Source organism: Pseudophryne corroboree, chromosome 11 (genome assembly GCF_028390025.1).
Source record: "Pseudophryne corroboree isolate aPseCor3 chromosome 11, aPseCor3.hap2, whole genome shotgun sequence".
Taxonomy (NCBI): domain Eukaryota; kingdom Metazoa; phylum Chordata; class Amphibia; order Anura; family Myobatrachidae; genus Pseudophryne; species Pseudophryne corroboree.
Window position 1 is genome coordinate 164,777,837 of NC_086454.1, and position 287,119 is coordinate 165,064,955.

The 287,119-nt window shown below is 33.9% G+C and overlaps 118 non-coding genes across 118 annotated transcripts; 65 read left to right on the top strand and 53 right to left on the bottom strand.

The window, feature by feature from the left end:
• Positions 1-12,025: 12,025 nt before the first annotated feature.
• TRNAT-AGU (transfer RNA threonine (anticodon AGU)) lies at positions 12,026-12,099 on the bottom strand. The gene has a single exon. It is a non-coding gene; the product is annotated as a tRNA-Thr (tRNA).
• Positions 12,100-13,688: 1,589 nt separating this feature from the next.
• On the bottom strand, positions 13,689-13,762 carry TRNAT-AGU (transfer RNA threonine (anticodon AGU)). Its single transcript has one exon. It is a non-coding gene; the product is annotated as a tRNA-Thr (tRNA).
• An 8,236-nt stretch (positions 13,763-21,998) lies between these two features.
• On the bottom strand, positions 21,999-22,072 carry TRNAT-AGU (transfer RNA threonine (anticodon AGU)). Its single transcript has one exon. It is a non-coding gene; the product is annotated as a tRNA-Thr (tRNA).
• Positions 22,073-24,731: 2,659 nt separating this feature from the next.
• Positions 24,732-24,803, top strand: TRNAQ-UUG (transfer RNA glutamine (anticodon UUG)). Its single transcript has one exon. It is a non-coding gene; the product is annotated as a tRNA-Gln (tRNA).
• A 559-nt stretch (positions 24,804-25,362) lies between these two features.
• Positions 25,363-25,436, bottom strand: TRNAT-CGU (transfer RNA threonine (anticodon CGU)). Its single transcript has one exon. It is a non-coding gene; the product is annotated as a tRNA-Thr (tRNA).
• Positions 25,437-30,349: 4,913 nt separating this feature from the next.
• On the bottom strand, positions 30,350-30,423 carry TRNAT-AGU (transfer RNA threonine (anticodon AGU)). Its single transcript has one exon. It is a non-coding gene; the product is annotated as a tRNA-Thr (tRNA).
• A 1,613-nt stretch (positions 30,424-32,036) lies between these two features.
• Positions 32,037-32,110, bottom strand: TRNAM-CAU (transfer RNA methionine (anticodon CAU)). Its single transcript has one exon. It is a non-coding gene; the product is annotated as a tRNA-Met (tRNA).
• Positions 32,111-33,068: 958 nt separating this feature from the next.
• TRNAQ-UUG (transfer RNA glutamine (anticodon UUG)) lies at positions 33,069-33,140 on the top strand. Its single transcript has one exon. It is a non-coding gene; the product is annotated as a tRNA-Gln (tRNA).
• A 1,594-nt stretch (positions 33,141-34,734) lies between these two features.
• On the top strand, positions 34,735-34,806 carry TRNAQ-UUG (transfer RNA glutamine (anticodon UUG)). The gene has a single exon. It is a non-coding gene; the product is annotated as a tRNA-Gln (tRNA).
• Positions 34,807-39,730: 4,924 nt separating this feature from the next.
• Positions 39,731-39,802, top strand: TRNAQ-UUG (transfer RNA glutamine (anticodon UUG)). The gene has a single exon. It is a non-coding gene; the product is annotated as a tRNA-Gln (tRNA).
• Positions 39,803-45,344: 5,542 nt separating this feature from the next.
• Positions 45,345-45,418, bottom strand: TRNAT-UGU (transfer RNA threonine (anticodon UGU)). The gene has a single exon. It is a non-coding gene; the product is annotated as a tRNA-Thr (tRNA).
• A 1,585-nt stretch (positions 45,419-47,003) lies between these two features.
• On the bottom strand, positions 47,004-47,077 carry TRNAT-UGU (transfer RNA threonine (anticodon UGU)). The gene has a single exon. It is a non-coding gene; the product is annotated as a tRNA-Thr (tRNA).
• Positions 47,078-48,666: 1,589 nt separating this feature from the next.
• Positions 48,667-48,740, bottom strand: TRNAT-CGU (transfer RNA threonine (anticodon CGU)). The gene has a single exon. It is a non-coding gene; the product is annotated as a tRNA-Thr (tRNA).
• Positions 48,741-50,319: 1,579 nt separating this feature from the next.
• TRNAT-UGU (transfer RNA threonine (anticodon UGU)) lies at positions 50,320-50,393 on the bottom strand. The gene has a single exon. It is a non-coding gene; the product is annotated as a tRNA-Thr (tRNA).
• Positions 50,394-51,983: 1,590 nt separating this feature from the next.
• On the bottom strand, positions 51,984-52,057 carry TRNAT-CGU (transfer RNA threonine (anticodon CGU)). The gene has a single exon. It is a non-coding gene; the product is annotated as a tRNA-Thr (tRNA).
• Positions 52,058-54,677: 2,620 nt separating this feature from the next.
• On the top strand, positions 54,678-54,749 carry TRNAQ-UUG (transfer RNA glutamine (anticodon UUG)). The gene has a single exon. It is a non-coding gene; the product is annotated as a tRNA-Gln (tRNA).
• Positions 54,750-55,309: 560 nt separating this feature from the next.
• On the bottom strand, positions 55,310-55,383 carry TRNAT-UGU (transfer RNA threonine (anticodon UGU)). The gene has a single exon. It is a non-coding gene; the product is annotated as a tRNA-Thr (tRNA).
• A 4,913-nt stretch (positions 55,384-60,296) lies between these two features.
• TRNAT-CGU (transfer RNA threonine (anticodon CGU)) lies at positions 60,297-60,370 on the bottom strand. The gene has a single exon. It is a non-coding gene; the product is annotated as a tRNA-Thr (tRNA).
• A 4,906-nt stretch (positions 60,371-65,276) lies between these two features.
• Positions 65,277-65,350, bottom strand: TRNAT-CGU (transfer RNA threonine (anticodon CGU)). The gene has a single exon. It is a non-coding gene; the product is annotated as a tRNA-Thr (tRNA).
• A 525-nt stretch (positions 65,351-65,875) lies between these two features.
• Positions 65,876-65,947, top strand: TRNAQ-UUG (transfer RNA glutamine (anticodon UUG)). Its single transcript has one exon. It is a non-coding gene; the product is annotated as a tRNA-Gln (tRNA).
• A 563-nt stretch (positions 65,948-66,510) lies between these two features.
• On the bottom strand, positions 66,511-66,584 carry TRNAT-CGU (transfer RNA threonine (anticodon CGU)). Its single transcript has one exon. It is a non-coding gene; the product is annotated as a tRNA-Thr (tRNA).
• A 957-nt stretch (positions 66,585-67,541) lies between these two features.
• TRNAQ-UUG (transfer RNA glutamine (anticodon UUG)) lies at positions 67,542-67,613 on the top strand. Its single transcript has one exon. It is a non-coding gene; the product is annotated as a tRNA-Gln (tRNA).
• Positions 67,614-71,485: 3,872 nt separating this feature from the next.
• Positions 71,486-71,559, bottom strand: TRNAT-CGU (transfer RNA threonine (anticodon CGU)). Its single transcript has one exon. It is a non-coding gene; the product is annotated as a tRNA-Thr (tRNA).
• A 525-nt stretch (positions 71,560-72,084) lies between these two features.
• TRNAQ-UUG (transfer RNA glutamine (anticodon UUG)) lies at positions 72,085-72,156 on the top strand. The gene has a single exon. It is a non-coding gene; the product is annotated as a tRNA-Gln (tRNA).
• Positions 72,157-72,719: 563 nt separating this feature from the next.
• TRNAT-CGU (transfer RNA threonine (anticodon CGU)) lies at positions 72,720-72,793 on the bottom strand. The gene has a single exon. It is a non-coding gene; the product is annotated as a tRNA-Thr (tRNA).
• Positions 72,794-73,750: 957 nt separating this feature from the next.
• On the top strand, positions 73,751-73,822 carry TRNAQ-UUG (transfer RNA glutamine (anticodon UUG)). Its single transcript has one exon. It is a non-coding gene; the product is annotated as a tRNA-Gln (tRNA).
• A 3,245-nt stretch (positions 73,823-77,067) lies between these two features.
• On the top strand, positions 77,068-77,139 carry TRNAQ-UUG (transfer RNA glutamine (anticodon UUG)). Its single transcript has one exon. It is a non-coding gene; the product is annotated as a tRNA-Gln (tRNA).
• A 1,787-nt stretch (positions 77,140-78,926) lies between these two features.
• On the bottom strand, positions 78,927-79,000 carry TRNAT-CGU (transfer RNA threonine (anticodon CGU)). The gene has a single exon. It is a non-coding gene; the product is annotated as a tRNA-Thr (tRNA).
• Positions 79,001-81,188: 2,188 nt separating this feature from the next.
• Positions 81,189-81,260, top strand: TRNAQ-UUG (transfer RNA glutamine (anticodon UUG)). The gene has a single exon. It is a non-coding gene; the product is annotated as a tRNA-Gln (tRNA).
• Positions 81,261-81,819: 559 nt separating this feature from the next.
• TRNAT-CGU (transfer RNA threonine (anticodon CGU)) lies at positions 81,820-81,893 on the bottom strand. Its single transcript has one exon. It is a non-coding gene; the product is annotated as a tRNA-Thr (tRNA).
• A 1,586-nt stretch (positions 81,894-83,479) lies between these two features.
• On the bottom strand, positions 83,480-83,553 carry TRNAT-CGU (transfer RNA threonine (anticodon CGU)). Its single transcript has one exon. It is a non-coding gene; the product is annotated as a tRNA-Thr (tRNA).
• Positions 83,554-84,507: 954 nt separating this feature from the next.
• On the top strand, positions 84,508-84,579 carry TRNAQ-UUG (transfer RNA glutamine (anticodon UUG)). The gene has a single exon. It is a non-coding gene; the product is annotated as a tRNA-Gln (tRNA).
• A 559-nt stretch (positions 84,580-85,138) lies between these two features.
• On the bottom strand, positions 85,139-85,212 carry TRNAM-CAU (transfer RNA methionine (anticodon CAU)). Its single transcript has one exon. It is a non-coding gene; the product is annotated as a tRNA-Met (tRNA).
• A 526-nt stretch (positions 85,213-85,738) lies between these two features.
• TRNAQ-UUG (transfer RNA glutamine (anticodon UUG)) lies at positions 85,739-85,810 on the top strand. Its single transcript has one exon. It is a non-coding gene; the product is annotated as a tRNA-Gln (tRNA).
• Positions 85,811-86,370: 560 nt separating this feature from the next.
• On the bottom strand, positions 86,371-86,444 carry TRNAT-CGU (transfer RNA threonine (anticodon CGU)). The gene has a single exon. It is a non-coding gene; the product is annotated as a tRNA-Thr (tRNA).
• Positions 86,445-88,034: 1,590 nt separating this feature from the next.
• TRNAM-CAU (transfer RNA methionine (anticodon CAU)) lies at positions 88,035-88,108 on the bottom strand. The gene has a single exon. It is a non-coding gene; the product is annotated as a tRNA-Met (tRNA).
• A 1,588-nt stretch (positions 88,109-89,696) lies between these two features.
• Positions 89,697-89,770, bottom strand: TRNAM-CAU (transfer RNA methionine (anticodon CAU)). The gene has a single exon. It is a non-coding gene; the product is annotated as a tRNA-Met (tRNA).
• A 957-nt stretch (positions 89,771-90,727) lies between these two features.
• On the top strand, positions 90,728-90,799 carry TRNAQ-UUG (transfer RNA glutamine (anticodon UUG)). The gene has a single exon. It is a non-coding gene; the product is annotated as a tRNA-Gln (tRNA).
• A 19,948-nt stretch (positions 90,800-110,747) lies between these two features.
• TRNAM-CAU (transfer RNA methionine (anticodon CAU)) lies at positions 110,748-110,821 on the bottom strand. The gene has a single exon. It is a non-coding gene; the product is annotated as a tRNA-Met (tRNA).
• A 10,920-nt stretch (positions 110,822-121,741) lies between these two features.
• Positions 121,742-121,813, top strand: TRNAQ-UUG (transfer RNA glutamine (anticodon UUG)). Its single transcript has one exon. It is a non-coding gene; the product is annotated as a tRNA-Gln (tRNA).
• A 558-nt stretch (positions 121,814-122,371) lies between these two features.
• On the bottom strand, positions 122,372-122,445 carry TRNAT-CGU (transfer RNA threonine (anticodon CGU)). Its single transcript has one exon. It is a non-coding gene; the product is annotated as a tRNA-Thr (tRNA).
• A 956-nt stretch (positions 122,446-123,401) lies between these two features.
• TRNAQ-UUG (transfer RNA glutamine (anticodon UUG)) lies at positions 123,402-123,473 on the top strand. Its single transcript has one exon. It is a non-coding gene; the product is annotated as a tRNA-Gln (tRNA).
• A 558-nt stretch (positions 123,474-124,031) lies between these two features.
• Positions 124,032-124,105, bottom strand: TRNAT-CGU (transfer RNA threonine (anticodon CGU)). Its single transcript has one exon. It is a non-coding gene; the product is annotated as a tRNA-Thr (tRNA).
• A 956-nt stretch (positions 124,106-125,061) lies between these two features.
• TRNAQ-UUG (transfer RNA glutamine (anticodon UUG)) lies at positions 125,062-125,133 on the top strand. The gene has a single exon. It is a non-coding gene; the product is annotated as a tRNA-Gln (tRNA).
• Positions 125,134-126,721: 1,588 nt separating this feature from the next.
• Positions 126,722-126,793, top strand: TRNAQ-UUG (transfer RNA glutamine (anticodon UUG)). Its single transcript has one exon. It is a non-coding gene; the product is annotated as a tRNA-Gln (tRNA).
• Positions 126,794-127,352: 559 nt separating this feature from the next.
• On the bottom strand, positions 127,353-127,426 carry TRNAT-CGU (transfer RNA threonine (anticodon CGU)). Its single transcript has one exon. It is a non-coding gene; the product is annotated as a tRNA-Thr (tRNA).
• Positions 127,427-128,382: 956 nt separating this feature from the next.
• TRNAQ-UUG (transfer RNA glutamine (anticodon UUG)) lies at positions 128,383-128,454 on the top strand. The gene has a single exon. It is a non-coding gene; the product is annotated as a tRNA-Gln (tRNA).
• An 8,698-nt stretch (positions 128,455-137,152) lies between these two features.
• On the top strand, positions 137,153-137,224 carry TRNAQ-UUG (transfer RNA glutamine (anticodon UUG)). Its single transcript has one exon. It is a non-coding gene; the product is annotated as a tRNA-Gln (tRNA).
• A 559-nt stretch (positions 137,225-137,783) lies between these two features.
• Positions 137,784-137,857, bottom strand: TRNAY-GUA (transfer RNA tyrosine (anticodon GUA)). Its single transcript has one exon. It is a non-coding gene; the product is annotated as a tRNA-Tyr (tRNA).
• Positions 137,858-138,817: 960 nt separating this feature from the next.
• Positions 138,818-138,889, top strand: TRNAQ-UUG (transfer RNA glutamine (anticodon UUG)). The gene has a single exon. It is a non-coding gene; the product is annotated as a tRNA-Gln (tRNA).
• Positions 138,890-143,731: 4,842 nt separating this feature from the next.
• Positions 143,732-143,803, top strand: TRNAQ-UUG (transfer RNA glutamine (anticodon UUG)). Its single transcript has one exon. It is a non-coding gene; the product is annotated as a tRNA-Gln (tRNA).
• A 1,559-nt stretch (positions 143,804-145,362) lies between these two features.
• On the top strand, positions 145,363-145,434 carry TRNAQ-UUG (transfer RNA glutamine (anticodon UUG)). Its single transcript has one exon. It is a non-coding gene; the product is annotated as a tRNA-Gln (tRNA).
• A 1,589-nt stretch (positions 145,435-147,023) lies between these two features.
• Positions 147,024-147,095, top strand: TRNAQ-UUG (transfer RNA glutamine (anticodon UUG)). Its single transcript has one exon. It is a non-coding gene; the product is annotated as a tRNA-Gln (tRNA).
• Positions 147,096-148,654: 1,559 nt separating this feature from the next.
• TRNAQ-UUG (transfer RNA glutamine (anticodon UUG)) lies at positions 148,655-148,726 on the top strand. Its single transcript has one exon. It is a non-coding gene; the product is annotated as a tRNA-Gln (tRNA).
• Positions 148,727-149,285: 559 nt separating this feature from the next.
• TRNAT-CGU (transfer RNA threonine (anticodon CGU)) lies at positions 149,286-149,359 on the bottom strand. The gene has a single exon. It is a non-coding gene; the product is annotated as a tRNA-Thr (tRNA).
• A 957-nt stretch (positions 149,360-150,316) lies between these two features.
• TRNAQ-UUG (transfer RNA glutamine (anticodon UUG)) lies at positions 150,317-150,388 on the top strand. The gene has a single exon. It is a non-coding gene; the product is annotated as a tRNA-Gln (tRNA).
• Positions 150,389-151,975: 1,587 nt separating this feature from the next.
• On the top strand, positions 151,976-152,047 carry TRNAQ-UUG (transfer RNA glutamine (anticodon UUG)). Its single transcript has one exon. It is a non-coding gene; the product is annotated as a tRNA-Gln (tRNA).
• A 6,570-nt stretch (positions 152,048-158,617) lies between these two features.
• Positions 158,618-158,689, top strand: TRNAQ-UUG (transfer RNA glutamine (anticodon UUG)). The gene has a single exon. It is a non-coding gene; the product is annotated as a tRNA-Gln (tRNA).
• Positions 158,690-160,881: 2,192 nt separating this feature from the next.
• On the bottom strand, positions 160,882-160,955 carry TRNAT-CGU (transfer RNA threonine (anticodon CGU)). Its single transcript has one exon. It is a non-coding gene; the product is annotated as a tRNA-Thr (tRNA).
• A 960-nt stretch (positions 160,956-161,915) lies between these two features.
• On the top strand, positions 161,916-161,987 carry TRNAQ-UUG (transfer RNA glutamine (anticodon UUG)). The gene has a single exon. It is a non-coding gene; the product is annotated as a tRNA-Gln (tRNA).
• A 3,220-nt stretch (positions 161,988-165,207) lies between these two features.
• On the top strand, positions 165,208-165,279 carry TRNAQ-UUG (transfer RNA glutamine (anticodon UUG)). Its single transcript has one exon. It is a non-coding gene; the product is annotated as a tRNA-Gln (tRNA).
• A 1,558-nt stretch (positions 165,280-166,837) lies between these two features.
• On the top strand, positions 166,838-166,909 carry TRNAQ-UUG (transfer RNA glutamine (anticodon UUG)). The gene has a single exon. It is a non-coding gene; the product is annotated as a tRNA-Gln (tRNA).
• A 1,559-nt stretch (positions 166,910-168,468) lies between these two features.
• Positions 168,469-168,540, top strand: TRNAQ-UUG (transfer RNA glutamine (anticodon UUG)). The gene has a single exon. It is a non-coding gene; the product is annotated as a tRNA-Gln (tRNA).
• A 559-nt stretch (positions 168,541-169,099) lies between these two features.
• On the bottom strand, positions 169,100-169,173 carry TRNAT-CGU (transfer RNA threonine (anticodon CGU)). Its single transcript has one exon. It is a non-coding gene; the product is annotated as a tRNA-Thr (tRNA).
• A 957-nt stretch (positions 169,174-170,130) lies between these two features.
• On the top strand, positions 170,131-170,202 carry TRNAQ-UUG (transfer RNA glutamine (anticodon UUG)). Its single transcript has one exon. It is a non-coding gene; the product is annotated as a tRNA-Gln (tRNA).
• A 1,557-nt stretch (positions 170,203-171,759) lies between these two features.
• Positions 171,760-171,831, top strand: TRNAQ-UUG (transfer RNA glutamine (anticodon UUG)). The gene has a single exon. It is a non-coding gene; the product is annotated as a tRNA-Gln (tRNA).
• Positions 171,832-172,390: 559 nt separating this feature from the next.
• Positions 172,391-172,464, bottom strand: TRNAT-CGU (transfer RNA threonine (anticodon CGU)). Its single transcript has one exon. It is a non-coding gene; the product is annotated as a tRNA-Thr (tRNA).
• A 957-nt stretch (positions 172,465-173,421) lies between these two features.
• TRNAQ-UUG (transfer RNA glutamine (anticodon UUG)) lies at positions 173,422-173,493 on the top strand. Its single transcript has one exon. It is a non-coding gene; the product is annotated as a tRNA-Gln (tRNA).
• Positions 173,494-176,713: 3,220 nt separating this feature from the next.
• On the top strand, positions 176,714-176,785 carry TRNAQ-UUG (transfer RNA glutamine (anticodon UUG)). The gene has a single exon. It is a non-coding gene; the product is annotated as a tRNA-Gln (tRNA).
• Positions 176,786-178,373: 1,588 nt separating this feature from the next.
• Positions 178,374-178,445, top strand: TRNAQ-UUG (transfer RNA glutamine (anticodon UUG)). Its single transcript has one exon. It is a non-coding gene; the product is annotated as a tRNA-Gln (tRNA).
• Positions 178,446-180,034: 1,589 nt separating this feature from the next.
• On the top strand, positions 180,035-180,106 carry TRNAQ-UUG (transfer RNA glutamine (anticodon UUG)). Its single transcript has one exon. It is a non-coding gene; the product is annotated as a tRNA-Gln (tRNA).
• Positions 180,107-184,946: 4,840 nt separating this feature from the next.
• TRNAQ-UUG (transfer RNA glutamine (anticodon UUG)) lies at positions 184,947-185,018 on the top strand. Its single transcript has one exon. It is a non-coding gene; the product is annotated as a tRNA-Gln (tRNA).
• A 2,174-nt stretch (positions 185,019-187,192) lies between these two features.
• Positions 187,193-187,266, bottom strand: TRNAT-UGU (transfer RNA threonine (anticodon UGU)). Its single transcript has one exon. It is a non-coding gene; the product is annotated as a tRNA-Thr (tRNA).
• A 957-nt stretch (positions 187,267-188,223) lies between these two features.
• Positions 188,224-188,295, top strand: TRNAQ-UUG (transfer RNA glutamine (anticodon UUG)). Its single transcript has one exon. It is a non-coding gene; the product is annotated as a tRNA-Gln (tRNA).
• Positions 188,296-188,857: 562 nt separating this feature from the next.
• On the bottom strand, positions 188,858-188,931 carry TRNAT-CGU (transfer RNA threonine (anticodon CGU)). The gene has a single exon. It is a non-coding gene; the product is annotated as a tRNA-Thr (tRNA).
• Positions 188,932-190,522: 1,591 nt separating this feature from the next.
• TRNAT-CGU (transfer RNA threonine (anticodon CGU)) lies at positions 190,523-190,596 on the bottom strand. Its single transcript has one exon. It is a non-coding gene; the product is annotated as a tRNA-Thr (tRNA).
• Positions 190,597-192,187: 1,591 nt separating this feature from the next.
• On the bottom strand, positions 192,188-192,261 carry TRNAT-CGU (transfer RNA threonine (anticodon CGU)). Its single transcript has one exon. It is a non-coding gene; the product is annotated as a tRNA-Thr (tRNA).
• A 2,620-nt stretch (positions 192,262-194,881) lies between these two features.
• Positions 194,882-194,953, top strand: TRNAQ-UUG (transfer RNA glutamine (anticodon UUG)). Its single transcript has one exon. It is a non-coding gene; the product is annotated as a tRNA-Gln (tRNA).
• A 555-nt stretch (positions 194,954-195,508) lies between these two features.
• Positions 195,509-195,585, bottom strand: TRNAT-CGU (transfer RNA threonine (anticodon CGU)). The gene has a single exon. It is a non-coding gene; the product is annotated as a tRNA-Thr (tRNA).
• A 2,615-nt stretch (positions 195,586-198,200) lies between these two features.
• TRNAQ-UUG (transfer RNA glutamine (anticodon UUG)) lies at positions 198,201-198,272 on the top strand. The gene has a single exon. It is a non-coding gene; the product is annotated as a tRNA-Gln (tRNA).
• A 1,589-nt stretch (positions 198,273-199,861) lies between these two features.
• TRNAQ-UUG (transfer RNA glutamine (anticodon UUG)) lies at positions 199,862-199,933 on the top strand. The gene has a single exon. It is a non-coding gene; the product is annotated as a tRNA-Gln (tRNA).
• A 2,219-nt stretch (positions 199,934-202,152) lies between these two features.
• Positions 202,153-202,226, bottom strand: TRNAT-CGU (transfer RNA threonine (anticodon CGU)). Its single transcript has one exon. It is a non-coding gene; the product is annotated as a tRNA-Thr (tRNA).
• A 958-nt stretch (positions 202,227-203,184) lies between these two features.
• On the top strand, positions 203,185-203,256 carry TRNAQ-UUG (transfer RNA glutamine (anticodon UUG)). Its single transcript has one exon. It is a non-coding gene; the product is annotated as a tRNA-Gln (tRNA).
• A 558-nt stretch (positions 203,257-203,814) lies between these two features.
• On the bottom strand, positions 203,815-203,888 carry TRNAT-CGU (transfer RNA threonine (anticodon CGU)). Its single transcript has one exon. It is a non-coding gene; the product is annotated as a tRNA-Thr (tRNA).
• Positions 203,889-205,474: 1,586 nt separating this feature from the next.
• TRNAT-CGU (transfer RNA threonine (anticodon CGU)) lies at positions 205,475-205,548 on the bottom strand. Its single transcript has one exon. It is a non-coding gene; the product is annotated as a tRNA-Thr (tRNA).
• A 956-nt stretch (positions 205,549-206,504) lies between these two features.
• On the top strand, positions 206,505-206,576 carry TRNAQ-UUG (transfer RNA glutamine (anticodon UUG)). Its single transcript has one exon. It is a non-coding gene; the product is annotated as a tRNA-Gln (tRNA).
• A 558-nt stretch (positions 206,577-207,134) lies between these two features.
• Positions 207,135-207,208, bottom strand: TRNAT-UGU (transfer RNA threonine (anticodon UGU)). The gene has a single exon. It is a non-coding gene; the product is annotated as a tRNA-Thr (tRNA).
• A 2,605-nt stretch (positions 207,209-209,813) lies between these two features.
• TRNAQ-UUG (transfer RNA glutamine (anticodon UUG)) lies at positions 209,814-209,885 on the top strand. The gene has a single exon. It is a non-coding gene; the product is annotated as a tRNA-Gln (tRNA).
• A 559-nt stretch (positions 209,886-210,444) lies between these two features.
• TRNAT-CGU (transfer RNA threonine (anticodon CGU)) lies at positions 210,445-210,518 on the bottom strand. Its single transcript has one exon. It is a non-coding gene; the product is annotated as a tRNA-Thr (tRNA).
• Positions 210,519-211,476: 958 nt separating this feature from the next.
• TRNAQ-UUG (transfer RNA glutamine (anticodon UUG)) lies at positions 211,477-211,548 on the top strand. Its single transcript has one exon. It is a non-coding gene; the product is annotated as a tRNA-Gln (tRNA).
• Positions 211,549-212,107: 559 nt separating this feature from the next.
• On the bottom strand, positions 212,108-212,181 carry TRNAT-CGU (transfer RNA threonine (anticodon CGU)). Its single transcript has one exon. It is a non-coding gene; the product is annotated as a tRNA-Thr (tRNA).
• A 1,587-nt stretch (positions 212,182-213,768) lies between these two features.
• Positions 213,769-213,842, bottom strand: TRNAT-CGU (transfer RNA threonine (anticodon CGU)). The gene has a single exon. It is a non-coding gene; the product is annotated as a tRNA-Thr (tRNA).
• A 3,248-nt stretch (positions 213,843-217,090) lies between these two features.
• Positions 217,091-217,164, bottom strand: TRNAT-CGU (transfer RNA threonine (anticodon CGU)). The gene has a single exon. It is a non-coding gene; the product is annotated as a tRNA-Thr (tRNA).
• Positions 217,165-218,121: 957 nt separating this feature from the next.
• TRNAQ-UUG (transfer RNA glutamine (anticodon UUG)) lies at positions 218,122-218,193 on the top strand. The gene has a single exon. It is a non-coding gene; the product is annotated as a tRNA-Gln (tRNA).
• A 5,541-nt stretch (positions 218,194-223,734) lies between these two features.
• TRNAT-UGU (transfer RNA threonine (anticodon UGU)) lies at positions 223,735-223,808 on the bottom strand. The gene has a single exon. It is a non-coding gene; the product is annotated as a tRNA-Thr (tRNA).
• Positions 223,809-227,055: 3,247 nt separating this feature from the next.
• TRNAT-CGU (transfer RNA threonine (anticodon CGU)) lies at positions 227,056-227,129 on the bottom strand. Its single transcript has one exon. It is a non-coding gene; the product is annotated as a tRNA-Thr (tRNA).
• Positions 227,130-236,286: 9,157 nt separating this feature from the next.
• On the bottom strand, positions 236,287-236,360 carry TRNAT-CGU (transfer RNA threonine (anticodon CGU)). The gene has a single exon. It is a non-coding gene; the product is annotated as a tRNA-Thr (tRNA).
• A 5,936-nt stretch (positions 236,361-242,296) lies between these two features.
• Positions 242,297-242,368, top strand: TRNAQ-UUG (transfer RNA glutamine (anticodon UUG)). The gene has a single exon. It is a non-coding gene; the product is annotated as a tRNA-Gln (tRNA).
• A 3,217-nt stretch (positions 242,369-245,585) lies between these two features.
• TRNAQ-UUG (transfer RNA glutamine (anticodon UUG)) lies at positions 245,586-245,657 on the top strand. The gene has a single exon. It is a non-coding gene; the product is annotated as a tRNA-Gln (tRNA).
• A 3,225-nt stretch (positions 245,658-248,882) lies between these two features.
• On the top strand, positions 248,883-248,954 carry TRNAQ-UUG (transfer RNA glutamine (anticodon UUG)). Its single transcript has one exon. It is a non-coding gene; the product is annotated as a tRNA-Gln (tRNA).
• A 3,222-nt stretch (positions 248,955-252,176) lies between these two features.
• On the top strand, positions 252,177-252,248 carry TRNAQ-UUG (transfer RNA glutamine (anticodon UUG)). Its single transcript has one exon. It is a non-coding gene; the product is annotated as a tRNA-Gln (tRNA).
• Positions 252,249-255,473: 3,225 nt separating this feature from the next.
• TRNAQ-UUG (transfer RNA glutamine (anticodon UUG)) lies at positions 255,474-255,545 on the top strand. Its single transcript has one exon. It is a non-coding gene; the product is annotated as a tRNA-Gln (tRNA).
• Positions 255,546-258,768: 3,223 nt separating this feature from the next.
• Positions 258,769-258,840, top strand: TRNAQ-UUG (transfer RNA glutamine (anticodon UUG)). The gene has a single exon. It is a non-coding gene; the product is annotated as a tRNA-Gln (tRNA).
• A 3,225-nt stretch (positions 258,841-262,065) lies between these two features.
• TRNAQ-UUG (transfer RNA glutamine (anticodon UUG)) lies at positions 262,066-262,137 on the top strand. The gene has a single exon. It is a non-coding gene; the product is annotated as a tRNA-Gln (tRNA).
• A 3,222-nt stretch (positions 262,138-265,359) lies between these two features.
• Positions 265,360-265,431, top strand: TRNAQ-UUG (transfer RNA glutamine (anticodon UUG)). Its single transcript has one exon. It is a non-coding gene; the product is annotated as a tRNA-Gln (tRNA).
• Positions 265,432-266,996: 1,565 nt separating this feature from the next.
• Positions 266,997-267,068, top strand: TRNAQ-UUG (transfer RNA glutamine (anticodon UUG)). The gene has a single exon. It is a non-coding gene; the product is annotated as a tRNA-Gln (tRNA).
• Positions 267,069-268,653: 1,585 nt separating this feature from the next.
• TRNAQ-UUG (transfer RNA glutamine (anticodon UUG)) lies at positions 268,654-268,725 on the top strand. The gene has a single exon. It is a non-coding gene; the product is annotated as a tRNA-Gln (tRNA).
• A 2,223-nt stretch (positions 268,726-270,948) lies between these two features.
• TRNAT-CGU (transfer RNA threonine (anticodon CGU)) lies at positions 270,949-271,022 on the bottom strand. The gene has a single exon. It is a non-coding gene; the product is annotated as a tRNA-Thr (tRNA).
• A 2,617-nt stretch (positions 271,023-273,639) lies between these two features.
• On the top strand, positions 273,640-273,711 carry TRNAQ-UUG (transfer RNA glutamine (anticodon UUG)). The gene has a single exon. It is a non-coding gene; the product is annotated as a tRNA-Gln (tRNA).
• A 1,589-nt stretch (positions 273,712-275,300) lies between these two features.
• TRNAQ-UUG (transfer RNA glutamine (anticodon UUG)) lies at positions 275,301-275,372 on the top strand. Its single transcript has one exon. It is a non-coding gene; the product is annotated as a tRNA-Gln (tRNA).
• Positions 275,373-276,961: 1,589 nt separating this feature from the next.
• Positions 276,962-277,033, top strand: TRNAQ-UUG (transfer RNA glutamine (anticodon UUG)). The gene has a single exon. It is a non-coding gene; the product is annotated as a tRNA-Gln (tRNA).
• Positions 277,034-277,595: 562 nt separating this feature from the next.
• TRNAT-CGU (transfer RNA threonine (anticodon CGU)) lies at positions 277,596-277,669 on the bottom strand. The gene has a single exon. It is a non-coding gene; the product is annotated as a tRNA-Thr (tRNA).
• A 958-nt stretch (positions 277,670-278,627) lies between these two features.
• On the top strand, positions 278,628-278,699 carry TRNAQ-UUG (transfer RNA glutamine (anticodon UUG)). The gene has a single exon. It is a non-coding gene; the product is annotated as a tRNA-Gln (tRNA).
• A 559-nt stretch (positions 278,700-279,258) lies between these two features.
• On the bottom strand, positions 279,259-279,332 carry TRNAT-CGU (transfer RNA threonine (anticodon CGU)). The gene has a single exon. It is a non-coding gene; the product is annotated as a tRNA-Thr (tRNA).
• A 4,282-nt stretch (positions 279,333-283,614) lies between these two features.
• TRNAQ-UUG (transfer RNA glutamine (anticodon UUG)) lies at positions 283,615-283,686 on the top strand. Its single transcript has one exon. It is a non-coding gene; the product is annotated as a tRNA-Gln (tRNA).
• Positions 283,687-284,248: 562 nt separating this feature from the next.
• On the bottom strand, positions 284,249-284,322 carry TRNAT-CGU (transfer RNA threonine (anticodon CGU)). Its single transcript has one exon. It is a non-coding gene; the product is annotated as a tRNA-Thr (tRNA).
• Positions 284,323-285,279: 957 nt separating this feature from the next.
• TRNAQ-UUG (transfer RNA glutamine (anticodon UUG)) lies at positions 285,280-285,351 on the top strand. The gene has a single exon. It is a non-coding gene; the product is annotated as a tRNA-Gln (tRNA).
• Positions 285,352-286,939: 1,588 nt separating this feature from the next.
• On the top strand, positions 286,940-287,011 carry TRNAQ-UUG (transfer RNA glutamine (anticodon UUG)). Its single transcript has one exon. It is a non-coding gene; the product is annotated as a tRNA-Gln (tRNA).
• Positions 287,012-287,119: the final 108 nt, after the last annotated feature.

Here is a 287,119-nt window from a genome sequence, read left to right on the forward strand (position 1 = left end):
TCTTTCTTATAAATTTACAGATTTTTGATAAAGATAATCCCAGAATGTAATCCATTATGTATTACATTTTGTATGCTTTACCAAGTTGTGTATGAATAACTTTTAACACAAAAAATATATAATGGGGAAGTAACTTAATGTGCCCTTTGGAAATAGAGAATGCTAGCCCATTTTGGAATGCAAAGCTTAAGAAAATATAAACTTCAATCCATAGAAAAGCACTTTTTATTCAGGTTTTACTCTGTAATCATACTATATCTTAATGTACAAAATGTGATGTCATAATCAGACTCAACTCACGATAGATTTTCATCCTTGATCTATAAAAAAGGCAGTCCTCTGTTATAAATCTTGAAACAATTGTAAGCGGCTGATATGCAAATATGACAATACAGAAAAACTGTCAATTCAATGCTAGGATAACACAAGGAGTGATTCTCCAACTGAAATTGGTCCTAGGCATTTAGGTTTCTAGTATCTATCTTTTCTTTTAAAAATAGGTTACTTTTTATATATTATCATTGGTTTTAGACAAATATTCTACATAACACCTATTGCATCCCTGAGCTTATTAGAAACTTGAAATCATATATATAAAGTATTGAATTTCTTTTCTTTGCTTTTAAAGGATGAGAACAGTTCAGTAGAAGACTTTGCTCAGTCAAGGGTTCCATGGTGTAATGGTTAGCACTCTGGACTTTGAACCCAGTAATCCGAGTTCAAGTATCGATCGGACCTAACATTGATTATTTTTCCTTTTGTTTAAAGCTCCATTTTCATTCAAAGTATGAGTATTGCAAATCTACATTTACAATTCATATAAATTCCATCATCTTCAGTGGTGTCCTTTCTCTAAACTCATTTTTAACTTTTCAAATCAGAAGTATGTCAAATATTTGGAAATAAGAAAAGATGCAATAAGAATGCAGAGATCCATTACTTGTGCTCTGGTGTTTAGAAATTCTTCATTTGAATTATTTTTTCTTCAGTGTGAACTAATGAGAGGGAAGCACATATCTTCTTTTAGTAACACCTAGTGCCCTCTATGTTTGAGCAGCAATATAAAAGCTGATTATTTTGCCCTTGCATATCTTAGGTATGCCATATTGCTCGATTTGAGACAAAAGTCACTTTGTACCATCTAGCAAAAAACCTTCATCAGCTAAAGGATGACACTTACGCTGGCTTCTGATATGGATTTGAAGAGATTTTGTGATATATGTGTCTATGATGTTTTCAAGTCTTCATGCACTCCACCAATGAACTTAATCCATTCTTGTCCACCAAGAAAAGCAAATAGCCCATACAGGGATCAAACGCATGTCCTTTGCATTATTAGCACCACGCTCTAACCAACTGAGCTAACCAGCCACAGCTGTAACTGTAAGCAAACACAAAACTGGCATATGTAACTCAAATCACAGATCATATTTTGTTTGCATAGCATTTAAATTTTCAAGGAGTAGTTTAAGCCATAGAGTCACCTGAAGCGTGGGTTTTGTAAATATGCTCCAGTTTATTTCCACATTGCAAATTAAAACAATATAGAAGATTAGATAGGATAATAACAAACATTAATGCATCTAGCGATGGTATAAAAATTAGACAATTTAGACAAGGTATTAAAGCGAATCTAAGCAAAATCAATCTAAAAATCTAATACACAATCTTTCTTATAAATTTACAGATTTTTGATAAAGATAATCCCAGAATGTAATCCATTATGTATTCCATTTTGTATGTTTTACCAAATTGTGTATGAATAACGTTTAACACAAAAAATATATAATGGGGAAGTAGCTTAATGTGCCCTTTGGAAATAGAGAATGCTAGCCCATTTTGGAATGCAAAGTTTAAGAAAATACAAACTTCAATTCATAGAAAAGCACTTTTTATTAAGTATTTTCTCTGTAATCATACTATAGCTTAATTTACAAAATGTGATGTCATAATCAGACTTAACTCACAAGAGACTTATATCCTTGATCTATAAAAAAGGCAGTCATCTATTATAAAGCTTGAAACAATTGGAAGAGCCTTATATGCATATATGACAATACAGAAAAACTGTCAATTCAGTCATAGGATAATATAAGGGGAGATGCTCCAACAGAAATTGGTCCTAGGCATTTACTTTTCTAGTATCTCTCTTATACTTTAAAAATAGGTTTAATTTTATATATTATCATTGGTTTTAGACAAATATTCTACCTAATATCTATTGCATCCCTGAGCTTGTTAGAAACTTGAAATCATATATATAAAGTATTGAATTTCTTTTCTCTGCATTTTAAAGATGAGCTCAGTTCAGTAGAAGTCTTTGCTCAGGTGAGGTTTCCATGGTGTAATGTTTAGCACTCTAGACTTTGATTCCAGTAATCCAAGTACAAATCTTGGTGGCACCTAACTTTGCTCATTTGATTTTTGTTCAAAGCTTCATTATCATTTAAAGTATGAGTATTGCAAATCTTCAATAAAAATTCATTTACATTCCATAATCTTCAGTGGTGTCCTTTCTCTAAACTCATTTTCAAACTTTTCAAATCAGAAGTATGTCAAGTATTTGGAAATAAGAAAAGATGCAATAAGAATGCAGAGATACATTACTTGTGCTCTGGTGTTTAGAAATTCTTTATTTGAACTATTTTTACTTCAGTGTGCACTAATGAGAGGGAAGCACATATCTTCTTTTAGTAACACCTAGTGCCCTCTATGTTTGAGCAGCAATATAATAACTGATTATTTTGCCCTTGCATATGTTAGGTATGCCATATTGCTCGATTTGAGACAAAAGTCACTTTGTACCATGTAGCAAAAAACCTTTATCAGCTAAAGGATGACTCTTACGCTGGCTTCTGATATGGATTTGAAGAGATTTTGTGATATATGTGTCTATGATGTTTTCAAGTCTTCATGCACTCCACCAATGAACTTAATCCATTCTTGTACACCAAGAAAAGCAAATAGCCCATACAGGGATCAAACGCATGACCTTTGCATTATTAGCACCACGCTCTAACCAACTGAGCTAACCAGCCACAGGTGTAACTGTCAGCAAACACAAAACTGGCATATGTAACTCAAAGCACAGATCATATTTTGTTTGCATAGCATTTAAATTTTCAAGGAGTAGCTTAACCATAGAGTCACCTGAAGCGTGGGTTTTGTAAATATGCTCCAGTTTATTTCCACATTGCAAAATAAAACAATATGGTAGATTAGATAGGATAATAACAAACATTAATGCATCTATCAATGGTGTAAAAATTAGACAATTTAGACAAGGTGTAAAAGCGAATCTAAGCAAAATCAATCTAAAAATCTAATATACAATCTTTCTTATAAATTTACAGATTTTTGATAAAGATAATCCCAGAATGTAATCCATTATGTATTAAATTTTGTATGTTTTACCAAGTTGTGTATGAATAACTTTTAACACAAAAAATATATAATGGGGAAGTAGCTTAATGTGCCCTTTGGAAATAGAGAATGCTAGCCCATTTTGGAATGCAAAGTTTAAGAAAATACAAACTTCAATCCATAGAAAAGCACTTTTTATTCAGTCTTTACTCTGTAATCATACTATAGCTTAATTTACAAAATGTGATGTCATAATCAGACTTAACTCACAAGAGACTTATATCCTTGATCTATAAAAAAGGCAGTCATCTGTTATAAAGCTTGAAACAATTGGAAGAGCCTTATATGCATATATGACAATACAGAAAAACTGTCAATTCAGTCATAGGATAATATAAGGGGAGATGCTCCAACAGAAATTGGTCCTAGGCATTTACTTTTCTAGTATCTTTCTTATACTTTAAAAATAGGTTTAATTTTATATATTATCATTGGTTTTAGACACATATTCTACCTAATATCTATTGCATCCCTGAGCTTGTTAGAAACTTGAAATCATATATATAAAGTATTGAATTTCTTTTCTCTGCATTTTAAAGATGAGCTCAGTTCAGTAGAAGTCTTTGCTCAGGTGAGGTTTCCATGGTGTAATGTTTAGCACTCTAGACTTTGATTCCAGTAATCCAAGTTCAAATCTTGGTGGCACCAAACTTTGCTCATTTGATTTTTGTTCTAAGCTTCATTATCATTTAAAGTATGAGTATTGCAAATCTTCAATAAAAATTCATTTACATTCCATCATCTTCAGTGGTGTCCTTTCTCTAAACTCATTTTCAAACTTTTCAAATCAGAGGTATGTCAAGTATTTGGAAATAAGAAAAGAAGCAATAAGAATGCAGAGATCCATTATTTGTGCTCTGGTGTTTAGAAATTCTTCATTTGAACTATTTTTACTTCAGTGTGCACTAATGAGAGGGAAGCACATATCTTCTTTTAGTAACACCTAGTGCCCTCTATGTTTGAGCAGCAATATAATAACTGATTATTTTGCCCTTGCATATGTTAGGTATGCCATATTGCTCGATTTGAGACAAAAGTCACTTTGTACCATGTAGCAAAAAACCTTTATCAGCTAAAGGATGACACTTACGCTGGCTTCTGATATGGATTTGCAGAGATTTTGTGATATATGTGTCTATGATGTTTTCAAGTCTTCATGCACTCCACCAATGAACTTAATCCATTCTTGTACACCAAGAAAAGCAAATAGCCCATACAGGGATCAAACGCATGACCTTTGCATTATTAGCACCACGCTCTAACCAACTGAGCTAACCAGCCACAGCTGTAACTGTAAGTAAACACAAAACTGGCATATGTTACTCAAAGCACAGATAACATTTTGTTTGCATAGCATTTAAGTTTTCTAGGAGTAGCTTAAGCCATAGAGTCACCTGAAGCGTGGATTTTGTAAATATGCTCCAGTTTATTTCCACATTGCAAATTAAAACAATATAGTAGATTAGATAGGATAATAACAAACATTAATGCATCTAGCGATAGTATAAAAATTAGACAATTTAGACAAGGTGTAAAAGCGAATCTAAGCAAAATCGATCTGAAAAATCTAATGCACAGTCTTTCTTATAAATTTAAAGATATTTGATAAAGATAATCCCAGAATGTAATCCATTATGTATTAAATGTTGTATGTTTTACCAAGTTGTGTATGAATAACTTTTAACATAAAAAATATATAATGGGGAAGTAACTTAATGTGCCCTTTGGAAATAGAGAATGCTAGCCCATTTTGGAATGCAAAGCTTAAGAAAATACAAACTTCAATCCATAGAAAAGCACTTTTTATTCAGTCTTTTCTCTGTAATCATACTACAGTTTAATTTACAAAATGTGATGTCATAATCAGACTTAACTCACAAGAGACTTTCATCCTTGATCTATAAAAAAGGCAGTCCTCTGTTATAAAGCTTGAAACAATTGTAAGCGGCTGATATGCAAATATGACAACACAGAAAAACTGTCAATTCAATGCTAGGATAACATAAGGAGTGATTCTCCAACTGAAATTGGTCCTAGGCATTTAGGTTTCTAGTATCTATCTTTTATTTTAAAAATAGGTTACTTTTTATATATTATCATTGGTTTTAGACAAATATTCTACATAACACCTATTGCATCCCTGAGCTTATTAGAAACTTGAAATCATATATATAAAGTATTGAATTTCTTTTTTTTTGCATTTAAAAGATGAGCACAGTTCAGTAGAAAACTTTGCTTAGTCAAGGGTTCCATGGTGTAATGGTTAGCACTCTGGACTTTGAAACCAGTAATCCGAGTTCAAATATTAATCGGACCTAATGTTGATTATTTTTCCTTTTGTTTAAAGCTCCATTTTCATTCAAAGTATGAGTATTGCAAATCTTCATTTACAATTCATATAAATTCCATCATCTTCAGTGGTGTCCTTTGTTTAAACTCATTTTTAAACTTTTCAAATCAGAAGTATGTCAAATATTTGGAAATAAGAAAAGATTCAATAAGAATGCAAAGATCCATTACTTGTGCTCTGGTGTTAAGAAATTCTCCATTTTAATTTTTTTTACTTCAGTGTGCACTAATGAGAGGGGAGAACATATCTTTTTCTTCTAGTAACACCTAGTGCCCTCTATGTTTGAGCAGCAATATAATAACTGATTAATTTGCCCTTGCAAATCTTAGGTATGCCATATTGCTCGATTTGAGACAAAAGTCAATGAGCCATGTAGAGAAAAATCTTCATCAGCAAAAGGATGACACTCATGCTGGATTCTGATATGGATTTGTAGAGATTTTGTGATATATGTGTCTATTATGTTTTCAAGTATTCATGCTACACCGATGAGCTTATTCCATTCTTGTCCATCAAGAAAAGCAAGTGGCCAAAACAGAGATCGAACCCATGAACTTGGCATTACTAGCACCACGCTCTAAACAACTGTGCTAACCGTACACATATGTTTCTAGAAACAAACACAAAACTGGCAAATGTACCTCAAAGCACAGAACATATTTTGTTTGCATAGTATTTCATTTTTCAAGGAACAGTTTAAGCCATAGAGTCACTTGAAGCGTGGGTATCATAAAAATGCTCCAGTTTCTTTCCACATTGCAAAATAATAAAAATTATTAGATAGAATAACAACAAAGAATAATGCATCTAATAATAGTATAAAAATAGACAATTTAGACAAGGAGTAAATGCAATTCTAAGCAAAATTAATCTGATAAATCTAATGCACAATCTTTCTTATACATTTACAGATTGTTGATAAAGATAATCCCAGGATGTAATCCATTATGTATTAAATTTAGTATGTTTTACCAAGTTGTGTATAAATAACTTTTAGCACAATATATATATATATATATATATATATATATATATATAATGGGGAAGTAGCTTAATGTGCCCTTTGGAAATAGAGAATGCTAGCCCATTTTGGAATGAAAAGCTTAAGAAAATACAAACTACAATCCATATTAAAGCACTTTTTGTTCAGTCTACACTCTTTAATCATACTACAACTTAATTTACAAATTGTGATTTCATAATCAGACTTAACTCACAAGAGACTTTCATCCTTGGTCTTTAAAAAAGGCAGTCCTCTGTTATAAAGCTTGAAACAATTGTAAGCAGCTGATATGCAAATATGACAATACAGAAACACTGTCAATTCAATGCTAGGATAACATAAGGGGTGATGCTCCAACTGAAATTAATCCTAGGCATTTAGGTTTCTAGTATATATCTTCTCCTTTAAAAATAGGTTACTTTTTATATATTATCATTGGTTTTAGACAAATATTCTACATAACACCTATTGCATCCCTGAGCTTATTAGAAACTTGAAATCATATATATAAAGTATTGAATTTCTTTTCTTTGCATTTAAAAGATGAGCTCAGTTCAATAGAAGAATTTGCTCAGTTGAGGGTTCCATGGTGTAATCGTTAGCACTCTGGACTTTGAATCCAGTAATCTGAGTTCAAACCTCTGTGGGACCTAATGTTGATTATTTTTCCTTTTGTTTAGAGCTCCATTTTCATTCAAAGTATGAGTATTGCAAATCTTCATTTACAATTCATATAAATTCCATCATCTTCAAGGGTGTCCTTTGTCTAAGCTCATTTTTAAACTTTTCAAATCAGAAGTAAGTCAAATATTTGAAAATAAGAAAAGATGCAATAAGAATGCAGAGATCCATTACTTGTGCTCTGGTGTTTAGAAATTCTCAATTTTCATTTTTTTACTTCAGTGTGCACTAATGAGAGGGGAGAACATATCGTCTTCTTCTAGTAACACCTAGTGCCCTCTATGTTTGAGCAGCAATATAATAACTGATTAATTTGCCCTTGCAAATCTTAGGTATGCCATATTGCTCGATTTGAGACAAAAGTCAATGAGCCATGTAGAGAAAAATTTTCATCAGCCAATGGATGACACTCATGCTGGCTTCTGATATGGATTTGAAGAGATTTTGTGATATATGTGTCTATTATGTTTTCAAGTATTCATGCTACACCGATGAGCTTATTCCATTCTTGTCCATCAAGAAAAGCAAGTGGCCAATACAGGGATCAAACCCATGAACTCAGCATTACTAGCGCCACGCTCTAACCAACTCAGCTAACCTGCCACAGATGTTACTAGAAGCAAATACAAAACTGGCAAATGTACCTCAAAGCACAGAAAATATTTTGTTTGCATAGCATTTAATTTTTCAAGGAACAGCTTAAGCCATAGAGTCACTTGAAGCGTGGGTATCATAAAAATGCTCCAGTTTCTTTCCACATTGCAAAATAAAAAAAATGAATCGATAGGATAACAACAAAGATTAATGCATCTAATAATAGTATAAAAATAGACAATTTAGACAAGGAGTAAATGCAATTCTAAGCAAAATCAATCTGATAAATCTAATGCACAATCTGTTTTATACATTTACAGATTGTTGCTAAAGATAATCCCAGGATGTAATCCATTATGTGTTAAATTTAGTATGTTTTACCAAGTTGTGTATAAATAACTTTTAACACAAAAAATATATATAATGGGGAAGTTGCTTAATGTGCCCTTTGGAAATAGAGAATGCTAGCCCATTTTGGAATGAAAAGCTTAAGAAAATACAAACTTCAATCCATAGGAAAGCACTTTTTGTTCAGTCTACACTGTCACGATCTAGGTAATTCCTTATCAGTATTTACCTTCCAAATGCCTCCTGAGACTGTCCCAGTGTTCCAAGCCTGGATTCCATCTGCACTGTCTGTGTGCAGCACGCTGCATCTCATTGTCTCAAATCTCTTTACTGTGATTCTGGCAGCTTCATGGTTAAAGCTCACATTCAAGTTACAAACAATCTTTCCCTCCAAAAGCTAACATGGGCGCAGCCATGTTTTCCTAGTCACATGTTACCTTTCAGACTATCAGCTGCACTCTGGTCTCAGCTTAATTATCCAGCAGCTGCACTCTAGACTCTGCTTAATCAGCCAGCCAATCCCTGCTTCCCAGCAGGTATAAATATCCTGTTCCTGGGGTGGAAAGATGTCAGTGCTTCAATTGTCTTCAGTGATTCCAGTGTGCAGTTCTCCCATGGACTTTCTCTGCAGTACAGCCTGACTCCCTGGTGATTACACTCTGCAATGTAACCCGACACTCCAGTGATTAACCCTCTACAGTCTACCCTGATTCACCTGTGTCTGAACTCCGGCTTTCCAGCAGCCATTCTCCAGATTCTTCTACAGCTCTCCTGCGATCCCCAGCATCACTTCATGCTTCACCTGTGCTTCTAAGTACAATAGTGCATTTCTATCTGCGAACCCCAGCTTCACTCAAAGCTTACCAATGATCCCAAAGTAACCATTGGTGTTCCGTCATCGATTCCAAGTCACCATCGGTGTTCCGTCATCGATCCCAAGTATTTCTCTTAACTGTGTTTCCTATTACCAGTACCAAGTCATCAGTATTCCTCTGAACTGTGTTTAATAAAACCTTTGAACTTTCCCTTGTTGTCGTGGTCACGCCTTCGGGCATTTGTTCTAAAGGTACCCTGCATGTTCAAGAACCCTGTACTGCCTCCCAGGTACACATATACCTCAGCCCCTACAACTGAGGCTTCCCCCTGGTCAGCACCAGCCCTCAGTTGTGACAGTAAGCACTGACCTAATGGATCCGGCCGGAGACCAGGTCCAAGCGACCAGGCCGATGCAAGAACTTGCAGCCTGCCTTGAACGTCAGGAGACTGCACAGGGCCATGTGATCTGCTGTCTCCAGGACCTCTCCTCTCGGCTGGATGGAATACAAGTAACCCTCCGTGGTTCAGGGGCGTCCAGTGTGCCGACTGCAGTATCTTTGGTGGTATCCCCACCCACCATTCCCGTTTCTGCTCCTTGTCTCCATTTACCGACACCTGCCAAGTTTGATGGTTCCCCAAAAGCCTGTCGGGGTTCCTAAATCAGTGTGAGATATATTTTGAGTTACAGCCTGGCAGTTTCCCAACTGACCACACCAAGGTTGCTTACATCATCTCCCTCCTCAGTGGCTCCGCCCTCGATTGGGTATCACCTCTATGGGAGAAGTCTGATGCCCTGCTCTCTTCATATGCAGATTTCGTGGCAACCTTCAGGCGCATCTTTGATGAACCAGGTCGTGTGACCTCTGCCTCCTCTGATATCCTCTGGCTACGTCAGGGGACACGAACAGTCGGTAAATATCTGGTACAGTACCAGATCCTAGCGTCCGAACTTTCCTGGAATGATGATGCTCTTTACTCAGCCCAAGGAGGGGCGTCTGTGTCTACAGCCCAAGGAGGGGCATCTGTGTCTAAAGCCCAAGGAGGGGCATCTGTGTCTACAGCCCAAGGAGGGGCGTCTGTGTCTACAGCCCAAGGAGGGGCGTCTGTTCCACCCCAGGAATATCCTGTTCCTGGGGTGGAAAGATGTCAGTGCTTCAATTGTCTTCAGTGATTCCAGTGTGCAGTTCTCCCATGGACTTTCTCTGCAGTACAGCCTGACTCCCTGGTGATTACACTCTGCAATGTAACCCGGCACTCCAGTGATTAACCCTCTACAGTCTACCCTGATTCACCTGTGTCTGAACTCCGGCTTTCCAGCAGCCATTCTCCAGATTCTACTACAGCTCTCCTGCGATCCCCAGCATCACTTCATGCTTCACCTGTGCTTCTAAGTACAATAGTGCATTTCTATCTGCGAACCCCAGCTTCACTCAAAGCTTACCAATGATCCCAAAGTAACCATCGGTGTTCCGTCATCGATTCCAAGTCACCATCGGTGTTCCGTCATCGATCCCAAGTATTTCTCTTAACTTTGTTTCCTATTACCAGTACCAAGTCATCAGTATTCCTCTGAACTGTGTTAAATAAAGCCTTTGAACTTTCCCTTGTTGTCGTGGTCACGCCTTTGGGCATTTGTTCTAAAGGTTCCCTGCATTTTCAAGAACTCTCTACTGCCTCCCAGGTACACATATACCTCAGCCCCTACAACTGAGGCTTCCCCCTGGTCAGCACCAGCCCTCAGTTGTGACATACACTCTGTAATCATACTATATCTTAATTTACAAATTGTGATGTCATAATCAGACTTAACTCACAAGAGACTTTCATCCTTGGTCTATAAAAAAGGCAGTTCTCTGTTATAAAGCTTGAAACAATTGTAAGCAGCTGATATGCATATATGACAATACAGAAAAACTGTCAATTCAATGTTAGGATAACATAAGGGGTGATGCTCCAACTGAAATTGGTCCTAGGCATTTAGGTTTCTAGTATCTATCTTCTCCTTTAAAAATAGGTTACTTTTTATATATTATCATTGGTTTTAGACAAATATTCTACATAACACCTATTGCATCCCTGAGTTTATTAGAAACTTGAAATCATATAAATAAAGTATTGAATTTATTTTCTTTGCATTTAAAAGATGAGCTCAGTTCAGTAGAAGATTTTGCTCAGTTGAGGGTTCCATGGTGTAATGATTAGCACTCTGGACTTTGAATCCAGTAATTTGGGTTCAAATTTCAGTGGGACCTAATGTTGATTATTTTTCCTTTTGTTTAAAGCTCCATTTTCATTCAAAGTATGAGTATTGCAAATCTTCATTGACAATTCATATAAATTCCATCATCTTCAGTGGTGTCCTTTGTCTAAACTAATTTTTAAACTTTTCAAATCAGAAGTATGTCAAATATTTGAAAATAAGAAAAGATGCAATAAGAATGCAGAGATCCATTACTTGTGCTCTGGTGTTTAGAAATTCTCCATTTTCATTTTTTTACTTCAGTGTGCACTAATGAGAGGGGAGAACATATCTTCTTCTTCTAGTAACACCTAGTGCCCTCTATGTTTGAGCAGCAATATAATAACCAATTAATTTGCCCTTGCAAATCTTAGGTATGCCATATTGCTCGATTTGAGACAAAAGACAATGAGCCATGTAGAGAAAAATCTTAATCAGCAAAAGGATGACACTGATGCATGCTTCTAATATGGATTTGAAGAGATTATGTGATATATGTGTCTATTATGTTTTCAAGTATTCATGCTACACCGATGAGCTTATTAAATTCTTGTCCATCAAGAAAAGCAAGTAGCCAATACAAGGATCGAACCCATGACCTTGGCATTACTAGCACCAAGCTCTAACCAACTGAGCTAACCAGCCACAGACGCTACTAGAAGCAAACACAAAACTGGCAAATGTACCTCAAAGCACAGAACATATTTTGTTTGCATAGCATTTAATTTTTCAAGGAACAGCTTAAGCCATAGAGTCACTTGAAGCGTGGGTATCATAAAAATGCTCCAGTTTCTTTCCACATTGCAACATAAAAAAATGATTAGATATGATAACAACAAAGATTAGTGCATCTAATAATAGTATAAAAATAGACAATTTAGACAAGGAGTAAATGCAATTCTAAGCAAAATCAATCTGATAAATCTAATGCACAATTTTTCTTATACATTTACAGATTGTTGATAAAGATAATCCCAGGATGTAATCCATTATGTGTTAAATTTAGTATGTTTTACCAAGTTGTGTATTAATAACTTTTAGCACAAAAAAATATATATAATGGGGAAGTAGCTTAATGGGCCCTTTGGAAATAGAGAATGCTAGCCCATTTTGGAATGAAAAGCTTAAGAAAATACAATCTTCAATCCATAGGAAAGCACTTTTTGTTCAGTCTACACTCTGCAATCATTCTATAGCTTAATTTATAAATTGTGATGTCATAATCAGACTTAACTCACAAGAGACTTTCATCCTTGGTCTATAAAAAAGGCAGTCCTCTGTTATAAAGCTTGAAACAATTGTAAGCAGCTTATATGCAAATATGACAATACAGAAAAACTGTCAATTCAATGCTAGGATAACATAAGGGGTGATGCTCCAACTGAAATCGGTCTTAGGCATTTAGGTTTCTAGTATCTATCTTCTCCTTTAAAAATAGGTTACTTTTTATATATTATCATTGGTTTTGGACAAATATTCTACATAGTACCTATTGCATCCCTGAGCTTATTAGAAACTTGAAATCATGTATATAAAGTATTGAATTTCTTTCTTTGCATTTAAAAGATGAGATCAGCTCAGTAGAAGACTTTGCTCAGTTGAGGCTTCCATGGTGTAATGGTTAGCCCTCTGGACTTTGAATCCAGTTATCCAAATTCAAATCTCGGTGGGACCTAACGTTGATCATTTTTCCTTTTGTTTAAAGCTCCATTTTCATTCAAAGTATGAGTATTGCAAATCTTCATTTACAATTCATATAAATTCCATCATCTTCAGTGGTGTCCTTTGTCTAAACTCATTTTTAAACTTTTCAAATCAGAAGTAAGTAAAATATTTGGAAATAAGAAAAGATGCAATAAGAATGCAGAGACCCATTACTTGTGCTCTGGTGTTTAGAAATTCTCCACTTTCATTTTTTTTACTTCAGTGTGCACTAATGAGAGGGGAGAACATATCTTCTTCTTCTAGTAACACCTAGTGCCCTCTATGTTTGAGCAGCAATATAATAACTGACTAATTTGCCCTTGCAAATCTTAGGTATTCCAAATTGCTCGATTTGAGACAAAAGTCAATGAGACATGAAGAGAAAAATCTTCATCAGCCAAAGGATGACACTCATGCTGGCTTCTGATATGGATTTAAAGAGATTTTGTGATATATGTGTCTATTATGTTTTCAAGTATTCATGCTACACCGATGAGCTTATTCCATTCTTGTCCATCAAGAAAAGTAATTGGCCAATACAGGGATCAAACCCATGAACTTGGCATTACTAGCACCACGCTCTAACCAACTGAGCTAACCAGCCACAGACATTACTAGAAGCAAACACAAAACTGGCAAATATACCTCAAAGCACAGAACATATTTTGTTTGCATAGCATTTAATTTTTCAAGGAACAGCTTAAGCCATAGAGTCACTTGAAGCGTGGGTATCATAAAAATGCTCCAGTTTCTTTCCACATTGCAACATAAAAAAATGATTAGATATGATAACAACAAAGATTAGTGCATCTAATAATAGTATAAAAATAGACAATTTAGACAAGGAGTAAATGCAATTCTAAGCAAAATCAATCTGATAAATCTAATGCACATTTTTTCTTATACATTTACAGATTGTTGATAAAGATAATCCCAGGATGTAATCCATTATGTGTTAAATTTAGTATGTTTTACCAAGTTGTGTATTAATAACTTTTAGCACAAAAAAATATATATAATGGGGAAGTAGCTTAATGGGCCCTTTGGAAATAGAAAATGCTAGCCCATTTTGGAATGAAAAGCTTAAGAAAATACAATCTTCAATCCATAGGAAAGCACTTTTTGTTCAGTCTACACTCTGCAATCATTCTATAGCTTAATTTATAAATTGTGATGTCATAATCAGACTTAACTCACAAGAGACTTTCATCCTTGGTCTATAGAAAAGGCAGTCCTCTGTTATAAAGCTTGAAACAATTGTAAGCAGCTTATATGCAAATATGACAATACAGAAAAACTGTCAATTCAATGCTAGGATAACATAAGGGGTGATGCTCCAACTGAAATCGGTCTTAGGCATTTAGGTTTCTAGTATCTATCTTCTCCTTTAAAAATAGGTTACTTTTTATATATTATCATTGGTTTTGGACAAATATTCTACATAGTACTTATTGCATCCCTGAGCTTATTAGAAACTTGAAATCATGTATATAAAGTATTGAATTTCTTTTCTTTGCATTTAAAAGATGAGATCAGCTCAGTAGAAGACTTTGCTCAGTTGAGGCTTCCATGGTGTAATGGTTAGCCCTCTGGACTTTGAATCCAGTTATCCAAATTCAAATCTCGGTGGGACCTAACGTTGATCATTTTTCCTTTTGTTTAAAGCTCCATTTTCATTCAAAGTATGAGTATTGCAAATCTTCATTTACAATTCATATAAATTCCATCATCTTCAGTGGTGTCCTTTGTCTAAACTCATTTTTAAACTTTTCAAATCAGAAGTAAGTCAAATATTTGGAAATAAGAAAAGATGCATTAAGAATGCAGAGATCCATTACTTGTGCTCTGGTGTTTAGAAATTCTCCATTTTCATTTTTTTTACTTCAGTGTGCACTAATGAGAGGGAAGAACATATCTTCTTCTTCTAGTAACAACTTATGCCCTCTATGTTTGAGCAGCAATATAATAACTGATTAATTTGCCCTTGCAAATCTTAGGTATGCCATATTGCTCGATTTGAGACAAAAGTCAATGAGACATGTAGAGAAAAATCTTCATCAGCCAAAGGATGACACTCATGCTGGCTTCTGATATGGATTTGAAGAGATTTTGTGATATATGTGTCTATTATGTTTTCAAGTATTCATACTACACCGATGAGCTTATTCCATTCTTGTCCATCAAGAAAAGCAAGTGGTCAATACAGCGATAAAACCCATGAACTTGGCATTACTAACGCCACGCTCTAACCAACTGAGCTAACCGGCCACGGATGTTACTAGATGCAAACACAAAACTGGCAAATGTACCTCAAAGCACAGAACATATTTTGTTTGCATAGCATTTAATTTTTCAAGGAACATCGCTTAAGCCATAGAGTCACTTGAAGCGTGGATATCATAAAAATTCTCCAGTTTCTTTCCACATTGCAACATAAAAAAATGATTAGATAGGATAACAACAAAGATTAATATATCTAATAATAGTATAAAAATAGACAATTTAGACAAGGAGTAAATGCAATTCTAAGCAAAATCAATCTGATAAATCTAATGCACAATCTTTCTTAAACATTTACAGATTGTTGATAAAGATAATCCCAGGATGTAATCCATTATGTGTTAAATTTAGTATGTTTTACCAAGTTGTGTATAAATAATTTTTAACACGAAAAATATATAATGGGGAAGTAGCTTCATGTGCCCTTTGGAAATAGAGAATGCTAGCCCGTTTTGGAATGAAAAGCTTAAGAAAATAAAAACTTCAATCCATAGGAAAGCACTTTTTGTTCAGTCTACACTCTGTAATCATACTATAGCTTAATTTACAAATTGTGATGTCATAATCAGACTTAACTCACAAGAGACTTTCATCCTTGGTCTATAAAAAGGCAGTTCTCTGTTATAAAGCTTGAAACAATTGTAAGCAGCTTATATGCAAATATGACAATACAGAAAAACTGTCAATTCAATGCTAGGATAACATATGGGGTTATGGTCCAACTGAAATTGGTCCTAGGCATTTAGGTTTCTAGTATCTATCTTCTCCTTTCAAAATAGGTTTCTTTTTATATATTATCATTGGTTTTAGACAAATATTCTACATAACACCTATTGCATCCCTGAGCTTATTAGAAACTTGAAATCATATATATAAATTATTGAATTTATTTTCTTTGCATTTAAAAGATGAGCTCAGTTCAGTAGAAGACTATGCTCGGTTGAGGGTTCCATGGTGTAATGGTTAGCACTCTGGACTTTGAATCCAGTAATCTGAGGTCAAATCTCGATGGGATCTAATGTTGATTATTTTTCCTTTTGTTTCCATTTTCATTCAAAGTATGAGTATTGCAAATCTTCATTTACAATTCATATAAAATCCATAATCTTCAGTGGTGTCCTTTGTGTAAACTAATGTTTAAACTTTTCAAATCAGAAGTATGTCAAATATTTGAAAATAAGAAAAGATGCAATAAGAATGCAGAGATCCATTACTTGTGCTCTGGTGTTTAGAAATTCTCCATTTTCATTTTTTACTTCAGTGTGCACTAATGAGAGGGGAGAAGATATCTTCTTCTTCTAGTAACACCTAGTGCCCTCTATGATTGAGCAGCAATATAATAACTAATTCATTTGCCCTTGAAAATCTTAGGTATGCCATATTGCTCTATATGAGACAAAAGTCAATGAGCCATGTAGAGAAAAATCTTCAACAGCCAAAGCATGACACTCATGCAGGTTTCTGATCTGGTTTTGAAGAGATTTTGTGATATATGTGTCTATTATGTTTTCAAGTATTCATGCTACACCGATGAGCTTATTCCATTCTTGTCCATCAAGAAAAGCATGCGGCCATAGAGGGATCGAACCCATGACCTTGGCATTACTAGCACCACCCTCTAACCAACTAAGCTAACTGGCCAAAGGTGTTACTAGAAGTAAACACAAAACTGGCAAATGTACCTCAAATCACAGAACATATTTTGTTTGCATAGCATTTAATTTTTCAATGAACAGTTTAAGCCACAGAGTCACTTGAAGCGTAGGTATCATAAAAATGCTCCAGTTTCTTTCCACATTGCAAAATAAAAAAAATGATTAGATAGGATAACAACAAAGATTAATGCATCTAATAATAGTATAAAAATAGACAATTTAGACAAGGAGTAAATGCAATTCTAAGCAAAATCAATCTGATAAATCTAATGCACAATCTTTCTTATACATTTACAGATTGTGGATAAAGATAATCCCAGGATGTAATCCATTATGTGTTAAATTTAGTATGTTTTACCAAGTTGTGTATAAATAACTTTTAACACAAAATATATATATAATGGGGAAGTAGCTTAATGTGCCCTTTGGAAATAGAGAATGCTAGCCCATTTTGAAATGAAAAGCTTAAGAAAATACAAACTTCAATCCATAGGAAAGCATTTTTGTTCAGTCTACACTCTGTAATCATACTATAGCTTAATTTATAAATTGTGATGTCATAATCAGACTTAACTCACAAGAGACTTTCATCCTTGGTCTATAAGTAAGGCAGTCCTCTGTTGTAAAGCTTGAAACAATTGTAAGCAGCTGATATGCAAATATGACAATGCAGAAAAACTGTCAATTCAATGCTAGGATAACATAAGGGGTGATGCACCAACTGAAATTGGTCCCAGGCATTTAGGTTTCTAGTATCTATCTTCTCCTTTAAAAATAGGTAACTTTTTATATATTATCATTTGTTTTAGACAAATATTCTACATAACACCTATTGCATCCCTGAGCTTATTAGAAACTTGAAATCATATATATATAAAGTTTTGAATTTATTTTCTTTGCATTTAAAAGATGAGCTCAGTTCAGTAGAATTCTTTGCTTAGTTGAGGTTTCCATGTTGTAATGGTTAGCACACTGGACTTTGAATCCAGTAATCTGAGTTCAAATCTCAGTGGGACCTAATGTTGATTATTTTTCCTTTTGTTTAAAGCTCCATTTTCATTCAAAGTATGAGTATTGCAAATCTTCATTTACAATTCAAATAAATTCCATCATCTTCAGTGGTGTCCTTTGTGTAAATTAATTTTTAAACTTTTCAAATCAGAAGTATGTCAAATATTTGAAAATAAGAAAAGATGCAATAAGAATGCAGAGATCCATTACTTGTGCTCTGGTGTTTAGAAATTCTCCATTTTCATTTTTTACTTCAGTGTGCACTAATGAGAGGGGAGAAGATATCTTCTTCTTCTAGTAACACCTAGTGCCCTCTATGATTGAGCAGCAATATAATAACTAATTCATTTGCCCTTGAAAATCTTAGGTATGCCATATTGCTCTAAATGAGACAAAAGTCAATGAGCCATGTAGAGAAAAATCTTCAACAGCCAAAGCATGACACTCATGCAGGTTTCTGATCTGGTTTTGAAGAGATTTTGTGATATATGTGTCTATTATGTTTTCAAGTATTCATGCTATACCGATGAGCTTATTCCTTTCTTGTCCATCAAGAAAAGCATGCGGCCATAGAGGGATCGAACCCATGACCTTGGCATTACTAGCCCCACCCTCTAACCAACTAAGCTAACTGGCCAAAGGTGTTACTAGTAGTAAACACAAAACTGGCAAATGTACCTCAAATCACAGAACATATTTTGTTTGCATAGCATTTAATTTTTCAATGAACAGTTTAAGCCACAGAGTCACTTGAAGCGTAGGTATCATAAAAATGCTCCAGTTTCTTTCCACATTGCAAAATAAAAAAAATGATTAGATAGGATAACAACAAAGATTAATGCATCTAATAATAGTATAAAAATAGACAATTTAGACAAGGAGTAAATGCAATTCTAAGCAAAATCAATCTGATAAATCTAATGCACAATCTTTCTTATACATTTACAGATTGTTGATAAAGATAATCCCAGGATGTAATCCATTATGTGTTAAATTTAGTATGTTTTACCAAGTTGTGTATAAATAACTTTTAACACAAAATATATATATAATGGGGAAGTAGCTTAATGTGCCCTTTGGAAATAGAGAATGCTAGCCCATTTTGAAATGAAAAGCTTAAGAAAATACAAACTTCAATCCATAGGAAAGCATTTTTGTTCAGTCTACACTCTGTAATCATACTATAGCTTAATTTATAAATTGTGATGTCATAATCAGACTTAACTCACAAGAGACTTTCATCCTTGGTCTATAAGTAAGGCAGTCCTCTGTTGTAAAGCTTGAAACAATTGTAAGCAGCTGATATGCAAATATGACAATGCAGAAAAACTGTCAATTCAATGCTAGGATAACATAAGGGGTGATGCACCAACTGAAATTGGTCCCAGGCATTTAGGTTTCTAGTATCTATCTTCTCCTTTAAAAATAGGTAACTTTTTATATATTATCATTTGTTTTAGACAAATATTCTACATAACACCTATTGCATCCCTGAGCTTATTAGAAACTTGAAATCATATATATATAAAGTTTTGAATTTATTTTCTTTGCATTTAAAAGATGAGCTCAGTTCAGTAGAATTCTTTGCTTAGTTGAGGTTTCCATGTTGTAATGGTTAGCACACTGGACTTTGAAACCAGTAATCTGAGTTCAAATCTCAGTGGGACCTAATGTTGATTATTTTTCCTTTTGTTTAAAGCTCCATTTTCATTCAAAGTATGAGTATTGCAAATCTTCATTTACAATTCAAATAAATTCCATCATCTTCAGTGGTGTCCTTTGTGTAAACTAATTTTTAAACTTTTCAAATCAGAAGTATGTCAAATATTTGAAAATAAGAAAAGATGCAATAAGAATGCAGAGATCCATTACTTGCGCTCTGGTGTTTAGAAATTCTCCATTTTAATTTTTTTTTACTACAGTGTGCACTAATGAGAGGGGAGAACATATCTTCTTCTAGTAACACCTAGTGCCCTCTATGTTTGAGCAGCAATATAATAACTGATTAATTTGCCCTTGCAAATCTTAGGTATGCCATATTGCTCGATTTGAGACAAAAGTCAATGAGCCATGTAGAGAAAAATCTTCAACAGCCAAAGGATGACACTCATGCAGGCTTCTGATCTGGTTTTGAAGAGATTTTGTGATATATGTGTCTATTATGTTTTCAAGTATTCATGCTACACCGATGAGCTTATTCCATTCTTGTCCATCAAGAAAAGCAAGTGGCCAATAGAGGGAACGAACCCATGACCTTGACATAACTAGCCCCACCCTCCAACCAACTGAGCTAACTGGCCACAGATGTTGCTAGAAGCAAACACAAAACTGGCAAATGTACCTCAAAGCACAGAACATATTTTGTTTGCATAGCATTTAATTTTTCAATGAACAGCTTAAGCCACAGAGTCACTTGAAGCGTTGGTATCATAAAAGTGCTCCAGTTTCTTTCCACATTGCAAAATAAAAAAAATGATTAGATAGGATAACAACAAAGATTAATGCATCTAATAATAGTATAAAAATAGACAATTTAGACAAGGAGTAAATGCAATTCTAAGCAAAATCAATCTGATAAATCTAATGCACAATCTTTCTTATACATTTACAGATTGTTGATAAAGATAATCCCAGGATGTAATCCATTATGTGTTAAATTTAGTATGTTTTACCAAGTTGTGTATAAATAACTTTTAACACAAAAAATATATATAATGGGGAAGTAGCTTAATGTGCCCTTTGGAAATAGAGAATGCTAGCCCATTTTGGAATGAAAACCTTAAGAAAATACAAACCAATCCATAGGAAAGCACTTTTTGTTCAGTCTACACTCTGTAATCATACTATAGCTTAATTTACAAATTGTGATGTCATAATCAGACTTAACTCACAAGAGACTTTCATCCTTGGTCTATAAGAAAAGGCAGTCCTCTGTTATAAAGCTTGAAACAATTGTAAGCAGCTAATATGCAAATATGACAATACAGAAAAACTGTCAATTCAATGCTAGGATAACATAAGGGGTGATGCTCCAACTGAAATTGGTCCTAGGCATTTAGGTTTCTAGTATCTATCTTCTCCTTTAAAAATAGGTTACTTTTTATATATTATCACTGGTTTTAGACAAATATTCTACATAACACCTATTGCATCCCTGAGCTTATTAGAAACTTGAAATCATATATATATATATAAAGTTTTGAATTTATTTTCTTTGCATTTAAAAGATGAGCTCAGTTCAGTAGAAGTCTTTGCTCAGTTGAGGGTTCCATGTTGTAATGGTTAGCACACTTGACTTTGAATCCAGTAATCTGAGTTCAAATCTCGGTAGGACCTAATGTTGATAATTTTTCCTTTTGTTTAAAGCTCCATTTTCATTCAAAGTATGAGTATTGCAAATCTTCATTTACAATTCATATAAATTCCATCATCTTCAGTGGTGTCCTTTGTGTAAACTTATTTTTAAACTTTTCAAATCAGAAGTATGTCAAATATTTGAAAATAAGAAAAGATGCAATAAGAATGCAGAGATCCATTACTTGTGCTCTGGTGTTTAGAAATTCTCCATTTTCATTTTTTATTTCAGTGTGCGCTAATGAGAGGGGAGATTATATCTTCTTCTTCTAGTAACACCTAGTGCCCTCTATGTTTGAGCAGCAATCTAATAACTGATTCATTTGCCCTTGAAAATCTTAGGTATGCCATATTGCACTATTTGAGACAAAAGTCAATGAGCCATGTAGAGAAAAATCTTCAACAGCCAAAGGATGACTCTCATGCAGGTTTCTGATCTGGTTTTGAACAGATTTTGTGATATATGTGTCTATTATGTTTTCAAGTATTCATGCTACACCGATGAGCTTATTCCATTCTTGTCCATCAAAAAAAAGCAAGTGGCCAATACAGGGATCGAACCCATGTTCTTGGCATTACTAGCGACACACTCTAACCAACTGAGCTAACCGGCCACAGATGCTACTAGTAGCAAACACAAAACTGGCAAATGTACCTCAAAGCACAGAACATATTTAGTTTGCATAGCATTTGATTTTTAAATGAACATCTTAAGCCATAGAGTCACTTGAAGCGTGGGTATCATAAAAATGCTCCAGTTTCTTTCCACATTGCAAAATAAAAAAAATGATTAGACAGGATAACAACAAAGATTAATGCATCTAATAATAGTATAAAAATAGACAATTTAGACAAGGAGTAAATGCAATTCTAAGCAAAATCAATCTGATAAATCTAATGCACAATCTTTCTTATACATTTACAGATTGTTGATAAAGATAATCCCAGGATGTAATCCATTATGTGTTAAATTTAGTATGTTTTACCAAGTTGTGTATAAATAACTTTAAACACAAAATAAATATATATATATAATGGGGAAGTAGCTTAATGTGCCCTTTGGAAATAGAGAATGCTAGCCCATTTTGGAATGAAAAGTTTAAGAAAATACAAACCTCAATCCATAGGAAAGCACTTTTTGTTCAGTCTACACTTTGTAATCATACTACAGCCTAATTTTCAAATTTGATGTCATAATCAGACTTAACTCACAAAAGACTTTCATCCTTGGTCTATAAGAAAAGGCAGTCCTCTGTTATAAAGCTTGAAACAATTGTAAGCAGCTGATATGCAAATATGACAATACAGAAATACTGATAATTCAATGCTAGGATAACATAAGGGGTGATGCTCCAACTGAAATTGGTCCTAGGCATTTAGGTTTCTAGTATCTATCTTCTCCTTTAAAAATAGGTTACTTTTTATATATTATCATTGGTTTTAGACAAATATTCTACATAACACCTATTGCATCCCTGAACGTATTAGAAACTTGAAATCATATATATATATATAAAGTATTGAATTTCTTTTCTTTGCATTTAAAAGATGAGCTCAGTTCAGTAGAAGACTTAGCTCAGTTCAGTAGAAGACTTTGCTCAGTCGAGGGTTCCATGGTGTAATGGTTAGCACTCTGGACTTTGAATCCAGTAATCTGAGTACAAATATCGGTGGGACCTAAAGTTGATTATTTTTCCTTTTGTTTAAAGCTCCATTTTCATTCAAAGTATGAGTGTTGCAAATCTTCATTTACAATTCATATAAATTCCATCATCTTCAGTGGTGTCCTTTGTCTAAACTAATCTTTAAACTTTTCAAATCAGAAGTATGTCAAATATTTGAAAATAAGAAAAGATGCAATAAGAATGCAGAGATCCATTACTTGTGCTCTGGTGTTTAGAAATTCTCCATTTTCATTTTTTTACTTCAGTGTGCACTAATGAGAGGGGAGAACATATTTTCTTCTTCTAGTAACACCTAGTGCCCTCTATGTTTGAGCAGCAATATAATAACTGATTAATTTGCCCTTGCAAATCTTAGGTATGCCATATTGCTCGATTTGAGACAAAAGTCAATGAGTCATGTAGAGAAAAATCTTCATCAGCCAAAGGATGACACTCATACTGGCTTCTGATATGGATTTGAAGAGATTTTGTGATATATGTGTCTATTATGTTTTCAAGCACTCATGCTACACCGATGAGCTTATTCCATTCTTGTCCATCAAGAAGAGCAAGTTGCCAATACAAGGAATCGAACCCATGACCTTGGCATAACTAGTGCTTCGCTATAACCAACTGAGCTAACCGGCCACAAATGTTACTAGAAGCAAACACAAAACTAGCAAATGTACCTCAAAGCACATAACATATTTTGTTTGCATAGCATTTAATTTTTCAATGAACAGCTTAAGCCATAGAGTCACTTGAAGTGTGGGTATAAGAAAAATGCTCCAGTTTCTTTCCACATTGCAAAATAAAAAAAAATGATTAGATAGGATAACAACAAAGATTAATGCATCTAATAATAGTATAAAAATAGACAATTTAGACAAGGAGTAAATGCAATTCTACGCAAAATCAATCTGATAAATCTAATGTACAAACTTTCTTATACATTTACAGATTGTTGATAAAGATAATCCCAGGATGTAATCCATTATGTGTTAAATTTAGTATGTTTTACCAAGTTGTGTATAAATAACTTTTAACACAAAAAATATATATAATGGGGAAGTAGCTTAATGTGCCCTTTGGAAATAGAGAATGCTAGCCCATTTTGGAATGAAAAGCTTAAGAAAATAAAAACTTAATTCCATAGGAAAGCACCTTTTGTTCAGTCTACACTCTGTAATCATACTATAGCTTAATTTACAAATTGTTTTGTCATAATCAGACTTAACTCACAAGAGACTTTTATCCTTGGTCTATAAAAAAAGGCAGTCCTCTGTTATAAAGCTTGAAACAATTGTAAGCGGCTGATATGCAAATATGACAATACAGAAAAACTGTCAATTCAATGCTAGGATAACATATGGGGTGATGCTACAACTGAAATTGGTCCTAGGCATTTGGGTTTCTAGTATTTATCTTCTCCTTTAAAAATAGGTTACTTTTTATATATTATCATTGGTTTTAGACAAACATTCTACATAATACCTATTGCATCCCTGAGCTTATTAGAAACTTGAAATCATATATATAAAGTATTGAATTTCTTTTCTTTGCATTTAAAAGATGAGCTCAGTTCAGTAGAAGGTTTTGCTCAGTTGAGGGTTCCATGGTGTAATGGTTAGCACTCTGGACTTTGAATCCAGTAATCCGAGTTCAAATCTCGATGGGACCTAACGTTGATTATTTTTCCTTTTGTTTAAAGCTCCATTTTCTTTCAAAGTATGAGTATTGCAAATCTTTATTTACAATTCATATAAATTCCATCATCTTCAGTGGTGTCCTTTGTCTAAACTCATTTTAAACTTTTCAAATCAGAAGTATGTCAAATATTTGGAAATAAGAAAAGATTCAATAAGAATGTAGAGATCCATTACTTGTGCTCTGGTGTTTAGAAATTCTCCATTTTAATTTTTTTTTACTTCAGTGTGCACTAATGAGAGGGGAGAATATATCTTCTTCTTCTAGTAACACCTAGTGCCCTCTTTGTTTGAGCAGCAATATAATAACTGACTAATTTGCCCTTGCAAATCTTAGGTATGCCATATTGCCTGAATTGAGACAAAAGTCAATGAGCCATGTAGAGAAAAATCTTCATCAGCCAAAGGATGACACTCATGCTGTCTACTGATATGGATTTGAAGAGATTTTGTGATATATGTGTCTATTATGTTTTCAAGTATTCATGCTACGCCGATGATCTTATTTCATTCTTGTCCATCAAGAAAAGCAAGTGGCCAATACAGGGATCGAACCCATGACCTTGGCATTACGATCGCCACGCTCTAACCAACTGAGCTAACTGGCCACAGACGTCCCTGGAAGCAAACACAAAACTGGCAAATGTACCTCAAAGCACAGAACATATTTTGTTTGCATAGCATTTAATTTTTCAAGGAACAGCTTAAGCCATAGAGTCACTTGAAGCGTGGGTATCATAAAAATGCTCCAGTTTCTTTCCACATTGCAAAATAAAAAATGATTAGATAGGATATCAACAAAGATTAATGCATCTAATAATAGTATAAAAATAGACAATTTAGACAGGGAGTAAATACAAATGTAAGCAAAATCAATCTGAAAAATCTAATGCACAATCTTTCTTATCCATTTACAGATTGTTGATAAAGATAATCTCAGGATGTAATTCATTATGTGTTAAATTTAGTATGTTTTACCAAGTTGTGTATAAATAACTTTTAACACAAAAAATATATAATGGGGAAGTAGCTTAATGTGCCCTTTGGGAATAGAGAATGCTAGCCCATTTTGGAATGCAAAGCTTAAGAAAATACAAACTTCGATCCATAGGAAAGCACTTTTTGTTCAGTCTACACTCTGTAATCATACTATAGCTTAATTTACAAATTGTGATGTCATAATCAGACTTAACTCACAAGAGACTTTTATCCTTGGTCTATAAAAAAAGGCAGTCCTCTGTTATAAAGCTTGAAACAATTGTAAGCAGCTGATATGCAAATATGACAATACAGAAAAACTGTCAATTCAATGCTAGGATAACATAAGGGGTGATGCTCCAACTGAAATTGGTCCTAGGCATTTAGGTTTAAAGTATCTATCTTCTCCTTTAAAAATAGGTTACTTTTTATATATTATCATTGGTTTTAGACAAATATTCTACATAACACTTATTGCATCCCTGAGCTTATTAGAAACTTGAAATCATATATATAAAGTATTGAATTTCTTTTCTTTGCATTTAAAAGATGAGCTCAGTTCAGTAGAAGACATTGTTCAGTTGAGGGTTCCATGGTGTAATGGTTAGCCCTCTGGACTTTGAATTTAGTAATCCGAGTTCAAATCTCGGTGGGACATAACATTGATTATTTTTTATTTTGTTTAAAGCTCCATTTTCATTCAAAGTATGAGTATTGCAAATCTTCATTTACAATTCATATAAATTCCATCATCTTCAGTGGTGTCCTTTGTCTAAACTCATTTTTAAACTTTTCAAATCAGAAGTATGTCAAATATTTGGAAATAAGAAAAGATTCAATAAGAATGTAGAGATCCATTACTTGTGATCTGGTGTTTAGAAATTCTCCATTTTAATTTTTTACTTCAGTGTGCACTAATGAGAGGGGAGATTATATCTTCTTCTTCTAGTAACACCTAGTGCCCTCTATGTTTGAGCAGCAATATAATAACTGATTCATTTGCCCTTGAAAATCTTAGGTATGCCATATTGCACTATTTGAGACAAAAGTCAATGAGCCATGTAGAGAAAAATCTTCAACAGCCAAAGGATGACTCTCATGCAGGCTTCTGATCTGGTTTTGAACAGATTTTGTGATATATGTGTCTATTATGTTTTCAAGTATTCATGCTACACCGATGAGCTTATTCCATTCTTGTCCATCAAGAAAAGCAATTGGCCAATATAGGGATTGGTCCCATGACCTTGGCATTACTAGCCCCACCCTCTAACCAACTGAGCTAACTGGCCACATATGTTGCTAGAAGCAAACACAAAACTGGCAAATGTACCTCAAAGCACAGAACATATTTTGTTTGCATAGCATTTAATTTTTCAATGAACAGCTTAAGCCACAGAGTCACTTGAAGCGTTGGTATCATAAAAGTGCTCCAGTTTCTTTCCACATTGCAAAATAAAAAAAATGATTAGATAGGATAACAACAAAGATTAATGCATCTAATAATAGTATAAAAATAGACAATTTAGACAAGGAGTAAATGCAATTCTAAGCAAAATCAATCTGATAAATCTAATGCACAATCTTTCTTATACATTTACAGATTGTTGATAAAGATAATCACAGGATGTAATCCATTATGTGTTAAATTTAGTATGCTTTACCAAGTTGTGTATAAATAACTTTTAACACAAAAAATATATATAATGGGGAAGTAGCTTAATGTGCCCTTTGGAAATAGAGAATGCTAGCCCATTTTGGAATGAAAAGCTTAAGAAAATACAAACCAATCCATAGGAAAGCACTTTTTGTTCAGTCTACACTCTGTAATCATACTATACCTTCATTTACAAATTGTGATGTCATAATCAGACTTAACTCACAAGAGACTTTCATCCTTGGTCTATAAGAAAAGGCAGTCCTCTGTTATAAAGCTTGAAACAATTGTAAGCAGCTGATATGCAAATATGACAATACAGAAATATTGACAATTCAATGCTAGGATAACATAAGGGGTGATGCTCCAACTGAAATTGGTCCTAGGCATTTAAGTTTCTAGTATCTATCTTCTCCTTTAAAAATAGGTTACTTTTTATATATTATCATTGGTTTTAGACAAATATTCTACATAACACCTATTGCATCCCTGAGCTTATTAGAAACTTGAAATCATATATATATATAAAGTTTTGAATTTATTTTCTTTGCATTTAAAAGATGAGCTCAGTTCAGTAGAAGTTTTTGCTCAGTTGAGGGTTCCATGTTGTAATGGTTAGCACACTTGACTTTGAATCCAGTAAACTGAGTTCAAATCTCGGTAGGACCTAATGTTGATTATTTTTCCTTTTGTTTAAAGCTCCATTTTCATTCAAAGTATGAGTATTGCAAATCTTCATTTACAATTCATATAAATTCCATCATCTTCAGTGGTGTCCTTTGTGTAAACTTATTTTTAAACTTTTCAAATCAGAAGTATGTCAAATATTTGAAAATAAGAAAAGATGCAATAAGAATGCAGAGATCCATTACTTGTGCTCTGGTGTTTAGAAATTCTCCATTTTCATTTTTTACTTCAGTGTGCACTAATGAGAGGGGAGATTATATCTTCTTCTTCTAGTAACACCTAGTGCCCTCTATGTTTGAGCAGCAATATAATAACTGATTCATTTGCACTTGCAAATCTTAGGTATGCCATATTGCACTATTTGAGACAAAAGTCAATGAACCATGTAGAGAAAAATCTTCAACAGCCAAAGGATGACTCTCATGCAGGCTTCTGATCTGGTTTTGAACAGATTTTGTGATATATGTGTCTATTATGTTTTCAAGTATTCATGCTACACCGATGAGCTTATTCCATTCTTGTCCATCAAGAAAAGCAATTGGCCAATATAGGGATTGGTCCCATGACCTTGGCATTACTAGCCCCACCCTCTAACCAACTGAGCTAACTGGCCACATATGTTGCTAGAAGCAAACACAAAACTGGCAAATGTACCTCAAAGCACAGAACATATTTTGTTTGCATAGCATTTAATTTTTCAATGAACAGCTTAAGCCACAGAGTCACTTGAAGCGTTGGTATCATAAAAGTGCTCCAGTTTCTTTCCACATTGCAAAATAAAAAAAATGATTAGATAGGATAACAACAAAGATTAATGCATCTAATAATAGTATAAAAATAGACAATTTAGACAAGGAGTAAATGCAATTCTAAGCAAAATCAATCTGATAAATCTAATGCACAATCTTTCTTATACATTTACAGATTGTTGATAAAGATAATCACAGGATGTAATCCATTATGTGTTAAATTTAGTATGCTTTACCAAGTTGTGTATAAATAACTTTTAACACAAAAAATATATATAATGGGGAAGTAGCTTTATGTGCCCTTTGGAAATAGAGAATGCTAGCCCATTTTGGAATGAAAAGCTTAAGAAAATACAAACCAATCCATAGGAAAGCACTTTTTGTTCAGTCTACACTCTGTAATCATACTATACCTTCATTTACAAATTGTGATGTCATAATCAGACTTAACTCACAAGAGACTTTCATCCTTGGTCTATAAGAAAAGGCAGTCCTCTGTTATAAAGCTTGAAACAATTGTAAGCAGCTGATATGCAAATATGACAATACAGAAATATTGACAATTCAATGCTAGGATAACATAAGGGGTGATGCTCCAACTGAAATTGGTCCTAGGCATTTAAGTTTCTAGTATCTATCTTCTCCTTTAAAAATAGGTTACTTTTTATATATTATCATTGGTTTTAGACAAATATTCTACATAACACCTATTGCATCCCTGAGCTTATTAGAAACTTGAAATCATATATATATAAAGTTTTGAATTTATTTTCTTTGCATTTAAAAGATGAGCTCAGTTCAGTAGAAGTTTTTGCTCAGTTGAGGGTTCCATGTTGTAATGGTTAGCACACTTGACTTTGAATCCAGTAAACTGAGTTCAAATCTCGGTAGGACCTAATGTTGATTATTTTTCCTTTTGTTTAAAGCTCCATTTTCATTCAAAGTATGAGTATTGCAAATCTTCATTTACAATTCATATAAATTCCATCATCTTCAGTGGTGTCCTTTGTGTAAACTTATTTTTAAACTTTTCAAATCAGAAGTATGTCAAATATTTGAAAATAAGAAAAGATGCAATAAGAATGCAGAGATCCATTACTTGTGCTCTGGTGTTTAGAAATTCTCCATTTTCATTTTTTACTTCAGTGTGCACTAATGAGAGGGGAGATTATATCTTCTTCTTCTAGTAACACCTAGTGCCCTCTATGTTTGAGCAGCAATATAATAACTGATTCATTTGCACTTGCAAATCTTAGGTATGCCATATTGCACTATTTGAGACAAAAGTCAATGAACCATGTAGAGAAAAATCTTCAACAGCCAAAGGATGACTCTCATGCAGGCTTCTGATCTGGTTTTGAACAGATTTTGTGATATATGTGTCTATTATGTTTTCAAGTATTCATGCTACACCGATGAGCTTATTCCATTCTTGTCCATCAAAAAAAGCAAGTGGCCAATATAGGGATCGAACCCATGTTCTTGGCATTACTAGCAACACGCTCTAACCAACTGAGCTAACCGGCCACAGATGCTACTAGAAGCAAACACAAAACTGGCAAATGTACCTCAAAGCACAGAACATATTTAGTTTGCATAGCATTTGATTTTAAAAATGAACATCTTAAGCCATAGAGTCACTTGAAGCGTGGGTATCATAAAAATGCTCCAGTTTCTTTCCACATTGCAAAATAAAAAAAATGATTAGATAGGATAACAACAAAGATTAATGCATCTAATAATAGTATAAAAATAGACAATTTAGACAAGGAGTAAATGCAATTCTAAGCAAAATCAATCTGATAAATCTAATGCACAATCTTTCTTATACATTTACAAATTGTTGATAAAGATAATCCCAGGATGTAATCATTATGTGTTAAATTTAGTATGTTTTACCAAGTTGTGTATAAATAACTTTAAACACAAAATATATATATATATATATATATATATATATAATGGGGAAGTTGCTTAATGTGCCCTTTGGAAATAGAGATTGCTAGCCCATTTTGGAATGAAAAGCTTAAGAAAATACAAACCTCAATCCATAGGAAAGCACTTTTTGTTCAGTCTACACTTTGTAATCATACTACAGCCTAATTTTCAAATTTGATGTCATAATCAGACTTAACTCACAAGAGACTTTCATCCTTGGTCTATAAGAAAAGGCAGTCATCTGTTATAAAGCTTGAAACAATTGTAAGCAGCTGATATGCAAATATGACAATACAGAAATACTGACAATTCAATGCTAGGATAACATAAGGGGTGATGCTCCAACTGAAATTGGTCTTAGGCATTTAGATTTCTAGTATCTATCTTTTCCTTTAAAAATAGGTTACTTTTTATATATTATTATTGGCTTTGGACAAGTATTCTACATAATACCTATTGCATCCCTGAGCTTATTAGAAACTTGAAATCATATATATATAAAGTATTGAATTTCTTTTCTTTGCATTTAAAAGATGAGCTCAGTTCAATAGAAGGTTTTGCTCAGTTGAGGGTTCCATAATGTAATGGTTAGCACTCTGGACTTTGAATCCAATAATCCGAGTTCAAATCTCGATGGGACCTAACGTTGTTTATTTTTCCTTTTGTTTAAAGCTCCATTTTCATTCAAAGTATGAGTATTGCAAATCTTTATTTACAATTCATATAAATTCCATCATCTTCAGTGGTGTCCTTTGTCTAAACTCATTTTTAAACTTTTCAAATCAGAAGTATGTCAAATATTTGGAAATAAGAAAAGATTCAATAAGAATGTAGAGATCCATTACTTGTGCTCTGGTGTTTAGAAATTCTCCATTTTAATTTTTTTTTACTTCAGTGTGCACTAATGAGAGGGGAGAACATATCTTCTTCTTCTAGTAACACCTAGTGCCCTCTTTGTTTGAGCAGCAATATAATAACTGACTAATTTGCCCTTGCAAATCTTAGGTATGCCATATTGCCCGATTTGAGACAAAAGTCAATGAGCCATGTAGAGAAAAATCTTCATCAGCCAAAGGATGACACTCATGCTGTCTACTGATATGGATTTGAAGAGATTTTGTGATATATGTGTCTATTATGTTTTCAAGTATTCATGCTACACCGATGATCTTATTCCATTCTTGTCCATCAAGAAAAGCAAGTGGCCAATACAGGGATCGAACCCATGACCTTGGCATTATGATCGCCACGCTCTAACCAACTGAGCTAACTGGCCACAGAAGTCACTGGAAGCAAACACAAAACTGGCAAATGTACCTCAAAGCACAGAACTTATTTTGTTTGCATAGCATTTAATTTTTCAAGGAACAGCTTAAGTCATAGAGTCACTTGAAGCATGGGTATCATAAAAATGCTCCAGTTTCTTTCCACATTGCAAAATAAAAAAATGATTAGATAGGATATCAACAATGATTAATGCATCTAATAATAGTATAAAAATAGACAATTTAGACAAGGAGTAAATGCAAATCTAAGCAAAATCAATCTGAAAAATCTAATGCACAATCTTTCTTATCCATTTACAGATTGTTGATAAAGATAATACCAGGATGTAATTCATTATGTGTTAAATTTAGTATGTTTTACCAAGTTGTGTATAAATAACTTTTAACACAAAAAATATATAATGGGGAAGTAGCTTAATGTGCCCTTTGGAAATAGAGAATGCTAGCCCATTTTGGAATGCAAAGCTTAAGAAAATACAAACTTCAATCCATAGGAAAGCACTTTTTGTTCAGTCTACACTCTGTAATCATACTATAGCTTTATTTACAAATTGTGATGTCATAATCAGACTTAACTCACAAGAGACTTTTATCCTTGGTCTATAAAAAAAGGCAGTCCTCTGTTATAAAGCTTGAAACAATTGTAAGCAGCTGATATGCAAATATGACAATACAGAAAAACTGTCAATTCAATGCTAGGATAACATAAGGAAGGATGCTCCAACTGAAATTGGTCCTAGGCATTTAGGTTTCTAGTATCTATCTTCTCCTTTCAAAAATAGGTTACTTTTTATATATTATCATTGGTTTTAGACAAATATTCTACATAACACCTATTGCATCCCTGAGCTTATTAGAAACTTGAAATCATATATATAAAGTATTGAATTTCTTTTCTTTGCGTTTAAAAGATGAGCTCAGTTCAGTAGAAGACTTTGCTCAGTTGTGGGTTCCATGGTGTAATGGTTAGCACTCTGGACTTTGAATCCAGTAATCCAAGTTCAAATCTCGGTGGAACCTAACGTTGATTATTTTTCATTTTGTTTAAAGCTCCATTTTCATTCAAAGTATATGAGTATTGCAAATCTTCATTTACAATTCATATAAATTCCATCATCTTCAGTGGTGTCCTTTGTCTAAAATCATTTTTAAACTTTTCAAATCAGAAGTATGTCAAATATTTGGAAATAAGAAAAGATTCAATAAGAATGTAGAGATCCATTACTTGTGCTCTGGTGTTTAGAAATTCTCCATTTTAATTTTTTTTTACTTCAGTGTGCACTAATGAGAGGGGAGAACATATCTTCTTCTTCTAGTAACACCTAGTGCCCTCTTTGTTTGAGCAGCAATATAATAACTGACTAATTTGCCCTTGCAAATCTTAGGTATGCCATATTGCCCGATTTGAGACAAAAGTCAATGAGCCATGTAGAGAAAAATCTTCATCAGCCAAAGGATGACACTCATGCTGTCTACTGATATGGATTTGAAGAGATTTTGTGATATATGTGTCTATTATGTTTTCAAGTATTCATGCTACACCGATGATCTTATTCCATTCTTGTCCATCAAGATAAGCAAGTGGCCAATACAGGGATCGAACCCATGACCTTGGCATTACGATCGCAACGGATTAACCAACTGAGCTAACTGGCCACTGACATCACTAGAAGCAAACACAAAACTGGCAAATGTACCTCAAAGCACAGAACATATTTTGTTTGCATAGCATTTAATTTTTCAAGGAACAGCTTAAGCCATAGAGTCACTTGAAGCATGGGTATCATAAAAATGCTCCAGTTTCTTTCCACATTGCAATATAAAAAAATGATTAGATAGGATATCTACAAAGATTAATGCATCTAATAATAGTATAAAAATAGACAATTTAAACAAGGAGTAAATGCAAATATAAGCAAAATCAATCTGAAAAATCTAATGCACAATCTTTCTTATCCATTTACAGATTGTTGATAAAGATAATACCAGGATGTAATTCATTATGTGTTAAATTTAGTATGTTTTACCAAGTTGTGTATAAATAACTTTTAACACAAAAAATATATAATGGGGAAGTAGCTTAATGTGCCCTTTGGAAATAGAGAATGCTAGCCCATTTTGGAATGCAAAGCTTAAGAAAATACAAACTTCAATCCATAGGAAAGCACTTTTTGTTCAGTCTACACTCTGTAATCATACTATAGCTTTATTTACAAATTGTGATGTCATAATCAGACTTAACTCACAAGAGACTTTTATCCTTGGTCTATAAAAAAAGGCAGTCCTCTGTTATAAAGCTTGAAACAATTGTAAGCAGCTGATATGCAAATATGACAATACAGAAAAACTGTCAATTCAATGCTAGGATAACATAAGGAAGGATGCTCCAACTGAAATTGGTCCTAGGCATTTAGGTTTCTAGTATCTATCTTCTCCTTTCAAAAATAGGTTACTTTTTATATATTATCATTGGTTTTAGACAAATATTCTACATAACACCTATTGCATCCCTGAGCTTATTAGAAACTTGAAATCATATATATAAAGTATTGAATTTCTTTTCTTTGCGTTTAAAAGATGAGCTCAGTTCAGTAGAAGACTTTGCTCAGTTGTGGGTTCCATGGTGTAATGGTTAGCACTCTGGACTTTGAATCCAGTAATCCAAGTTCAAATCTCGGTGGAACCTAACGTTGATTATTTTTCATTTTGTTTAAAGCTCCATTTTCATTCAAAGTATATGAGTATTGCAAATCTTCATTTACAATTCATATAAATTCCATCATCTTCAGTGGTGTCCTTTGTCTAAAATCATTTTTAAACTTTTCAAATCAGAAGTATGTCAAATATTTGGAAATAAGAAAAGATTCAATAAGAATGTAGAGATCCATTACTTGTGCTCTGGTGTTTAGAAATTCTCCATTTTAATTTTTTTTTACTTCAGTGTGCACTAATGAGAGGGGAGAACATATCTTCTTCTTCTAGTAACACCTAGTGCCCTCTTTGTTTGAGCAGCAATATAATAACTGACTAATTTGCCCTTGCAAATCTTAGGTATGCCATATTGCCCGATTTGAGACAAAAGTCAATGAGCCATGTAGAGAAAAATCTTCATCAGCCAAAGGATGACACTCATGCTGTCTACTGATATGGATTTGAAGAGATTTTGTGATATATGTGTCTATTATGTTTTCAAGTATTCATGCTACACCGATGATCTTATTCCATTCTTGTCCATCAAGATAAGCAAGTGGCCAATACAGGGATCGAACCCATGACCTTGGCATTACGATCGCAACGGATTAACCAACTGAGCTAACTGGCCACTGACATCACTAGAAGCAAACACAAAACTGGCAAATGTACCTCAAAGCACAGAACATATTTTGTTTGCATAGCATTTAATTTTTCAAGGAACAGCTTAAGCCATAGAGTCACTTGAAGCATGGGTATCATAAAAATGCTCCAGTTTCTTTCCACATTGCAATATAAAAAAATGATTAGATAGGATATCTACAAAGATTAATGCATCTAATAATAGTATAAAAATAGACAATTTAAACAAGGAGTAAATGCAAATATAAGCAAAATCAATCTGAAAAATCTAATGCACAATCTTTCTTATCCATTTACAGATTGTTGATAAAGATAATCCCAGGATGTAATTCATTATGTGTTAAATTTAGTATGTTTTACCAAGTTGTGTATAAATAACTTTTAACACAAAAAATATATAATGGGGAAGTAGCTTAATGTGCCATTTGGAAATAGAGAATGCTAGCCCATTTTGGAATGCAAAGCTTAAGAAAATACAAACTTCAATCCATAGGAAAGAACTTTTTGTTCAGTCTACACTCTGTAATCATACTATAGCTTAATTTACAAATTGTGATGTCATAATCAGACTTAACTCACAAGAGACTTTTATCCTTGGTCTATAAAAAAAGGCAGTCCTCTATTATAAAGCTTGAAACAAATTGTAAGCAGCTGATATGCAAATATGACAATACAGAAAAACTGTCAATTCAATGCTAGGATAACATAAGGAAGGATTCTCCAACTGAAATTGGTCCTAGGCATTTAGGTTTCTAGTATCTATCTTCTCCTTTAAAAATAGGTTACTTTTTATATATTATCATTGGTTTTAGACAAATATTCTACATAACACCTCTTGCATCCATGAGCTTATTAGAAACTTGAAATCATATATATAAAGTATTGAATTTCTTTTCTTTGCATTTAAAAGTTGAGCTCAGTTCAGTAGAAGTCTTTGCTCAGTTGAGGGTTCCATGGTGTAATGGTTAGCACTCTGGACTTTGAATCCAGTAATCCAAATTCAAATCTCAGAGGGTCCTAATGTTGATGATTTTTCATTTTGTTTAAAGCTCCATTTTCATTCAAAGTATATGAGTATTGCAAATCTTCATTTACAATTCATATAAATTCCATCATCTTCAGTGGTGTCCTTTGTCTAAACTCATTTTTAAACTTTTCAAATCAGAAGTATGTCAAATATTTGGAAATAAGAAAAGATTCAATAAGAATGTAGAGATCCATTACTTGTGCTCTGGTGTTTAGAAATTCTCCATTTTAATTTTTTTTTTTACTTCAGTGTGCACTAAAGAGAGGGGAGAACATATCTTCTTCTTCTAGTAACACCTAGTGCCCTCTATGTTTGAGCAGCAATATAATAACTGACTAATTTGCCCTTGCAAATCTTAGGTATGCCATATTGCTCGATTTGAGACAAAAGTCAATGAGCCATGTAGAGAAAAATCTTCATCAGCCAAAGGATGACACTCATGCTGTCTTCTGATATGGATTTGAAGAGATTTTGTGATATATGTGTCTATTATGTTTTCAAGTATTCATGCTACACCGATGAGCTTATTCCATTCTTGTCCATCAAGAAAAGCAAGTGGTCAATACAGGGATCGAACCCATGACCTTGGCATTACGATCGCTACGCTCTAACCAACTGAGCTAACTGGCCACAGATGTCACTTAACAGCAAACACAAAGCTGGCAAATGTACCTCAAAGCACAGAACATATTTTGTTTGCATAGCATTTAATTTTTCAAGGAACAGCTTAAGCCATAGAGTCACTTGAAGCATGGGTATCATAAAAATGCTCCAGTTTCTTTCCACATTGCAAAATAAAAAAATGATTAGATAGGATATCAACAAAGATTAATGCATCTAATAATAGTATAAAAATAGACAATTTAGACAAAGAGTAAATGCAAATATAAGCAAAATCAATCTGAAAAATCTAATGCATAGTCTTTCTTATCCATTTACAGATTGTTGATAAAGATATTCCCAGGATGTAATTCATTATGTGTTAAATTTAGTATGTTTTACCAAGTTGTGTACAAAATAACTTTTAACACAAAAAAATATATAATGGGGAAGTAGCTTAATGTGCCATTTGGAAATAGAGAATGCTAGCCCATTTTGGAATGCAAAGCTTAAGAAAATACAAACTTCAATCCATAGGAAAGCACTTTTTGTTCAGTCTACACTCTGTAATCATACTATAGCTTAATTTACAAATTGTGATGTCATAATCAGACAACTCACAAGAGACTTTTATCCTTGGTCTATAAAAAAAGGCAGTCCTCTGTTATAAAGCTTGAAACAATTGTAAGCGGCTGATATGCAAATATGACATTACAGAAAAACTGTCAATTCAATGCTAGGATAACACAAGGGGTGATGCTCCAACTGAAATTGGTCCTAGGCAGTTAGGTTTCTAGTATCTATCTTCTCCTTTAAAAATAGGTTACTTTTTATATATTATCATTGGTTTTAGACAAATATTCTACATAACACCTATTGCATCCCTGAGCTTATTAGAAACTTGAAATCATATATATAAAGTATTGAATTTCTTTTCTTTGCATTTAAAAGATGAGCTCAGTTCAGTAGAAGAAATTGCTCAGTTGAGGGTTCCATGGTGTAATGGTTAGCACTCTGAACTTTGAATCCAGTAATCCAAGTTCAAATCTCAGTGGAACCTAATGTTGATTATTTTTCATTTTGTTTAAAGCTCCATTTTCATTCAAAGTATGAGTATTGCAAATCTTCATTTACAATTCATATAAATTCCATCATCTTCAGTGGTGTCCTTTGTCTAAACTCATTCTTAAACTTTTCAAATCAGAAGTATGTCAAATATTTGGAAATAAGAAAAGATTCAATAAGAATGTAGAGATCCATTACTTGTGCTCTGGTGTTTAGAAATTCTCCATTTTAATTTTTTTTTACTTCAGTGTGCACTAATGAGAGGGGAGAACATATCTTCTTCTTCTAGTAACACCTAGTGCCCTCTTTGTTTGAGCAGCAATATAATAACTGACTAATTTGAACTTGCAAATCTTAGGTATGCCATATTGCTCGTTTTGAGACAAAAGTCAATGAGCCATGTAGAGAAAAATCTTCATCAGCCAAAGGATGACACTCATGCTGTCTTCTGATATGGATTTGAAGAAATTTTGTGATATATGTGTCTATTATGTTTTCAAGTATTCATGAAACACCGATGAGCTTATTTAATTCTTGTCCATCAAGAAAAGCAAGTGGCCAAAACAGGGATCGAACCCATGACCTTGGCATTTCGATCGCCACACTCTAACCAACTGAGCTAACTGGCCACAGACATCACTAGCAGCAAACACAAAGCTGGCAAATGTACCTCAAAGCACAGAACATATTTTGTTTGCATAGCATTTAATTTTTCAAGGAACAGCTTAAGCCATAGAGTCACTTGAAGCATGGGTATCATAAAAATGCTCCAGTTTCTTTCCACATTGCAAAATAAAAAAATGATTAGATAGGATATCTACAAAGATTAATGCATCTAATAATAGTATAAAAATAGACAATTTAAACAAGGAGTAAATGCAAATATAAGCAAAATCAATCTGAAAAATCTAATGCACAATCTTTCTTATCCATTTACAGATTGTTGATAAAGATAATCCCAGGATGTAATTCATTATGTGTTAAATTTAGTATGTTTTACCAAGTTGTGTATAAATAACTTTTAACACAAAAAATATATAATGGGGAAGTAGCTTAATGTGCCATTTGGAAATAGAGAATGCTAGCCCATTTTGGAATGCAAAGCTTAAGAAAATACAAACTTCAATCCATAGGAAAGCACTTTTTGTTCAGTCTACACTCTGTAATCATACTATAGCTTAATTTACAAATTGTGATGTCATAATCAGACTTAACTCACAAGAGACTTTTATCCTTGGTCTATAAAAAAGGCAGTCCTCTGTTATAAAGCTTGAAACAATTGTAAGCAGCTGATATGCAAATATGACAATACAGAAAAACTGTCAATTCAATGCTAGGATAACATAAGGGGTGATGCTCCAACTGAAATTGGTCCTAGGCATTTAGGTTTCTAGTATCTATCTTCTCCTTTAAAAATAGGTTACTTTTTATATATTATCATTGGTTTTAGACAAATATTCTACATAACACCTATTGCATCCCTGAGCTTATTAGAAACTTGAAATCATATATATAAAGTATTGAATTTCTTTTCTTTGCATTTAAAAGATGAGCTCAGTACAGTAGAAGACTTTGTGCATTTGAGGGTTCCATGGTGTAATGGTTAGCACTCTGGACTTTGAATCCAGTAATCCGAATTCAAATCTCGGTGGGACCTAACGTTGATTATTTTTCATTTTGTTTAAAGCTCCATTTTCATTCAAAGTATGAGTATTGCAAATCTTCATTTACAATTCATATAAATTCCATCATCTTCAGTGGTGTCCTTTGTCTAAACTCATTTTAAACTTTTCAAATCAGAAGTATGTCAAATATTTGGAAATAAGAAAAGATGCAATAAGAATGCAGAGATACATTACTTGTGCTCTGGTGTTTAGAAATTCTCCATTTTAATTTTTTTTACTTCAGTGTGCACTAATGAGAGGGGAGAACATATCTTCTTCAAGTAACACCTAGTGCCCTCTAAGTTTGAGCAGCAATATAAAAACTGATTAATTTGCCCTTGCAAATCTTAGGTATGCCATATTGCTCGATTTGAGACAAACATCAATGAGCCATGTAGAGAAAAATGATCATCAGCCAAAAGAAGACACTCATGCTGGCTTCTGATATGGATTTGAAGAGATTTTGTGATATATCTGTCTATTATGTTTTCAAGTATTCATGCTACACAGATGAGCTTATTCCATTCTTGTCCATCAAGAAAAGCAAGAGCCCAATACAGGGATCGAACACAAGACCTTGGCAATATGAGCGCCACGCTCTAACCAACTGAGCTTACTGGCCACAGACATCACAAGAGCAAACACAAAACTGGCAAATGTACCTCAAAGCACAGAACATATTTTGTTTGCATAGCATTTAATTTTTCAAGGAACAGCTTAAGCCATAGAGTCACTTGAAGCATGGGTATCATACAAATGCTCCAGTTTCTTTCCACATTGCAAAATAAAAAAATGATTAGATAGGATATCAACAAAGATTAATGCATCTAATAATAGTATAAAAATAGACAATTTAGACAAGGAGTAAATGCAAATCTAAGCAAAATCAATCTGAAAAATCTAATGCACAATCTTTCTTATCCATTTACAGATTGTTGATAAAGATAATCCCAGGATGTAATTCATTATGTGTTAAATTTAGTATGTTTTACCAAGTTGTGTATAAATAACTTTTAACACAAAAAATATATAATGGGGAAGTAGCTTAATGTGCCCTTTGGAAATAGAGAATGCTAGCCCATTTTGGAATGCAAAGCTTAAGAAAATACAAACTTCAATCCATAGGAAAGCACTTTTTGTTCAGTCTACACTCTGTAATTATACTATAGCTTAATTTACAAATTGTGATGTCATAATCAGACTTAACTCACAAGAGACTTTCATCCTTGGTTTATAAAAAAAAGGCAGACCTGTGTTATAAAGCTTGAAACAATTGTAAGCGGCTGATATGCAAATATGACTATACAGAAAAACTGTCAATTCAATGCTAGGATAACATAAGGGGTGATGCGCCAACTGAAATTGGTCCTAGGCATTTAGGTTTCTTGTATCTATATTCTCCTTTAAAAATAGGTTACTTTTTTATATATTATCATTGGTTTTAGACAAATATTCTACATAACACCTATTGCATCCCTGAGCTTATTAGAAACTTGAAATCATATATATAAAGTGTTGAATTTCTTTTCTTTGCATTTAAAAGATGAGCTCAGTTCAGTAGAAGACTTTTCTCAGTTGAGGGTTCCATGGTGTAATGGTTAGCACACTGGGCTTTGAAACCAGTAATCCAAGTTCAAATCTCGGTGGGTCCTAACGTTGATTATTTTTCATTTTGTTTAAAGCTCTATTTTTATTCAAAGTATGAGTATTGAAAATCTTCATTTACAATTCATATAAATTCCATCATCTTCAGTGGTGTCCTTTGTCTAAACTTATTTTTAAACTTTTCAAATCAGAAGTATGTCAAATATTTGGAAATAAGAAAAGATTCAATAAGAATGTAGAGATCCATTACTTGTGCTCTGGTGTTTAGAAATTCTCCATTTTAATTTTTTTTACTTCAGTGTGCACTAATGAGAGGGGAGAACATATCTTCTTCTTCTAGTAACACCTAGTGCCCTCTATGTTTGAGCAGCAAAATAATAACTGATTAATTTGCCCTTGCAAATCTTAGGTATGCAATATTGCTCGATTTGAGACAAAAGTCAATGAGCCATGTAGAGAAAAATCTTCATCAGCCAAAGGATGACACTCATGCTGTCTTCTGATATGGATTTGAAGAGATTTTGTGATATATGTGTCTATTATGTTTTCAAGTATTCATGCTACACCGATGAGCTTATTCCATTCTTGTCCATCAAGAAAAGCAAGTGGCCAATACAGGGATCAAACCCATGACCTCGGCATTACGATCGATACGCTCTAACCAACTGAGCTAACTGGCCACAGATTTCAGTAGACGCAAACACAAAACTGGCAAATGTACCTCAAAGCACAGTACATATTTTGTTTGCATAGCATTTCACTTTTCAATGAACAGCTTAAGCCATAGTGTCACTTGAAGCATGGGTATCATAAAAATGCTCCAGTTTCTTTCCACATTGCAAAATAAAAAAATGATTAGATAGGATATCAACAAAGATTAATGCATCTAATAATAGTATAAAAATAGACAATTTAGACAAGGAGTAAATGCAAATCTTAGCAAAATCAATCTGAAAAATCTAATGCACAATCTTTCTTATCCATTTACAGATTGTTGATAAAGATAATCCTAGGATGTAATTCATTATGTGTTAAATTTAGTATGTTTTACCAAGTTGTGTATAAATAACTTTTAACACAAAAAATATATAATGGGGAAGTAGCTTAATGTGCCCTTTGGAAATAGAGAATGCTAGCCCATTTTGGAATGCAGAGCTTAAAAAAATACAAACTTCAATCCATAGGAAAGCACTTTTTGTTCAGTCTACACTCTGTAATCATACTATAGCTTAATTTACAAATTGTGATGTCATAATCAGACTTAACTCACAAGAGACTTTTATCCTTGGTCTATAAAAAAGGCAGTCCTCTGTTATAAAGCTTGAAACAATTGTAAGCAGCTGATATGCAAGTATGACAATACAGAAAAACTGTCAATTCAATGCTAGGATAACATAAGGGGTGATGCTCCAACTGAAATTGGTCCTAGGCATTTAGGTTTCTAGTATCTATTTTCTCCTTTAAGAATAGGTTACTTTTTATATATTATCATTGGTTTTAGACAAGTATTCTACATAACACCTATTGCATCCCTGAGCTTATTAGAAACTTGAAATCATATATATAAAGTATTGAATTTCTTTTCTTTGCATTTAAAAGATGAGCTCAGTTCAGTAGAAGAATTTGTTCAGTTGAGGTTTCCATGGTGTAATGGTTAGCACTCTGGACTTTGAATCCAGTAATCCGAGTTCAAACCTCAGTGGGTCCTAATGTTGATTATTTTTCATTTTGTTTAAAGCTCTATTTTCATTCAAAGTATGAGTATTGCAAATCTTCATTTACAATTCATATAAATTCCATCATCTTCAGTGGTGTCCTTTGTCTAAACTCATTTTTAAACTTTTCAAATCTGAAGTATGTCAAATATTTGGAAATAAGAAAAGATTCAATAAGAATGTAGAGATCCATTACTTGTGCTCTGGTGTTTAGAAATTCTCCATTTTAATTTTTTTTTACTTCAGTGTGCACTAATGAGAGGAAAGAACATATCTTCTTCTTCTAGTAACACCTAGTGCCCTCTATGTTTGAGCAGCAATATAATAACTGATTAATTTGCCCTTGCAAATCTTAGGTATGCCATATTGCTCGATTTGAGACAAAAGTCAATGAGCCATGTAGAGAAAAATCTTCATCAGCCAAAGGATGACACTCATGCTGTCATCTGATATGGATTTGAAGAGATTTTGTGATATATGTGTCTATTATGTTTTCAAGTATTCATGCTACACCGATGAGCTTATTCCATTCTTGTCCATCAAGAAAAGCAAGTTGCCAATACAGGGATCGAACCCATGACCTTGGCATTACAATCGCCACGTTCTAACCAACTGAGCTAACTGGCCACAGATGTCACTAGAAGCAAACACAAAACTGGCAAATGTACCTCAAAGCACAGTACATATTTTGTTTGCATAGCATTTCACTTTTCAATGAACAGCTTAAGCCATAGTGTCACTTGAAGCATGGGTATCATAAAAATGCTCCAGTTTCTTTCCACATTGCAAAATAAAAAAATGATTAGATAGGATATCAACAAAGATTAATGCATCTAATAATAGTATAAAAATAGACAATTTAGACAAGGAGTAAATGCATATCTAAGCAAAATCAATCTGAAAAATCTAATGCACAATCTTTCTTATCCATTTACAGATTGTTGATAAAGATAATCCTAGGATGTAATTCATTATGTGTTAAATTTAGTATGTTTTACCAAGTTGTGTATAAATAACTTTTAACACAAAAATATATAATGGGGAAGTAGCTTAATGTGCCCTTTGAAAATAGAGAATGCTGGCCCATTTTGGAATGCAAAGCTTAAGAAAATACAAACTTCAATCCATAGGAAAGCACTTTTTGTTCAGTCTACACTCTGTAATCATACTATAGCTTAATTTACAAATTGTGATGTCATAATCAGACTTAACTCACAAGAGACTTTTATCCTTGGTCTTTAAAAAAAGGCAGTCCTCTGTTATAAAGCTTGAAACAATTGTAAGCAGCTGATATGCAAATATGACAATACAGAAAAACTGTCAATTCAATGCTAGGATAACATAAGGGGTGATGCTCCAACTGAAATTGGTCCTAGGCATTTAGGTTTCTAGTATCTATCTTCTCCTTTAAGAATAGGTTACTTTTTATATATTATCATTGGTTTTAGACAAGTATTCTACATAACACCTATTGCATCCCTGAGCTTATTAGAAACTTGAAATCATATATATAAAGTATTGAATTTCTTTTCTTTGCATTTAAAAGATGAGCTCAGTTCAGTAGAAGAATTTGTTCAGTTGAGGGTTCCATGGTGTAATGGTTAGCACTCTGGGCTTTGAATCCAGTAATCCACGTTCAAATCTCGGTGGGTCCTAATGTTGATTATTTTTCATTTTGTTTAAAGCTCTATTTTTATTCAAAGTATGAGTATTGAAAATCTTCATTTACAATTCATATAAATTCCATCATCTTCAGTGGTGTCCTTTGTCTAAACTCATTTTTAAACTTTTCAAATCTGAAGTATGTCAAATATTTGGAAATAAGAAAAGATTCAATAAGAATGTAGAGATCCATTACTTGTGCTCTGGTGTTTAGAAATTCTCTATTTTAATTTTTTTTTACTTCAGTGTGCACTAATGAGAGGGGAGAACATATCTTCTTCTTCTAGTAACACCTAGTGCCCTCTATGTTTGAGCAGCAATATAATAACTGATTAATTTGCCCTTGCAAATCTTAGGTATGCCATATTGCTCGATTTGAGACAAAAGTAAATGAGCCATGTAGAGAAAAATCTTCATCAGCCAAAGGATGACACTCATGCTGTCTTCTGATATGGATTTGAAGAGATTTTGTGATATATGTGTCTATTATGTTTTCAAGTATTCATGCTACACCGATGAGCTTATTCCATTCTTGTCCATCAAGAAAAGCAAGTGGCCAATACAGGGATCGAACCCATGACCTTGGCATTACAATCGCCACACTCTAACCAACTGAGCTAACTGGCCACAGATGTCACTAGAAGCAAACACAAAACTGGCAAATGTACCTCAAAGCACAGTACATATTTTGTTTGCATAGCATTTCACTTTTCAATGAACAGCTTAAGCCATAGTGTCACTTGAAGCATGGGTATCGTAAAAATGCTCCAGTTTCTTTCCACATTGCAAAATAAAAAAATGATTAGATAGGATATCAACAAAGATTAATGCATCTAATAATAGTATAAAAATAGACAATTTAGACAAGGAGTAAATGCAAATCTAAGCAAAATCAATCTGAAAAATCTAATGCACAATCTTTCTTATCCATTTACAGATTGTTGATAAAGATAATCCTAGGATGTAATTCATTATGTGTTAAATTTAGTATGTTTTACCAAGTTGTGTATAAATAACTTTTAACACAAAAATATATAATGGGGAAGTAGCTTAATGTGCCCTTTGAAAATAGAGAATGCTGGCCCATTTTGGAATGCAAAGCTTAAGAAAATACAAACTTCAATCCATAGGAAAGCACTTTTTGTTCAGTCTACACTCTGTAATCATACTATAGCTTAATTTACAAATTGTGATGTCATAATCAGACTTAACTCACAAGAGACTTTTATCCTTGGTCTATAAAAAAAGGCAGTCCTCTGTTATAAAGCTTGAAACAATTGTAAGCAGCTGATATGCAAATATGACAATACAGAAAAACTGTCAATTCAATGCTAGGATAACATAAGGGGTGATGCTCCAACTGAAATTGGTCCTAGGCATTTAGGTTTCTAGTATCTATCTTCTCCTTTAAGAATAGGTTACTTTTTATATATTATCATTGGTTTTAGACAAGTATTCTACATAACACCTATTGCATCCCTGAGCTTATTAGAAACTTGAAATCATATATATAAAGTATTGAATTTCTTTTCTTTGCATTTAAAAGATGAGCTCAGTTCAGTAGAAGAATTTGTTCAGTTGAGGGTTCCATGGTGTAATGGTTAGCACTCTGGGCTTTGAATCCAGTAATCCACGTTCAAATCTCGGTGGGTCCTAATGTTGATTATTTTTCATTTTGTTTAAAGCTCTATTTTTATTCAAAGTATGAGTATTGAAAATCTTCATTTACAATTCATATAAATTCCATCATCTCCAGTGGTGTCCTTTGTCTAAACTCATTTTTAAACTTTTCAAATCTGAAGTATGTCAAATATTTGGAAATAAGAAAAGATTCAATAAGAATGTAGAGATCCATTACTTGTGCTCTGGTGTTTAGAAATTCTCCATTTTAATTTTTTACTTCAGTGTGCACTAATGAGAGGGGAGAACATATCTTCTTCTTCTAGTAACACCTAGTGCCCTCTATGTTTGAGCAGCAATATAATAACTGATTAATTTGCCCTTGCAAATCTTAGGTATGCCATATTGCTCGATTTGAGACAAAAGTCAATGAGCCATGTAGAGAAAAATCTACATCAGCCAAAGGATGACACTCATGCTGTCTTCTGATATGGATTTGAAGAGATTTTGTGATATATGTGTCTATTATGTTTTCAAGTATTCATGCTACACCGATGAGCTTATTCCATTCTTGTCCATCAAGAAAAGCAAGTGGCCAATACAGGGATCGAACCCATGACCTTGGCATTACAATCGCCACACTCTAACCAACTGAGCTAACTGGCCACAGATGTCACTAGAAGCAAACACAAAACTGGCAAATGTACCTCAAAGCACAGTACATATTTTGTTTGCATAGCATTTCACTTTTCAATGAACAGCTTAAGCCATAGTGTCACTTGAAGCATGGGTATCGTAAAAATGCTCCAGTTTCTTTCCACATTGCAAAATAAAAAAATGATTAGATAGGATATCAACAAAGATTAATGCATCTAATAATAGTATAAAAATAGACAATTTAGACAAGGAGTAAATGCAAATCTAAGCAAAATCAATCTGAAAAATCTAATGCACAATCTTTCTTATCCATTTACAGATTGTTGATAAAGATAATCCTAGGATGTAATTCATTATGTGTTAAATTTAGTATGTTTTACCAAGTTGTGTATAAATAACTTTTAACACAAAAAATATATAATGGGGAAGTAGCTTAATGTGCCCTTTGAAAATAGAGAATGCTGGCCCATTTTGGAATGCAAAGCTTAAGAAAATACAAACTTCAATCCATAGGAAAGCACTTTTTGTTCAGTCTACACTCTGTAATCATACTATAGCTTAATTTACAAATTGTGATGTCATAATCAGACTTAACTCACAAGAGACTTTTATCCTTGGTCTATAAAAAAAGGCAGTCCTCTGTTATAAAGCTTGAAACAATTGTAAGCAGCTGATATGCAAATATGACAATACAGAAAAACTGTCAATTCAATGCTAGGATAACATAAGGGGTGATGCTCCAACTGAAATTGGTCCTAGGCATTTAGGTTTCTAGTATCTATCTTCTCCTTTAAGAATAGGTTACTTTTTATATATTATCATTGGTTTTAGACAAGTATTCTACATAACACCTATTGCATCCCTGAGCTTATTAGAAACTTGAAATCATATATATAAAGTATTGAATTTCTTTTCTTTGCATTTAAAAGATGAGCTCAGTTCAGTAGAAGAATTTGTTCAGTTGAGGGTTCCATGGTGTAATGGTTAGCACTCTGGGCTTTGAATCCAGTAATCCACGTTCAAATCTCGGTGGGTCCTAATGTTGATTATTTTTCATTTTGTTTAAAGCTCTATTTTCATTCAAAGTATGAGTATTGAAAATCTTCATTTACAATTCATATAAATTCCATCATCTTCAGTGGTGTCCTTTGTCTAAACTCATTTTTAAACTTTTCAAATCAGAAGTATGTCAAATATTTGGAAATAAGAAAAGATTCAATAAGAATGTAGAGATCCATTACTTGTGCTCTGGTGTTTAGAAATTCTCTATTTTAATTTTTTTTTACTTCAGTGTGCACTAATGAGAGGGGAGAACATATCTTCTTCTTCTAGTAACACTTAGTGCCCTCTATGTTTGAGCAGCAATATAATAACTGATTAATTTGCCCTTGCAAATCTTAGGTATGCCATATTGCTCGATTTGAGACAAAAGTCAATGAGCCATGTAGAGAAAAATCTTCATCAGCCAAAGGATGACACTCACGCTGTCTTCTGATATGGATTTGAAGAGATTTTGTGATATATGTGTCTATTATGTTTTCAAGTATTCATGCTACACCGATGAGCTTATTCCATTCTTGTCCATCAAGAAAAGCAAGTGGCCAATACAGGGATCGAACCCATGACCTTGGCATTACGATCACCACACTCTAACCAACTGAGCTAACTGGCCACAGATGTCACTTAGCAGCAAACACAAAGCTGGCAAATGTACCTCAAAGTCACAGAACATATTTTGTTTGCATAGCATTTAATTTTTCAAGGAACAGCTTAAGCCATAGAGTCTCTTGAAGCATGGGTATCATAAAAATGCTCCAGTTTCTTTCCACATTGCAAAATAAAAAAATGATTAGATAGGATATCAACAAATATTAATGCATCTAATAATAGTATAAAAATAGACAATTTAGACAAGGAGTAAATGCAAATCTAAGCAAAATCAATCTGAAAAATCTAATGCACAATCTTTCTTATCCATTTACAGATTGTTGATAAAGATAATCCTAGGATGTAATTCATTATGTGTTAAATTTAGTATGTTTTACCAAGTTGTGTATAAATAACTTTTAACACAAAAATATATAATGGGGAAGTAGCTTAATGTGCCCTTTGGAAATAGAGAATGCTAGCCCATTTTGGAATGCAAAGCTTAAGAAAATACAAACTTCAATCCATAGGAAAGCACTTTTTGTTCAGTCTACACTCTGTAATCATACTATAGCTTAATTTACAAATTGTGATGTCATAATCAGACTTAACTCAGAAGAGACTTTTATCCTTGGTCTATAAAAAAGGCAGTCCTCTGTTATAAAGCTTAAAACAATTGTAAGCAGCTGATATGCAAATATGACAATACAGAAAAACTGTCAATTCAATGCTAGGATAACATAAGGGGTGATGCTCCAACTGAAATTGGTCCTAGGCATTTAGGTTTCTAGTATCTATCTTCTCCTTTAAGAATAGGTTACTTTTTATATATTATCATTGGTTTTAGACAAGTATTCTACATAACACCTATTGCATCCCTGAGCTTATTAGAAACTTGAAATCATATATATAAAGTATTGAATTTCTTTTCTTTGCATTTAAAAGATGAGCTCAGTTCAGTCGAAGAATTTGTTCAGTTGAGGGTTCCATGGTCTAATGGTTAGCACTCTGGGCTTTGAATCCAGTAATCTGAGTTCAAATCTCGGTGGGTCCTAATGTTGATTATTTTTCATTTTGTTTAAAGCTCTATTTTCATTCAAAGTATGAGTATTGCAAATCTTCATTTACAATTCATATAAATTCCATCATCTTCAGTGGTGTCCTTTGTCTAAACTCATTTTTAAACTTTTCAAATCAGAAGTATGTCAAATATTTGGAAATAAGAAAAGATTCAATAAGAATGTAGAGATCCATTACTTGTGGTCTGGTGTTTAGAAATTCTCCATTTAAGTTTTTTTACTTCAGTGTGCACTAATGAGAGGGGAGAACATATCTTCTTCTTCTAGTAACACCTAGTGCCCTCTATGTTTGAGCAGCAATATAATAACTGATTAATTTGACATTGCAAATCTTAGGTATGCCATATTGCTCGATTTGAGACAAAAGTCAATGAGCCATGTAGAGAAAAATCTTCATCAGCCAAAGGATGACACTCATGCTGTCTTCTAATATGGAATTGAAGAAACTTTGTGATATATGTGTCTATTATGTTTTCAAGCTACACCGATGAGCTTATTCCATTCTAGTCCATCAAGTAAAGCAAGTGGCCAATATAGGGATCGAACCCATGATCTTGGCATTACAATCGCCACGCTTTAACCAACTGAGCTAACTGGCCACAGATGTTACTGGAAGCAAACACAAAACTGGCAAATGTACCTCAAAGCACAGAACATATTTTGTTTGCATAGCATTTAATTTTTCAAGGAACAGCTTAAGCCATAGAGTCACTTGAAGCATGGGTATCATAAAAATGCTCCAGTTTCTTTCCACATTGCAAAATAAAAAAAATGATTAGATAGGATATCAACAAAGATTAATGCATCTAATAATAGTATAAAAATAGACAATTTAGACAAGGAGTAAATGCAAATCTAAGCAAAATCAATCTGAAAAATCTAATGCACAATCTTTCTTATCCATTTACAGATTGTTGATAAAGATAATCCTAGGATGTATTTCATTATGTGTTAAATTTAGTATGTTTTTACCAAGTTGTGTATAAATAACTTTTAACACAAAAAATATATAATGGGGAAGTAGCTTAATGTGCCCTTTGGAAATAGAGAATGCTAGCCCATTTTGGAATGCAAAGCTTAAGAAAATACAAACTTCAATCCATAGGAAAGCACTTTTTGTTCAGTCTACACTCTGTAATCATACTATAGCTTAATTTACAAATTGTGATGTCATAATCAGACTTAACTCAGAAGAGACTTTTATCCTTGGTCTATAAAAAAGGCAGTCCTCTGTTATAAAGCTTGAAACAATTGTAAGCAGCTGATATGCAAGTATGACAATACAGAAAAACTGTCAATTCAATGCTAGGATAACATAAGGGGTGATGCTCCAATTGAAATTGGTCCTAGGCATTTAGGTTTCTAGTATCTATCTTCTCCTTTAAGAATAGGTTACTTTTTATTTATTATCATTGGTTTTAGACAAGTATTCTACATAACACCTATTGCATCCCTGAGCTTATTAGAAACTTGAAATCATATATATAAAGTATTGAATTTCTTTTCTTTGCATTTAAAAGATGAGCTCAGTTCAGTAGAAGAATTTGTTCAGTTGAGGGTTCCATGGTGTAATGGTTAGCACTCTGGGCTTTGAATCCAGTAATCCACGTTCAAATCTCGGTGGGTCCTAATGTTGATTATTTTTCATTTTGTTTAAAGCTCTATTTTCATTCAAAGTATGAGTATTGAAAATCTTCATTTTCAATTCATATAAATTCCATCATCTTCAGTGGTGTCCTTTGTCTAAACTCATTTTTAAACTTTTCAAATCAGAAGTATGTCAAATATTTGGAAATAAGAAAAGATTCAATAAGAATGTAGAGATCCATTACTTGTGCTCTGGTGTTTAGAAATTCTCCATTTTAATTTTTTTTTACTTCAGTGTGCACTAATGAGAGGGGAGAACATATCTTCTTCTTCTAGTAACACTTAGTGCCCTCTATGTTTGAGCAGCAATATAATAACTGATTAATTTGCCCTTGCAAATCTTAGGTATGCCATATTGCTCGATTTGAGACAAAAGTCAATGAGCCATGTAGAGAAAAATCTTCATCAGACAAAGGATGACACTCACGCTGTCTTCTGATATGGATTTGAAGAGATTTTGTGATATATGTGTCTATTATGTTTTCAAGTATTCATGCTACACCGATGAGCTTATTCCATTCTTGTCCATCAAGAAAAGCAAGTGGCCAATACAGGGATCGAACCCATGACCTTGGCATTACGATCACCACACTCTAACCAACTGAGCTAACTGGCCACAGATGTCACTTAGCAGCAAACACAAAGCTGGCAAATGTACCTCAAAGTCACAGAACATATTTTGTTTGCATAGCATTTAATTTTTCAAGGAACAGCTTAAGCCATAGAGTCTCTTGAAGCATGGGTATCATAAAAATGCTCCAGTTTCTTTCCACATTGCAAAATAAAAAAATGATTAGATAGGATATCAACAAAGATTAATGCATCTAATAATAGTATAAAAATAGACAATTTAGACAAGGAGTAAATGCAAATCTAAGCAAAATCAATCTGAAAAATCTAATGCACAATCTTTCTTATCAATTTACAGATTGTTGATAAAGATAATCCTAGGATGTAATTCATTATGTGTTAAATTTAGTATGTTTTACCAAGTTGTGTATAAATAACTTTTAACACAAAAATATATAATGGGGAAGTAGCTTAATGTGCCCTTTGGAAATAGAGAATGCTAGCCCATTTTGGAATGCAAAGCTTAAGAAAATACAAACTTCAATCCATAGGAAAGCACTTTTTGTTCAGTCTACACTCTGTAATCATACTATAGCTTAATTTACAAATTGTGATGTCATAATCAGACTTAACTCAGAAGAGACTTTTATCCTTGGTCTATAAAAAAGGCAGTCCTCTGTTATAAAGCTTGAAACAATTGTAAGCAGCTGATATGCAAGTATGACAATACAGAAAAACTGTCAATTCAATGCTAGGATAACATAAGGGGTGATGCTCCAACTGAAATTGGTCCTAGGCATTTAGGTTTCTAGTATCTATCTTCTCCTTTAAGAATAGGTTACTTTTTATTTATTATCATTGGTTTTAGACAAGTATTCTACATAACACCTATTGCATCCCTGAGCTTATTAGAAACTTGAAATCATATATATAAAGTATTGAATTTCTTTTCTTTGCATTTAAAAGATGAGCTCAGTTCAGTTGAAGAATTTGTTCAGTTGAGGGTTCTATGGTGTAATGGTTAGCACTCTGGGCTTTGAATCCAGTAATCCAAGTTCAAATCTCGGTGGGTCCTAATGTTGATTATTTTTCATTTTGTTTAAAGCTCTATTTTTATTCAAAGTATGAGTATTGCAAATCTTCATTTACAATTCATATAAATTCCATCATCTTCAGTGGTGTCCTTTGTCTAAACTCATTTTTAAACTTTTCAAATCAGAAGTATGTCAAATATTTGGAAATAAGAAAAGATTCAATAAGAATGTAGAGATCCATTACTTGTGCTCTGGTGTTTAGAAATTCTGCATTTTAATTTTTTTTTACTTCAGTGTGCACTAATGAGAGGGGAGAACATATCTTCTTCTTCTAGTAACACCTAGTGCCCTCTATGTTTGAGCAGCAATATAATAACTGATTAATTTGCCCTTGCAAATCTTAGGTATGCCATATTGCTCGATTTGAGACAAAAGTCAATGAGCCATGTAGAGAAAAATCTTCATCAGCCAAAGGATGACACTCATGCTGTCTTCTGATATGGATTTGAAGAGATTTTGTGATATATGTGTCTCTTATGTTTTCAAGTATTCATGCTACACCGATGAGCTTATTCCATTCTTGTCCATCAAGAAAAGCAAGTGGCCAATACAGGGATTGAAACCATGACATTGGTATTACAATCGCCACGCTCTAACCAACTGAGCTAACTGGCCACATATGTCACTAGAAGCAAACGCAAAACTGGCAAATGTACCTCAAAGCACAATACATATTTTGTTTGCATAGCATTTAACTTTTCAATGAACAGCTTAAGCCATAGAGTCACTTGAAGCATGGGTATCATAAAAATGCTCCAGTTTCTTTCCACATTGCAAAATAAAAAAAATGATTAGATAGGATATCAACAAAGATTAATGCATCTAATAATAGTATAAAAATAGACAATTTAGACAAGGAGTAAATGCAAATCTAAGCAAAATCAATCTGAAAAATCTAATGCACAATCTTTCTTATCCATTTACAGATTGTTGATAAAGATAATCCTAGGATGTATTTCATTATGTGTTACATTTAGTATGTTTTACCAAGTTGTGTATAAATAACTTTTAACACAAAAAATATATAATGGGGAAGTAGCTTAATGTGCCCTTTGGAAATAGAGAATGCTAGCCCATTTTGGAATGCAAAGCTTAAGAAAATACAAACTTCAATCCATAGGAAAGCACTTTTTGTTCAGTCTACACTCTGTAATCATACTATAGCTTAATTTACAAATTGTGATGTCATAATCAGACTTAACTCAGAAGAGACTTTTATCCTTGGTCTATAAAAAAGGCAGTCCTCTGTTATAAAGCTTGAAACAATTGTAAGCAGCTGATATGCAAGTATGACAATACAGAAAAACTGTCAATTCAATGCTAGGATAACATAAGGGGTGATGCTCCAACTGAAATTGGTCCTAGGCATTTAGGTTTCTAGTATCTATCTTCTCCTTTAAGAATAGGTTACTTTTTATTTATTATCATTGGTTTTAGACAAGTATTCTACATAACACCTATTGCATCCCTGAGCTTATTAGAAACTTGAAATCATATATATAAAGTATTGAATTTCTTTTCTTTGCATTTAAAAGATGAGCTCAGTTCAGTAGAAGAATTTGTTCAGTTGAGGGTTCCATGGTGTAATGGTTAGCACTCTGGGCTTTGAATCCAGTAATCCGAGTTCAAATCTCGGTGGGTCCTAATGTTGATTATTTTTCATTTTGTTTAAAGCTCTATTTTTATTCAAAGTATGAGTATTGCAAATCTTCATTTACAATTCATATAAATTCCATCATCTTCAGTGGTGTCCTTTGTCTAAACTCATTTTTAAACTTTTCAAATCAGAAGTATGTCAAATATTTGGAAATAAGAAAAGATTCAATAAGAATGTAGAGATCCATTACTTGTGCTCTGGTGTTTAGAAATTCTCCATTTTAATTTTTTTTTACTTCAGTGTGCACTAATGAGAGGGGAAAACATATCTTCTTCTTCTAGTAACACCTAGTGCCCTCTATGTTTGAGCAGCAATATAATAACTGATTAATTTGCCCTTGCAAATCTTAGGTATGCCATATTGCTCGATTTGAGACAAAAGTCAATGAGCCATGTAGAGAAAAATCTTCATCAGCCAAAGGATGACACTCATGCTGGCTTCTGATATGGATTTGAAGAAATTTTGTGATATATGTGTCTATTATGTTTTCAAGTATTCATACTACACCGATGAGCTTATTCCATTCTTGTCCATCAAGAAAAGCAAGTGGCCAATACAGGAATCGAACCCATGACATTGGTATTACAATTGCCACGCTCTAACCAACTGAGCTAACTAGCCACAGATATCACTAGAAGCAAACACAAAACTGGCAAATGTACCTCAAAGCACAGTACATATTTTGTTTGCATACATTTAACTTTTCAATGAACAGCTTAAGCCATAGAGTCACTTGAAGCATGGGTATCATAAAAATGCTCCAGTTTCTTTCCACATTGCAAAATAAAAAAATGATTAGATAGGATATCAACAAAGATTAATGCATCTAATAATAGTATAAAAATAGACAATTTAGACAAGGAGTAAATGCAAATCTAAGCAAAATCAATCTGAAAAATCTAATGCACAATCTTTCTTATCCATTTACAGATTGTTGATAAAGATAATCCTAGGATGTAATTCATTATGTGTTAAATGTAGTATGTTTTACCAAGTTGTGTATAAATAACTTTTAACACAAAAAATATATAATGGGGAAGTAGCTTAATGTGCCCTTTGGAAATAGAGAATGCTAGCCCATTTTGGAATGGAAAGCTTAAGAAAATACAAACTTCAATCCATAGGAAAGCACTTTTTGTTCAGTCTACACTCTGTAATCATACTTTAACTTAATTTACAAATTGTGATGTCATAATCAGACTTAACTCACAAGAGACTTTTATCCTTGGTCTATAAAAAAAAGGCAGTCCTCTGTTATAAAGCTTGAAACAATTGTAAGCGGCTGATATGCAAATATGACAATACAGAAAAACTGTCAATTCAATGCTAGGATAACATAAGGGGTGATGCTCCAACTAAAATTGGTCCTAGGCATTTGGGTTTCTAGTATTTATCTTCTCATTTAAAAATAGGTTACTTTTTATATATTATCATTGGTTTTAGACAAATATTCTACATAACACCTATTGCATCCCTGAGCTTATTAGAAACTTGAAATCATATATATAAAGTATTGAATTTCTTTTCTTTGCATTTAAAAGATGAGCTCAGTTCAGTAGAAGATTTTGCTCAGTTGAGGGTTCCATGGTGTAATGGTTAGCACTCTGGACTTTGAGTCCAGTAATCCGAGTTCAAATCTCGATGGGTCCTAACGTTGATTATTTTTCCTTTTGTTTAAAGCTCCATTTTCATTCAAAGTATGAGTATTGCAAATCTTCATTTACAATTCATATAAATTCCATCATCTTCAGTGGTGTCCTTTGTCTAAACTCATTTTTAAACTTTTCAAATCAGAAGTATGTCAAATATTTGGAAATAAGAAAAGATTCAATAAGAATGTAGAGATCCATTACTTGTGCTCTGGTGTTTAGAAATTCTCCATTTTAATTTTTTTTTACTTCAGTGTGCACTAATGAGAGGGGAGAACATATCTTCTTCTAGTAACACCTAGTGCCCTCTATGTTTGAGCAGCAATATAATAACTGACTAATTTGCCCTTGCAAATCTTAGGTATGCCATACTGCTCGATTTGAGAAAAAAGTCATTGAGCCATGTAAAGAAAAATCTACATCAGCCAAAAGATGACACTCATGCTGTCTTCTGATATGGATTTGGAGAGATTTTGTGATATATGTGTCTATTATGTTTTCAAGTATTCATGCTACACCGATGAGCTTATTCCATTTTTGTCCATCAAGAAAATCAAATGGCCAATACAGGGATCGAACCCATGACCTTGGCATTACGATCGCCACGCACTAAACGACTGAGCTAACTGGCCACAGACGTCACTAGAAGCAAACACAAAACTGGCAAATGTACCTCAAAGCACAGAAGATATTTTGTTTGCATAGCATTTAATTTTTCAAGGAACAGCTTAAGCCATAGAGTCACTTGAAGCATGGGTATCATAAAAATGCTCCAGTTTCTTTCCACATTGCAAAATAAAAAAAATTATTAGATAGGATATCAACAAAGATTAATGCATCTAATAATAGTATAAAAATAGACAATTTAGACAAGGAGTAAATGCAAATCTAAGCAAAATCAGTCTGAAAAATCTAATGCACAATCTTTCTTATCCATATACAGATTGTTGATAAAGATAATCCCAGGATGTAATTCATTATGTGTTAAATTTAGTATGTTTTACCAAGTTGTGTATAAATAACTTTTAACACAAAAAATATATAATGGGGAAGTAGCTTAATGTGCCCTTTGGAAATAGAGAATGTTAGCCCATTTTGGAATGCAAAGCTTAATAAAATACAAACTTTAATCCATAGGAAAGCACTTTTTGTTCAGTCTACACTCTGTAATCATAGTATAGCTTAATTTACAAATTGTGATGTCATAATCAGACTTAACTCACAAGAGACTTTTATCCTTGGTCTATAAAAAAAGGCAGTCCTCTGTTATAAAGCTTGAAACAATTGTAAGCGGCTGATATGCAAATATGACAATACAGAAAAACTGTCAATTTAATGCTAGGATAACATAAGGGGTGATGCTCCAACTGAAATTGGTCCTAGGCATTTGGATTTCTAGTATTTATTTTCTCCTTTAAAAATAGGTTACTTTTTATATATTATCATTGGTTTTAGACAAATATTCTACATAACACCTATTGCATCCCTGAGCTTATTAGAAACTTGAAATCATATATTTAAAGTATTGAATTTCTTTTCTTTGCATTTAAAAGATGAGCTCAGTTCAGTAGAAGATTTTGCTCAGTTGAGGGTTCCATGGTGTAATGGTTAGCGCTCTGGACATTTAATCCAGTAATCCGAGTTCAAATCTCGATGGGTCCTAACGTTGATTATTTTTCCTTTTGTTTAAAGCTCCATTTTCATTCAAAGTATGAGTATTGCAAATCTTCATTTACAATTCATATAAATTCCATCATCTTCAGTGGTGTCCTTTGTCTAAACTCATTTTTAAACTTTTAAAATCAGAAGTATGTCAAATATTTGGAAATAAGAAAATATTTAATAAGAATGTGGAGATCCATTACTTGTGCTCTGGTGTTTACAAATTCTCCATTTTAATTGTTTTTTACTTCAGTGTGCACTAATGAGAGGGGAGAACATATCTTCTTCTTCTAGTAACACCTAGTGCCCTCTATGTTTGAGCAGCAATATAATAATTGACTAATTTGCCCATGCAAATCTTAGGTATGCCATATTGCTCGATTTAAGACAAAAGTCAATGAGCCATGTAGAGAAAAATCTTCGTCAGCCAAAGGATGACACTCATGCTGTCTTCTGATAAGGATTTGAAGAGATTTTGTGATATATGTGTCTATTATGTTTTCATGTATTCATGCTACACCGATGAGCTTATTCCATTCTTGTCCATCAAGAAAATCAAACGGCCAATACAGGGATCGAACCCATGACCTTGGCATTACGATCCCCACGCACTAACCGACTGAGCTAACTGGCCACAGACGTCACTAGAAGCAAACACAAAACTGGCAAATGTACCTCAAAGCACAGAAGATATTTTGTTTGCATAGCATTTAATTTTTCAAGGAACAGCTTAAGCCATAGAGTCACTTGAAGCATGGGTATCATAAAAATGCTCCAGTTTCTTTCCACATTGCAAAATAAAAAAAATTATTAGATAGGATATCAACAAAGATTAATGCATCTAATAATAGTATAAAAATAGACAATTTAGACAAGGAGTAAATGCAAATCTAAGCAAAATCAGTCTGAAAAATCTAATGCACAATCTTTCTTATCCATATACAGATTGTTGATAAAGATAATCCCAGGATGTAATTCATTATGTGTTAAATGTAGTATGTTTTACCAAGTTGTGTATTAATAACTTTTAACACAAAAAATATACAATGGGGAAGTAGCTTAATGTGCCCTTTGGAAATAGAGAATGTTAGCCCATTTTGGAATGCAAAGCTTAATAAAATACAAACTTGAATCCATAGGAAAGCACTTTTTGTTCAGTCTACACTCTGTAATCATAGTATAGCTTAATTTACAAATTGTGATGTCATAATCAGACTTAACTCACAAGAGACTTTTATCCTTGGTCTATAAAAAAGGCAGTCCTCTGTTATAAAGCTTGAAACAATTGTAAGCGGCTGATATGCAAATATGACAATACAGAAAAACTGTCAATGTAATGCTAGGATAACATAAGGGGTGATGCTCCAACTGAAATTGGTCCTAGGCATTTGGGTTTCTAGTATTTATCTTCTCCTTTAAAAATAGGTTACTTTTTATATATTATCATTGGTTTTAGACAAATATTCTACATAACACCTATTGCATCCCTGAGCTTATTAGAAACTTGAAATCATATATTTAAAGTATTGAATTTCTTTTCTTTGCATTTAAAAGATGAGCTCAGTTCAGTAGAAGATTTTGCTCAGTTGAGGGTTCCATGGTGTAATGGTTAGCACTCTGGACATTTAATCCAGTAATCCGAGTTCAAATCTCGATGGGTCCTAATGTTGATTATTTTTCCTTTTGTTTAAAGCTCCATTTTCATTCAAAGTATGAGTATTGCAAATCTTCATTTACAATTCATATAAATTCCATCATCTTCAGTGGTGTCCTTTGTCTAAACTCATTTTTAAACTTTTAAAATCAGAAGTATGTCAAATATTTGGAAATAAGAAAATATTTAATAAGAATGTAGAGATCCATTACTTGTGCTCTGGTGTTTAGAAATTCTCCATTTTAATTGTTTTTTACTTCAGTGTGCACTAATGAGAGGGGAGAACATATCTTCTTCTTCTAGTAACACCTAGTGCCCTCTATGTTTGAGCAGCAATATAATAACTGACTAATTTGCCCTTGCAAATCTTAGGTATGCCATATTGCTCGATTTGAGACAAAAGTCAATGAGCCATGTAGAGAAAAATATTCGTCAGCCAAAGGATGACACTCATGCTGTCTTCTGATATGGTATTGAAGAGATTTTGTGATATATGTGTCTATTATGTTTTCAAGTATTCATGCTACACCGATGAGCTCATTCCATTCTTGTCCATCAAGAAAAGCAAATGGCCAATACAGGGATCGAACCCATGACCTTGGCATTACGATCGCCATGCTCTAACCAACTGAGCTAACTGGCCACAGACATCACTAAAAGCAAACACAAAACTAGCAAATGTATCTAAAAGCACAGAACATATTTTCTTTGCATAGCATTTAATTTTTCAAGGAATAGCTTAAGCCATAGAGTCACTTGAAGCATGGGTATCATAAAAATGCTCCAGTTTCTTTCCACATTGCAAAATAAAAAAATGATTAGATAGGATATCAAAAAAGATTAATGCATCTAATAATAGTATAAAAAAAGACAATTTAGACAAGGAGTAAATGCAAATCTAAGCAAAATCAATCTGAAAAATCTAATGCACAATTTTTCTTAACCATTTACAGATTGTTGATAAAGATAATCCCAGGATGTAATTCATTATGTGTGACATTTAGTATGTTTTACCAAGTTGTGTATAAATAACTTTTAACACAAAAAATATATAATGGGGAAGTAGCTTAATGTACCCTTTGGAAATAGAGAATGCTAGCCCATTTTGGAATGCAAAGCTTAAGAAAATACAAACTTCAATCCATAGGAAAGCACTTTTTGTTCAGTCTACACTCTGTAATCATACTATAGCTTAATTTACAAATTGCGATGCCAAAATCAGACTTAACTCAGAAGAGACTTTCATCCTTGGTTTATAAAAAAAGGCAGTCCTCTGTTATAAAGCTTGAAATAATTGTAAGCGGCTGATATGCAAATATGACAATACAGAAAAACTGTCAATTCAAAGTTAGGATAACATAAGGGGTGATGTTCCAACTGAAATTGGTCCTAGGCATTTAGGTTTCTAGTATCTATCTTCTCCTTTAAAAATAGGTTACTTTTTATATATTATCATTGGTTTTAGACAAATATTCTACATAATACCTATTGCATCCCTGAGCTTATTAGAAACTTGAAATCATATATATAAAGTATTGAATTTCTTTTCTTTGCATTTAAAAGATCAGCTCAGTTCAGTAGAAGTTTTTGCTCAGTTGAGGGTTCCATGGTGTAATGGTTAGCACTCTGGACTTTGAATCCAGTAATCCGAATTTATATCTCGGTGGGACCTAACGTTGATTATTTTTAATTTTGTTTAAAGCTCCATTTTCATTCAAAGTATGAGTATTGCAAATCTTCATTTACAATTCATATAAATTCCATCATCTTCAGTGGAGTCCTTTGTCTAAACTCATTTTTAAACTTTTCAAAACAGAAGTATGTCAAATATTTGGAAATAAGAAAAGATTCAATAAGAATGTAGAGATCCATTACTTGTGCTCTGGTGTTTACAAATTCTCCATTTTTTTTTTTACTTCAGTGTGCACTAATGAGAGGGGAGAACATATCTTCTTCTTCTAGTAACACCTAGTGCCCTCTATGTTTGAGCAGCAATATAATAATTGACTAATTTGCCCTTGCAAATCTTAGGTATGCCATATTGTTCGATTTAAGACAAAAGTCAATGAGCCATGTAGAGAAAAATCTTAGTCAGCCAAAGGATGACACTCATGCTGTCTTCTGATATGGATTTGAAGAGATTTTGTGATATATGTGTCTATTATGCTTTCATGTATTCATGCTACACCGATGAGCTTATTCCATTCTTGTCCATCAAGAAAAACAAATGGCCAATACAGGGATCGAACCCATGACCTTGGTATTACGATCGCCACGCACTAACCAACTGAGCTAACTGGCCACAGACGTCGGTAGAAGCAAACACAAAACTGGCAAATGTACCTCAAAGCACAGAAGATATTTTGTTAGCATAGCATTTAATTTATCAAGGAACAGCTTAAGCCAAAGAGTCACTTGAAGCATGGGTATCATAAAAAATGCTCCAGTTTCTTTCCACATTGCAAAATAAAAAAATGATTAGATAGGATATCAACAAAGATTAATGCATCTAATAATAGTATAAAAATAGACAATTTAGACAAGGAGTAAATGCAAATCTAAGCAAAATCAATCTGAAAAATCTAATGCACAATTTTTCTTAACCATTTACAGATTGTTGATAAAGATAATCCCTGGATGTAATTCATTATGTGTGAAATTTAGTATGTTTTACCAAGTTGTGTATAAATAACTTTTAACACAAAAAATATATAATGGGGAAGTAGCTTAATGTGCCCTTTGGAAATAGAGAATGCTAGCCCATTTTGGAATGCAAAGCTTAAGAAAATACAAACTTTAATCCATTGGAAAGCACTTTTTGTTCAGTCTACACTCTGTAATCATACTATAGCTTAATTTACAAATTGTGATGTCATAATCAGACTTAACTCAGAAGAGACTTTTATCCTTGGTCTATAAAAAAGGCAGTCCTCTGTTATAAAGCTTGAAACAATTGTAAGTGGCTGATATGCAAATATGACAATACAGAAAAACTGTCAATTCAATGCTAGGATAACATAAGGGGTGATGCTCCAACTAAAATTGGTCCTAGGCATTTGGGTTTCTAGTATTTATCTTCTCATTTAAAAATAGGTTACTTTTTATATATTATCATTGGTTTTAGACAAATATTCTACATAACACCTATTGCATCCCTGAGCTTATTAGAAACTTGAAATCATATATATAAAGTATTGAATTTCTTTTCTTTGCATTTAAAAGATGAGCTCAGTTCAGTAGAAGATTTTGCTCAGTTGAGGGTTCCATGGTGTAATGGTTAGCACTCTGGACTTTGAGTCTAGTAATCTGAGTTCAAATCTCGATGGGTCCTAATGTTGATTATTTTTCCTTTTGTTTAAAGCTCCATTTTCATTCAAAGTATGAGTATTGCAAATCTTCATTTACAATTCATATAAATTCCATCATCTTCAGTGGTGTCCTTTGTCTAAACTCATTTTTAAACTTTTCAAATCAGAAGTATGTCAAATATTTGGAAATAAGAAAAGATTCAATAAGAATGTAGAGATCCATTACTTGTGCTCTGGTGTTTAGAAATTCTCCATTTTAATTTTTTTTTACTTCAGTGTGCACTAATGAGAGGGGAGAACATATCTTCTTCTAGTAACACCTAGTGCCCTCTATGTTTGAGCAGCAATATAATAACTGACTAATTTGCCCTTGCAAATCTTAGGTATGCCATACTGCTCGATTTGAGAAAAAAGTCATTGAGCCATGTAAAGAAAAATCTACATCAGCCAAAAGATGACACTCATGCTGTCTTCTGATATGGATTTGGAGAGATTTTGTGATATATGTGTCTATTATGTTTTCAAGTATTCATGCTACACCGATGAGCTTATTCCATTTTTGTCCATCAAGAAAATCAAATGGCCAATACAGGGATCGAACCCATGACCTTGGCATTACGATCGCCACGCACTAAACCACTGAGCTAACTGGCCACTGACGTCACTAGAAGCAAACACAAAACTGGCAAATGTACCTCAAAGCACAGAAGATATTTTGTTTGCATAGCATTTAATTTGTCAAGGAACAGCTTAAGCCATAGAGTCACTTGAAGCATGGGTATCATAAAAATGCTCCAGTTTCTTTCCACATTGCAAAATAAAAAAAATTATTAGATAGGATATCAACAAAGATTAATGCATCTAATAATAGTATAAAAATAGACAATTTAGACAAGGAGTAAATGCAAATCTAAGCAAAATCAGTCTGAAAAATCTAATGCACAATCTTTCTTATCCATATACAGATTGTTGATAAAGATAATCCCAGGATGTAATTCATTATGTGTTAAATTTAGTATGTTTTACCAAGTTGTGTATAAATAACTTTTAACACAAAAAATATATAATGGGGTAGTAGCTTAATGTGCCCTTTGGAAATAGAGAATGCTAGCCCATTTTGGAATGCAAAGCTTAAGAAAATACAAACTTCAATCCATAGGAAAGCATTTTTTGTTCAGTCTACACTCTGTAATCATACTATATCTTAATTTACAAATTGTGATGTCATAATCAGACTTAACTCACAAGACACTTTTATCCTTGGTCTATAAAAAAAGGCAGTCCTCTGTTATAAAGCTTGAAACAATTGTAAGCGGCTGATATGCAAATATGACAATACAGAAAAACTGTCAATTCAATGCTAGGATAACATAAGGGGTGATGCACCAACTGAAATTGGTCCTAGGCATTTAGGTTTCTAGTATTTATCTTCTCCTTTAAAAATAGGTTACTTTTTATATATTATCATTGGTTTTAGACAAATATTCTACTTAACACCTATTGCATCCCTGAGCTTATTAGAAACTTGAAATCATATATATAAAGTATTGAATTTTTTTTCTTTGCATTTAAAAGATGAGCTCAGTTCAGTAAAAGGTTTTGCTCAGTTGAGGGTTCCATGGTGTAATGGTTAGCACTCTGGACTTTGAATCCAGTAATCCGAGTTCAAATCTCGATGGGAACTAACGTTGCTTATTTTTCCTTTTGTTTAAAGCTCCATTTTCATTCAAAGTATGAGTATTGCAAATCTTTATTTACAATTCATATAAATTCCATCATCTTCAGTGGTGTCCTTTGTCTAAACTCATTTTTAAACTTTTCAAATTAGAAGTATGTCAAATATTTGGAAATAAGAAAAGATTCAATAAGAATGTAGAGATCCATTACTTGTGCTCTGGTGTTTAGAAATTCTCCATTTTAATTTTTTTTTACTTCAGTGTGCACTAATGAGAGGGGAGAACATATCTTCTTCTAGTAACACCTAGTGCACTCTATGTTTGAGCAGCAATATAAATACTGACTAATTTGCCCTTGCAAATCTTAGGTATGCCATACTGCTCGATTTGAGACAAAAGTCAATGAGCCATGTAAAGAAAAATCTTCATCAGCCAAAGGATGATACTCATGCTGTCTTCTGATATGGATTTGAAGAGATTTTGTGATATATGTGTCTATTATGTTTTCAAGTATTCATGCTACACCGATGAGCTTATTCCATTCTTGTCCATCAAGAAAAACAAATGGCCAATACAGAGATCGAACCCATGACCTTGGCATTACGATCACCACGCTCTAACCAACTGAGCTAACTGGCCACAGACGTCACTAGAAGCAAACACAAAACTGGCAAATGTACCTCAAAGCACAGTACATATTTTGTTTGCATAGCATTTAATTTTTCAATGAACAGCTTAAGCCATAAAGTCACTTGAAGCACGGGTATCATAAAAATGCTCCAGTTTCTATTCACATTGCAAAATAAAAAAATGATTAGATAGGATATCAACAAAGATTAATGCATCTAATAATAGTATAAAAATAGACAATTTAGACAAGGAGTAAATGCAAATCTAAGCAAAATCAATCTGAAAAATCTAATGCACAATCTTTCTTATCCATTAACAGATTGTTGATAAAGATAATCCTAGGATGTAATTCATTATGTGTTACATTTAGTATGTTTTACCAAGTTGTGTATAAATAACTTTTAACACAAAAAATATATAATGGGGAAGAAGCTTAATGTGCCCTTTGGATATAGAGAATGCTAGCCCATTGAATTTCTTTTCTTTGCATTTAAAAGATGAGCTCAGTTCAGTAGAAGGGGTTGCTCAGTTGAGGGTTCCATGGTGTAATGGTTAGCACTCTGGACTTTGAATCCAGTAATCCGAGTTCAAATCTCGATGGGACCTAACGTTGATTTTTTTTCCTTTTGTTTAAAGCTCCATTTTCATTCAAAGTTTGAGTATTGCAAATCTTTATTTACAATTCATATAAATTCCATCATCTTCAGTGGTGTCCTTTGTCTACACTCATTTTTAAACTTTTATAATTAGAAGTATGTCAAATATTTGGAAATAAGAAAAGATTCAATAAGAATGTAGAGATCCATTACTTGTGCTCTGGTGTTTAGAAATTATCCATTTTAATTGTTTTTTACTTCAGTGTGCACTAATGAGAGGGGAGAACATATCATCTTATTCTTCTAGTAACACCTAGTGACCTCTATGTTTGAGCAGCAATATAATAACTGACTAATTTGCCCTTGCAAATCTTAGGTATGCCATATTGCTCGATTTGAGACAAAAGTCAATGAGCCATGTAGAGAAAAATATTCGTCAGCCAAAGGATGACACTCATGCTGTCTTCTGATATGGTATTGAAGAGATTTTGTGATATATGTGTCTATTATGTTTTCAAGTATTCATGCTACACCGATGAGCTTATTCCATTCTTGTCCATCAAGAAAAGCAAACGGCCAATACAGGGATCGAACCCATGACCTTGGCATTACGATCGCCACGCTCTAACCAACTGAGCTAACTGGCCACAGACATCACTCCAAGCAAACACAAAACTAGCAAATGTATCTAAAAGCACAGAACATATTTTCTTTGCATAGCATTTAATTTTTCAAGGAACAGCTTAAGCCATAGAGTCACTTGAAGCATGGGTATCATAAAAATGCTCCAGTTTCTTTCCACATTGCAAAATAAAAAAATGATTAGATAGGATATCAACAAAGATTAATGCATCTAATAATAGTATAAAAAAAGACAATTTAGACAAGGAGTAAATGCAAATCTAAGCAAAATCAATCTGAAAAATCTAATGCAGAATTTTTCTTAACCATTTACAGATTGTTGATAAAGATAATCCCAGGATGTAATTCATTATGTGTGACATTTAGTATGTTTTACCAAGTTGTGTATAAATAACTTTTAACACAAAAAATATATAATGGGGAAGTAGCTTAATGTACCCTTTGGAAATAGAGAATGCTAGCCCATTTTGGAATGCAAAGCTTAAGAAAATACAAACTTCAATCCATAGGAAAGCACTTTTTGTTCAGTCTACACTCTGTAATCATACTATAGCTTAATTTACAAATTGTGATGCCAAAATCAGACTTAACTCAGAAGAGACTTTCATCCTTGGTTTATAAAAAAAGGCAGTCCTCTGTTATAAAGCTTGAAATAATTGTAAGCGGCTGATATGCAAATATGACAATACAGAAAAACTGTCAATTCAATGCTAGGATAACATAAGGGGTGATGTTCCAACTGAAATTGGTCCTAGGCATTTAGGTTTCTAGTATCTATCTTCTCATTTAAAAATAGGTTACTTTTTATATATTATCATTGGTTTTAGACAAATATTCTACATAACACCTATTGCATACCTGAGCTTATTAGAAACTTGAAATCATATATATAAAGTATTGAATTTCTTTTCTTTGCATTTAAAAGATCAGCTCAGTTCAGTAGAAGTTTTTGCTCAGTTGAGGGTTCCATGGTGTAATGGTTAGCACTCTGGACTTTGAATCCAGTAATCCGAATTCAAATCTCGGTGGGACCTAACGTTGATTATTTTTCATTTTGTTTAAAGCTCCATTTTCATTCAAAGTATGAGTATTGCAAATCTTCATTTACAATTCATATAAATTCCATAATCTTCAGTGGTGTCCTTTGTCTAAACTCATTTTTAAACTTTTCAAATCAGAAGTATGTCAAATATTTGGAAATAAGAAAAGATTCAATAAGAATGTAGAGATCCATTACTTGTGCTCTGGTGTTTACAAATTCTCCATTTTTTTTTTACTTCAGTGTGCACTAATGAGAGGGGAGAACATATCTTCTTCTTCTAGTAACACCTAGTGCCCTCTATGTTTGAGCAACAATATAATAATTGACTAATTTGCCCTTGCAAATCTTAGGTATGCCATATTGTTCGATTTAAGACAAAAGTCAATGAGCCATGTAGAGAAAAATCTTAGTCAGCCAAAGGATGACACTCATGCTGTCTTCTGATATGGATTTGAAGAGATTTTGTGATATATGTGTCTATTATGTTTTCATGTATTCATGCTACACCGATGAGCTTATTCCATTCTTGTCCATCAAGAAAAACAAATGGCCAATACAGGGATCGAACCCATGACCTTGGCATTACGATCGCCACGCACTAACCAACTGAGCTAACTGGCCACAGACGTCGGTAGAAGCAAACACAAAACTGGCAAATGTACCTCAAAGCACAGAAGATATTTTGTTTGCATAGCATTTAATTTTTCAAGGAACAGCTTAAGCCATAGAGTCACTTGAAGCATGGGTATCATAAAAATGCTCCAGTTTCTTTCCACATTGCAAAATAAAAAAATGATTAGATAGGTTATCAACAAAGATTAATGCATCTAATAATAGTATAAAAATAGACAATTTAGACAAGGAGTAAATGCAAATCTAAGCAAAATCAATCTCAAAAATCTAATGCACAATCTTTCTTATCCATTTACAGATTGCTGATAAAGATAATCCCAGGATGTAATTCATTATGTGTTAAATTTAGTATGTTTTACCAAGTTGTGTATAAATAACTTTTAACACAAAAATATATAATGGGGAAGTAGCTTAATGTGCCCTTTGGAAATAGAGAATGCTAGCCCATTTTGGAATGCAAAGCTTAAGAAAATACAAACTTGAATCCATAGGAAAGCACTTTTTGTTCAGTCTACACTCTGTAATCATAGTATAGCTTAATTTACAAATTGTGATGTCATAATCAGACTTAACTCACAGAGACTTTTATCCTTGGTCTATAAAAAAAGGCAGTCCTCTGTTATAAAGCTAGAAACAATTGTAAGCGGCTGATATGCAAATATGACAATACAGAAAAACTGTCAATTCAATGCTAGGATAACATAAGGGGTGATGCTCCAACTGAAATTGGTCCTAGGCATTTGGGTTTCTAGTATTTTTCTTCTCCTTTAAAAATAGTTTACTTTTTATATATTATCATTGGTTTTAGACAAATATTCTACATAACACCTATTGCATCCCTGAGCTTATTAGAAACTTGAAATCATATATATAAAGTATTGAATTTCTTTTCTTTGCATTTAAAAGATGAGCTCAGTTCAGTAGAAACCTTTGCTCAGTTGAGGGTTCCATGGTGTTATGGTTAGCACTCAGGGCTTTGAATCCAGTAATCCGAGTTCAAATCTCGGTGGGTCCTAACGTTGATTATTTTTCCTTTTGTTTAAAGCTCCATTTTCATTCAAAGTATGAGTATTGCAAATCTTCATTTACAATTCATATAAATTCCATCATCTTCAGTGGTGTCCTTTGTCTAAACTCATTTTTAAGCTTTTCAAATCAGAAGTATGTCAAATATTTGGAAATAAGAAAAGATTCAATAAGAATGTAGAGATCCATTACTTGTGCTCTGGTGTTTACAAATTCTCCATTTTTTTTTTTACTTCAGTGTGCACTAACGAGAGGGGAGAACATATCTTCTTCTTCTAGTAACACCTAGTGCCCTCTATGTTTGAGCAGCAATATAATAATTGACTAATTTGCCCTTGCAAATCTTAGGTATGCCATATTGCTCGATTTAAGACAAAAGTCAATGAGCCATGTAGAGAAAAATCTTCGTCAGCCAAAGGATGACACTCATGCTGTCTTCTGATATGGATTTGAAGAGATTTTGTGATATATGTGTCTATTATGTTTTCATGTATTCATGCTACACCGATGAGCTTATTCCATTCTTGTCCATCAAGAAAAGCAAGTTGCCAATACAGGGATCAAACCCATGACCTTGGCATTATGATCGCCACGCTCTAACCAATTGAGCTAACTGGCCACAGACGTCACTAGAAGCAAACACAAGACTGGCAAATGTACCTCAAAGCACAGAAGATATTTTGTTTGCATAGCATTTAATTTTTCAAGGAACAGCTTAAGCCATAGAGTCACTTGAAGCATGGGTATCATAAAAATGCTCCAGTTTCTTTCCACAATGCAAAATAAAAAAATTATTAGATAGGATAACAACAAAGATTAATGCATCTAATAATAGTATAAAAATAGACAATTTAGACAAGGAGTAAATGCAAATCTAAGCAAAATCAATCTGAAAAATCTAATGCACAATCTTTCTTATCCATTTACAGATTGTTGATAAAGATAATCCCAGGATGTAATTCATTATGTGTTAAATTTAGTTTGTTTTACCAAGTTGTGTATAAATAACTTTTAACACAAAAAATATATAATGGGGTAGTAGCTTAATGTGCCCTTTGGAAATAGAGAATGCTAGCCCATTTTGGAATGCAAAGCTTAAGAAAATACAAACTTCAATCCATAGGAAAGCATTTTTTGTTCAGTCTACACTCTGTAATCATACTATATCTTAATTTACAAATTGTGATGTCATAATCAGACTTAACTCACAAGACACTTTTATCCTTGGTCTATAAAAAAAGGCAGTCCTCTGTTATAAAGCTTGAAACAATTGTAAGCGGCTGATATGCAAATATGACAATACAGAAAAACTGTCAATTCAATGCTAGGATAACATAAGGGGTGATGCACCAACTGAAATTGGTCCTAGGCATTTAGGTTTCTAGTATTTATCTTCTCCTTTAAAAATAGGTTACTTTTTATATATTATCATTGGTTTTAGACAAATATTCTACTTAACACCTATTGCATCCCTGAGCTTATTAGAAACTTGAAATCATATATATAAAGTATTGAATTTTTTTTCTTTGCATTTAAAAGATGAGCTCAGTTCAGTAAAAGGTTTTGCTCAGTTGAGGGTTCCATGGTGTAATGGTTAGCACTCTGGACTTTGAATCCAGTAATCCGAGTTCAAATCTCGATGGGAACTAACGTTGCTTATTTTTCCTTTTGTTTAAAGCTCCATTTTCATTCAAAGTATGAGTATTGCAAATCTTTATTTACAATTCATATAAATTCCATCATCTTCAGTGGTGTCCTTTGTCTAAACTCATTTTTAAACTTTTCAAATTAGAAGTATGTCAAATATTTGGAAATAAGAAAAGATTCAATAAGAATGTAGAGATCCATTACTTGTGCTCTGGTGTTTAGAAATTCTCCATTTTAATTTTTTTTTACTTCAGTGTGCACTAATGAGAGGGGAGAACATATCTTCTTCTAGTAACACCTAGTGCACTCTATGTTTGAGCAGCAATATAATAACTGACTAATTTGCCCTTGCAAATCTTAGGTATGCCATACTGCTCGATTTGAGACAAAAGTCAATGAGCCATGTAAAGAAAAATCTTCATCAGCCAAAGGATGATACTCATGCTGTCTTCTGATATGGATTTGAAGAGATTTTGTGATATATGTGTCTATTATGTTTTCAAGTATTCATGCTACACCGATGAGCTTATTCCATTCTTGTCCATCAAGAAAAACAAATGGCCAATACAGAGATCGAACCCATGACCTTGGCATTACGATCACCACGCTCTAACCAACTGAGCTAACTGGCCACAGACGTCACTAGAAGCAAACACAAAACTGGCAAATGTACCTCAAAGCACAGTACATATTTTGTTTGCATAGCATTTAATTTTTCAATGAACAGCTTAAGCCATAAAGTCACTTGAAGCACGGGTATCATAAAAATGCTCCAGTTTCTATTCACATTGCAAAATAAAAAAATGATTAGATAGGATATCAACAAAGATTAATGCATCTAATAATAGTATAAAAATAGACAATTTAGACAAGGAGTAAATGCAAATCTAAGCAAAATCAATCTGAAAAATCTAATGCACAATCTTTCTTATCCATTAACAGATTGTTGATAAAGATAATCCTAGGATGTAATTCATTATGTGTTACATTTAGTATGTTTTACCAAGTTGTGTATAAATAACTTTTAACACAAAAAATATATAATGGGGAAGTAGCTTAATGTGCCCTTTGGAAATAGAGAATGCTAGCCCATTGAATTTCTTTTCTTTGCATTTAAAAGATGAGCTCAGTTCAGTAGAAGGGTTTGCTCAGTTGAGGGTTCCATGGTGTAATGGTTAGCACTCTGGACTTTGAATCCAGTAATCCGAGTTCAAATCTCGATGGGACCTAATGTTGATTTTTTTTCCTTTTGTTTAAAGCTCCATTTTCATTCAAAGTTTGAGTATTGCAAATCTTTATTTACAATTCATATAAATTCCATCATCTTCAGTGGTGTCCTTTGTCTACACTCATTTTTAAACTTTTATAATTAGAAGTATGTCAAATATTTGGAAATAAGAAAAGATTCAATAAGAATGTAGAGATCCATTACTTGTGCTCTGGTGTTTAGAAATTCTCCATTTTAATAGTTTTTTACTTCAGTGTGCACTAATGAGAGGGGAGAACATATCATCTTCTTCTTCTAGTAACACCTAGTGACCTCTATGTTTGAGCAGCAATATAATAACTGACTAATTTGCCCTTGCAAATCTTAGGTATGCCATATTGCTCGATTTGAGACAAAAGTCAATGAGCAATGTAGAGAAAAATATTCGTCAGCCAAAGGATGACACTCATGCTGTCTTCTGATATGGTATTGAAGAGATTTTGTGATATATGTGTCTATTATGTTTTCAAGTATTCATGCTACACCGATGAGCTTATTCCATTCTTGTCCATCAAGAAAAGCAAATGGCCAATACAGAGATCGAACCCATGACCTTGGCATTACGATCGCCACGCTCTAACCAACTGAGCTAACTGGCCACAAACATCACTCCAAGCAAACACAAAACTAGCAAATGTATCTAAAAGCACAGAACATATTTTCTTTGCATAGCATTTAATTTTTCAAGGAACAGCTTAAGCCATAGAGTCACTTGAAGCATGGGTATCATAAAAATGCTCCAGTTTCTTTCCACATTGCAAAATAAAAAAATGATTAGATAGGATATCAACAAAGATTAATGCATCTAATAATAGAATAAAAAAAGACAATTTAGACAAGGAGTAAATGCAAATCTAAGCAAAATCAATCTGAAAAATCTAATGCAGAATTTTTCTTAACCATTTACAGATTGTTGATAAAGATATTCCCAGGATGTAATTCATTATGTGTGACATTTAGTATGTTTTACCAAGTTGTGTATAAATAACTTTTAACACAAAAAATATATAATGGGGAAGTAGCTTAATGTACCCTTTGGAAATAGAGAATGCTAGCCCATTTTGGAATGCAAAGCTTAAGAAAATACAAACTTCAATCCATAGGAAAGCACTTTTTGTTCAGTCTACACTCTGTAATCATACTATAGCTTAATTTACAAATTGTGATGCCAAAATCAGACTTAACTCAGAAGAAACTTTCATCCTTGGTTTATAAAAAAAGGCAGTCCTCTGTTATAAAGCTTGAAATAATTGTAAGCGGCTGATATGCAAATATGACAATACAGAAAAACTGTCAATTCAATGCTAGGATAACATAAGGGGTGATGTTCCAACTGAAATTGGTCCTAGGCATTTAGGTTTCTAGTATCTATCTTCTCCTTTAAAAATAGGTTACTTTTTATATATTATCATTGGTTTTAGACAAATATTCTACATAACACCTATTGCATCCCTGAGCTTATTAGAAACTTGAAATCATATATATAAAGTATTGAATTTCTTTTCTTTGCATTTAAAAGATCAGCTCAGTTCAGTAGAAGTTTTTGCTCAGTTGAGGGTTCCATGGTGTAATGGTTAGCACTCTGGACTTTGAATCCAGTAATCCGAATTCAAATCTCGGTGGGACCTAACGTTGATTATTTTTCATTTTGTTTAAAGCTCCATTTTCATTCAAAGTATGAGTATTGCAAATCTTCATTTACAATTCATATAAATTCCATAATCTTCAGTGGTGTCCTTTGTCTAAACTCATTTTTAAACTTTTCAAATTAGAAGTATGTCAAATATTTGGAAATAAGAAAAGATTCAATAAGAATGTAGAGATCCATTACTTGTGCTCTGGTGTTTACAAATTCTCCATTTTTTTTTTACTTCAGTGTGCACTAATGAGAGGGGAGAACATATCTTCTTCTTCTAGTAACACCTAGTGCCCTCTATGTTTGAGCAACAATATAATAATTGACTAATTTGCCCTTGCAAATCTTAGGTATGCCATATTGTTCGATTTAAGACAAAAGTCAATGAGCCATGTAGAGAAAAATCTTAGTCAGCCAAAGGATGACACTCATGCTGTCTTCTGATATGGATTTGAAGAGATTTTGTGATATATGTGTCTATTATGTTTTCATGTATTCATGCTACACCGATGAGCTTATTCCATTCTTGTCCATCATGAAAAACAAATGGCCAATACAGGGATCGAACCCATGACCTTGGCATTACGATCGCCACGCACTAACCAACTGAGCTAACTGGCCACAGACGTCGGTAGAAGCAAACACAAAACTGGCAAATGTACCTCAAAGCACAGAAGATATTTTGTTTGCATAGCATTTAATTTTTCAAGGAACAGCTTAAGCCATAGAGTCACTTGAAGCATGGGTATCATAAAAATGCTCCAGTTTCTTTCCACATTGCAAAATAAAAAAATGATTAGATAGGTTATCAACAAAGATTAATGCATCTAATAATAGTATAAAAATAGACAATTTAGACAAGGAGTAAATGCAAATCTAAGCAAAATCAATCTCAAAAATCTAATGCACAATCTTTCTTATCCATTTACAGATTGTTGATAAAGATAATCCTAGGATGTAATTCGTTATGTGTTAAATTTAGTATGTTTTACCAAGTTGTGTATAAATAACTTTTAACACAAAAATATATAATGGGGAAGTAGCTTAATGTGCCCTTTGGAAATAGAGAATGCTAGCCCATTTTGGAATGCAAAGCTTAAGAAAATACAAACTTGAATCCATAGGAAAGCACTTTTTGTTCAGTCTACACTCTGTAATCATAGTATAGCTTAATTTACAAATTGTGATGTCATAATCAGACTTAACTCACAGAGACTTTTATCCTTGGTCTATAAAAAAAAGGCAGTCCTCTGTTATAAAGCTAGAAACAATTGTAAGCGGCTGATATGCAAATATGACAATACAGAAAAACTGTCAATTCAATGCTAGGATAACATAAGGGGTGATGCTCCAACTGAAATTGGTCCTAGGCATTTGGGTTTCTAGTATTTTTCTTCTCCTTTAAAAATAGGTTACTTTTTATATATTATCATTGGTTTTAGACAAATATTCTACATAACACCTATTGCATCCCTGAGCTTATTAGAAACTTGAAATCATATATATAAAGTATTGAATTTCTTTTCTTTGCATTTAAAAGATGAGCTCAGTTCAGTAGAAACCTTTGCTCAGTTGAGGGTTCCATGGTGTAATGGTTAGCACTCAGGGCTTTGAATCCAGTAATCCGAGTTCAAATCTCGGTGGGTCCTAACGTTGATTATTTTTCCTTTTGTTTAAAGCTCCATTTTCATTCAAAGTATGAGTATTGCAAATCTTCATTTACAATTCATATAAATTCCATCATCTTCAGTGGTGTCCTTTGTCTAAACTCATTTTTAAGCTTTTCAAATCAGAAGTATGTCAAATATTTGGAAATAAGAAAAGATTCAATAAGAATGTAGAGATCCATTACTTGTGCTCTGGTGTTTACAAATTCTCCATTTTTTTTTTTACTTCAGTGTGCACTAACGAGAGGGGAGAACATATCTTCTTCTTCTAGTAACACCTAGTGCCCTCTATGTTTGAGCAGCAATATAATAATTGACTAATTTGCCCTTGCAAATCTTAGGTATGCCATATTGCTCGATTTAAGACAAAAGTCAATGAGCCATGTAGAGAAAAATCTTCGTCAGCCAAAGGATGACACTCATGCTGTCTTCTGAAATGGATTTGAAGAGATTTTGTGATATATGTGTCTATTATGTTTTCATGTATTCATGCTACACCGATGAGCTTATTCCATTCTTGTCCATCAAGAAAAGCAAGTTGCCAATACAGGGATCGAACCCATGAGCTTGGCATTATGATCGCCACGCTCTAACCAATTGAGCTAACTGGCCACAGACGTCACTAGAAGCAAACACAAAACTGGCAAATGTACCTCAAAGCACAGAAGATATTTTGTTTGCATAGCATTTAATTTTTCAAGGAACAGCTTAAGCCATAGAGTCACTTGAAGCATGGGTATCATAAAAATGCTCCAGTTTCTTTCCACAATGCAAAATAAAAACAATTATTAGATAGGATAACAACAAAGATTAATGCATCTAATAATAGTATAAAAATAGACAATTTAGACAAGGAGTAAATGCAAATCTAAGCAAAATCAATCTGAAAAATCTAATGCACAATCTTTCTTATCCATTTACAGATTGTTGATAAAGATAATCCCAGGATGTAATTCATTATGTGTTAAATTTAGTTTGTTTTACCAAGTTGTGTATAAATAACTTTTAACACAAAAAATATATAATGGGGTAGTAGCTTAATGTGCCCTTTGGAAATAGAGAATGCTAGCCCATTTTGGAATGCAAAGCTTAAGAAAATACAAACTTCAATCCATAGGAAAGCATTTTTTGTTCAGTCTACACTCTGTAATCATACTATATCTTAATTTACAAATTGTGATGTCATAATCAGACTTAACTCACAAGACACTTTTATCCTTGGTCTATAAAAAAAGGCAGTCCTCTGTTATAAAGCTTGAAACAATTGTAAGCGGCTGATATGCAAATATGACAATACAGAAAAACTGTCAATTCAATGCTAGGATAACATAAGGGGTGATGTTCCAACTGAAATTGGTCCTAGGCATTTAGGTTTCTAGTATCTATCTTCTCCTTTAAAAATAGGTTACTTTTTATATATTATCATTGGTTTTAGACAAATATTCTACATAACACCTATTGCATCCCTGAGCTTATTAGAAACTTGAAATCATATATATAAAGTATTGAATTTCTTTTCTTTGCATTTGAAAGATCAGCTCAGTTCAGTAGAAGTTTTTGCTCAGTTGAGGGTTCCATGGTGTAATGGTTAGCACTCTGGACTTTGAATCCAGTAATCCGAATTCAAATCTCGGTGGGACCTAACGTTGATTATTTTTCATTTTGTTTAAAGCTCCATTTTCATTCAAAGTATGAGTATTGCAAATCTTCATTGACAATTCATATAAATTCCATAATCTTCAGTAGTGTCCTTTGTCTAAACTCATTTTTAAACTTTTCAAATCAGAAGTATGTCAAATATTTGGAAATAAGAAAAGATTCAATAAGAATGTAGAGATCCATTACTTGTGCTCTGGTGTTTACAAATTCTCCATTTTTTTTTTTACTTCAGTGTGCACTAATGAGAGGGGAGAACATATCTTCTTCTTCTTCTAGTAACACCTAGTGCCCTCTATGTTTGAGCAACAATATAATAATTGACTAATTTGCCCTTGCAAATCTTAGGTATGCCATATTGTTCGATTTAAGACAAAAGTCAATGAGCCATGTAGAGAAAAATCTTAGTCAGCCAAAGGATGACACTCATGCTGTCTTCTGATATGGATTTGAAGAGATTTTGTGATATATGTGTCTATTATGTTTTCATGTATTCATGCTACACCGATGAGCTTATTCCATTCTTGTCCATCAAGAAAAACAAATGGCCAATACAGGGATCGAACCCATGACCTTGGCATTACGATCGCCACGCACTAACCAACTGAGCTAACTGGCCACAGACGTCGGTAGAAGCAAACACAAAACTGGCAAATGTACCTCAAAGCACAGAAGATATTTTGTTTGCATAGCATTTAATTTTTCAAGGAACAGCTTAAGCCATCGAGTCACTTGAAGCATGGGTATCATAAAAATGCTCCAGTTTCTTTCCACATTGCAAAATAAAAAAATGATTAGATAGGTTATCAACAAAGATTAATGCATCTAATAATAGTATAAAAATAGACAATTTAGACAAGGAGTAAATGCAAATCTAAGCAAAATCAATCTGAAAAATCTAATGCACAATCTTTCTTATCCATTAACAGATTGTTGATAAAGATAATCCTAGGATGTAATTCATTATGTGTTACATTTAGTATGTTTTACCAAGTTGTGTATAAATAACTTTTAACACAAAAAATATATAATGGGGAAGTAGCTTAATGTGCCCTTTGGAAATAGAGAATGCTAGCCCATTGAATTTCTTTTCTTTGCATTTAAAAGATGAGCTCAGTTCAGTAGAAGGTTTTGATCAGTTGAGGGTTCCATGGTGTAATGGTTAGCGCTCTGGACTTTGAATCCAGTAATCCGAGTTCAAATCTCAATGGGACCTAACGATTTTTTTCCCTTTTGTTTAAAGCTCCATTTTCATTCAAAGTTTGAGTATTGCAAATCTTTATTTACAATTCATATAAATTCCATCATCTTCAGTGGTGTCCTTTGTGTAAACTCATTTTTAAACTTTTCAAATTAGAAGTATGTCAAATATTTGGAAATAAGAAAAGATTCAATAAGAATGTAGAGATCCATTACTTGTGCTCTGGTGTTTAGAAATTCTCCATTTTAATTTTTTTTTACTTCAGTGTGCACTAATGAGAGGGGAGAACATATCTTCTTCTTCTAGTAACACCTAGTGCCATCTTTGTTTGAGCAGCAATATAATAACTGACTAATTTGCCCTTGCAAATCTTAGGTATGCCATATTGCCCGATTTGAGACAAAAGTCAATGAGCCATGTAGAGAAAAATCTTCATCAGCCAAAGGATGACACTCATGCTTTCTACTGATATGGATTTGAAGAGATTTTGTGATATATGTGTCTATTATGTTTTCAAGTATCCATGCTACACCGATGAGCTTATTCCGTTCTTGTCCATCAAGAAAAGCAAGCAGCCAAAACAGGGATCGATCCCATGACCTTGGCATTACGAGTGCCACGCTCTAACCTACTGAGCTAACTGGCCACAGACGTCACCAGAAGCCAACACAAAACTGGCAAATGTACCTCAAAGCACAGAACATATTTTGTTTGCATAGCATTTAATTTATCAAGGAACAGCTTAAGCCATAGAGTCACTTGAAGCATGGGTATCATAAAAAATGCTCCAGTTTCTTTCCACATTGCAAAATAAAAAAATGATTAGATAGGATAACAACAAAGATTAATGCATCTAATAATAGTATAAAAATAGACAATTTAGACAAGGAGTAAATGCAAATCTAAGCAAAATCAATCTGAAAAATCTAATGCACAATCTTTCTTATCCATTTACAGATTGTTGATAAAGATAATCCCAGGATGTAATTCATTATGTGTTAAATTTAGTATGTTTTACCAAGTTGTGTATAAATAACTTTTAACACAAAAATATATAATGGGGAGGTACCTTAATGTGCCCTTTGGAAATAGAGAATGCTAGCCCATTTTGGAATCAAAGCTTAAGAAAATACAAACTTCAATCCATATGAAAGCACTTTTTGTTCAGTCTACACTCTGTAATCATACTATATCTTAATTTACAAATTGTGATGTCATAATCAGACTTAACTCACAAGAGACTTTTATCCTTGGTCTATAAAAAAGGCAGTCCTCTGTTATAAAGCTTGAAACATTTGTAAGCAGCTGATATGCAAATATGACAATACAGAAAAACTGTCAATTCAATGCTAGGATAACATAAGGGGTGATGCTCCAACTGAAATTGGTCCTAGGCATTTAGGTTTCTAGTATCTATCTTCTCCTTTAAAAATAGGTTACTTTTTATATATTATCATTGGTTTTAGACAAATATTCTACATAACACCTATTGCATCCCTGAACTTATTAGAAACTTGAAATCATATATATAAAGTATTGAATTTCTTTTCTTTGCATTTAAAAGATGAGCTCAGTTCAGTAGAAGACTTTGTTCAGTTGAGGGTTCCATGGTGTAATGGTTAGCACTCTTGACTTTTAATCCAGTAATCTGAATTCAAATCTCGGTGGGACCTAACGTTGCTTAATTTTCATTTTGTTTAAAGCTCCATTTTCATTCAAAGTATGAGTATTGCTAATCTTCATTTACAATTCATATAAATTCCTTCATCTTCAGTGGTGTCCTTTGTCTAAACTCATTTTTAAACTTTTCAAATCAGAAGTATGTCAAATATTTGGAAATAAGAAAAGATTCAATAAGAATGTAGAGACCCATTACTTGTGCTCTGGTGTTTAGAAATTCTCCATTTTAATTTTTTTTTTTACTTCAGTGTGCACTAATGAGAGGGGAGAACATATCTTCTTCTTCTAGTAACACCTAGTGCCCTCTATGTTTGTGCAGCAATATAATAACTGATTAATTTGCCCTTGCAAATCTTAGGTATGCCATACTGCTCGATTTGAGACAAAAGTCAATGAGCCATGTAAAGAAAAATCTTCATCAGCCAAAGGATGATACTCATGCTGTCTTCTGATATGGATTTGAAGAGATTTTGTGATATATGTGTCTATTATGTTTTCAAGTATTCATGCTACACCGATGAGCTTATTCCATTCTTGTCCATCAAGAAAAACAAGTGGCCAATACAGAGATCGAACCCATAACCTTGGCATTACGATCACCACGCTCTAACCAACTGAGCTAACTGGCCACAGACGTCACTAGAAGCAAACACAAAACTTGCAAATGTACCTCAAAGCACAGTACATATTTTGTTTGCATAGCATTTAATTTTTCAATGAACAGCTTAAGCCATAAAGTCACTTGAAGCACGGGTATCATAAAAATGCTCCAGTTTCTATTCACATTGCAAAATAAAAAAATGATTAGATAGGATATCAACAAAGATTAATGCATCTAATAATAGTATAAAAATAGACAATTTAGACAAGGAGTAAATGCAAATCTAAGCAAAATCAATCTGAAAAATCTAATGCACAATCTTTCTTATCCATTAACAGATTGTTGATAAAGATAATCCTAGGATGTAATTCATTATGTGTTACATTTAGTATGTTTTACCAAGTTGTGTATAAATAACTTTTAACACAAAAAAGATATAATGGGGAAGTAGCTTAATGTGCCCTTTGGAAATAGAGAATGCTAGCCCATTGAATTTCTTTTCTTTGCATTTAAAAGATGAGCTCAGTTCAGTAGAAGGTTTTGCTCAGTTGAGGGTTCCATGGTGTAATGGTTAGCACTCTGGACTTTGAATCCAGTAATCCGAGTTCAAATCTCGATGGGACCTAACGTTGATTATTTTTCCTTTTGTTTAAAGCTCCATTTTCATTCAAAGTTTGAGTATTGCAAATCTTTATTTACAATTCATATAAATTCCATCATCTTCAGTGGTGTCCTTTGTCTAAACTCATTTTTAAACTTTTCAAATTAGAAGTATGTCAAATATTTGGAAATAAGAAAAGATTCAATAAGAATGTAGAGATCCATTACTTGTGCTCTGGTGTTTAGAAATTCTCCATTTTAATTTTTTTTACTTCAGTGTGCACTAATGAGAGGGGAGAACATATCTTCTTCTTCTAGCAACACCTAGTGCCATCTTTGTTTGAGCAGCAATATAATAACTGACTAATTTGCCCTTGCAAATCTTAGGTATGCCATATTGCCCGATTTGAGACATAAGTCAATGAGCCATGTAAAGAAAAATCTTCATCAGCCAAAGTATGATACTCATGCTGTCTTCTGATATGGATTTGAAGAGATTTTGTGATATATGTGTCTATTATGTTTTCAAGTATCCATGCTACACCGATGAGCTTATTCCATTCGTGTCCATCAAGAAAAGCAAGCAGCCAAAACAGGGATCGAACCCATGACCTTGGCATTACGAGTACCACGCTCTAACCTACTGAGCTAACTGGCCACAGACGTCACCAGAAGCAAACACAAAACTGGCAAATGTACCTCAAAGCACAGAACATATTTTGTTTGCATAGCATTTAATTTATCAAGGAACAGCTTAAGCCATAGAGTCACTTGAAGCATGGGTATCATAAAAAATGCTCCAGTTTCTTTCCACATTGCAAAATAAAAAAATGATTAGATAGGATAACAACAAAGATTAATGCATCTAATAATAGTATAAAAATAGACAATTTAGACAAGGAGTAAATGCAAATCTAAGCAAAATCAATCTGAAAAATCTAATGCACAATCTTTCTTATCCATTTACAGATTGTTGATAAAGATAATCCCAGGATGTAATTCATTATGTGTTAAATTTAGTATGTTTTACCAAGTTGTGTATAAATAACTTTTAACACAAAAATATATAATGGGGAAGTAGCTTAATGTGCCCTTTGGAAATAGAGAATGCTAGCCCATTTTGGAATGCAAAGCTTAAGAAAATACAAACTTCAATCCATATGAAAGCACTTTTTGTTCAGTCTACACTCTGTAATCATACTATAGCTTAATTTACAAATTGTGATGTCATAATCAGACTTAACTCACAAGAGACTTTCATCCTTGGTCTATAAAAAAGGCAGTCCTCTGTTATAAAGCTTGAAATAATTGTAAGCGGCTGATATGCAAATATGACAATACAGAAAAACTGTCAATTCAATGCTAGGATAACATAAGGGGTGATGTTCCAACTGAAATTGGTCCTAGGCATTTAGGTTTCTAGTATTTATCTTCTCCTTTAAAAATAGGTTACTTTTTATATATTATCATTGGTTTTAGACAAATATTCTACTTAACACCTATTGCATCCCTGAGCTTATTAGAAACTTGAAATCATATATATAAAGTATTGAATTTCTTTTCTTTGCATTTAAAAGATGAGCTCAGTTCAGTAAAACGTTTTGCTCAGTTGAGGGTTCCATGGTGTAATGGTTAGCACTCTGGACTTTGAATCCAGTAATCCGAGTTCAAATCTCGATGGGAACTAACGTTGATTATTTTTCCTTTTGTTTAAAGCTCCATTTTCATTCAAAGTATGAGTATTGCAAATCTTTATTTACAATTCATATAAATTCCATCATCTTCACTGGTGTCCTTTGTCTAAACTCATTTTTAAACTTTTCAAATTAGAAGTATGTCAAATATTTGGAAATAAGAAAAGATTCAATAAGAATGTAGAGATCCATTACTTGTGCTCTGGTGTTTAGAAATTCTCCATTTTAATTTTTTTTTTACTTCAGTGTGCACTAATGAGAGGGGAGAACATATCTTCTTCTAGTAAAACCTAGTGCACTCTATGTTTGAGCAGCAATATAATAACTGACTAATTTGCCCTTGCAAATCTTAGGTATGCCATACTGCTCGATTTGAGACAAAAGTCAATGAGCCATGTAAAGAAAAATCTTCATCAGCCAAAGGATGATACTCATGCTGTCTTCTGATATGGATTTGAAGAGATTTTGTGATATATGTGTCTATTATGTTTTCAAGTATTCATGCTACACCGATGAGCTTATTCCATTCTTGTCCATCAAGAAAAACAAGTGGCCAATACAGAGATCGAACCCATGACCTTGGCATTACGATCGCCACGCTCTAACCAACTGAGCTAACTGGCCACAGACGTCACTAGAAGCAAACACAAAACTGGCAAATGTACCTCAAAGCACAGTACATATTTTGTTTGCATAGCATTTAATTTTTCAATGAACAGCTTAAGCCATAAAGTCACTTGAAGCACGGGTATCATAAAAATGCTCCAGTTTCTATTCACATTGCAAAATAAAAAAATGATTAGATAGGATATCAACAAAGATTAATGCATCTAATAATAGTATAAAAATAGACAATTTAGACAAGGAGTAAATGCAAATCTAAGCAAAATCAATCTGAAAAATCTAATGCACAATCTTTCTTATCCATTTACAGATTGTTGATAAAGATAATCCCAGGATGTAATTCATTATGTGTTAAATTTAGTATGTTTTACCAAGTTGTGTATAAATAACTTTTAACACAAAAATATATAATGGGGAAGTAGCTTAATGTGCCCTTTGGAAATAGAGAATGCTAGCCCATTTTGGAATGCAAAGCTTAAGAAAATACAAACTTCAATCCATATGAAAGCACTTTTTGTTCAGTCTACACTCTGTAATCATACTATAGCTTAATTTACAAATTGTGATGTCATAATCAGACTTAACTCACAAGAGACTTTCATCCTTGGTCTATAAAAAAGGCAGTCCTCTGTTATAAAGCTTGAAACAATTGTAAGTGGCTGATATGCAAATATGACAATACAGAAAAACTGTCAATTCAATGCTAGGATAACATAAGGGGTGATGCTCCAACTGAAATTGGTCCTAGGCATTTGGGTTTCTAGTATTTATCTTCTCCTTAAAAATAGGTTACTTTTTATATATTATCATTGGTTTTAGACAAATATTCTACATAACACCTATTGCATCCCTGAGCTTATTAGAAACTTGAAATCATATATATAAAGTATTGAATTTCTTTTCTTTGCATTTAAAAGATGAGCTCAGTTCAGTAGAAAGCTTTGCTCAGTTGAGGGTTCCATGGTGTAATGGTTAGCACTCTGGACTTTGAATCCAGTAATCCGAGTTCAAATCTCGATGGGACCTAACGTTGATAATTTTTCATTTTGTTTAAAGCTCCATTTTCATTTAAAGTATGAGTATTGCAAATCTTCATTTACAATTCATATAAATTCCATCATCTTCAGTGGTGTCCTTTATCTAAAATCATTTTTAAACTTTTCAAATCAGAAGTATGTCAAATATTTGGAAATAAGAAAAGATTCAATAAGAATGTAGAGATCCATTACTTGTGCTCTGGTGTTTAGAAATTCTCCATTTTAATTTTTTTTACTTCAGTGTGCACTAATGAGAGGGGAGAACATATCTTCTTCTTCTAGTAACACCTAGTGCCCTCTATGTTTGAGCAGCAATATAATAACTGATTAATTTGCCCATGCAAATCTTAGGTATGCCATATTGCTCGATTTGAGATAAAAGTCAATGAGCCATGTAGAGAAAAATCTTCATCAGCCAAAAGATGACACTCATGCTGTCTTCTGATATGGATTTGAAGAGATTTTGTGATATATGTGTCTATTATGTTTTCAAGTATTCATGCTACACCGATGAGCTTATTCCATTCTTGTCCATCAAGAGAAGCAAGAGGCCAATACAGGGATCGAACCCATGACCTTGGCATTATGAGTGCCACGCTCTAACCAACTGAGCAAACTGGCCACAGACATCGCTAGAAGCAACCACAAAACTGGCAAATATACCTCAAAGCACAGAAGAAATTTTGTTTGCATAGCATTTAATTTTTCAAGGAACAGCTTAAGTCATAGAGTCACTTGAAGCATGGGTATCATAAAAATGCTCCAGTTTCTTTCCACATTGCAAAATAAAAAAATGATTAGATAGGATATCAACAAAGATTAATGCATCTAATAATAGTATAAAAATAGACAATTTAGACAAGGAGTAAATGCAAATCTAAGCAAAATCAATCTGAAAAATCTAATGCACAATCTTTCTTATCCATTAACAGATTGTTGATAAAGATAATCCTAGGATGTAATTCATTATGTGTTACATTTAGTATGTTTTACCAAGTTGTGTATAAATAACTTTTAACACAAAAAATATATAATGGGGAAGTAGCTTAATGTGCCCTTTGGAAATAGAGAATGCTAGCCCATTGAATTTCTTTTCTTTGCATTTAAAAGATGAGCTCAGTTTGAGTAGAAGGTTTTGCTCAGTTGAGGGTTCCATGGTGTAATGGTTAGCACTCTGGACTTTGAATCCAGTAATCTGAGTTCAAATCTCGATGGGACCTAACGTTGATTATTTTTCCTTTTGTTTAAAGCTCCATTTTCATTCAAAGTTTGAGTATTGCAAATCTTTATTTACAATTCATATAAATTCCATCATCTTCAGTGGTGTCCTTTGTCTAAACTCATTTTTAAACTTTTCAAATTAGAAGTATGTCAAATATTTGGAAATAAGAAAAGATTCAATAAGAATGTAGAGATCCATTACTTGTGCTCTGGTGTTTAGAAATTCTCCATTTTAATTTTTTTTTACTTCAGTGTGCACTAATGAGAGGGGAGAACATATCTTCTTCTTCTAGTAACACCTAGTGCCATCTTTGTTTGAGCAGCAATATAATAACTGACTAATTTGCCCTTGCAAATCTTAGGTATGCCATATTGCCCGATTTGAGACAAAAGTCAATGAGCCATGTAAAGAAAAATCTTCATCAGCCAAAGGATGATACTCATGCTGTCTTCTGATATGGATTTGAAGAGATTTTGTGATATATGTGTCTATTATGTTTTCAAGTATCCATGCTACACCGATGAGCTTATTCCGTTCTTGTCCATCAAGAAAAGCAAGTAGCCAAAACAGGGATCGAACCCATGACCTTGGCATTACGAGTACCACGCTCTAACCTACTGAGCTAACTGGCCACAGACGTCACCAGAAGCAAACACAAAACTGGCAAATGTACCTCAAAGCACAGAACATATTTTGTTTGCATAGCATTTAATTTTTCAAGGAACAGCTTAAGCCATAGAGTCACTTGAAGCATGGGTATCATAAAAAATGCTCCAGTTTCTTTCCACATTGCAAAATAAAAAAATGATTAGATAGGATAACAACAAAGATTAATGCATCTAATAATAGTATAAAAATAGACAATTTAGACAAGGAGTAAATGCAAATCTAAGCAAAATCAATCTGAAAAATCTAATGCACAATCTTTCTTATCCATTTACAGATTGTTGATAAAGATAATCCCAGGATGTAATTCATTATGTGTTAAATTTAGTATGTTTTACCAAGTTGTGTATAAATAACTTTTAACACAAAAATATATAATGGGGAAGTAGCTTAATGTGCCCTTTGGAAATAGAGAATGCTAGCCCATTTTGGAATGCAAAGCTTAAGAAAATACAAACTTCAATCCATATGAAAGCACTTTTTGTTCAGTCTACACTCTGTAATCATACTATAGCTTAATTTACAAATTGTGATGTCATAATCAGACTTAACTCACAAGAGACTTTTATCCTTGGTCTATAAAAAGGCAGTCCTCTGTTATAAAGCTTGAAACATTTGTAAGCAGCTGATATGCAAATATGACAATACAGAAAAACTGTCAATTCAATGCTAGGATAACATAAGGGGTGATGCTCCAACTGAAATTGGTCCTAGGCATTTAGGTTTCTAGTATCTATCTTCTCCTTTAAAAATAGGTTACTTTTTATATATTATCATTGGTTTTAGACAAATATTCCACATAACACCTATTGCATCCCTGAGTTTATTAGAAACTTGAAATCATATATATAAAGTATTGAATTTCTTTTCTTTGCATTTAAAAGATGAGCTCAGTTCAGTAGAAGACTTTGTTCAGTTGAGGGTTCCATGGTGTAATGGTTAGCACTCTGGACTTTTAATCCAGTAATCTGAGTTCAAATCTCGGTGGGACCTAACGTTGATTAATTTTCATTTTGTTTAAAGCTCCATTTTCATTCAAAGTATGAGTATTGCTAATCTTCATTTACAATTCATATAAATTCCATCATCTTCTGTGGTGTCCTTTGTCTAAACTCATTTTTAAACTTTTCAAATCAGAAGTATGTCAAATATTTGGAAGTAAGAAAAGATTCAATAAGAATGTAGAGACCCATTACTTGTGCTCTGGTGTTTAGAAATTCTCCATTTTAATTTTTTTTTACTTCAGTGTGCACTAATGAGAGGGGAGAACATATCATCTTCTTCTTCTAGTAACACCTAGTGCCCTCTATGTTTGTGCAGCAATATAATAACTGATTAATTTGCCCTTGCAAATCTTAGGTATGCCATATTGCTCGATTTGAGAAAAAAGTCAATGAGCCATGTAGAGAAAAATCTTCATCAGCCAAAGGATGACACTCATGCTGTCTTCTGATATGGATTTGAAAAGATTTTGTGATATATGTGTCTATTATGTTTTCAAGTATTCATGCTACACCGATGAGCTTATTCCATTCTTGTCCATCAAGAAAAGCAAGAGGCCAATACAGGGATCGAACCCATGACCCTGGCATTATGAGTGCCACGCTCTAACCAACTGAGCAAACTGGCCACAGACGTCACTAGAAGCAAACACAAAACTGGCAAATATACCTCAAAGCACAGAACATATTTTGTTTGCATAGCATTTAATTTTTCAAGGAACAGCTTAAGCCATAGAGTCACTTGAAGCATGGGTATCATAAAAATGCTCCAGTTTCTTTCCACATTGCAAAATAAAAAAATGATTAGATAGGATATCAACAAAGATTAATGCATCTAATAATAGTATAAAAATAGACAATTTAGACAAGGAGTAAATGCAAATCTAAGCAAAATCAATCTGAAAAATCTAATGCACAATCTTTCTTATCCATTTACAGATTGTTGATAAAGATAATCCCAGGATGTAATTCATTATGTGTTACATTTAGTATGTTTTACCAAGTTGTGTATAAATAACTTTTAACACAAAAAATATATAATGGGGAAGTAGCTTAATGTGCCCTTTGGAAATAGAGAATGCTATCCCATTTTGGAATGCAAAGCTTAAGAAAATACAAACTTCAATCCATAGGAAAGCACTTTTTGTTCAGTCTACACTCTGTAATCATACTTTAGCTTAATTTACAAATTGTGATGTCATAATCAGACTTAACTCACAAGAGACTTTTATCCTTGGTCTATAAAAAAAGGCAGTCCTCTGTTATAAAGCTTGAAACAATTGTAAGCAGCTGATATGCAAATATGACAATACAGAAAAACTGTCAATTTAATGCTAGGATAACATTAGGGGTGATGTTCCAACTGAAATTGGTCCTAGGCATTTAGGTTTCTATTATCTATCTTCTCCTTTAAAAATAGGTTACTTTTTATATATTATCATTGGTTTTAGACAAATATTCTACATAACACCTATTGCATCCCTGAGCTTAGTAGAAACTTGAAATCATCTATATAAAGTATTGAATTTCTATTCTTTGTATTTAAAAGATGAGCTCAGTTCAGTAGAAAGTTTTGTTCAGTTGAGGGGTCCATGGTGTAATGTTTAGCACTCTGGACTTTGAATCCAGTAATCTGAGTTCAAATCTCGATGGGACCTAACGTTGATTATTTTTCCTTTTGTTTAAAGCTCCATTTTCATTCAAAGTATGAGTATTGCTAATCTTTATTTACAATTCATATAAATTCCATCATCTTCAGTGGTGTCCTTTGTCTAAACTCATTTTTAAACTTTTCAAATCAGAAGTATGTCAAATATTTGGAAATAAGAAAAGATTCAATAAGAATGTAGAGATCCATTACTTGTGCTCTGGTGTTTAGAAATTCTCCATTTTAATTTTTTTTACTTCAGTGTGCACTAATGAGAGGGGAGAACATATCTTCTTCTTCTAGTAACACCTAGTGCCCTCTATGTTTGAGCAGCAATATAATAACTGATTAATTTGCCCATGCAAATCTTAGGTATGCCATATTGCTCGATTTGAGATAAAAGTCAATGAGCCATGTAGAGAAAAATCTTCATCAGCCAAAAGATGACACTCATGCTGTCTTCTGATATGGATTTGAAGAGATTTTGTGATATATGTGTCTATTATGTTTTCAAGTATTCATGCTACACCGATGAGCTTATTCCATTCTTGTCCATCAAGAAAAGCAAGAGGCCAATACAGGGATCGAACCCATGACCTTGGCATTATGAGTGCCACGCTCTAACCAACTGAGCAAACTGGCCATAGATGTCACTAGAAGCAAACACAAAACTGGCAAATATACCTCAAAGCACAGAACATATTTTGTTTGCATAGCATTTAATTTTTCAAGGAACAGCTTAAGCCATAGAGTCACTTGAAGCATGGGTATCATAAAAATGCTCCAGTTTCTTTCCACATTGCAAAATAAAAAAATGATTAGATAGGATATCAACAAAGATTAATGCATCTAATAATAGTATAAAAATAGACAATTTAGACAAGGAGTAAATGCAAATCTAAGCAAAATCAATCTGAAAAATCTAATGCACAATCTTTCTTATCCATTTACAGATTGTTGATAAAGATAATACCAGGATGTAATTCATTATGTGTGAAATTTAGTATGTTTTACCAAGTTGTGTATAAATAACTTTTAACACAAAAAATATATATTGGGGAAGTAGCTTAATGTGCCCTTTGGAAATAGAGAATGCTATCCCATTTTGGAATGCAAAGCTTAAGAAAATACAAACTTCAATCCATAGGAAAGCACTTTTTGTTCAGTCTACACTCTGTAATCATACTTTAGCTTAATTTACAAATTGTGATGTCATAATCAGACTTAACTCACAAGAGACTTTTATCCTTGGTCTATAAAAAAAGGCAGTCCTCTGTTATAAAGCTTGAAACAATTTTAAGCAGCTGATATGCAAATATGACAATACAGAAAAACTGTCAATTTAATGCTAGGATAACATTAGGGGTGATGCTCCAACTGAAATTGGTCCTAGGCATTTAGGTTTCTATTATCTATCTTCTCCTTTAAAAATAGGTTACTTTTTATATATTATCATTGGTTTTAGACAAATATTCTACATAACACCTATTGCATCCCTGAGCTTATTAGAAACTTGAAATCATCTATATAAAGTATTGAATTTCTATTCTTTGCATTTAAAAGATGAGCTCAGTTCAGTAGAAAGTTTTATTCAGTTGAGGGGTCCATGGTGTAATGGTTAGCACTCTGGACTTTGAATCCAGTAATCCGAGTTCAAATCTCGATGGGACCTAACGTTGATTATTTTTCCTTTTGTTAAAAGCTCCATTTTCATTCAAAGTATGAGTATTGCAAATCTTTATTTACAATTCATATAAATTCCATCATCTTCAGTGGTGTCCTTTGTCTAAACTCATTTTTAAACTTTTCAAATCAGAAGTATGTCAAATATTTGGAAATAAGAAAAGATTCAATAAGAATGTAGAGATCCATTACTTGTGCTCTGGTGTTTAGAAATTCTCCATTTTAATTATTTTTTACTTCAGTGTGCACTAATGAGAGGGGAGAACATATCTTCTTCTTCTAGTAACACCTAGTGCCCTCTTTGTTTGAGCAGCAATATAATAACTGATTAATTTGCCCTTGCAAATCTTAGGTATGCCATATTGCTCGATTTGAGACAAAAGTCAATGAACCATGTAGAGAAAAATCTTCATCAGCCAAAGGATGACACTCATGCTGTCTTCTGATATGGATTTGAAGAGATTTTGTGATATATGTGTCTATTATGTTTTCAAGTATTCATGCTACACCGATGAGCTTATTCCATTCTTGTCCATCAAGAAAAGCTAGTGGCCAATACAAGGATCGCACCCATGACCTTGGCATTACGATAGCCATGCTCTAACCAACTGAGCTAACTAGCCACATACATCACAAAAAGCAAACACAAAACTGGCAAATGTACCTCAAAGCACAGAACATATTTTGGTTGCATAGCATTTAATTTTTCAAGGAACAGCTTAAGCCATAGAGTCACTTGAAGCATGGGTATCATAAAAATGCTCCAGTTTCTTTCCACATTGCAAAATAAAAAAATGATTAGATAGGATATCAACAAAGATTAATGCATCTAATAATAGTATAAAAATAGACAATTTAGACAAGGAGTAAATGCAAATATAAGCAAAATCAATCTGAAAAATCTAATGCACAATCTTTCTTATCCATTTACAGATTGTTGATAAAGATAATCCCAGGATGTAATTCATTACGTGTTAAATTTAGTATGTTTTACCAAGTTGTGTATAAATAACTTTTAACACAAAAATATATAATGGGGAAGTAGCTTAATGTGCCATTTGGAAATAGAGAATGCTAGCCCATTTTGGAATGCAAAGCTTAAGAAAATACAAACTTCAATCCATAGGAAAGCACTTTTTGTTCAGTCTACACTCTGTAATCATACTATAGCTTAATTTACAAATTGTGATGTCATTATCAGACTTAACTCACAAGAGACTTTTATCCTTGGTTTATAAAAAAAGGCAGTCCTCTGTTATAAAGCTTGAAACAATTGTAAGCAGCTGATATGCAAATATGACAATACAGAAAAACTGTCAATTCAATGCTAGGATAACATAAGGGGTGATGCACCAACTGAAATTGGTCCTAGGCATTTAGGTTTCTAGTATCTATCTTCTCCTTTAAAAATAGGTTACTTTTTATATATTATCATTGGTTTTAGACAAATATTCTACATAACACCTATTGCATCCCTGAGCTTATTAGAAACTTGAAATCATATATATAAAGTATTGAATTTCTTTTCTTTGCATTTAAAAGATGAGCTCAGTTCAGTAGAAGACTTTGCTCAGTTGAAGGTTCCATGGTGTAATGGTTAGTACTCTGGACTTTGAATCCAGTAATCCAAGTTCAAAGCTCGGTAGGACCTAACGTTGATTATTTTTCATTTTGTTTAAAGCTCCATTTTCATTCAAAGTATGAGTATTGCAAATCTTCATTTACAATTCATATAAATTCCATCATCTTCAGTGGTGTCCTTTGTCTACAATCATTTTTAAACTTTTCAAATCAGAAGTATGTCAAATATTTGGAAATAAGAAAAGATGGAATAAGAATGCAGAGATACATTACTTGTGCTCTGGTGTTTAGAAATTCTCCATTTTAATTTTTTTTACTTCAGTGTGCACTAATGAGAGGGGAGAACATATCTTCTTCTTCTTCTAGTAACACCTAGTGCCCTCTATGTTTGAGCAGCAATATAATAACTGACTAATTTGCCCTTGCAAATCTTAGGTATGCCATATTGCTCGATTTGAGACAAAAGTCAATGAGCCATGTAGAGAAAAATCTTCATCAGCCAAAGGATGACACTCATGCTGTCTTCTGATATGGATTTGAAGAGATTTTGTGATATATGTGTCTATTATGTTTTAAAGTATTCATGCTACACCGATGAGTTTATTCCATTCTTGTAAATCAAGAAAAGCAAGAAGCCAATACAGGGATCGAATCCATGACCTTGGCATTATGAGCACCACGCTCTAACCAACTGAGCTAACTGGCCACAGACGTCACTAGAAGCAAACACAAAACTGGCAAATGTACCTCAAAGCACAGAACATATTTTGTTTGCATAGCATTTAATTTTTCAAGGAACAGCTTAAGCCATAGAGTCACTTGAAGCATGGGTATCATAAAAATGCTCCAGATTCTTTCCACATTGCAAAATAAAAAAATGATTAGATAGGACAACAACAAAGATTAATGCATCTAATAATAGTATAAAAATAGACAATTTAGACAAGGAGTAAATGCAAATATAAGCAAAATCAATCTGAAAAATCTAATGCACAATCTTTCTTATCCATTTACAGATTGTTGATAAAGGTAATCCCAGGATGTAATTCATTATGTGTTAAATTTAGTATGTTTTACCAAGTTGTGTATAAATAACTTTTAACACAAAAAATATATAATGGGGAAGTAGCTTAATGTGCCCTTTGGAAATAGAGAATGCTAGCCCATTTTGGAATGCAAAGCTTAAGAAAATACAAACTTCAATCCATAGGAAAGCACTTTTTGTTCAGTCTACACTCTGTAATCATACTATAGCTTAATTTACAAATTGTGATGTCATAATCAGACTTAACTCACAAGAGACTTTCATCCTTGGTTTATAAAAAAAGGCAGTCCTCTGTTATAAAGCTTGAAACAATTGTAAGCGGCTGATATGCAAATATGACAATACAGAAAAACTGTCAATTCAATGCTAGGATAACTTAAGGGTGATGCTCCAACTGAAATTGGTCCTAGGCATTTAGGTTTCTAGTATCTATCGTCTCCTTTAAAAATAGGTTACTTTTTATATATTATCATTGGTTTTAGACAAATATTCTACATAACACCTATTGCATCCCTGAGCTTATTAGAAACTTGAAATCATATATATAAAGTATTGAATTTCTTTTCTTTGCATTTAAAAGATGAGCTCAGTTCAGTAAAAGCATTTGTTCAGTTGAGGGTTCCATGGTGTAATGGTTAGCACTCTGGACTTTGAATCCAGTAATCCAAGTTCAAATCTCCGTGGGACCTAACGTTGATTATTTTTCATTTTGTTTAGAGCTCCATTTTCATTCAAAGTATGAGTATTGCAAATCTTCATTTACAATTCATATAAATTCCATCATTTTCAGTGGTGTCCTTTGTCTAAACTCATTTTTAAACTTTTCAAATCAGAAGTATGTCAAATATTTGGAAATAAGAAAAGATGCAATAAGAATTCAGAGATCCATTACTTGTGCTCTGGTGTTGTTTAGAAATTCTCCATTTTAATTTTTTTTTACTTCAGTGTGCACTAAAGAGAGGGGAGAACATATCTTCTTCTTCAAGTAACACCTAGTGCCCTCTATGTTTGAGCAGCAATATAATAACTGATTAATTTGCCATTGCAAATCTTAGGTATAATACACAAAATGGAAAGCTGCTCAATCAGATTGTAATGTGACTCAGGTGCTAAAAGGGAGGGGTAATTCTGTGTAGGAAAAAACTGTGTTCCCTAATGCACACCGAGTGAGATATAATACTACATAATAGTCAGATAATACGGAGATCTTAGTTGCGTATATCTGCAGATATAGGGTTAAGCCCCCAGGCCGATCGACAAGGCTTCTCCGTCACTGGGGGTCCCTAATACTAGGTATGGGTCCGGGGTGCAGGACCCCACGATGTCGGCACAGGTCGGCCACCCCAGGTCAGCACACAGGTGAAAATTAATAGGGGTTAATAAGAAGCACCGAAGTGCTATGTAAGTGGTGTGATTAAAATAATATATACAAAGTGATAGGGAAAATCATAAGTGTTAATAAAGTGTTAGGGTGTGCCGACCTGAAGCAGCCCAGCCATACCGACACAGGGGCCACCGCACCCCACACCCACCCCATAAATAATTACAAATATGTCTGGGTTAAATTCCCAGTGTAAGGCCACATGGTAATGGCTCCTACAGCATCTGAGAGCCAGCTTACCTGGGGATACCCCTGGCTTCCCCTATGGCACTATGGAGTCAGCAATCCCTCCTAATGCTGACCCATCTGTGCCTCTCTAAATACAATACACAAAATGGAAAGCTGCTCAATCAGATTGCAATGTCACTCAGGTGCTAAAAGGGAGGGGTAATTCTGTGTAGGAAAAAACTGTGTTCCCTAATGCACACCGAGTGAGAAATAATACTACATAATAGTCAGATAATACGGAGATCTTAGTTGCGTATATCTGCAGATATAGGGTTAAGCCCCCAGGCCGATCGACAAGGCTTCTCCGTCACTGGGGGTCCCTAATACTAGGTATGGGTCTGGGGTGCAGGACCCCACGATGTCGGCACAGGTCGGCCACCCCAGGTCAGCACACAGGTTAAAATTAATAGGGGTTAATAAGAAGCACCGAAGTGCTATGTAAGTGGTGTGATTAAAATAATATATACAAAGTGATAGGGAAAATCATAAGTGTTAATAAAGTGTTAGGGTGTGCCGACCTGAAGCAGCCCAGCCATACCGACACAGGGGCCACCGCACCCCACACCCACCCCATAAATAATTACAAATATGTCTGGGTTAAATTCCCAGTGTAAGGCCACATGGTAATGGCTCCTACAGCATCTGAGAGCCAGCTTACCTGGGGATACCCCTGGCTTCCCCTATGGCACTATGGAGTCAGCAATCCCTCCTAATGCTGACCCATCTGTGCCTCTCTAAATACAATACACAAAATGGAAAGCTGCTCAATCAGATTGTAATGTCACTCAGGTGCTAAAAGGGAGGGGTAATTCTGTGTAGGAAAAAACTGTGTTCCCTAATGCACACCGAGTGAGAAATAATACTACATAATAGTCAGATAATACGGAGATCTTAGTTGCATATATCTGCAGATATAGGGTTAAGCCCCCAGGCCGATCGACAAGGCTTCTCCATCACTGGGGGTCCCTAATACTAGGTATGGGTCCGGGGTGCAGGACCCCACGATGTCGGCACAGGTCGGCCACCCCAGGTCAGCACACAGGTGAAAATTAATAGGGGTTAATAAGAAGCACCGAAGTGCTATGTAAGTGGTGTGATTAAAATAATATATACAAAGTGATAGGGAAAATCATAAGTGTTAATAAAGTGTTAGGGTGTGCCGACCTGAAGCAGCCCAGTCATACCGACACAGGGGCCACCGCACCCCACACCCACCCCATAAATAATTACAAATATGTCTGTTTTAAATTCCCAGTGTAAGGCCACATGGTAATGGCTCCTACAGCATCTGAGAGCCAGCTTACCTGGGGATACCCCTGGCTTCCCCTATGGCACTATGGAGTCAGCAATCCCTCCTAATGCTGACCCATCTGTGCCTCTCTAAATACAATACACAAAATGGAAAGCTGCTCAATCAGATTGTAATGTCACTCAGGTGCTAAAAGGGAGGGGTAATTCTGTGTAGGAAAAAACTGTGTTCCCTAATGCACACCGAGTGAGAAATAATACTACATAATAGTCAGATAATACGGAGATCTTAGTTGCGTATATCTGCAGATATAGGGTTAAGCCCAAAGGCCGATCGACAAGGCTTCTCCGTCACTGGGGGTCCCTAATACTAGGTATGGGTCCGGGGTGCAGGACCCCACGATGTCGGCACAGGTAGGCCACCCCAGGTCAGCACACAGGTGAAAATTAATAGGGGTTAATAAGAAGCACCGAAGTGCTATGTAAGTGGTGTGATTAAAATAATATATACAAAGTGATAGGGAAAATCATAAGTGTTAATAAAGTGTTAGGGTGTGCCGACCTGAAGCAGCCCAGCCATACCGACACAGGGGCCACCGCACCCCACACCCACCCCATAAATAATTACAAATATGTCTGGGTTAAATTCCCAGTGTAAGGCCACATGGTAATGGCTCCTACAGCATCTGAGAGCCAGCTTACCTGGGGATACCCCTGGCTTCCCCTATGGCACTATGGAGTCAGCAATCCCTCCTAATGCTGACCCATCTGTGCCTCTCTAAATACAATACACAAAATGGAAAGCTGCTCAATCAGATTGTAATGTCACTCAGGTGCTAAAAGGGAGGGGTAATTCTGTGTAGGAAAAAACTGTGTTCCCTAATGCACACAGAGTGAGAAATAATACTACATAATAGTCAGATAATACGGAGATCTTAGTTGCGTATATCTGCAGATATAGGGTTAAGCCCCCAGGCCGATCGACAAGGCTTCTCCGTCACTGGGGGTCCCTAATACTAGGTATGGGTCCGGGGTGCAGGACCCCACGATGTCGGCACAGGTCGGCCACCCCAGGTCAGCACACAGGTGAAAATTAATAGGGGTTAATAAGAAGCACCGAAGTGCTATGTAAGTGGTGTGATTAAAATAATATATACAAAGTGATAGGGAAAATCATAAGTGTTAATAAAGTGTTAGGGTGTGCCGACCTGAAGCAGCCCAGCCATACCGACACAGGGGCCACCGCACCCCACACCCACCCCATAAATAATTACAAATATGTCTGGGTTAAATTCCCAGTGTAAGGCCACATGGTAATGGCTCCTACAGCATCTGAGAGCCAGCTTACCTGGGGATACCCCTGGCTTCCCCTATGGCACTATGGAGTCAGCAATCCCTCCTAATGCTGACCCATCTGTGCCTCTCTAAATACAATACACAAAATGGAAAGCTGCTCAATCAGATTGTAATGTCACTCAGGTGCTAAAAGGGAGGGGTAATTCTGTGTAGGAAAAAACTGTGTTCCCTAATGCACACAGAGTGAGAAATAATACTACATAATAGTCAGATAATACGGAGATCTTAGTTGCGTATATCTGCAGATATAGGGTTAAGCCCCCAGGCCGATCGACAAGGCTTCTCCGTCACTGGGGGTCCCTAATACTAGGTATGGGTCCGGGGTGCAGGACCCCACGATGTCGGCACAGGTCGGCCACCCCAGGTCAGCACACAGGTGAAAATTAATAGGGGTTAATAAGAAGCACCGAAGTGCTATGTAAGTGGTGTGATTAAAATAATATATACAAAGTGATAGGGAAAATCATAAGTGTTAATAAAGTGTTAGGGTGTGCCGACCTGAAGCAGCCCAGCCATACCGACACAGGGGCCACCGCACCCCACACCCACCCCATAAATAATTACAAATATGTCTGGGTTAAATTCCCAGTGTAAGGCCACATGGTAATGGCTCCTACAGCATCTGAGAGCCAGCTTACCTGGGGATACCCCTGGCTTCCCCTATGGCACTATGGAGTCAGCAATCCCTCCTAATGCTGACCCATCTGTGCCTCTCTAAATACAATACACAAAATGGAAAGCTGCTCAATCAGATTGTAATGTCACTCAGGTGCTAAAAGGGAGGGGTAATTCTGTGTAGGAAAAAACTGTGTTCCCTAATGCACACCGAGTGAGAAATAATACTACATAATAGTCAGATAATACGGAGATCTTAGTTGAGTATATCTGATGATATAGGGTTAAGCCCCCAGGCCGATCGACAAGGCTTCTCCGTCACTGGGGGTCCCTAATACTAGGTATGGGTCCTGGGTGCAGGACCCCACGATGTCGGCACAGGTCGGCCACCCCAGGTCAGCACACAGGTGAAAATTAATAGGGGTTAATAAGAAGCACCGAAGTGCTATGTAAGTGGTGTGATTAAAATAATATATACAAAGTGATAGGGAAAATCATAAGTGTTAATAAAGTGTTAGGGTGTGCCGACCTGAAGCAGCCCAGCCATACCGACACAGGGGCCACCGCACCCCACACCCACCCCATAAATAATTACAAATATGTCTGGGTTAAATTCCCAGTGTAAGGCCACATGGTAATGGCTCCTACAGCATCTGAGAGCCAGCTTACCTGGGGATACCCCTGGCTTCCCCTATGGCACTATGGAGTCAGCAATCCCTCCTAATGCTGACCCATCTGTGCCTCTCTAAATACAATACACAAAATGGAAAGCTGCTCAATCAGATTGTAATGTCACTCAGGTGCTAAAAGGGAGGGGTAATTCTGTGTAGGAAAAAACTGTGTTCCCTAATGCACACCGAGTGAGAAATAATACTACATAATAGTCAGATAATACGGAGATCTTAGTTGCGTATATCTGCAGATATAGGGTTAAGCCCCCAGGCCGATCGACAAGGCTTCTCCGTCACTGGGGGTCCCTAATACTAGGTATGGGTCCGGGGTGCAGGACCCCACGATGTCGGCACAGGTCGGCCACCCCAGGTCAGCACACAGGTGAAAATTAATAGGGGTTAATAAGAAGCACCGAAGTGCTATGTAAGTGGTGTGATTAAAATAATATATACAAAGTGATAGGGAAAATCATAAGTGTTAATAAAGTGTTAGGGTGTGCCGACCTGAAGCAGCCCAGCCATACCGACACAGGGGCCACCGCACCCCACACCCACCCCATAAATAATTACAAATATGTCTGGGTTAAATTCCCAGTGTAAGGCCACATGGTAATGGCTCCTACAGCATCTGAGAGCCAGCTTACCTGGGGATACCCCTGGCTTCCCCTATGGCACTATGGAGTCAGCAATCCCTCCTAATGCTGACCCATCTGTGCCTCTCTAAATACAATACACAAAATGGAAAGCTGCTCAATCAGATTGTAATGTCACTCAGGTGCTAAAAGGGAGGGGTAATTCTGTGTAGGAAAAAACTGTGTTCCCTAATGCACACCGAGTGAGAAATAATACTACATAATAGTCAGATAATACGGAGATCTTAGTTGCGTATATCTGCAGATATAGGGTTAAGCCCCCAGGCCGATCGACAAGGCTTCTCCGTCACTGGGGGTCCCTAATACTAGGTATGGGTCCGGGGTGCAGGACCCCACGATGTCGGCACAGGTCGGCCACCCCAGGTCAGCACACAGGTGAAAATTAATAGGGGTTAATAAGAAGCACCGAAGTGCTATGTAAGTGGTGTAATTAAAATAATATATACAAAGTGATAGGGAAAATCATAAGTGTTAATAAAGTGTTAGGGTGTGCCGACCTGAAGCAGCCCAGCCATACCGACACAGGGGCCACCGCACCCCACACCCACCCCATAAATAATTACAAATATGTCTGGGTTAAATTCCCAGTGTAAGGCCACATGGTAATGGCTCCTACAGCATCTGAGAGCCAGCTTACCTGGGGATACCCCTGGCTTCCCCTATGGCACTATGGAGTCAGCAATCCCTCCTAATGCTGACCCATCTGTGCCTCTCTAAATACAATACACAAAATGGAAAGCTGCTCAATCAGATTGTAATGTCACTCAGGTGCTAAAAGGGAGGGGTAATTCTGTGTAGGAAAAAACTGTGTTCCCTAATGCACACCGAGTGAGAAATAATACTACATAATAGTCAGATAATACGGAGATCTTAGTTGCGTATATCTGCAGATATAGGGTTAAGCCCCCAGGCCGATCGACAAGGCTTCTCCGTCACTGGGGGTCCCTAATACTAGGTATGGGTCCGGGGTGCAGGACCCCACGATGTCGGCACAGGTCGGCCACCCCAGGTCAGCACACAGGTGAAAATTAATAGGGGTTAATAAGAAGCACCGAAGTGCTATGTAAGTGGTGTGATTAAAATAATATATACAAAGTGATAGGGAAAATCATAAGTGTTAATAAAGTGTTAGGGTGTGCCGACCTGAAGCAGCCCAGCCATACCGACACAGGGGCCACCGCACCCCACACCCACCCCATAAGTAATTACAAATATGTCTGGGTTAAATTCCCAGTGTAAGGCCACATGGTAATGGCTCCTACAGCATCTGAGAGCCAGCTTTCCTGGGGATACCCCTGGCTTCCCCTATGGCACTATGGAGTCAGCAATCCCTCCTAATGCTGACCCATCTGTGCCTCTCTAAATACAATACACAAAATGGAAAGCTGCTCAATCAGATTGTAATGTCACTCAGGTGCTAAAAGGGAGGGGTAATTCTGTGTAGGAAAAAAACTGTGTTCCCTAATGCACACCGAGTGAGAAATAATACTACATAATAGTCAGATAATACGGAGATCTTAGTTGCGTATATCTGCAGATATAGGGTTAAGCCCCCAGGCCGATCGACAAGGCTTCTCCGTCAATGGGGGTCCCTAATACTAGGTATGGGTCCGGGGTGCAGGACCCCACGATGTCGGCACAGGTCGGCCACCCCAGGTCAGCACACAGGTGAAAATTAATAGGGGTTAATAAGAAGCACCGAAGTGCTATGTAAGTGGTGTGATTAAAATAATATATACAAAGTGATAGGGAAAATCATAAGTGTTAATAAAGTGTTAGGGTGTGCCGACCTGAAGCAGCCCAGCCATACCGACACAGGGGCCACGGCACCCCACACCCACCCCATAAATAATTACAAATATGTCTGGGTTAAATTCCCAGTGTAAGGCCACATGGTAATGGCTCCTACAGCATCTGAGAGCCAGCTTACCTGGGGATACCCCTGGCTTCCCCTATGGCACTATGGAGTCAGCAATCCCTCCTAATGCTGACCCATCTGTGCCTCTCTAAATACAATACACAAAATGGAAAGCTGCTCAATCAGATTGTAATGTCACTCAGGTGCTAAAAGGGAGGGGTAATTCTGTGTAGGAAAAAACTGTGTTCCCTAATGCACACCGAGTGAGAAATAATACTACATAATAGTCAGATAATACGGAGATCTTAGTTGCGTATATCTGCAGATATAGGGTTAAGCCCCCAGGCCGATCGACAAGGCTTCTCCGTCAATGGGGGTCCCTAATACTAGGTATGGGTCCGGGGTGCAGGACCCCACGATGTCGGCACAGGTCGGCCACCCCAGGTCAGCACACAGGTGAAAATTAATAGGGGTTAATAAGAAGCACCGAAGTGCTATGTAAGTGGTGTGATTAAAATAATATATACAAAGTGATAGGGAAAATCATAAGTGTTAATAAAGTGTTAGGGTGTGCCGACCTGAAGCAGCCCAGTCATACCGACACAGGGGCCACCGCACCCCACACCCACCCCATAAATAATTACAAATATGTCTGGGTTAAATTCCCAGTGTAAGGCCACATGGTAATGGCTCCTACAGCATCTGAGAGCCAGCTTACCTGGGGATACCCCTGGCTTCCCCTATGGCACTATGGAGTCAGCAATCCCTCCTAATGCTGACCCATCTGTGCCTCTCTAAATACAATACACAAAATGGAAAGCTGCTCAATCAGATTGTAATGTCACTCAGGTGCTAAAAGGGAGGGGTAATTCTGTGTAGGAAAAAGCTGTGTTCCCTAATGCACACCGAGTGAGAAATAATACTACATAATAGTCAGATAATACGGAGATCTTAGTTGCGTATATCTGCAGATATAGGGTTAAGCCCCCCAGGCCGATCGACAAGGCTTCTCCGTCACTGGGGGTCCCTAATACTAGGTATGGGTCTGGGGTGCAGGACCCCACGATGTCGGCACAGGTCGGCCACCCCAGGTCAGCACACAGGTGAAAATTAATAGGGGTTAATAAGAAGCACCAAAGTGCTATGTAAGTGGTGTGATTAAAATAATATATACAAAGTGATAGGGAAAATCATAAGTGTTAATAAAGTGTTAGGGTGTGCCGACCTGAAGCAGCCCAGCCATACCGACACAGGGGCCACGGCACCCCACACCCACCCCATAAATAATTACAAATATGTCTGGGTTAAATTCCCAGTGTAAGGCCACATGGTAATGGCTCCTACAGCATCTGAGAGCCAGCTTACCTGGGGATACCCCTGGCTTCCCCTATGGCACTATGGAGTCAGCAATCCCTCCTAATGCTGACCCATCTGTGCCTCTCTAAATACAATACACAAAATGGAAAGCTGCTCAATCAGATTGTAATGTCACTCAGGTGCTAAAAGGGAGGGGTAATTCTGTGTAGGAAAAAACTGTGTTCCCTAATGCACACCGAGTGAGAAATAATACTACATAATAGTCAGATAATACGGAGATCTTAGTTGCGTATATCTGCAGATATAGGGTTAAGCCCCCAGGCCGATCGACAAGGCTTCTCCGTCACTGGGGGTCCCTAATACTAGGTATGGGTCCGGGGTGCAGGACCCCACGATGTCGGCACAGGTCGGCCACCCCAGGTCAGCACACAGGTGAAAATTAATAGGGGTTAATAAGAAGCACCGAAGTGCTATGTAAGTGGTGTGATTAAAATAATATATACAAAGTGATAGGGAAAATCATAAGTGTTAATAAAGTGGTAGGGTGTGCCGACCTGAAGCAGCCCAGCCATACCGACACAGGGGCCACCGCACCCCACACCCACCCCATAAATAATTACAAATATGTCTGGGTTAAATTCCCAGTGTAAGGCCACATGGTAATGGCTCCTACAGCATCTGAGAGCCAGCCTACCTGGGGATACCCCTGGCTTCCCCTATGCCACTATGGAGTCAGCAATCCCTCCTAATGCTGACCCATCTGTGCCTCTCTAAATACAATACACAAAATGGAAAGCTGCTCAATCAGATTGTAATGTCACTCAGGTGCTAAAAGGGAGGGGTAATTCTGTGTAGGAAAAAACTGTGTTCCCTAATGCACACCGAGTGAGAAATAATACTACATAATAGTCAGATAATACGGAGATCTTAGTTGCGTATATCTGCAGATATAGGGTTAAGCCCCCAGGCCGATCGACAAGGCTTCTCCGTCACTGGGGGTCCCTAATACTAGGTATGGGTCCGGGGTGCACGACCCCACGATGTCGGCACAGGTCGGCCACCCCAGGTCAGCACACAGGTGAAAATTAATAGGGGTTAATAAGAAGCACCGAAGTGCTATGTAAGTGGTGTGATTAAAATAATATATACAAAGTGATAGGGAAAATCATAAGTGTTAATAAAGTGTTAGGGTGTGTCGACCTGAAGCAGCCCAGCCATACCGACACAGGGGCCACCGCACCCCACACCCACCCCATAAATAATTACAAATATGTCTGGGTTAAATTCCCAGTGTAAGGCCACATGGTAATGGCTCCTACAGCATCTGAGAGCCAGCTTACCTGGGGATACCCCTGGCTTCCCCTATGGCACTATGGAGTCAGCAATCCCTCCTAATGCTGACCCATCTGTGCCTCTCTAAATACAATACACAAAATGGAAAGCTGCTCAATCAGATTGTAATGTCACTCAGGTGCTAAAAGGGAGGGGTAATTCTGTGTAGGAAAAAACTGTGTTCCCTAATGCACACCGAGTGAGAAATAATACTACATAATAGTCAGATAATACGGAGATTTTAGTTGCGTATATCTGCAGATATAGGGTTAAGCCCCCCAGGCCGATCGACAAGGCTTCTCCGTCACTGGGGGTCCCTAATACTAGGTATGGGTCTGGGGTGCAGGACCCCACGATGTCGGCACAGGTCGGCCACCCCAGGTCAGCACACAGGTGAAAATTAATAGGGGTTAATAAGAAGCACCGAAGTGCTATGTAAGTGGTGTGATTAAAATAATATATACAAAGTGATAGGGAAAATCATAAGTGTTAATAAAGTGTTAGGGTGTGCCGACCTGAAGCAGCCCAGCCATACCGACACAGGGGCCACCGCACCCCACACCCACCCCATAAATAATTACAAATATGTCTGGGTTAAATTCCCAGTGTAAGGCCACATGGTAATGGCTCCTACAGCATCTGAGAGCCAGCTTACCTGGGGATACCCCTGGCTTCCCCTATGGCACTATGGAGTCAGCAATCCCTCCTAATGCTGACCCATCTGTGCCTCTCTAAATACAATACACAAAATGGAAAGCTGCTCAATCAGATTGTAATGTCACTCAGGTGCTAAAAGGGAGGGGTAATTCTGTGTAGGAAAAAACTGTGTTCCCTAATGCACACCGAGTGAGAAATAATACTACATAATAGTCAGATAATACGGAGATCTTAGTTGCGTATGTCTGCAGATATAGGGTTAAGCCCCCAGGCCGATCGACAAGGCTTCTCCGTCACTGGGGGTCCCTAATACTAGGTATGGGTCCGGGGTGCAGGACCCCACGATGTCGGCACAGGTCGGCCACCCCAGGTCAGCACACAGGTGAAAATTAATAGGGGTTAATAAGAAGCACCGAAGTGCTATGTAAGTGGTGTGATTAAAATAATATATACAAAGTGATAGGGAAAATCATAAGTGTTAATAAAGTGTTAGGGTGTGCCGACCTGAAGCAGCCCAGCCATACCGACACAGGGGCCACCGCACCCCACACCCACCCCATAAATAATTACAAATATGTCTGGGTTAAATTCCCAGTGTAAGGCCACATGGTAATGGCTCCTACAGCATCTGAGAGCCAGCCTACCTGGGGATACCCCTGGCTTCCCCTATGCCACTATGGAGTCAGCAATCCCTCCTAATGCTGACCCATCTGTGCCTCTCTAAATACAATACACAAAATGGAAAGCTGCTCAATCAGATTGTAATGTCACTCAGGTGCTAAAAGGGAGGGGTAATTCTGTGTAGGAAAAAACTGTGTTCCCTAATGCACACCGAGTGAGAAATAATACTACATAATAGTCAGATAATACGGAGATCTTAGTTGCGTATATCTGCAGATATAGGGTTAAGCCCCCAGGCCGATCGACAAGGCTTCTCCGTCACTGGGGGTCCCTAATACTAGGTATGGGTCCGGGGTGCAGGACCCCACGATGTCGGCACAGGTCGGCCACCCCAGGTCAGCACACAGGTGAAAATTAATAGGGGTTAATAAGAAGCACCGAAGTGCTATGTAAGTGGTGTGATTAAAATAATATATACAAAGTGATAGGGAAAATCATAAGTGTTAATAAAGTGTTAGGGTGTGCCGACCTGAAGCAGCCCAGCCATACCGACACAGGGGCCACCGCACCCCACACCCACCCCATAAATAATTACAAATATGTATGAGTTAAATTCCCAGTGTAAGGCCACATGGTAATGGCTCCTACAGCATCTGAGAGCCAGCTTACCTGGGGATACCCCTGGCTTCCCCTATGGCACTATGGAGTCAGCAATCCCTCCTAATGCTGACCCATCTGTGCCTCTCTAAATACAATACACAAAATGGAAAGCTGCTCAATCAGATTGTAATGTCACTCAGGTGCTAAAAGGGAGGGGTAATTCTGTGTAGGAAAAAACTGTGTTCCCTAATGCACACCGAGTGAGAAATAATACTACATAATAGTCAGATAATACGGAGATCTTAGTTGCGTATATCTGCAGATATAGGGTTAAGCCCCCAGGCCGATCGACAAGGCTTCTCCGTCACTGGGGGTCCCTAATACTAGGTATGGGTCCGGGGTGCAGGACCCCACGATGTCGGCACAGGTCGGCCACCCCAGGTCAGCACACAGGTGAAAATTAATAGGGGTTAATAAGAAGCACCGAAGTGCTATGTAAGTGGTGTGATTAAAATAATATATACAAAGTGATAGGGAAAATCATAAGTGTTAATAAAGTGTTAGGGTGTGCCGACCTGAAGCAGCCCAGCCATACCGACACAGGGGCCACCGCACCCCACACCCACCCCATAAATAATTACAAATATGTCTGGGTTAAATTCCCAGTGTAAGGCCACATGGTAATGGCTCCTACAGCATCTGAGAGCCAGCTTACCTGGGGATACCCCTGGCTTCCCCTATGGCACTATGGAGTCAGCAATCCCTCCTAATGCTGACCCATCTGTGCCTCTCTAAATACAATACACAAAATGGAAAGCTGCTCAATCAGATTGTAATGTCACTCAGGTGCTAAAAGGGAGGGGTAATTCTGTGTAGGAAAAAACTGTGTTCCCTAATGCACACCGAGTGAGAAATAATACTACATAATAGTCAGATAATACGGAGATCTTAGTTGCGTATATCTGCAGATATAGGGTTAAGCCCCCAGGCCGATCGACAAGGCTTCTCCGTCACTGGGGGTCCCTAATACTAGGTATGGGTCCGGGGTGCAGGACCCCACGATGTCGGCACAGGTCGGCCACCCCAGGTCAGCACTCAGGTGAAAATTAATAGGGGTTAATAAGAAGCACCGAAGTGCTATGTAAGTGGTGTGATTAAAATAATATATACAAAGTGATAGGGAAAATCATAAGTGTTAATAAAGTGTTAGGGTGTGCCGACCTGAAGCAGCCCAGCCATACCGACACAGGGGCCACCGCACCCCACACCTACCCCATAAATAATTACAAATATGTATGGGTTAAATTCCCAGTGTAAGGCCACATGGTAATGGCTCCTACAGCATCTGAGAGCCAGCTTACCTGGGGATACCCCTGGCTTCCCCTATGGCACTATGGAGTCAGCAATCCCTCCTAATGCTGACCCATCTGTGCCTCTCTAAATACAATACACAAAATGGAAAGCTGCTCAATCAGATTGTAATGTCACTCAGGTGCTAAAAGGGAGGGGTTAACTTTGTGTAGGAAAAAACTGTGTTCCCTAATGCACACCGAGTGAGAAATAATACTACATAATAGTCAGATAATACGGAGATCTTAGTTGCGTATATCTGCAGATATAGGGTTAAGCCCCCAGGCCGATCGACAAGGCTTCTCCGTCACTGGGGGTCCCTAATACTAGGTATGGGTCCGGGGTGCAGGACCCCATGATGTCGGCACAGGTCGGCCACCCCAGGTCAGCACACAGGTGAAAATTAATAGGGGTTACTAAGAAGCACCGAAGTGCTATGTAAGTGGTGTGATTAAAATAATATATACAAAGTGATAGGGAAAATCATAAGTGTTAATAAAGTGTTAGGGTGTGCCGACCTGAAGCAGCCCAGCCATACCGACACAGGGGCCACCGCACCCCACACCCACCCCATAAATAATTACAAATATGTCTGGGTTAAATTCCCAGTGTAAGGCCACATGGTAATGGCTCCTACAGCATCTGAGAGCCAGCTTACCTGGGGATACCCCTGGCTTCCCCTATGGCACTATGGAGTCAGCAATCCCTCCTAATGCTGACCCATCTGTGCCTCTCTAAATACAATACACAAAATGGAAAGCTGCTCAATCAGATTGTAATGTCACTCAGGTGCTAAAAGGGAGGGGTAATTCTGTGTAGGAAAAAACTGTGTTCCCTAATGCACACCGAGTGAGAAATAATACTACATAATAGTCAGATAATACGGAGATCTTAGTTGCGTATATCTGCAGATATAGGGTTAAGCCCCTAGGCCGATCGACAAGGCTTCTCCATGACTGGGGGTCCCTAATACTAGGTATGGGTCCGGGGTGCAGGACCCCACGATGTCGGCACAGGTCGGCCACCCCAGGTCAGCACACAGGTGAAAATTAATAGGGGTTAATAAGAAGCACCGAAGTGCTATGTAAGTGGTGTGATTAAAATAATATATACAAAGTGATAGGGAAAATCATAAGTGTTAATAAAGTGTTAGGGTGTGCCGACCTGAAGCAGCCCAGCCATACCGACACAGGGGCCACGGCACCCCACACCCACCCCATAAATAATTACAAATATGTCTGGGTTAAATTCCCAGTGTAAGGCCACATGGTAATGGCTCCTACAGCATCTGAGAGCCAGCTTACCTGGGGATACCCCTGGCTTCCCCTATGGCACTATGGAGTCAGCAATCCCTCCTAATGCTGACCCATCTGTGCCTCTCTAAATACAATACACAAAATGGAAAGCTGCTCAATCAGATTGTAATGTCACTCAGGTGCTAAAAGGGAGGGGTAATTCTGTGTAGGAAAAAACTGTGTTCCCTAATGCACACCGAGTGAGAAATAATACTACATAATAGTCAGATAATACGGAGATCTTAGTTGCGTATATCTGCAGATATAGGGTTAAGCCCCCAGGCCGATCGACAAGGCTTCTCCGTCACTGGGGGTCCGTAATACTAGGTATGGGTCTGGGGTGCAGGACCCCACGATGTCGGCACAGGTCGGCCACCCCAGGTCAGCACACAGGTGAAAATTAATAGGGGTTAATAAGAAGCACCGAAGTGCTATGTAAGTGGTGTGATTAAAATAATATATACAAAGTGATAGGGAAAATCATAAGTGTTAATAAAGTGTTAGGGTGTGCCGACCTGAAGCAGCCCAGCCATACCGACACAGGGGCCACCGCACCCCACACCCACCCCATAAATAATTACAAATATGTCTGGGTTAAATTCCCAGTGTAAGGCCACATGGTAATGGCTCCTACAGCATCTGAGAGCCAGCTTACCTGGGGATACCCCTGGCTTCCCCTATGGCACTATGGAGTCAGCAATCCCTCCTAATGCTGACCCATCTGTGCCTCTCTAAATACAATACACAAAATGGAAAGCTGCTCAATTAGATTGTAATGTCACTCAGGTGCTAAAAGGGAGGGGTAATTCTGTGTAGGAAAAAACTGTGTTCCCTAATGCACACCGAGTGAGAAATAATACTACATAATAGTCAGATAATACGGAGATCTTAGTTGCGTATATCTGCAGATATAGGGTTAAGCCCCCAGGCCGATCGACAAGGCTTCTCCGTCACTGGGGGTCCCTAATACTAGGTATGGGTCCGGGGTGCAGGACCCCACGATGTCGGCACAGGTCGGCCACCCCAGGTCAGCACACAGGTGAAAATTAATAGGGGTTAATAAGAAGCACCGAAGTGCTATGTAAGTGGTGTGATTAAAATAATATATACAAAGTGATAGGGAAAATCATAAGTGTTAATAAAGTGTTAGGGTGTGCCGACCTGAAGCAGCCCAGCCATACCGACACAGGGGCCACCGCACCCCACACCCACCCCATAAATAATTACAAATATGTCTGGGTTAAATTCCCAGTGTAAGGCCACATGGTAATGGCTCCTACAGCATCTGAGAGCCAGCTTACCTGGGGATACCCCTGGCTTCCCCTATGGCACTATGGAGTCAGCAATCCCTCCTAATGCTGACCCATCTGTGCCTCTCTAAGTACTATACACAAAATGGAAAGCTGCTCAATCAGATTGTAATGTCACTAAGGTGCTAAAAGGGAGGGGTAATTCTGTGTAGGAAAAAACTGTGTTCCCTAATGCACACCGAGTGAGAAATAATACTACATAATAGTCAGATAATACGGAGATCTTAGTTGCGTATATCTGCAGATATAGGGTTAAGCCCCGTTGATTATTTTTCATTTTGTTTAAAGCTCCATTTTCATTCAAAGTTTGAGTATTGCAAATCTTTATTTACAATTCATATAAATTCCATCATCTTCAGTGGTGTCCTTTGTCTAAACTCATTTTTAAACTTTTCAAATCAGAAGTATGTCAAATATTTGGAAATAAGAAAAGATTCAATAAGAATGTAGAGATCCATTACTTGTGCTCTGGTGTTTAGAAATTCTCAATTTAATTTTTTTTTTTACTTCAGTGTGCACTAATGAGAGGGGAGAACATATCTTCTTCTTCTAGTAACACCTAGTGCCCTCTATGTTTGAGCAGCAATATAATAACTGACTAATTTGCCCTTGCAAATCTTAGGTATGCCATATTGCTCGATTTGAGACAAAAGTCAATGAGCCATGTAGAGAAAAATCTTCATCAGCCAAAGGATGACACTCATGCTGTCTTCTGATATGGATTTGAAGAGATTTTGTGATATATGTGTCTATTATGTTTTCAAGTATTCATGCTACACCGATGAGTTTATTCCATTCTTGTCCATCAAGAAAAGCAAGAAGCCAATACAGGGATCGAATCCATGACCTTGGCATTATGAGCGCCACGCTCTAACCAACTGAGCTAACTGGCCACAGACGTCACTAGAAGCAAACACAAAACTGGCAAATGTACCTCAAAGCACAGAACATATTTTGTTTGCATAGCATTTAATTTTTCAAGGAACAGCTTAAGCTATAGAGTCACTTGAAGCATGGGTATCATAAAAATGCTCCAGTTTCTTTCCACATTGCAAAATAAAAAAATTATTAGATAGGATATCAACAAAGATTAATGCATCTAATAATAGTATAAAAATAGACAATTTAGACAAGGAGTAAATGCAAATCTAAGCAAAATCAATCTGAAAAATCTAATGCACAATTTTTCTTAATCATTTACAGATTGTTGATTAAGATAATCCCAGGATGTAATTTATTATGTGTGAAATGTAGTATGTTTTACCAAGTTGTGTATAAATAACTTTTAACACAAAAAATATATAATGGGGAAGTAGCTTAATGTGCCCTTTGGAAATAGAGAATGCTAGCCCATTTTGGAATGCAAAGCTTAAGAAAATACAAACTTCAATCCATAGGAAAGCACTTTTTGTTCAGTCTACACTCTGTAATCATACTATAGCTTAATTTACAAATTGTGATGCCATAATCAGACTTAACTCACAAATTACTTTCATCCTTGGTTTATAAAAAAAGGCAGTCCTCTGTTATAAAGCTTGAAACAATTGTAAGCGGCTGATATGCAAATATGACAATACAGAAAAACTGTCAATTCAATGCTAGGATACTATAAGGGGTGATGCTCCAACTGAAATTGGTCCTAGGCATTTGGGTTTCTAGTATTTATCTTCTCCTTAAAAATAGGTCACTTTTTATATATTATCATTGGTTTTAGACAAATATTCTACATAACACCTATTGCATCCCTGAGCTTATTAGAAACTTGAAATCATATATATAAAGTATTGAATTTCTTTTCTTTGCATTTAAAAGATGAGCTCAGTTCAGTAGAAGTCTTTCCTCAGTTGAGGGTTCCATGGTGTAATGGTTAGCACTCTCGACTTTGAATCCAGTAATCTGAATTCATATCTCGGTGGGACCTAATGTTGATTTTTTCTTCTTTTGTTTAAAGCTCCATTTTCATTCAAAGTATGAGTATTGCAAATATTCATTTACAATTCATATAAATTCCATCATTTTCAGTGGTGTCCTTTGTCTAAACTCATTTTTAAACTTTTCAAATCAGAAGTATGTCAAATATTTGGAAATAAGGAAACATGCAATAAGAATGCTGAGATCCATTACTTGTGCTCTGGTGTTTAGAAATTCTCCATTTTAATTTTTTTTACTTCAGTGTGCACTAATGGGAGGGGAGAACGTATCTTCTTCTTCTAGTAACACCTAGTGCCCTCTATGTTTGAGCAGCAATATAATAACTGACTAATTTGCCCTTGCAAATCTTAGGTATGCCATATTGCTCGATTTGAGACAAAAGTCAATGAGCCATGTAGAGAAAAATATTCGTCAGCCAAAGGATGACACTCATGCTGTCTTCTGATATGGTATTGAAGAGATTTTGTGATATATGTGTCTATTATGTTTTCAAGTATTCATGCTACACCGATGAGCTTATTCCATTCTTGTCCATCAAGAAAAGCAAATGGCCAATACAGGGATCGAACCCATGACCTTGGCATTACGATCGCCACGCGCTAACCAACTGAGCTAACTGGCCACAGACATCACTAAAAGCAAACACAAAACTGGCAAATGTACCTCAAAGCACAGAACATAATTTGTTTGAATTGTATTTAATTTTTCAAGGAACAGTTTAAGCCATAGAGTCACTTGAAGCATGGGTATCATAAAAATGCACCGGTTTCTTTCCACATTGCAAAATAAAGAAAAAATATTAGATAGGACAACAACAAAGATTAATGCATCTAATAATAGTATAAAAATAGACAATTTAGACAAGGAGTTAATGCAATTCTAAGCAAAATTAATCTGATAAATCTAAAGCACAATCTTTCTTATCCATTTACAGATTGTTGATAAAGATAATCCCAGGATGTAATTCATTATGTGTTAAATTTAGTATGTTTTACCAAGTTGTGTATAAATAACTTTTAACACAAAAAATATATAATGGGGAATTAGCTTAATATGCCCTTTGGAAATAGAGAATGCTAGCACATTTTGGAATGCAAAGCTTAAGAAAATACAAACTTCAATCCATAGGAAAGCACTTTTTGTTCAGTCTACACTCTGTAATCATACTATAGCTTAATTTACAAATTGTGATGTCATAATCAGACTTAACTCACAAGAGACTTTCATCCTTAATCTATAAAAAAAGGCAGTTCTCTGTTATAAAGCTTGAAACAATTGTAAGCCGCTGATATACAAATGTGACAATACAGAAAAACTGTCAATTCAATGCTAGGATAACATAAGGGGTGATGCTCCAACTGAAATTGGTCCTAGGCATTTGGGTTTCTAGTATTTATCTTCTCCTTAAAAATAGGTTACTTTTTATATATTATCATTGGTTTTAGACAAATATTCTACATAACACCTATTGCATCCCTGAGCTTATTAGAAACTTGAAATCATATATATAAAGTAATGAATTTCTTTTCTTTGCATTCAAAAGATGAGCTCAATTCAGTAGAAGTCTTTGCTCAGTTGAGGGTTCCATGGTGTAATGGTTAGCACTCTCAACTTTGAATCCAGTAATCCGAGTCCAAATCTCGGTGGGACCTAATGTTGATTATTTCTCATTTTGCTTAAAGTTCCATTTTCATTCAAAGTATGAGTATTGCAAATCTTCATTTACAATTCATATAAATTCCATCATTTTCAGTGGTGTCCTTTGTATAAACTCATTTTTTAATTTTTCAAATCAGAAGTATGTCAAAAATTTGGAAATAAGAAGAAGATGCAATAAGAATTCAGTGATCCATGACTTGTGCTCTGGTGTTTAGAAATTCTCCATTTTAATTTGTTTAACTTCAGCGTGCACTAATGAGAGGGGAGAACATATCTTCTTCTTCTAGTAACACCTAGTGCCCTCTATGTTTGAGCAGCAATATAATAACTGATTAATTTGCTCTTGCAAATCTTAGGTATGCCATATTGCTCGATTTGAGACAAAAGTCAATGAGCCATGTAGAGAAAAATCTTCATCAGCCAAAGGATGACACTCATGCTGGCTTCTGATATGGATTTGAAGAGATTTTGTGATATATGTGTCTATTATGTTTTCAAGTATTCATGCTACACCGATGAGCTTATTCCATTCTTGTCCATCAAGAAAAGCAAGTAGGTAATACAGGGATCGAACCCATGACCGTGGCATTACGAGCGCCACGCTCTAACCAACTGAGCTAACTGGCCACAGATGTTACTAGAAGCACACACAAAACTGGCAAATGTACCTCAAAGCACTGAACATATTTTGTTTGCTTAGCATTTAATTTTTCAAGGAACATCTTAAGCCATAGAGTCACTTGAAGCATGGGTATCATAAAAATGCACCAGTTTCTTTCCACATTGCAAAATAAAAAAATGATTAGATAGGATAACAACAAAGATTAATGCATCTAATAATGGTATAAAAATAGACAATTTAGACAAGGAGTAAATGCAATTCTAAGCAAAATCAATCTGATAAATATAATGCACAATCTTTCTTATCCATTAACAGATTGTTGATAAAGATAATCCCAGGATGTAATTCATTTTGTGTTAAATTTAGTATGTTTTACCAAGTTGTGTATAAATAACTTTTAACACAAAAAATATATAATGGGGAAGTAGCTTAATATGCCCTTTGGAAATAGAGAATGCTAGCACATTTTGGAATGCAAAGCTTAAGAAAATACAAACTTCAATCCATAGGAAAGCACTTTTTGTTCAGTCTACACTCTGTAATCATACTATAGCTTAATTTACAAATTGTGATGTCATAATCAGACTTAACTCACAAGAGACTTTCATCCTTAATCTATAAAAAAGGCAGTCCTCTGTTATAAAGCTTGAAACAATTGTAAGTGGCTGATATGCAAATATGACAATACAGAAAAACTGTCAATTCAATGCTAGGATAACATAAGGGGTGATGCTCCAACTGAAATTGGTCCTAGGCATTTGGGTTTCTAGTATTTATCTTCTCCTTAAAAATAGGTTACTTTTTATATATTATCATTGGTTTTAGACAAATATTCTATATAACACCTATTGCATCCCTGAGCTTATTAGAAACTTGAAATCATATATAAAAAGTATTGAATTTCTTTTCTTTGCATTTAAAAGATGAGCTCAGTTCAGTAGAAATCTTTGCTCTGTTGAGGGTTCCATGGTGTAATGGTTAGTACTCTGGACTTTGAATCCAGTAATCTGAGTTCAAATCTCAGTGTGACCTAATGTTGATTATTTCTCCTTTTGATTAAAGCTCCATTTTCATTCAAAGTATGAGTATTGCAAATCTTCATTTACAATTCATATAAATTCCATCATTTTCAGTGGTGTCCTTTGTCTAAACTCATTTTTAAACTTTTCAAATCAGAAGTATGTCAAATATTTGGAAATAAGGAAACATGCAATAAGAATGCTGAGATCCATTACTTGTGCTCTGGTGTTTAGAAATTCTCCATTTTAATTTTTTTTTTACTCCAGTGTGCACTAATGGGAGGGGAGAACAAATCTTTTTTTTCTAGTAACACCTAGTGCCCTCTATGTTCGAGCAGCAATATAATAACTGATTAATTTGCCCTTGCAAATCTTAGTTTTGCCATAATGCTCGATTTGAGACAAAAGTCAATGAGCCATGTAGAGAAAAATCTTCATCAGCCAAAGGATGACATTCATGCTGGCTTCTGATATGGATTTGAAGAGATTTTGTGATATATGTGTCTGTTATGTTTTCAAGTATTCATGCTACACCGATGTGCTTATTCCATTCTTGTCCATCAAGAAAAGCAAGTAGCCAATACAGGGATCGAACCCATGAGCTTGGCATTATGAGCACCACGCTCTAACCAATTGAGCTAACTGGACACAGATGTTACTAGAAGCAAACACAAAACTGGCAAATGTACCTCAAAGCACAGAACATAATTTGTTTGAATTGTATTTAATTTTTCAAGGAACAGCTTAAGCCATAGAGTCACTTGAAGCATGGGTATCATAAAAATGCACCAGTTTCTTTCCACATTGCAAAATAAAAAAAAAATATTAGATAGGACAACAACAAAGATTAATGCATCTAATAATAGTATAAAAATAGACAATTTAGACAAGGAGTTAATGCAATTCTAAGCAAAATTAATCTGATAAATCTAAAGCACAATCTTTCTTATCCATTTACAGATTGTTGATAAAGATAATCCCAGGATGTAATTAATTATGTGTTAAATTTAGTATGTTTTACCAAGTTGTGCATAAATAACTTTTAACACAAAAAATATATAATGGGGAATTAGCTTAATATGCCCTTTGGAAATAGAGAATGCTAGCACATTTTGGAATGCAAATCTTAAGAAAATACAAACTTCAATCCATAGGAAAGCACTTTTTGTTCAGTCTACACTCTGTAATCATACTATAGCTTAATTTACAAATTGTGATGTCATAATCAGACTTAACTCACAAGAGACTTTCATCCTTAATCTATAAAAAAAGGCAGTTCTCTGTTATAAAGCTTGAAACAATTGTAAGCGGCTGATATGCAAATATGACAATACAGAAAAACTGTCAATTCAATGCTAGGATAACATAAGGGGTGATGCTCCAACAGAAATTGGTCCTTGGCATTTGGGTTTCTAGTATTTATCTTCTCCTTAAAAATAGGTTACTTTTTATATATTATCATTGGTTTTAGACAAATATTCTACATAACACCTATTGCATCCCTGAGCTTATTAGAAACTTGAAATCATATATATAAAGTATTGAATTTCTTTTCTTTGCATTTAAAAGATGAGCTCAGTTCAGTAGAAGTCTTTGCTCAGTTGAGGGTTCCATGGTGTAATGGTTAGCACTCTCGACTTTGAATCCAGTAATCCGAATCCAAATCTCGGTGGGACCTAATGTTGATTATTTCTCATTTTGTTTAAAGTACCATTTTCATTCAAAGTATGAGTATTGCAAATCTTCATTTACAATTCATATAAATTCCATCATTTTCAGTGGTGTCCTTTGTCTAAACTAATTTTTTAACTTTTCAAATCAGAAGTATGTCAAATATTTGGAAATAAGAAAAGATGCAATGAGAATGCAGAGATCCATTACTTGTGCTCTGGTGTTTAGAAATTCTCCATTTTAATTTTTTTTACTTCAGTGTGCACTAATGAGAGGGGAGAACATATCTTCTTCTTCTAGTAACACCTAGTGCCCTCTATGTTTGAGCAGCAATATAATAACTGATTAATTTGCCCTTGCAAATCTTAGGTATGCCATATTGCTCGATTTGAGACAAAAGTCAATGAGCCATGTAGAGAAAAATCTTCATCAGCCAAAGGATGACACTCATGCTGTCTTCTGATATGGATTTGAAGAGATTTTGTGATATATGTGTCTATTATGTTTTCAAGTATTCATGCTACACCGATGAGCTTATTCCATTCTTGTCCATCAGGAAAAGCAAGTAGGTAATACAGGGATCGAACCCATGATCGTGGCATTACGAGCGCCACGCTCTAACCAACTGAGCTAACTGGCCACAGACGTTACTAGAAGCAAACACAAAACTGGCAAATGTACCTCAAAGCACTGAACATATTTTGTTTGCTTAGCATTTAATTTTTCAAGGAACAGCTTAAGCCATAGAGTCACTTGAAGCATGGGTATCATAAAAATGCACCAGTTTCTTTCCACATTGCAAAATAAAAAAATGATTAGATAGGATAACAACAAAGATTAATGCATCTAATAATGGTATAAAAATAGACAATTTAGACAAGGAGTAAATGCAATTCTAAGCAAAATCAATCTGATAAATATAATGCACAATCTTTCTTATCCATTAACAGATTGTTGATAAAGATAATCCCAGGATGTAATTCATTTTGTGTTAAATTTAGTATGTTTTACCAAGTTGTGTATAAATAACTTTTAACACAAAAAATATATAATGGGGAAGTAGCTTAATATGCCCTTTGGAAATAGAGAATGCTAGCACATTTTGGAATGCAAAGCTTAAGAAAATACAAACTTCAATCCATAGGAAAGCACTTTTTGTTCAGTCTACACTCTGTAATCATACTATAGCTTAATTTACAAATTGTGATGTCATAATCAGACTTAACTCACAAGAGACTTTCATCCTTAATCTATAAAAAAAGGCAGTCCTCTGTTATAAAGCTTGAAACAATTGTAAGTGCTGATATGCAAATATGACAATACAGAAAAACTGTCAATTCAATGCTAGGATAACATAAGGGGTGATGCTCCAACTGAAATTGGTCCTAGGCATTTGGGTTTCTAGTATTTATCTTCTCCTTAAAAATAGGTTACTTTTTATATATTATCATTGGTTTTAGACAAATATTCTACATAACACCTATTGCATCCCTGAGCTTATTAGAAACTTGAAATCATATATAAAAAGTATTGAATTTCTTTTCTTTGCATTTAAAAGATGAGCTCAGTTCAGTAGAAGTCTCTTATGTGTTGAGGGTTCCATGGTGTAATGGTTAGCACACTGGACTTTAAATCCAGTAATCCGAGTTCAAATCTCAGTGTGACCTAATGTTGATTATTTCTCCTTTTGATTAAAGCTCCATTTTCATTCAAAGTATGAGTATTGCAAATCTTCATTTACAATTCATATAAATTCCATCATTTTCAGTGGTGTCCTTTGTCTAAACTCATTTTTAAACTTTTCAATTCAGAAGTATGTCAAATATTTGGAAACAAGAAAAGATGCAATAAGAATGCTGATATCCATTACTTGTGCTCTGGTGTTTAGAAATTCTCCATTTTTTTTTTTTTACTCCAGTGTGCACTAATGGGAGGGGAGAACAAATCTTTTTTTTCTAGTAACACCTAGTGCCCTCTATGTTCGAGCAGCAATATAATAACTGATTAATTTGCCCTTGCAAATCTTAGGTATGCCATAATGCTCGATTTGAGACAAAAGTCAATGAGCCATGAAGAGAAAAATCTTCATCAGCCAAAGAATGACACTCATGCTGGCTTCTGATATGGATTTGAAGAGATTTTGTGATATATGTGTCTATTATGTTTTCAAGTATTCATGCTACACCGATGAGCTTGTTCCATTCTTGTCCGTCAAGAAAACCGAGAGACCAACACAGTGATCAAATCCATGACCATTGCATTATGAGCACCACGCTCTAACCAACTGAGCTAACTGGCCACAGATGTTATTCGATGCAAACACAAAACTGGCAAATGTACCTCAAAGCACAGAACATATTTTGTTTGCTTAGCATTTAATTTTTCAAGAAACAGCTTAAGCCATAGTCACTTGAAGCATGGGTATCATAAAAATGCTCCAGTTTCTTTCCACACTGCAAAATAAAAAAATGATTAGATAGGACAACAACAAAGATTAATGCATCTAATAATAGTATAAAAATAGACAATTTAGACAAGGAGTAAATGCAATTCTAAGCAAAATCAATCTGATAAATCTAATGCACAATCTTTCTTATCCATTTACAGATTGTTGATAAAGATAATCCCAGGATGTAATTCATTATGTGTTAAATTTAGTATGTTTTACCAAGTTGTGTATAAATAACTTTTAACACAAAAAATATATAATGGGGAAGAAGCTTAATGTGCCCTTTGGAAATAGAGAATGCTAGCACATTTTGGAATGCAAAGCTTAAGAAATTACAAACTTCAATCCATAGGAAAGCACTTTTTATTCAGTCTACACTCTGTAATCATACTATAGCTTAATTTACAAATTGTGATGTCATAATCAGACTTAACTCACAAGAGACTTTCATCCTTGGTCTATAAAAAAGGCAGTCCTCTGTTATAAAGCTTGAAACAATTGTAAGTGGCTGATATGCAAATATGACAATACAGAAAAACTGTCAATTCAATGCTAGGATAACATAAGGGGTGATGCTCCAACTGAAATTGGTCCTAGGCATTTGGGTTTCTAGTATTTATCTTCTCCTTAAAAATAGGTTACTTTTTATATATTATCATTGGTTTTAGACAAATATTCTACATAACACCTATTGCATCCCTGAGCTTATTAGAAACTTGAAATCATATATATAAAGTATTGAATTTCTTTTCTTTGCATTTAAAAGATGAGCTCAGTTCAGTAGAAGTCTTTGCTCATTTGAGGGTTCCATGGTGTAATGGTTAGCACTCTGGACTTTGAATCCAGTAATCCGAGTTCAAATTTCGGTGCGACCTAATGTTGATTATTTCTCCTTTTGTTTAAAGCTCCATTTTCATTCAAAGTATGAGTATTGCAAATCTTCATTTACAATTCATATAAATTCCATCATTTTCAGTGGTGTCCTTTGTCTAAACTCATTTTTAAACTTTTCAAATCAGAAGTATGTCAAATATTTGGAAATAAGAAAAGATGCAATAAGAATGCTGAGATCCATTACTTGTGCTCTGGTGTTTAGAAATTCTCCATTTTAATTTTTTTTACTTCAGTGTGCACTAATGAGAGGGGAGAACGTATCTTCTTCTTCTAGTAACACCTAGTGCACTTTTTGTTTGAGCAGCAATATAATAACTGATTAATTTGCCCTTGCAAATCTTAGGTATGCCATATTGCTCGATTTGAGACAAAAGTCAATGAGCCATGTAGAGAAAAATCTTCATCAGCCAAAGGATGACACTCATGCTGGCTTCTGATATGAATTTGAAGAGATTTTGTGATATATGTGTCTATTATGTTTTCAAGTATTCATGCTACACCGATGAGCTTGTTCCATTCTTGTCCATCAAGAAAACCGAGAGACCAACACAGTGATCAAACCCATGACCATTGCATTATGAGCACCACGCTCTAACCAACTGAGCTAACTGGCCACAGATGTTATTCAATGCAAACACAAAACTGGCAAATGTACCTCAAAGAACAGAACATATTTTGTTTGCTTAGCATTTAATTTTTCAAGAAACAGCTTAAGCCATAGTCACTTGAAGCATGGGTATCATAAAAATGCTCCAGTTTCTTTCCACACTGCAAAATAAAAAAATGATTAGATAGGACAACAACAAAGATTAATGCATCTAATAATAGTATAAAAATAGACAATTTAGACAAGGAGTAAATGCAATTCTAAGCAAAATCAATCTGATAAATCTAATGCACAATATTTCTTATCCATTTACAGATTGTTGATAAAGATAATCCCAGGATGTAATTCATTATGTGTTAAATTTAGTATGTTTTACCAAGTTGTGTATAAATAACTTTTAACACAAAAAATATATAATGGGGAAGTAGCTTAATGTGCCCTTTGGAAATAGAGAATGCTAGCACATTTTGGAATGCAAAGCTTAAGAAATTACAAACTTCAATCCATAGGAAAGCACTTTTTATTCAGTCTACACTCTGTAATCATACTATAGCTTAATTTACAAATTGTGATGTCATAATCAGACTTAACTCACAAGAGACTTTCATCCTTGGTCTATAAAAAAGGCAGTCCTCTGTTATAAAGCTTGAAACAATTGTAAGTGGCTGATATGCAAATATGACAATACAGAAAAACTGTCAATTCAATGCTAGGATAACATAAGGGGTGATGCTCCAACTGAAATTGGTCCTAGGCATTTGGGTTTCTAGTATTTATCTTCTCCTTAAAAATAGGTTACTTTTTATATATTATCATTGGTTTTAGACAAATATTCTACATAACACCTATTGCATCCCTGAGCTTATTAGAAACTTGAAATCATATATATAAAGTATTGAATTTCTTTTCTTTGCATTTAAAAGATGAGCTCAGTTCAGTAGAAGTCTTTGCTCAGTTGAGGATTCCATGGTGTAATGGTTAGCACTCTGGACTTTGAATCCAGTAATCCGAGTTCAAATCTCGGTGGGAACTAATGTTGATTATTTCTCCTTTTGTTTAAAGCTCCATTTTCATTCAAAGTATGAGTATTGCAAATCTTCATTTACAATTCATATAAATTCCATCATTTTCAGTGGTGTCCTTTGTCTAAACTCATTTTTAAACTTTTCAAATCAGAAGTATGTCAAATATTTGGAAATAAGAAAAGATGCAATAAGAATGCTGAGATCCATTACTTGTGCTCTGGTGTTTAGAAATTCTCCATTTTAATTTTTTTACTTCAGTGTGCACTAATGGGAGGGGAGAACGTATCTTCTTCTTCTAGTAACACTTAGTGCCCTCTATGTTTGAGCAGCAATATAATAACTGATTAATTTGCCCTTGCAAATCTTAGGTATGCCATATTGCTCGATTTGAGACAAAAATCAATGAGCCATGTAGAGAAAAATCTTCATCAGCCAAAGGATGACACTCACGCTGGCTTCTGATATGGATTTGAAGAGATTTTGTGATATATGTATCTATTATGTTTTCAAGTATTCATGCTACACCGATGAGCTTATTCCATTCTTGTCCATCAAGAAAAGCAAGTAGCCAAAACAGGGATCGAACCCATGACCTTGGCATTACGAGCGCCACGCTTTTACCAACTGAGCTAACTAGCCACAGATGTTACTGGAAGCAAACACAAAACTGGCAAATGTACCTCAAAGCACAGAACATATTTTGTTTGCATAGCATTTAATTTTTCAAGGAACAGCTTAAGCCATAGAGTCACTTGAAGCATGGGTATCATAAAAATGCACCAGTTTCTTTCCACATTGCAAAATTAAAAAAATGATTAGATAGGACAAAAACAAAGATTAATGCATCTAATAATAGTATAAAAATAGACAATTTAGACAAGGAGTAAATGCAATTCTAAGCAAAATCAATCTGATAAATCTAATGCACAATCTTTCTTATCCATTTACAGATTGTTGATAAAGATAATCCCAGGATGTAATTCATTATGTGTTAAATTTAGTATGTTTTACCAAGTTGTGTATAAATAACTTTTAACACAAAAAATATATAATGGGGAAGTAGCTTAATGTGCCCTTTGGAAATAGAGAATGCTAGCACATTTTGGAATGCAAAGCTTAAGAAAATACAAACTTCAATCCATAGGAAAGCACTTTTTGTTCAGTCTACACTCTGTAGTCATACTATAGCTTAATTTACAAATTGTGATGTCATAATCAGACTTAACTCACAAGAGACTTTCATCTTTGGTCTATAAAAAAGGCAGTCCTCTGTTATAAAGCTTGAAACAATTGTAAGTGGCTGATATGCAAATATGTCAATACAGAAAAACTGTCAATTTAATGCTATGATAACATAAGGGGTGATGCTCCAACTGAAATTGGTCCTAGGCATTTGGGCTTCTAGTATTTATCTTCTCCTTAAAAATAGGTTACTTTTTATATATTATCATTGGTTTTAGACAAATATTCTACATAACACCTATTGCATCCCTGAGCTTATTAGAAACTTGAAATCATATATATAAAGTATTGAATTTCTTTTCTTTGCATTTAAAAGATGAGCTCAGTTCAGTAGAAGTCTTTGCTCAGTTGAGGGTTCCATGGTGTAATGGTTAGCACTCTGGACTTTGAATCCAGTAATCCAAGTTCAACTCTCGGTGGGACCTAATGTTGATTATTTCTCCTTTTGTTTAAAGCTCCATTTTCATTCAAAGTATGAGTATTGCAAATCTTCATTTACAATTCATATAAATTCCATCATTTTCAGTGGTGTCCTTTGTCTAAACTCATTTTTAAACTTTTCAAATCAGAAGTATGTCAAATATTTGGAAATAAGAAAAGATGCAATAAGAATGCTGAGATCCATTACTTGTGCTCTGGTGTAGAGAAATGCTCCATTTTAATTTTTTTACTTCAGTGTGCACTAATGGGAGGGGAGAACGTATCTTCTTCTTCTAGTAACACCTAGTGCCCTCTATGTTTGAGCAGCAATATAATAACTGATTAATTTGCCCTTGCAAATCTTAGGTATGCCATATTGCTCGATTTGAGACAAAAATCAATGAGCCATGTAGAGAAAAATCTTCATCAGCCAAAGGATGACACTCACGCTGGCTTCTGATATGGATTTGAAGAGATTTTGTGATATATGTGTCTATTATGTTTTCAAGTATTCATGCTACACCGATGAGCTTATTCCATTCTTGACCATCAAGAAAAGCAAGTAGCCAAAACAGGGATTGAACCCATGACCTTGGCATTACGAGCGCCACGCTTTAACCAACTGAGCTAACTGGCCACAGATGTTACTGGAAGCAAACACAAAACTGGCAAATGTACCTCAAAGCACAGAACATATTTTGTTTGCATAGCATTTAATTTTTCAAGGAACAGTTTAAGCCATAGAGTCACTTGAAGCATGGGTATCATAAAAATGCACCAGTTTCTTTCCACATTGCAAAATTAAAAAAATGATTAGATAGGACAACAACAAAGATTAATGCATCTAATAATAGTATAAAAATAGACAATTTAGACAAGGAGTAAATGCAGTTCTAAGCAAAATCAATCTGATAAATCTAATGCACAATCTTTCTTATCCATTTACAGATTGTTGATAAAGATAATCCCAGGATGTAATTCATTATGTGTTAAATTTAGTATGTTTTACCAAGTTGTGTATAAATAACTTTTAACACAAAAAATATATAATGGGGAAGTAGCTTAATGTGCCCTTTGGAAATAGAGAATGCTAGCACATTTTGGAATGCAAAGCTTAAGAAAATACAAACTTCAATCCATAGGAAAGCACTTTTTGTTCAGTCTACACTCTGTAATCATACTATAGCTTAATTTACAAATTGTGATGTCATAATCAGACTTAACTCACAAGAGACTTTCATCTTTGGTCTATAAAAAAGGCAGTCCTCTGTTATAAAGCTTGAAACAATTGTAAGTGGCTGATATGCAAATATGACAATACAGAAAAACTGTCAATTCAATGCTAGGATAACATAAGGGGTGATGCTCCAACTGAAATTGGTCCTAGGCATTTGGGCTTCTAGTATTTATCTTCTCCTTAAAAATATGTTACTTTTTATATATTATCATTGGTTTTAGACAAATATTCTACATAACACCTATTGCATCCCTGAGCTTATTAGAAACTTGAAATCATATATATAAAGTATTGAATTTCTTTTCTTTGCATTTAAAAGATGAGCTCAGTTCAGTAGAAGTCTTTGCTCAGTTGAGGGTTCCATGGTGTAATGGTTAGCACTCTGGACTTTGAATCCAGTAATCCAAGTTCAAATCTCGGTGGGACCTAATGTTGATTATTTCTCCTTTTGTTTAAAGCTCCATTTTCATTCAAAGTATGAGTATTGAAAATCTTCATTTACAATTCATATAAATTCCATCATTTTCAGTGGTGTCCTTTGTCTAAACTCATTTTTAAACTTTTCAAATCAGAAGTATGTCAAATATTTGGAAATAAGAAAAGATGCAATAAGAATGCAGAGATCCATTACTTGTGCTCTGGTGTTTAGAAATTCTCCATTTTAATTTTTTTTACTTCAGTGTGCACTAATGAGAGGGGAGAACGTATCTTCTTCTTCTAGTAACACCTAGTGCCCTCTATGTTTGAGCAGCAATATAATAACTGATTAATTTGCCCTTGCAAATCTTAGGTATGCCATATTGCTCGATTTGAGACAAAAGTCAATGAGCCATGTAGAGAAAGATCTTCATCAGCCAAAGGATGACACTCATGCTGGCTTCTGATATGGATTTGAAGAGATTTTGTGATATATGTGTCTATTATGTTTTCAAGTATTCATGCTACACCGATGAGCTTATTCCATTCTTGTCCATCAAGAAAAGCAAGTAGCCAAAATAGGGATCGAACCCATGACCTTGGCATTACGAGCGCCACGCTTTAATCAACTGAGCTAACTGGCCACAGATGTTACTAGCAGCAAACACAAAACTGGCAAATGTACCTCAAAGCACAGAACATATTTTGTTTGCATAGCATTTAATTTTTCAAGGAACAGCTTAAGCCATAGAGTCACTTGAAGCATGGGTATCATAAAAATGCACCAGTTTCTTTCCACATTGCAAAATAAAAAAATGATTCGATAGGATAACAACAAAGATTAATGCATCTAATAATAGTATAAAAATAGACAATTTAGACAATGAGTAAATGCAATTCTAAGCAAAATCAATCTGATAAATCTAATGCACAATCTTTCTTATCCATTTACAGATTGTTGATAAAGATAATCCCAGGATGTAATTCATTATGTGTTAAATTTAGTATGTTTTACCAAGTTGTGTATAAATAACTTTTAACACAAAAAATATATAATGGGGAAGTAGCTTAATGTGCCCTTTGGAAATAGAGAATGCTAGCACATTTTGGAATGCAAAGCTTAAGAAAATACAAACTTCAGTCCATAGGAAAGCACTTTTTGTTCAGTCTACACTCTGTAATCATACTATAGCTTAATTTACAAATTGTGATGTCATAATCAGACTTAACTCACAAGAGACTTTCATCCTTGGTCTATAAAAAAGGCAGTCCTCTGTTATAAAGCTTGAAACAATTGTAAGTGGCTGATATGCAAATATGACAATACAGAAAAACTGTCAATTCAATGCTAGGATAACATAAGGGGTGATGCTCCAACTGAAATTGGTCCTAGGCATTTGGGTTTCTAGTATTTATCTTCTCCTTAGAAATAGGTTACTTTTTATATATTATCATTGGTTTTAGACAAATATTCTACATAACACCTATTGCATCCCTGAGCTTATTAGAAACTTGAAATCATATATATAAAGTATTGAATTTCTTTTCTTTGCATTTAAAAGATGAGCTCAGTTCAGTAGAAGTCTTTGCTCAGTTGAGGGTTCTATGGTGTAATGGTTAGCACTCTGGACTTTGAATCCAGTAATCCGAGTTCAAATCTCGGTGGGACCTAATGTTGATTATTTCTCCTTTTGTTTAAAGCTCCATTTTCATTCAAAGTATGAGTATTGAAAATCTTCATTTACAATTCATATAAATTCCATCATTTTCAGTGGTGTCCTTTATCTAAACTCATTTTTAAACTTTTCAAATCAGAAGTATGTCAAATATTTGGAAATAAGAAAAGATGCAATAAGAATGCAGAGATCCATTACTTGTGCTCTGGTGTTTAGAAATTCTACATTTTAATTTTTTTTACTTCAGTGTGCACTAATGGGAGGGGAGAACGTATCTTCTTCTTCTAGTAACACCTAGTGCCCTCTATGTTTGAGCAGCAATATAATAACTGATTAATTTGCCCTTGCAAATCTTAGGTATGCCATATTGCTCGATTTGAGACAAAAATCAATGAGCCATGTAGAGAAAAATCTTCTTCAGCCAAAGGATGACACTCACGCTGGCTTCTGATATGGATTTGAAGAGATTTTGTGATATATGTGTCTATTATGTTTTCAAGTATTCATGCTACACCGATGAGCTTATTCCATTCTTGACCATCAAGAAAAGCAAGTAGCCAAAACAGGGATCGAACCCATGACCTTGGCATTACGAGCGCCACGCTTTAACCGACTGAGCTAACTGGCCACAGATGTTACTGGAAGCAAACACAAAACTGGCAAATGTACCTCAAAGCACAGAACATATTTTGTTTGCATAGCATTTAATTTTTCAAGGAACAGCTTAAGCCATAGAGTCACTTGAAGCATGGGTATCATAAAAATGCACCAGTTTCTTTCCACATTGCAAAATTAAAAAAATGATTAGATAGGACAACAACAAAGATTAATGCATCTAATAATAGTATAAAAATAGACAATTTAGACAAGGAGTAAATGCAATTCTAAGCAAAATCAATCTGATAAATCTAATGCACAATCTTTCTTATCCATTTACAGATTGTTGATAAAGATAATCCCAGGATGTAATTCATTATGTGTTAAATTTAGTATGTTTTACCAAGTTGTGTATAAATAACTTTTAACACAAAAAATATATAATGGGGAAGTAGCTTAATGTGCCCTTTGGAAATAGAGAATGCTAGCACATTTTGGAATGCAAAGCTTAAGAAAATACAAACTTCAATCCATAGGAAAGCACTTTTTGTTCAGTCTACACTCTGTAATCATACTATAGCTTAATTTACAAATTGTGATGTCATAATCAGACTTAACTCACAAGAGACTTTCATCTTTGGTCTATAAAAAAGGCAGTCCTCTGTTATAAAGCTTGAAACAATTGTAAGTGGCTGATATGCAAATATGACAATACAGAAAAACTGTCAATTCAATGCTAGGATAACATAAGGGGTGATGCTCCAACTGAAATTGGTCCTAGGCATTTGGGCTTCTAGTATTTATCTTCTCCTTAAAAATAGGTTACTTTTTATATATTATCATTGGTTTTAGACAAATATTCTACATAACACCTATTGCATCCCTGAGCTTATTAGAAACTTGAAATCATATATATAAAGTATTGAATTTCTTTTCTTTGCATCTAAAAGATGAGCTCAGTTCAGTAGAAGTCTTTGCTCAGTTGAGGGTTCCATGGTGTAATGGTTAGCACTCTGGACTTTGAATCCAGTAATCCGAGTTTAAATCTCGGTGGGACCTAATGTTGATTGTTTCTCCTTTTGTTTAAAGCTCCATTTTCATTCAAAGTATGAGTATTGAAAATCTTCATTTACAATTCATATAAATTCCATCATTTTCAGTGGTGTCCTTTGTCTAAACTCATTTTTAAACTTTTCAAATCAGAAGTATGTCAAATATTTGGAAATAAGAAAAGATGCAATAAGAATGCAGAGATCCATTACTTGTGCTCTGGTGTTTAGAAATTCTCCATTTTAATTTTTTTTTACTTCATTGTGCACTAATGAGAGGGGAGAACGTATCTTCTTCTTCTAGTAACACCTAGTGCCCTCTATGTTTGAGCAGCAATATAATAACTGATTAATTTGCCCTTGCAAATCTTAGGTATGCCATATTGCTCGATTTGAGACAAAAGTCAATGAGCCATGTAGAGAAAGATCTTCATCAGCCAAAGGATGACACTCATGCTGGCTTCTGATATGGATTTGAAGAGATTTTGTGATATATGTGTCTATTATGTTTTCAAGTATTCATGCTACACCGATGAGCTTATTCCATTCTTGTCCATCAAGAAAAGCAAGTAGCCAAAACAGGGATCGAACCCATGACCTTTGCATTACGAGCGCCACGCTTTAATCAACTGAGCTAACTGGCCACAGATGTTGCTAGAAGCAAACACAAAACTGGCAAATGTACCTCAAAGCACAGAACATATTTTGTTTGCATAGCATTTAATTTTTCAAGGAACAGCTTAAGCCATAGAGTCACTTGAAGCATGGGTATCATAAAAATGCACCAGTTTCTTTCCACATTGCAAAATAAAAAAATGATTCGATAGGATAACAACAAAGATTAATGCATCTAATAATAGTATAAAAATAGACAATTTAGACAATGAGTAAATGCAATTCTAAGCAAAATCAATCTGATAAATCTAATGCACAATCTTTCTTATCCATTTACAGATTGTTGATAAAGATAATCCCAGGATGTAATTCATTATGTGTTAAATTTAGTATGTTTTACCAAGTTGTGTATAAATAACTTTTAACACAAAAAATATATAATGGGGAAGTAGCTTAATGTGCCCTTTGGAAATAGAGAATGCTAGCACATTTTGGAATGCAAAGCTTAAGAAAATACAAACTTCAATCCATAGGAAAGCACTTTTTGTTCAGTCTACACTCTGTAATCATACTATAGCTTAATTTACAAATTGTGATGTCATAATCAGACTTAACTCACAAGAGACTTTCATCCTTGGTCTATAAAAAAGGCAGTCCTCTGTTATAAAGCTTGAAACAATTGTAAGTGGCTGATATGCAAATATGACAATACAGAAAAACTGTCAATTCAATGCTAGGATAACATAAGGGGTGATGCTCCAACTGAAATTGGTCCTAGGCATTTGGGTTTCTAGTATTTATCTTCTCCTTATAAATAGGTTACTTTTTATATATTATCATTGGTTTTAGAAAAATATTCTACATAACACCTATTGCATCCCTGAGCTTATTAGAAACTTGAAATCATATATATAAAGTATTGAATTTCATTTCTTTGCATTTAAAAGATGAGCTCAGTTCAGTAGAAGTCTTTGCTCAGTTGAGGGTTTCATGGTGTAATGGTTAGCACTCTGGACTTTGAATCTAGTAATCCGAGTTCCAATCTCGGTGGGACCTAATGTTGATTATTTCTCCTTTTGTTTAAAGCTCCATTTTCATTCAAAGTATGAGTATTGCAAATCTTCATTTACAATTCATATAAATTCCATCATTTTCAGTGGTGTCCTTTGTCTAAACTCATTTTTAAACTTTTCAAATCAGAAGTATGTCAAATATTTGGAAATAAGAAAAGATGCAATAGCAATAAGAATGCTGAGATCCATTACTTGTGCTCTGGTGTTTAGAAATTCTCCATTTTAATTTTTTTACTTCAGTGTGCACTAATGGGAGGGGAGAACGTATCTTCTTCTTCTAGTAACACCTAGTGCCCTCTATGTTTGAGCAGCAATATAATAACTGATTAATTTGCCCTTGCAAATCTTAGGTATGCCATATTGCTCGATTTGAGACAAAAGTCAATGAGCCATGTAGATAAAAATCTTCATCAGCCAAAGGATGACACTCATGCTGGCTTCTGATATGGATTTGAAGAGATTTTGTGATATATGTGTCTATTATGTTTTCAAGTATTCATGCTACACCGATGAGCTTATTCCATTCTTGTCAACCAAGAAAAGCAAGTAGCCAAGACAGGGATCGAACCCATGACCGTGGCATTACAAGCACCATGCTTTAATCAACTGAGCTAACTGGCCACAGATGTTACTAGAAGCAAACACAAAACTGGCAAATGTACCTCAAAGCACAGAACATGTTTTGTTTGCATAGCATTTAATTTTTCAAGGAACAGCTTAAGCCATAGAGTCAATTGAAGCATGGGTATCATAAAAATGCACCAGTTTCTTTCCACATTGCAAAATAAAAAAAATGATTAGATAGGATAACAACAAAGATTAATGCATCTAATAATAGTATAAAAATAGACAATTTAGACAAGGAGTAAATGCAATTCTAAGCAAAATCAATCTGATAAATCTAATGCACAATCTTTCTTATCCATTTACAGATTGTTGATAAAGATAATCCCAGGATGTAATTCATTATGTGTTAAATTTAGTATGTTTTACCAAGTTGTGTATAAATAACTTTTAACACAAAAAATATATAAAGGGGAAGTAGCTTTATGTGCCCTTTGGAAATAGAGAATGCTAGCACATTTTGGAATGCAAAGCTTAAGAAAATACAAACTTCAATCTATAGGAAAGCACTTTTTGTTCAGTCTACACTCTGTAATCATACTATAGCTTAATTTACAAATTGTGATGTCATAATCAGACTTAACTCACAAGAGACTTTCATCCTTGGTCTATAAAAAAAGGCAGTCCTTTGTTATAAAGCTTGAAACAATTGTAAGCGGCTGATATGCAAATATGACAATACAGAAAAACTGTCAATTCAATGCTAGGATAACATAAGGGGTGATGCTCCAACTGAAATTGGTCCTAGGCATTTGGGTTTCTAGTATTTATCTTCTCCTTAAAAATAGGTTACTTTTTATATATTATCATTGGTTTTAGACAAATATTCTACATAACACCTATTGCATCCCTGAGCTTATTAGAAACTTGAAATCATATATATAAAGTATTGAATTTCATTTCTTTGCATTTAAAAGATGAGCTCAGTTCAGTAGAAGTCTTTGCTCAGTTGAGGGTTCCATGGTGTCATGGTTAGCACTCTGGACTTTGAATCTTGTAATCCGAGTTCAAATCTCGGTGGGACCTAATGTTGATTATTTCTCCTTTTGTTTAAAGCTCCATTTTCATTCAAAGTATGAGTATTGCAAATCTTCATTTGCAATTCATATAAATTCCTTCATTTTCAGTGGTGTCCTTTGTCTAAACTAATTTTTAAACTTTTCAAATCAGAAGTATGTCAAATATTTGGAAATAAGAAAAGATGCAATAAGAATGCTGAGATCCATTACTTGTGCTCTGGTGTTTAGAAATTCTCCATTTTAATTTTTTTACTTCAGTGTGCACTAATGGGAGGGGAGAACGTATCTTCTTCTTCTAGTAACACCTAGTGCCCTCTATGTTTGAGCAGCAATATAATAACTGATTAATTTGCCCTTGCAAATCTTAGGTATGCCATATTGCTCGATTTGAGACAAAAGTCAATGAGCCATGTAGAGAAAAATCTTCATCAGCCAAAGGATGACACTCATGCTGGCTTCTGATATGGATTTGAAGAGATTTTGTGATATATGTGTCTGTTATGTTTTCAAGTATTCATGCTACACCGATGAGCTTATTCCATTCTTGTTCATCAAGAAAAGCAAGTAGCCAATACAGGGATCGAACCCATGACCTTGGCATTACGGGCGCTACGCTCTAACAAACTGAGCTAACCGGCCACAGATAATTCTAGAAGCAAACACAAAACTGGCAAATGTACCTCAAAGCACAGAACATACTTTGTTTGAATTGTATTTAATTTTTCAAGGAACAGCTTAAGCCATAGAGTCACTTGAAGCATGGGTATCATAAAAATGCACCAGTTTCTTTCCACATTGCAAAATAAAAAAATGATTGGATAGGATAACAACAAAGATTAATGCATCTAATAACAGTATAAAAATAGACAATTTAGACAAGGAGTAAATGCAATTCTAAGCAAAATCAATCTGATAAATCTAATGCACAATCTTTCTTATCCATTTACAGATTTCTGATAAAGATAATCCCAGGATGTAATTCATTATGTGTTAAATTTAGTATGTTTTACCAAGTTGTGTATAAATAACTTTTAACACAAAAAATATATAATAGGGTAGTAGCTTAATATGCCCTTTTGAAATAGAGAATGCTAGCACATTTTGGAATGCAAAGCTTAAGAAAATACAAACTTCAATCCATAGGAAAGCACTTTTTGTTCAGTCTATACTCTGTAATCATACTATAGTTTAATTTACAAATTGTGATGTCATAATCAGACTTAACTCACAAGAGACTTTCATCCTTGGTCTATAAAAAATGCAGTCCTCTGTTATAAAGCTTGAAACAATTGTAAGTGGCTGATATGCAAATATGACAATACAAAAAAACTGTCAATTCAATGCTAGGATAACATAAGGGGTGATGCTCCAACTGAAATTGGTCCTAGGCATTTGGGTTTCTAGTATTTATCTTCTCCTTAAAAATAGGTTACTTTTTATATATTATCATTGGTTTTAGACAAATATTCTACATAACACCTATTGCATCCCTGAGCTTATTAGAAACTTGAAATCATATATATAAAGTATTGAATTTCTTTTCTTTGCATTTAAAAGATGAGCTCAGTTCAGTAGAAGTCTTTGCTCAGTTAAGGGTTCCATGGTGTAATGGTTAGCACTCTGGACTTTGAATCCAGTAATCCGAGTTCAAATCTTGGTGAGATCTAATGTTGATTATTTCTCCTTTTGTTTAAAGCTCCATTTTCATTCAAAGTATGAGTATTGCAAATCTTCATTTACAATTCATATAAATTCCATCATTTTCAGTGGTGTCCTTTGTCTAAACTAATTTTTAAACTTTTCAAATCAGAAGTATGTCAAATATTTGGAAATAAGAAAAGATGCAATAAGAATGCTGAGATCCATTACTTGTGCTCTGGTGTTTAGAAATGCTCCATTTTAATTTTTTTTACTTCAGTGTGCACTAATGAGAGGGGAGAACGTATCTTCTTCTTCTAGTAACACCTAGTGCCCTCTATGTTTGAGCAGCAATATAAAAAACTGATTAATTTGCCCTTGCAAATCTTAGGTATGCCATATTGCTCGATTTGAGACAAAAGTCAATGAGCCATGTAGAGAAAAATCTTCATCAGCCAAAGGATGACACTCATGCTGGCTTCTGATATGGATTTGAAGAGATTTTGTGATATATGTGTCTATTATGTTTTCAAGTATTCATGCTACACCGATGAGCTTATTCCATTCTTGTCCATCAAGAAAAGCAAGTAGCCAAAACAGGGATCGAACACATGACCTTGGCATTACGAGCGCCACGCTTTAATCAACTGAGCTAACTGGCCACAGATGTTACTAGAAGCAAACACAAAACTGGCAAATGTACCTCAAAGCACAGAACATATTTTGTTTGCATAGCATTTAATTTTTCAAGGAACAGCTTAAACCATAGAGTCACTTGAAGCATGGGTATCATAAAAATGCTCTGTAGAAAAAGGAGAACGATCCCTACAAAGAAATAGGAATCAAAGAAAAAGCCTCTTTTTGGGGGCACTCTTACAAAAAATTGTTTATATATTTATTGTTTAAAATTTATATTTTATTTTTTCAATTAAAAAGGAATATGTATAGAGAAGGGCAAGAAAATACCTATTGGTATAACCCTGACAAAAAGTCAATGCAAATTCAATTGTGTAGTCCTCCAAATACAATAATTCTCAAAAAAAGATCTTTTTATATATATATATATACATATACATAGTTTGTAGCAACCTCTGTGTACAGAAACGTGTTTTAGAGTACAGATAGTAATCACTGCACTCTAGACACAGGATGCAATTTGATATAAATCTTATTGGAGGTAATTAGTGACTTAGATGCTGGGTGAAGATTTCTAAGCAAGATAATAATATGTTTACGTAGGCAAAGACAACCAAATCTTATAACATATTTGTTAATATCTCCATAATTATTGTAAAGCAGGTTCCAAAGGTAACAGTTAGTTCTTCAAAAAATTGCAAATATTTGATAAGTTGCAATAAAGAAATCTTGTAACTAGCAATCAATAGATGAAATAAACATTTGTCAATTATTGCAAATCATGCAGATGGTGTTCAAAGTAACTGTATCTGCCTGGACAATTATAATGAATAAAGACAGAAAGGAAAGTATACATGCCGTTACTCCGCTGACTTCTGCTGCCTTCCCATGTGTGAATTTTATCACAGTGAATGGGAGGTGAGAGAGCCAGCAGCCGGTGTGTATATGAAGAAAGTTAGTGGCGTTACTTGCTGTTGCCAGGAAACCGGGAGGGATTATCCTGGTGACAGTTTGTCATTGCAGGAAAAATCCTCTCCCGTCCAGGATTCAGGATTCAGTGTGAACAAGCCCGGCTAGGGTGAAACGTACGTCGCTTCCAGCGCCATTGACGTCATCATTTCGTCCCACCGGGTATCCGTGCACAGTTCACGGACCCGGACTCGCAGGCACAACCACTGAGACGCGTACAGTTTAGGACAGCGTCTCACAGCAGGATTATATCTCCATAAGGTACCTTCGGCGCGCACTCATTGCGGGACGGGAGAGGATTTTTCCTGCAATGACAAACTGTCACCAGGATAATCCCTCCCGGTTTCCTGGCAACAGCAAGTAACGCCACTAACTTTCTTCATATACACACCGGCTGCTGGCTCTCTCACCTCCCATTCACTGTGATAAAATTCACACATGGGAAGGCAGCAGAAGTCAGCGGAGTAACGGCATGTATACTTTCCTTTCTGTCTTTATTCATTATAATTGTCCAGGCAGATACAGTTACTTTGAACACCATCTGCATGATTTGCAATAATTGACAAATGTTTATTTCATCTATTGATTGCTAGTTACAAGATTTCTTTATTGCAACTTATCAAATATTTGCAATTTTTTGAAGAACTAACTGTTACCTTTGGAACCTGCTTTACAATAATTATGGAGATATTAACAAATATGTTATAAGATTTGGTTGTCTTTGCCTACGTAAACATATTATTATCTTGCTTAGAAATCTTCACCCAGCATCTAAGTCACTAATTACCTCCAATAAGATTTATATCAAATTGCATCCTGTGTCTAGAGTGCAGTGATTACTATCTGTACTCTAAAACACGTTTCTGTACACAGAGGTTGCTACAAACTATGTATATGTATATATATATATATATAAAAAGATCTTTTTTTGAGAATTATTGTATTTGGAGGACTACACAATTGAATTTGCATTGACTGTTTGTCAGGGTTATACCAATAGGTATTTTCTTGCCCTTCTCTATACATATTCCTTTTTAATTGAAAAAATAAAATATAAATTTTAAACAATAAATATATAAACAATTTTTTGTAAGAGTGCCCCCAAAAAGAGGCTTTTTCTTTGATTCCTATTTCTTTGTAGGGATCGTTCTCCTTTTTCTACAGATTATATTATTACCTCTGGGGTGCACCGCCAACATATTCAGATATATAAATTACTATTTCCTGATTTCCTATACTGTTGGCTAAATATGTTTAAATAAAATAGATAGTGGCGGTGCAGGCAAACAAAACCTTTCTTCTATATCATAAAAATGCACCAGTTTCTTTCCACATTGTAAAATAAAAAAATGATTAGATAGGATAACAACAAAGATTAATGCATCTAATAATAGTATAAAAATAGACAATTTAGACAAGGAGTAAATGCAATTCTAAGCAAAATCAATCTGATAAATCTAATGCACAATCTTTATTATCCATTTACAGATTGTTGATAAAGATAATCCCAGGATGTAATTCATTATGTGTTAAATTTAGTATGTTTTACCAAGTTGTGTATAAATAACTTTTAACACAAAAAATATATAATGGGGAAGTAGCTTAATGTGCCCTTTGGAAATAGAGAATGCTAGCACATTTTGGAATGCAAAGCTTAAGAAAATACAAACTTAAATCCATAGGAAAGCACTTTTTGTTCAGTCTACACTCTGTAATCATACTATAGCTTAATTTACAAATTGTGATGTCATAATCAGACTTAACTCACAAGAGACTTTCATCCTTGGTCTATAAAAAAAGGCAGTCCTTTGTTATAAAGCTTGAAACAATTGTAAGCGGCTGATATGCAAATATGACAATACAGAAAAACTGTCAATTCAATGCTAGGATAAAATAAGGGGTGATGCTCCAACTGAAATTGGTCCTAGGCATTTGGGTTTCTATTATTTATCTTCTCCTTAAAAATAGGTTACTTTTTATATATTATCATTGGTTTTAGACAAATATTCTACATAACACCTATTGCATCCCTGAGCTTATTAGAAACTTGAAATCATATATATTAAGTATTGAATTTCATTTCTTTGCATTTAAAAGATGAGCTCAGTTCAGTAGAAGTCTTTGCTCAGTTGAGGGTTCCATGGTGTAATGGTTAGCACTCTGGACTTTGAATCTAGTAATCCGAGTTCAAATCTCGGTGGGACCTAATGTTGATTATTTCTCCTCTTGTTTAAAGCTCCATTTTCATTCAAAGTATGAGTATTGCAAATCTTCATTTACAATTCATATAAATTCCATCATCTTCAGTGGTGTCCTTTGTCTAAACTAATTTTTAAACTTTTCAAATCAGAAGTATGTCAAATATTTGGAAATAAGAAAAGATGCAATAAGAATGCTGAGATCCATTACTTGTGCTCTGGTGTTTAGAAATTCTCCATTTTAATTTTTTTTACTTCAGTGTGCACTAATGGGAGGGGAGAACGTATCTTCTTCTTCTAGTAACACCTAGTGCCCTCTATGTTTGAGCAGCAATATAATAACTGATTAATTTGCCCTTGCAAATCTTAGGTCTGCCATATTGCTCGATTTGAGACAAAAGTCAATGAGCCATGTAGAGAAAAATCTTCATCAGCCAAAGGATGACACTCATGCTGGCTTCTGATATGGATTTGAAGAGATTTTGTGATATATGTGTCTGTTATGTTTTCAAGTATTCATGCTACACCGATGAGCTTATTCCATTCTTGTTCATCAAGAAAAGCAAGTAGCCAATACAGGGATCGAACCCATGACCTTTGCATTACGGGCACCATGCTCTAACCAACTGAGCTAACCGGCCACAGATATTACTAGAAGCAAACACAAAACTGGCAAATGTACCTCAAAGCACAGAACATACTTTGTTTGAATTGTATTTAATTTTTCAAGGAACAGCTTAAGCCATAGAGTCACTTGAAGCATGGGTATCATAAAAATGCACCAGTTTCTTTCCACATTGCAAAATAAAAAAATGATTAGATAGGATAACAACAAAGATTAATGCATCTAATAACAGTATAAAAATAGACAATTTAGACAAGGAGTAAATGCAATTCTAAGCAAAATCAATCTGATAAATCTAATGCACAATCTTTCTTATCCATTAACAGATTGTTGATAAAGATAATCCCAGGATGTAATTCATTATGTGTTAAATTTAGTATGTTTTACCAAGTTGTGTATAAATAACTTTTAACACAAAAAATATATAATAGGGAAGTAGCTTAATATGCCCTTTTGAAATAGAGAATGCTAGCACATTTTGGAATGCAAAGCTTAAGAAAATACTAATTTCAATCCATAGGAAAGCACTTTTTGTTCAGTCTACACTCTGTAATCATACTATAGCTTAATTTACAAATTGTGATGTCATAATCAGACTTAACTCACAAGAGACTTTCATCCTTGGTCCTTAAAAAAAGGCAGTCCTTTGTTATAAAGCTTGAAACAATTGTAAGCGGCTGATATGCAAATATGACAATACAGAAAAACTGTCAATTCAATGCTAGGATAACATAAGGGGTGATGCTCCAACAGAAATTGGTCCTAGGCATTTGGGTTTCTAGTATTTATCTTCTCCTTAAAAATAGGTTACTTTTTATATATTATCATTGGTTTTAGACAAATATTCTACATAACACCTATTGCATCCCTGAGCTTATTAGAAACTTGAAATCATATATATATATAAATTATTGAATTTCTTTTCTTTGCATTTAAAAGATGAGCTCAGTTCAGTAGAAGTCTTTGCTCAGTTGAGGGTTCCATGGTATAATGGTTAGCACTCTGGACTTTGAATCAAGTAATCCGAGTTCAAATCTCGGTGGGACCTAATGTTGATTATTTCTCCTTTTGTTTAAAGCTCCATTTTCATTCAAAGTATGAGTATTGCAAATCTTCATTTACAATTCATATAAATTCCATCATTTTCAGTGGTGTCCTTTGTCTAAACTCATTTTTAATATTTTCAAATCAGAAGTATGTCAAATATTTGGAAATAAGAAAAGATGCAATAAGAATGCTGAGATCCATTACTTGTGCTCTGGTGTTTAGAAATTCTCCATTTTAATTTTTTTACTTCAGTGTGCACTAATGAGAGGGGAGAACGTATATTCTTCTTCTAGTAACACCTAGTGCCCTCTATGTTTGAGCAGCAATATAATAACTGATTAATTTGCCCTTGCAAATCTTAGGTATGCCATATTGCTCGATTTGAGACAAAAGTCAATGAGCCATGTAGAGAAAAATCTTCATCAGCCAAAGGATGACACTCTTGCTGGCTTCTGATATGGATTTGAAGAGATTTTGTGATATATGTGTCTATTATGTTTTCAAGTATTCATGCTACACCGATGAGCTTATTCCATTCTTGTCCATCAAGAAAAGCAAGTAACCAAAACAGGGATTGAACCCATGACCTTGGCATTACAAGCACCATGCTTTAACCAACTGAGCTAACTGGCCACAGATATTACTAGAAGCAAACACAAAACTAGCAAATGTACCTCAAAGCACAGAACATATTTTGTTTGCATAGCATTTAATTTTTCAAGGAACAGCTTAAGCCATAGAGTCACTTGAAGCATGGGTATCATAAAAATGCACCAGTTTCTTTCCACATTGCAAAATAAAAAAAATGATTAGATAGGATAACAACAAAGATTAATGCATCTAAAAATAGTATAAAAATAGACAATTTAGACAAGGAGTAAATGCAATTCTAAGCAAAATCAATCTGATAAATCTAATGCACAATCTTTCTTATCCATTTACAGATTGTTGATAAAGATAATCCCAGGATGTAATTCATTATGTGTTAAATTTAGTATGTTTTACCAAGTTGTGTATAAATAAATTTTAACACAAAAAATATATAATGGGGAAGTAGCTTAATGTGCCCTTTGGAAATAGAGAATGCTAGCACATTTTGGAATGCAAAGCTTAAGAAAATACAAACTTCAATCCATAGGAAAGCACTTTTTGTTCAGTCTACACTCTGTAATCATACTATAGCTTAATTTACAAATTGTGATGTCATAATCAGACTTAACTCACAAGAGACTTTCATCCTTGGTCTATAAAAAAGGCAGTCCTCTGTTATAAAGCTTGAAACAATTGTAAGTGGCTGATATGCAAATATGACAATACAGAAAAACTGTCAATTCAATGCTAGGATAACATAAGGGGTGATGCTCCAACTGAAATTGGTCCTAGGCATTTGGGTTTCTAGTATTTATCTTCTTCTTAAAAATAGGTTACTTTTTATATATTATCATTGGTTTTAGACAAATATTCTACATAACACCTATTGCATCCATGAGCTTATTAGAAACTTGAAATCATATATATAAAGTATTGAATTTCTTTTCGTTGCATTTAAAAGATGAGCTCAGTTCAGTAGAAGTCTTTGCTCAGTTGAGGGTTCCATGGTGTAATGGTTAGCACTCTGGACTTTGAATCCAGTAATCCGAGTTCAAATCTTGGTGAGATCTAATGTTGATTATTTATCCTTTTGTTTAAAGCTCCATTTTCATTCAAAGTATGAGTATTGCAAATCTTCATTTACAATTCATATAAATTCCATCATTTTCAGTGGTGTCCTTTGTCTAAACTAATTTTTAAACTTTTCAAATCAGAAGTATGTCAAATATTTGGAAATAAGAAAAGATGCAATAAGAATGCAGAGATCCATTACTTGTGCTCTGGTGTTTAGAAATTCTCCATTTTAATTTTTTTTACTTCAGTGTGCACTAATGAGAGGGGAGAACGTATCTTCTTCTTCTAGTAACACCTAGTGCCCTCTATGTTTGAGCAGCAATATAATAACTGATTAATTTGCCCTTGCAAATCTTAGGTATGCCATATTGCTCGATTTGAGACAAAAGTCAATGAGCCATGTAGAGAAAAATCTTCATCAGCCAAAGGATGACACTCATGCTGGCTTCTGATATGGATTTGAAGAGATTTTGTGATATATGTTTTCAAGTATTCATGCTACACCGATGAGCAAGTAGCCAAAGCAGGGATCAAACCCATGACCTCGGCATTACAAGCGCCACGCTCTAACCAACTGCGCTAACTGGCAACAGATGTTACTAGAAGCAAACACAAAACTGGCAAATGTACCTCAAAGCACAGAACATATTTTGTTTGCATAGCATTTAATTTTTCAAGGAACATCTTAAGCCATAGAGTCACTTGAAGCATGGGTATCATAAAAATGCACCAGTTTCTTTCCACATTGCAAAATAAAAAAATGATTAGATAGGATAACAACAAAGATTAATGCATCTAATAATAGTATAAAAATAGACAATTTAGACAAGGAGTAAATGCAATTCTAAGCAAAATCAATCTGATAAATCTAATGCACAATCTTTCTTATCCATTTACAGATTGTTGATAAAGATAATCCCAGGATGTAATTCATTATGTGTTAAATTTAGTATGTTTTACCAAGTTGTGTATAAATAACTTTTAACACAAAAAATATATAATGGGGAAGTAGCTTAATGTGCCCTTTGGAAATAGAGAATGCTAGCACATTTTGGAATGCAAAGCTTAAGAAAATACAAACTTCAATCCATAGGAAAGCACTTTTTGTTCAGTCTACACTCTGTAATCATACTATAGCTTAATTTACAAATTGTGATGTCATAATCAGACTTAACTCACAAGAGACTTTCATCCTTGGTCTATAAAAAAGGCAGTCCTCTGTTATAAAGCTTGAAACAATTGTAAGTGGCTGATATGCAAATATGACAATACAGAAAAACTGTCAATTCAATGCTAGGATAACATAAGGGGTGATGCTCCAACTGAAATTGGTCCTAGGCATTTGGGTTTCTAGTATTTATCTTCTTCTTAAAAATAGGTTACTTTTTATATATTATCATTGGTTTTAGACAAATATTCTACATAACACCTATTGCATCCCTGAGCTTATTAGAAACTTGAAATCATATATATATAAAGTATTGAATTTCTTTTCGTTGCATTTAAAAGATGAGCTCAGTTCAGTAGAAGTCTTTGCTCAGTTGAGGGTTCCATGGTGTAATGGTTAGCACTCTGGACTTTGAATCCAGTAATCCGAGTTCAAATGTTGGTGAGATCTAATGTTGATTATTTATCCTTTTGTTTAAAGCTCCATTTTCATTCAAAGTATGAGTATTGCAAATCTTCATTTACAATTCATATAAATTCCATCATTTTCAGTGGTGTCCTTTGTCTAAACTAATTTTTAAACTTTTCAAATCAGAAGTATGTCAAATATTTGGAAATAAGAAAAGATGCAATAAGAATGCAGAGATCCATTACTTGTGCTCTGGTGTTTAGAAATTCTCCATTTTTTTTTTTTTTACTTCAGTGTGCACTAATGAGAGGGGAGAACGTATCTTCTTCTTCTAGTAACACCTAGTGCCCTCTATGTTTGAGCAGCAATATAATAACTGATTAATTTGCCCTTGCAAATCTTAGGTATGCCATATTGCTCGATTTGAGACAAAAGTCAATGAGCCATGTAGAGAAAAATCTTCATCAGCCAAAGGATGACACTCATGCTGGCTTCTGATATGGATTTGAAGAGATTTTGTGAAATATGTGTCTATTATGTTTTCAAGTATTCATGCTACACCGATGAGCAAGTAGCCAAAGCAGGGATCTAACCCATGACCTTGGCATTACGAGCGCCACGCTCTAACCAACTGCGCTAACTGGCCACAGATGTTACTAGAAGCAAACACAAAACTGGCAAATGTACCTCAAAGCACAGAACATATTTTGTTTGCATAGCATTTAATTTTTCAAGGAACATCTTAAGCCATAGAGTCACTTGAAGCATGGGTATCATAAAAATGCACCAGTTTCTTTCCACATTGCAAAATAAAAAAATGATTAGATAGGATAACAACAAAGATTAATGCATCTAATAATAGTATAAAAATAGACAATTTAGACAAGGAGTAAATGCAATTCTAAGCAAAATCAATCTGATAAATCTAATGCACAATCTTTCTTATCCATTTACAGATTGTTGATAAAGATAATCCCAGGATGTAATTCATTATGTGTTAAATTTAGTATGTTTTACCAAGTTGTGTATAAATAACTTTTAACACAAAAAATATATAATGGGTAAGTAGCTTAATGTGCCCTTTGGAAATAGAGAATGCAAGCACATTTTGGAATGCAAAGCTTAAGAAAATACAAACTTCAATCCATAGGAAAGCACTTTTTGTTCAGTCTACATTCTGTAATCATACTATAGCTTAATTTACAAATTGTGATGTCATAATCAGACTTAACTCACCAGAGACTTTCATCCTTGGTCTATAAAAAAAGGCAGTCCTTTGTTATAAAGCTTGAAACAATTGTAAGCGGCTGATATGCAAATATGACAATGCAGAAAAACTGTCAATTCAATGCTAGGATAACATAAGGGGTGATGCTCCAACTGAAATTGGTCCTAGGCATTTGGGTTTCTAGTATTTATCTTCTCCTTAAAAATAGGTTACTTTTTATATATTATCATTGGTTTTAGACAAATATTCTACATAACACCTATTGCATCCCTGAGCTTATTAGAAACTTGAAATCATATATATAAAGTATTGAATTTCTTTTCTTTGCATTTAAAAGATGAGCTCAGTTCAGTAGAAGTCTTTGCTCAGTTGAAGGTTCCATGGTGCAATGGTTAGCACTCTGGACTTTGAATCCAGTAATCCGAGTTCAAATCTTGGTGGGACCTATTGTTGATTATTTCTCCTTTTGTTTAAAGCTCCATTTTCATTCAAAGTATGAGTATTGCAAATCTTCATTTACAATTCATATAAATTCCATAATTTTCAGTGGTGTCCTTTGTCTAAACTCATTTTTAAACTTTTCAAATCAGAAGTATGTCAAATATTTGGAAATAAGAAAAGATGCAATAAGAATGCAGAGATACATTACTTGTGCTCTGGTGTTTAGAAATTCTCCATTTTAATTTTTTTTACTTCAGTGTGCACTAATGAGAGGGGAGAACGTATATTCTTCTTCTAGTAACACCTAGTGCCCTCTATGTTTGAGCAGCAATATAATAACTGATTAATTTGCCTTTGCAAATCTTAGGTATGCCATATTGCTCGATTTGAGACAAAAGTCAATGAGCCATTTAGAGAAAAATCTTCATCAGCCAAAGGATGACACTCACGCTGGCTTCTGATATGGATTTGAAGAGATTTTATGATATATGTGTCTACTATGTTTTCAAGTATTCATGCTACACCGATGAGCAAGTAGCCAAAGCAGGGATCAAACCCATGACCTTGGCATTACGAGCACCCCGCTCTAACCAACTGCGCTAACTGGCCACAGTTGTTACTAGAAGCAAACACAAAACTGGCAAATGTACCTCAAAGCACAGAACATATTTTGTTTGCATAGCATTTAATTTTTCAAGGAACAGCTTAAGCCATAGAGTCACTTGAAGCATGGGTATCATAAGAATGCACCAGTTTCTTTCCACATTGCAAAATAAAAAATGATTAGATAGGATAACAACAAAGATTAATGCATCTAATAATAGTATAAAAATAGACAATTTAGACAAGGAGTAAATGCAATTCTAAGCAAAATCAATCTGATAAATCTAATGCACAATATTTCTTATCCATTTACAGATTGTTGATAAAGATAATCCCAGGATGTAATTCATTATGTGTTAAATTTAGTATGTTTTACCAAGTTGTGTATAAATAACTTTTAACACAAAAAATATATAATGGGGAAGTAGCTTAATGTGCCCTTTGGAAATAGAGAATGCTAGCACATTTTGGAATGCAAAGCTTAAGAAAATACAAACTTCAATCCATAGAAAAGCACTTTTTGTTCAGTCTACACTCTGTAATCATACTATAGCTTAATTTACAAATTGTGATGTCATAATCAGACTTAACTCACAAGAGACTTTCATCCTTGGTCTATAAAAAAAGGCAGTCCTTTGTTATAAAGCTTGAAACAATTGTAAGCAGCTAATATGCAAATATGACAATACAGAAAAGCTGTCAATTCAATGCTAGGATAACATAAGGGGTGATGCTCCAACTGAAATTGGTCCTAGGCATTTGGGTTTCTAGTATTTATCTTCTCCTTAAAAATAGGTTACTTTTTATATATTATCATTGATTTTCGACAAATATTCTACATAACACCTATTGCATCCCTGAGCTTATTAGAAACTTGAAATCATATATATAAAGTATTGAATTTCTTTTCTTTGCATTTAAAAGATGAGCTCAGTTCAGTAGAAGGCTTTGCTCAGTTGAAGGTTCCATGGTGCAATGGTTAGCACTCTGGACTTTGAATCCAGTAATCCGAGTTCAAATCTCGGTGAGATCTAATGTTGATTATTTCTCCATTTGTTTAAAGCTCCATTTTCATTCAAAGTATGAGTATTGCAAATCTTCATTTACAATTCATATAAATTCCATCATTTTCAGTGGTGTCCTTTGTCTAAACTCATTTTTAAACTTTTCAAATCAGAAATATGTCAAATATTTGGAAATAAGAAAAGATGCAATAAGAATGCAGAGATCCATTACTTGTGCTCTGGTCTTTAGAAATTCTCCATTTTAATTTTTTTTAATTCAGTGTGCACTAATGAGAGGGGAGAACGTATCTTCTTCTTCTAGTAACACCTAGTGCCCTCTATGTTTGAGCAGCAATATAATAACTGATTAATTTGCCCTTGCAAATCTTAGGTATGCCATATTGCTCGATTTGAGACAAAAGTCAATGAGCCATGTAGAGAAAAATCTTCATCAGCCAAAGGATGACACTCATGCTGGCTTCTGATATGGATTTGAAGAGATTTTGTGATATATGTGTCTATTATGTTTTCAAGTATTCATGCTACACCGATGAGTTTATTCCATTCTTGTCAATCAAGAAAAGCAAGTAGCCAAAACAGGGATCAAACCCATGACCTTGGCATTACGAGCGCCACACTCTAACCAACTGAGCTAACTGGCAACAGATGTTACTAGAAGCAAACACAAGACTGGCAAATGTACCTCAAAGCACAGAACATATTTTGTTTGCATAGCATTTAATTTTTCAAGGAACAGCTTAAGCCATAGAGTCACTTGAAGCATGGGTATCATAAAAATGCACCAGTTTCTTTCCACATTGCAAAATAAAAAAAATGATTAGATAGGACAACAACAAAGATTAATGCATCTAATAATAGTATAAAAATAGACAATTTAGACAAGGAGTAAATGCAATTCTAAGCAAAATCAATCTGATAAATCTAATGCACAATCTTTCTTATCCATTTACAGATTGTTGATAAAGATAACCCCAGGATGTAATTCGTTATGTGTTAAATTTAGTATGTTTTACCAAGTTGTGTATAAATAACTTTTAACACAAAAAATATATAATGGGGAAGTAGCTTAATGTGCCCTTTGGAAATAGAGAATGCTAGCACATTTTGGAATGCAAAGCTTAAGAAAATACAACTTAAATCCATAGGAAAGCACTTTTTGTTCAGTCTACACTCTGTAATCATACTATAGCTTAATTTACAAATTGTGATGTCATAATCAGACTTAACTCACAAGAGACTTTCATCCTTGGTCTATAAAAAAAGGCAGTCCTTTGTTATAAAGCTTGAAACAAATGTAAGCGGCTGATATGCAAATATGACAATACAGAAAAACTGTCAATTCAATGCTAGGATAACATAAGGGGTGATGCTCCAACTGAAATTGGTCCTAGGCATTTGGGTTTCTAGTATTTATCTTCTCCTTAAAAATAGGTTACTTTTTATATATTATCATTGGTTTTAGACAAATATTCTACATAACACCTATTGCATCCCTAAGCTTATTAGAAACTTGAAATCATATATATAAAGTATTGAATTTCTTTTCTTTGCATTTAAAAGATGAGCTCAGTTCAGTAGAAGTCTTCGCTCAGTTGAAGGTTCCATGGTGCAATGGTTAGCACTCTGGACTTTGAATCCAGTAATCCGAGTTCAAATCTCGGTGGGACCTTATGTTGATTATTTCTCCTTTTGTTTAAAGCTCCATTTTCATTCAAAGTATGAGTATTGCAAATCTTCATTTACAATTCATATAAATTCCATCATTTTCAGTGGTGTCCTTTGTCTAAACTCATTTTTAAACTTTTCAAATCAGAAGTATGTCAAATATTTGGAAATAAGAAAAGATGCAATAAGAATGCTGAGATCCATTACTTGTGCTCTGGTGTTTAGAAATTCTCCATTTTAATTTTTTTACTTCAGTGTGCACTAATGAGAGGTGAGAACGTATATTCTTCTTCTAGTAACACCTAGTGCCCTCTATGTTTGAGCAGCAATATAATAACTGATTAATTTGCCCTTGCAAATCTTAGGTATGCCATATTGCTCGATTTGAGACAAAAGTCAATGAGCCATATAGAGAAAAATCTTCATCAGTCAAAGGATGACACTCATGCTGGCTTCTGATATGGATTTGAAGAGATTTTGTGATATATGTGTCTATTATGTTTTCAAGTATTCATGCTACACCGATGAGCAAGTAGCCAAAGCAGGGATCAAACCCATGACCTTGGCATTACGAGCGCCACGCTCTAACCAACTGCGCTAACTGGCCACAGATGTTACTAGAAGCAAACACAAAACTGGCAAATGTACCTCAAAGCACAGAACATATTTTGTTTGCATAGCATTTAATTTTTCAAGGAACAGCTTAAGCCATAGAGTCACTTGAAGCATGGGTATCATAAAAATGCACCAGTTTCTTTCCACATTGCAAAACAAAAAAATTATTAGATAGGATAACAACAAAGATTAATGCATCTAATAATAGTATAAAAATAGACAATTTAGACAAGGAGTAAATGCAACTCTAAGCAAAATCAATCTGATAAATCTAATGCACAATCTTTCTTATCCATTTACAGATTGTTGATAAAGATAATCCCAGGATGTAATTCATTATGTGTTAAATTTAGTATGTTTTACCAAGTTGTGTATAAATAACTTTTAACACAAAAAATATATAATGGGGAAGTAGCTTAATGTGCCCTTTGGAAATAGAGAATGCTAGCACATTTTGGAATGCAAAGCTTAAGAAAATACAAACTTCAATCCATAGGAAAGCACTTTTTGTTCAGTCTACACTCTGTAATCATACTATAGCTTAATTTACAAATTGTGATGTCATAATCAGACTTAACTCACAAGAGACTTTCATCCTTGGTCTATAAAAAAAGGCAGTCCTTTGTTATAAAGCTTGAAACAATTGTAAGCGGCTGATATGCAAATATGACAATACAGAAAAACTGTCAATTCAATGCAAGGATAACATAAGGGGTGATGCTCCAACTGAAATTGGTCCTAGGCATTTGGGTTTCTAGTATTTATCTTCTCCTTAAAAATAGGTTACTTTTTATATATTATCATTGGTTTTAGACAAATATTCTACATAACACCTATTGCATCCCTGAGCTTATTAGAAACTTGAAATCATATATATAAAGTATTGAATTTCTTTTCTTTGCATTTAAAAGATGAGCTCAGTTCAGTGGAAGTATTTGCTCAGTTGAAGGTTCCATTGTGCAATGGTTAGCACTCTGGACTTTGAATCCAGTAATCCGAGTTCAAATCTCGGTGGGACCTAATGTTGATTATTTCTCCTTTTGTTTAAAGCTCCATTTTCATTCAAAGTATGAGTATTGCAAATCTTCATTTACAATTCATATAAATTCCATCATTTTCAGTGGTGTCCTTTGTCTAAACTCATTTTTAAACTTTTCAAATCAGAAGTATGTCAAATATTTGGAAATAAGAAAAGATGCAATAAGAATGCTGAGATACATTACTTGTGCTCTGGTGTTTAGAAATTCTCCATTTTAATTTTTTTTTCTTCAGTGTGCACTAATGAGAGGGGAGAACGTATATTCTTCTTCTAGTAACACATAGTGCCCTCTATGTTTGAGCAGCAATATAATAACTGATTAATTTGCCCTTGCAAATCTTAGGTATGCCATATTGCTCGATTTGAGACAAAAGTCAATGAGCCATGTAAAGAAAAATCTTCATCAGCCAAAGGATGACACTCATGCTGGCTTCTGATATGGATTTGAAGAGATTTTGTGATATATGTGTCTATTATGTTTTCAAGTATTCATGCTACACCGATGAGTTTATTCCATTCTTGTCCATCAAGAAAAGCAAGTAGCCAAAACAGGGATCGAACCCATGACCTTGGCATTACGAGCGCCACGCTCTAACCAACTGAGCTAACTGGCCACAGATGTTACTAGAAGCAAACACAAGACTGGCAAATGTACCTCAAAGCACAGAACATATTTTGTTTGCATAGCATTTAATTTTTCAAGGAACAGCTTAAGCCATAGAGTCACTTGAAGCATGGGTATCATAAAAATGCACCAGTTTCTTTCCACATTGCAAAATTAAAAAAAATGATTAGATAGGACAACAACAAAGATTAATGCATCTAATAATAGTATAAAAATAGACAATTTAGACAAGGAGTAAATGCAATTCTAAGCAAAATCAATCTGATAAATCTAATGCACAATCTTTCTTATCCATTTACAGATTGTTGATAAAGATAATCCCAGGATGTAATTCATTATGTGTTAAATTTAGTATGTTTTACCAAGTTGTGTATAAATAAATTTTAACACAAAAAATATATAATGGGGAAGTAGCTTAATGTGCCCTTTGGAAATAGAGAATGCTAGCACATTTTGGAATGCAAAGCTTAAGAAAATACAACTTAAATCCATAGGAAAGCACTTTTTGTTCAGTCTACACTCTGTAATCATACTATAGCTTAATTTACAAATTGTGATGTCATAATCAGACTTAACTCACAAGAGACTTTCATCCTTGGTCTATAAAAAAAGGCAGTCCTTTGTTATAAAGCTTGAAACAATTGTAAGCGGCAGATATGCAAATATGACAATACAGAAAAACTGTCAATTCAATGCTAGGATAACATAAGGGGTGATGCTCCAACTGAAATTGGTCCTAGGCATTTGGGTTTCTAGTATTTATCTTCTCCTTAAAAATAGGTTACTTTTTATATATTATCATTGGTTTTAGACAAATATTCTACATAACACCTATTGCATCCCTGAGCTTATTAGAAACTTGAAATCATATATATAAAGTATTGAATTTCTTTTCTTTGCATTTAAAAGATGAGCTCAGTTCAGTGGAAGTATTTGCTCAGTTGAAGGTTCCATTGTGCAATGGTTAGCACTCTGGACTTTGAATCCAGTAATCCGAGTTCAAATCTCGGTGGGACCTAATGTTGATTATTTCTCCTTTTGTTTAAAGCTCCATTTTCATTCAAAGTATGAGTATTGCAAATCTTCATTTACAATTCATATAAATTCCATCATTTTCAGTGGTGTCCTTTGTCTAAACTCATTTTTAAACTTTTCAAATCAGAAGTATGTCAAATATTTGGAAATAAGAAAAGATGCAATAAGAATGCTGAGATACATTACTTGTGCTCTGGTGTTTAGAAATTCTCCATTTTAATTTTTTACTTCAGTGTGCACTAATGAGAGGGGAGAACGTATATTCTTCTTCTAGTAACACCTAGTGCCCTCTATGTTTGAGCAGCAATATAATAACTGATTAATTTGCCCTTGCAAATCTTAGGTATGCCATATTGCTCGATTTGAGACAAAAGTCAATGAGCCATGTAGAGAAAAATCTTCATCAGCCAAAGGATGACACTCATGCTGGCTTCTGATATGGATTTGAAGAGATTTTGTGATATATGTGTCTATTATGTTTTCAAGTATTCATGCTACACCGATGAGCTTATTCCATTCTTGTCCATCAAGAAAAGCAAGTAGCCAAAACAGGGATCAAACCCATGACCTTGGCATTACGAGCGCCACACTCTAACCAACTGAGCTAACTGGCCACAGATGTTACTAGAAGCAAACACAAGACTGGCAAATGTACCTCAAAGCACAGAACATATTTTGTTTGCATAGCATTTAGTTTTTCAAGGAACAGCTTAAGCCATAGAGTCACTTGAAGCATGGGTATCATAAAAATGCACCAGTTTCTTTCCACATTGCAAAATAAAAAAAATGATTAGATAGGACAACAACAAAGATTAATGCATCTAATAATAGTATAAAAATAGACAATTTAGACAAGGAGTAAATGCAATTCTAAGCAAAATCAATCTGATAAATCTAATGCACAATCTTTCTTATCCATTTACAGATTGTTGATAAAGATAACCCCAGGATGTAATTCGTTATGTGTTAAATTTAGTATGTTTTACCAAGTTGTGTATAAATAACTTTTAACACAAAAAATATATAATGGGGAAGTAGCTTAATGTGCCCTTTGGAAATAGAGAATGCTAGCACATTTTGGAATGCAAAGCTTAAGAAAATACAACTTAAATCCATAGCAAAGCACTTTTTGTTCAGTCTACACTCTGTAATCATACTATAGCTTAATTTACAAATTGTGATGTCATAATCAGACTTAACTCACAAGAGACTTTCATCCTTGGTCTATAAAAAAAGGCAGTCCTTTGTTATAAAGCTTGAAACAAATGTAAGCGGCTGATATGCAAATATGACAATACAGAAAAACTGTCAATTCAATGCTAGGATAACATAAGGGGTGATGCTCCAACTGAAATTGGTCCTAGGCATTTGGGTTTCTAGTATTTATCTTCTCCTTAAAAATAGGTTACTTTTTATATATTATCATTGGTTTTAGACAAATATTCTACATAACACCTATTGCATCCCTGAGCTTATTAGAAACTTGAAATCATATATATAAAGTATTGAATTTCTTTTCTTTGCATTTAAAAGATGAGCTCAGTTCAGTGGAAGTATTTGCTCAGTTGAAGGTTCCATTGTGCAATGGTTAGCACTCTGGACTTTGAATCCAGTAATCCGAGTTCAAATCTCGGTGGGACCTAATGTTGATTATTTCTCCTTTTGTTTAAAGCTCCATTTTCATTCAAAGTATGAGTATTGCAAATCTTCATTTACAATTCATATAAATTCCATCATTTTCAGTGGTGTCCTTTGTCTAAACTCATTTTTAAACTTTTCAAATCAGAAGTATGTCAAATATTTGGAAATAAGAAAAGATGCAATAAGAATGCTGAGATACATTACTTGTGCTCTGGTGTTTAGAAATTCTCCATTTTAATTTTTTACTTCAGTGTGCACTAATGAGAGGGGAGAACGTATATTCTTCTTCTAGTAACACCTAGTGCCCTCTATGTTTGAGCAGCAATATAATAACTGATTAATTTGCCCTTGCAAATCTTAGGTATGCCATATTGCTCGATTTGAGACAAAAGTCAATGAGCCATGTAGAGAAAAATCTTCATCAGCCGAAAGGATGACACTCATGCTGGCTTCTGATATGGATTTGAAGAGATTTTGTGATATATGTGTCTATTATGTTTTCAAGTATTCATGCTACACCGATGAGCTTATTCCATTCTTGTCCATCAAGAAAAGCAAGTAGCCAAAACAGGGATCAAACCCATGACCTTGGCATTACGAGCGCCACACTCTAACCAACTGAGCTAACTGGCCACAGATGTTACTAGAAGCAAACACAAGACTGGCAAATGTACCTCAAAGCACAGAACATATTTTGTTTGCATAGCATTTAGTTTTTCAAGGAACAGCTTAAGCCATAGAGTCACTTGAAGCATGGGTATCATAAAAATGCACCAGTTTCTTTCCACATTGCAAAATAAAAAAAATGATTAGATAGGACAACAACAAAGATTAATGCATCTAATAATAGTATAAAAATAGACAATTTAGACAAGGAGTAAATGCAATTCTAAGCAAAATCAATCTGATAAATCTAATGCACAATCTTTCTTATCCATTTACAGATTGTTGATAAAGATAACCCCAGGATGTAATTCGTTATGTGTTAAATTTAGTATGTTTTACCAAGTTGTGTATAAATAACTTTTAACACAAAAAATATATAATGGGGAAGTAGCTTAATGTGCCCTTTGGAAATAGAGAATGCTAGCACATTTTGGAATGCAAAGCTTAAGAAAATACAACTTAAATCCATAGCAAAGCACTTTTTGTTCAGTCTACACTCTGTAATCATACTATAGCTTAATTTACAAATTGTGATGTCATAATCAGACTTAACTCACAAGAGACTTTCATCCTTGGTCTATAAAAAAAGGCAGTCCTTTGTTATAAAGCTTGAAACAAATGTAAGCGGCTGATATGCAAATATGACAATACAGAAAAACTGTCAATTCAATGCTAGGATAACATAAGGGGTGATGCTCCAACTGAAATTGGTCCTAGGCATTTGGGTTTCTAGTATTTATCTTCTCCTTAAAAATAGGTTACTTTTTATATATTATCATTGGTTTTAGACAAATATTCTACATAACACCTATTGCATCCCTCAGCTTATTAGAAACTTGAAATCATATATATAAAGTATTGAATTTCTTTTCTTTGCATTTAAAAGATGAGCTCAGTTCAGTAGAAATCTTTGCTCAGTTGAGGGTTCCATGGTATAATGGTTAGCACTCTGGACTTTGAATCAAGTAATCTGAGTTCAAATCTCGGTGGGACCTAATGTTGATTATTTCTCCTTTTGTTTAAAGCTCCATTTTCATTCAAAGTATGAGTATTGCAAATCTTCATTTACAATTCATATAAATTCCATCATTTTCAGTGGTGTCCTTTGTCTAAACTCATTTTTAAACTTTTCAAATCAGAAGTATGTCAAATATTTGGAAATAAGAAAAGATGCAATAAGAATGCAGAGATCCATTACTTGTGCTCTGGTGTTTAGAAATTCTCCATTTTAATTTTTTTACTTCAGTGTGCACTAATGAGAGGGGAGAACGTATATTCTTCTTCTAGTAACACCTAGTGCCCTCTATGTTTGAGCAGCAATATAATAACTGATTAATTTGCCCTTGCAAATCTTAGATATGCCATATTGCTCGATTTGAGACAAAAGTCAATGAGCCATGTAGAGAAAAATCTTCATCAGCCAAAGGATGACACTCTTGCTGGCTTCTGATATGGATTTGAAGAGATTTTGTGATATATGTGTCTATTATGTTTTCAAGTATTCATGCTACACCGATGAGCTTATTCCATTCTTGTCCATCAAGAAAAGCAAGTAACCAAAACAGGGACCGAACCCATGACCTTGGCATTACAAGCTCCATGCTTTAACTAACTGAGCTAACTGGCCACAGATGTTACTAGAAGCAAACACAAAACTGGCAAATGTACCTCAAAGCACAGAACATATTTTGTTTGCATAGCATTTAATTTTTCAAGGAACAGCTTAAGCCATAGAGTCACTTGAAGCATGGGTATCATAAAAATGCACCAGTTTCTTTCCACATTGCAAAATTAAAAAAAATGATTAGATAGGACAACAACAAAGATTAATGCATCTAATAATAGTATAAAAATAGACAATTTAGACAAGGAGTAAATGCAATTCTAAGCAAAATCAATCTGATAAATCTAATGCACAATCTTTCTTATCCATTTACAGATTGTTGATAAAGATAATCCCAGGATGTAATTCATTATGTGTTAAATTTAGTATGTTTTACCAAGTTGTGTATAAATAACTTTTAACACAAAAAATATATAATGGGGAAGTAGCTTAATGTGCCCTTTGGAAATAGAGAATGCTAGCACATTTTGGAATGCAAAGCTTAAGAAAATACAACTTAAATCCATAGGAAAGCACTTTTTGTTCAGTCTACACTCTGTAATCATACTATAGCTTAATTTACAAATTGTGAAGTCATAATCAGACTTAACTCACAAGAGACTTTCATCCTTGGTCTATAAAAAAAGGCAGTCCTTTGTTATAAAGCTTGAAACAATTGTAAGCGGCTGATATGCAAATATGACAATACAGAAAAACTGTCAATTCAATGCTAGGATAACATAAGGGGTGATGCTCCAACTGAAATTGGTCCTAGGCATTTGGGTTTCTAGTATTTATCTTCTCCTTAAAAATAGGTTACTTTTTATATATTATCATTGGTTTTAGACAAATATTCTACATAACACCTATTGCATCCCTGAGCTTATTAGAAACTTGAAATCATATATATAAAGTATTGAATTTCTTTTCTTTGCATTTAAAAGATGAGCTCAGTTCAGTGGAAGTATTTGCTCAGTTGGAGGTTCCATTGTGCAATGGTTAGCACTCTGGACTTTAAATCCAGTAATCCGAGTTCAAATCTCGGTGGGACCTAATGTTGATTATTTCTCCTTTTGTTTAAAGCTCCATTTTCATTCAAAGTATGAGTATTGCAAATCTTCATTTACAATTCATATAAATTCCATCATTTTCAGTGGTGTCCTTTGTCTAAACTCATTTTTAAACTTTTCAAATCAGAAGTATGTCAAATATTTGGAAATAAGAAAAGATGCAATAAGAATGCTGAGATCCATTACTTGTGCTCTGGTGTTTAGAAATTCTCCATTTTAATTTTTTTACTTCAGTGTGCACTAATGAGAGGGGAGAACGTATATTCTTCTTCTAGTAACACATAGTGCCCTCTATGTTTGAGCAGCAATATAATAACTGATTAATTTGCCCTTGCAAATCTTAGGTATGCCATATTGCTCGATTTGAGACAAAAGTCAATGAGCCATGTAGAGAAAAATCTTCATCAGCCAAAGGATGACACACATGCTGGCTTCTGATATGGATTTGAAGAGATTTTGTGATATATGTGTCTATTATGTTTTCAAGTATTCATGCTACACCGATGAGCTTATTCCATTCTTGTCCATCAAGAAAAGCAAGTAGCCAAAACAGGGATCGAACCCATGAACTTGGCATTACGAGTGCCACGCTTTAATCAACTGAGCTAACTGGCCACAGATGTTACTGGAAGCAAACACAAAACTGGCAAATGTACCTCAAAGCACAGAACATATTTTGTTTGCATAGCATTTAATTTTTCAAGGAACAGCTTTAGCCATAGAGTCACTTGAAGCATGGGTATCATAAAAATGCACCAGTTTCTTTCCACATTGCAAAATTAAAAAAATTATTAGATAGGACAACAACAAAGATTAATGCATCTAATAATAGTATAAAAATAGACAATTTAGACAAGGAGTAAATGCAATTCTAAGCAAAATCAATCTGATAAATCTAATGCACAATCTTTCTTATCCATTTACAGATTGTTGATAAAGATAATCCCAGGATGTAATTCATTATGTGTTAAATTTAGTATGTTTTACCAAGTTGTGTATAAATAACTTTTAACACAAAAAATATATAATGGGGAAGTAGCTTAATGTGCCCTTTGGAAATAGAGAATGCTAGCACATGTTGGAATGCAAAGCTTAAGAAAATACAAACTTCAATCCATAGGAAAGCACTTTTTGTTCAGTCTACACTCTGTAATCATACAATAGCTTAATTTACAAATTGTGATGTCATAATCAGACTTAACTCACAAGAGACTTTCATCCTTGGTCTATAAAAAAGGCAGTCCTCTGTTCTAAAGCTTGAAACAATTGTAAGTGGCTGATATGCAAATATGACAATACAGAAAAACTGTCAATTCAATGCTAGGATAACATAAGGGGTGATGCTCCAACTGAAATTGGTCCTAGGCATTTGGGTTTCTAGAATTTATCTTCTCCTTAAAAATAGGTTACTTTTTATATATTATCATTGGTTTTAGACAAATATTCTACATAACACCTATTGCATCCCTGAGCTTATTAGAAACTTGAAATCATATATATAAAGTATTGAATTTCTTTTCTTTGCATTTAAAAGATGAGCTCAGTTCAGTAGAAGTCTTTGCTCAGTTGAGGGTTCCATGGTGTAATGGTTAGCCCTCTGGACTTTGAATCCAGTAATCCAAGTTCAAATCTCGGTGAGATCTAATGTTGATTATTTCTCCTTTTGTTTAAAGCTCCATTTTCATTCAAAGTATGAGTATTGCAAATCTTCATTTACAATTCATATAAATTCCATCATTTTCAGTGGTGTCCTTTGTCTAAACTCATTTTTAAACTTTTCAAATCAGAAGTATGTCAAATATTTGGAAATAAGAAAAGATGCAATCTGAATGCAGAGATCCATTACTTGTGCTCTGGTGTTTAGAAATTCTCCATTTTAATTTTTTTTACTTCAGTGTGCACTAATGAGAGGGGAGAACGTATCTTCTTCTTCTAGTAACACCTAGTGCCCTCTATGTTTGAGCAGCAATATAATAACTGATTAATTTGCCCTTGCAAATCTTAGGTATGCCATATTGCTCGATTTGAGACAAAAGTCAATGAGCCATGAAGAGAAAAATCTTCATCAGCCAAAGAATGACACTCATGCTGGCTTCTGATATGGATTTGAAGAGATTTTGTGATATATGTGTCTATTATGTTTTCAAGTATTCATGCTACACCGATGAACTTATTCCATTCTTGTCCATCAAGAAAAGCAAGTAGCCAAAACAGGGATCAAACCCATGACCTTGGCATTACAAGTGCCACGCTTTAATCAACTGAGCTAACTGGCCACATATGTTACAAAAAGCAAACACAAAACTGGCAAATGTACCTCAAAGCACAGAACATATTTTGTTTGCATAGCATTTAATTTTTCAAGGAACAGCTTAAGCCATAGAGTCACTTGAAGCATGGGTATCATAAAAATGCACCAGTTTCTTTCCACATTGCAAAATTAAAAAAATTATTAGATAGGACAACAACAAAGATTAATGCATCTAATAATAGTATAAAAATAGACAATTTAGACAAGGAGTAAATGCAATTCTAAGCAAAATCATTCTGATAAATCTAATGCACAATCTTTCTTATCCATTTACAGATTGTTGATAAAGATAATCCCAGGATGTAATTCATTATGTGTTAAATTTAGTATGTTTTACCAAGTTGTGTATAAATAACTTTTAACACAAAAAATATATAATGGGGAAGTAGCTTAATGTGCCCTTTGGAAATAGAGAATGCTAGCACATTTTGGAATGCAAAGCTTAAGAAAATACAAACTTCAATCCATCGGAAAGCACGTTTTGTTCAGTCTACACTCTGTAATCATACTATAACTTAATTTACAAATTGTGATGTCATAATCAGACTTAACTCACAAGAGACTTTCATCCTTGGTCTATAAAAAAGGCAGTCCTCTGTTATAAAGCTTGAAACAATTGTAAGTGGCTGATATGCAAAAATGACAATACAGAAAAACTGTCAATTCAATGCTAGGATAACATAAGGGGTGATGCTCCAACTGAAATTGGTCCTAGGCATTTGGGTTTCTAGTATTTATCTTCTCCTTAAAAATAGGTTACTTTTTACATATTATCATTGGTTTTAGACAAATATTCTACATAACACCTATTGCATCCCTGAGCTTATCAGAAACTTGAAATCATATATATAAAGTATTGAATTTCTTTTCTTTGCATTTAAAAGATGAGCTCAGTTCAGTAGAAGTCTTTGCTCAGTTGAGGGTTCCATGGTGTAATGGTTAGCACTCTGGACTTTGAATCCAGTAATCCGAGTTCAAATCTCGGTGAGATCTAATGTTGATTATTTCTCTTTTTGTTTAAAGCTCCATTTTCATTCAAAGTATGAGTATTGCAAATCTTCATTTACAATTCATATAAATTCCATCATTTTCAGTGGTGTCCTTTGTCTAAACTCATTTTTAAACTTTTCAAATCAGAAGTATGTCAAATATTTGGAAATAAGAAAAGATGCAATAAGAATGCAGAGATCCATTACTTGTGCTCTGGTGTTTAGAAATTCTCCATTTTAATTTTTTTTACTTCAGTGTGCACTAATGAGAGGGGAGAACGTATCTTCTTCTTCTAGTAACACCTAGTGCCCTCTATGTTTGAGCAGCAATATAATAACTGATTAATTTGCCCTTGCAAATCTTAGGTATGCCATATTGCTCGATTTGAGACAAAAGTCAATGAGCCATGTAGAGAAAAATCTTCATCAGCCAAAGGATGACACTTATGCTGTCTTCTGATATGGATTTGAAGAGATTTTGTGATATATGTGTCTATTATGTTTTCAAGTATTCATGCTATACCGATGAGCAAGTAGCCAAAAAAGGGATCAAACCCAAGCCCTTGGTTTTTTACGAGCGCCACGCTCTAACCAACTGCGCTAACTGGCCACAGATGTTACTAGAAGCAAACACAAAACTGGCAAATGTACCTCAAAGCACAGAACATATTTTGTTTGCATAGCATTTAATTTTTCAAGGAACAGCTTAAGCCATAGAGTCACTTGAAGCATGGGTATCATAAAAATGCACCAGTTTCTTTCCACATTGCAAAATAAAAAAATGATTAGATAGGATAACAACAAAGATTAATGCATCTAATAATAGTATAAAAATAGACAATTTAGACAAGGAGTAAATGCAATTCTAAGCAAAATCAATCTGATAAATCTAATGCACAATCTTTCTTATCCATTTACAGATTGTTGATAAAGATAATCCCAGGATGTAATTCATTATGTGTTAAATTAAGTATGTTTTACCAAGTTGTGTATAAATAACTTTTAACACAAAAAATATATAATGGGGAAGTAGCTAAATGTGCCCTTTGGAAATAGAGAATGCTAGCACATTTTGGAATGCAAAGCTTAAGAAAATACAAACTTCAATCCATAGGAAAGCACTTTTTGTTCAGTCTACACTCTGTAATCATACTATAGCTTAATTTACAAATTGTGATGTCATAATCAGACTTAACTCACAAGAGACTTTCATCCTTGGTCTATAAAAAAGGCAATCCTCTGTTATAAAGCTTGAAACAATTGTAAGTGGCTGATATGCAAATATGACAATACAGAAAAACTGTCAATTCAATGCTAGGATAACATAAGGGGTGATGCTCCAACTGAAATTGGTCCTAGGCATTTGGGTTTCTAGTATTTATCTTCTCCTTAAAAATAGGTTACTTTTTATATATTATCATTGGTTTTAGACAAATATTCTACATAACACCTATTGCATCCCTGAGCTTATTAGAAACTTGAAATCATATATATAAAGTATTGAATTTCTTTTATTTGCATTTAAAAGATGAGCTCAGTTCAGTAGAAGTCTTTGCTCAGTTGAGGGTTTCATGGTGTAATGGTTAGCACTCTGGACTTTGAATACAGTAATCCGAGTTCTAATCTCGGTGGGACCTAATGTTGATTATTTCTCCTTTTGTTTAAAGCTCCATTTTCATTCAAAGTATGAGTATTGCAAATCTTCATTTACAATTCATATAAATTCCATCCTTTTCAGTAGTGTCCTTTGTCTAAACTCATTTTTAAACTTTTCAAATCAGAAGTATGTCAAATATTTGGAAATAAGAAAAGATGCAATAAGAATGCAGAGATCCATTACTTGTGCTCTGGTGTTTAGAAATTCTCCATTTTAATTTTTTTTACTTTAGTGTGCTTTAATGAGAGGGGAGAATGTATCTTCTTCTTCTAGTAGCACCTAGTGCCCTCTATGTTTGAGCAGCAATATAATTTCTGATTAATTTGCCCTTGCAAATCTTAGGTATGCCATATTGCTCAATTTGAGACAAAAGTCAATGAGCCATGTAGAGAAAAATCTTCATCAGCCAAAGGATGACACTCATGCTGGCTTCTGATATGGATTTGAAGAGATTTTGTGATATATGTGTCTATTATGTTTTCAAGTATTCATGCTACACCGATGAGTTTATTCCATTCTTGTCCATCAAGAAAAGCAAGTAGCCAAAACAGGGATCGAACCCATGACCTTGGCATTACGAGCGCCACGCTCTAACCAACTGAGCTAACTGGCCACAGATGTTACTAGAAGCAAACACAAGTCTGGCAAATGTACCTCAAAGCACAGAACATATTTTGTTTGCATAGCATTTAATTTTTCAAGGAACAGCTTAAGCCATAGAGTCACTTGAAGCATGGGTATCATAAAAATGCACCAGTTTCTTTCCACATTGCAAAATTAAAAAAAATGATTAGATAGGACAACAACAAAGATTAATGCATCTAATAATAGTATAAAAATAGACAATTTAGACAAGGAGTAAATGCAATTCTAAGCAAAATCAATCTGATAAATCTAATGCACAATCTTTCTTATCCATTTACAGATTGTTGATAAAGATAATCCCAGGATGTAATTCATTATGTGTTAAATTTAGTATGTTTTACCAAGTTGTGTATAAATAACTTTTAACACAAAAAATATATAATGGGGAAGTAGCTTAATGTGCCCTTTGGAAATAGAGAATGCTAGCACATTTTGGAATGCAAAGCTTAAGAAAATACAAACTTCAATCCATAGGAAAGCACTTTTTGTTCAGTCTACACTCTGTAATCATACTATAGCTTAATTTACAAATTGTGATGTCATAATCAGACTTAACTCACAAGAGACTTTCATCCTTGGTCTATAAAAAAAAAGGCAGTCCTTTGTTATAAAGATTGAAACAATTGTAAGCGGCTGATATGCAAATATGACAATACAGAAAAACTGTCAATTCAATGCTAGGATAACATAAGGGGTGATGCTCCAACTGAAATTGGTCCTAGGCATTTGGGTTTCTAGTATTTATCTTCTACTTAAAAATAGGTTACTTTTTATATATTATAATTGGTTTTAGACAAATATTCTACATAACAACTATTGCATCCCTGAGCTTATTAGAAACTTGAAATCATATATATAAAGTATTGAATTTCTTTTCTTTGCATTTAAAAGATGAGCTCAGTTCAATGTAAGTATTTGCTCAGTTGAAGGTTCCATTGTGCAATGGTTAGCTCTCTGGACTTTGAATCCAGTAATCCGAGTTCAAATCTCGGTGGGACCTAATGTTGATTATTTCTCCTTTTGTTTAAAGCTCCATTTTCATTCAAAGTATGAGTATTGCAAATCTTCATTTACAATTCATATAAATTCCATCATTTTCAGTGGTGTCCTTTGTCTAAACTCATTTTTAAACTTTTCAAATCAGAAGTATGTCAAATATTTGGAAATAAGAAAAGATGCAATAAGAATGCTGAGATCCATTACTTGTGCTCTGGTGTTTAGAAATTCTCCATTTTAATTTTTTTACTTCAGTGTGCACTAATGAGAGGGGAGAACGTATATTCTTCTTCTAGTAACACCTAGTGCCCTCTATGTTTGAGCAGCAATATAATAACTGATTAATTTGCCCTTGCAAATCTTAGGTATGCCATATTGCTCGATTTGAGACAAAAGTCAATGAGCCATGTGGAGAAAAATCTTCATCAGCCAAAGGATGACACTCATGCTGGCTTCTGATATGGATTTGAAGAGATTTTGTGATATATGTGTCTATTATGTTTTCAAGTATTCATGCTACACCGATGAGCTTATTCCATTCTTGTCCATCAAGAAAAGCAAGTAGCCAAAACAGGGATCAAACCCATGACCTTGGCATTACGAGCGCCACACTCTAACCAACTGAGCTAACTGGCCACAGATGTTACGAGAAGCAAACACAAGACTGGCAAATGTACCTCAAAGCACAGAACATATTTTGTTTGCATAGCATTTAATTTTTCAAGGAACAGCTTAAGCCATAGAGTCACTTGAAGCATGGGTATCATAAAAATGCACCAGTTTCTTTCCACATTGCAAAATAAAAAAAATGATTAGATAGGACAACAACAAAGATTAATGCATCTAATAATAGTATAAAAATAGACAATTTAGACAAGGAGTAAATGCAATTCTAAGCAAAATCAATCTGATAAATCTAATGCACAATCTTTCTTATCCATTTACAGATTGTTGATAAAGATAACCCCAGGATGTAATTCGTTATGTGTTAAATTTAGTATGTTTTACCAAGTTGTGTATAAATAACTTTTAACACAAAAAATATATAATGGGGAAGTAGCTTAATGTGCCCTTTGGAAGTAGAGAATGCTAGCACATTTTGGAATGCAAAGCTTAAGAAAATACAACTTAAATCCATAGCAAAGCACTTTTTGTTCAGTCTACACTCTGTAATCATACTATAGCTTAATTTACAAATTGTGATGTCATAATCAGACTTAACTCACAAGAGACTTTCATCCTTGGTCTATAAAAAAAGGCAGTCCTTTGTTATAAAGCTTGAAACAAATGTAAGCGGCTGATATGCAAATATGACAATACAGAAAAACTGTCAATTCAATGCTAGGATAACATAAGGGGTGATGCTCCAACTGAAATTGGTCCTAGGCATTTGGGTTTCTAGTATTTATCTTCTCCTTAAAAATAGGTTACTTTTTATATATTATCATTGGTTTTAGACAAATATTCTACATAACACCTATTGCATCCCTGAGCTTATTAGAAACTTGAAATCATATATATAAAGTATTGAATTTCTTTTCTTTGCATTTAAAAGATGAGCTCAGTTCAGTAGAAGTCTTTGCTCAGTTGAAGGTTCCATGGTGCAATGGTTAGCACTCTGAACTTTGAAACCAGTAATCTGAGTTCAAATCTCGGTGAGACCTAATGTTGATTATTTCTCCTTTTGTTTAAAGCTCCATTTTCATTCAAAGTATGAGTATTGCAAATCTTCAATTACAATTCATATAAATTCCATCATTTTCAGTAGTGTCCTTTGTCTAAACTCATTTTTAAACTTTTCAAATCAGAAGTATGTCAAATATTTGGAAATAAGAAAAGATGCAATAAGAATGCTGAGATCCATTACTTGTGCTCTGGTGTTTAGAAATTCTCCATTTTAATTTTTTTACTTCAGTGTGCACTAATGAGAGGGGAGAACGTATATTCTTCTTCTAGTAACACATAGTGCCCTCTATGTTTGAGCAGCAATATAATAACTGATTAATTTGCCCTTGCAAATCTTAGGTATGCCATATTGCTCGATTTGAGACAAAAGTCAATGAGCCATATAGAGAAAAATCTTCATCAGCCAAAGGATGACACTCATGCTGGCTTCTGATATGGATTTGAAGAGATTTTGTGATATATGTGTTTATTATGTTTTCAAGTATTCATGCTACACTGATGAGCAAGTAGCCAAAGCAGGGCTCAAACCCATGACCTTGGCATTACAAGCGCCACGCTCTAACCAACTGCGCTAACTGGCCACAGATGTTACTAGAAGCAAACACAAAACTGGCAAATGTACCTCAAAGCACAGAACATATTTTGTTTGCATAGCATTTAATTTTTCAAGGAACAGCTTAAGCCATAGAGTCACTTGAAGCATGGGTATCATAAAAATGCACCAGTTTCTTTCCACATTGCAAAATAAAAAAATTATTAGATAGGATAACAACAAAGATTTATGCATCTAATAAAAGTATAAAAATAGACAATTTAGACAAGGAGTAAATGCAACTCTAAGCAAAATCAATCTGATAAATCTAATGCACAATCTTTCTTATCCATTTACAGATTGTTGATAAAGATAATCCCAGGATGTAATTCATTATGTGTTAAATTTAGTATGTTTTACCAAGTTGTGTATAAATAACTTTTAACACAAAAAATATATAATGGGGAAGTAGCTTAATGTGCCCTTTGGAAATAGAGAATGCTAGCACATTTTGGAATGCAAAGCTTAAGAAAATACAAACTTCAATCCATAGGAAAGCACTTTTTGTTCAGTCTACACTCTGTAATCATACTATAGCTTAATTTACAAATTGTGATGTCATAATCAGACTTAACTCACAAGAGACTTTCATCCTTGGTCTATAAAAAAAAGGCAGTCCTTTGTTATAAAGCTTGAAACAATTGTAAGCGGCTGATATGCAAATATGACAATACAGAAAAACTGTTAATTCAATGCTAGGATAACATAAGGGGTGATGCTCCAACTGAAATTGGTCCTAGGCATTTGGGTTTCTAGTATTTATCTTCTCCTTAAAAATAGGTTACTTTTTATATATTATCATTGGTTTTAGACAAATATTCTACATAACAACTATTGCATCCCTGAGCTTATTAGAAGCTTGAAATCATATATATAAAGTATTGAATTTCTTTTCTTTGCATTTAAAAGATGAGCTCAGTTCAGTGGAAGTATTTGCTCAGTTGAAGGTTCCATTGTGCAATGGTTAGCTCTCTGGACTTTGAATCCAGTAATCCGAGTTCAAATCTCGGTGGGACCTTATGTTGATTATTTCTCCTTTTGTTTAAAGCTCCATTTTCATTCAAAGTATGAGTATTGCAAATCTTCATTTACAATTCATATAAATTCCATCATTTTCAGTGGTGTCCTTTGTCTAAACTCATTTTTAAACTTTTCAAATCAGAAGTATGTCAAATATTTGGAAATAAGAAAAGATGCAATAAGAATGCTGAGATACATTACTTGTGCTCTGGTGTTTAGAAATTCTCCATTTTAATTTTTTTACTTCAGTGTGCACTAATGAGAGGGGAGAACGTATATTCTTCTTCTAGTAACACCTAGTGCCCTCTATGTTTGAGCAGCAATATAATAACTGATTAATTTGCCCTTGCAAATCTTAGGTATGCCATATTGCTCGATTTGAGACAAAAGTCAATGAGCCATGTAGAGAAAAATCTTCATCAGCCAAAGGATGACACTCATGCTGGCTTCTGATATGGATTTGAAGAGATTTTGTGATATATGTGTCTATTATGTTTTCAAGTATTCATGCTACACCGATGAGCAAGTAGCCAAAGCAGGGATCAAACCCATGACCTTGGCATTACGAGTGCCACGCTCTAACCAACTGCGCTTACTGGCCACAGATGTTACTAGAAGTAAACACAAAACTGGCAAATGTACCTCAAAGCACAGAACATATTTTGTTTGCATAGCATTTAATTTTTCAAGGAACATCTTAAGCCATAGAGTCACTTGAAGCATGGGTATCATAAAAATGCACCAGTTTCTTTCCACATTGCAAAATAAAAAAATGATTAGATAGGATAACAACAAAGATTAATGCATCTAATAATAGTATAAAAATAGACAATTTAGACAAGGAGTAAATGCAATTCTAAGCAAAATCAATCTGATAAATCTAATGCACAATCTTTCTTATCCATTTACAGATTGTTGATAAAGATAATCCCAGGATGTAATTCATTATGTGTTAAATTTAGTATGTTTTACCAAGTTGTGTATAAATAACTTTTAACACAAAAAATATATAATGGGGAAGTAGCTTAATGTGCCCTTTGGCAATAGAGAATGCTAGCACATTTTGGAATGCAAAGCTTAAGAAAATACAAACTTCAATCCATAGGAAAGCACTTTTTGTTCAGTCTACACTCTGTAATCATACTATAGCTTAATTTACAAATTGTGATGTCATAATCAGACTTAACTCACAAGAGACTTTCATCCTTGGTCTATAAAAAAGGCAGTCCTCTGTTATAAAGCTTGAAACAATTGTAAGTGGCTGATATGCAAATATGACAATACAGAAAAACTGTCAATTCAATGCTAGGATAACATAAGGGGTGATGCTCCAACTGAAATTGGTCCTAGGCATTTGGGTTTCTAGTATTTATCTTCTCCTTAAAAATAGGTTACTTTTTATATATTATCATTGGTTTTAGACAAATATTCTACATAACACCTATTGCATCCCTGAGCTTATTAGAAACTTGAAATCATATATATAAAGTATTGAATTTCTTTTCTTTGCATTTAAAAGATGAGCTCAGTTCAGTAGAAGTCTTTGCTCAGTTGAGGGTTCCATGGTGTAATGGTTAGCACTCTGGACTTTGAATCCAGTAATCCGAGTTCAAATCTCGGTGAGATCTAATGTTGATTGTTTTTCCTTTTGTTTAAAGCTCCATTTTCATTCAAAGTATGAGTATTGCAAATCTTCATTTACAATTCATATAAATTCCATCCTTTTCAGTGGTGTCCTTTGTCTAAACTCATTTTTAAACTTTTCAAATCAGAAGTATGTCAAATATTTGGAAATAAGAAAAGATGCAATAAGAATGCAGAGATCCATTACTTGTGCTCTGGTGTTTAGAAATTCTCCATTTTAATTTTTTTTACTTTAGTGTGCACTAATGAGAGGGGAGAACGTATCTTCTTCTTCTAGTAACACCTAGTGCCCTCTACGTTTGAGCAGCAATATAATAACTGATTAATTTGCCCTTGCAAATCTTAGGTATGCCATATTGCTCGATTTGAGACAAAAGTCAATGAGCCATGTAGAGAAAAATCTTCATCAGCCAAAGGATGACACTCATGCTGGCTTCTGATATGGATTTGAAGAGATTTTGTGATATATGTGTCTATTATGTTTTCAAGTATTCATGCTACACTGATGAGCAAGTAGCCAAAGCAGGGATCAAACCCATGACCTTGGCATTACGAGTGCCACGCTCTAACCAACTGTGCTTACTGGCCACAGATGTTACTAGAAGCAAACACAAAACTGGCAAATGTACCTCAAAGCACAGAACATATTTTGTTTGCATAGCATTTAATTTTTCAAGGAACATCTTAAGCCATAGAGTCACTTGAAGCATGGGTATCATAAAAATGCACCAGTTTCTTTCCACATTGCAAAATAAAAAAATGATTAGATAGGATAACAACAAAGATTAATGCATCTAATAATAGTATAAAAATAGACAATTTAGACAAGGAGTAAATGCAATTCTAAGCAAAATCAATCTGATAAATCTAATGCACAATCTTTCTTATCCATTTACAGATTGTTGATAAAGATAATCCCAGGATGTAATTCATTATGTGTTAAATTTAGTATGTTTTACCAAGTTGTGTATAAATAACTTTTAACACAAAAAATATATAATGGGGAAGTAGCTTAATGTGCCCTTTGGCAATAGAGAATGCTAGCACATTTTGGAATGCAAAGCTTAAGAAAATACAAACTTCAATCCATAGGAAAGCACTTTTTGTTCAGTCTACACTCTGTAATCATACTATAGCTTAATTTACAAATTGTGATGTCATAATCAGACTTAACTCACAAGAGACTTTCATCCTTGGTCTATAAAAAAGGCAGTCCTCTGTTATAAAGCTTGAAACAATTGTAAGTGGCTGATATGCAAATATGACAATACAGAAAAACTGTCAATTCAATGCTAGGATAACATAAGGGGTGATGCTCCAACTGAAATTGGTCCTAGGCATTTGGGTTTCTAGTATTTATCTTCTCCTTAAAAATAGGTTACTTTTTATATATTATCATTGGTTTTAGACAAATATTCTACATAACACCTATTGCATCCCTGAGCTTATTAGAAACTTGAAATCATATATATAAAGTATTGAATTTCTTTTCTTTGCATTTAAAAGATGAGCTCAGTTCAGTAGAAGTCTTTGCTCAGTTGAGGGTTCCATGGTGTAATGGTTAGCACTCTGGACTTTGAATCCAGTAATCCGAGTTCAAATCTCGGTGAGATCTAATGTTGATTGTTTTTCCTTTTGTTTAAAGCTCCATTTTCATTCAAAGTATGAGTATTGCAAATCTTCATTTACAATTCATATAAATTCCATCCTTTTCAGTGGTGTCCTTTGTCTAAACTCATTTTTAAACTTTTCAAATCAGAAGTATGTCAAATATTTGGAAATAAGAAAAGATGCAATAAGAATGCAGAGATCCATTACTTGTGCTCTGGTGTTTAGAAATTCTCCATTTTAATTTTTTTTACTTTAGTGTGCACTAATGAGAGGGGAGAACGTATCTTCTTCTTCTAGTAACACCTAGTGCCCTCTACGTTTGAGCAGCAATATAATAACTGATTAATTTGCCCTTGCAAATCTTAGGTATGCCATATTGCTCGATTTGAGACAAAAGTCAATGAGCCATGTAGAGAAAAATCTTCATCAGCCAAAGGATGACACTCATGCTGGCTTCTGATATGGATTTGAAGAGATTTTGTGATATATGTGTCTATTATGTTTTCAAGTATTCATGCTACACCGATGAGTTTATTCCATTCTTGTCCATCAAGAAAAGCAAGTAGCCAAAACAGGGATCGAACCCATGACCTTGGCATTACGAGCACCACGCTCTAACCAACTGAGCTAACTGGCCACAGATGTTACTAGAAGCAAACACAAGACTGGCAAATGTACCTCAAAGCACAGAACATATTTTGTTTGCATAGCATTTAATTTTTCAAGGAACAGCTTAAGCCATAGAGTCACTTGAAGCATGGGTATCATAAAAATGCACCAGTTTCTTTCCACATTGCAAAATTAAAAAAAATGATTAGATAGGACAACAACAAAGATTAATGCATCTAATAATAGTATAAAAATAGACAATTTAGACAAGGAGTAAATGCAATTCTAAGCAAAATCAATCTGATAAATCTAATGCACAATCTTTCTTATCCATTTACAGATTGTTGATAAAGATAATCCCAGGATGTAATTCATTATGTGTTAAATTTAGTATGTTTTACCAAGTTGTGTATAAATAACTTTTAACACAAAAAATATATAATGGGGAAGTAGCTTAATGTGCCCTTTGGAAATAGAGAATGCTAGCACATTTTGGAATGCAAAGCTTAAGAAAATACAACTTAAATCCATAGGAAAGCACTTTTTGTTCAGTCTACACTCTGTAATCATACTATAGCTTAATTTACAAATTGTGATGTCATAATCAGACTTAACTCACAAGAGACTTTCATCCTTGGTCTATAAAAAAAGGCAGTCCTTTGTTATAAAGCTTGAAACAATTATAAGCGGCTGATATGCAAATATGACAATACAGAAAAACTGTCAATTCAATGCTAGGATAACATAAGGGGTGATGCTCCAACTGAAATTGGTCCTAGGCATTTGGGTTTCTAGTATTTATCTTCTCCTTAAAAATAGGTTACTTTTTATATATTATCATTGGTTTTAGACAAATATTCTACATAACACCTATTGCATCCCTGAGCTTATTAGAAACTTGAAATCATATATATAAAGTATTGAATTTCTTTTCTTTGCATTTAAAAGATGAGCTCAGTTCAGTGGAAGTATTTGCTCAGTTGAAGGTTCCATTGTGCAATGGTTAGCTCTCTGGACTTTGAATCCAGTAATCCGAGTTCAAATCTCGGTGGGACCTAATGTTGATTATTTCTCCTTTTGTTTAAAGCTCCATTTTCATTCAAAGTATGAGTATTGCAAATCTTCATTTACAATTCATATAAATTCCATCATTTTCAGTGGTGTCCTTTGTCTAAACTCATTTTTAAACTTTTCAAATCAGAAGTATGTCAAATATTTGGAAATAAGAAAAGATGCAATAAGAATGCTGAGATACATTACTTGTGCTCTGGTGTTTAGAAATTCTCCATTTTAATTTTTTTACTTCAGTGTGCACTAATGAGAGGGGAGAACGTATATTCTTCTTCTAGTAACACCTAGTGCCCTCTATGTTTGAGCAGCAATATAATAACTGATTAATTTGCCCTTGCAAATCTTAGGTATGCCATATTGCTCGATTTGAGACAAAAGTCAATGAGCCATGTAGAGAAAAATCTTCATCAGCCAAAGGATGACACTCATGCTGGCTTCTGATATGGATTTGAAGAGATTTTGTGCTATATGTGTCTATTATGTTTTCAAGTATTCATGCTACACCGATGAGCAAGTAGCCAAAGCAGGGATCAAACCCATGACCTTGGCATTACGAGTGCCACGCTCTAACCAACTGCGCTTACTGGCCACAGATGTTACTAGAAGCAAACACAAAACTGGCAAATGTACCTCAAAGCACAGAACATATTTTGTTTGCATAGCATTTAATTTTTCAAGGAACATCTTAAGCCATAGAGTCACTTGAAGCATGGGTATCATAAAAATGCACCAGTTTCTTTCCACATTGCAAAATAAAAAAATGATTAGATAGGATAACAACAAAGATTAATGCATCTAATAATAGTATAAAAATAGACAATTTAGACAAGGAGTAAATGCAATTCTAAGCAAAATCAATCTGATAAATCTAATGCACAATCTTTCTTATCCATTTACAGATTGTTGATAAAGATAATCCCAGGATGTAATTCATTATGTGTTAAATTTAGTATGTTTTACCAAGTTGTGTATAAATAACTTTTAACACAAAAAATATATAATGGGGAAGTAGCTTAATGTGCCTTTGGCAATAGAGAATGCTAGCACATTTTGGAATGCAAAGCTTAAGAAAATACAAACTTCAATCCATAGGAAAGCACTTTTTGTTCAGTCTACACTCTTTAATCATACTATAGCTTAATTTACAAATTGTGATGTCATAATCAGACTTAACTCACAAGAGACTTTCATCCTTGGTCTATAAAAAAGGCAGTCCTCTGTTATAAAGCTTGAAACAATTGTAAGTGGCTGATATGCAAATATGACAATACAGAAAAACTGTCAATTCAATGCTAGGATAACATAAGGGGTGATGCTCCAACTGAAATTGGTCCTAGGCATTTGGGTTTCTAGTATTTATCTTCTCCTTAAAAATAGGTTACTTTTTATATATTATCATTGGTTTTAGACAAATATTCTACATAACACCTATTGCATCCCTGAGCTTATTAGAAACTTGAAATCATATATATAAAGTATTGAATTTCTTTTCTTTGCATTTAAAAGATGAGCTCAGTTCAGTAGAAGTCTTTGCTCAGTTGAGGGTTCCATGGTGTAATGGTTAGCACTCTGGACTTTGAATCCAGTAATCCGAGTTCAAATCTCGGTGAGATCTAATGTTGATTGTTTTTCCTTTTGTTTAAAGCTCCATTTTCATTCAAAGTATGAGTATTGCAAATCTTCATTTACAATTCATATAAATTCCATCCTTTTCAGTAGTGTCCTTTGTCTAAACTCATTTTTAAACTTTTCAAATCAGAAGTATGTCAAATATTTGGAAATAAGAAAAGATGCAATAAGAATGCAGAGATCCATTACTTGTGCTCTGGTGTTTAGAAATTCTCCATTTTAATTTTTTTTACTTTAGTGTGCACTAATGAGAGGGGAGAACGTATCTTCTTCTTCTAGTAACACCTAGTGCCCTCTACGTTTGAGCAGCAATATAATAACTGATTAATTTGCCCTTGCAAATCTTAGGTATGCCATATTGCTCGATTTGAGACAAAAGTCAATGAGCCATGTAGAGAAAAATCTTCATCAGCCAAAGGATGACACTCATGCTGGCTTCTGATATGGATTTGAAGAGATTTTGTGATATATGTGTCTATTATGTTTTCAAGTATTCATGCTACACCGATGAGTTTATTCCATTCTTGTCCATCAAGAAAAGCAAGTAGCCAAAACAGGGATCGAACCCATGACCTTGGCATTACGAGCGCCACGCTCTAACCAACTGAGCTAACTGGCCACAGATGTTACTAGAAACAAACACAAGACTGGCAAATGTACCTCAAAGCACAGAACATATTTTGTTTGCATAGCATTTAATTTTTCAAGGAACAGCTTAAGCCATAGAGTCACTTGAAGCATGGGTATCATAAAAATGCACCAGTTTCTTTCCACATTGCAAAATTAAAAAAAATGATTAGATAGGACAACAACAAAGATTAATGCATCTAATAATAGTATAAAAATAGACAATTTAGACAAGGAGTAAATGCAATTCTAAGCAAAATCAATCTGATAAATCTAATGCACAATCTTTCTTATCCATTTACAGATTGTTGATAAAGATAATCCCAGGATGTAATTCATTATGTGTTAAATTTAGTATGTTTTACCAAGTTGTGTATAAATAACTTTTAACACAAAAAATATATAATGGGGAAGTAGCTTAATGTGCCCTTTGGAAATAGAGAATGCTAGCACATTTTGGAATGCAAAGCTTAAGAAAATACAACTTAAATCCATAGGAAAGCACTTTTTGTTCAGTCTACACTCTGTAATCATACTATAGCTTAATTTACAAATTGTGATGTCATAATCAGACTTAACTCACAAGAGACTTTCATCCTTGGTCTATAAAAAAAGGCAGTCCTTTGTTATAAAGCTTGAAACAATTATAAGCGGCTGATATGCAAATATGACAATACAGAAAAACTGTCAATTCAATGCTAGGATAACATAAGGGGTGATGCTCCAACTGAAATTGGTCCTAGGCATTTGGGTTTCTAGTATTTATCTTCTCCTTAAAAATAGGTTACTTTTTATATATTATCATTGGTTTTAGACAAATATTCTACATAACACCTATTGCATCCCTGAGCTTATTAGAAACTTGAAATCATATATATAAAGTATTGAATTTCTTTTCTTTGCATTTAAAAAATGAGCTCAGTTCAGTGGAAGTATTTGCTCAGTTGAAGGTTCCATTGTGCAATGGTTAGCACTCTGGACTTTGAATCCAGTAATCTGAGTTCAAATCTCGGTGGGACCTAATGTTGATTATTTCTCCTTTTGTTTAAAGCTCCATTTTCATTCAAAGTATGAGTATTGCAAATCTTCATTTACAATTCATATAAATTCCATCATTTTCAGTGGTGTCCTTTGTCTAAACTCATTTTTAAACTTTTCAAATCAGAAGTATGTCAAATATTTGGAAATAAGAAAAGATGCAATAAGAATGCTGAGATACATTACTTGTGCTCTGGTGTTTAGAAATTCTCCATTTTAATTTTTTTACTTCAGTGTGCACTAATGAGAGGGGAGAACGTATATTCTTCTTCTAGTAACACCTAGTGCCCTCTATGTTTGAGCAGCAATATAATAACTGATTAATTTGCCCTTGCAAATCTTAGGTATGCCATATTGCTCGATTTGAGACAAAAGTCAATGAGCCATGTAGAGAAAAATCTTCATCAGCCAAAGGATGACACTCATGCTGGCTTCTGATATGGATTTGAAGAGATTTTGTGATATATGTGTCTATTATGTTTTCAAGTATTCATGCTACACCGATGAGCTTATTCCATTCTTGTCCATCAAGAAAAGCAAGTAGCCAAAACAGGGATCAAACCCATGACCTTGGCATTACGAGCGCCACACTCTAACCAACTGAGCTAACTGGCCACAGATGTTACTAGAAGCAAACACAAGACTGGCAAATGTACCTCAAAGCACAGAACATATTTTGTTTGCATAGCATTTAATTTTTCAAGGAACAGCTTAAGCCATAGAGTCACTTGAAGCATGGGTATCATAAAAATGCACCAGTTTCTTTCCACATTGCAAAATAAAAAAAATGATTAGATAGGACAACAACAAAGATTAATGCATATAATAATAGTATAAAAATAGACAATTTAGACAAGGAGTAAATGCAATTCTAAGCAAAATCAATCTGATAAATCTAATGCACAATCTTTCTTATCCATTTACAGATTGTTGACAAAGATAACCCCAGGATGTAATTCGCTATGTGTTAAATTTAGTATGTTTTACCAAGTTGTGTATAAATAACTTTTAACACAAAAAATATATAATGGGGAAGTAGCTTAATGTGCCCTTTGGAAATAGAGAATGCTAGCACATTTTGGAATGCAAAGCTTAAGAAAATACAACTTAAATCCATAGCAAAGCACTTTTTGTTCAGTCTACACTCTGTAATCATACTATAGCTTAATTTACAAATTGTGATGTCATAATCAGACTTAACTCACAAGAGACTTTCATCCTTGGTCTATAAAAAAAGGCAGTCCTTTGTTATAAAGCTTGAAACAAATGTAAGCGGCTGATATGCAAATATGACAATACAGAAAAACTGTCAATTCAATGCTAGGATAACATAAGGGGTGATGCTCCAACTGAAATTGGTCCTAGGCATTTGGGTTTCTAGTATTTATCTTCTCCTTAAAAATAGGTTACTTTTTATATATTATCATTGGTTTTAGACAAATATTCTACATAACACCTATTGCATCCGTGAGCTTATTAGAAACTTGAAATCATATATATAAAGTATTGAATTTCTTTTCTTTGCATTTAAAAGATGAGCTCAGTTCAGTAGAAGTCTTTGCTCAGTTGAAGGTTCCATGGTGCAATGGTTAGCACTCTGAACTTTGAAACCAGTAATCCGAGTTCAAATCTTGGTGGGACCTAATGTTGATTATTTCTCCTTTTGTTTAAAGCTCCATTTTCATTCAAAGTATGAGTATTGCAAATCTTCAATTACAATTCATATAAATTCCATCATTTTCAGTAGTGTCCTTTGTCTAAACTCATTTTTAAACTTTTCAAATCAGAAGTATGTCAAATATTTGGAAATAAGAAAAGATGCAATAAGAATGCTGAGATCCATTACTTGTGCTCTGGTGTTTAGAAATTCTCCATTTTAATTTTTTTACTTCAGTGTGCACTAATGAGAGGGGAGAACGTATATTCTTCTTCTAGTAACACATAGTGCCCTCTATGTTTGAGCAGCAATATAATAACTGATTAATTTGCCCTTGCAAATCTTAGGTATGCCATATTGCTCGATTTGAGACAAAAGTCAATGAGCCATATAGAGAAAAATCTTCATCAGCCAAAGGATGACACTCATGCTGGCTTCTGATATGGATTTGAAGAGATATTGTGATATATGTGTCTATTATGTTTTCAAGTATTCATGCTACACTGATGAGCAAGTAGCCAAAGCAGGGATCAAACCCATAACCTTGGCATTACGAGCACCACGCTCTAACCAACTGCGCTAACTGGCCACAGATGTTACTAGAAGCAAACACAAAACTGGCAAATGTACCTCAAAGCACAGAACATATTTTGTTTGCATAGCATTTAATTTTTCAAGGAACAGCTTAAGCCATAGAGTCACTTGAAGCATGGGTATCATAAAAATGCACCAGTTTCTTTCCACATTGCAAAATAAAAAAATTATTAGATAGGATAACAACAAAGATTAATGCATCTAATAATAGTATAAAAATAGACAATTTAGACAAGGAGTAAATGCAACTCTAAGCAAAATCAATCTGATAAATCTAATGCACAATCTTTCTTATCCATTTACAGATTGTTGATAAAGATAATCCCAGGATGTAATTCATTATGTGTTAAATTTAGTATGTTTTACCAAGTTGTGTATAAATAACTTTTAACACAAAAAATATATAATGGGGAAGTAGCTTAATGTGCCCTTTGGAAATAGAGAATGCTAGCACATTTTGGAATGCAAAGCTTAAGAAAATACAAACTTCAATCCATAGGAAAGCACTTTTTGTTCAGTCTACACTCTGTAATCATACTATAGCTTAATTTACAAATTGTGATGTCATAATCAGACTTAACTCACAAGAGACTTTCATCCTTGGTCTATAAAAAAAAGGCAGTCCTTTGTTATAAAGATTGAAACAATTGTAAGCGGCTGATATGCAAATATGACAATACAGAAAAACTGTCAATTCAATGCTAGGATAACATAAGGGGTGATGCTCCAACTGAAATTGGTCCTAGGCATTTGGGTTTCTAGTATTTATCTTCTCCTTAAAAATAGGTTACTTTTTATATATTATCATTGGTTTTAGACAAATATTCTACATAACAACTATTGCATCCCTGAGCTTATTAGAAACTTGAAATCATATATATAAAGTATTGAATTTCTTTTCTTTGCATTTAAAAGATGAGCTCAGTTCAGTGGAAGTATTTGCTCAGTTGAAGGTTCCATTGTGCAATGGTTAGCTCTCTGGACTTTGAATCCAGTAATCCGAGTTCAAATCTCGGTGGGACCTAATGTTGATTATTTCTCCTTTTGTTTAAAGCTCCATTTTCATTCAAAGTATGAGTATTGCAAATCTTCATTTACAATTCATATAAATTCCATCATTTTCAGTGGTGTCCTTTGTCTAAACTCATTTTTAAACTTTTCAAATCAGAAGTATGTCAAATATTTGGAAATAAGAAAAGATGCAATAAGAATGCTGAGATACATTACTTGTGCTCTGGTGTTTAGAAATTCTCCATTTTAATTTTTTTACTTCAGTGTGCACTAATGAGAGGGGACAACGTATATTCTTCTTCTAGTAACACCTAGTGCCCTCTATGTTTGAGCAGCAATATAATAACTGATTAATTTGCCCTTGCAAATCTTAGGTATGCCATATTGCTCGATTTGAGACAAAAGTCAATGAGCCATGTAGAGAAAAATCTTCATCAGCCAAAGGATGACACTCATGCTGGCTTCTGATATGGATTTGAAGAGATTTTGTGATATATGTGTCTATTATGTTTTCAAGTATTCATGCTACACCGATGAGCTTATTCCATTCTTGTCCATCAAGAAAAGCAAGTAGCCAAAACAGGGATCGAACCCATGAACTTGGCATTACGAATGCCACGCTTTAATCAACTGAGCTAACTGGCCACAGATGTTACTAGAAGCAAACACAAAACTGGCAAATGTACCTCAAAGCACAGAACATATTTTGTTTGCATAGCATTTAATTTTTCAAGGAACAGCTTTAGCCATAGAGTCACTTGAAGCATGGGTATCATAAAAATGCACCAGTTTCTTTCCACATTGCAAAATTAAAAAAATTATTAGATAGGACAACAACAAAGATTAATGCATCTAATAATAGTATAAAAATAGACAATTTAGACAAGGAGTAAATGCAATTCTAAGCAAAATCAATCTGATAAATCTAATGCACAATCTTTCTTATCCATTTACAGATTGTTGATAAAGATAATCCCAGGATGTAATTCATTATGTGTTAAATTTAGTATGTTTTACCAAGTTGTGTATAAATAACTTTTAACACAAAAAATATATAATGGGGAAGTAGCTTAATGTGCCCTTTGGAAATAGAGAATGCTAGCACATGTTGGAATGCAAAGCTTAAGAAAATACAAACTTCAATCCATAGGAAAGCACTTTTTGTTCAGTCTACACTCTGTAATCATACAATAGCTTAGTTTACAAATTGTGATGTCATAATCAGACTTAACTCACAAGAGACTTTCATCCTTGGTCTATAAAAAAGGCAGTCCTCTGTTATAAAGCTTGAAACAATTGTAAGTGGCTGATATGCAAATATGACAATACAGAAAAACTGTCAATTCAATGCTAGGATAACATAAGGGGTGATGCTCCAACTGAAATTGGTCCTAGGCATTTGGGTTTCTAGAATTTATCTTCTCCTTAAAAATAGGTTACTTTTTATATATTATCATTGGTTTTAGACAAATATTCTACATAACACCTATTGCATCCCTGAGCTTATTAGAAACTTGAAATCATATATATAAAGTATTGAATTTCTTTTCTTTGCATTTAAAAGATGAGCTCAGTTCAGTAGAAGTCTTTGCTCAGTTGAGGGTTCCATGGTGTAATGGTTAGCACTCTGGACTTTGAATCCAGTAATCCGAGTTCAAATCTCGGTGAGATCTAATGTTGATTATTTCTCCTTTTGTTTAAAGCTCCATTTTCATTCAAAGTATGAGTATTGCAAATCTTCATTTACAATTCATATAAATTCCATCATTTTCAGTGGTGTCCTTTGTCTAAACTCATTTTTAAACTTTTCAAATCAGAAGTATGTCAAATATTTGGAAATAAGAAAAGATGCAATCTGAATGCAGAGATCCATTACTTGTGCTCTGGTGTTTAGAAATTCTCCATTTTAATTTTTTTTACTTCAGTGTGCACTAATGAGAGGGGAGAACGTATCTTCTTCTTCTAGTAACACCTAGTGCCCTCTATGTTTGAGCAGCAATATAATAACTGATTAATTTGCCCTTGCAAATCTTAGGTATGCCATATTGCTCGATTTGAGACAAAAGTCAATGAGCCATGCAGAGAAAAATCTTCATCAGCCAAAGAATGACACTCATGCTGGCTTCTGATATGGATTTGAAGAGATTTTGTGATATATGTGTCTATTATGTTTTCAAGTATTCATGCTACACCGATGAGCTTATTCCATTCTTGTCCATCAAGAAAAGCAAGTAGCCAAAACAGGTATCGAACCCATGACCTTGGCATTACGAGTGCCACGCTTTAATAAACTGAGCTAACTGGCCACAGATGTTACTAGAAGCAAACACAAAACTGGCAAATGTACCTCAAAGCACAGAACATATTTTGTTTGCATAGCATTTAATTTTTCAAGGAACAGCTTAAGCCATAGAGTCACTTGAAGCATGGGTATCATAAAAATGCACCAGTTTCTTTCCACATTGCAAAATTAAAAAAATTATTAGATAGGACAACAACAAAGATTAATGCATCTAATAATAGTATAAAAATAGACAATTTAGACAAGGAGTAAATGCAATTCTAAGCAAAATCAATCTGATTAATCTAATGCACAATCTTTCTTATCCATTTACAGATTGTTGATAAAGATAATCCCAGGATGTAATTCATTATGTGTTAAATTTAGTATGTTTTACCAAGTTGTGTATAAATAACTTTTAACACAAAAAATATATAATGGGGAAGTAGCTTAATGTGCCCTTTGGAAATAGAGAATGCTAGCACATTTTGGAATGCAAAGCTTAAGAAAATACAAACTTCAATCCATCGGAAAGCACTTTTTGTTCAGTCTACACTCTGTAATCATACTATAGCTTAATTTACAAATTGTGATGTCATAATCAGACTTAACTCACAAGAGACTTTCATCCTTGGTCTATAAAAAAGGCAGTCCTCTGTTATAAAGCTTGAAACAATTGTAAGTGGCTGATATGCAAATATGACAATACAGAAAAACTGTCAATTCAATGCTAGGATAACATAAGGGGTGATGCTCCAACTGAAATTGGTCCTAGGCATTTGGGTTTCTAGTATTTATCTTCTCCTTAAAAATAGGTTACTTTTTACATATTATCATTGGTTTTAGACAAATATTCTACATAACACCTATTGCATCCTTGAGCTTATCAGAAACTTGAAATCATATATATAAAGTATTGAATTTCTTTTCTTTGCATTTAAAAGATGAGCTCAGTTCAGTAGAAGTCTTTGCTCAGTTGAGGGTTCCATGGTGTAATGGTTAGCACTCTGGACTTTGAATCCAGTAATCCGAGTTCAAATCTCGGTGAGATCTAATGTTGATTATTTCTCTTTTTGTTTAAAGCTCCATTTTCATTCAAAGTATGAGTATTGCAAATCTTCATTTACAATTCATATAAATTCCATCATTTTCAGTGGTGTCCTTTGTCTAAACTCATTTTTAAACTTTTCAAATCAGAAGTATGTCAAATATTTGGAAATAAGAAAAGATGCAATAAGAATGCAGAGATCCATTACTTGTGCTCTGGTGTTTAGAAATTCTCCATTTTAATTTTTTTTACTTCAGTGTGCACTAATGAGAGGGGAGAACGTATCTTCTTCTTCTAGTAACACCTAGTGCCCTCTATGTTTGAGCAGCAATATAATAACTGATTAATTTGCCCTTGCAAATCTTAGGTATGCCATATTGCTCGATTTGAGACAAAAGTCAATGAGCCATGTAGAGAAAAATCTTCATCAGCCAAAGGATGACACTTATGCTGTCTTCTGATATGGATTTGAAGAGATTTTGTGATATATGTGTCTATTATGTTTTCAAGTATTCATGCTACACCGATGAGCTTATTCCATTCTTGTCCATCAAGAAAAGCAAGTAGCCAAAACAGGGATCGAACCCATGACCTTGGCATTACTAGAAGCAAACACAAAACTGGCAAATGTACCTCAAAGCACAGAACATATTTTGTTTGCATAGCATTTAATTTTTCAAGGAACAGCTTAAGCCATAGAGTCACTTGAAGCATGGGTATCATAAAAATGCACCAGTTTCTTTCCACATTGCAAAATAAAAAAAATGATTAGATAGGACAAAAACAAAGATTAATGCATCTAATAATAGTATAAAAATAGACAATTTAGACAAGGAGTAAATGCAATTCTAAGCAAAATCAATCTGATAAATCTAATGCACAATCTTTCTTATCCATTTACAGATTGTTGATAAAGATAATCCCAGGATGTAATTCATTATGTGTTAAATTTAGTATGTTTTACCAAGTTGTGTATAAATAACTTTTAACACAAAAAATATATAATGGGGAAGGAGCTTAATGTGCCCTTTGGAAATAGAGAATGCTAGCACATTTTGGAATGCAAAGCTTAAGAAAATACAAACTTCAATCCATAGGAAAGCACTTTTTGTTCAGTCTACACTCTGTAATCATACTATAGCTTAATTTACAAATTGTGATGTCATAATCAGACTTAACTCACAAGAGACTTTCATCCTTGGTCTATAAAAAAGGCAGTCCTCTGTTATAAAGCTTGAAACAATTGTAAGTGGCTGATATGCAAATATGACAATACAGAAAAACTGTCAATTCAATGCTAGGATAACATAAGGGGTGATGCTCCAACTGAAATTGGTCCTAGGCATTTGGGTTTCTAGTATTTATCTTCTCCTTAAAAATGGGTTACTTTTTATATATTATCATTGGTTTTAGACAAATATTCTACATAACACCTATTGCATCCTTGAGCTTATTAGAAACTTGAAATCATATATATAAAGTATTGAATTTCTTTTCTTTGCATTTAAAAGATGAGCTCAGTTCAGTAGAAGTCTTTGCTCAGTTGAGGGTTCCATGGTGTAATGGTTAGCACTCTGGACTTTGAATCCAGTAATCCAAGTTCAAATCTCGGTGAGATCTAATGTTGAATATTTCTCCTTTTGTTTAAAGCTCCATTTTCATTCAAAGTATGAGTATTGCAAATCTTCATTTACAATTCATATAAATTCCATCATTTTCAGTGGTGTCCTTTGTCTAAACTCATTTTTAAACTTTTCAAATCAGAAGTATGTCAAATATTTGGAAATAAGAAAAGATGCAATAAAAATGCTGAGATCCATTACTTGTGCTCTGGTGTTTAGAAATTCTCCATTTTAATTTTTTTTACTTCAGTGTGCACTAATGAGAGGGGAGAACGTATCTTCTTCTTCTAGTAACACCTAGTGCCCTCTATGTTTGAGCAGCAATATAATAACTGATTAATTTGCCCTTGCAAATCTTAGGTATGCCATATTGCTCGATTTGAGACAAAAGTCAATGAGCCATGTAGAGAAAAATCTTCATCAGCCAAAGGATGACACTCATGCTGGCTTCTGATATGGATTTGAAGAGATTTTGTGATATATGTGTCTATAATGTTTTCAAGTATTCATGCTACACCGATGAGCTTATTCCATTCTTGTCCATCAAGAAAAGCAAGTAGCCAAAACAGGTATCGAACCCATGACCTTGGCATTACGAGTGCCACGCTTTAATAAACTGAGCTAACTGGCCACAGATGTTACTAGAAGCAAACACAAGACTGGCAAATGTACCTCAAAGCACAGAACATATTTTGTTTGCATAGCATTTAATTTTTCAAGGAACAGCTTAAGCCATAGAGTCACTTGAAGCATGGGTATCATAAAAATGCACCAGTTTCTTTCCACATTGCAAAATAAAAAAAATTATAAGATAGGACAACAACAAAGATTAATGCATCTAATAATAGTATAAAAATAGACAATTTAGACAAGGAGTAAATGCAATTCTAAGCAAAATCAATCTGATAAATCTAATGCACAATCTTTCTTATCCATTTACAGATTGTTGATAAAGATAATCCCAGGATGTAATTCATTATGTGTTAAATTTAGTATGTTTTACCAAGTTGTGTATAAATAACTTTTAACACAAAAAATATATAATGGGGAAGTAGCTTAATGTGCCCTTTGGAAATAGAGAATGCTAGCACATTTTGGAATGCAAAGCTTAAGAAAATACAAACTTCAATCCATAGGAAAGCACTTTTTGTTCAGTCTACACTCTGTAATCATACTATAGCTTAATTTACAAATTGTGATGTCATAATCAGACTTAACTCACAAGAGACTTTCATCCTTGGTCTATAAAAAAGGCAGTCCTCTGTTATAAAGCTTGAAACAATTGTAAGTGGCTGATATGCAAATATGACAATACAGAAAAACTGTCAATTCAATGCTAGGATAACATAAGGGGTGATGCCCCAACTGAAATTGGTCCTAGGCATTTGGGTTTCTAGTATTTATCTTCTCCTTAAAAATGGGTTACTTTTTATATATTATCATTGGTTTTAGACAAATATTCTACATAACACCTATTGCATCCCTGAGCTTATTAGAAACTTGAAATCATATATATAAAGTATTGAATTTCTTTTCTTTGCATTTAAAAGATGAGCTCAGTTCAGTAGAAGTCTTTGCTCAGTTGAGGGTTCCATGGTGTAATGGTTAGCACTCTGGACTTTGAATCCAGTAATCCAAGTTCAAATCTCGGTGAGATCTAATGTTGAATATTTCTCCTTTTGTTTAAAGCTCCATTTTCATTCAAAGTATGAGTATTGCAAATCTTCATTTACAATTCATATAAATTCCATCATTTTCAGTGGTGTCCTTTGTCTAAACTCATTTTTAAACTTTTCAAATCAGAAGTATGTCAAATATTTGGAAATAAGAAAAGATGCAATAAAAATGCTGAGATCCATTACTTGTGCTCTGGTGTTTAGAAATTCTCCATTTTAATTTTTTTTACTTCAGTGTGCACTAATGAGAGGGGAGAACGTATCTTCTTCTTCTAGTAACACCTAGTGCCCTCTATGTTTGAGCAGCAATATAATAACTGATTAATTTGCCCTTGCAAATCTTAGGTATGCCATATTGCTCGATTTGAGACAAAAGTCAATGAGCCATGTAGAGAAAAATCTTCATCAGCCAAAGGATGACACTTATGCTGTCTTCTGATAAGGATTTGAAGAGATTTTGTGATATATGTGTCTATTATGTTTTCAAGTATTCATGCTATACCGATGAGCAAGTAGCCAAAAAAGGGATCAAACCCAAGTCCTTGGTTTTTTACGAGCGCCACGCTCTATCCAACTGCGCTAACTGGCCACAGATGTTACTAGAAGCAAACACAAAACTGGCAAATGTACCTCAAAGCACAGAACATATTTTGTTTGCATAGCATTTAATTTTTCAAGGAACAGCTTAAGCCATAGAGTCACTTGAAGCATGGGTATCATAAAAATGCACCAGTTTCTTTCCACATTGCAAAATAAAAAAATGATTAGATAGGATAACAACAAAGATTAATGCATCTAATAATAGTATAAAAATAGACAATTTAGTCAAGGAGTAAATGCAATTCTAAGCAAAATCAATCTGATAAATCTAATGCACAATCTTTCTTATCCATTTACAGATTGTTGATAAAGATAATCCCAGGATGTAATTCATTATGTGTTAAATTTAGTATGTTTTACCAAGTTGTGTATAAATAACTTTTAACACAAAAAATATATAATGGGGAAGTAGCTTAATGTGCCCTTTGGAAATAGAGAATGCTAGCACATTTTGGAATGCAAAGCTTAAGAAAATACAAACTTAAATCCATAGGAAAGCACTTTTTGTTCAGTCTACACTCTGTAATCATACTATAGCTTAATTTACAAATTGTGATGTCATAATCAGACTTAACTCACAAGAGACTTTCATCCTTGGTCTATAAAAAAAGTCAGTCCTCTGTTATAAAGCTTAAAACAATTGTAAGCGGCTGATATGCAAATATGACAATACAGAAAAACTGTCAATTCAATGCTAGGATAACATAAGGGGTGATGCTCCAACTGAAATTGGTCCTAGGCATTTGGGTTTCTAGTATTTATCTTCTCCTTAAAAATAGGTTACTTTTTACATATTATCATTGGTTTTAGACAAATATTCTACATAACACCTATTGCATCCCTGAGCTTATTAGAAACTTGAATTCATATATATATAAAGTATTGAATTTCTTTTCTTTGCATTTAAAAGATGAGCTCAGTTCAGTAGAAGTCTTTGCTCAGTTGAGGGTTCCATGGTGTAATGGTTAGCACTCTGGACTTTGAATCCAGTAATCCGAGTTCAAATCTCGGTGAGATCTAATGTTGATTATTTCTTCTTTTGTTTAAAGCTCCATTTTCATTCAAAGTATGAGTATTGCAAATCTTCATTTACAATTCATATAAATTCCATCATTTTCAGTGGCGTCCTTTGTCTAAACTCATTTTTAAACTTTTCAAATTTAGAAGTATGTCAAATATTTGGAAATAAGAAAAGATGCAATAAGAATGCAGAGATCCATTACTTGTGGTCTGGTGTTTAGAAATTCTCCATTTTAATTTTTTTTACTTCAGTGTGCACTAATGAGAGGGGAGAACGTATATTCTTCTTCTAGTAACACCTAGTGCCCTCTATGTTTGAGCAGCAATATAATAACTGATTAATTTGCCCTTGCAAATCTTAGGTATGCCATATTGCTCGATTTGAGACAAAAGTCAATGAGCCATGTAGAGAAAAATCTTCATCAGCCAAAGGATGACACTTATGCTGTCTTCTGATATGGATTTGAAGAGATTTTGTGATATATGTGTCTATTATGTTTTCAAGTATTCATGCTACACCGATGAGCTTATTCCATTCTTGTCCATCAAGAAAAGCAAGTAGCCAAAACAGGGATCGAACCCATGACCTTGGCATTACTAGAAGCAAACACAAAACTGGCAAATGTACCTCAAAGCACAGAACATATTTTGTTTGCATAGCATTTAATTTTTCAAGGAACAGCTAAAGCCATAGAGTCACTTGAAGCATGGGTATCATAAAAATGCACCAGTTTCTTTCCACATTGCAAAATAAAAAAAATGATTAGATAGGACAAAAACAAAGATTAATGCATCTAATAATAGTATAAAAATAGACAATTTAGACAAGGAGTAAATGCAATTCTAAGCAAAATCAATCTGATAAATCTAATGCACAATCTTTCTTATCCATTTACAGATTGTTGATAAAGATAATCCCAGGATGTAATTCATTATGTGTTAAATTTAGTATGTTTTACCAAGTTGTGTATAAATAACTTTTAACACAAAAAATATATAATGGGGAAGTAGCTTAATGTGCCTTTGGAAATAGAGAATGCTAGCACATTTTGGAATGCAAAGCTTAAGAAAATACAAACTTCAATCCATAGGAAAGCACTTTTTGTTCAGTCTACACTCTGTAATCATACTATAGCTTAATTTACAAATTGTGATGTCATAATCAGACTTAACTCACAAGAGACTTTCATCCTTGGTCTATAAAAAAGGCAGTCCTCTGTTATAAAGCTTGAAACAATTGTAAGCGGCTGATATGCAAATATGACAATACAGAAAAACTGTCAATTCAATGCTAGGATAACATAAGGGGTGATGCTCCAACTGAAATTGGTCCTAGGCATTTGGGTTTCTAGTATTTATCTTCTCCTTAAAAATGGGTTACTTTTTATATATTATCATTGGTTTTAGACAAATATTCTACATAACACCTATTGCATCCCTGAGCTTATTAGAAACTTGAAATCATATATATAAAGTATTGAATTTCTTTTCTTTGCATTTAAAAGATGAGCTCAGTTCAGTAGAAGTCTTTGCTCAATTGAGGGTTCCATGGTGTAATGGTTAGCACTCTGGACTTTGAATCCAGTAATCCAAGTTCAAATCTCGGTGAGATCTAATGTTGAATATTTCTCCTTTTGTTTAAAGCTCCATTTTCATTCAAAGTATGAGTATTGCAAATCTTCATTTACAATTCATATAAATTCCATCATTTTCAGTGGTGTCCTTTGTCTAAACTCATTTTTAAACTTTTCAAATCAGAAGTATGTCAAATATTTGGAAATAAGAAAAGATGCAATAAGAATGCTGAGATTCATTACTTGTGCTCTGGTGTTTAGAAATTCTCCATTTTAATTTTTTTTACTTCAGTGTGCACTAATGAGAGGGGAGAACGTATCTTCTTCTTCTAGTAACACCTAGTGCCCTCTATGTTTGAGCAGCAATATAATAACTGATTAATTTGCCCTTGCAAATCTTAGGTATGCCATATTGCTCGATTTGAGACAAAAGTCAATGAGCCATGTAGAGAAAAGTCTTCATCAGCCAAAGGATGACACTCATGCTGGCTTCTGATATGGATTTGAAGAGATTTTGTGATATATGTGTCTATTATGTTTTCAAGTATTCATGCTACACCGATGAGCTTATTCCATTCTTGTCCATCAAGAAAAGCAAGTAGCCAAAACAGGTATTGAACCCATGACCTTGGCATTACAAGCGCCACGCTCTAACCAACTGAGCTAACTGGCCACAGATGTTACTAGAAGCAAACACAAGACTGGCAAATGTACCTCAAAGCACAGAACATATTTTGTTTGCATAGCATTTAATTTTTCAAGGAACAGCTTAAGCCATAGAGTCACTTGAAGCATGGGTATCATAAAAATGCACCAGTTTCTTTCCACATTGCAAAATAAAAAAATGATTAGATAGGACAACAACAAAGATTAATGCATCTAATAATAGTATAAAAATAGACAATTTAGACAAGGAGTAAATAAAATTCTAAGCAAAATCAATCTGATAAATCTAATGCACAATCTTTCTTATCCATTTACAGATTGTTGATAAAGATAATCCCAGGATGTAATTCATTATGTGTTAAATTTAGTATGTTTTACCAAGTTGTGTATAAATAACTTTTAACACAAAAAAAATATATAATGGGGAAGTAGCTTAATGTGCCCTTTGGAAATAGAGAATGCTAGCACATTTTGGAATGCAAAGCTTAAGAAAACACAAACTTCAATCCATAGGAAAGCACTTTTTGTTCAGTCTACACTCTGTAATCATACTATAGCTTAATTTACAAATTGTGATGTCATAATCAGACTTAACTCACAAGAGACTTTCATCCTTGGTCTATAAAAAAGGCAGTCCTCTGTTCTAAAGCTTGAAACAATTGTAAGTGGCTGATATGCAAATATGACAATACAGAAAAACTGTCAATTCAATGCTAGGATAACATAAGGGGTGATGCTCCAACTGAAATTGGTCCTAGGCATTTGGGTTTCTAATATTTATCTTCTCCTTAAAAATAGGTTACTTTTTATATATTATCATTGGTTTTAGACAAATATTCTACATAACACCTATTGCATCCCTGAGCTTATTAGAAACTTGAAATCATATATATAAAGTATTGAATTTCTTTTCTTTGCATTTAAAAGATGAGCTCAGTTCAGTAGAAGTCTTTGCTCAGTTGAGGGTTCCATGGTGTAATGGTTAGCACTCTGGACTTTGAATCCAGTAATCCGAGTTCAAATCTCGGTGAGATCTAATGTTGATTATTTCTCCTTTTGTTTAAAGCTCCATTTTCATTCAAAGTATGAGTATTGCAAATCTTCATTTACAATTCATATAAATTCCATCATTTTCAGTGGTGTCCTTTGTCTAAACTCATTTTTAAAATTTTCAAATCAGAAGTATGTCAAATATTTGGAAATAAGAAAAGATGCAATAAGAATGCAGAGATCCATTACTTGTGCTCTGGTGTTTAGAAATTCTCCATTTTAATTTTTTTTACTTCAGTGTGCACTAATGAGAGGGGAGAACGTATCTTCTTCTTCTTCTAGTAACACCTAGTGCCCTCTATGTTTGAGCAGCAATATAATAACTGATTAATTTGCCCTTGCAAATCTTAGGTATGCCATATTGCTCGATTTGAGACAAAAGTCAATGAGCCATGTAGAGAAAAATCTTCATCAGCCAAAGGATGACACTTATGCTGTCTTCTGATATGGATTTGAAGAGATTTTGTGATATATGTGTCTATTATGTTTTCAAGTATTCATGCTACACCGATCAGCTTATTCCATTCTTGTCCATCAAGTAAAGCAAGTAGCCAAAACAGGGATCGAACCCATGACCTTGGCATTACGAGCGCCACGCTCTAACCAACTGAGCTAACTGGCCACGGAATTTACTCGAAGCAAACACAAGACTGGCAAATGTACCTCAAAGCACAGAACATATTTTGTTTGCATAGCATTTAATTTTTCAAGGAACAGCTTAAGCCATAGAGTCACTTGAAGCATGGGTATCATAAAAATGCACCAGTTTCTTTCCACATTGCAAAATAAAAAAAATGATAAGATAGGACAACAACAAAGATTAATGCATCTAATAATAGTATAAAAATAGACAATTTAGACAAGGAGTAAATGCAATTCTAAGCAAAATCAATCTGATAAATCTAATGCACAATCTTTCTTATCCATTTACAGATTGTTGATAAAGATAATCCCAGGATGTAATTCATTATGTGTTAAATTTAGTATGTTTTACCAAGTTGTGTATAAATAACTTTTAACACAAAAAAATATATAATGGGGAAGTAGCTTAATGTGCCCTTTGGAAATAGAGAATGCTAGCACATTTTGGAATGTAAAGCTTAAGAAAATACAAACTTCAATCCATAGGAAAGCACTTTTTGTTCAGTCTACACTCTGTAATCATACTATAGCTTAATTTACAAATTGTGATGTCATAATCAGACTTAACTCACAAGAGACTTTCATCCTTGGTCTATAAAAAAGGCAGTCCTCTGTAATAAAGCTTGAAACAATTGTAAGTGGCTGATATGCAAATATGACAATACAGAAAAACTGTCAATTCAATGCTAGGATAACATAAGGGGTGATGCTCCAACTGAAATTGGTCCTAGGCATTTGGGTTTCTAGTATTTATCTTCTCCTTAAAAATAGGTTACTTTTTATATATTATCATTGGTTTTAGACAAATATTCTACATAACACCTATTGCATCCCTGAGCTTATTAGAAACTTGAAATCATATATATAATGTATTGAATTTATTTTCTTTGCATTTAAAAGATGAGCTCAGTTCAGTAGAAGTCTTTGCTCAGTTGAGGGTTCCATGGTGTAATGGTTAGCACTCTGTACTTTGAATCCAGTAATCCGAGTTCAAATCTCGGTGAGATATAATGTTGATTACTTTTCCTTTTGTTTAAAGCTCCATTTTCATTCAAAGTATGAGTATTGCAAATCTTCATTTACAATTCATATAAATTCCATCATTTTCAGTGGTGTCCTTTGTCTAAACTCATTTTTAAAATTTTCAAATCAGAAGTATGTCAAATATTTGGAAATAAGAAAAGATGCAATAAGAATGCAGAGATCCATTACTTGTGCTCTGGTGTTTAGAAATTCTCCATTTTAATTTTTTTTACTTCAGTGTGCACTAATGAGAGGGGAGAACGTATCTTCTTCTTCTTCTAGTAACACCTAGTGCCCTCTATGTTTGAGCAGCAATATAATAACTGATTAATTTGCCCTTGCAAATCTTAGGTATGCCATATTGCTCGATTTGAGACAAAAGTCAATGAGCCATGTAGAGAAAAATCTTCATCAGCCAAAGGATGACACTTATGCTGTCTTCTGATATGGATTTGAAGAGATTTTGTGATATATGTGTCTATTATGTTTTCAAGTATTCATGCTACACCGATCAGCTTATTCCATTCTTGTCCATCAAGTAAAGCAAGTAGCCAAAACAGGGATCGAACCCATGACCTTGGCATTACGAGCGCCACGCTCTAACCAACTGAGCTAACTGGCCACGGAATTTACTCGAAGCAAACACAAGACTGGCAAATGTACCTCAAAGCACAGAACATATTTTGTTTGCATAGCATTTAATTTTTCAAGGAACAGCTTAAGCCATAGAGTCACTTGAAGCATGGGTATCATAAAAATGCACCAGTTTCTTTCCACATTGCAAAATAAAAAAAATGATAAGATAGGACAACAACAAAGATTAATGCATCTAATAATAGTATAAAAATAGACAATTTAGACAAGGAGTAAATGCAATTCTAAGCAAAATCAATCTGATAAATCTAATGCACAATCTTTCTTATCCATTTACAGATTGTTGATAAAGATAATCCCAGGATGTAATTCATTATGTGTTAAATTTAGTATGTTTTACCAAGTTGTGTATAAATAACTTTTAACACAAAAAAATATATAATGGGGAAGTAGCTTAATGTGCCCTTTGGAAATAGAGAATGCTAGCACATTTTGGAATGTAAAGCTTAGGAAAATACAAACTTCAATCCATAGGAAAGCACTTTTTGTTCAGTCTACACTCTGTAATCATACTATAGCTTAATTTACAAATTGTGATGTCATAATCAGACTTAACTCACAAGAGACTTTCATCCTTGGTCTATAAAAAAGGCAGTCCTCTGTAATAAAGCTTGAAACAATTGTAAGTGGCTGATATGCAAATATGACAATACAGAAAAACTGTCAATTCAATGCTAGGATAACATAAGGGGTGATGCTCCAACTGAAATTGGTCCTAGGCATTTGGGTTTCTAGTATTTATCTTCTCCTTAAAAATAGGTTACTTTTTATATATTATCATTGGTTTTAGACAAATATTCTACATAACACCTATTGCATCCCTGAGCTTATTAGAAACTTGAAATCATATATATAATGTATTGAATTTATTTTCTTTGCATTTAAAAGATGAGCTCAGTTCAGTAGAAGTCTTTGCTCAGTTGAGGGTTCCATGGTGTAATGGTTAGCACTCTGTACTTTGAATCCAGTAATCCGAGTTCAAATCTCGGTGAGATATAATGTTGATTACTTTTCCTTTTGTTTAAAGCTCCATTTTCATTCAAAGTATGAGTATTGCAAATCTTCATTTACAATTCATATAAATTCCATCATTTTCAGTGGTGTCCTTTGTCTAAACTCATTTTTAAAATTTTCAAATCAGAAGTATGTCAAATATTTGGAAATAAGAAAAGATGCAATAAGAATGCAGAGATCCATTACTTGTGCTCTGGTGTTTAGAAATTCTCCATTTTAATTTTTTTTACTTCAGTGTGCACTAATGAGAGGGGAGAACGTATCTTCTTCTTCTTCTAGTAACACCTAGTGCCCTCTATGTTTGAGCAGCAATATAATAACTGATTAATTTGCCCTTGCAAATCTTAGGTATGCCATATTGCTCGATTTGAGACAAAAGTCAATGAGCCATGTAGAGAAAAATCTTCATCAGCCAAAGGATGACACTTATGCTGTCTTCTGATATGGATTTGAAGAGATTTTGTGATATATGTGTCTATTATGTTTTCAAGTATTCATGCTACACCGATCAGCTTATTCCATTCTTGTCCATCAAGAAAAGCAAGTAGCCAAAACAGGGATCGAACCCATGACCTTGGCATTACGAGCGCCACGCTCTAACCAACTGAGCTAACTGGCCACGGATTTTACTCGAAGCAAACACAAGACTGGCAAATGTACCTCAAAGCACAGAACATATTTTGTTTGCATAGCATTTAATTTTTCAAGGAACAGCTTAAGCCATAGAGTCACTTGAAGCATGGGTATCATAAAAATGCACCAGTTTCTTTCCACATTGCAAAATAAAAAAAATGATAAGATAGGACAACAACAAAGATTAATGCATCTAATAATAGTATAAAAATAGACAATTTAGACAAGGAGTAAATGCAATTCTAAGCAAAATCAATCTGATAAATCTAATGCACAATCTTTCTTATCCATTTACAGATTGTTGATAAAGATAATCCCAGGATGTAATTCATTATGTGTTAAATTTAGTATGTTTTACCAAGTTGTGTATAAATAACTTTTAACACAAAAAAATATATAATGGGGAAGTAGCTTAATGTGCCCTTTGGAAATAGAGAATGCTAGCACATTTTGGAATGTAAAGCTTAAGAAAATACAAACTTCAATCCATAGGAAAGCACTTTTTGTTCAGTCTACACTCTGTAATCATACTATAGCTTAATTTACAAATTGTGATGTCATAATCAGACTTAACTCACAAGAGACTTTCATCCTTGGTCTATAAAAAAAGCAGTCCTCTGTAATAAAGCTTGAAACAATTGTAAGTGGCTGATATGCAAATATGACAATACAGAAAAACTGTCAATTCAATGCTAGGATAACATAAGGGGTGATGCTCCAACTGAAATTGGTCCTAGGCATTTGGGTTTCTAGTATTTATCTTCTCCTTAAAAATAGGTTACTTTTTATATATTATCATTGGTTTTAGACAAATATTCTACATAACACCTATTGCATCCCTGAGCTTATTAGAAACTTGAAATCATATATATAATGTATTGAATTTATTTTCTTTGCATTTAAAAGATGAGCTCAGTTCAGTAGAAGTCTATGCTCAGTTGAGGGTTCCATGGTGTAATGGTTAGCACTCTGTACTTTGAATCCAGTAATCCGAGTTCAAATCTCGGTGAGATATAATGTTGATTACTTTTCCTTTTGTTTAAAGCTCCATTTTCATTCAAAGTATGAGTATTGCAAATCTTCATTTACAATTCATATAAATTCCATCATTTTCAGTGGTGTCCTTTGTCTAAACTCATTTTTAAAATTTTCAAATCAGAAGTATGTCAAATATTTGGAAATAAGAAAAGATGCAATAAGAATGCAGAGATCCATTACTTGTGCTCTGGTGTTTAGAAATTCTCCATTTTAATTTTTTTTACTTCAGTGTGCACTAATGAGAGGGGAGAACGTATCTTCTTCTTCTTCTAGTAACACCTAGTGCCCTCTATGTTTGAGCAGCAATATAATAACTGATTAATTTGCCCTTGCAAATCTTAGGTATGCCATATTGCTCGATTTGAGACAAAAGTCAATGAGCCATGTAGAGAAAAATCTTCATCAGCCAAAGGATGACACTTATGCTGTCTTCTGATATGGATTTGAAGAGATTTTGTGATATATGTGTCTATTATGTTTTCAAGTATTCATGCTACACCGATGAGCTTATTCCATTCTTGTCCATCAAGAAAAGCAAGTACCCAAACAGGGATCGAACCCATGACCTTGGCATTACGAGCGCCACGCTCTAACCAACTGAGCTAACTGGCCACAGATGTTACTAGAAGCAAACACAAGACTGGCAAATGTACCTCAAAGCACAGAACATATTTTGTTTGCATAGCATTTAATTTTTCAAGGAACAGCTTAAGCCATAGAGTCACTTGAAGCATGGGTATCATAAAAATGCACCAGTTTCTTTCCACATTGCAAAATAAAAAAAATGATTAGATAGGACAACAACAAAGATTAATGCATCTAATAATAGTATAAAAATAGACAATTTAGACAAGGAGTAAATGCAATTCTAAGCAAAATCAATCTGATAAATCTAATGCACAATCTTTCTTATCCATTTACAGATTGTTGATAAAGATAATCCCCGGATGTAATTCATTATGTGTTAAATTTAGTATGTTTTACCAAGTTGTGTATAAATAACTTTTAACACAAAAAATATATAATGGGGAAGTAGCTTAATGTGCCCTTTGGAAATAGAAAATGCTAGCACATTTTGGAATGCAAAGCTTAAGAAAATACAAACTTCAATCCATAGGAAAGCACTTTTTGTACAGTCTACACTCTGTAATCATACTATAGCTTAATTTACAAATTGTGATGTCATAATCAGACTTAACTCACAAGAGACTTTCATCCTTGGTCTATAAAAAAGGCAGTCCTCTGTTATAAAGCTTGAAACAATTGTAAGTGGCTGATATGCAAATATGACAATACAGAAAAACTGTCAATTCAATGCTAGGATAACATAAGGGGTGATGCTCCAACTGAAATTGGTCCTAGGCATTTGGGTTTCTAGTATTTATCTTCTCCTTAAAAATAGGTTACTTTTTATATATTATCATTGGTTTTAGACAAATATTCTACATAACACCTATTGCATCCCTGAGCTTATTAGAAACTTGAAATCATATATATAAAGTATTGAATTTCTTTTCTTTGCATTTAAAAGATGAGCTCAGTTCAGTAGAAGTCTTTGCTCAGTTGAGGGTTCCATGGTGTAATGGTTAGCACTCTGGACTTTGAATCCAGTAATCCGAGTTCAAATCTCGGTGGGACCTAATGTTGATTATTTCTCCTTTTTTTAAAGCTCCATTTTCATTCAAAGTATGAGTATTGCAAATCTTCATTTACAATTCATATAAATTCCATCATTTTCAGTGGTGTCCTTTGTCTAAACTCATTTTTAAACTTTTCAAATCAGAAGTATGTCAAATATTTGGAAATAAGAAAAGATGCAATAAGAATGCTGAGATCCATTACTTGTGCTCTGGTGTTTAGAAATTCTCCATTTTAATTTTTTTACTTCAGTGTGCACTAATGAGAGGGGAGAACGTATATTCTTCTTCTAGTAACACCTAGTGCCCTCTATGTTTGAGCAGCAATATAATAACTGATTAATTTGCCCTTGCAAATCTTAGGTATGCCATATTGCTCGATTTGAGACAAAAGTCAATGAGCCATGTAGAGAAAAATCTTCTTCAGCCGAAGGATGACACTCATGCTGGCTTCTGATATGGATTTGAAGAGATTTTGTGATATATGTGTCTATTATGTTTTCAAGTATTCATGCTACACCGATGAGCTTATTCCATTCTTGTCCATCAAGAAAAGCAAGTAGCCAAACAGGGATCGAACCCATGACCTTGGCATTACGAGCGCCACGCTCTAACCAACTGAGCTAACTGGCCACAGATGTTACTAGAAGCAAACACAAGACTGGCAAATGTACCTCAAAGCACAGAACATATTTTGTTTGCATAGCATTTAATTTTTCAAGGAACAGCTTAAGCCATAGAGTCACTTGAAGCATGGGTATCATAAAAATGCACCAGTTTCTTTCCACATTGCAAAATAAAAAAAATGATTAGATAGGACAACAACAAAGATTAATGCATCTAATAATAGTATAAAAATAGACAATTTAGACAAGGAGTAAATGCAATTCTAAGCAAAATCAATCTGATAAATCTAATGCACAATCTTTCTTATCCATTTACAGATTGTTGATAAAGATAATCCCAGGATGTAATTCATTGTGTGCTAAATTTAGTATGTTTTACCAAGTTGTGCAAAAATAACTTTTAACACAAAAAATATATAATGGGGAAGTAGCTTAATGTGCCCTTTGGAAATAGAGAATGCTAGCACATTTTGGAATGCAAAGCTTAAGAAAATACAAACTTCAATCCATAGGAAAGCACTTTTTGTTCAGTCTACACTCTGTAATCATACTTTAGCTTAATTTACAAATTGTGATGTCATAATCAGACTTAACTCAGAAGAGACTTTCATCCTTGGTCTATAAAAATGGCAGTCCTCTGTTATAAAGCTTGAAACAATTGTAAGTGGCTGATATGCAAATATGACAATACAGAATAACTGTCAATTCAATGCTAGGATAACATAAGGGGTGATGCTCCAACTGAAATTGGTCCTAGGCATTTGGGTTTCTAGTATTTATCTTCTCCTTAAAAATAGGTTACTTTTTATATATTATCATTGGTTTTAGACAAATATTCTACATAACACCTATTGCATCCCTGAGCTTATTAGAAACTTGAAATCATATATATAAAGTATTGAATTTCTTTTCTTTGCATTTAAAAGATGAGCTCAGTTCAGTAGAAGTCTTGGCTCAGTTGAGGGTTCCATGGTGTAATGATTAGCACTCTGGACTTTGAATCCAGTAATCCAAGTTCTAATCTTGGTGGGACCTAATGTTGATTATTTCTCCTTTTGTTTAAAGCTCCATTTTCATTCAAAGTATGAGTATTGCAAATCTTCATTTACAATTCATATAAATTCCATCATTTTCAGTGGTGTCCTTTGTCTAAACTCATTTTTAAACTTTTCAAATCAGAAGTATGTCAAATATTTGGAAATAAGAAAAGATGCAATAAGAATGCTGAGATCCATTACTTGTGCTCTGGTGTTTAGAAATTCTCCATTTTAATTTTTTTTACTTCAGTGTGCACTAATGAGAGGGGAGAACATATCTTCTTCTTCTAGTAACACCTAGTGCCCTCTATGTTTGAGCAGCAATATAATAACTGATTAATTTGCCCTTGCAAATCTTAGGTATGCCATATTGCTCGATTTGAGACAAAAGTCAATGAGCCATGTAGAGAAAAATCTTCATCAGCCAAAGGATGACACTCATGCTGGCTTCTGATATGGATTTGAAGAGATTTTGTGATATATGTGTCTATTATGTTTTCAAGTATTCATGCTACACCGATGAGCTTATTCCATTCTTGTCCATCAAGAAAAGCAAGTAGCCAAAACAGGGACCGAACCCATGACCTTGGCATTACGAGCGCCACGCTCTAACCAACTGAGCTAACTGGCCACAGATGTTACTAGAAGCAAACACAAGACTGGCAAATGTACCTCAAAGCACAGAACATATTTTGTTTGCATAGCATTTAATTTTTCAAGGAACAGCTTAAGCCATAGAGTCACTTGAAGCATGGGTATCATAAAAATGCACCAGTTTCTTTCCACATTGCAAAATAAAAAAAATGATTAGATAGGACAACAACAAAGATTAATGCATCTAATAATAGTATAAAAATAGACAATTTAGACAAGGAGTAAATGCAATTCTAAGCAAAATCAATCTGATAAATCTAATGCACAATCTTTCTTATCCATTTACAGATTGTTGATAAAGATAATCCCAGGATGTAATTCATTATGTGCTAAATTTAGTATGTTTTACCAAGTTGTGTATAAATAACTTTTAACACAAAAAATATATAATAGGGAAGTAGCTTAATATGCCCTTTGGAAATAGAGAATGCTAGCACATTTTGGAATGCAAAGCTTAAGAAAATACAAACTTCAATCCATAGGAAAGCACTTTTTGTTCAGTCTACACTCTGTAATCATACTTTAGCTTAATTTACAAATTGTGATGTCATAATCAGACTTAACTCAGAAGAGACTTTCATCCTTGGTCTATAAAAATGGCAGTCCTCTGTTATAAAGCTTGAAACAATTGTAAGTGTCTGATATGCAAATATGACAATACAGAAAAACTGTCAATTCAATGCTAGGATAACATAAGGGGTGATGCTCCAACTGAAATTGGTCCTAGGCATTTGGGTTTCTAGTATTTATCTTCTCCTTAAAAATAGGTTACTTTTTACATATTATCATTGGTTTTAGACAAATATTCTACATAACACCTATTGCATCCCTGAGCTTATTAGAAACTTGAAATCATATATATAAAGTATTGAATTTCTTTTCTTTGCATTTAAAAGATGAGCTCAGTTCAGTAGAAGTCTTTGCTCAGTTGAGGGTTCCATGGTGTAATGGTTAGCACTCTGGATTTTGAATCCAGTAATCCGAGTTCAAATCTCGGTGGGACCTAATGTTGATTATTTCTCCTTTTTTTTTAAAGCTCCATTTTCATTCAAAGTATGAGTATTGCAAATCTTCATTTACAATTCAAATAAATTCCATCATTTTCAGTGGTGTCCTTTGTCTAAACTCATTTTTAAACTTTTCAAATCAGAAGTATGTCAAATATTTGGAAATAAGAAAAGATGCAATAAGAATGCTGAGATCCATTACTTGTGCTCTGGTGTTTAGAAATTCTCCATTTTAATTTTTTTACTTCAGTGTGCACTAATGAGAGGGGAGAACGTATATTCTTCTTCTAGTAACACCTAGTGCCCTCTATGTTTGAGCAGCAATATAATAACTGATTAATTTGCCCTTGCAAATCTTAGGTATGCCATATTGCTCGATTTGAGACAAAAGTCAATGAGCCATGTAGAGAAAAATCTTCATCAGCCAAAGGATGACACTCATGCTGGCTTCTGATATGGATTTGAAGAGATTTTGTGATATATGTGTCTATTATGTTTTCAAGTATTCATGCTACACCGATGAGCTTATTCCATTCTTGTCCATCAAGAAAAGCAAGTAGCCAAACAGGGATCAAACCCATGACCTTGGCATTACGAGCGCCACGCTCTAACCAACTGAGCTAACTGGCCACAGATGTTACTAGAAGCAAACACAAGACTGGCAAATGTACCTCAAAGCACAGAACATATTTTGTTTGCATAGCATTTAATTTTTCAAGGAACAGCTTAAGCCATAGAGTCACTTGAAGCATGGGTATCATAAAAATGCACCAGTTTCTTTCCACATTGCAAAATAAAAAAAATGATTAGATAGGACAACAACAAAGATTAATGCATCTAATAATAGTATAAAAATAGACAATTTAGACAAGGAGTAAATGCAATTCTAAGCAAAATCAATCTGATAAATCTAATGCACAATCTTTCTTATCCATTTACAGATTGTTGATAAAGATAATCCCCGGATGTAATTCATTATGTGTTAAATTTAGTATGTTTTACCAAGTTGTGTATAAATAACTTTTAACACAAAAAATATATAATGGGGAAGTAGCTTAATGTGCCCTTTGGAAATAGAAAATGCTAGCACATTTTGGAATGCAAAGCTTAAGAAAATACAAACTTCAATCCATAGGAAAGCACTTTTTGTACAGTCTACACTCTGTAATCATACTATAGCTTAATTTACAAATTGTGATGTCATAATCAGACTTAACTCACAAGAGACTTTCATCCTTGGTCTATAAAAAAAGGCAGTCCTCTGTTATAAAGCTTGAAACAATTGTAAGTGGCTGATATGCAAATATGACAATACAGAAAAACTGTCAATTCAATGCTAGGATAACATAAGGGGTGATGCTCCAACTGAAATTGGTCCTAGGCATTTGGGTTTCTAGTATTTATCTTCTCCTTAAAAATAGGTTACTTTTTATATATTATCATTGGTTTTAGACAAATATTCTACATAACACCTATTGCATCCCTGAGCTTATTAGAAACTTGAAATCATATATATAAAGTATTGAATTTCTTTTCTTTGCATTTAAAAGATGAGCTCAGTTCAGTAGAAGTCTTTGCTCAGTTGAGGGTTCCATGGTGTAATGGTTAGCACTCTGGACTTTGAATCCAGTAATCCGAGTTCAAAGCTCGGTGGGACCTAATGTTGATTATTTCTCCTTTTTTTTAAAGCTCCATTTTCATTCAAAGTATGAGTATTGCAAATCTTCATTTATAATTCAAATAAATTCTATCATTTTCAGTGGTGTCCTTTGTCTAAACTCATTTTTAAACTTTTCAAATCAGAAGTATGTCAAATATTTGGAAATAAGAAAAGATGCAATAAGAATGCTGAGATCCATTACTTGTGCTCTGGTGTTTAGAAATTCTCCATTTTAATTTTTTTACTTCAGTGTGCACTAATGAGAGGGGAGAACGTATATTCTTCTTCTAGTAACACCTAGTGCCCTCTATGTTTGAGCAGCAATATAATAACTGATTAATTTGCCCTTGCAAATCTTAGGTATGCCATATTGCTCGATTTGAGACAAAAGTCAATGAGCCATGTAGAGAAAAATCTTCATCAGCCAAAGGATGACACTCATGCTGGCTTCTGATATGGATTTGAAGAGATTTTGTGATATATGTGTCTATTATGTTTTCAAGTATTCATGCTACACCGATGAGCTTATTCCATTCTTGTCCATCAAGAAAAGCAAGTAGCCAAAACAGGGATCGAACCCATGACCTTGGCATTACAAGCGCCACTCTCTAACCAACTGAGCTAACTGGCCACAGATGTTACTAGAAGCAAACACAAGACTGGCAAATGTACCTCAAAGCACAGAACATATTTTGTTTGCATAGCATTTAATTTTTCAAGGAACAGCTTAAGCCATAGAGTCACTTGAAGCATGGGTATCATAAAAATGCACCAGTTTCTTTCCACATTGCAAAATAAAAAAAATGATTAGATAGGACAACAACAAAGATTAATGCATCTAATAATAGTATAAAAATAGACAATTTAGACAAGGAGTAAATGCAATTCTAAGCAAAATCAATCTGATAAATCTAATGCACAATCTTTCTTATCCATTTACAGATTGTTGATAAAGATAATCCCCGGATGTAATTCATTATGTGTTAAATTTAGTATGTTTTACCAAGTTGTGTATAAATAACTTTTAACACAAAAAATATATAATGGGGAAGTAGCTTAATGTGCCCTTTGGAAATAGAAAATGCTAGCACATTTTGGAATGCAAAGCTTAAGAAAATACAAACTTCAATCCATAGGAAAGCACTTTTTGTACAGTCTACACTCTGTAATCATACTATAGCTTAATTTACAAATTGTGATGTCATAATCAGACTTAACTCAGAAGAGACTTTCATCCTTGGTCTATAAAAATGGCAGTCCTCTGTTATAAAGCTTGAAACAATTGTAAGTGGCTGATATGCAAATATGACAATACAGAAAAACTGTCAATTCAATGCTAGGATAACATAAGGGGTGATGCTCCAACTGAAATTGGTCCTAGGCATTTTGGTTTCTAGTATTTATCTTCTCCTTAAAAATAGGTTACTTTTTATATATTATCATTGGTTTTAGACAAATATTCTACATAACACCTATTGCATCCCTGAGCTTATTAGAAACTTGAAATCATATATATAAAGTATTGAATTTCTTTTCTTTGCATTTAAAAGATGAGCTCAGTTCAGTAGAAGTCTTGGCTCAGTTGAGGGTTCCATGGTGTAATGATTAGCACTCTGGACTTTGAATCCAGTAATCCAAGTTCTAATCTTGGTGGGACCTAATGTTGATTATTTCTCCTTTTGTTTAAAGCTCCATTTTCATTCAAAGTATGAGTATTGCAAATCTTCATTTACAATTCATATAAATTCCATCATTTTCAGTGGTGTCCTTTGTCTAAACTCATTTTTAAACTTTTCAAATCAGAAGTATGTCAAATATTTGGAAATAAGAAAAGATGCAATAAGAATGCTGAGATCCATTACTTGTGCTCTGGTGTTTAGAAATTCTCCATTTTTTTTTTTTTTACTTCAGTGTGCACTAATGAGAGGGGAGAACATATCTTCTTCTTCTAGTAACACCTAGTGCCCTCTATGTTTGAGCAGCAATATAATAACTGATTAATTTGCCCTTGCAAATCTTAGGTATGCCATATTGCTTGATTTGAGACAAAAGTCAATGAGCCATGTAGAGAAAAATCTTCATCAGCCAAAGGATGACACTCATGCTGTCTTCTGATATGGATTTGAAGAGATTTTGTGATATATGTGTCTATTATGTTTTCAAGTATTCATGCTACACCGATGAGCTTATTCCATTCTTGTCCATAAAGAAAAGCAAGTAGCCAAAACAGGGTTCGAACCCATGACCTTGGCATTACGAGCGCCACGCTTTAACCAACTGAGCTAACTGGCCACAGATGTTACTAGAAGCAAACACAAGACTGGCAAATGTACCTCAAAGCACAGAACATATTTTGTTTGCATAGCATTTAATTTTTCAAGGAACAGCTTAAGCCATAGAGTCACTTGAAGCATGGGTATCATAAAAATGCACCAGTTTCTTTCCACATTGCAAAATAAAAAAATGATTAGATAGGACAACAACAAAGATTAATGCATCTAATAATAGTATAAAAATAGACAATTTAGACAAGGAGTAAATGCAATTCTAAGCAAAATCAATCTGATAAATCTAATGCACAATCTTTCTTATACATTTACAGATTGTTGATAAAGATAATCCCAGGATGTAATTCATTATGTGTTAAATTTAGTATGTTTTACCAAGTTGTGTATAAATAACTTTTAACACAAAAAATATATAATGGGGAAGTAGCTTAATGTGCCCTTTGGAAATAGAGAATGCTAGCACATTTTGGAATGCAAAGCTTAAGAAAATACAAACTTCAATCCATAGGAAAGCACTTTTTGTACAGTCTACACTCTGTAATCATACTATAGCTTAATTTACAAATTGTGATGTCATAATCAGACTTAACTCACAAGAGACTTTCATCCTTGGTCTATAAAAAAAGGCAGTCCTCTGTTATAAAGCTTGAAACAATTGTAAGTGGCTGATATGCAAATATGACAATACAGAAAAACTGTCAATTCAATGCTAGGATAACATAAGGGGTGATGCTCCAACTGAAATTGGTCCTAGGCATTTGGGTTTCTAGTATTTATCTTCTCCTTAAAAATAGGTTACTTTTTATATATTACCATTGGTTTTAGACAAATATTCTACATAACACCTATTGCATCCCTGAGCTTATTAGAAACTTGAAATCATATATATATAAAGTATTGAATTTCTTTTCTTTGCATTTAAAAGATGAGCTCAGTTCAGTAGAAGTCTTTGCTCAGTTGAGGGTTCCATGGTGTAATGGTTAGCACTCTGGACTTTGAATCCAGTAATCCGAGTTCAAATCTCGGTGGGACCTAATGTTGATTATTTCTCCTTTTTTTTAAAGCTCCATTTTCATTCAAAGTATGAGTATTGCAAATCTTCATTTACAATTCATATAAATTCCATCATTTTCAGTGGTGTCCTTTGTCTAAACTCATTTTTAAACTTTTCAAATCAGAAGTATGTCAAATATTTGGAAATAAGAAAAGATGCAATAAGAATGCTGAGATCCATTACTTGTGCTCTGGTGTTTAGAAATTCTCCATTTTAATTTTTTTACTTCAGTGTGCACTAATGAGAGGGGAGAACGTATATTCTTCTTCTAGTAACACCTAGTGCCCTCTATGTTTGAGCAGCAATATAATAACTGATTAATTTGCCCTTGCAAATCTTAGGTATGCCATATTGCTCGATTTGAGACAAAAGTCAATGAGCCATGTAGAGAAAAATCTTCATCAGCCAAAGGATGACACTCATGCTGGCTTCTGATATGGATTTGAAGAGATTTTGTGATATATGTGTCTATTATGTTTTCAAGTATTCATGCTACACCGATGAGCTTATTCCATTCTTGTCCATCAAGAAAAGCAAGTAGCCAAAACAGGGATCGAACCCATGACCTTGGCATTACGAGCGCCACGCTCTAACCAACTGAGCTAACTAGCCACAGATGTTACTAGAAGCAAACACAAGACTGGCAAATGTACCTCAAAGCACAGAACATATTTTGTTTGCATAGCATTTAATTTTTCAAGGAACAGCTTAAGCCATAGAGTCACTTGAAGCATGGGTATCATAAAAATGCACCAGTTTCTTTCCACATTGCAAAATAAAAAAAATGATTAGATAGGACAACAACAAAGATTAATGCATCTAATATTAGTATAAAAATAGACAATTTAGACAAGGAGTAAATGCAATTCTAAGCAAAATCAATCTGATAAATCTAATGCACAATCTTTCTTATACATTTACAGATTGTTGATAAAGATAATCCCAGGATGTAATTCATTATGTGTTAAATTTAGTATGTTTTACCAAGTTGTGTATAAATAACTTTTAACACAAAAAATATATAATGGGGAAGTAGCTTAATGTGCCCTTTGGAAATAGAGAATGCTAGCACATTTTGGAATGCAAAGCTTAAGAAAATACAAACTTCAATCCATAGGAAAGCACTTTTTGTTCAGTCTACACTCTGTAATCATACTTTAGCTTAATTTACAAATTGTGATGTCATAATCAGACTTAACTCACAAGAGACTTTCATTCTTGGTCTATAAAAAAGGCAGTCCTCTGTTATAAAGCTTGAAACAATTGTAAGTGGCTGATATGCAAATATGACAATACAGAAAAACTGTCAATTCAATGCTAGGATAACATAAGGGGTGATGCTCCAACTGAAATTGGTCCTAGGCATTTGGGTTTCTAGTATTTATCTTCTCCTTAAAAATAGGTTACTTTTTATATATTATCATTGGTTTTAGACAAATATTCTACATAACACCTATTGCATCCCTGAGCTTATTAGAAACTTGAAATCATATATATAAAGTATTGAATTTATTTTCTTTGCATTTAAAAGATGAGCTCAGTTCAGTAGAAGTCTTGGCTCAGTTGAGGGTTACATGGTGTAATGATTAGCACTCTGGACTTTGAATCCAGTAATCCAAGTACTAATCTTGGTGGGACCTAATGTTGATTATTTCTCCTTTTGTTTAAAGCTCCATTTTCATTCAAAGTATGAGTATTGCAAATCTTCATTTACAATTCAAATAAATTCCATCATTTTCAGTGGTGTCCTTTGTCTAAACTCATTTTTAAACTTTTCAAATCAGAAGTATGTCAAATATTTGGAAATAAGAAAAGATGCAATAAGAATGCTGAGATCCATTACTTGTGCTCTGGTGTTTAGAAATTCTCCATTGTAATTTTTTTACTTCAGTGTGCACTAATGAGAGGGGAGAACGTATATTCTTCTTCTAGTAACACCTAGTGCCCTCTATGTTTGAGCAGCAATATAATAACTGATTAATTTGCCCTTGCAAATCTTAGGTATGCCATATTGCTCGATTTGAGACAAAAGTCAATGAGCCATGTAGAGAAAAATATTCATCAGCCAAAGGATGACACTCATGCTGGCTTCTGATATGGATTTCAAGAGATTTTGTGATATATGTGTCTATTATGTTTTCAAGTATTCATGCTACACCGATGAGCTTATTCCATTCTTGTCCATCAAGAAAAGCAAGTAGCCAAAACAGGGATCGAACCCATGACCTTGGCATTACGAGCGCCACGCTCTAACCAACTGAGCTAACTGGCCACAGATGTTACTAGAAGCAAACACAAGACTGGCAAATGTACCTCAAAGCACAGAACATATTTTGTTTGCATAGCATTTAATTTTTCAAGGAACAGCTTAAGCCATAGAGTCACTTGAAGCATGGGTATCATAAAAATGCACCAGTTTCTTTCCACATTGCAAAATAAAAAAAATTATTAGACAGGACAACAACAAAGATTAATGCATCTAATAATAGTATAAAAATAGACAATTTAGACAAGGAGTAAATGCAATTCTAAGCAAAATCAATCTGATAAATCTAATGCACAATCTTTCTTATCCATTTACAGATTGTTGATAAAGATAACCCCAGGATGTAATTCGTTATGTGTTAAATTTAGTATGTTTTACCAAGTTGTGTATAAATAACTTTTAACACAAAAAATATATAATGGGGAAGTAGCTTAATGTGCCCTTTGGAAATAGAGAATGCTAGCACATTTTGGAATGCAAAGCTTAAGAAAATACAACTTAAATCCATAGCAAAGCACTTTTTGTTCAGTCTACACTCTGTAATCATACTATAGCTTAATTTACAAATTGTGATGTCATAATCAGACTTAACTCACAAGAGACTTTCATCCTTGGTCTATAAAAAAAGGCAGTCCTTTGTTATAAAGCTTGAAACAAATGTAAGCGGCTGATATGCAAATATGACAATACAGAAAAACTGTCAATTCAATGCTAGGATAACATAAGGGGTGATGCTCCAACTGAAATTGGTCCTAGGCATTTGGGTTTCTAGTATTTATCTTCTCCTTAAAAATAGGTTACTTTTTATATATTATCATTGGTTTTAGACAAATATTCTACATAACACCTATTGCATCCCTGAGCTTATTAGAAACTTGAAATCATATATATAAAGTATTGAATTTCTTTTCTTTGCATTTAAAAGATGAGCTCAGTTCAGTAGAAGTCTTTGCTCAGTTGAAGGTTCCATGGTGCAATGGTTAGCACTCTGAACTTTGAAACCAGTAATCCGAGTTCAAATCTCGGTGGGACCTAATGTTGATTATTTCTCCTTTTGTTTAAAGCTCCATTTTCATTCAAAGTATGAGTATTGCAAATCTTCAATTACAATTCATATAAATTCCATCATTTTCAGTAGTGTCCTTTGTCTAAACTCATTTTTAAACTTTTCAAATCAGAAGTATGTCAAATATTTGGAAATAAGAAAAGATGCAATAAGAATGCTGAGATCCATTACTTGTGCTCTGGTGTTTAGAAATTCTCCATTTTAATTTTTTTACTTCAGTGTGCACTAATGAGAGGGGAGAACGTATATTCTTCTTCTAGTAACACATAGTGCCCTCTATGTTTGAGCAGCAATATAATAACTGATTAATTTGCCCTTGCAAATCTTAGGTATGCCATATTGCTCGATTTGAGACAAAAGTCAATGAGCCATGTAGAGAAAAATCTTCATCAGCCAAAGGATGACACTCATGCTGTCTTCTGATATGGATTTGAAGAGATTTTGTGATATATGTGTCTATTATGTTTTCAAGTATTCATGCTACACCAATGAGCTTATTCCATTCTTGTCCATCAAGAAAAGCAAGTAGCCAAAACAGGAATCGAACCCATGACCTTGGCATTACAAGCACCACGCTTTAACCAACTGAGCTAACTGGCCACAGATGTTACTAGAAGCAAACACAAAACTGGCAAATGTACCTCAAAGCACAGAACATATTTTGTTTGCATAGCATTTAATTTTTCAAGGAACAGCTTAAGCCATAGAGTCACTTGAAGCATGGGTATCATAAAAATGCACCAGTTTCTTTCCACATTGCAAAATTTAAAAAAATTATTAGAAAGGACAACAACAAAGATTAATGCATCTAATAATAGTATAAAAATAGACAATTTAGACAAGGAGTAAATGCAATTCTAAGCAAAATCAATCTGATAAATCTAATGCACAATCTTTCTTATCCATTTACAGATTGTTGATAAAGATAATCCCAGGATGTAATTCATTATGTGTTAAATTTAGTATGTTTTACCAAGTTGTGTATAAATAACTTTTAACACAAAAAATATATAATGGGGAAGTAGCTTAATGTGCCCTTTGGAAATAGAGAATGCTAGCACATGTTGGAATGCAAAGCTTAAGAAAATACAAACTTCAATCCATAGGAAAGCACTTTTTGTTCAGTCTACACTCTGTAATCATACAATAGCTTAATTTACAAATTGTGATGTCATAATCAGACTTAACTCACAAGAGACTTTCATCCTTGGTCTATAAAAAAGGCAGTCCTCTGTTATAAAGCTTGAAACAATTGTAAGTGGCTGATATGCAAATATGACAATACAGAAAAACTGTCAATTCAATGCTAGGATAACATAAGGGGTGATGCTCCAACTGAAATTGGTCCTAGGCATTTGGGTTTCTAGAATTTATCTTCTCCTTAAAAATAGGTTACTTTTTATATATTATCATTGGTTTTAGACAAATATTCTACATAACACCTATTGCATCCCTGAGTTTATTAGAAACTTGAAATCATATATATAAAGTATTGAATTTCTTTTCTTTGCATTTAAAAGATGAGCTCAGTTCAGTAGAAGTCTTTGCTCAGTTGAGGGTTCCATGGTGTAATGGTTAGCACTCTGGACTTTGAATCCAGTAATCCAAGTTTTAATCTCGGTGGGACCTAATGTTGATTATTTCTCCTTTTGTTTAAAGCTCCATTTTCATTCAAAGTATGAGTATTGCAAATCTTCATTTACAATTCATATAAATTCCATCATTTTCAGTGGTGTCCTTTGTCTAAACTCATTTTTAAACTTTTCAAATCAGAAGTATGTCAAATATTTGGAAATAAGAAAAGATGCAATAAGAATGCAGAGATCCATTACTTGTGCTCTGGTGTTTAGAAATTCTCCATTTTAATTTTTTTTACTTCAGTGTGCACTAATGAGAGGGGAGAACGTATCTTCTTCTTCTTCTAGTAACACCTAGTGCCCTCTATGTTTGAGCAGCAATATAATAACTGATTAATTTGCCCTTGCAAATCTTAGGTATGCCATATTGCTCGATTTGAGACAAAAGTCAATGAGCCATGTAGAGAAAAATCTTCATCAGCCAAAGGATGACACTCATGCTGTCTTCTGATATGGATTTGAAGAGATTTTGTGATATATGTGTCTATTATGTTTTCAAGTATTCATGCTACACCGATGAGCTTATTCCATTCTTGTCCATCAAGAAAAGCAAGTAGCCAAAACAAGAATCGAACCAATGACCTTGGCATTACAAGCACCACGCTTTAACCAACTGAGCTAACTGGCCACAGATGTTACTAGAAGCAAACACAAAACTGGCAAATGTACCTCAAAGCACAGAACATATTTTGTTTGCATAGCATTTAATTTTTCAAGGAACAGCTTAAGCCATAGAGTCACTTGAAGCATGGGTATCATAAAAATGCACCAGTTTCTTTCCACATTGCAAAATTAAAAAAAATTATTAGATAGGACAACAACAAAGATTAATGCATCTAATAATAGTATAAAAATAGACAATTTAGACAAGGAGTAAATGCAATTCTAAGCAAAATCAATCTGATAAATCTAATGCACAATCTTTCTTATCCATTAACAGATTGTTGATAAAGATAATCCCAGGATGTAATTCATTATGTGTTAAAATTAGTCTGTTTTACCAAGTTCTGTATAAATAACTTTTAACACAAAAAATATATAATGGGGAAGTAGCTTAATGTGCCCTTTGGAAAAAGAGAATGCTAGCACATAAGAAAATACAAACTTGAATCCATAGGAAAGCACTTTTTGTTCAGTCTACACTCTGTAATCATACTATAGCTTAATTTACAAATTGTGATGTCATAATCAGACTTAACTCACAAGAGACTTTCATCCTTGGTCTATAAAAAAGGCAGTCCTCTGTTATAAAGCTTGAAACAATTGTAAGTGGCTGATATGCAAATATGACAATACAGAAAAACTGTCAATTCAATGCTAGGATAACATAAGGGGTGATGCTCCAACTGAAATTGGTCCTAGGCATTTGGGTTTCTAGTATTTATCTTCTCCTTAAAAATAGGTTACTTTTTATATATTATCATTGGTTTTAGACAAATATTCTACATAACACCTATTGCATCCCTGAGCTTATTAGAAACTTGAAATCATATATATAAAGTATAGAATTTCTTTTCTTTGCATTTAAAAGATGAGCTCAGTTCAGTAGAAGTCTTTGCTCAGTTGAGGGTTCCATGGTGTAATGGTTAGCACTCTGGACTTTGAATCCAGTAATCCGAGTTCAAATCTCGGTGGGACCTAATGTTGATTATTTCTCCTTTTTTTTAAAGCTCCATTTTCATTCAAAGTATGAGTATTGCAAATCTTCATTTACAATTCATATAAATTCCATCATTTTCAGTGGTGTCCTTTGTCTAAACTCATTTTTAAACTTTTCAAATCAGAAGTATGTCAAATATTTGGAAATAAGAAAAGATGCAATAATAATGCAGAGATCCATTACTTGTGCTCTGGTGTTTAGAAATTCTCCATTTTAATTTTTTTTACTTCAGTGTGCACTAATGAGAGGGGAGAACGTATCTTCTTCTTCTAGTAACACCTAGTGCCCTCTATGTTTGAGCAGCAATATAATAACTGATTAATTTGCCCTTGCAAATCTTAGGTATGCCATATTGCTCGATTTGAGACAAAAGTCAATGAGCCATGTAGAGAAAAATCTTCATCAGCCAAAGGATGACACTCATGCTGGCTTCTGATATGGATTTGAAGAGATTTTGTGATATATGTGTCTATTATGTTTTCAAGTATTCATGCTACACCGATGAGCTTATTCCATTCTTGTCCATCAAGAAAAGCAAGTAGCCAAAACAGGGATCGAACCCATGACCTTGGCATTACGAGCGCCACGCTCTAACCAACTGAGCTAACTGGCCACAGATGTTACTAAAAGCAAACACATGACTGGCTAATGTACCTCAAAGCACAGAACATATTTTGTTTGCATAGCATTTAATTTTTCAAGGAACAGCTTAAGCCATAGAGTCACTTGAAGCATGGGTATCATAAAAATGCACCAGTTTCTTTCCACATTGCAAAATAAAAAAATGATTAGATAGGACAACAACAAAGATTAATGCATCTAATAATAGTATAAAAATAGACAATTTAGACAAGGAGTAAATGCAATTCTAAGCAAAATCAATCTGATAAATCTAATGCACAATCTTTCTTATCCATTTACAGATTGTTGATAAAGATAATCCCAGGATGTAATTCATTATGTGTTAAATTTAGTATGTTTTACCAAGTTGTGTATAAATAACTTTTAACACAAAAATATATATATAATGGGGAAGTAGCTTAATGTGCCCTTTGGAAATAGAGAATGCTAGCACATTTTGGAATGCAAAGCTTAAGAAAACACAAACTTCAATCCATAGGAAAGCACTTTTTTTTCAGTCTACACTCTGTAATCATACTATAGCTTAATTTACAAATTGTGATGTCATAATCAGACTTAACTCACAAGAGACTTTCATCCTTGGTCTATAAAAAAGGCAGTCCTCTGTTCTAAAGCTTGAAACAATTGTAAGTGGCTGATATGCAAATATGACAATACAGAAAAACTGTCAATTCAATGCTAGGATAACATAAGGGGTGATGCTCCAACTGAAATTGGTCCTAGGCATTTGGGTTTCTAATATTTATCTTCTCCTTAAAAATAGGTTACTTTTTATATATTATCATTGGTTTTAGACAAATATTCTACATAACACCTATTGCATCCCTGAGCTTATTAGAAACTTGAAATCATATATATAAAGTATTGAATTTCTTTTCTTTGCTTTTAAAAGATGAGCTCAGTTCAGTAGAAGTCTTTGCTCATTTGAGGGTTCCATGGTGTAATGGTTAGCACTCTGGACTTTGAATCCAGTAATCCGAGTTCAAATCTCGGTGAGATCTAATGTTGATTATTTCTCCTTTTGTTTAAAGCTCCATTTTCATTCAAAGTATGAGTATTGCAAATCTTCATTTACAATTCATATAAATTCCATCATTTTCAGTGGTGTCCTTTGTCTAAACTCATTTTTAAAATTTTCAAATCAGAAGTATGTCAAATATTTGGAAATAAGAAAAGATGCAATAAGAATGCAGAGATCCATTACTTGTGCTCTGGTGTTTAGAAATTCTCCATTTTAATTTTTTTTACTTCAGTGTGCACTAATGAGAGGGGAGAACGTATCTTCTTCTTCTAGTAACACCTAGTGCCCTCTATGTTTGAGCAGCAATATAATAACTGATTAATTTGCCCTTGCAAATCTTAGGTATGCCATATTGCTCGATTTGAGACAAAAGTCAATGAGCCATGTAGAGAAAAACCTTCATCAGCCAAAGGATGACACTTATGCTGTCTTCTGATATGGATTTGAAGAGATTTTGTGATATATGTGTCTATTATGTTTTCAAGTATTCATGCTACACCGATGAGCTTATTCCATTCTTGTCCATCAAGAAAAGCAAGTAGCCAAAACAGGGATCGAACCCATGACCTTGGCATTACGAGCGCCACGCTCTAACCAACTGAGCTAACTGGCCACGGATTTTACTAGAAGCAAACACAAGACTGGCAAATGTACCTCAAAGCACAGAACATATTTTGTTTGCATAGCATTTAATTTTTCAAGGAACAGCTTAAGCCATAGAGTCACTTGAAGCATGGGTATCATAAAAATGCACCAGTTTCTTTCCACATTGCAAAATAAAAAAAATGATAAGATAGGACAACAACAAAGATTAATGCATCTAATAATAGTATACAAATAGACAATTTAGACAAGGAGTAAATGCAATTCTAAGCAAAATCAATCTGATAAATCTAATGCACAATCTTTCTTATCCATTTACAGATTGTTGATAAAGATAATCCCAGGATGTAATTCATTATGTGTTAAATTTAGTATGTTTTACCAAGTTGTGTATAAATAACTTTTAACACAAAAAATATATAATGGGGAAGTAGCTTAATGTGCCCTTTGGAAATAGAGAATGCTAGCACATTTTGGAATGCAAAGCTTAAGAAAATACAAACTTCAATCCATAGGAAAGCACTTATTGTTCAGTCTACACTCTGTAATCATACTATAGCTTATTTTACAAATTGTGATGTCATAATCAGACTTAACTCACAAGAGACTTTCATCCTTGGTCTATAAAAAAGGCAGTCCTCTGTTATAAAGCTTGAAACAATTGTAAGTGGCTGATATGCAAATATGACAATACAGAAAAACTGTCAATTCAATGCTAGGATAACATAAGGGGTGATGCTCCAACTGAAATTGGTCCTAGGCATTTGGGTTTCTAGTATTTATCTTCTCCTTAAAAATGGGTTACTTTTTATATATTATCATTGGTTTTAGACAAATATTCTACATAACACCTATTGCATCCCTGAGCTTATAAGAAACTTGAAATCATATATATAAAGTATTGAATTTCTTTTCTTTGCATTTAAAAGATGAGCTCAGTTCAGTAGAAGTCTTTGCTCAGTTGAGGGTTCCATGGTGTAATGGTTAGCCCTCTGGACTTTAAATCCAGTAATCCAAGTTCAAATCTCGGTGAGATCTAATGTTGATTATTTCTCCTTTTGTTTAAAGCTCCATTTTCATTCAAAGTATGAGTATTGCAAATCTTCATTTACAATTCATATAAATTCCATCATTTTCAGTGGTGTCCTTTGTCTAAACTCATTTTTAAACTTTTCAAATCAGAAGTATGTCAAATATTTGGAAATAAGAAAAGATGCAATAAGAATGCTGAGATCCATTACTTGTGCTCTGGTGTTTAGAAATTCTCCATTTTAATTTTTTTTATTTCAGTGTGCACTAATGAGAGGGGAGAACGTATCTTCTTCTTCTAGTAACAACTAGTGCCCTCTATGTTTGAGCAGCAATATAATAACTGATTAATTTGCCTTTGCAAATCTTAGGTATGCCATATTGCTCGATTTGAGACAAAAGTCAATGAGCCATGTAGAGAAAAATCTTCATCAGCCAAAGGATGACACTCATGCTGGCTTCTGATATGGATTTGAAGAGATTTTGTGATATATGTGTCTATTAAGTTTTCAAGTATTCATGCTACACCGATGAGCTTATTCCATTCTTGTCCATCAAGAAAAGCAAGTAGCCAAAACAGGGATCGAACCCATGACCTTGGCATTACGAGCGCCACGCTCTAACCAACTGAGCTAACTGGCCACGGATTTTACTAGAAGCAAACACAGACTGGCAAATGTACCTCAAAGCACAGAACATATTTTGTTTGCATAGCATTTAATTTTTCAAGGAACAGCTTAAGCCATAGAGTCACTTGAAGCATGGGTATCATAAAAATGCACCAGTTTCTTTCCACATTGCAAAATAAAAAAAATGATAAGATAGGACAACAACAAAGATTAATGCATCTAATAATAGTATAAAAATAGACAATTTAGACAAGGAGTAAATGCAATTCTAAGCAAAATCAATCTGATAAATCTAATGCACAATCTTTCTTATCCATTTACAGATTGTTGATAAAGATAATCCCAGCATGTAATTCATTATGTGTTAAATTTAGTATGTTTTACCAAGTTGTGTATAAATAACTTTTAACACAAAAAATATATAATGGGGAAGTAGCTTAATGTGCCCTTTGGAAATAGAGAATGCTAGCACATTTTGGAATGCAAAGCTTAAGAAAATACAAACTTCAATCCATAGGAAAGCACTTTTTGTTCAGTCTACACTCTGTAATCATACTATAGCTTAATTTACAAATTGTGATGTCATAATCAGACTTAACTCACAAGAGACTTTCATCCTTGGTCTATAAAAAAGGCAGTCCTCTGTTATAAAGCTTGAAACAATTGTAAGTGGCTGATATGCAAATATGACAATACAGAAAAACTGTCAATTCAATGCTAGGATAACATAAGGGGTGATGCTCCAACTGAAATTGGTCCTAGGCATTTGGGTTTCTAGTATTTATCTTCTCCTTAAAAATAGGTTACTTTTTATATATTATCATTGGTTTTAGACAAATATTCTACATAACACCTATTGCATCCCTGAGCTTATTAGAAACTTGAAATCATATATATAAAGTATTGAATTTCTTTTCTTTGCATTTAAAAGATGAGCTCAGTTCAGTAGAAGTCTTTGCTCAGTTGAGGGTTCCATGGTGTAATGGTTAGCACTGTGGAATTTGAATCCAGTAATCCGAGTTCAAATCTCGGTGAGATCTAATGTTGATTATTTTTCCTTTTGTTTAAAGCTCCATTTTCATTCAAAGTATGAGTATTGCAAATCTTCATTTACAATTCATATAAATTCCATCATTTTCAGTGGTGTCCTTTGTCTAAACTCATTTTTTTAAATTTTCAAATCAGAAGTATGTCAAATATTTGGAAATAAGAAAAGATGCAATAAGAATGCAGAGATCCATTACTTGTGCTCTGGTGTTTAGAAATTCTCCATTTTAATTTTTTTTACTTCAGTGTGCACTAATGAGAGGGGAGAACGTATCTTCTTCTTCTAGTAACACCTAGTGCCCTCTATGTTTGAGCAGCAATATTATAACTGATTAATTTGCCCTTGCAAATCTTAGGTATGCCATATTGCTCGATTTGAGACAAAAGTCAATGAGCCATGTAGAGAAAAATCTTCATCAGCCAAAGGATGACACTTATGCTGTCTTCTGATATGGATTTGAAGAGATTTTGTGATATATGTGTCTATTATGTTTTCAAGTATTCATGCTACACCGATGAGCTTATTCCATTCTTGTCCATCAAGAAAAGCAAATAGCCAAAACAGGGATCGAACCCATGACCTTGGCATTACGAGCGCCACACTTTAACCAACTGAGCTAACTGGCCACAGATGTTACTAGAAGCAAACACAAAACTGGCAAATGTACCTCAAAGCACAGAACATATTTTGTTTGCATAGCATTTAATTTTTCAAGGAACAGCTTAAGCCATAGAGTCACTTGAAGCATGGGTATCATAAAAATGCACCAGTTTCTTTCCACATTGCAAAATTAAAAAAATGATTAGATAGGACAACAACAAAGATTAATGCATCTAATAATAGTATAAAAATAGACAATTTAGACAAGGAGTAAATGCAATTCTAAGCAAAATCAATCTGATAAATCTAATGCACAATCTTTCTTAACCATTTACAGTTTGTTGATAAAGATAATCCCAGGATGTAATTCATTATGTGTTAAATTTAGTATGTTTTACCAAGTTGTGTATAAATAACTTTTAACACAAAAAATATATAATGCGGAATTAGCTTAATGTGCCCTTTGGAAATAGAGAATGCTAGCACATTTTGGAATGCAAAGCTTAAGAAAATACAAACTTCAATCCATAGGAAAGCACTTTTTGTTCAGTCTACACTCTGTAATCATACTTTAGCTTAATTTACAAATTGTGATGTCATAATCAGACTTAACTCAGAAGAGACTTTCATCCTTGGTCTATAAAAATGGCAGTCCTCTGTTATAAAGCTTGAAACAATTGTAAGTGGCTGATATGCAAATATGACAATACAGAAAAACTGTCAATTCAATGCTAGGATAACATAAGGAGTGATGCTCCAACTGAAATTGGTCCTAGGCATTTGGGTTTCTAGTATTTATCTTCTCCTTAAAAATAGGTTACTTTTTATATATTATCATTGGTTTTAGACAAATATTCTACATAACACCTATTGCATCCCTGAGCTTATTAGAAACTTGAAATCATATATATAAAGTATTGAATTTCTTTTCTTTGCATTTAAAAGATGAGCTCAGTTCAGTAGAAGTCTTGGCTCGGTTGAGGGTTCCATGGTGTAATGATTAGCATTCTGGACTTTGAATCCAGTAATCCAAGTTCTAATCTTGGTGGGACCTAATGTTGATTATTTCTCCTTTTGTTTAAAGCTCCATTTTCATTCAAAGTATGAGTATTGCAAATCTTCATTTACAATTCATATAAATTCCATCATTTTCAGTGGTGTCCTTTGTCTAAACTTATTTTTAAACTTTTCAAATCAGAAGTATGTCAAATATTTGGAAATAAGAAAAGATGCAATAAGAATGCTGAGATCCATTACTTGTGCTCTGGTGTTTAGAAATTCTCCATTTTAATTTTTTTTACTTCAGTGTGCACTAATGAGAGGGGAGAACATATCTTCTTCTTCTAGTAACACCTAGTGCCCTCTATGTTTGAGCAGCAATATAATAACTGATTAATTTGCCCTTGCAAATCTTAGGTATGCCATATTGCTCGATTTGAGACAAAAGTCAATGAGCCATGTAGAGAAAAATCTTCATCAGCCAAAGGATGACACTCATGCTGTCTTCTGATATGGATTTGAAGAGATTTTGTGATATATGTGTCTATTATGTTTTCAAGTATTCATGCTACACCGACGAGCTTATTCCATTCTTGTCCATAAAGAAAAGCAAGTAGCCAAAACAGGGTTCGAACCCATGACCTTGGCATTACGAGCGCCATGCTTTAACCAACTGAGCTAACTGGCCACAGATGTTACTAGAAGCAAACACAAAACTGGCAAATGTACCTCAAAGCACAGAACATATTTTGTTTGCATAGCATTTAATTTTTCAAGGAACAGTTTAAGCCATAGAGTCACTTGAAGCATGGGTATCATAAAAATGCACCAGTTTCTTTCCACATTGCAAAACAAAAAAAATATTAGATAGGACAACAACAAAGATTAATGCATCTAATAATAGTATAAAAATACACAATTTAGACAAGGAGTAAATGCAATTCTAAGCAAAATCAATCTGATAAATCTAATGCACAATCTTTCTTATCCATTTACAGATTGTTGATAAAGATAATCCCAGGATGTAATTCATTATGTGTTAAATTTAGTATGTTTTACCAAGTTGTGTATAAATAACTTTTAACACAAAAAATATATAATGCGGAATTAGCTTAATGTGCCCTTTGGAAATAGAGAATGCTAGCACATTTTGGAATGCAAAGCTTAAGAAAATACAAACTTCAATCCATAGGAAAGCACTTTTTGTTCAGTCTACACTCTGTAATCATACTATAGCTTAATTTACAAATTGTGATGTCATAATCAGACTTAACTCACAAGAGACTTTCATCCTTGGTCTATAAAAAAAAGGCAGTCCTCTGTTATAAAGCTTGAAACAATTGTAAGTGGCTGATATGCAAATATGACAATACAGAAAAACTGTCAATTCAATGCTAGGATAACATAAGGGGTGATGCTCCAACTGAAATTGGTCCTAGGCATTTGGGTTTCTAGTATTTATCTTCTCCTTAAAAATAGGTTACTTTTTATATATTATCATTGGTTTTAGACAAATATTCTACATAACACCTATTGCATCCCTAAGCTTATTAGAAACTTGAAATCATATATATAAAGTATTGAATTTCTTTTCTTTGCATTTAAAAGATGAGTTCAGTTCAGTAGAATTCTTTGCTCAGTTGAGGGTTCCATGGTGTAATGGTTAGCACTCTGGACTTTGAATCCAGTAATCCGAGTTCAAATCTCGGTGGGACCTAATGTTGATTATTTCTCCTTTTTTTTAAAGCTCCATTTTCATTCAAAGTATGAGTATTGAAAATCTTCATTTACAATTCATATAAATTCCATCATTTTCAGTGGTGTCCTTTGTCTAAACTCATTTTTAAACTTTTCAAATCAGAAGTATGTCAAATATTTGGAAATAAGAAAAGATGCAATAAGAATGCTGAGATCCATTACTTGTGCTCTGGTGTTTGGAAATTCTCCATTTTAATTTTTTTACTTCAGTGTGCACTAATGAGAGGGGAGAACGTATCTTCTTCTTCTAGTAACACCTAGTGCCCTCTATGTTTGAGCAGCAATATAATTGATTAATTTGCCCTTGCAAATCTTAGGTATGCCATATTGCTCGATTTGAGACAAAAGTCAATGAGCCATGTAGAGAAAAATCTTCATCAGCCAAAGGATGACACTCATGCTGGCTTCTGATATGGATTTGAAGAGATTTTGTGATATATGTGTCTATTATGTTTTCAAGTATTCATGCTACACCGATGAGCTTATTCCATTCTTGTCCATCAAGAAAAGCAAGTAGCCAAAACAGGGATCGGACCCATGACCTTGGCATTACGAGCTCCACGCTCTAACCAACTGAGCTAACTGGCCACAGATGTTACTAGAAGCAAACACAAGACTGGCAAATGTACCTCAAAGCACAGAACATATTTTGTTTGCATAGCATTTAATTTTTCAAGGAACAGCTTAAGCCATAGAGTCACTTGAAGCATGGGTATCATAAAAATGCACCAGTTTCTTTCCACATTGCAAAAAAAAAAAAAAAAATGATTAGATAGGACAACAACAAAGATTAATGCATCTAATAATAGTATAAAAATAGACAATTTAGACAAGGAGTAAATGCAATTCTAAGCAAAATCAATCTGATAAATCTAATGCACAATCTTTCTTATCCATTTACAGATTGTTGATAAAGATAATCCCAGGATGTAATTCATTATGTGTTAAATTTAGTATGTTTTACCAAGTTGTGTATAAATAACTTTTAACACAAAAAATATATAATGGGGAAGTAGCTTAATGTGCCGTTTGGAAATAGAGAATGCTAGCACATTTTGGAATGCAAAGCTTAAGAAAATACAAACTTCAATCCATAGGAAAGCACTTTTTGTTCAGTCTACACTCTGTAATCATACTTTAGCTTAATTTACAAATTGTGATGTCATAATCAGACTTAACTCACAAGAGACTTTCATCCTTGGTCTATAAAAAAGGCAGTCCTCTGTTATAAAGCTTGAAACAATTGTAAGTGGCTGATATGCAAATATGACAATACAGAAAAACTGTCAATTCAATGCTAGGATAACATAAGGGGTGATGCTCCAACTGAAATTGGTCCTAGGCATTTGGGTTTCTAGTATTTATCTTCTCCTTAAAAATAGGTTACTTTTTATATATTATCATTGGTTTTAGACAAATATTCTACATAACACCTATTGCATCCCTGAGCTTATTAGAAACTTGAAATCATATATATAAAGTATTGAATTTCTTTTCTTTGCATTTAAAAGATGAGCTCAGTTCAGTAGAAGTCTTGGCTCAGTTGAGGGTTCCATGGTGTAATGATTAGCACTCTGGACTTTGAATCCAGTAATCCAAGTTCTAATCTTGGTGGGACCTAATGTTGATTATTTCTCCTTTTGTTTAAAGCTCCATTTTCATTCAAAGTATGAGTATTGCAAATCTTCATTTACAATTCATATAAATTCCATCATTTTCAGTGGTGTCCTTTGTCTAAACTCATTTTTAAACTTTTCAAATCAGAAGTATGTCAAATATTTGGAAATAAGAAAAGATGAAATAAGAATGCTGAGATCCATTACTTGTGCTCTGGTGTTTAGAAATTCTCCATTTTAATTTTTTTTACTTCAGTGTGCACTAATGAGAGGGGAGAACGTATCTTCTTCTTCTAGTAACACCTAGTGCCCTCTATGTTTGAGCAGCAATATAATAACTGATTAATTTGCCCTTGCAAATCTTAGGTATGCCATATTGCTCGATTTGAGACAAAAGTCAATGAGCCATGTAGAGAAAAATCTTCATCAGCCAAAGGATGACACTCATGCTGGCTTCTGATATGGATTTGAAGAGATTTTGTGATATATGTGTCTATTATGTTTTCAAGTATTCATGCTACACCGATGAGCTTATTCCATTCTTGTCCATCAAGAAAAGCAAGTAGCCAAAACAGGGTTTGAACCCATGACCCTGGCATTACAAGCGCAACGCTTTAACCAACTGAGCTAACTGGCCACAGATGTTACTGGAAGCAAACACAAAACTGGCAAATGTACCTCAAAGCACAGAACATATTTTGTTTGCATAGCATTTAATTTTTCAAGGAACAGCTTAAGCCATAGAGTCACTTGAAGCATGGGTATCATAAAAATGCACCAGTTTCTTTCCACATTGCAAAATAAAAAAAATGATTAGATAGGACAACAACAAAGATTAATGCATCTAATAATAGTATAAAAATAGACAATTTAGACAAGGAGTAAATGCAATTCTAAGCAAAATCAATCTGATAAATCTAATGCACAATCTTTCTTATCCATTTACAGATTGTTGATAAAGATAATCCCAGGATGTAATTTATTATGTGTTAAATTTAGTATGTTTTACCAAGTTGTGTATAAATAACTTTTAACACAAAAAATATATAATGGGGAAGTAGCTTAATGTGCCGTTTGGAAATAGAGAATGCTAGCACATTTTGGAATGCAAAGCTTAAGAAAATACAAACTTCAATCCATAGGAAAGCACTTTTTGTTCAGTCTACACTCTGTAATCATACTTTAGCTTAATTTACAAATTGTGATGTCATAATCAGACTTAACTCACAAGAGACTTTCATCCTTGGTCTATAAAAAAGGCAGTCCTCTGTTATAAAGCTTGAAACAATTGTAAGTGGCTGATATGCAAATATGACAATACAGAAAAACTGTCAATTCAATGCTAGGATAACATAAGGGGTGATGCTCCAACTGAAATTGGTCCTAGGCATTTGGGTTTCTAGTATTTATCTTCTCCTTAAAAATAGGTTACTTTTTATATATTATCATTGGTTTTAGACAAATATTCTACATAACACCTATTGCATCCCTGAGCTTATTAGAAACTTGAAATCATATATATAAAGTATTGAATTTCTTTTCTTTGCATTTAAAAGATGAGCTCAGTTCAGTAGAAGTCTTGGCTCAGTTGAGGGTTCCATGGTGTAATGATTAGCACTCTGGACTTTGAATCCAGTAATCCAAGTTCTAATCTTGGTGGGACCTAATGTTGATTATTTCTCCTTTTGTTTAAAGCTCCATTTTCATTCAAAGTATGAGTATTGCAAATCTTCATTTACAATTCATATAAATTCCATCATTTTCAGTGGTGTCCTTTGTCTAAACTCATTTTTAAACTTTTCAAATCAGAAGTATGTCAAATATTTGGAAATAAGAAAAGATGAAATAAGAATGCTGAGATCCATTACTTGTGCTCTGGTGTTTAGAAATTCTCCATTTTAATTTTTTTTACTTCAGTGTGCACTAATGAGAGGGGAGAACATATCTTCTTCTTCTAGTAACACCTAGTGCCCTCTATGTTTGAGCAGCAATATAATAACTGATTAATTTGCCCTTGCAAATCTTAGGTATGCCATATTGCTCGATTTGAGACAAAAGTCAATGAGCCATGTAGAGAAAAATCTTCATCAGCCAAAGGATGACACTCATGCTGGCTTCTGATATGGATTTGAAGAGATTTTGTGATATATGTGTCTATTATGTTTTCAAGTATTCATGCTACACCGATGAGCTTATTCCATTCTTGTCCATCAAGAAAAGCAAGTAGCCAAAACAGGGTTTGAACCCATGACCCTGGCATTACAAGCGCAACGCTTTAACCAACTGAGCTAACTGGCCACAGATGTTACTGGAAGCAAACACAAAACTGGCAAATGTACCTCAAAGCACAGAACATATTTTGTTTGCATAGCATTTAATTTTTCAAGGAACAGCTTAAGCCATAGAGTCACTTGAAGCATGGGTATCATAAAAATGCACCAGTTTCTTTCCACATTGCAAAATAAAAAAAATGATTAGATAGGACAACAACAAAGATTAATGCATCTAATAATAGTATAAAAATAGACAATTTAGACAAGGAGTAAATGCAATTCTAAGCAAAATCAATCTGATAAATCTAATGCACAATCTTTCTTATCCATTTACAGATTGTTGATAAAGATAATCCCAGGATGTAATTTATTATGTGTTAAATTTAGTATGTTTTACCAAGTTGTGTATAAATAACTTTTAACACAAAAAATATATAATGGGGAAGTAGCTTAATGTGCCCTTTGGAAATAGAGAATGCTAGCACATTTTGGAATGCAAAGCTTAAGAAAATACAAACTTCAATCCATAGGAAAGCACTTTTTGTTCAGTCTACACTCTGTAATCATACTTTAGCTTAATTTACAAATTGTGATGTCATAATCAGACTTAACTCACAAGAGACTTTCATCCTTGGTCTATAAAAAAGGCAGTCCTCTGTTATAAAGCTTGAAACAATTGTAAGTGGCTGATATGCAAATATGACAATACAGAAAACTGTCAATTCAATGCTAGGATAACATAAGGGGTGATGCTCCAACTGAAATTGGTCCTAGGCATTTGGGTTTCTAGTATTTATCTTCTCCTTAAAAATAGGTTACTTTTTATATATTATCATTGGTTTTAGACAAATATTCTACATAACACCTACTGCATCCCTGAGCTTATTAGAAACTTGAAATCATATATATAAAGTATTGAATTTCTTTTCTTTGCATTTAAAAGATGAGCTCAGTTCAGTAGAAGTCTTGGCTCAGTTGAGGGTTCCATGGTGTAATGATTAGCACTCTGGACTTTGAATCCAGTAATCCAAGTTCTAATCTTGGTGGGACCTAATGTTGATTATTTCTCCTTTTGTTTAAAGCTCCATTTTCATTCAAAGTATGAGTATTGCAAATCTTCATTTACAATTCATATAAATTCCATCATTTTCAGTGGTGTCCTTTGTCTAAACTCATTTTTAAACTTTTCAAATCAGAAGTATGTCAAATATTTGGAAATAAGAAAAGATGAAATAAGAATGCTGAGATCCATTACTTGTGCTCTGGTGTTTAGAAATTCTCCATTTTAATTTTTTTTACTTCAGTGTGCACTAATGAGAGGGGAGAGCATGTCTTCTTCTTCTAGTAACACCTAGTGCCCTCTATGTTTGAGCAGCAATATAATAACTGATTCATTTGCCCTTGCAAATCTTAGGTATGCCATATTGCTCGATTTGAGACAAAAGTCAATGAGCCATGTAGAGAAAAATCTTCATCAGCCAAAGGATGACACTCATGCTGGCTTCTGATATGGATTTGAAGAGATTTTGTGATATATGTGTCTATTATGTTTTCAAGTATTCATGCTACACCGATGAGCTTATTCCATTCTTGTCCATAAAGAAAAGCAAGTAGCCAAAACAGGGTTCGAACCCATGACCTTGGCATTACAAGCGCCACGCTTTAACCAACTGAGCTAACTGGCCACAGATGTTACTAGAAGCAAACACAAAACTGGCAAATGTACCTCAAAGCACAGAACATATTTTGTTTGCATAGCATTTAATTTTTCAAGGAACAGCTTAAGCCATAGAGTCACTTGAAGCATGGGTATCATAAAAATGCACCAGTTTCTTTCCACATTGCAAAATAAAAAAAATGATTAGATAGGACAACAACAAAGATTAATGCATCTAATAATAGTATAAAAATAGACAATTTAGACAAGGAGTAAATGCAATTCTAAGCAAAATCAATCTGATAAATCTAATGCACAATCTTTCTTATCCATTTACAGATTGTTGATAAAGATAATCCCAGGATGTAATTCATTATGTGTTAAATTTAGTATGTTTTACCAAGTTGTGTATAAATAACTTTTAACACAAAAAATATATAATGGGGAAGTAGCTTAATGTGCCCTTTGGAAATAGAGAATGCTAGCACATTTTGGAATGCAAAGCTTAAGAAAATACAAACTTCAATCCATAGGAAAGCACTTTTTGTACAGTCTACACTCTGTAATCATACTTTAGCTTAATTTACAAATTGTGATGTCATAATCAGACTTAACTCACAAGAGACTTTCATCCTTGGTCTATAAAAAAGTCAGTCCTCTGTTATAAAGCTTGAAACAATTGTAAGTGGCTGATATGCAAATATGACAATACAGAAAAACTGTCAATTCAATGCTAGGATAACATAAGGGGTGATGCTCCAACTGAAATTGGTCCTAGGCATTTGGGTTTCTAGTATTTATCTTCTCCTTAAAAATAGGTTACTTTTTATATATTATCATTGGTTTTAGACAAATATTCTACATAACACCTATTGCATCCCTGAGCTTATTAGAAACTTGAAATCATATATATAAAGTATTGAATTTCTTTTCTTTGCATTTAAAAGATGAGCTCAGTTCAGTAGAAGTCTTGGCTCAGTTGAGGGTTCCATGGTGTAATGATTAGCACTCTGGACTTTGAATCCAGTAATCCAAGTTCTAATCTTGGTGGGACCTAATGTTGATTATTTCTCCTTTTGTTTAAAGCTCCATTTTCATTCAAAGTATGAGTATTGCAAATCTTCATTTACAATTCATATAAATTCCATCATTTTCAGTGGTGTCCTTTGTCTAAACTCATTTTTAAACTTTTCAAATCAGAAGTATGTCAAATATTTGGAAATAAGAAAAGATGCAATAAGAATGCTGAGATCCATTACTTGTGCTCTGGTGTTTAGAAATTCTCCATTTTAATTTTTTTTACTTCAGTGTGCACTAATGAGAGGGGAGAACATATCTTCTTCTTCTAGTAACACCTAGTGCCCTCTATGTTTGAGCAGCAATATAATAACTGATTAATTTGCCCTTGCAAATCTTAGGTATGCCATATTGCTCGATTTGAGACAAAAGTCAATGAGCCATGTAGAGAAAAATCTTCATCAGCCAAAGGATGACACTCATGCTGTCTTCTGATATGGATTTGAAGAGATTTTGTGATATATGTGTCTATTATGTTTTCAAGTATTCATGCTACACCGATGAGCTTATTCCATTCTTGTCCATCAAGAAAAGCAAGTAGCCAAAACAGGGTTTGAACCCATGACCCTGGCATTACAAGCGCAACGCTTTAACCAACTGAGCTAACTGGCCACAAATGTTACTGGAAGCAAACACAAAACTGGCAAATGTACCTCAAAGCACAGAACATATTTTGTTTGCATAGCATTTAATTTTTCAAGGAACAGCTTAAGCCATAGAGTCACTTGAAGCATGGGTATCATAAAAATGCACCAGTTTCTTTCCACATTGCAAAATAAAAAAAATGATTAGATAGGACAACAACAAAGATTAATGCATCTAATAATAGTATAAAAATAGACAATTTAGACAAGGAGTAAATGCAATTCTAAGCAAAATCAATCTGATAAATCTAATGCACAATCTTTCTTATCCATTTACAGATTGTTGATAAAGATAATCCCAGGATGTAATTTATTATGTGTTAAATTTAGTATGTTTTACCAAGTTGTGTATAAATAACTTTTAACACAAAAAATATATAATGGGGAAGTAGCTTAATGTGCCCTTTGGAAATAGAGAATGCTAGCACATTTTGGAATGCAAAGCTTAAGAAAATACAAACTTCAATCCATAGGAAAGCACTTTTTGTTCAGTCTACACTCTGTAATCATACTTTAGCTTAATTTACAAATTGTGATGTCATAATCAGACTTAACTCACAAGAGACTTTCATCCTTGGTCTATAAAAAAGGCAGTCCTCTGTTATAAAGCTTGAAACAATTGTAAGTGGCTGATATGCAAATATGACAATACAGAAAACTGTCAATTCAATGCTAGGATAACATAAGGGGTGATGCTCCAACTGAAATTGGTCCTAGGCATTTGGGTTTCTAGTATTTATCTTCTCCTTAAAAATAGGTTACTTTTTATATATTATCATTGGTTTTAGACAAATATTCTACATAACACCTACTGCATCCCTGAGCTTATTAGAAACTTGAAATCATATATATAAAGTATTGAATTTCTTTTCTTTGCATTTAAAAGATGAGCTCAGTTCAGTAGAAGTCTTGGCTCAGTTGAGGGTTCCATGGTGTAATGATTAGCACTCTGGACTTTGAATCCAGTAATCCAAGTTCTAATCTTGGTGGGACCTAATGTTGATTATTTCTCCTTTTGTTTAAAGCTCCATTTTCATTCAAAGTATGAGTATTGCAAATCTTCATTTACAATTCATATAAATTCCATCATTTTCAGTGGTGTCCTTTGTCTAAACTCATTTTTAAACTTTTCAAATCAGAAGTATGTCAAATATTTGGAAATAAGAAAAGATGAAATAAGAATGCTGAGATCCATTAATTGTGCTCTGGTGTTTAGAAATTCTCCATTTTAATTTTTTTTACTTCAGTGTGCACTAATGAGAGGGGAGAACATGTCTTCTTCTTCTAGTAACACCTAGTGCCCTCTATGTTTGAGCAGCAATATAATAACTGATTCATTTGCCCTTGCAAATCTTAGGTATGCCATATTGCTCGATTTGAGACAAAAGTCAATGAGCCATGTAGAGAAAAATCTTCATCAGCCAAAGGATGACACTCATGCTGGCTTCTGATATGGATTTGAAGAGATTTTGTGATATATGTGTCTATTATGTTTTCAAGTATTCATGCTACACCGATGAGCTTATTCCATTCTTGTCCATAAAGAAAAGCAAGTAGCCAAAACAGGGTTCGAACCCATGACCTTGGCATTACGAGCGCCACGCTTTAACCAACTGAGCTAACTGGCCACAGATGTTACTAGAAGCAAACACAAAACTGGCAAATGTACCTCAAAGCACAGAACATATTTTGTTTGCATAGCATTTAATTTTTCAAGGAACAACTTAAGCCATAGAGTCACTTGAAGCATGGGTATCATAAAAATGCACCAGTTTCTTTCCACATTGCAAAATAAAAAAAAATGATTAGATAGGACAACAACAAAGATTAATGCATCTAATAGTAGTATAAAAATAGACAATTTAGACTAGGAGTAAATGCAATTCTAAGCAAAATCAGTCTGATAAATCTAATGCACAATCTTTCTTATCCATTTACAGATTGTTGATAAAGATAATCCCAGGATGTAATTCATTATGTGTTAAATTTAGTATGTTTTACCAAGTTGTGTATAAATAACTTTTAACACAAAAAATATATAATGGGGAAGTAGCTTAATGTGCCCTTTGGAAATAGAGAATGCTAGCACATTTTGGAATGCAAAGCTTAAAAAAATACAAACTTCAATCCACAGGAAAGCACTTTTTGTTCAGTCTACACTCTGTAATCATACTTTAGCTTAATTTACAAATTGTGATGTCATAATCAGACTTAACTCACAAGAGACTTTCATCCTTGGTCTATAAAAAAGGCAGTCCTCTGTTATAAAGCTTGAAACAATTGTAAGTGGCTGATATGCAAATATGACAATACAGAAAAACTGTCAATTCAATGCTAGGATAACATAAGGGGTGATGCTCCAACTGAAATTGGTCCTAGGCATTTGGGTTTCTAGTATTTATCTTCTCCTTAAAAATAGGTTACTTTTTATATATTATCATTGGTTTTAGACAAATATTCTACATAACACCTATTGCATCCCTGAGCTTATTAGAAACTTGAAATCATATATATAAAGTATTGAATTTCTTTTCTTTGCATTTAAAAGATGAGCTCAGTTCAGTAGAAGTCTTGGCTCAGTTGAGGGTTCCATGGTGTAATGATTAGCACTCTGGACTTTGAATCCAGTAATCCAAGTTCTAATCTTGGTGGGACCTAATGTTGATTATTTCTCTTTTTGTTTAAAGCTCCATTTTCATTCAAAGTATGAGTATTGCAAATCTTCATTTACAATTCATATAAATTCCATCATTTTCAGGGTGTCCTTTGTCTAAACTCATTTTTAAACTTTTCAAATCAGAAGTATGTCAAATATTTGGAAATAAGAAAAGATGCAATAAGAATGCTGAGATCCATTACTTGTGCTCTGGTGTTTAGAAATTCTCCATTTTAATTTTTTTTACTTCAGTGTGCACTAATGAGAGGGGAGAACATATCTTCTTCTTCTAGTAACACCTAGTGCCCTCTATGTTTGAGCAGCAATATAATAACTGATTAATTTGCCATTGCAAATCTTAGGTATGCCATATTGCTCGATTTGAGACAAAAGTCAATGAGCCATGTAGAGAAAAATCTTCATCAGCCAAAGGATGACACTCATGCTGGCTTCTGATATGGATTTGAAGAGATTTTGTGATATATGTGTCTATTATGTTTCCAAGTATTCATGCTACACCGATGAGCTTATTCCATTCTTGTCCATAAAGAAAAGCAAGTAGCCAAAACAGGGTTCGAACCCATGACCTTGGCAATACGAGCGCCACGCTTTAACCAACTGAGCTAACTGGCCACAGATGTTACTAGAAGCAAACACAAAACTGGCAAATGTACCTCAAAGCACAGAACATATTTTGTTTGCATAGCATTTCATTTTTCAAGGAACAGCTTAAGCCATAGAGTCACTTGAAGCATGGGTATCATAAAAATGCACCAGTTTCTTTCCACATTGCAAAATAAAAAAATTATTAGATAGGACAACAACAAAGATTAATGCATCTAATAATAGTATAAAAATAGACAATTTAGACAAGGAGTAAATGCAATTCTAAGCAAAATCAATCTGATAAATCTAATGCACAATCTTTCTTATCCATTTACAGATTGTTGATAAAGATAATCCCAGGATGTAATTCATTATGTGTTAAATTTAGTATGTTTTACCAAGTTGTGTATAAATAACTTTTAACACAAAAATTATATAATGCGGAATTAGCTTAATGTGCCCTTTGGAAATAGAGAATGCTAGCACATTTTGGAATGCAAAGCTTAAGAAAATACAAACTTCAATCCATAGGAAAGCACTTTTTGTTCAGTCTACACTCTGTAATCATACTATAGCTTAATTTACAAATTGTGATGTCATAATCAGACTTAACTCACAAGAGACTTTCATCCTTGGTCTATAAAAAAGGCAGTCCTCTGTTATAAAGCTTGAAACAATTGTAAGTGGCTGATATGCAAATATGACAATACAGAAAAACTGTCAATTCAATGCTAGGATAACATAAGGGGTGATGCTCCAACTGAAATTGGTCCTAGGCATTTGGGTTTCTAGTATTTATCTTCTCCTTAAAAATAGGTTACTTTTTATATATTATCATTGGTTTTAGACAAATATTCTACATAACACCTATTGCATCCCTGAGCTTATTAGAAACTTGAAATCATATATATAAAGTATTGAATTTCTTTTCTTTGCATTTAAAAGATGAGCTCAGTTCAGTAGACGTCTTGGCTCAGTTGAGGGTTCCATGGTGTAATGATTAGCACTCTGGACTTTGAATCCAGTAATCCAAGTTCTAATCTTGGTGGGACCTAATGTTGATTATTTCTCCTTTTGTTTAAAGCTCCATTTTCATTCAAAGTATGAGTATTGCAAATCTTCATTTACAATTCATATAAATTCCATCATTTTCAGTGGTGTCCTTTGTCTAAACTCATTTTTAAACTTTTCAAATCAGAAGTATGTCAAATATTTGGAAATAAGAAAAGATGCAATAAGAATGCTGAGATCCATTACTTGTGCTCTGGTGTTTAGAAATTCTCCATTTTAATTTTTTTTACTTCAGTGTGCACTAATGAGAGGGGAGAACATATCTTCTTCTTCTAGTAACACCTAGTGCCCTCTATGTTTGAGCAGCAATATAATAACTGATTATAGAACAATAATTTTTTTTGGGGGTGTCCCAGGACAGGCGCCAAGCAGCTACCGGTATAACAGATATCAAGAGGTGTCACCACACCTCAAACACAACTCTCAAAACCACAAATTTGAAATCTGTATTTACACCAACAGCGCTTTTTATGAAACCAATTATATTGTAAGTATCACCATTACATCCCTTATTGGCAGTTTCCTGTAGTGGATCCTTCAGTGGATATTGACTGATGTAGTTTCTCCAGGATATAGCAACATGTGGGGAGATATAAGAACAAGAAACCAATGTGTAGTATGTTCCTTCTCTATGTCAATTAAATCTTTTACACAAAGACTAGTAGTGGTTCTGTGCGTACCCCACTCACACTATAATCAGATATATTTAAGCTCATCAAGGTTTCTTTTCCAGTACCAAGGCCTGATTCACTTGAACTGCGCCTGGTGCAATGGATGTAATCAATGGTATACTGATGGAGCGTACCCCAAAACTCACACTCGCGAGAAGGGTGGTAAACACATCAAGGTATCTTTTATAGACTTGAGAATGTCTAGGTGGAGCGTACCGAAAAACTCACACTCATAGGGGCGATAATACACACATCAAGGTATCTTTAAGGTGACAGGAGAGATCTAGGGATCCACTTATGCGTACCCAAAACTCACAGTTCTTAAAGTCTTCGTACTCCCATCAAGGTATCTTTAAAGTTCAGCTCCCCTGTCCAAAATTCTTAGTGGTGACGTTCTTGCCTCCCCAAATAAAGGAACTCAATCTCCTCAGATTTTATATAGGGGGGTACAGAAATTTATTGGCAGTCACGAATACAGACGGATTGTCTTAAAACCATAAAGACACACAATATACAAAAATAGAACAGTTCCTAGGCAGAACCGGCAAGGAAAAAACTAAAGGGGTTCCCCAGAAAAGTGGGATAGCCCTTTTAAATATAAAATCAAGAATAAAAAATCCAATGAAATAAAAATCCGGAAAGAATTGTCACTACTCACACTCCTGCTTGTCAACGCGTTTCGGCCCTAGCCTGGGCCTTTATCGAGACATGGTGGAGTGTGGTTGTGACTCGATATTTAAAGGGCAGCTGTCCAATCAAAAAATAGCAGGAAATGATGTCATAATTAATTATTATTTTTATCTTTATTTTCTATGTATATAGATCCTCCTTGCCGTTTCTGCAGAGGATTACAAAATACACATCATTTATAAACAACCTCAATGGGTTAATGTTTTTAAAAATATGAAGGATTTCACATTGGTAAAGCATTTCTTTCGTTCACGCCGGACCGGAAGTGCGGCATCGCTGAGTATCATGGGAATTGTGGTTCATTAAGTCCTATATATTGGACGGACTTTCTGTTGATTATTTCCGCTCCTGAGGTTTCTGGGAGGCGTAGTCCTTTTGTGCTTTCTCCTTCTAGGCGGAAACTGTCATATCCGGAAGTATCGCACTTCCGCCGACGGGGTTCATGGGAAATGTAGTTTCTAAGGTTTGTAATGAAAGACAAAGTCCAGGACTTCACCGTTTTGGTTGTGCTATGAATAAATACAATACACAAACTCAAATGAGTGATTTAGTAAAAAAACAACAATATGTGAACAATGTGATATATATGGAGAAAGATATTGAAAAAGGGCAATTATATAGGAAAGTTCTTATATATATTATTGTACCAAATTTACAGCGCAGAACCGGACCAATCACATAAACCATTTAAGCTCAAAGTCGTTATTTAAGCCTGTAGGGTGTAATGTATTATAATTAAAAATGCAGTTCATTTCCATTTTGGCCAGGCTTGTTGCTGTGTTATTATTACGCTGAGAGCTTTTTATATGCCTTAGACCACAGAACGCACTTATATCTGAGGTGCGACACTCATGTACTAATTTAAAATGGGCAGAGAGTGAATGGGAGTCCATTCCTTTTTTAATATTTCTAATATGTTCTCCCAGCCTGATTTTAAACGGTCTTGATGTGCGCCCTATGTAAGTGAGATTACACTTGCATGTAATAGCATATACTATATTCTTTGTGTCGCAAGTAATAAAGTCCCTTATCTCAATGGCTTTTCCATTGATAGACATTTTCTCTATTTTATTACACCCGTTGCTTTTGATGTTCCTACAGCCCATGCAGCTCCCACATCTGAAAAAACCTTTTGAGGTAATTCCATATGTGGATATTTTAGTGTTGCAGGTGCTTGACACCAATTTTGACTTTAGATTGGGAGCCCTGCGATAAATATGTACTGGTTTGCATGGAACTAAAGGACCAATGACTGGGTCATTTTTTACAAGATTCCAATGTTTATAGAGAATCTTTTCGATGGATTTATATTGCACAGTGTAGTCTGTTATAAATGCCCATTCGAATTTTTTATCATTCTGTCTTTTCGGATTATTTTTGTTTAACAGCGCTTTTCGTTCTAATACATTGACATCTTCCATTGCTTTCGTCACATTTATACTCTTATAACCACAATTTTCGAATTTTTTAGATAGAGCAGAGGCTTGTTCATTAAAGATGGTATTGTCACTACAGTTCCTTTTAATCCTTTTTAATTGGCCCACAGGGATGGAATTTAACCAACTTTGGTGATGGCAGCTGTCCATTGGTATATATGTCCCAGAGTCTGTGGGCTTAGTAAATGTTTTAGTGTTTATTTTACCTTCATTTATATAGACTGTTATGTCCAGAAAGTCCACTGACTCCTGACTGATATTAAAAGACAACTTGATATTTTTATCATTAATATTTAAATCTCTACAAAAAACATCCAATGAATTCGCATCGCCCCGCCAGACGAAAAAAATATCGTCTATATAGCGGAGATAGGTCACCAGGCTCGACCCGAGCACGCCCCCGGACCAGATGGCATCGGTCTCCCATTGTCCCATAAAGAGATTGGCGTAACTCGGGGCGAACCTGGTGCCCATCGCTGTTCCAGTTCTTTGAAGATAGAACTGGTCTTTGAACAGGAAAAAGTTATTCTCTAAGATTAAAGATATACCTTCCACAGTAAATTCCCTTACATCTTCTGAGAGGTCTGATAGGTCCAAAAACCCTTTAACTGCCTCTACACCTTGTCTGTGGTCTATAATGGTGTAGAGGGAGGTTACATCTGCAGTGACCAAATAATTACCCTCCTCCCATTTGATGGTTTCTAAGGCCAACAGAAAATCCTTGGTGTCTTTGAGGTGTGATTTATTTAGTAAAACTAAGGGTTGAAGAATATAGTCAATTACTTGTGACAAATTTGCTGTAACAGAATCCACTCCTGATATAATTGGGCGTCCTGGAGGGTCTATAAGGCTCTTATGTACTTTCGGTAGAATGTACATTACCGGCACAATAGGATTCTCTATCATTATAAACTTCACTTCTTGTTTGCTTAATGTTCCCTTCTTTTCATATTTTTCTACCAAATTTTTAAGTTTGGAATAAATTGTATCGCTGGGATTATTTCTTAGTTTTTTGTAAACGGTAGTGTCATTTAATTGCCTAAAGACCTCACCTTCATATTTCTCAGTGTCCATCAGGACAATCCCCCCCCCTTTGTCTGCCGGTTTAATGATAAAGGTTTCTGCCTCCTTTAGCTCTTTTAAAGCTTGCCTTTCTTTTGCTGTTAGATTAAATGCTTTTTTTGGCTTTTCTTGTAATTTCTTTATATCCTCCATAACTAATTTTGCAAAGGATTCTAAAAAAGGTCCCTGTACGTGTCTGGGGAAAAAGATTGATTTTGGCTTATAAGGAGTGAGAGCAACCGGGTTGGGGTCATTTTGGGGGGTTTGATTAGCGAAAAACTTTTTTACCGTTAATTTTCTGACATACTTTTGGATGTCTATGTAAAGATCAAACGAGTTTATGAAGTTGCTGGGTGCATATTTTAGGCCCTTTTGTAGGACAGAAGTTTCATTCTTAGAAAGAATATGTGTACTTAAATTGAATATTTTCACCTTTTTTAAGTTATTGTCAATGGTGTCTGTTTGATTACTGGGTGTCACGGAGGATATTACACTGGCGGTTTCACCAATGGGCGGATGTATTATGCCCTGTTTCTTTTTACTTTTTTTACTTTTTTTACCTTTTTTGGGTTTACGTTTTCTCTGTTTATTTTGTCCTCCTCTTTTGCCCCTCCTTGATCTTAATATGGTTATCTGTACCTTATTAGCCGCTTCCCCTCGTCTAAAAAACAAGGTGAATCGCTCACACTTTCCAGAGGGGAGTAGCGGTTGGAGGTGATAGCCCCCTCTCTATCTGATGGACGTCTAGAAGGATAATTCTTCTTACGTATTGGGGACCTGTATTGGGGTGTAGGTTCTCTCAAATCAGATTCCCATTTAGTTGGTTCCCTTTGGAACCTCAAATTTCTTTTATCTATAAATTTTCTGTTTCTCCATTCTGGAGTCTGATCTCTCTGATGGCAGTATCTGGTATCACGTCCACTCTCAGGTCTGAACCTTGACCTTTGATGGGTGGTGCCAGGTACTCCCCGTTCAGAATGGTAGATAGCTTTTTCCCTATTGTTCCCATGATTATAAGAGGGATTTTTTGATAGGTCCCTATTATGTATATAAGGATTCTTTCTAAATCCACGGGGTTTATTACCATGAGTAACCTTCAATGATAATTCCTTTTCTGATGTGTCATCCTTTTCTAGCTTGTCCCTATTGAATTTTTTTAACTTTCTTTCCATTAATTGTCTTTGGGCCCTCTTTAATTTTAGCTCTATTTCTTTGTCTAGGGACTTATATTCTTCAGAACTTATATACGGTGATGTTAAGGACTTGTAGACTGCAATCTCATCATCGAGTTTACTGAGTTCTCTCTTTCTTTCTGAGATAATGAGTTTTATTAGTGAAAAAGAGCATGCATCAATGGTGCTCTCCCACTCTTTTTTAAAATCCTCTCTAGCAGTCTCAAATGTGGAAGTTTTTAGAATTTTTAAACCACGTGGGATGATTTCGTGTGCTAAATATCGTTCCAACGTGGCAACTTCCCACCATAATTTACATTCTTTCATTAGAATACTTTCTAACTTATTCATTACTCCATATAAATCATCATCTAGTAATTCCGTCTCAATCATGTTTTCACCGAAAGTTTTTTCAAACATTGTATTTCTTTGTTCTCGACATGAAAACATGATGATATTGAACAAGATGTATTTTTAATTGGCAGCCGTTCTAGTCCACACCCTTGGTGAAAAAAAGGATAATAGAACAATAATTTTTTTTGGGGGTGTCCCAGGACAGGCGCCAAGCAGCTACCGGTATAACAGATATCAAGAGGTGTCACCACACCTCAAACACAACTCTCAAAACCACAAATTTGAAATCTGTATTTACACCAACAGCGCTTTTTATGAAACCAATTATATTGTAAGTATCACCATTACATCCCTTATTGGCAGTTTCCTGTAGTGGATCCTTCAGTGGATATTGACTGATGTAGTTTCTCCAGGATATAGCAACATGTGGGGAGATATAAGAACAAGAAACCAATGTGTAGTATGTTCCTTCTCTATGTCAATTAAATCTTTTACACAAAGACTAGTAGTGGTTCTGTGCGTACCCCACTCACACTATAATCAGATATATTTGATATATCTGATTATAGTGTGAGTGGGGTACGCACAGAACCACTACTAGTCTTTGTGTAAAAGATTTAATTGACATAGAGAAGGAACATACTACACATTGGTTTCTTGTTCTTATATCTCCCCACATGTTGCTATATCCTGGAGAAACTACATCAGTCAATATCCACTGAAGGATCCACTACAGGAAACTGCCAATAAGGGATGTAATGGTGATACTTACAATATAATTGGTTTCATAAAAAGCGCTGTTGGTGTAAATACAGATTTCAAATTTGTGGTTTTGATAATAACTGATTAATTTGCCCTTGCAAATCTTAGGTATGCCATATTGCTCGATTTGAGACAAAAGTCAATGAGCCATGTAGAGAAAAATCTTCATCAGCCAAAGGATGACACTCATGCTGGCTTCTGATATGGATTTGAAGAGATTTTGTGATATATGTGTCTATTATGTTTTCAAGTATTCATGCTACACCGATGAGCTTATTCCATTCTTGTCCATAAAGAAAAGCAAGTAGCCAAAACAGGGTTCGAACCCATGACCTTGGCATTACGAGCGCCACGCTTTAACCAACTGAGCTAACTGGCCACAGATGTTACTAGAAGCAAACACAAAACTGGCAAATGTACCTCAGAGCACAGAACATATTTTGTTTGCATAGCATTTAATTTTTCAAGGAACAGCTTAAGCCATAGAGTCACTTGAAGCATGGGTATCATAAAAATGCACCAGTTTCTTTCCACATTGCAAAATAAAAAAAATGATTAGATAGGACAACAACAAAGATTAATGCATCTAATAGTAGTATAAAAATAGACAATTTAGACAAGGAGTAAATGCAATTCTAAGCAAAATCAGTCTGATAAATCTAATGCACAATCTTTCTTATCCATTTACAGATTGTTGATAAAGATAATCCCAGGATGTAATTCATTATGTGTTAAATTTAGTATGTTTTACCAAGTTGTGTATAAATAACTTTTAACACAAAAAATATATAATGGGGAAGTAGCTTAATGTGCCCTTTGGAAATAGAGAATGCTAGCACATTTTGGAATGCAAAGCTTAAAAAAATACAAACTTCAATCCATAGGAAAGCACTTTTTGTTCAGTCTACACTCTGTAATCATACTTTAGCTTAATTTACAAATTGTGATGTCATAATCAGACTTAACTCACAAGAGACTTTCATCCTTGGTCTATAAAAAAGGCAGTCCTCTGTTATAAAGCTTGAAACAATTGTAAGTGGCTGATATGCAAATATGACAATACAGAAAAACTGTCAATTCAATGCTAGGATAACATAAGGGGTGATGCTCCAACTGAAATTGGTCCTAGGCATTTGGGTTTCTAGTATTTATCTTCTCCTTAAAAATAGGTTACTTTTTATATATTATCATTGGTTTTAGACAAATATTCTACATAACACCTATTGCATCCCTGAGCTTATTAGAAACTTGAAATCATATATATAAAGTATTGAATTTCTTTTCTTTGCATTTAAAAGATGAGCTCAGTTCAGTAGAAGTCTTGGCTCAGTTGAGGGTTCCATGGTGTAATGATTAGCACTCTGGACTTTGAATCCAGTAATCCAAGTTCTAATCTTGGTGGGACCTAATGTTGATTATTTCTCCTTTTGTTTAAAGCTCCATTTTCATTCAAAGTATGAGTATTGCAAATCTTCATTTACAATTCATATAAATTCCATCATTTTCAGTGGTGTCCTTTGTCTAAACTCATTTTTAAACTTTTCAAATCAGAAGTATGTCAAATATTTGGAAATAAGAAAAGATGCAATAAGAATGCTGAGATCCATTACTTGTGCTCTGGTGTTTAGAAATTCTCCATTTTAATTTTTTTTACTTCAGTGTGCACTAATGAGAGGGGAGAACATATCTTCTTCTTCTAGTAACACCTAGTGCCCTCTATGTTTGAGCAGCAATATAATAACTGATTAATTTGCCCTTGCAAATCTTAGGTATGCCATATTGCTCGATTTGAGACAAAAGTCAATGAGCCATGTAGAGAAAAATCTTCATCAGCCAAAGGATGACACTCATGCTGGCTTCTGATATGGATTTGAGGAGATTTTGTGATATATGTGTCTATTATGTTTTCAAGTATTCATGCTACACCGATGAGCTTATTCCATTCTTGTCCATAAAGAAAAGCAAGTAGCCAAAACAGGGTTCGAACCCATGACCTTGGCAATACGAGCGCCACGCTTTAACCAACTGAGCTAACTGGCCACAGATGTTACTAGAAGCAAACACAAAACTGGCAAATGTACCTCAAAGCACAGAACATATTTTGTTTGCATAGCATTTAATTTTTCAAGGAACAGCTTAAGCCATAGAGTCACTTGAAGCATGGGTATCATAAAAATGCACCAGTTTCTTTCCACATTGCAAAATAAAAAAATTATTAGATAGGACAACAACAAAGATTAATGCATCTAATAATAGTATAAAAATAGACAATTTAGACAAGGAGTAAATGCAATACTAAGCAAAATCAATCTGATAAATCTAATGCACAATCTTTCTTATCCATTTACAGATTGTTGATAAAGATAATCCCAGGATGTAATTCATTATGTGTTAAATTTAGTATGTTTTACCAAGTTGTGTATAAATAACTTTTAACACAAAAAATATATAATGGGGAAGTAGCTTAATGTGCCCTTTGGAAATAGAGAATGCTAGCACATTTTGGAATGCAAAGCTTAAGAAAATACAAACTTCAATCCATAGGAAAGCACTTTTTGTTCAGTCTACACTCTGTAATCATACTTTAGCTTAATTTACAAATTGTGATGTCATAATCAGACTTAACTCACAAGAGACTTTCATCCTTGGTCTATAAAAAAGGCAGTCCTCTGTTATAAAGCTTGAAACAATTGTAAGTGGCTGATATGCAAATATGACAATACAGAAAAACTGTCAATTCAATGCTAGGATAACATAAGGGGTGATGCTCCAACTGAAATTGGTCCTAGGCATTTGGGTTTCTAGTATTTATCTTCTCCTTAAAAATAGGTTACTTTTTATATATTATCATTGGTTTTAGACAAATATTCTACATAACACCTATTGCATCCCTGAGCTTATTAGAAACTTGAAATCATATATATAAAGTATTGAATTTCTTTTCTTTGCATTTAAAAGATGAGCTCAGTTCAGTAGAAGTCTTGGCTCAGTTGAGGGTTCCATGGTGTAATGATTAGCACTCTGGACTTTGAATCCAGTAATCCAAGTTCTAATCTTGGTGGGACCTAATGTTGATTATTTCTCCTTTTGTTTAAAGCTCCATTTTCATTCAAAGTATGAGTATTGCAAATCTTCATTTACAATTCATATAAATTCCATCATTTTCAGTGGTGTCCTTTGTCTAAACTCATTTTTAAACTTTTCAAATCAGAAGTATGTCAAATATTTGGAAATAAGAAAAGATGCAATAAGAATGCTGAGATCCATTACTTGTGCTCTGGTGTTTAGAAATTCTCCATTTTAATTTTTTTTACTTCAGTGTGCACTAATGAGAGGGGAGAACATATCTTCTTCTTCTAGTAACACCTAGTGCCCTCTATGTTTGAGCAGCAATATAATAACTGATTAATTTGCCCTTGCAAATCTTAGGTATGCCATATTGCTCGATTTGAGACAAAAGTCAATGAGCCATGTAGAGAAAAATCTTCATCAGCCAAAGGATGACACTCATGCTGGCTTCTGATATGGATTTGAGGAGATTTTGTGATATATGTGTCTATTATGTTTTCAAGTATTCATGCTACACCGATGAGCTTATTCCATTCTTGTCCATAAAGAAAAGCAAGTAGCCAAAACAGGGTTCGAACCCATGACCTTGGCAATACGAGCGCCACGCTTTAACCAACTGAGCTAACTGGCCACAGATGTTACTAGAAGCAAACACAAAACTGGCAAATGTACCTCAAAGCACAGAACATATTTTGTTTGCATAGCATTTAATTTTTCAAGGAACAGCTTAAGCCATAGAGTCACTTGAAGCATGGGTATCATAAAAATGCACCAGTTTCTTTCCACATTGCAAAATAAAAAAATTATTAGATAGGACAACAACAAAGATTAATGCATCTAATAATAGTATAAAAATAGACAATTTAGACAAGGAGTAAATGCAATACTAAGCAAAATCAATCTGATAAATCTAATGCACAATCTTTCTTATCCATTTACAGATTGTTGATAAAGATAATCCCAGGATGTAATTCATTATGTGTTAAATTTAGTATGTTTTACCAAGTTGTGTATAAATAACTTTTAACACAAAAAATATATAATGGGGAAGTAGCTTAATGTGCCCTTTGGAAATAGAGAATGCTAGCACATTTTGGAATGCAAAGCTTAAGAAAATACAAACTTCAATCCATAGGAAAGCACTTTTTGTTCAGTCTACACTCTGTAATCATACTTTAGCTTAATTTACAAATTGTGATGTCATAATCAGACTTAACTCACAAGAGACTTTCATCCTTGGTCTATAAAAAAGGCAGTCCTCTGTTATAAAGCTTGAAACAATTGTAAGTGGCTGATATGCAAATATGACAATACAGAAAAACTGTCAATTCAATGCTAGGATAACATAAGGGGTGATGCTCCAACTGAAATTGGTCCTAGGCATTTGGGTTTCTAGTATTTATCTTCTCCTTAAAAATAGGTTACTTTTTATATATTATCATTGGTTTTAGACAAATATTCTACATAACACCTATTGCATCCCTGAGCTTATTAGAAACTTGAAATCATATATATAAAGTATTGAATTTCTTTTCTTTGCATTTAAAAGATGAGCTCAGTTCAGTAGAAGTCTTGGCTCAGTTGAAGGTTCCATGGTGTAATGATTAGCACTCTGGACTTTGAATCCAGTAATCCAAGTTCTAATCTTGGTGGGACCTAATGTTGATTATTTCTCCTTTTGTTTAAAGCTCCATTTTCATTCAAAGTATGAGTATTGCAAATCTTCATTTACAATTCATATAAATTCCATCATTTTCAGTGGTGTCCTTTGTCTAAACTCATTTTTAAACTTTTCAAATCAGAAGTATGTCAAATATTTGGAAATAAGAAAAGATGCAATAAGAATGCTGAGATCCATTACTTGTGCTCTGGTGTTTAGAAATTCTCCATTTTAATTTTTTTTACTTCAGTGTGCACTAATGAGAGGGGAGAACATATCTTCTTCTTCTAGTAACACCTAGTGCCCTCTATGTTTGAGCAGCAATATAATAACTGATTAATTTGCCCTTGCAAATCTTAGGTATGCCATATTGCTCGATTTGAGACAAAAGTCAATGAGCCATGTAGAGAAAAATCTTCATCAGCCAAAGGATGACACTCATGCTGGCTTCTGATATGGATTTGAAGAGATTTTGTGATATATGTGTCTATTATGTTTTCAAGTATTCATGCTACACCGATGAGCTTATTCCATTCTTGTCCATAAAGAAAAGCAAGTAGCCAAATCAGGGTTCGAACCCATGACCTTGGCATTACGAGCGCCACGCTTTAACCAACTGAGCTAACTGGCCACAGATGTTACTAGAAGCAAACACAAGACTGGCAAATGTACCTCAAAGCACAGAACATATTTTGTTTGCATAGCATTTAATTTTTCAAGGAACAGCTTAAGCCATAGAGTCACTTGAAGCATGGGTATCATAAAAATGCACCAGTTTCTTTCCACATTGCAAAATAAAAAAATGATTAGATAGGACAACAACAAAGATTAATGCATCTAATAATAGTATAAAAATAGACAATTTAGACAAAGAGTAAATGCAATTCTAAGCAAAATCAATCTGATAAATCTAATGCACAATCTTTCTTATACATTTACAGATTGTTGATAAAGATAATCCCAGGATGTAATTCATTATGTGTTAAATTTAGTATGCTTTACCAAGTTGTGTATAAATAACTTTTAACACAAAAAATATATAATGGGGAAGTAGCTTAATGTGCCCTTTGGAAATAGAGAATGCTAGCACATTTTGGAATGCAAATCTTAAGAAAATACAAACTTCAATCCATAGGAAAGCACTTTTTGTACAGTCTACACTCTGTAATCATACTATAGCTTAATTTACAAATTGTGATGTCATAATCAGACTTAACTCACAAGAGACTTTCATCCTTGGTCTATAAAAAAAGGCAGTCCTCTGTTATAAAGCTTGAAACAATTGTAAGTGGCTGATATGCAAATATGACAATACATAAAAACTGTAAATTCAATGCTAGGATAACATAAGGGGTGATGCTCCAACTGAAATTGGTCCTAGGCATTTGGGTTTCTAGTATTTATCTTCTCCTTAAAAATAGGTTACTTTTTATATATTATCATTGGTTTTAGACAAATATTCTACATACACCTATTGCATCCCTGAGCTTATTAGAAACCTGAAATCATATATATAAAGTATTGAATTTCTTTTCTTTGCATTTAAAAGATGAGCTCAGTTCAGTAGAAGTCTTTGCTCAGTTGAGGGTTCCATAGTGTAATGGTTAGCACTCTGGACTTTGAATTCAGTAATCCGAGTTCAAATCTCGGTGGGACCTAATGTTGATTATTTCTCCTTTTTTTTAAAGCTCCATTTTCATTCAAAGTATGAGTATTGCAAATCTTCATTTAAAATTCATATAAATTCCATCATTTTCAGTGGTGTCCTTTGTCTAAACTAATTTTTTAACTTTTCAAATCAGAAGTATGTCAAATATTTGGAAATAAGAATGCAGAGATCCATTACTTGTGCTCTGGTGTTTAGAAATTCTCCATTTTAATTTTTTTTACTTCAGTGTGCACTAATGAGAGGGGAGAACGTATCTTCTTCTTCTAGTAACACCTAGTGCCCTCTATGTTTGAGCAGCAATATAATAACTGATTAATTTGCCCTTGCAAATCTTAGGTATGCCATATTGCTCGATTTGAGACAAAAGTCAATGAGCCATGTAGAGAAAAATCTTCATCAGCCAAAGGATGACACTCATGCTGGCTTCTGATATGGATTTGAAGAGATTTTGTGATATATGTGTCCATTATGTTTTCAAGTATTCATGCTACACCAATGAGCTTATTCCATTCTTGTCCATCAAGAAAAGAAAGTAGCCAAAACAGGGATTGAACCCATGAACTTGTCATTACGAGCGCCACCCTCTAACCAACTGAGCTAACTGGCCACAGATGTTACTAGAAGCAAACACAAAACTGGCAAATGTACCTCAAAGCACAGAACATATTTTGTTTGCATAGCATTTCAAGAAACAGCTTAAGCCATAGTCACTTGAAGCATGGGTATCATAAAAATGCACCAGTTTCTTTCCACATTGCAAAATAAAAAAATGATTAGATGGGACAACAATAAAGATTAATGCATCTAATAATAGTATAAACATAGACAATTTAGATAAGGAGTAAATGCAATTCTAAGCAAAATCAATCTGATAAATCTAATGCACAATCTTTCTTATCCATTTACAGATTGTTGATAAAGATAAACCCAGGATGTAATTCATTATGTGTTAAATTTAGTATGTTTTACCAAGTTGTGTATAAATAACTTTTAACACAAAAAATATATAATGGGGAAGTAGCTTAACATGCCCTTTGGAAATAGAGAATGCTAGCACATTTTGGAATGCAAAGCTTAAGAAAATACAAACTTCAATCCATAGGAAAGCACGTTTTGTTCAGTCTACACTTTGTAATCATACTATAGCTTAATTTACAAATTGTGATGTCATAATCAGACTTAACTCACAAGAGACTTTCATCCTTGGTCTATAAAAAAAGGCAGTCCTCTGTTATAAAGCTTGAAACAATTGTAAGCGGCTGATATGCAAATATGACAATACAGAAAAACTGTCAATTCAATGCTAGGATAACATAAGGGGTGATGCTCCAACTGAAATTGGTCCTAGGTATTTCGGTTTCTAGTATTTATCTTCTCCTTAAAAATAGGTTACTTTTTATATATTATCATTGGTTTTAGACAAATATTCTACATAACACCTATTGCATCCCTGAGCTTATTAGAAACTTGAAATCATATATATAAAGTATTGAATTTCTTTTCTTTGCATTTAAAAGATGAGCTCAGTTCAGTAGAAGTCTTGGCTCAGTTGAGGGTTCCATGGTGTAATGATTAGCACTCTGGACTTGTAATCCAAGTTCTAATCTTGGTGGGACCTAATGTTGATTATTTCTCCTTTTGTTTAAAGCTCCATTTTCATTCAAAGTATGAGTATTGCAAATCTTCATTTACAATTCATATAAATTCCATCATTTTCAGTGGTGTCCTTTGTCTAAACTCATTTTTAAACTTTTCAAATCAGAAGTATGTCAAATATTTGGAAATAAGAAAAGATGCAATAAGAATGCTGAGATACATTACTTGTGCTCTGGTGTTTAGAAATTCTCCATTTTAATTTTTTTTACTTCAGTGTGCACTAATGAGAGGGGAGAACATATCTTCTTCTTCTAGTAACACCTAGTGCCCTCTATGTTTGAGCAGCAATATAATAACTGATTAATTTGCCCTTGCAAATCTTAGGTATGCCATATTGCTCGATTTGAGACAAAAGTCAATGAGCCATGTAGAGAAAAATCTTCATCAGCCAAAGGATGACACTCATGCTGGCTTCTGATATGGATTTGAAGAGATTTTGTGATATATGTGTCTATTATGTTTTCAAGTATTCATGCTACACCGATGAGCTTATTCCATTCTTGTCCATAAAGAAAAGCAAGTAGCCAAATCAGGGTTCGAACCCATGACCTTGGCATTACGAGCGCCACGCTTTAACCAACTGAGCTAACTGGCCACAGATGTTACTAGAAGCAAACACAAGACTGGCAAATGTACCTCAAAGCACAGAACATATTTTGTTTGCATAGCATTTAATTTTTCAAGGAACAGCTTAAGCCATAGAGTCACTTGAAGCATGGGTATCATAAAAATGCACCAGTTTCTTTCCACATTGCAAAATAAAAAAATGATTAGATAGGACAACAACAAAGATTAATGCATCTAATAATAGTATAAAAATAGACAATTTAGACAAAGAGTAAATGCAATTCTAAGCAAAATCAATCTGATAAATCTAATGCACAATCTTTCTTATACATTTACAGATTGTTGATAAAGATAATCCCAGGATGTAATTCATTATGTGTTAAATTTAGTATGCTTTACCAAGTTGTGTATAAATAACTTTTAACACAAAAAATATATAATGGGGAAGTAGCTTAATGTGCCCTTTGGAAATAGAGAATGCTAGCACATTTTGGAATGCAAATCTTAAGAAAATACAAACTTCAATCCATAGGAAAGCACTTTTTGTACAGTCTACACTCTGTAATCATACTATAGCTTAATTTACAAATTGTGATGTCATAATCAGACTTAACTCACAAGAGACTTTCATCCTTGGTCTATAAAAAAAGGCAGTCCTCTGTTATAAAGCTTGAAACAATTGTAAGTGGCTGATATGCAAATATGACAATACATAAAAACTGTAAATTCAATGCTAGGATAACATAAGGGGTGATGCTCCAACTGAAATTGGTCCTAGGCATTTGGGTTTCTAGTATTTATCTTCTCCTTAAAAATAGGTTACTTTTTATATATTATCATTGGTTTTAGACAAATATTCTACATACACCTATTGCATCCCTGAGCTTATTAGAAACCTGAAATCATATATATAAAGTATTGAATTTCTTTTCTTTGCATTTAAAAGATGAGCTCAGTTCAGTAGAAGTCTTTGCTCAGTTGAGGGTTCCATAGTGTAATGGTTAGCACTCTGGACTTTGAATTCAGTAATCCGAGTTCAAATCTCGGTGGGACCTAATGTTGATTATTTCTCCTTTTTTTTAAAGCTCCATTTTCATTCAAAGTATGAGTATTGCAAATCTTCATTTAAAATTCATATAAATTCCATCATTTTCAGTGGTGTCCTTTGTCTAAACTAATTTTTTAACTTTTCAAATCAGAAGTATGTCAAATATTTGGAAATAAGAATGCAGAGATCCATTACTTGTGCTCTGGTGTTTAGAAATTCTCCATTTTAATTTTTTTTACTTCAGTGTGCACTAATGAGAGGGGAGAACGTATCTTCTTCTTCTAGTAACACCTAGTGCCCTCTATGTTTGAGCAGCAATATAATAACTGATTAATTTGCCCTTGCAAATCTTAGGTATGCCATATTGCTCGATTTGAGACAAAAGTCAATGAGCCATGTAGAGAAAAATCTTCATCAGCCAAAGGATGACACTCATGCTGGCTTCTGATATGGATTTGAAGAGATTTTGTGATATATGTGTCCATTATGTTTTCAAGTATTCATGCTACACCAATGAGCTTATTCCATTCTTGTCCATCAAGAAAAGAAAGTAGCCAAAACAGGGATTGAACCCATGAACTTGTCATTACGAGCGCCACCCTCTAACCAACTGAGCTAACTGGCCACAGATGTTACTAGAAGCAAACACAAAACTGGCAAATGTACCTCAAAGCACAGAACATATTTTGTTTGCATAGCATTTCAAGAAACAGCTTAAGCCATAGTCACTTGAAGCATGGGTATCATAAAAATGCACCAGTTTCTTTCCACATTGCAAAATAAAAAAATGATTAGATGGGACAACAATAAAGATTAATGCATCTAATAATAGTATAAACATAGACAATTTAGATAAGGAGTAAATGCAATTCTAAGCAAAATCAATCTGATAAATCTAATGCACAATCTTTCTTATCCATTTACAGATTGTTGATAAAGATAAACCCAGGATGTAATTCATTATGTGTTAAATTTAGTATGTTTTACCAAGTTGTGTATAAATAACTTTTAACACAAAAAATATATAATGGGGAAGTAGCTTAACATGCCCTTTGGAAATAGAGAATGCTAGCACATTTTGGAATGCAAAGCTTAAGAAAATACAAACTTCAATCCATAGGAAAGCACGTTTTGTTCAGTCTACACTTTGTAATCATACTATAGCTTAATTTACAAATTGTGATGTCATAATCAGACTTAACTCACAAGAGACTTTCATCCTTGGTCTATAAAAAAAGGCAGTCCTCTGTTATAAAGCTTGAAACAATTGTAAGCGGCTGATATGCAAATATGACAATACAGAAAAACTGTCAATTCAATGCTAGGATAACATAAGGGGTGATGCTCCAACTGAAATTGGTCCTAGGTATTTCGGTTTCTAGTATTTATCTTCTCCTTAAAAATAGGTTACTTTTTATATATTATCATTGGTTTTAGACAAATATTCTACATAACACCTATTGCATCCCTGAGCTTATTAGAAACTTGAAATCATATATATAAAGTATTGAATTTCTTTTCTTTGCATTTAAAAGATGAGCTCAGTTCAGTAGAAGTCTTGGCTCAGTTGAGGGTTCCATGGTGTAATGATTAGCACTCTGGACTTTGAATCCAGTAATCCAAGTTCTAATCTTGGTGGGACCTAATGTTGATTATTTCTCCTTTTGTTTAAAGCTCCATTTTCATTCAAAGTATGAGTATTGCAAATCTTCATTTACAATTCATATAAATTCCATCATTTTCAGTGGTGTCCTTTGTCTAAACTCATTTTTAAACTTTTCAAATCAGAAGTATGTCAAATATTTGGAAATAAGAAAAGATGCAATAAGAATGCTGAGATCCATTACTTGTGCTCTGGTGTTTAGAAATTCTCCATTTTAATTTTTTTTACTTCAGTGTGCACTAATGAGAGGGGAGAACATATCTTCTTCTTCTAGTAACACCTAGTGCCCTCTATGTTTGAGCAGCAATATAATAACTGATTAATTTGCCCTTGCAAATCTTAGGTATGCCATATTGCTCGATTTGAGACAAAAGTCAATGAGCCATGTAGAGAAAAATCTTCATCAGCCAAAGGATGACACTCATGCTGGCTTCTGATATGGATTTGAAGAGATTTTGTGATATATGTGTCTATTATGTTTTCAAGTATTCATGCTACACCGATGAGCTTATTCCATTCTTGTCCATAAAGAAAAGCAAGTAGCCAAATCAGGGTTCGAACCCATGACCTTGGCATTACGAGCGCCACGCTTTAACCAACTGAGCTAACTGGCCACAGATGTTACTGGAAGCAAACACAAGACTGGCAAATGTACCTCAAAGCACAGAACATATTTTGTTTGCATAGCATTTAATTTTTCAAGGAACAGCTTAAGCCATAGAGTCACTTGAAGCATGGGTATCATAAAAATGCACCAGTTTCTTTCCACATTGCAAAATAAAAAAATGATTAGATAGGACAACAACAAAGATTAATGCATCTAATAATAGTATAAAAATAGACAATTTAGACAAAGAGTAAATGCAATTCTAAGCAAAATCAATCTGATAAATCTAATGCACAATCTTTCTTATACATTTACAGATTGTTGATAAAGATAATCCCAGGATGTAATTCATTATGTGTTAAATTTAGTATGCTTTACCAAGTTGTGTATAAATAACTTTTAACACAAAAAATATATAATGGGGAAGTAGCTTAATGTGCCCTTTGGAAATAGAGAATGCTAGCACATTTTGGAATGCAAATCTTAAGAAAATACAAACTTCAATCCATAGGAAAGCACTTTTTGTACAGTCTACACTCTGTAATCATACTATAGCTTAATTTACAAATTGTGATGTCATAATCAGACTTAACTCACAAGAGACTTTCATCCTTGGTCTATAAAAAAAGGCAGTCCTCTGTTATAAAGCTTGAAACAATTGTAAGTGGCTGATATGCAAATATGACAATACATAAAAACTGTAAATTCAATGCTAGGATAACATAAGGGGTGATGCTCCAACTGAAATTGGTCCTAGGCATTTGGGTTTCTAGTATTTATCTTCTCCTTAAAAATAGGTTACTTTTTATATATTATCATTGGTTTTAGACAAATATTCTACATACACCTATTGCATCCCTGAGCTTATTAGAAACCTGAAATCATATATATAAAGTATTGAATTTCTTTTCTTTGCATTTAAAAGATGAGCTCAGTTCAGTAGAAGTCTTTGCTCAGTTGAGGGTTCCATAGTGTAATGGTTAGCACTCTGGACTTTGAATTCAGTAATCCGAGTTCAAATCTCGGTGGGACCTAATGTTGATTATTTCTCCTTTTTTTTAAAGCTCCATTTTCATTCAAAGTATGAGTATTGCAAATCTTCATTTAAAATTCATATAAATTCCATCATTTTCAGTGGTGTCCTTTGTCTAAACTAATTTTTTAACTTTTCAAATCAGAAGTATGTCAAATATTTGGAAATAAGAATGCAGAGATCCATTACTTGTGCTCTGGTGTTTAGAAATTCTCCATTTTAATTTTTTTTACTTCAGTGTGCACTAATGAGAGGGGAGAACGTATCTTCTTCTTCTAGTAACACCTAGTGCCCTCTATGTTTGAGCAGCAATATAATAACTGATTAATTTGCCCTTGCAAATCTTAGGTATGCCATATTGCTCGATTTGAGACAAAAGTCAATGAGCCATGTAGAGAAAAATCTTCATCAGCCAAAGGATGACACTCATGCTGGCTTCTGATATGGATTTGAAGAGATTTTGTGATATATGTGTCCATTATGTTTTCAAGTATTCATGCTACACCAATGAGCTTATTCCATTCTTGTCCATCAAGAAAAGAAAGTAGCCAAAACAGGGATTGAACCCATGAACTTGTCATTACGAGCGCCACCCTCTAACCAACTGAGCTAACTGGCCACAGATGTTACTAGAAGCAAACACAAAACTGGCAAATGTACCTCAAAGCACAGAACATATTTTGTTTGCATAGCATTTCAAGAAACAGCTTAAGCCATAGTCACTTGAAGCATGGGTATCATAAAAATGCACCAGTTTCTTTCCACATTGCAAAATAAAAAAATGATTAGATGGGACAACAATAAAGATTAATGCATCTAATAATAGTATAAACATAGACAATTTAGATAAGGAGTAAATGCAATTCTAAGCAAAATCAATCTGATAAATCTAATGCACAATCTTTCTTATCCATTTACAGATTGTTGATAAAGATAAACCCAGGATGTAATTCATTATGTGTTAAATTTAGTATGTTTTACCAAGTTGTGTATAAATAACTTTTAACACAAAAAATATATAATGGGGAAGTAGCTTAACATGCCCTTTGGAAATAGAGAATGCTAGCACATTTTGGAATGCAAAGCTTAAGAAAATACAAACTTCAATCCATAGGAAAGCACGTTTTGTTCAGTCTACACTTTGTAATCATACTATAGCTTAATTTACAAATTGTGATGTCATAATCAGACTTAACTCACAAGAGACTTTCATCCTTGGTCTATAAAAAAAGGCAGTCCTCTGTTATAAAGCTTGAAACAATTGTAAGCGGCTGATATGCAAATATGACAATACAGAAAAACTGTCAATTCAATGCTAGGATAACATAAGGGGTGATGCTCCAACTGAAATTGGTCCTAGGTATTTCGGTTTCTAGTATTTATCTTCTCCTTAAAAAGAGGTTACTTTTTATATATTATCATTGGTTTTAGACAAATATTCTACATAACACCTATTGCATCCCTGAGCTTATTAGAAACTTGAAATCATATATATAAAGTATTGAATTTCTTTTCTTTGCATTTAAAAGATGAGCTCAGTTCAGTAGAAGTCTTGGCTCAGTTGAGGGTTCCATGGTGTAATGATTAGCACTCTGGACTTTGAATCCAGTAATCCAAGTTCTAATCTTGGTGGGACCTAATGTTGATTATTTCTCCTTTTGTTTAAAGCTCCATTTTCATTCAAAGTATGAGTATTGCAAATCTTCATTTACAATTCATATAAATTCCATCATTTTCAGTGGTGTCCTTTGTCTAAACTCATTTTTAAACTTTTCAAATTAGAAGTATGTCAAATATTTGGAAATAAGAAAAGATGCAATAAGAATGCTGAGATCCATTACTTGTGCTCTGGTGTTCAGAAATTCTCCATTTTAATTTTTTTTACTTCAGTGTGCACTAATGGGAGGGGAGAACGTATCTTCTTCTTCTAGTAACACCTAGTGCCCTCTATGTTTGAGCAGCAATATAATAACTGATTAATTTGCCCTTGCAAATCTTAGGTATGCCATATTGCTCGATTTGAGACAAAAGTCAATGAGCCGTGTAGAGAAAAATCTTCATCAGCCAAAGGATGACACTCATGCTGGCTTCTGATATGGATTTGAAGAGATTTTGTGATATATGTGTCTATTATGTTTTCAAGTATTCATGCTACACCGATGAGCTTGTTCCATTCTTGTCCATCAAGAAAAGCAAGAGACCAACACAGTGATCGAACCCATGACCGTTGCATTATGAGCACCACGCTCTAACCAACTGAGCTAACTGGCCACAGATGTTACTCGATGCAAACACAAAACTGGCAAATGTACCTCAAAGCACAGAACATATTTTGTTTGCTTAGCATTTAATTTTTCTAGAAACATCTTAAGCCATAGTCACTTGAAGCATGGGTATCATAAAAATGCTCCAGTTTCTTTCCACATTGCAAAAAAAAAAATGATTAGATAGGACAACAACAAAGATTAATGCATCTAATAATAGTATAAAAATAGACAATTTAGACAAGGAGTAAATGCAATTCTAAGCAAAATCAATCTGATAAATGTAATGCACAATCTTTCTTATCCATTTACAGATTGTTGATAAAGATAATCCCAGGATGTAATTCATTATGTGTTAAATTTAGTATGTTTTACCAAGTTGTGTATAAATAGCTTTTAACACAAAAAATATATAATGGGGAAGTAGCTTAATGTGCACTTTGGAAACAGAGAATGCTAGCACATTTTGGAATGCAAAGCTTAAGAAAATACAAACTTCAATCCATAGGAAAGCACTTTTTGTTCAGTCTACACTCTGTAATCATACTATAGCTTAATTTACAAATTGTGATGTCATAATCAGACTTAACTCACAAGAGACTTTCATCCTTGGTCTATAAAAAAGGCAGTCCTCTGTTATAAAGCTTGAAACAATTGTAAGTGGCTGATATGCAAATATGACAATACAGAAAAACTGTCAATTAAATGCTAGGATAACATAAAGGGTGATGCTCCAACTGAAATTGGTCCTAGGCATTTGGGTTTCTAATATTTATCTTCTCCTTAAAAATAGGTTACTTTTTATATATTATCATTGGTTTTAGACAAATATTCTACATAACACCTATTGCATCCCTGAACTTATTAGAAACTTGAAATCATATATATAAAGTATTGAATTTCTTTTCTTTGCATTTAAAAGATGAGCTCAGTTCAGTAGTAGTCTTTGCTCAGTTGAGGGTTCCATGGTGTAATGGTTAGCACGCTGGACTTTGAATCCAGTAATCCGAGTTCAAATCTCGGTGGGACCTAATGTTGATTATTTCTCCTTTTGTTTAAAGCTCCATTTTCATTCAAAGTATGAGTATTGCAAATCTTCATTTACAATTCATATAAATTCCATCATTTTCAGTGGTGTCCTTTGTCTAAACTAATTTTTTAACTTTTCAAATCAGAAGTATGTCAAATATTTGGAAATAAGAATGCAGAGATCCATTACTTGTGCTCTGGTGTTTAGAAATTCTCCATTTTAATTTTTTTTACTTCAGTGTGCACTAATGAGAGGGGAGAACGTATCTTCTTCTTCTAGTAACACCTAGTGCCCTCTATGTTTGAGCAGCAATATAATAACTGATTAATTTGCCCTTGCAAATCTTAGGTATGCCATATTGCTCGATTTGAGACAAAAGTCAATGAGCCATGTAGAGAAAAATCTTCATCAGCCAAAGGATGACACTCATGCTGGCTTCTGATATGGATTTGAAGAGATTTTGTGATATATGTGTCCATTATGTTTTCAAGTATTCATGCTACACCAATGAGCTTATTCCATTCTTGTCCATCAAGAAAAGAAAGTAGCCAAAACAGGGATCGAACCCATGAACTTGTCATTACGAGCGCCACCCTCTAACCAACTGAGCTAACTGGCCACAGATGTTACTAGAAGCAAACACAAAACTGGCAAATGTACCTCAAAGCACAGAACATATTTTGTTTGCATAGCATTTCAAGAAACAGCTTAAGCCATAGTCACTTGAAGCATGGGTATCATAAAAATGCACCAGTTTCTTTCCACATTGCAAAATAAAAAAATGATTAGATGGGACAACAATAAAGATTAATGCATCTAATAATAGTATAAACATAGACAATTTAGATAAGGAGTAAATGCAATTCTAAGCAAAATCAATCTGATAAATCTAATGCACAATCTTTCTTATCCATTTACAGATTGTTGATAAAGATAAACCCAGGATGTAATTCATTATGTGTTAAATTTAGTATGTTTTACCAAGTTGTGTATAAATAACTTTTAACACAAAAAATATATAATGGGGAAGTAGCTTAACATGCCCTTTGGAAATAGAGAATGCTAGCACATTTTGGAATGCAAAGCTTAAGAAAATACAAACTTCAATCCATAGGAAAGCACGTTTTGTTCAGTCTACACTTTGTAATCATACTATAGCTTAATTTACAAATTGTGATGTCATAATCAGACTTAACTCACAAGAGACTTTCATCCTTGGTCTATAAAAAAAGGCAGTCCTCTGTTATAAAGCTTGAAACAATTGTAAGCGGCTGATATGCAAATATGACAATACAGAAAAACTGTCAATTCAATGCTAGGATAACATAAGGGGTGATGCTCCAACTGAAATTGGTCCTAGGTATTTCGGTTTCTAGTATTTATCTTCTCCTTAAAAATAGGTTACTTTTTATATATTATCATTGGTTTTAGACAAATATTCTACATAACACCTATTGCATCCCTGAGCTTATTAGAAACTTGAAATCATATATATAAAGTATTGAATTTCTTTTCTTTGCATTTAAAAGATGAGCTCAGTTCAGTAGAAGTCTTGGCTCAGTTGAGGGTTCCATGGTGTAATGATTAGCACTCTGGACTTTGAATCCAGTAATCCAAGTTCTAATCTTGGTGGGACCTAATGTTGATTATTTCTCCTTTTGTTTAAAGCTCCATTTTCATTCAAAGTATGAGTATTGCAAATCTTCATTTACAATTCATATAAATTCCATCATTTTCAGTGGTGTCCTTTGTCTAAACTCATTTTTAAACTTTTCAAATCAGAAGTATGTCAAATATTTGGAAATAAGAAAAGATGCAATAAGAATGCTGAGATCCATTACTTGTGCTCTGGTGTTTAGAAATTCTCCATTTTAATTTTTTTTACTTCAGTGTGCACTAATGAGAGGGGAGAACATATCTTCTTCTTCTAGTAACACCTAGTGCCCTCTATGTTTGAGCAGCAATATAATAACTGATTAATTTGCCCTTGCAAATCTTAGGTATGCCATATTGCTCGATTTGAGACAAAAGTCAATGAGCCATGTAGAGAAAAATCTTCATCAGCCAAAGGATGACACTCATGCTGGCTTCTGATATGGATTTGAAGAGATTTTGTGATATATGTGTCTATTATGTTTTCAAGTATTCATGCTACACCGATGAGCTTATTCCATTCTTGTCCATAAAGAAAAGCAAGTAGCCAAATCAGGGTTCGAACCCATGACCTTGGCATTACGAGCGCCACGCTTTAACCAACTGAGCTAACTGGCCACAGATGTTACTAGAAGCAAACACAAGACTGGCAAATGTACCTCAAAGCACAGAACATATTTTGTTTGCATAGCATTTAATTTTTCAAGGAACAGCTTAAGCCATAGAGTCACTTGAAGCATGGGTATCATAAAAATGCACCAGTTTCTTTCCACATTGCAAAATAAAAAAATGATTAGATAGGACAACAACAAAGATTAATGCATCTAATAATAGTATAAAAATAGACAATTTAGACAAAGAGTAAATGCAATTCTAAGCAAAATCAATCTGATAAATCTAATGCACAATCTTTCTTATACATTTACAGATTGTTGATAAAGATAATCCCAGGATGTAATTCATTATGTGTTAAATTTAGTATGCTTTACCAAGTTGTGTATAAATAACTTTTAACACAAAAAATATATAATGGGGAAGTAGCTTAATGTGCCCTTTGGAAATAGAGAATGCTAGCACATTTTGGAATGCAAATCTTAAGAAAATACAAACTTCAATCCATAGGAAAGCACTTTTTGTACAGTCTACACTCTGTAATCATACTATAGCTTAATTTACAAATTGTGATGTCATAATCAGACTTAACTCACAAGAGACTTTCATCCTTGGTCTATAAAAAAAGGCAGTCCTCTGTTATAAAGCTTGAAACAATTGTAAGTGGCTGATATGCAAATATGACAATACATAAAAACTGTAAATTCAATGCTAGGATAACATAAGGGGTGATGCTCCAACTGAAATTGGTCCTAGGCATTTGGGTTTCTAGTATTTATCTTCTCCTTAAAAATAGGTTACTTTTTATATATTATCATTGGTTTTAGACAAATATTCTACATACACCTATTGCATCCCTGAGCTTATTAGAAACCTGAAATCATATATATAAAGTATTGAATTTCTTTTCTTTGCATTTAAAAGATGAGCTCAGTTCAGTAGAAGTCTTTGCTCAGTTGAGGGTTCCATAGTGTAATGGTTAGCACTCTGGACTTTGAATTCAGTAATCCGAGTTCAAATCTCGGTGGGACCTAATGTTGATTATTTCTCCTTTTTTTTAAAGCTCCATTTTCATTCAAAGTATGAGTATTGCAAATCTTCATTTAAAATTCATATAAATTCCATCATTTTCAGTGGTGTCCTTTGTCTAAACTAATTTTTTAACTTTTCAAATCAGAAGTATGTCAAATATTTGGAAATAAGAATGCAGAGATCCATTACTTGTGCTCTGGTGTTTAGAAATTCTCCATTTTAATTTTTTTTACTTCAGTGTGCACTAATGAGAGGGGAGAACGTATCTTCTTCTTCTAGTAACACCTAGTGCCCTCTATGTTTGAGCAGCAATATAATAACTGATTAATTTGCCCTTGCAAATCTTAGGTATGCCATATTGCTCGATTTGAGACAAAAGTCAATGAGCCATGTAGAGAAAAATCTTCATCAGCCAAAGGATGACACTCATGCTGGCTTCTGATATGGATTTGAAGAGATTTTGTGATATATGTGTCCATTATGTTTTCAAGTATTCATGCTACACCAATGAGCTTATTCCATTCTTGTCCATCAACAAAAGAAAGTAGCCAAAACAGGGATTGAACCCATGAACTTGTCATTACGAGCGCCACCCTCTAACCAACTGAGCTAACTGGCCACAGATGTTACTAGAAGCAAACACAAAACTGGCAAATGTACCTCAAAGCACAGAACATATTTTGTTTGCATAGCATTTCAAGAAACAGCTTAAGCCATAGTCACTTGAAGCATGGGTATCATAAAAATGCACCAGTTTCTTTCCACATTGCAAAATAAAAAAATGATTAGATGGGACAACAATAAAGATTAATGCATCTAATAATAGTATAAACATAGACAATTTAGATAAGGAGTAAATGCAATTCTAAGCAAAATCAATCTGATAAATCTAATGCACAATCTTTCTTATCCATTTACAGATTGTTGATAAAGATAAACCCAGGATGTAATTCATTATGTGTTAAATTTAGTATGTTTTACCAAGTTGTGTATAAATAACTTTTAACACAAAAAATATATAATGGGGAAGTAGCTTAACATGCCCTTTGGAAATAGAGAATGCTAGCACATTTTGGAATGCAAAGCTTAAGAAAATACAAACTTCAATCCATAGGAAAGCACGTTTTGTTCAGTCTACACTTTGTAATCATACTATAGCTTAATTTACAAATTGTGATGTCATAATCAGACTTAACTCACAAGAGACTTTCATCCTTGGTCTATAAAAAAAGGCAGTCCTCTGTTATAAAGCTTGAAACAATTGTAAGCGGCTGATATGCAAATATGACAATACAGAAAAACTGTCAATTCAATGCTAGGATAACATAAGGGGTGATGCTCCAACTGAAATTGGTCCTAGGTATTTCGGTTTCTAGTATTTATCTTCTCCTTAAAAATAGGTTACTTTTTATATATTATCATTGGTTTTAGACAAATATTCTACATAACACCTATTGCATCCCTGAGCTTATTAGAAACTTGAAATCATATATATAAAGTATTGAATTTCTTTTCTTTGCATTTAAAAGATGAGCTCAGTTCAGTAGAAGTCTTGGCTCAGTTGAGGGTTCCATGGTGTAATGATTAGCACTCTGGACTTTGAATCCAGTAATCCAAGTTCTAATCTTGGTGGGACCTAATGTTGATTATTTCTCCTTTTGTTTAAAGCTCCATTTTCATTCAAAGTATGAGTATTGCAAATCTTCATTTACAATTCATATAAATTCCATCATTTTCAGTGGTGTCCTTTGTCTAAACTCATTTTTAAACTTTTCAAATCAGAAGTATGTCAAATATTTGGAAATAAGAAAAGATGCAATAAGAATGCTGAGATCCATTACTTGTGCTCTGGTGTTCAGAAATTCTCCATTTTAATTTTTTTTACTTCAGTGTGCACTAATGGGAGGGGAGAACGTATCTTCTTCTTCTAGTAACACCTAGTGCCCTCTATGTTTGAGCAGCAATATAATAACTGATTAATTTGCCCTTGCAAATCTTAGGTATGCCATATTGCTCGATTTGAGACAAAAGTCAATGAGCCGTGTAGAGAAAAATCTTCATCAGCCAAAGGATGACACTCATGCTGGCTTCTGATATGGATTTGAAGAGATTTTGTGATATATGTGTCTATTATGTTTTCAAGTATTCATGCTACACCGATGAGCTTGTTCCATTCTTGTCCATCAAGAAAAGCAAGAGACCAACACAGTGATCGAACCCATGACCGTTGCATTATGAGCACCACGCTCTAACCAACTGAGCTAACTGGCCACAGATGTTACTCGATGCAAACACAAAACTGGCAAATGTACCTCAAAGCACAGAACATATTTTGTTTGCTTAGCATTTAATTTTTCTAGAAACATCTTAAGCCATAGTCACTTGAAGCATGGGTATCATAAAAATGCTCCAGTTTCTTTCCACATTGCAAAATAAAAAAATGATTAGATAGGACAACAACAAAGATTAATGCATCTAATAATAGTATAAAAATAGACAATTTAGACAAGGAGTAAATGCAATTCTAAGCAAAATCAATCTGATAAATCTAATGCACAATCTTTCTTATCCATTTACAGATTGTTGATAAAGATAATCCCAGGATGTAATTCATTATGTGTTAAATTTAGTATGTTTTACCAAGTTGTGTATAAATAGCTTTTAACACAAAAAATATATAATGGGGAAGTAGCTTAATGTGCACTTTGGAAACAGAGAATGCTAGCACATTTTGGAATGCAAAGCTTAAGAAAATACAAACTTCAATCCATAGGAAAGCACTTTTTGTTCAGTCTACACTCTGTAATCATACTATAGCTTAATTTACAAATTGTGATGTCATAATCAGACTTAACTCACAAGAGACTTTCATCCTTGGTCTATAAAAAAGGCAGTCCTCTGTTATAAAGCTTGAAACAATTGTAAGTGGCTGATATGCAAATATGACAATACAGAAAAACTGTCAATTAAATGCTAGGATAACATAAAGGGTGATGCTCCAACTGAAATTGGTCCTAGGCATTTGGGTTTCTAATATTTATCTTCTCCTTAAAAATAGGTTACTTTTTATATATTATCATTGGTTTTAGACAAATATTCTACATAACACCTATTGCATCCCTGAACTTATTAGAAACTTGAAATCATATATATAAAGTATTGAATTTCTTTTCTTTGCATTTAAAAGATGAGCTCAGTTCAGTAGTAGTCTTTGCTCAGTTGAGGGTTCCATGGTGTAATGGTTAGCACTCTGGACTTTGAATCCAGTAATCCGAGTTCAAATCTCGGTGGGACCTAATGTTGATTATTTCTCCTTTTGTTTAAAGCTCCATTTTCATTCAAAGTATGAGTATTGCAAATCTTCATTTACAATTCATATAAATTCCATCATTTTCAGTGGTGTCCTTTGTCTAAACTCATTTTTTAACTTTTCAAATCAGAAGTATGTCAAATATTTGGAAATAAGAATGCAGAGATCCATTACTTGTGCTCTGGTGTTTAGAAATTCTCCATTTTAATTTTTTTTACTTCAGTGTGCACTAATGAGAGGGGAGAACGTATCTTCTTCTTCTAGTAACACCTAGTGCCCTCTATGTTTGAGCAGCAATATAATAACTGATTAATTTGCCCTTGCAAATCTTAGGTATGCCATATTGCTCGATTTGAGACAAAAGTCAATGAGCCATGTAGAGAAAAATCTTCATCAGCCAAAGGATGACACTCATGCTGGCTTCTGATATGGATTTGAAGAGATTTTGTGATATATGTGTCCATTATGTTTTCAAGTATTCATGCTACACCAATGAGCTTATTCCATTCTTGTCCATCAAGAAAAGAAAGTAGCCAAAACAGGGATCGAACCCATGAACTTGTCATTACGAGCGCCACCCTCTAACCAACTGAGCTAACTGGCCACAGATGTTACTAGAAGCAAACACAAAACTGGCAAATGTACCTCAAAGCACAGAACATATTTTGTTTGCATAGCATTTCAAGAAACAGCTTAAGCCATAGTCACTTGAAGCATGGGTATCATAAAAATGCACCAGTTTCTTTCCACATTGCAAAATAAAAAAATGATTAGATGGGACAACAATAAAGATTAATGCATCTAATAATAGTATAAACATAGACAATTTAGATAAGGAGTAAATGCAATTCTAAGCAAAATCAATCTGATAAATCTAATGCACAATCTTTCTTATCCATTTACAGATTGTTGATAAAGATAAACCCAGGATGTAATTCATTATGTGTTAAATTTAGTATGTTTTACCAAGTTGTGTATAAATAACTTTTAACACAAAAAATATATAATGGGGAAGTAGCTTAACATGCCCTTTGGAAATAGAGAATGCTAGCACATTTTGGAATGCAAAGCTTAAGAAAATACAAACTTCAATCCATAGGAAAGCACGTTTTGTTCAGTCTACACTTTGTAATCATACTATAGCTTAATTTACAAATTGTGATGTCATAATCAGACTTAACTCACAAGAGACTTTCATCCTTGGTCTATAAAAAAAGGCAGTCCTCTGTTATAAAGCTTGAAACAATTGTAAGCGGCTGATATGCAAATATGACAATACAGAAAAACTGTCAATTCAATGCTAGGATAACATAAGGGGTGATGCTCCAACTGAAATTGGTCCTAGGTATTTCGGTTTCTAGTATTTATCTTCTCCTTAAAAATAGGTTACTTTTTATATATTATCATTGGTTTTAGACAAATATTCTACATAACACCTATTGCATCCCTGAGCTTATTAGAAACTTGAAATCATATATATAAAGTATTGAATTTCTTTTCTTTGCATTTAAAAGATGAGCTCAGTTCAGTAGAATTCTTGGCTCAGTTGAGGGTTCCATGGTGTAATGATTAGCACTCTGGACTTTGAATCCAGTAATCCAAGTTCTAATCTTGGTGGGACCTAATGTTGATTATTTCTCCTTTTGTTTAAAGCTCCATTTTCATTCAAAGTATGAGTATTGCAAATCTTCATTTACAATTCATATAAATTCCATCATTTTCAGTGGTGTCCTTTGTCTAAACTCATTTTTAAACTTTTCAAATCAGAAGTATGTCAAATATTTGGAAATAAGAAAAGATGCAATAAGAATGCTGAGATCCATTACTTGTGCTCTGGTGTTTAGAAATTCTCCATTTTAATTTTTTTTACTTCAGTGTGCACTAATGAGAGGGGAGAACATATCTTCTTCTTCTAGTAACACCTAGTGCCCTCTATGTTTGAGCAGCAATATAATAACTGATTAATTTGCCCTTGCAAATCTTAGGTATGCCATATTGCTCGATTTGAGACAAAAGTCAATGAGCCATGTAGAGAAAAATCTTCATCAGCCAAAGGATGACACTCATGCTGGCTTCTGATATGGATTTGAAGAGATTTTGTGATATATGTGTCTATTATGTTTTCAAGTATTCATGCTACACCGATGAGCTTATTCCATTCTTGTCCATAAAGAAAAGCAAGTAGCCAAATCAGGGTTCGAACCCATGACCTTGGCATTACGAGCGCCACGCTTTAACCAACTGAGCTAACTGGCCACAGATGTTACTAGAAGCAAACACAAGACTGGCAAATGTACCTCAAAGCACAGAACATATTTTGTTTGCATAGCATTTAATTTTTCAAGGAACAGCTTAAGCCATAGAGTCACTTGAAGCATGGGTATCATAAAAATGCACCAGTTTCTTTCCACATTGCAAAATAAAAAAATGATTAGATAGGACAACAACAAAGATTAATGCATCTAATAATAGTATAAAAATAGACAATTTAGACAAAGAGTAAATGCAATTCTAAGCAAAATCAATCTGATAAATCTAATGCACAATCTTTCTTATACATTTACAGATTGTTGATAAAGATAATCCCAGGATGTAATTCATTATGTGTTAAATTTAGTATGCTTTACCAAGTTGTGTATAAATAACTTTTAACACAAAAAATATATAATGGGGAAGTAGCTTAATGTGCCCTTTGGAAATAGAGAATGCTAGCACATTTTGGAATGCAAATCTTAAGAAAATACAAACTTCAATCCATAGGAAAGCACTTTTTGTACAGTCTACACTCTGTAATCATACTATAGCTTAATTTACAAATTGTGATGTCATAATCAGACTTAACTCACAAGAGACTTTCATCCTTGGTCTATAAAAAAAGGCAGTCCTCTGTTATAAAGCTTGAAACAATTGTAAGTGGCTGATATGCAAATATGACAATACATAAAAACTGTAAATTCAATGCTAGGATAACATAAGGGGTGATGCTCCAACTGAAATTGGTCCTAGGCATTTGGGTTTCTAGTATTTATCTTCTCCTTAAAAATAGGTTACTTTTTATATATTATCATTGGTTTTAGACAAATATTCTACATACACCTATTGCATCCCTGAGCTTATTAGAAACCTGAAATCATATATATAAAGTATTGAATTTCTTTTCTTTGCATTTAAAAGATGAGCTCAGTTCAGTAGAAGTCTTTGCTCAGTTGAGGGTTCCATAGTGTAATGGTTAGCACTCTGGACTTTGAATTCAGTAATCCGAGTTCAAATCTCGGTGGGACCTAATGTTGATTATTTCTCCTTTTTTTTAAAGCTCCATTTTCATTCAAAGTATGAGTATTGCAAATCTTCATTTAAAATTCATATAAATTCCATCATTTTCAGTGGTGTCCTTTGTCTAAACTAATTTTTTAACTTTTCAAATCAGAAGTATGTCAAATATTTGGAAATAAGAATGCAGAGATCCATTACTTGTGCTCTGGTGTTTAGAAATTCTCCATTTTAATTTTTTTTACTTCAGTGTGCACTAATGAGAGGGGAGAACGTATCTTCTTCTTCTAGTAACACCTAGTGCCCTCTATGTTTGAGCAGCAATATAATAACTGATTAATTTGCCCTTGCAAATCTTAGGTATGCCATATTGCTCGATTTGAGACAAAAGTCAATGAGCCATGTAGAGAAAAATCTTCATCAGCCAAAGGATGACACTCATGCTGGCTTCTGATATGGATTTGAAGAGATTTTGTGATATATGTGTCCATTATGTTTTCAAGTATTCATGCTACACCAATGAGCTTATTCCATTCTTGTCCATCAAGAAAAGAAAGTAGCCAAAACAGGGATTGAACCCATGAACTTGTCATTACGAGCGCCACCCTCTAACCAACTGAGCTAACTGGCCACAGATGTTACTAGAAGCAAACACAAAACTGGCAAATGTACCTCAAAGCACAGAACATATTTTGTTTGCATAGCATTTCAAGAAACAGCTTAAGCCATAGTCACTTGAAGCATGGGTATCATAAAAATGCACCAGTTTCTTTCCACATTGCAAAATAAAAAAATGATTAGATGGGACAACAATAAAGATTAATGCATCTAATAATAGTATAAACATAGACAATTTAGATAAGGAGTAAATGCAATTCTAAGCAAAATCAATCTGATAAATCTAATGCACAATCTTTCTTATCCATTTACAGATTGTTGATAAAGATAAACCAGGATGTAATTCATTATGTGTTAAATTTAGTATGTTTTACCAAGTTGTGTATAAATAACTTTTAACACAAAAAATATATAATGGGGAAGTAGCTTAACATGCCCTTTGGAAATAGAGAATGCTAGCACATTTTGGAATGCAAAGCTTAAGAAAATACAAACTTCAATCCATAGGAAAGCACGTTTTGTTCAGTCTACACTTTGTAATCATACTATAGCTTAATTTACAAATTGTGATGTCATAATCAGACTTAACTCACAAGAGACTTTCATCCTTGGTCTATAAAAAAAGGCAGTCCTCTGTTATAAAGCTTGAAACAATTGTAAGCGGCTGATATGCAAATATGACAATACAGAAAAACTGTCAATTCAATGCTAGGATAACATAAGGGGTGATGCTCCAACTGAAATTGGTCCTAGGTATTTCGGTTTCTAGTATTTATCTTCTCCTTAAAAATAGGTTACTTTTTATATATTATCATTGGTTTTAGACAAATATTCTACATAACACCTATTGCATCCCTGAGCTTATTAGAAACTTGAAATCATATATATAAAGTATTGAATTTCTTTTCTTTGCATTTAAAAGATGAGCTCAGTTCAGTAGAAGTCTTGGCTCAGTTGAGGGTTCCATGGTGTAATGATTAGCACTCTGGTCTTTGAATCCAGTAATCCAAGTTCTAATCTTGGTGGGACCTAATGTTGATTATTTCTCCTTTTGTTTAAAGCTCCATTTTCATTCAAAGTATGAGTATTGCAAATCTTCATTTACAATTCATATAAATTCCATCATTTTCAGTGGTGTCCTTTGTCTAAACTCATTTTTAAACTTTTCAAATCAGAAGTATGTCAAATATTTGGAAATAAGAAAAGATGCAATAAGAATGCTGAGATCCATTACTTGTGCTCTGGTGTTCAGAAATTCTCCATTTTAATTTTTTTTACTTCAGTGTGCACTAATGGGAGGGGAGAACGTATCTTCTTCTTCTAGTAACACCTAGTGCCCTCTATGTTTGAGCAGCAATATAATAACTGATTAATTTGCCCTTGCAAATCTTAGGTATGCCATATTGCTCGATTTGAGACAAAAGTCAATGAGCCGTGTAGAGAAAAATCTTCATCAGCCAAAGGATGACACTCATGCTGGCTTCTGATATGGATTTGAAGAGATTTTGTGATATATGTGTCTATTATGTTTTCAAATATTCATGCTACACCGATGAGCTTGTTCCATTCTTGTCCATCAAGAAAAGCAAGAGACCAACACAGTGATCGAACCCATGACCGTTGCATTATGAGCACCACGCTCTAACCAACTGAGCTAACTGGCCACAGATGTTACTCGATGCAAACACAAAACTGGCAAATGTACCTCAAAGCACAGAACATATTTTGTTTGCTTAGCATTTAATTTTTCTAGAAACATCTTAAGCCATAGTCACTTGAAGCATGGGTATCATAAAAATGCTCCAGTTTCTTTCCACATTGCAAAATAAAAAAATGATTAGATAGGACAACAACAAAGATTAATGCATCTAATAATAGTATAAAAATAGACAATTTAGACAAGGAGTAAATGCAATTCTAAGCAAAATCAATCTGATAAATGTAATGCACAATCTTTCTTATCCATTTACAGATTGTTGATAAAGATAATCCCAGGATGTAATTCATTATGTGTTAAATTTAGTATGTTTTACCAAGTTGTGTATAAATAGCTTTTAACACAAAAAATATATAATGGGGAAGTAGCTTAATGTGCACTTTGGAAATAGAGAATGCTAGCACATTTTGGAATGCAAAGCTTAAGAAAATACAAACTTCAATCCATAGGAAAGCACTTTTTGTTCAGTCTACACTCTGTAATCATACTATAGCTTAATTTACAAATTGTGATGTCATAATCAGACTTAACTCACAAGAGACTTTCATCCTTGGTCTATAAAAAAGGCAGTCCTCTGTTATAAAGCTTGAAACAATTGTAAGTGGCTGATATGCAAATATGACAATACAGAAAAACTGTCAATTAAATGCTAGGATAACATAAAGGGTGATGCTCCAACTGAAATTGGTCCTAGGCATTTGGGTTTCTAATATTTATCTTCTCCTTAAAAATAGGTTACTTTTTATATATTATCATTGGTTTTAGACAAATATTCTACATAACACCTATTGCATCCCTGAACTTATTAGAAACTTGAAATCATATATATAAAGTATTGAATTTCTTTTCTTTGCATTTAAAAGATGAGCTCAGTTCAGTAGTAGTCTTTGCTCAGTTGAGGGTTCCATGGTGTAATGGTTAGCACTCTGGACTTTGAATCCAGTAATCCGAGTTCAAATCTCGGTGGGACCTAATGTTGATTATTTCTCCTTTTGTTTAAAGCTCCATTTTCATTCAAAGTATGAGTATTGCAAATCTTCATTTACAATTCATATAAATTCCATCATTTTCAGTGGTGTCCTTTGTCTAAACTAATTTTTTAAATTTTCAAATCAGAAGTATGTCAAATATTTGGAAATAAGAATGCAGAGATCCATTACTTGTGCTCTGGTGTTTAGAAATTCTCCATTTTAATTTTTTTTACTTCAGTGTGCACTAATGAGAGGGGAGAACGTATCTTCTTCTTCTAGTAACACCTAGTGCCCTCTATGTTTGAGCAGCAATATAATAACTGATTAATTTGCCCTTGCAAATCTTAGGTATGCCATATTGCTCGATTTGAGACAAAAGTCAATGAGCCATGTAGAGAAAAATCTTCATCAGCCAAAGGATGACACTCATGCTGGCTTCTGATATGGATTTGAAGAGATTTTGTGATATATGTGTCCATTATGTTTTCAAGTATTCATGCTACACCAATGAGCTTATTCCATTCTTGTCCATCAAGAAAAGAAAGTAGCCAAAACAGGGATCGAACCCATGAACTTGTCATTACGAGCGCCACCCTCTAACCAACTGAGCTAACTGGCCACAGATGTTACTAGAAGCAAACACAAAACTGGCAAATGTACCTCAAAGCACAGAACATATTTTGTTTGCATAGCATTTCAAGAAACAGCTTAAGCCATAGTCACTTGAAGCATGGGTATCATAAAAATGCACCAGTTTCTTTCCACATTGCAAAATAAAAAAATGATTAGATGGGACAACAATAAAGATTAATGCATCTAATAATAGTATAAACATAGACAATTTAGATAAGGAGTAAATGCAATTCTAAGCAAAATCAATCTGATAAATCTAATGCACAATCTTTCTTATCCATTTACAGATTGTTGATAAAGATAAACCCAGGATGTAATTCATTATGTGTTAAATTTAGTATGTTTTACCAAGTTGTGTATAAATAACTTTTAACACAAAAAATATATAATGGGGAAGTAGCTTAACATGCCCTTTGGAAATAGAGAATGCTAGCACATTTTGGAATGCAAAGCTTAAGAAAATACAAACTTCAATCCATAGGAAAGCACGTTTTGTTCAGTCTACACTTTGTAATCATACTATAGCTTAATTTACAAATTGTGATGTCATAATCAGACTTAACTCACAAGAGACTTTCATCCTTGGTCTATAAAAAAAGGCAGTCCTCTGTTATAAAGCTTGAAACAATTGTAAGCGGCTGATATGCAAATATGACAATACAGAAAAACTGTCAATTCAATGCTAGGATAACATAAGGGGTGATGCTCCAACTGAAATTGGTCCTAGGTATTTGGGTTTCTAGTATTTATCTTCTCCTTAAAAATAGGTTACTTTTTATATATTATCATTGGTTTTAGACAAATATTCTACATAACACCTATTGCATCCCTGAGCTTATTAGAAACTTGAAATCATATATATAAAGTATTGAATTTCTTTTCTTTGCATTTAAAAGATGAGCTCAGTTCAGTAGAAGTCTTTGCTCAGTTGAGGGTTCCATCGTGTAATGGTTAGCACTCTGGACTTTGAATCCAGTAATCCGAGTTCAAATCTCGGTGGGACCTAATGTTGATTATTTCTCCTTTAGTTTAAAGCTCCATTTTCATTCAAAGTATGAGTATTGCAAATCTTCATTTACAATTCATATAAATTCCATCATTTTCAGTGGTGTCCTTTGTCTAAACTCATTTTTAAACTTTTCAAATCAGAAGTATGTCAAATATTTGTAAATAAGAAAAGATGCAATAAGAATGCAGAGATCCATTACTTGTGCTCTGGTGTTTAGAAATTCTCCATTTTAATTTTTTTTACTTCAGTGTGCACTAATGGGAGGGGAGAACGTATCTTCTTCTTCTAGTAACACCTAGTGCCCTCTATGTTTGAGCAGCAATATAATAACTGATTAATTTGCCCTTGCAAATCTTAGGTATGCCATATTGCTCGATTTGAGACAAAAGTCAATGAGCCATGTAGAGAAAAATCTTCATCAGCCAAAGGATGACACTCATGCTGGCTTCTGATATGGATTTGAAGAGATTTTGTGATATATGTGTCTATTGTGTTTTCAAGTATTCATGCTACACCGATGAGCTTGTTCCATTCTTGTCCATCAAGAAATAGCAAGAGACCAACACAGTGATCGAACCCATGACCGTTGCATTATGAGCACCACGCTCTAACCAACTGAGCTAACTGGCCACAGATGTTACTCGATGCAAACACAAAACTGGCAAATGTACCTCAAAGCACAGAACATATTTTGTTTGCTTAGCATTTAATTTTTCAAGAAACATCTTAAGCCATAGTCACTTGAAGCATGGGTATCATAAAAATGCTCCAGTTTCTTTCCACATTGCAAAATAAAAAAATGATTAGATAGGACAACAACAAAGATTAATGCATCTAATAATAGTATAAAAATAGACAATTTAGACAAGGAGTAAATGCAATTCTAAGCAAAATCAATCTGATAAATGTAATGCACAATCTTTCTTATCCATTTACAGATTGTTGATAAAGATAATCCCAGGATGTAATTCATTATGTGTTAAATTTAGTATGTTTTACCAAGTTGTGTATAAATAACTTTTAACACAAAAAATATATAATGGGGAAGTAGCTTAATGTGCCCTTTGGAAATAGAGAATGCTAGCACATTTTGGAATGCAAAGCTTAAGAAAATACAAACTTCAATCCATAGGAAAGCACTTTTTGTTCAGTCTACACTCTGTAATCATACTATAGCTTAATTTACAAATTGTGATGTCATAATAAGACTTAACTCACAAGAGACTTTCATCCTTGGTCTATAAAAAAGGCAGTCCTCTGTTATAAAGCTTGAAACAATTGTAAGTGGCTGATATGCAAATATGACAATACAGAAAAACTGTCAATTCAATGCTAGGATAACATAAAGGGTGATGCTCCAACTGAAATTGGTCCTAGGCATTTGGGTTTCTAATATTTATCTTCTCCTTAAAAATAGGTTACTTTTTATATATTTATTGGTTTTAGACAAATATTCTACATAACACCTATTGCATCCCTGAACTTATTAGAAACTTGAAATCATATATATAAAGTATTGAATTTCTTTTCTTTGCATTTAAAAGATGAGCTCAGTTCAGTAGAAGTCTTTGCTCAGTTGAGGGTTCCATGGTGTAATGGTTAGCACTCTGGACTTTGAATCCAGTAATCCGAGTTCAAATCTCGGTGGGACCTAATGTTGATTATTTCTCCTTTTGTTTAAAGCTCCATTTTCATTCAAAGTATGAGTATTGCAAATCTTCATTTACAATTCATATAAATTCCATCATTTTCAGTGGTGTCCTTTGTCTAAACTAATTTTTTAACTTTTCAAATCAGAAGTATGTCAAATATTTGGAAATAAGAAAAGATGCAATAAGAATGCAGAGATCCATTACTTGTGCTCTGGTGTTTAGAAATTCTCCATTTGAATTTTTTTTTACATCAGTGTGCACTAATGAGAGGGGAGAACGTATCTTCTTCTTCTAGTAACACCTAGTGCCCTCTATGTTTGAGCAGCAATATAATAACTGATTAATTTGCCCTTGCAAATCTTAGGTATGCCATATTGCTCGATTTGAGACAAAAGTCAATGAGCCATGTAGAGAAAAATCTTCATCAGCCAAAGGATGACACTCATGCTGGCTTCTGATATAGATTTGAAGAGATTTTGTGATATATGTGTCTATTATGTTTTCATGTATTCATGCTACACCGATGAGCTTATTCCATTCTTGTCCATCAAGAAAAGCAAGTAGCCAAAACAGGGATCGAACCCATGACCTTGGCATTACGAACTCCACGCTCTAACCAACTGAGCTAACTGGCCACTGATGTTACTAGAAGCAAACACAAAACTGGCAAATGTTCATCAAAGCACAGAACATATTTTGTTTGCATAGCATTTAATTTTTCAAGGAACAGCTTAAGCCATAGAGTCACTTGAAGCATGGGTATCATAAAAATGCACCAGTTTCTTTCCACATTGCAAAATTTAAAAAAAATTATTAGATAGGACAACAACAAAGATTAATGCATCTAATAATAGTATAAAAATAGACAATTTAGACAAGGAGTAAATGCAATTCTAAGCAAAATCAATCTGATAAATCTAATGCACAATCTTTCTTATCCATTTACAGATTGTTGATAAAGATAAACCCAGGATGTAATTCATTATGTGTTAAATTTAGTATGTTTTACCAAGTTGTGTATAAATAACTTTTAACACAAAAAATATTAATGGGGAAGTAGCTTAACATGCCCTTTGGAAATAGAGAATGCTAGCACATTTTGGAATGCAAAGCTTAAGAAAATACAAACTTCAATCCATAGGAAAGCACTTTTTGTTCAGTCTACACTCTGTAATCATACTATAGCTTAATTTACAAATTGTGATGTCATAATCAGACTTAACTCACAAGAGACTTTCATCCTTGGTCTATAAAAAAAGGCAGTCCTCTGTTATAAAGCTTGAAACAATTGTAAGCGGCTGATATGCAAATATGACAATACAGAAAAACTGTCAATTCAATGCTAGGATAACATAAGGGGTGATGCTCCAACTGAAATTGGTCCTAGGCATTTGGGTTTCTAGTATTTATCTTCTCCTTAAAAATAGGTTACTTTTTATATATTATCATTGGTTTTAGACAAATATTCTACATAACACCTATTGCATCCCTGAGCTTATTAGAAACTTGAAATCATACATATAAAGTATTGAATTTCTTTTCTTTGCATTTAAAAGATGAGCTCAGTTCAGTAGAAGTCTTGGCTCAGTTGAGGGTTCCATGGTGTAATGATTAGCACTCTGGACTTTAAATCCAGTAATCCGAGTTCAAATCTTGTTGGGACCTAATGTTGATTATTTCTCCTTTTGTTTAAAGCTCCATTTTCATTCAAAGTATGAGTATTGCAAATCTTCATTTACAATTCATATAAATTCCATCATTTTCAGTGGTGTCCTTTGTCTAAACTAATTTTTTAACTTTTCAAATCAGAAGTATGTCAAATATTTGGAAATAAGAAAAGATGCAATAAGAATGCAGAGATCCATTACTTGTGCTCTGGTGTTTAGAAATTCTCCATTTTAATTTTTTTTACTTCAGTGTGCACTAATGAGAGGGGAGAACGTATCTTCTTCTTCTAGTAACACCTAGTGCCCTCTATGTTTGAGCAGCAATATAATAACTGATTAATTTGCCCTTGCAAATCTTAGGTATGCCATATTGCTCGATTTGAGACAAAAGTCAATGAGCCATGTAGAGAAAAATCTTCATCAGCCAAAGGATGACACTCATGCTGGCTTCTGATATGGATTTTAAGAGATTTTGTGATATATGTGTCTATTATGTTTTCAAGTATTCATACTACACCGATGAGCTTATTCCATTCTTGTCCATCAAGAAAAGCAAGTAGCCAATACAGGGATCGAACCCATGACCTTGGGATTACGAGCGCCATGCTCTAACCAACTGAGCTAACTGGCCACTGATGTTACTAGAAGCAAACACAAAACTGGCAAATGTACATCAAAGCACAGAACATATTTTGTTTGCATAGCATTTAATTTTTCAAGGAACAGCTTAAGCCATAGAGTCACTTGAAGCATGGGTATCATAAAAATGCACCAGTTTCTTTCCACATTGCAAAATAAAAAAATGATTAGATAGGACAACAACAAAGATTAATGCATCTAATAATAGTATAAAAATAGACAATTTAGACAAGGAGTAAATGCAATTCTAAGCAAAATCAATCTGATAAATCTAATGCACAATCTTTCTTATCCATTTACAGATTGTTGATAAAGATAAACCCAGGATGTAATTCATTATGTGTTAAATTTAGTATGTTTTACCAAGTTGTGTATAAATAACTTTTAACACAAAAAATATATAATGGGGAAGTAGCTTAACATGCCCTTTGGAAATAGAGAATGCTAGCACATTTTGGAATGCAAAGCTTAAGAAAATACAAACTTCAATCCATAGGAAAGCACTTTTTGTTCAGTCTACACTCTGTAATCATACTATAGCTTAATTTACAAATTGTGATGTCATAATCAGACTTAACTCACAAGAGACTTTCATCCTTGGTCTATAAAAAAAGGCAGTCCTCTGTTATAAAGCTTGAAACAATTGTAAGCGGCTGATATGCAAATATGACAATACAGAAAAACTGTCAATTCAATGCTAGGATAACATAAGGGGTGATGCTCCAACTGAAATTGGTCCTAGGCATTTGGGTTTCTAGTATTTATCTTCTCCTTAAAAATAGGTTACTTTTTATATATTATCATTGGTTTTAGACAAATATTCTACATAACACCTATTGCATCCCTGAGCTTATTAGAAACTTGAAATCATACATATAAAGTATTGAATTTCTTTTCTTTGCATTTAAAAGATGAGCTCAGTTCAGTAGAAGTCTTGGCTCAGTTGAGGGTTCCATGGTGTAATGATTAGCACTCTGGACTTTGAATCCAGTAATCCAAGTTCTAATCTTGGTGGGACCTAATGTTGATTATTTCTCCTTTTGTTTAAAGCTCCATTTTCATTCAAAGTATGAGTATTGCAAATCTTCATTTACAATTCATATAAATTCCATCATTTTCAGTGGTGTCCTTTGTCTAAACTCATTTTTAAACTTTTCAAATCAGAAGTATGTCAAATATTTGGAAATAAGAAAAGATGCAATAAGAATGCAGAGATCCATTACTTGTGCTCTGGTGTTTAGAAATTCTCCATTTTAATTTTTTTTACTTCAGTGTGCACTAATGATAGGGGAGAACGTATCTTCTTCTTCTAGTAACACCTAGTGCCCTCTATGTTTGTGCAGCAATATAATAACTGATTAATTTGCCATTGCAAATCTTAGGTATGCCATATTGCTCGATTTGAGACAAAAGTCAATGAGCCATGCAGAGAAAAATCTTCATCAGCCAAAGGATGACACTCATGCTGGCTTCTGATATGGATTTGAAGAGATTTTGTGATATATGTGTCTATTATGTTTTCATGTATTCATGCTACACCGATGAGCTTATTCCATTCTTGTCCATCAAGAAAAGCAAGTAGCCAAAACAAGGATCGAACCCATGACCTTGGCATTACGAGTGCCACACTCTAACCAACAGAGCGAACTGTCCACAGATATTTTAAGAAGCAAACACAAAACTGGCAAATGTACCTCAAAGCACAGAACATATTTTGTTTGCATAGCATTTAATTTTTCAAGGAACAGCTTAAGCCATAGAGTCACTTGAAGCATGGGTATCATAAAAATGCACCAGTTTCTTTCCACATTGCAAAATAAAAAAAATGATAAGATAGGACAACAACAAAGATTAATGCATCTAATAATAGTATAAAAATACACAATTTAGACAAGGAGTAAATGCAATTCTAAGCAAAATCAATCTGATAAATTTAATGCACAATCTTTCTTATCCATTTATAGATTGTTGATAAAGATAATCCCAGGATGTAATTCATTATGTGTTAAATTTAGTATGTTTTACCAAGTTGTGTATAAATAACTTTTAACACAAAAAATATATAATGGGGAAGTAGCTTAATGTGCCCTTTGGAAATAGAGAATGCTAGCACATTTTGGTATGCAAAGCTTAAGAAAATACAAACTTCAATCCATAGGAAAGCACTTTTTGTTCAGTCTACACTCTGTAATCATACTATAGCTTAATTTACAAATTGTGATGTCATAATCAGACTTAACTCACAAGAGACTTTCATCCTTGGTCTATAAAAAAGGCAGTCCTCTGTTATAAAGCTTGAAACAATTGTAAGTGGATGATAGGCAAATATGACAATACAGAAAAACTGTCAATTCAATGCTAGGATAACATAAGGGGTGATGCTCCAACTGAAATTGGTCCTAGGCATTTGGGTTTCTAGTATTTATCTTCTCCTTAAAAATAGGTTACTTTTTATATATTATCATTGGTTTTAGACAAATATTCTACATAACACCTATTGCATCCCTGAGCTTATTAGAAACTTGAAATCATATATATAAAGTATTGAATTTCTTTTCTTTGCATTTAAAAGATGAGCTCAGTTCAGTGTAAGTCTTTGCTCAGTTGAGGGTTCCATGGTGTAATGGTTAGCACTCTGGACTTTGAATCCAGTAATCCGAGTTCAAATCTCGTTGGGACCTAATGTTGATTATTTCTCCTTTTGTTTAAAGCTCCATTTTCATTCAAAGTATGAGTATTGAAAATCTTCATTTACAATTCATATAAATTCCATCATTTTCAGTGGTGTCCTTTGTCTAAACTCATTTTTAAACTTTTCAAATCAGAAGTATGTCAAATATTTGGAAATAAGAAAAGATGCAATAAGAATGCAGAGATCCATTACTTGTGCTCTGGTGTTTAGAAATTCTCCATTTTAATTTTTTTTACTTCAGTGTGCACTAATGATAGGGGAGAACGTATCTTCTTCTTCTAGTAACACCTAGTGCCCTCTATGTTTGAGCAGCAATATAATAACTGATTAATTTGCCATTGCAAATCTTAGGTATGCCATATTGCTCGATTTGAGACAAAAGTCAATGAGCCATGTAGAGAAAAATCTTCATCAGCCAAAGGATGACACTCATGCTGGCTTCTGATATGGATTTGAAGAGATTTTGTGATATATGTGTCTATTATGTTTTCATGTATTCATGCTACACCGATGAGCTTATTCCATTCTTGTTCATCAAGAAAAGCAAGTAGCCAAAACAAGGATCGAACCCATGACCTTGGCATTACGAGTGCCACACTCTAACCAACAGAGCGAACTGTCCACAGATGCTTTAAGAAGCAAACACAAAACTGGCAAATGTACCTCAAAGCACAGAACATATTTTGTTTGCATAGCATTTAATTTTTCAAGGAACAGCTTAAGCCATAGAGTCACTTGAAGCATGGGTATCATAAAAATGCACCAGTTTCTTTCCACATTGCAAAATAAAAAAAATTATAAGATAGGACAACAACAAAGATTAATGCATCTAATAATAGTATAAAAATAGACAATTTAGACAAGGAGTAAATGCAATTCTAAGCAAAATCAATCTGATAAATCTAATGCACAATCTTTCTTATCCATTTATAGATTGTTGATAAAGATAATCCCAGGATGTAATTCATTATGTGTTAAATTTAGTATGTTTTACCAAGTTGTGTATAAATAACTTTTAACACAAAAAATATATAATGGGGAAGTAGCTTAATGTGCCCTTTGGAAATAGAGAATGCTAGCACATTTTGGTATGCAAAGCTTAAGAAAATACAAACTTCAATCCATAGGAAAGCACTTTTTGTTCAGTCTACACTCTGTAATCATACTATAGCTTAATTTACAAATTGTGATGTCATAATCAGACTTAACTCACAAGAGACTTTCATCCTTGGTCTATAAAAAAGGCAGTCCTCTGTTATAAAGCTTGAAACAATTGTAAGTGGATGATAGGCAAATATGACAATACAGAAAAACTGTCAATTCAATGCTAGGATAACATAAGGGGTGATGCTCCAACTGAAATTGGTCCTAGGCATTTGGGTTTCTAGTATTTATCTTCTCCTTAAAAATAGGTTACTTTTTATATATTATCATTGGTTTTAGACAAATATTCTACATAACACCTATTGCATCCCTGAGCTTATTAGAAACTTGAAATCATATATATAAAGTATTGAATTTCTTTTCTTTGCATTTAAAAGATGAGCTCAGTTCAGTGTAAGTCTTTGCTCAGTTGAGGGTTCCATGGTGTAATGGTTAGCACTCTGGACTTTGAATCCAGTAATCCGAGTTCAAATCTCGTTGGGACCTAATGTTGATTATTTCTCCTTTTGTTTAAAGCTCCATTTTCATTCAAAGTATGAGTATTGGAAATCTTCATTTACAATTCATATAAATTCCATCATTTTCAGTGGTGTCCTTTGTCTAAACTCATTTTTAAACTTTTCAAATCAGAAGTATGTCAAATATTTGGAAATAAGAAAAGATGCAATAAGAATGCAGAGATCCATTACTTGTGCTCTGGTGTTTAGAAATTCTCCATTTTAATTTTTTTTACTTCAGTGTGCACTAATGATAGGGGAGAACGTATCTTCTTCTTCTAGTAACACCTAGTGCCCTCTATGTTTGAGCAGCAATATAATAACTGATTAATTTGCCATTGCAAATCTTAGGTATGCCATATTGCTCGATTTGAGACAAAAGTCAATGAGCCATGTAGAGAAAAATCTTCATCAGCCAAAGGATGACACTCATGCTGGCTTCTGATATGGATTTGAAGAGATTTTGTGATATATGTGTCTATTATGTTTTCATGTATTCATGCTACACCGATGAGCTTATTCCATTCTTGTTCATCAAGAAAAGCAAGTAGCCAAAACAAGGATCGAACCCATGACCTTGGCATTACGAGTGCCACACTCTAACCAACAGAGCGAACTGTCCACAGATGCTTTAAGAAGCAAACACAAAACTGGCAAATGTACCTCAAAGCACAGAACATATTTTGTTTGCATAGCATTTAATTTTTCAAGGAACAGCTTAAGCCATAGAGTCACTTGAAGCATGGGTATCATAAAAATGCACCAGTTTCTTTCCACATTGCAAAATAAAAAAAATTATAAGATAGGACAACAACAAAGATTAATGCATCTAATAATAGTATAAAAATAGACAATTTAGACAAGGAGTAAATGCAATTCTAAGCAAAATCAATCTGATAAATCTAATGCACAATCTTTCTTATCCATTTATAGATTGTTGATAAAGATAATCCCAGGATGTAATTCATTATGTGTTAAATTTAGTATGTTTTACCAAGTTGTGTATAAATAACTTTTAACACAAAAAATATATAATGGGGAAGTAGCTTAATGTGCCCTTTGGAAATAGAGAATGCTAGCACATTTTGGTATGCAAAGCTTAAGAAAATACAAACTTCAATCCATAGGAAAGCACTTTTTGTTCAGTCTACACTCTGTAATCATACTATAGCTTAATTTACAAATTGTGATGTCATAATCAGACTTAACTCACAAGAGACTTTCATCCTTGGTCTATAAAAAAGGCAGTCCTCTGTTATAAAGCTTGAAACAATTGTAAGTGGATGATAGGCAAATATGACAATACAGAAAAACTGTCAATTCAATGCTAGGATAACATAAGGGGTGATGCTCCAACTGAAATTGGTCCTAGGCATTTGGGTTTCTAGTATTTATCTTCTCCTTAAAAATAGGTTACTTTTTATATATTATCATTGGTTTTAGACAAATATTCTACATAACACCTATTGCATCCCTGAGCTTATTAGAAACTTGAAATCATATATATAAAGTATTGAATTTCTTTTCTTTGCATTTAAAAGATGAGCTCAGTTCAGTGGAAGTCTTTGCTCAGTTGAGGGTTCCATGGTGTAATGGTTAGCACTCTGGACTTTGAATCCAGTAATCCGAGTTCAAATCTCGGTGGGACCTAATGTTGATTATTTCTCCTTTTGTTTAAAGCTCCATTTTCATTCAAAGTAAGAGTATTGCAAATATTCATTTACAATTCATATAAATTCCATCATTTTCAGTGGTGTCCTTAGTCTAAACTAATTTTTAAACTTTTCAAATCAGAAGTATGTCAAATATTTGGAAATAAGAAAAGATGCAATAAGAATGCAGAGATCCATTACTTGTGCTCTGGTGTTTAGAAATTCTCCATTTTTATTTTTTTTACTTCAGTGTGCACTAATGAGAGGGGAGAACGTATCTTCTTCTTCTTCTAGTAACACTTAGTGCCCTCTATGTTTGAGCAGCAATATAATAACTGATAAATTTGTCCTTGCAAATCTTAGGTATGCCATATTGCTCGATTTGAGACAAAAGTCAATGAGCCATGTAGAGAAAAATCTTCATCAGCCAAAGGATGACACTCATGCTGGCTTCTGATATGGATTTGAAGAGATTTTGTGATATATGTGTCTATTATATTTTCAAGTATTCATGCTACACCGATGAGCTTATTCCATTCTTGTCCATCAAGAAAAGCAAGTAGCCAAAACAGGGATCGAACCCATGACCTTGGCATTACGAGTGCCACACTCTAACCAACTGAGCTAACTGTCCACAGACGTTTTACGAAGCAAACACAAAACTGGCAAAAGTAGCTCAAAGCACAGAACATATTTTGTTTGCATAGCATTTAATTTTTCAAGGAACAGCTTAAGCCATAGAGTAACTTGAAGCATGGGTATCATAAAAATGCACCAGTTTCTTTCCACATTGCAAAATAAAAAAAAAATGATTAGATAGGACAACAACAAAGATTAATGCATCTAATAATAGTATAAAAATAGACAATTTAGACAAGGAGTAAATGCAATTCTAAGCAAAATCAATCTGATAAATTTAATGCACAATCTTTCTTATCCATTTATAGATTGTTGCTAAAGATAATCCCAGGATGTAATTCATTATGTGTTAAATTTAGTATGTTTTACCAAGTTGTGTATAAATAACTTTTAACACAAAAAATATATAATGGGGAAGTAGCTTAATGTGCCCTTTGGAAATAGAGAATGCTAGCACATTTTGGTATGCAAAGCTTAAGAAAATACAAACTTCAATCCATAGGAAAGCACTTTTTGTTCAGTCTACACTCTGTAATCATACTATAGCTTAATTTACAAATTGTGATGTCATAATCAGACTTAACTCACAAGAGACTTTCATCCTTGGTCTATAAAAAAGGCAGTCCTCTGTTATAAAGCTTGAAACAATTGTAAGTGGATGATAGGCAAATATGACAATACAGAAAAACAGTCAATTCAATGCTAGGATAACATAAGGGGTGATGCTCCAACTGAAATTGGTCCTAGGCATTTGGGTTTCTAGTATTTATCTTCTCCTTAAAAATAGGTTACTTTTTATATATTATCATTGGTTTTAGACAAATATTCTACATAACACCTATTGCATCCCTGAGCTTATTAGAAACTTGAAATCATATATATTAAGTATTGAATTTATTTTCTTTGCATTTAAAAGATGAGCTCAGTTCAGTGTAAGTCTTTGCTCAGTTGAGGGTTCCATGGTGTAATGGTTAGCACTCTGGACTTTGAATCCAGTAATCCGAGTTCAAATCTCGTTGGGACCTAATGTTGATTATTTCTCCTTTTGTTTAAAGCTCCATTTTCATTTAAAGTATGAGTATTGCAAATCTTCATTTACAATTCATATAAATTCCATCATTTTCAGTGGTGTCCTTTGTCTAAACTAATTTTTTAACTTTTCAAATCAGAAGTATGTCAAATATTTGGAAATAAGAAAAGATGCAATAAGAATGCAGAGATCCATTACTTGTGCTCTGGTGTTTAGAAATTCTCCATTTTAATTTTTTTTACTTCAGTGTGCACTAATGAGAGGGGAGAACGTATCTTCTTCTTCTAGTAACACCTAGTGCCCTCTATGTTTGAGCAGCAATATAATAACTGATTAATTTGCCCTTGCAAATCTTAGGTATGCCATATTGCTCGATTTGAGACAAAAGTCAATGAGCCATGTAGAGAAAAATCTTCATCAGCCAAAGGATGACACTCATGCTGGCTTCTGATATGGATTTTAAGAGATTTTGTGATATATGTGTTTATTATGTTTTCAAGTATTCATACTACACCGATGAGCTTATTCCATTCTTGTCCATCAAGAAAAGCAAGTAGCCAATACAGGGATCGAACCCATGACCTTGGGATTACGAGCGCCATGCTCTAACCAACTGAGCTAACTGGCCACTGATGTTACTAGAAGCAAACACAAAACTGGCAAATGTACATCAAAGCACAGAACATATTTTGTTTGCATAGCATTTAATTTTTCAAGGAACAGCTTAAGCCATAGAGTCACTTGAAGCATGGGTATCATAAAAATGCACCAGTTTCTTTCCACATTGCAAAATTAAAAAAAAATGATTAGATAGGACAACAACAAAGATTAATGCATCTAATAATAGTATAAAAATAGACAATTTAGACAAGGAGTAAATGCAATTCTAAGCAAAATCAATCTGATAAATCTAATGCACAATCTTTCTTATCCATTTACAGATTGTTGATAAAGATAAACCCAGGATGTAATTCATTATGTGTTAAATTTAGTATGTTTTACCAAGTTGTGTATAAATAACTTTTAACACAAAAAATATATAATGGGGAAGTAGCTTAACATGCCCTTTGGAAATAGAGAATGCTAGCACATTTTGGAATGCAAAGCTTAAGAAAATACAAACTTCAATCCATAGGAAAGCACTTTTTGTTCAGTCTACACTCTGTAATCATACTATAGCTTAATTTACAAATTGTGGTGTCATAATCAGACTTAACTCACAAGAGACTTTCATCCTTGGTCTATAAAAAAAGGCAGTCCTCTGTTATAAAGCTTGAAACAATTGTAAGCGGCTGATATGCAAATATGACAATACAGAAAAACTGTCAATTCAATGCTAGGATAACATAAGGGGTGATGCTCCAACTGAAATTGGTCCTAGGCATTTGGGTTTCTAGTATTTATCTTCTCCTTAAAAAAAGGTTACTTTTTATATATTATCATTGGTTTTAGACAAATATTCTACATAACACCTATTGCATCCCTGAGCTTATTAGAAACTTGAAATCATACATATAAAGTATTGAATTTCTTTTCTTTGCATTTAAAAGATGAGCTCAGTTCAGTAGAAGTCTTGGCTCAGTTGAGGGTTCCATGGTGTAATGATTAGCACTCTGGACTTTGAATCCAGTAATCCAAGTTCTAATCTTGGTGGGACCTAATGTTGATTATTTCTCCTTTTGTTTAAAGCTCCATTTTCATTCAAAGTATGAGTATTGGAAATCTTCATTTACAATTCATATAAATTCCATCATTTTCAGTGGTGTCCTTTGTCTAAACTCATTTTTAAACTTTTCAAATCAGAAGTATGTCAAATATTTGGAAATAAGAAAAGATGCAATAAGAATGCAGAGATCCATTACTTGTGCTCTGGTGTTTAGAAATTCTCCATTTTAATTTTTTTTACTTCAGTGTGCACTAATGATAGGGGAGAACGTATCTTCTTCTTCTAGTAACACCTAGTGCCCTCTATGTTTGAGCAGCAATATAATAACTGATTAATTTGCCATTGCAAATCTTAGGTATGCCATATTGCTCGATTTGAGACAAAAGTCAATGAGCCATGTAGAGAAAAATCTTCATCAGCCAAAGGATGACACTCATGCTGGCTTCTGATATGGATTTGAAGAGATTTTGTGATATATGTGTCTATTATGTTTTCATGTATTCATGCTACACCGATGAGCTTATTCCATTCTTGTTCATCAAGAAAAGCAAGTAGCCAAAACAAGGATCGAACCCATGACCTTAGCATTACGAGTGCCACACTCTAACCAACAGAGCGAACTGTCCACAGATGCTTTAAGAAGCAAACACAAAACTGGCAAATGTACCTCAAAGCACAGAACATATTTTGTTTGCATAGCATTTAATTTTTCAAGGAACAGCTTAAGCCATAGAGTCACTTGAAGCATGGGTATCATAAAAATGCACCAGTTTCTTTCCACATTGCAAAATAAAAAAAATTATAAGATAGGACAACAACAAAGATTAATGCATCTAATAATAGTATAAAAATAGACAATTTAGACAAGGAGTAAATGCAATTCTAAGCAAAATCAATCTGATAAATCTAATGCACAATCTTTCTTATCCATTTATAGATTGTTGATAAAGATAATCCCAGGATGTAATTCATTATGTGTTAAATTTAGTATGTTTTACCAAGTTGTGTATAAATAACTTTTAACACAAAAAATATATAATGGGGAAGTAGCTTAACATGCCCTTTGGAAATAGAGAATGCTAGCACATTTTGGAATGCAAAGCTTAAGAAAATACAAACTTCAATCCATAGGAAAGCACTTTTTGTTCAGTCTACACTCTGTAATCATACTATAGCTTAATTTACAAATTGTGATGTCATAATCAGACTTAACTCACAAGAGACTTTCATCCTTGGTCTATAAAAAAAGGCAGTCCTCTGTTATAAAGCTTGAAACAATTGTAAGCGGCTGATATGCAAATATGACAATACAGAAAAACTGTCAATTCAATGCTAGGATAACATAAGGGGTGATGCTCCAACTGAAATTGGTCCTAGGCATTTGGGTTTCTAGTATTTATCTTCTCCTTAAAAATAGGTTACTTTTTATATATTATCATTGGTTTTAGACAAATATTCTACATAACACCTATTGCATCCCTGAGCTTATTAGAAACTTGAAATCATACATATAAAGTATTGAATTTCTTTTCTTTGCATTTAAAAGATGAGCTCAGTTCAGTAGAAGTCTTGGCTCAGTTGAGGGTTCCATGGTGTAATGATTAGCACTCTGGACTTTGAATCCAGTAATCCAAGTTCTAATCTTGGTGGGACCTAATGTTGATTATTTCTCCTTTTGTTTAAAGCTCCATTTTCATTCAAAGTATGAGTATTGGAAATCTTCATTTACAATTCATATAAATTCCATCATTTTCAGTGGTGTCCTTTGTCTAAACTCATTTTTAAACTTTTCAAATCAGAAGTATGTCAAATATTTGGAAATAAGAAAAGATGCAATAAGAATGCAGAGATCCATTACTTGTGCTCTGGTGTTTAGAAATTCTCCATTTTAATTTTTTTTACTTCAGTGTGCACTAATGATAGGGGAGAACGTATCTTCTTCTTCTAGTAACACCTAGTGCCCTCTATGTTTGAGCAGCAATATAATAACTGATTAATTTGCCATTGCAAATCTTAGGTATGCCATATTGCTCGATTTGAGACAAAAGTCAATGAGCCATGTAGAGAAAAATCTTCATCAGCCAAAGGATGACACTCATGCTGGCTTCTGATATGGATTTGAAGAGATTTTGTGATATATGTGTCTATTATGTTTTCATGTATTCATGCTACACCGATGAGCTTATTCCATTCTTGTTCATCAAGAAAAGCAAGTAGCCAAAACAAGGATCGAACCCATGACCTTGGCATTACGAGTGCCACACTCTAACCAACAGAGCGAACTGTCCACAGATGCTTTAAGAAGCAAACACAAAACTGGCAAATGTACCTCAAAGCACAGAACATATTTTGTTTGCATAGCATTTAATTTTTCAAGGAACAGCTTAAGCCATAGAGTCACTTGAAGCATGGGTATCATAAAAATGCACCAGTTTCTTTCCACATTGCAAAATAAAAAAAATTATAAGATAGGACAACAACAAAGATTAATGCATCTAATAATAGTATAAAAATAGACAATTTAGACAAGGAGTAAATGCAATTCTAAGCAAAATCAATCTGATAAATCTAATGCACAATCTTTCTTATCCATTTATAGATTGTTGATAAAGATAATCCCAGGATGTAATTCATTATGTGTTAAATTTAGTATGTTTTACCAAGTTGTGTATAAATAACTTTTAACACAAAAAATATATAATGGGGAAGTAGCTTAATGTGCCCTTTGGAAATAGAGAATGCTAGCACATTTTGGTATGCAAAGCTTAAGAAAATACAAACTTCAATCCATAGGAAAGCACTTTTTGTTCAGTCTACACTCTGTAATCATACTATAGCTTAATTTACAAATTGTGATGTCATAATCAGACTTAACTCACAAGAGACTTTCATCCTTGGTCTATAAAAAAGGCAGTCCTCTGTTATAAAGCTTGAAACAATTGTAAGTGGATGATAGGCAAATATGACAATACAGAAAAACTGTCAATTCAATGCTAGGATAACATAAGGGGTGATGCTCCAACTGAAATTGGTCCTAGGCATTTGGGTTTCTAGTATTTATCTTCTCCTTAAAAATAGGTTACTTTTTATATATTATCATTGGTTTTAGACAAATATTCTACATAACACCTATTGCATCCCTGAGCTTATTAGAAACTTGAAATCATATATATAAAGTATTGAATTTCTTTTCTTTGCATTTAAAAGATGAGCTCAGTTCAGTGGAAGTCTTTGCTCAGTTGAGGGTTCCATGGTGTAATGGTTAGCACTCTGGACTTTGAATCCAGTAATCCGAGTTCAAATCTCGGTGGGACCTAATGTTGATTATTTCTCCTTTTGTTTAAAGCTCCATTTTCATTCAAAGTAAGAGTATTGCAAATATTCATTTACAATTCATATAAATTCCATCATTTTCAGTGGTGTCCTTAGTCTAAACTAATTTTTAAACTTTTCAAATCAGAAGTATGTCAAATATTTGGAAATAAGAAAAGATGCAATAAGAATGCAGAGATCCATTACTTGTGCTCTGGTGTTTAGAAATTCTCCATTTTTATTTTTTTTACTTCAGTGTGCACTAATGAGAGGGGAGAACGTATCTTCTTCTTCTTCTAGTAACACTTAGTGCCCTCTATGTTTGAGCAGCAATATAATAACTGATAAATTTGTCCTTGCAAATCTTAGGTATGCCATATTGCTCGATTTGAGACAAAAGTCAATGAGCCATGTAGAGAAAAATCTTCATCAGCCAAAGGATGACACTCATGCTGGCTTCTGATATGGATTTGAAGAGATTTTGTGATATATGTGTCTATTATATTTTCAAGTATTCATGCTACACCGATGAGCTTATTCCATTCTTGTCCATCAAGAAAAGCAAGTAGCCAAAACAGGGATCGAACCCATGACCTTGGCATTACGAGTGCCACACTCTAACCAACTGAGCTAACTGTCCACAGACGTTTTAAGAAGCAAACACAAAACTGGCAAAAGTACCTCAAAGCACAGAACATATTTTGTTTGCATAGCATTTAATTTTTCAAGGAACAGCTTAAGCCATAGAGTAACTTGAAGCATGGGTATCATAAAAATGCACCAGTTTCTTTCCACATTGCAAAATAAAAAAAAATGATTAGATAGGACAACAACAAAGATTAATGCATCTAATAATAGTATAAAAATAGACAATTTAGACAAGGAGTAAATGCAATTCTAAGCAAAATCAATCTGATAAATCTAATGCACAATCTTTCTTATCCATTTATAGATTGTTGATAAAGATAATCCCAGGATGTAATTCATTATGTGTTAAATTTAGTATGTTTTACCAAGTTGTGTATAAATAACTTTTAACACAAAAAATATATAATGGGGAAGTAGCTTAATGTGCCCTTTGGAAGTAGAGAATGCTAGCACATTTTGGAATGCAAAGCTTAAGAAAATACAAACTTCAATCCATAGGAAAGCACTTTTTGTTCAGTCTACACTCTGTAATCATACTATAGCTTAATTTACAAATTGTGATGTCATAATCAGACTTAACTCACAAGAGACTTTCATCCTTGGTCTATAAAAAAGGCAGTCCTCTGTTATAAAGCTTGAAACAATTGTAAGTGGGTGATATGCAAATATGACAATACAGAAAAACTGTCAATTCAATGCTAGGATAACATAAAGGGTGATGCTCCAACTGAAATTGGTCCTAGGCATTTAGGTTTCTAGTATTTATCTTCTCCTTAAAAATAGGTTACTTTTTATATATTATCATTGGTTTTAGACAAATATTCTACATAACACCTATTGCATCCCTGAGCTTATTAGAAACTTGAAATCATATATATAAAGTATTGAATTTCTTTTCTTTGCATTTAAAAGATGAGCTCAGTTCAGTAGAAGTCTTTGCTCAGTTGAGGGTTCCATGGTGTAATGGTTAGCACTCTGGACTTTGAATCCAGTAATCCGAGTTCAAATCTCGTTGGGACCTAATGTTGATTATTTCTCCTTTTGTTTAAAGCTCCATTTTCATTCAAAGTATGAGTATTGCAAATCTTCATTTACAATTCATATAAATTCCATCATTTTCAGTGGTGTCCTTTGTCTAAACTAATTTTTTAACTTTTCAAATCAGAAGTATGTCAAATATTTGGAAATAAGAAAAGATGCAATAAGAATGCAGAGATCCATTACTTGTGCTCTGGTGTTTAGAAATTCTCCATTTTAATTTTTTTTACTTCAGTGTGCACTAATGAGAGGGGAGAACGTATCTTCTTTTCTAGTAACACCTAGTGCCCTCTATGTTTGAGCAGCAATATAATAACTGATTAATTTGCCCTTGCAAATCTTAGGTATGCCATATTGCTCGATTTGAGACAAAAGTCAATGAGCCATGTAGAGAAAAATCTTCATCAGCCAAAGGATGACACTCATGCTGGCTTCTGATATGGATTTGAAGAGATTTTGTGATATATGTGTCTATTATGTTTTCATGTATTCATGCTACACCGATGAGCTTATTCCATTCTTGTCCATCAAGAAAAGCAAGTAGCCAAAACAGGGATTGAACCCATGACCTTGGCATTACAAACTCCACGCTCTAACCAACTGAGCTAACTGGCCACAGATGTTACTAGAAGCAAACACAAAACAGGCAAATGTACCTCAAAGCACAGAACATATTTTGTTTGCATAGCATTTAATTTTTCAAGGAACAGCTTAAGCCATAGAGTCACTTGAAGCATGGGTATCATAAAAATGCACCAGTTTCTTTCCACATTGCAAAATAAAAAAAATGATTAGATAGGACAACAACAAAGATTAATGCATTTAATAATAGTATAAAAAAAGACAATTTAGACAAGGAGTAAATGCAATTCTAAGCAAAATCAATCTGATAAATCTAATGCACAATCTTTATTATCCATTTACAGATTGTTGATAAAGATAATCCCAGGATGTAATTCATTATGTGTTAAATTTAGTATGTTTTACCAAGTTGTGTATAAATAACTTTTAACACAAAAAATATATAATGGAGAATTAGCTTAACATGCCCTTTGGAAATAGAGAATGCTAGCACATTTTGGAATACAAAGCTTAAGAAAATACATACTTCAATCCATAGGAAAGCACTTTTTGTTCAGTCTACACTCTGTAATCATACTATAGCTTAATTTACAAATTGTGATGTCATAATCAGACTTAACTCACAAGAGACTTTCATCCTTGGTCTATAAAAAAGGCAGTCCTCTGTTATAAAGCTTGAAACAATTGTAAGTGGATGTTAGGCAAATATGACAATACAGAAAAACTGTCAATTCAATGCTAGGATAACATAAGGGGTGATGCTCCAACTGAAATTGGTCCTAGGCATTTGGGTTTCTAGTATTTATCTTCTCCTTAAAAATAGGTTACTTTTTATATATTATCATTGGTTTTAGACAAATATTCTACATAATACCTATTGCATCCCTGAGCTTATTAGAAACTTGAAATCATATATATAAAGTATTGAATTTCTTTTCTTTGCATTTAAAAGATGAGCTCATTTCAGTAGAAGTCTTTGCTCAGTTGAGGGTTCCATGGTGTAATGGTTAGCACTTTGGACTTTGAATCCAGTAATCCGAGTTCAAGTCTCGGTGGGACCTAATGTTGATTATTTCTTCTTTTGTTTAAAGCTCCATTTTCATTCAAAGTATGATTGTTGCAAATCTTCATTTACAAAACATATAAATTCCATCATTTTCAGTGGTGTC